A 255,073-nucleotide genomic window follows, 5' to 3' on the forward strand; every position below is an offset into this window, starting at 1 on the left:
AAGGAGTAGAAAATAAGACTCGGGCAAAAAAATGTCCTTCACATTAGAGGGAGAGATTGTTGGTACATGTTGAAGTAAAAAAGCCTCATATTGGGAGAAATGCAAAAGAAAAGTCTTAATATTTATTGGATGGATTCACCACCATAAGTTTAATCTTTTAGGTAGATATGTGTTTCAAACAGTGTGTGTTGAGCCTAAGTAAAATTACACACAAGTGGACTCCTTGGATTCCCCAACATAAACTTGCTATGAATGAATGATAAGCTCCTCATAACAATTTCAAGCAACAATTAATTGTTGTACTATGAATTATTACTAGTCAATCACATGTCAATAAATAGCAAATTGCAATATATTTTGTCACTACATATTACAAACAAGCATGAAAACAAACATACAATACTGTTAATTGAGACAAATAATTTTGGACACAAGTTCCATTACAATGCAAAGAAAGTAAAATTACACACATGGGTACTTTTTTCCCTTTTTATTCCCTCTTCAAATCTTTAGCACATATTAGGCAAACATACCATTATTTAGAGTGGCAATTTCGATATTTCAAAGCGAGACAATTATTTAGAAACACAAATCATAGGAAGCACATGCCCTTACACAATGGCATCCAAAGTAAGGTACATCACATCACCATAGGGAGGAGCTTAGCCTTCTTTATGGTTGACAATTGCACCAAGAAAATGAAAACTCAGTAATAAACTAGCAATATGTCCATTAACGGTAGAGCTATCTACATTTAATTACATATTATGTTCTTTTCTTTTCTTTTTTTTCCAGATTTTGGAAAGAAAAAAAAAATTGAAATTTTCAAAAACACCCATTGCATTCATATTGTTTTCATTTTTGTACAAAAATAATTTCCAAAAATTTGAAAATAATTTTCAAAAAAATTCACCAAACAAGTCTATGTTTTCCTTAAAAAGAAAATAGAAAATGAAAAACGAAAACACAAGGTTTAGCTTCGCAAATCCATTTCTCATAGACATAGGAAAGTGCAAACAAGCTAGAAGTGGAGCATTAATAACAATTCTGTTAGGTTTTTGTATTGCAATCACGTTTAATAAAACTTCTTTTAGTTGTAATTTTATTCGCTCTTGTGTTTCTGTGAGGTTGTGAGTGTTTAGATGTGAATCCAATCCGAATTGTGTCTATGCAGAGGAGTTTGTGATCTCGAGCCTTTCATATTTGCCACTTCACTGACTTTTTGTCCAATGGAAATTAGAGTATCTTCCATGACTGACAAAAAATATTAATATAAGCATCATTTAAAAATTGGTAGAGTATTACTGAAAAAAATAAGAAGTCTTGTATCTAGATCTACTTCTTACACTTCAATCTGTGGGTTGAATTTTAATTAATGAGATATAGCACTTTTTATAATCTATCTAGCTAGAGGTTATAGACTAGTTTGCACAAAATAGTGCAGTATCAAGTGGTAAAAATGTTACATATCTCAAATACCTTATTGTATAGGAGTTGTGTTGATTTATGTTAGTAAAGCCTTAATTCCTTGAATTACAAGTTAAATATTATGTTCTAATAATGATCATTTTATAAAATGAAGAAGATGCCCTTTAGGCTAAGCCTCAACAGTCGGTCGGGCTGGGCCTAAAATTTCAAGCCTAAACCCATGGGCTTTCACTAGTTAACGGGTTGGGCTCGGGGTGGTCCATCCTAGATTTCTAAAACTCAGCCCTACCCATAAGCTTAAAATTATGGTTCATATGGGCCTAATTTAGGCTTTAATTCAGATTTTTTTTATTAAAATCAAAATTCATTACGAAAAAAAAATTATAATACAGATTTTTTAAATGCATCACAACAATTAGAATGCATATTGAATGATGAAAAATTAAAAAATGAACTTTATTTATTAAAATACAAAATTACATCAATACATCCATTATGTTACTAAAAAGGAAATTTCATTTTGCCTCCCAAACTTCTACTCAAAAAGCAATTTGATCCCTATTCTTCTAATAATATCAATTTTACAGCAAAACTATTTAGTTTTGTATCAATTTGACCTCTGTCGTGAACTGTCGTTTATAATCAAATCAAAGTTGCCGACGTGGCACCAAAACTTATTTTGAAACTTCATTTTACCTCCAAACTATCCTCAAAATATCAATTAGACCATTGATATGTAAAAAAATTAAATTTAAATAATAATTTTTATCAAAAAAGGCGAGAATATAAATTTTGAATAATTTTACAAAAAAAATATTTAAAAATATGATTCATTTAAAATTGTCGCTTTAAGGCTCAAATTACCTTGAGTCAGCCATAGGGAAACTAATTGAATCCAAAATACTATGTCTACTCTCTATCTGTGTCTCTGTCTTAGCAATTGTAGCCCTCTTATTTCCCATATTAATTTCAATAGGACTGATCGACTAGTAGTAGGTTGAAAATTGTAACAATCTATTATGGGGGAATCGCTCAAGCGAAGATGCGCATCTCCTAGTATCTTGCATGTTTGCAGGCAGGATTGTTCGAGCAATGAAGTGGTTGCTTGAACGTAGAATTTAGGCTCCCAGTATTTTCACTGTATCTCTACAAAACTACTGGAACCTTGCATTTAGCGCTCGAGTGATCCCTTCATTTTATGTCCTTCGCTCAAGCGATGGAAAGTTCACTCGAGCGGCTTGTTCGAGGCATCACATTTAAAGTCTATCTAAACTCATTTATCTCTCACTTTTTCACACCTTTTCTCTCTCTAACACCCATTTCCGAACCCTAACCCTAAAAACATTTTATTTCTCTTAGTTTTACCTAAGATTCACCTTAGATCATCAAAGAGGATTGAAGAATAAGTTAGATCCTAAAGTTCTACCGATCGTTTCATGATTTCTTGGAGTTTAGAGTTAGATTTTCATCTTTTGCCTTCAATCTTGAGGTAGGGATACTTTTAACTCTTTATATTTTGATTTGAGGCTCATATGTGGTAGTTTCACTAGTTATCTATATATATGTAAGAAGTGTATTGTGATTATATAGTGGTTTAAATAAAAAGGGGCTTTATCCAAGAATTTTTGAAAGAATAAATATATTCTTTGTGATTATTGTTGTTTGTGATGGAAATTGGCCATTATATGAAATATAATGGAAAAGCCCTAATTTTTCTAAAACCCTACTTTTCAAATTAGTTCAACAAAGGGAATTATGTTCAATTGGCTCTTGAATATTGAAATTGTATATGTTATTTTGACCTTGGTGTGGTGATATAAACATTGGAAAACATACTGAATTGAATACTTATGATGATGATGATGATGTAGAGTTGGAGAAATCTCTTTAATTGTTGATACCTTTGTTATGGTTGTTGAAAATTGAAACCACCTTAGGGAAATTGAGATTTGGAAAAAAATTCATGCGTCATATGCATTTATAAACTTACCTTGTGATGTTAAATTGTTAATACTTGGAAAGTGTTGGGAGGGGGTAAATAGCATATAAGTCCGAGTAGTGAGTTGGGTTATAAATTTGAGTTGTGTAAGTGTGTATTAGTACTTGCGCAGGGAGTCAAGGTGCCCAATTGCCCCTGTCTTGAGCATATCACCGGACGAATATGGGAATTATTTTAGGGTGTCCACAAGCCTGCCGTTTATAGAGTCAGCAAATATGGAAAACATGATTTTGGGTGTCCACAAGCCCGCCATTTCAGGAGTCGGCAAAAGTGGAAGGTAAAGGTCTTGGGTGCCTATCGCCCCGCCGTTTTGAGAGTCGGAAAATGTGGGACTATTTTCTGTAATTATATGTACCTATGCATGTGTGGAATTGAGGCTCTTACTTGTGATGTCATAGCTTATTTACACCCCATAGTTTGATCAAGAGTTATTATCGATATTTCTAAACTTGTGTCATGATTTTTTTTTTCTTTTATACAAAGGAAAAGACTTGAAATTCCTCATCTCTTGCATGCATGGCATGATTATATGCATCTCAAGTAATTATATAAATTGTTAAAGGTATTTCCTACTGGGCACAAGCTTGCCCCAAAACTAACCACCTTTCAGGAAATGAAGCGGATGTGCCGCCAAAGTGGATTGGCTTGGAAAAGACTTTTGAATGGGAGCACAGAGGCTCTCTCTCTCTTTTATGCTAATGTCGACGCCTTGGGCTATTTTTGTATTGGGAAATAGTATCCCACCTTTTGTGTATTCAAGGGTATTTCTTGAAAAGATGTTACCTCATGGCATTTATGTGTTGAATTATCTCTTATCTTTTGAACTATTATTTTATTTAGAAGATGTAATTAAATAGTGATGTAAGCATATGTACAGTTCAATGGGGAAGAGATAGCTTCTGGAATTGTATTTTCATTTAATGGTTTGATTCCTTATGATCATAAGTTTAATCATCAACTTATTCATGAAACAATATTATAATTTATGGAAAATTTTCGGGGCGTTATAATTTGGTATCAAAGCTAACCGGGTTTGAATGCCTGTGGGACTGGCTTATGCCATAATAGGTTTATCATGTTGGGACGAGATGTTAGTACCTTGTATGTTATATGTTTGTGTGATTATGTGGGTATGGGGTCAAGTTTCTAGGATACGACTTGCATCCATCACTCTCATCGAAATCCCTTTGCAGAGGCACTTGATCAATGTTATTTCCACTTGGAAGTCTATGAGTGTCATAGGACGAGTTGATGTCTTAGGAGGATGATCCATATGTGATCTATGTGTTTATGTGCTTATGTGGTTTGTTTTATACATAATGAATATATGAGTGGGATTATGATTATTCGAGTGTGACATGCGAGTTGACATGTGAATATGTGAATTGTGAGTTAATTCTACTCTATCTTTATTCTTATATAGGATGTTTGGATGTGGTAGAGGCTGTGGTAGACCTCACCTGGGTGGTCGGGGTATTCCGGCCCAGCAAGATATTCCTCTCCAACAAGAAGGGGTAGGACAAAATAATGTGGCCGCACCATCGGCCCAGGATGTAATGGGGGCACTAGCCTGAGAAATGGCCAGGGCTCTTCAAGAGTCCATGGACATACTTCGAGCCAAGCAAGTGGTAACGACAATAGAGGGGGAAACTCGAACCTCCTTTTTGAAGAAAGAATTCTTTTGTTCCAACCTCGCCGAGTTTAGTGGTTGACCCAATCCTATGAAAGTCGATGAACAGCTAGAGCACATTGTTAAATCCTTTAAGATCCTAGGCATCCGTGAGGGAGAGCTCCGAGTAGCGTTAGTAGCTTATCAATTGAAGGGAGAGGCAGATCAATGGTGGAAGACTGTTAAGCACAGGGTTGAGCACACTTGGGAGGCATTCACTCATGCCTTCCAAGAGAAATTTTTGACTCCCACTACTAGGGAGAGGTTGAGAAAACAGTTCGAAGAGCTTAGATAGCTAGATACACCTGTGGCCGAGTTTGAGGTTACTTTCACTAGTTTGGCACGTGTTGCACTCGATCTTATGGCGACTGAAGAGCACCGATACTTGGAGTTTGAGAAGCAATTGAGGCCCAAGATATTGATAAAAGTGATGAGTAACATGTTTAGGAAATATGATAGGCTTATTGAAGTCACAATTCACATGGAGATCATGTTAGATGTCGAGGAGTCCAAGTTGAAGCACAAGAGGTCAAGGTATGCAGTGTCTTGAGGTGACATAGGATCATCTAAGAAGATAAAAGGTTCATCTTCTTCTTCTTTTCTATCTTTGCTACAATAGACCAAGTCTTCAGGGTCTGTTTCTATGAGGAGTTCAAGGAGTATGGGCCCAAGCCATATTACTTGTTTCAGGTGTGGCCAACAAGGTCACAAGGCATTGAAGTGTAAGCAGAATCTTAGTCATCAGCTGTCGACTCATTCTCAGAGCCAATCTTAAGGGAGGAGCCAGTCACCCGCATGTTATCATTATGGACAGTCGGGGCATATGAAGAGGTCTTACCTACAGTTAGCCAGGGCAGGGAGTGCTTCAAGGTCTCGACATTCGAGAGGTTTTTAGGCAGGCCAAGATCAAAAACAGACTTATTAGCTGGTTTAGTCTGGGCAGGCATCTAGGACGGTACAAGGGGTCATTTCTGCAGAGTCAGTGCAATTGACCTACATTCCAAGGAGTGATTGGTGTGAACAAAGGCCACAAGGATGAGTTTATGTTGTTACCGCTTCTAAGCAATCTTCTGGGTCATCAGTAATGAGAGGTACATATCTTATCTGCAGTACTTGGGCCAATGTATTGATAGATACCGGAGCATGTCATTCATTCATAGCATCTGCATTCACATCCATGTTGGGGTTAAGGATTGAACAACTAGAATATTCACTTATGGTAGAGTCACCAATTGGGGCGTCAAGTTATCTTAAATCGGGGATGTCGTAGGTGTGTGATTGAAGTCGCTGATCGCCGACTTCCTTTCAATCTTATGTTATTAAATATGTCGGGTTTTGATGTCATCCTTGGCATGGACTAGTTGTCCTTTTACCGTGCCATTATAGATTGCTTTCGTGAGAAAGTTACTGTGTGCACATCGGGTGAGGACTGTTTTTTTTTTTTTAGGAATAGAACTGATGGTGTGTTGCCCGTTGTATGACCCATGGGGTCAAGACAAACTTAGTTTTCTTCTTGAAAACATTGTGGATGATAGGAGTAGTGTGATTTGGGGAGTATTTCCTAGAGTGGTTTGTGAGTATTCAGATATTTTTCTTGAGGATCTCACTGAATTACCACCTCACCGCAAGGTTGAGTTTTCTATAGATTTGGTGCTTGGCACGACACTCATCTCCATGTCACCTTATAGATTTGCACCGGCAGAGTTGCTTGTTTTGAAGGAGCAATTGCAAGAGTTGTTAAACGAGGGCTTTATACACCCTAATACCTTACCATGGAGAGCACCGACCCCATTCGCTAAGAAGAAAGATGGTTCGTTGCGGTTATGTATTGATTATCGCAGGTTGAATAGGGTCACGGTTAAGAATAAGTATCCGTTACCTAGGATAGATGATTTTTTTGACCAACTTAAGGGTTCTCGATGTTTTTCAAAGATAGATCTAAGGTCGGGTTATCATCAGTTGCGTGTGAAGGAGGAGGATATTCCAAAAATGGCCTTTTGTACTTGATATCGCCACTACGAGTTTCTTGTAATGCTGTTTGGTTTGACTAATGCTCCTGCCACTTTTATGGACTTGATAAATCGAGTCTTTTGAGAATATCTTGACGAGTTTGTAGTGGTTTTTGTAGACGACATCCTTGTTTACTCACCTTTAGAAGAGGAACATGGAGAGCACCTCCAAATTGTCTTGCAATTGCTTAAGGAGCACCAGTTGTATGCTAAGTATGAGAAATGTGAGTTTTGGCTTTCCAAGGTAGAGTTTCTGAGTTACGTGGTTTCTGGGGATGGGGTTATTGTAGACTCTTCAAAAATCGAGGCTGTGTAGAATTGGGAGCGACCTAAGAATACTTTTGAGATTCATAGCTTTTTGGGTCTTACAGGGTATTATAGATGATTTGTAAAAGACTTCTCTACGCTAGCATCTCCATCATGTGAGAAATCCTTCTTGGAATTAAAGGCTAGATTAACTACCACACCAATTTTGGTCATTTTGGAAAGAGGTTTGGGTTACATCGTGTATTATGATGCATCTAGGGAAAGCTTAGGGTATGTTTTCATGCAAAAGGGCAAGTTTGTAGTGTATGGTTTGCGTCAGTTGAAAACTCATGAGAGAAACTACCCAATTCATGACCTAGAGTTAGCCACAGTAATTTTTGCTTTAAAACTTTTGAGGCACTATTTGTATAGGGAGAAATTTGATGTGTTCTCAAATCATAAAAGCCTCAAGTACCTATCTTCCCAAAAAGATTTGAACCTACGTCAAAGAAGATGGATGGAGTTCATGGAAGATTATGATTTTGAATTGCACTATCATCCGAGGAAGGCCAATGTGGTGGCCGACTCCTTGAGTAGGAAGTTTGTGAGCACGGTTGCTAGTGTTGCCATGAGAAAGTGGGAGATGTTGGGTGATTTGGGTGAGTTTGACTTGCATCTTGGTGAGTCTCCTTGGCAAACTGCCTTGTTTTCAATTCTTGCACAACCTACACTTGTCACATGGGTTATGGAAGCACAACAGGGTGATCCAGAAGTAGAAGTAATCCGAGAGAAAATCTCCTAGGGAAAGGAAGGAAAGGGTTTAAGGGTACATCTAGACTTGAGCATCCGGTATATAGACTACCTTTTTGTACCAGAATCTTGTAGAGATGAAACTCTTCAAGAATTCCATCACTCATGCCTTGTGGTGCATCCAGGAGGCACACAAATGTACTGTGATCTTAGCCGTCAATTTTGGTGAAGAGGTATGAAGCAAGACGTAGCTTTGTTAAGTGTTTAACTTGTCAACAAGTCAAAGTAGAACATCAAAAGCTAGCCGAGTTATTGCAACCCTTGCCTATAGATGAGTGGAAATGGGAGCACATCACTATGGATTTTGTTTTGAGTCTTCCTAGAACACAGAGGGATAATGATGCAGTTTGGGTTGTTGTGGATAGACTAACTAAGTCGGCTGATTTTCTTGCTATGTGTATGGGAGATTCAGTTGATTATTTAGCTGAACTTTACATTAGAGAGATTGTTCGACTCTATGGGGTTCCGGTGAGTATTATCTTCAATAAAGACCCTCGTTTTATCGTACGATTGTGGCTAAGTCTACAAAGTGTTATGGGTACTCAATTGGTTTTTAGCATCGCCTATCACCCTCAAACCGATGAGTAATCCAAATGCACTATCCGAATCCTAGAAGATATGTTGAGGGCTTGCGTATTAGATTTCAAGGGTTCTTGGGAGAAACACTTGCCTCTAGCTGAGTTTGCCTACAATAATAGTTTTCAGACTAATATCGGGATGGCTCCTTTTGAAGCTTTATATGGGCGTTCGTGTAGATCACCTGTGTGTTAGGCCGAGGTGGAGGATTCACTCATGCTTGGACCCAAATTGGTTCGCGAAACCACTAAGAAAGTGGCTCTCATTCAAAAGAGGTTGATTACAACTCAAAATTTATAGAAAAGTTATGTTGACCGGATGAGTAAACCTCTATTTTTTGAAGTGGGCGATCATGTGTTTTTGAAGATATCACCTAGGAAGGGCTTGATGAGATTTGAGCAAAGTGGGAAATTGTCACCTAAGTTCATTTGTCCCTTTGATATCATAGATCTGGTGGGAGAGATGGCCTATCACCTTGCCTTACAACCATAACTATCCGAGGTACATGATGTATTTCATGTTTCTACGCTTCGTAAATACGAGCCCGATCCTTCCTATGTCTTAGATTGGACAAATTTAGAGCTAAATGAGAACGCTTCATATGAAGAGAGACCTGTATAGATCTTAGACTCTTGAGAACAAGTTTTGAAGGGCAAAACTATCCCTTTAGTCAAAGTGTTATGGCACTATTTACGGGGTAGAAGAGGCTACTTGGGAATGAGAGACCGAGGTTCGAGAGAAATATCTGGATTTGTTTAATAATGTGTAATCCTGTTAGATTATTGTGTTTATTACAATGTACATCTTGAATTATGGAAAGGAGTAATGAAAAGTGTTAATTTCTTAAAGACTTGGACTTTCATATCATTAAGTGAATTTTGATTTGATTTTGTTCTTAATTAATGATGTTGTGATGGTTGGAGTTATAGTTAGTATGGTATTCATCTTCCTTGGGAATTGTTGGAGTTGTTTTGGCAAGAGTTATGAAATTTCGGGGAGGAAATTCTTTAAGGGGGGTAGGTTGTAACAATCTATTATGGGGGACCCAAGGTTCTGAAAAGCGGTTGCGGTCGCCGTAACGGTGGCGGTGGCGGTGGCGCGGTTGCGGTTACGGGGTGTAAAGGCCGTAGCGTAACGGTTGCGGTAACTGGAATTGTAAATTTTTTTTATTTTTTGCATAATTTAAAAAAATTTACCGATACGCATATTTTTTTTCTATAATCATATTTATTGGGTTTTAAAATAAATATTGATCAATTTTTGTAAATTTTTAAATATGATCAAATATATTTCATATTTTTTAATCACTATAAACTGAGTTTTTTATATTTTATTTTAATAATTAATGACTTTATATATCATAAATCCATATTATGCTTGTGGCAACAAAGAAGAAATTATCGGACTTAGATGTATAAAATTATTTTTTTTAATTATTATACTTGTGGAAGCATATGCAACTTTTAATTTGAATAGTTTTAAAAAATAAATTATACATACTAATGTAATCATATAAAAATTGAAAAAAAAATTATAAGGAAATTTTTTTTGTTTGGGTTTGGATCACTTGAATATTCTTTCTCTTTTTAGATAACTAGTAAATAAAAATAAAATAAACTAATCAAAAAAAATTGACATGTATAAAAAAATGTATTAATATATAATTATAGATGTTATGTTTTTTAGATATTTTACAAAAAATCAATCACTAAACAATGACAAAAGTAAAATAATAAATAATAGCCTAAATATATATATATATATATATAAATAGATAATGATTACACTTATTATTATTATTATTATTATTATTATTATTATTATTATTATTATTATTATTATTATTATTATTATTATTATTATTATTATTATTTCAAACAATATATAGATAGACGCACACAAACAAAATGGTTGAGTGATAGCAGCTGAATAGAATAGCATAGGTCTTACAGCTTCAATAAATCAATAACATGTTCTTCACCTTCTCTCTTCTCTCTCTCTATCTTTTACTCCTCCATCTTCCCTTTTCACCTTCGCTCTTCTCTCTCTATCCCTCTTCCCTCATTTTCAACTTTTTTGTTTTTGTTTTTTTTGAAAGAAACAGTTCGGAACCGTTACGTAACGGTGCGTAACAGGCCGTTATGGCCGCTACAGCACCGTTATGACCGCTACGGCTGACATACCTGTGAATCTCAATCACACTGCAAAAGCGGCCGTAACGGGTGGCGGTAACCACCAAAACCGTTACGTAATGGCGTTACGTAATGGTTGTGGCCACTTTTAAAACCTCCCTCGAGTGGTCAATCGATCGCTCAAGCGAAGATGCGCAACTCTTAGTATCTTGCATGTTTGCAAGCGGGACCGCTAAAGTGATGCAGTGGTCGCTCGAGCATAGAATTTAGGCTCCTAGTATTTTCACTATAGCTCTACAAAACTACTGGAACCTTGCGTTTACCACTCGAGCTATGGAAAGTTCGCTCAAGCGATTCCTTCATTTTGTGTCCTTCACTCGAACAATGGAAAGTTCACTTGAGCGGTCTTTTTGAGACAACACATTTAAAAGTCGATTTAAACTCATTTCTCTCTCACTTTTTCACACCTTTTCTTTCTCTAACACCCATTTCGAACCCTAAGATCCACCTTAGATCATCAAAAGGGGTTAAAGAACATGTTAGATCCTAAAGTTCTATCGATTGTTTTGTGATTTCTTGGAGTTTAGAATTGGATTTTCATCTTTTGCCTTCAATCTTGAGATAGGGGTACTTTTAACTTTTTATATTTTGATTTGAGGCTCATATGTGGTAGTTTCACTAGTTATCTATATATATGTAAGAAGTGTATTGTGATTATTGTAACGCCCTCAAAAATAAACCCATAAATCATACATTCTTGACATGATTAGACATAAGAGAGTAAATCATTATTTCATTCAACAGAGTGTTCATTACAAAGGTATTACATGTTGACATCAAAAGTAAATGTCCTACGGGCTTACAACTTTCCAAGCCAACACTTGGTTACAAAAAGAAGAGTGCTAACTTTAAACACAAAATAAGCCCTTGGCTTGATTTACATGTAATACGCAATTAATCACAAAAAGAGAAGCCTTCAACTTCCACAACCTCCCAAGCTAAGACCTTGGAGGCGGCATATCACCTGCACCTGAAAATAATGTCCCATATAGGGTGAGCCAATGCCCAGTAGAGATATGCTAAACATAATATGAGCAATAACTAAAACATGAGCATTTGATAAATGTTTAATCTCACAAAAACCAACTTATAACACATTTCAGTCCCATGACGAGTATGTCCATGGTTCATTTCATTTTCCTTTACATAACCATTATTCAATTCATAACATGGCTTAGAACCTGGCCAACAATTCAATGAGAATACGACTCATAATAGAGCACTTCCTTTTTAAATGAGATATCAACTCAAATCAAAACACTTCCATACTTCACAACGGATACACAAATTTGCTGTATCAATAACATATTAAAACACTTCCATACTTCACAATAGATACACATATTTACTGTATCAATGGAGTCCATCCCCTATCTCCTCCCAAATAATACCCGATTTAGGAGTCCATCCCCTATCTCCTCCCAAATAATACCCGATTTAGGAGTCCATCCCCTATCTCCTCCCAAACCGTGGAGTACATCCCCTATCTCCTTCCACACAATACAATGTATATAAACAATTATCATACACATGATCAACCAATACACATATTTGATGTATTATTCCAACCGTCATATTCCATGACATATTCAATAGATTAGTTTTAATTTGCCTAATCATCATGCATTGTCTACAACAATCAAGACTATCCTCCACCGATAGCCCAAAATAATTATTTCTAAACAGATAATAATTACATCCAACAGATAAATTATCAACATTATTGACGGTAAGTGATTAATCAATCTAACTCCACCATTTAATCTCATTCTAAGCTAATTTCATTATTTCCAACTCAATTCCACATTCTCATAACTTCCCAAATTAATTACATAAATTAATTTATAACAAAATTATGGCTTTCCTCCCTCTTTTCCCAATCATTGACCCAAGGTCCAAATATTAACAACTAACATCATTAATCTCATTCCAAGACCCAAAAACACACATGTATTGGTCAAATTAACAAACCCCTCTTTATTCATTTTGAAACCCTAACACCCAAAATTACCCAACATCAACATTAAATCAAAATGACCAAAAGCTTATGTCAAAGATCATATACATGAGTAATTATCCCTACCTCAAATTCAGAGCTCAAGGGAGAAGATGAAGAATTTCGAAGTGCTCCAAACCCCAAGATTTTCGGATCAAAATGTAGCCCACACCAAGCTCAACACTTTTTACAAAGGCCTAAAGGTGAGAGATCACTAGGGCTAGATGATTTCTTAGAAAGAATGTGAAGTTTAGAGTGAGGAGCTCTCCAATGGAGGTTTTGAAAAGTTAGAGAGAGAAAGAGTCAAAGAAAAGTGATCCAAAAAGTCACTTTTCAGACTGATATAAAAGTCGCCCCGCTCGAGCGTGGAACTCCCCGCTCGAGCGTGAAAAGCACCGCTCGAGCGTCGATTGCACACTTCCAGAAGTTTTGCAGACCATGGTCCCTGCTCGAGCGTCATAATCCCCGCTCGAGTGGAGGAACAAAATCAAAGTGGCCCGCTCGAGCATCAAAAGCCCCGCTTGAGTGTCCGATGACCTGCAAAGAAAAATACTGGGAGATGGAAAATCATGCTCGAGCGTCAAAACTCCCGCTCGAGCGGAGAAGCAAAAACAAAAGGCCCACTCAAGTATCAAAAGCCCCGCTAGAGCGTCAAGACCAAAATCTGGGCATCAACCTTGGGTTTCTAAACACAACCAACCTGTTTCAAACCTGCCGAACATAATCCAAGACTCAGATACAAAGAGTAAAGGATAGAAATGAGAATAAGACAACAACACATCCACGAAACCAAGTCCAGAATACAGTTAAACAACAAGGGAAAACCGGGATCGCTATAATTATTTAGTGGTTTAAATAAAAAGGGGCTTTGTCCAAGAATTTTTGAAAGAATCTAAATATATTCTTTATGATTATTGTTGTTGGTGGTGGAAATTGGCCATTAAATGAAATATAATGGAAAAGCTCTAATTTTTTTTCTTCTAAAACCCTAATTTTCAAATTAATTCAACAAAGGGAATTATGTTCAACTGGCTCTTGAATATTGAAATTGTATATATTATTTTGACCTTGGTGTGGTGATATGAACATTGGACAACATATTGAATTGAAAACTTATGATGATGATAATGATGTTGAGTTGGAGAAATCTCTTTAATTGTTGATACCTTTGTTATGGTTTGTTGGGAATTGAAACCACCTTAGGGAAATTGAGATTTGGAAAAAAATTCATACATCATATGCATTTATAAACTTACCTTCTGATTTTAAATTGTTAATGCTTGCAATGTGTTGGTATCACACCCCAAATTCGGGCATGACTGGTTGCGGCCCACAGGGCCTTCGCCCAAGGCACACCTAAGCCTAAACATAAATCTGTAATCATATAAAGCAAATGTAATAATAGACCAGTAATAAATAAACCAAAACTCAATCCAGTGACATGTCACAAATATAAACAGGCAAAACCAACCCTAATCAATACCGTCCAAACCAATGGGATACAAATAACCCATATAACAAAATAATCCTAAAATTGACATAACAATCTAAAAAAAAATAAAAGTCAAGGTCCATGCAATTGAGTCCTCGCTACGCCATGAGTCCACTCTAAGTCCTATCACCTGGAAATGGTAAACAACTAAGTCAGCTGATAGCTCAGTGAGTAGAAGCATGGATAGTAAATATAGTTTTGAAAACAAGGTTCCATTCCAAAATAAGATGTATATAACAGAAATTAGATTGACATACAGTTTTGATAAAGATAATCTGATCTAAAAATGAGGTTCCACAGTTTAATGATTAAAAATATTCATGTCTCTAACAAATGACATTCTCCACTTAAATTAGACAACAACATAATCATCATTATAATCTGGGTATAAAAAATAACAAGTAACATGCCACAAAGTTTTCAAGGCAAGAAGTCCGTTGGATCTAATATTCGAACAAAGAGTCATCCTTGGGGTGGCAACCCGGGCCTTTTCTCTAAGATGATCTGATTGAAGGTCACCTAGCTTGGCCTAGGTTTGTTCCAGCCTACCCCAAATTTGTTTCCTTGTAGCCAGAGTCACCAAACACAGTGAAATAAATTCTCTGGACTTTTATATATAGATGGTCCCAATAACCAATATCATTTAGTTTCACAAAATGTGGTGATTCGCCATTATAGACATGAGACTATTTCAAACCATTTATTGTATGCCAAGTTTACACATGCTTTAGAAACAATAATTTAATTCCATTGATAATATAATAGTTTTATTAAAACAGTCTAATCCTAAAACAACAATTTAATTTTTCAACAGTTCAAGGTAAGGGAACATTTATAAAAATATGTAGCATGCAACTACTCACCTGAAAACGGAATAATATAATCCTCGAATAGAGTATGAAAGTTCAACTAGTGCCCTGCACCAAGTATGAAAATTACACGCCATTACTAATTTAAAATACTAAAAGGAATAATAAACTAAGTAGCCCCAAGCTAAAGTGCACCAATACGGATGAACTCAACTCACCGTTACTTTAAAATAATACCTTAATTCATGTTCTCCAAGGTCTAAAATTATCCACAGCATGGATTCTGATCGAAACTTAATTAAATGTGATTTTGAGATAAAACAGAATTTTTGACAAGTTTTCTCAAACTGTTAGCTAACTTTGAAAATTAAAACCCACTCTATGCCGATCGAAAAATTCCCAAACCCTCCAGATATCAACCATTATATCCCAAGTTTCAGACCCAATTGGTTTCACTTGATTTTCTTATCAAAGTAATTATTTACAATTAATTATGTCCAAACATATCACTTTTTGCAGCACTTTAAAGAAATTGACGGTTCTCTTAATATACACAAGAAATCAACGCAAGGCTAAAAATGGAAGAAACTAGACTCGTAACTGGTTCTAACGCTAATTTCATAATTTGCAGATTTATACCCAAAGATGACGACACTTCCGAAGTTACTGTTATACACTAGTTTTCTAGACAGATTTGAACGCATCAGTTTATATAGATTTTGTCCCCCAAAAATTATGAGAAAATTCTAGTATGAATTTCAACATGTAATTAAGTTACTGTAAAAATTTCAGTTCAAAATTCATCAATTTGATATGATTTCTTGATTTCTAAAGTTTGTGATTTTATGCAGAATTCTTATCCAACGCCTTTAGCTCCTTAATTCGCTTTAAAATTTTGCATGATCATACACAAAACACTATCCCAATCAGCCAAATATTTCATAGCCATGCCCAACACATCTACCTACTTCATCGATTTGACCCATCAACTATGCATCAACTCACAAGAAGAAGAAAAAGATAGTGAGGGACTAAAAGAATAAGGGATTTCCCTTGCCAATGGCCACCACAAAACTCAACAATTTTCAGCACTTTTCACCCAATAACCTAGACGTCTCTCTCCCCCTCTTTACCTCTCACTGCTGCTAGGAAAGTTGTGTGAAACAATATCATAAGAATTAGGGTTTTATTATCCTTTATATATATAACCGATAAACCACTCTTATTTATTACTATGATTATTATTAGTCTTTAAAATTGTAGACTTTCATAATAAATTTATTTAAAGTTTAAACTTAATTAAATACTCTCCAATAATATTTAATTTGCACTTTAAAATTCACTAGCAAAATCTATGAGATTTGTAAAATTGTTGTTATTTATTTTTATATTCGGGTTCTCACAGTTGCAAGGGTGGGTAACTAGCGTATGAGATTGGGTAGCGAGTTGGGTTTTAAATTTGAGTTGTGTAAGTGTGTATTAGTATTTGCGCAGGGAGTCAAGGTGCTCAATTGCCTTGTCTTGAGCATATCGCCGGACGAATGTGGAAAATGTTTTAGGGTGCCCACAAGTCTGCCGTTTATATAGTTGGCAAATATGGAAAACATGATTTTGGGTGTCCACAAGCCCGTCATTTTAGGAGTGGGAAAAAATGGAAGGAAAAGGTCATGGGTGCCCATCGCCCCTCCGTTTTGAGAGTCAGCAAATGTGGGACCATTTTCCGTAATTATATGTACTTACGTATGTGCGGAGTTGAGGCTTTTACTTGTGATATCATAGCTTATTTACACCCCATAGTTTGATTGAGAGTTATTATTTATATTTCTAAACTTGTGCCATGATTTTTTTTTTCTTTTTTAACAAAGGAAAAGACTTGAAATTTCTTATCTCTTGCATGGCATGATCATATGCATCTCAAGTAACTACATAAATTGTTAAAGGTATTTCTTACTTAGCAATAGCTCACCCCAAAATTAACCACCTTTCAGGAAATGACGCAAACATGCCATCAAAGTGAATTGGATTGGAAAAGACTTTTGAATGGGAGCACAGAGTCTCTCTCTCTCTCTCTCTCTCGCGCGCGCGCGCGCGCGCGCGCGTGTGCGCTGCATGTTGAAGCCTTGGGCTATTTTTGTATTGGGAGATAGTATCCCACCTTTTATGTATTCAAGGGTATTCCTTGAAAAGATGTTGCCTAACCATCTCTTATCTTTTGAACTATTATTTTATTTGGAATTGTATTTTCATTTAATGGTTTGATTCCTTCTGATCATAAGTTTAAGCATCAACTTATTCATGAAACAATATTATAATTTATGGAAAATTTTTTAGGCGTTACAAAAATCGTGTGGGTAAAAATCTAGACCACACGTGTTTTGAGAGAAATATATTCTTTCAAGATTTGGGAAACAATATTGAATGATGAAAATTATCATTAGATATTTAAATTTATTTACAGGTCTAATTGATATTTTGTGGATAGTTTGGGGAGCAAAATAAAGTTTCAAATGAACTTTTAGTGCCACATCAGCAACTTTCGTTCAATTATAGATAACAATTGACAATGAAGGTAAAATTGAACCAAAATTGAATGATTTAGGTATAAACTTGATATTATTAAACGAACATAGGTTATATTGATTTTTAAGTGGTAGTTTGGGTAGGCAAAATGAATTTTTCTCATTGCTAAAATCGTATGCATCCATTGTATACATGTAACAATTTGGGCACAAACCAGTTGTTTCATTGAGTAGATGTATAAGTTTGCATTGATGTTGTCATATCGTGTTTTGTTCTCGTGATTGAAACTTGGGATTTAGTTGTGGTTGTGTTAAGTTAGAGGATGCAAACAAAAAAATTTTGGGCAGTGTGATCGATTGCATTGTGAGGTGATCGATCGCCACACTCGTGTTTTATCTAGTGTATTTTTTAGTAGCTAGGAATAGATAGAAGATCGATTGCCTAGAGATCGCTTCATTGACACATTTTTTTGAAAATTTCGCTCTCTATATTAACTATCTTTCCTTAAAATATTTTTTTCTTTCATTTTTTCTTTCAACCACTATAATATCTTTCTAACTGTTATATTTTTTCAATGATTATTTATTTTTTAACTTTCATTTTTTCAAACAATCATATTTTTCTATTTGCCATTCTTTTTTTGGCGACCATGAGTGTTTTTTTTAAAATAAAAAATTTATATTAAATTATATCATTTTGTATAAATTTTTAATTTATATATTACCAACATTTTACAATTCGGGTCGATTAAATCCTTAATCAAGACAAATTGGTTGGGGTGAATCAACAGAGTGCTTGAATCCAGGTCTGGGGCATCATTCGAATCATCAATTCTGCCCAATGGTCCTTTTTCGATTTTTAGCCCTCTTTTAGTTTATTTTTTATTTTTTTGTAGGTGCATGGTCTCTCAAAGCCTTTTAAGCTTTTATCGTACAATCAATGGAAGGACAACTTACTTGTAAGTCGTGTTAAGTAAACTTATTGTCTAATAAGTCTTATGATAATTAATGAGATTTTTCATTATATACTATTAAAAACTGTCATTAATTGTTAATTTTCAATGATAGTTTGAAAATTTTGTCACAAAAAACGTTACTAATTATAAGTTTTAGCGACAGTTTAAAAAAATTGTAAAAAACTTGAGCACTTTCCTTCATGGATTTTGATGCCAAAATCTCTTGAGTATCTTGATCTCTTGGGCTGCTCCAAACTAAGAGAATTTGCTGGATTTAAAGGATCACTATCAAAATCATTGTACACATTTTTCTCATCTTGGGCATTGCCAAGAAACAACGTGGATTCCATTGGTTTTTCACTACAGGGTTTAAGAAGTTTGAAGACATTGAAGATAGCCAATTCCAATATGTCATATCTGCCCAGTGAAATTGGGAGTTTGTGTTGGGATATATCTCCTTATTGGAGTGTGGGACCGAATTGGTTTGTTAAAGATTTTTAATTTGATTTGGTTTAGGTATAATATATTTTTATATATTATATTTGAGGAGACCCAATTCAATTTGGATACAATTAGGGTTTTGTTAAAAAGTCCAAAATTTAACAATATATAAATATGTTGTTTAGTTTTTCTGGATTAGAGAGGCGCAGCAGCAACAATTCTTTTTTTTGCCGGTGAGAGTGTTGGGTGTATCAATAAATTTGATTGGATTTGTTTTGTGAAACAATGTCGCTGCCAAGTCATATATGTTGAGATAGTGCTTGGTGCACTGTGGGTTTGTTAGTGAATTTTCGGTTGGCTACCTTGGTTTCGGCTTCATAGTTGGATGACTTGGTGAAGTTATTTTGGGTCTTCTTCAATTTTGGTTCTGAAGATTTTGGTTCTTCTATTTGGTGAGGTCTTTCCTCTTTGTTTATTTGTGATTATTTGGAATTCACCTAAGGGTGGTTTTGTGAGACCATTAGTGTCTCGTTTGTAATCGTTTGGAACTTATTTGGTTGATAGTGGAATCGGATTTCGATCCCGTGGACGTACCTCACATTGAGGGAACCACGTAAAAATTCTTGTGTTGCTTTTGATTTAATTTTTTCGCATTAGTTTTTATTCCCATTGATTGATTTACTTGTGGGGAATCATCGATTTTCCCTAACAACTGGTATCAGAGCTTACGGTCTATTTGAGTTTATTTATTTGTGTAAATCAATGGAGGGGAATGTGGGTCGTATGTCTAGCTTCAATGGAAGCAATTGGGTAACTTGGAAAACTAAAATGGAGGACCTATTATTTTGTAAAGATTTGTATGGATCCATTGAGGGTGATAGTGGCAAACCCGAGGGTATGAAAGATGATGAATGGAATAGGCTTAATCGAAAAGCCGTTGGTGTTATCCGTCAATAGATTGATGACAGTGTGTTTCATCATGTTGCTACTGAAACTTCAGCACATGATTTATGGAAAAAATTAGAGAGTCTTTATGAAAGAAAATCAGCCACAAATAAAGCTTTTCTGTTTCGTAAGTTGGTTAATTTAAAATATAAAGAGGGTAGCCCTATTCCAGAACATCTGAATGAAATAAAGAGTATTGTTAACCAACTTGCTTCTATGAAAATTGTTTTTGATGATGAGTTGTAGGCTTTGATGCTACTGAGTTCTTTGCCCGAAAGTTGGGAGACTTTGGTTGTGACGGTTAGTAATTCGGCACCTAATGGAGTTGTCACAATGGGCTAAGTCACTAGTAGCCTGTTGAATGAAGAAACTAGAAGAAAATCAGCGGGTTCCTCTCATTCGGAAGCATTCGTTATGAGAGGCCGAAGCAAAACAAGGGGGAGGAGTAAGACTCCTCATGGTCGTGATCAAAGCCGTGACAAATCGAAAGATGGTTCTTTTTCAAAGAAAAACATTGAGTGCCATTAGTGCCATGAGAAAGGGCACATGAAGCGGGAATGCCGAAAGCTCAAGAATAAGGAGAAAAGGCATGACAAAAGTGTGGACAAGAACCAAGAAGACACAACGGCAGTTACTACCAATGGTGATCTCATGGTCGTTTGTGAAGATGATTGTATCAATTTTGTGGGCCAAGAAAGCAATTGGGTGATTGATTCCGGTGCTTCTTTTCATGTGACTTCTCGAGTTGATTTCTTCACTACCTACACCGAAGGAGATTATGGTTTTGTTCGAACGGGTAATGAAGGTTTGTCCAAGATTATTGGCATGGGTGATGTTTGCTTGGAAACAAATTTGGGCTGCAAGTTGTTGCTTAAAGATGTGAGGCATGTTCCCGACATTCGCCTCAATTTGATCTCTACTGGGAAGCTAGATGATGAAGGCTTCAACAACAAATTTGGTGATGGCATATGGAAGCTCACAAAGGGTTCTTTGGTGGTGGCTAAGTGCAAGAAGACTCATACACTTTATTCGATGTAAGGAAAAATTTGTAAAGGTGTTGTCAATGCACTTGAAGATGATACTTCTACTGAATTGTGGCACAGGCGACTTGGGCACATGAGTGAAAAGGGGTTGCAAGTTTTGTTCAAGAAAGAGCTTCTACCCGGTTTCAAAGGTACACATCTTAAAACTTGTGTTCATTGTTTGGCAGGTAAACAACATAGAGTTTCTTTTCATAAAAATGTTGCTTCTAGAAAAGAAAATGTTTTGGAGTTGATTCATTCTGATGTTTGTGGTCCTTTAAAAGTTAGAACACATGGTGGTGCACTTTATTTTGTTACTTTCATTGATGATTATTCAAGAAAAGTTTGGGCTTTTTTACTAAAAACTAAAGATCAAGTTCTAGAAGTATTTAAGCATTTTCAGGCTATGGTTGAAAGAGAAACAGGCAGAAATTGAAGTGCATCCGATCAGACAATGGTGGTGAATACATTGGGCCATTTGATGAGTATTGTCGCAGCCAAGGTATTCGGCACCAAAAGACAGTTAAGAAGACTCCTCAACAAAATGGCGTTACCGAGAGGATGAACCGCACCATTGTGGAAAGAACAAGGTGTTTGCTTTCACAAGCTAAATTGCCAAGATCTTTTTGGGGTGAGGCATTGAAGACAGCGGTTGACGTAATCAATTTGTCTCTTTCCTATCCTTTGAATGGTGATGTTCCTGAAAGAATTTGGACAGGCAAAGATGTGTCTTATGAGCACTTGAGAGTGTTTGGTTGCCAAGCTTTTGTTCACATTCCAAAGGATGAGAGGTCCAAGCTTGATAGTAAGTCAAGACAATGTATTTTTCTTGGCTATGGGCGTGATGAATTTGGGTATAGATTGTGGGATCCGGTAGACAAGAAAATCATTCGAAGCCGTGATGTTGTGTTTCTTGAAGACCAAACAATTGAAGACTTTGGCAAAGGTGATTAATCGGAGCCAAAAACTAGTGATCTCATTGATATGGATCCATCTCCTTCATCTTCGGTGGATGATGAAAATGGGAGAGATATGCAGCCACATATTGAAGATATAGATGATGATGGTAATTCTAATGAAGTTGAGCCAGAAATTGAGGAAGAGCATCCAACTCAAGAACCGCCACCACAACTTGAGTTGAGGAAATCTACAAGGGACCAACAACCTTCAAGAAAGTATCCTCCCAATGAATTTGTGTTGATTTCTGATCAAGGGGAGCCCGAGAGCTACCAAGAAGCAATTGAGCATGCAAAGAAAGGTGATTGGAAAAAGGCCATGGACGAGGAGATGAATTCCTTGCTTGAAAACCAAACTTATGATTTAGTGAAGTTGCCTAAAGGGAGGAAAATTCTGAAAAATAAGTGGGTTTTCAAATTGAAGAATGATGGCAAGAATCTGAGGTACAAGGCACGTCTTGTTGTGAAAGGTTTTGGGCAAGAGAAAGGTATTGACTTTGACGAGATTTTCTCGCCGGTTGTGAAGATGTCTTCTATTCGGGTTGTACTTGGCATGGCTGCAAGTATGAACCTTGAAGTTGAACAACTTGATGTGAAGACCGCATTTCTTCATGGTGATCTTGAAGAAGAAATTTATATGGAGCAACCGGAAGGTTTTGTAGAGAAAGGGAAAGAGAAATTTGTTTGCAAATTGAAGAAAAGTTTGTATGGCCTCAAGCAAGCCCCGCGGCAATGGTACAAAAAATTTGACTCTTTCATGATAAATAATGGTTTTTCTAAAACTACTTCGGACCATTGTGTGTTTGTGAAAAATTTTCCGGATGGTAAATTTATTATTCTTTTGCTTTATGTTGATGACATGTTAATTGTGGGTCAAGATTCTACCATGATAAACAGGTTAAAATCGGAGTTAAGCAAGTCTTTTGCTATGAAAGATTTGGGACCGGCAAAGCAAATTCTTGGTATGAAAATTGTTTGTGATCGTAAAGAGGGGCTGATTTGGTTGTCTCAAGAAAGCTACATTGAGAAAGTTCTTCAGAGGTTCAACATGAATAAAGCAAAGCCGGTTGGTTGTCCACTTGCGGGTCACTTCAAGCTTAGTTCAAATCAATGTCCTACAAATGAGAAAGACAAAGAAGAGATGTTGAAAGTTCCTTATGCTTCAGCAATTGGTTCTTTAATGTACGCCATGGTCTGTACAAGGCCGGATATTGCTCACGCCGTTGGTGTGGTGAGTCGGTTTCTCTCTAATCCGAGTAAAGAACATTGGGCAGCGGTAAAATGGATTCTAAGATATCTTCGAGGGACTTCGAAGGTGTGTTTGTGTTTTGGGGATGATAAGCCGATGCTTGATGGGTTCACTGATTCTGACATGGCCGGTGATGTTGATTCTCGGAAATCTACTTCGGGGTATTTGATGACTTTTGCAGGGGGAGCTGTGGCATGGCAATCTAAATTACAAAAATGTGTTGCTCTCTCAACTACCGAAGCTGAATTTATTGCCATTACGGAAGCTTGCAAAGAAGAGTTATGGTTAAAGAAATTTTTGCAAAAATTAGGTTTGAAGCAAGAAAAGTATGTGCTTTATTGTGATAGTCAAAGTGCTATTCACTTGAGCAAAAATTCTACTTTTCATTCGAGATCGAAACACATTGATGTGAGATACCACTGGATTCGTGATGTGTTAGATTCGAAATTGTTACAACTCGAAAAGGTTCACACAGACGATAATATTTCAAATATGTTGACAAAGACTTTGTCAAGGGACAAACATTTAAAGTGTCGAACTTTGGCGGGTATGGTTGATTTCTCCACCTAAGTCGGTAGGGGGAGAATTGTTGGGATATACCTCCTTATTGGAGTATGGGACCGAGTTGGTTTGTTAAAGATTTTTAATTTGATTTGGTTTAGGTATAATATATTTTTATATATTATATTTGAGGAGACCCAATTCAATTTGGATACAATTAGGGTTTTGTTAAAAAGTCCAAAATTTAACAATATATAAATATGTTGTTTAGTTCTTCCGGATTAGAGAGGCGCAGCAGCAACAATTCTTTTTTTTGCCGGTGAGAGTGTTGGGTGTATCAATAAATTTGATTGGATTTGTTTTGTGAAACAATGTCGCTGCCAAGTCATATATGTTGAGATAGTGCTTGGTGCACTGTGGGTTTGTTAGTGAATTTTCGGTTGGCTACCTTGGTTTCGGCTTCATAGTTGGAAGACTTGGTGAAGTTATTTTGGGTCTTCTTCAATTTTGGTTCTGAAGATTTTGGTTCTTCTATTTGGTGAGGTCTTTCCTCTTTGTTTATTTGTGATTATTTGGAATTCACTTAAGGGTGGTTTTGTGAGACCATTAGTGTCTCGTTTGTAATCGTTTGGAACTTATTTGGTTGATAGTGGAATTGGATTTCGATCCCGTAGACGTACCTCACATTGAGGGAACCACGTAAAAATTCTTGTGTTGCTTTTGATTTAATTTTTCCGCATTAGTTTTTATTCCCATTGATTGATTTACTTGTGGGGAATCATCGATTTTCCCTAACAGTTTGGTCTCATCAACACATTTGCATCATCTCGATTATGTTCACCAATTGAAACAATTTTTACCACCCGGTGTAAGTACATATTTTTTGGTGATGGTTCCCATGCATGCCTTTAATTATTTTGGAAAAGCTTTTTTTCCCCCTCTATTCTATCTGTTTATTTGTTATATTGCATGTTCCAGTTTTTTAGTGAACATTGGGTCATGGAAGTGACAATTTCAAATTTCAATTGGTCTTTGTATTGTGCAGATTATTATTATTTTAAATTTCCAAAATTGTTTAGTGTGGTAAGAACTGAACCTCATGTTGGACTTTGCTATCAGTGCTAATGGGGGTAAGGTTAAAGCAAAGGGAACAATCTTCTTGTCAAACATACAGATGGTCTTCGTTGCAAATAAACCTGTTGGGAATTTTATTGCTTTTGATATGCCCCTGGTATGGAAATGGTTTTTGCATGCCTTTTTTTTGTTATTGTTCTTATAACAGTTTGGATATTTGGTCTGTCTTTAACCATATCTCTTGTAATTTTTCCCATTCTGTTTGCATTTTCATTATATTGTGGCTAGCTAATTTATGGCCTCATTCTGCTGGTTTTTAGCAGACAATCTGGTGGTTTGCCTTTTTAACTACATTCCTCATAAATTTTTCCATTTTGTTTGCCTTTTGTCTTTTTCCTACGTTTTGTTAGTTTGTGGCTAAATCAGCCTCTACCTGCATCAATAAGAAATTGAACAAAAGCATTTTGTCATTTTGAAACCCTAGATACCTAGTAATTGAATATTTTTGGAGAAAACATAAATAACAATATAGTTTCTTAGTTTAAAACCAAACCAATCAAAATGGCCTGTGATAGGGCCGTGTGGAGAAGAAGGATTCATGTAGCCGACCCCATTTGATGGGACTTAAGGCTTGGTTTGGTTTGGTTGGAGTTTAGATGGGCAATAAGAGGAGAAGAACATGATGATGACGTGCAAAAATCAATGGCATTATTCTTATTGGAGGTCTTTTTTTTCCTTTTTTTTTTTAAAAAAAAAAAAAATTATTTTACATTCTTTCTTTTTCTTCTTGTTCTTTATGGAAACCATGATTGGATATTTTGTGCAAGAGCAATGAGAAAGGAGCGCATATGGTAGAGATGGTGTAGAGAAGAGGCAGAAAGCCTTCAAAGTGGCTTTAATCAGAAAAATCAATTTCTTGAAAAGAAACTATAATGCACTACATGTAAGCTTGGATTTGGGCCTGAATTAAGTCAGGCCAACATTATCTGGTTTGGGGGCTTTATCAACGGCCACCTAAATGTTCTGGGCTGTCACTCACGTCATCCATTCCGGGGACTCCATTATGCTTCTTACCCTATGAGCATAGCTGGTGGCAATTGTGGTAAGTCGCATCTGAAATGAAATGAAGGTACACTGGCTTAATTGAATGGAAATTGAAGAGGAATGGAAGTTAATCAGATTGATCATCTATAAGGAATGGAAAGTGAAGAGGAGGTTTCCTGTAGGCTTAAGTGAAAGGGATGAAATGGAGAAGAGTCCAGGGAGTATCTCTAGTCAGTGAATTTTCCCAAGTTGGGGGAAATTATATAAAAACAGTTATTGGTGATAATTTTACTAGTTTGAGTTGTTTCTGTAGCCTGCAAAGATCTAGAATTAGAAGTGAAGAACATCATTTTTATTGATGAATTATCTATTTATTTATTTACATATCTTGATTGATGCATACGTGGAACAAGCATGGGAGCTTGTGAAGGGCCTTGAGGCTGGGAGCTTGTGAAGTAGCTGTCAATTTCACTGTAGTAAGCATGGGAGCGTGTTTTAGGCCATAAAGGGCCTTCTTCTGTTTATAAACTTTTAACTTCTCTCCCTTTCACCACGGATCCTTGAGGCTGCTTAACATATATTCCCTCTTTAAGTTTTCCATTTAAGAAGGCAGATTTAACATCAAGCTGAAAAAATTTCAATTTCTTTCGAGCAGCAGCAAGTGCAGTCAAGGTTCATTGTTTTCATCCTTGCAGTAGGAGAAAAGGTCTCAAAGAAATCTGTACCTGGTTTCTGTGTGAATCCTTTGTCCACAAACCTCCTTTAATCTGCTCCCATCTTGATTAAGCTTTGTCTTGTAAGTCCATTTCACTCCAACTACTTCTCTTCCTTTTGGCTGATGAACAGGCTGCCTAAAATCTTGAAAGGTTCAAAAGTTTAGGTAGCTTGTTCTCGTTTGTCATTGATCTCACCATTTCAGAAAATTAGCAATGTCTTGACTTTTTCTTCAAGTACACCTGAGTAATGTAAAAAATCATCAACGAAAATAGGGAAGTGCAAGTGATGCTTCAAAGTAGATCCTCATTTTGCCACAATCTCCGTATGAATGAGCTCCAATGGTGCTTGCACTCTCCATGGTCTTCCTTTAGAAAATGAGACTCAGTGCTGCTTTCCCAAAATGAACCCTTCACAAGGGTCCATTTTTGTTCCAATCTCTGGTTATCCACTTACCATATTCTTTTCTTGAAGCAATTTTAGCCCATGAAAGTTCAAGTGGCAAAAATCTTTTGTGCCATAGACACGAGTCCTCCACTACATCACCTCTGTAGGCAGGGCTTCATAGGAAAATTCAACTGGAAAGTTTCTATTTCTCTCTATTTTTACTTCGGCTATCACTTGATTCATTTTATAAAAAAATTTGCAGGCAATATTTTTGAAATAAAGACAATATCCATTTTTGACTAGTTGTCCAACACTTGGGGCTTTGCAACGAAACCATCAATTTAAAGTAGAATGATTAGGTTGCTTACAAATCTTGAAATGCCATTTAGAGTTATGGGGACTCGTACCTTTTTCTTACTTTCTCTTTCCTTGATGTTTACATGATGATTTCGTGAATATGCTTTTTTCTTTTCATTGCTTGAATTTTCCTCCGAAAAATTTTGAGGCTTCAAGTTTAACTTGGACTGAAATGCACTTTCAACAGATTGATCAGAGTGCTTCAGCTTTCTTTGTTCTTGAGATGAGATTGTAGTGATCCCACAAACTCTTGAATGGACACAGTGCTATACTCTCCGATAGCTGCAACAACATACTTGATACTTTTTTTCTGTTCCCTGAGCATCAACAAAGGGAGTTTTATTATTAAAAGTCATGAATCAGAGAGAGGGCAAGGAGTCCTCGAATCAGAAAGTTATTAGAGAAGGTTCGGATCAACATACTTGACAAGTATTGAGTATATCCATACTTGTCAAGTATGCTAAAACCGTAATTGAGTATATCCATGCTTGTCAAGTATGCTAAAACCGTAAAACCCTATAAAGAACCTTCTCTAATAACTTTCTGATTAGAAACAGCTTCACTCATCTGATCAAAAACCTTTGTGACTAAAACAAGGGCAACCTAGCGCACGAGGATCTTGCTAAAGTGGGGTTTGGGGAGGGCAAGCTGTACGCAGCCTTATTAGACCCATTTATGAAGAGGCTGAATAACAACTTCCATGACTTCAGAAAAAGACTTAAATAATTTCTGAATCTTTCAATTTTTTATTTTGAAATTCTCTTTGTGAAGCCTGATCTTCCAATTTTTGAATTTGAAAATCTCTTTGTAAATCCTGGAGTTTGACATTTCTTGATTTGTTACTTCCATGAAATTCTTGCTCCAAGAAATCCTTGGCTCCTTAAATAGCTTTAGAAACTCCCTTCTGAATTTTGTTGGGTGCACTAGCATCCATCCTTCTATTTGTCTAAATCTTTTTCAGTTCAGTCCGTGGAAGTTGGCTCTCATCTTCTGGTTCTGTGTAGCCTTTCTCAACAACATTCCACGACCCTTCTGCTTTGAATGAATCTTACATATTGACTGCTCATAATCTTCTCCATCATAAAATGGAAGAACTGTACTTGGAACTTCCAGCACTTGCAGAGGATGCCATGCTCTTCTACAAGATTGCTTATCTGCAGATTCCCATGTTGATATCAAAACAGAGAGCTCTGATACCACTTTAATAGTTTTACTAGTATGAGTTGCTGCTGCAGTGGTCTTGAATTAGAACTGAAGAACATAATTTTAATTTGTTTATCTTGATGGAGGTTTACATGGAACTAAACTCCTCTAGAATTCTTATATTAATTAGTTGGCGAAAAATGCTTGAGATACCTAATTTATCACCCCTAAAAACCACCCTAATGATGTGGTTGACAAGTGTCAAATTTTGATTTGTCCAACATTCCTTCATGTTTGGTCTACCCTCAATACCACATCATTAGGGATGGTTTAGGGGTGGTAAATTAGGGGGATGTAGCATTGTTGTTATTTGGCACGGGGATTACAGAGAGACTTGTTGAGATTTCTAAATCAAAATCATAATTAACCATTCTTCTCCCAAGTTTATCTTGGACCAAGGCAATGCTTCACGCCTTATCCATGCTGTTGAATGTGCTGGAAAGTGAATTACTGTCCAACAGTTGGATAATTTGTTGTATGGTATATTGTATTGGACATTTAAGGAATAACATATTAAAAAAAAATACTGAAATGAAAATGTTGAGATGGATAAGTGTTTATAGACTTGATCCGAGTTTACAGTGCTACAAGGACAAGAAGGATGCCAAAACAGGTTTTAAGTCGAGGCTTCTAGAAATGACTCAACTTCATTAAACTCAAGCAAGAATATGGGTTAATATAAGTTGAACAGAGAAAATAGAATAATGTACTAGACCCCAAGTGACGGGGATTACACTTGTTAAGCTGAGCCTGTTGTAGTCAGTGGCGAGGAAATTAAAACTTCTGTTAATGTTATTCTATTCTATGTTGGGTTATGCACAGATTTGATATCTTTAGGTGTGTTATATAGAAGCATAGATTCACCTCATGCTGATCTTTAACTTGCTATATTTTCAGTTCCACATCCACAATGAGAAATTTAACCAACCAATATTCTTGTGCAACAATATTTCCGGACTTGTGGAGCCTGTAAGTACACTTTTTATCTTTGTTTCATTTTTTCAAGTCTGCAATGTTTTTCTGTGTTCAAATGTTTTTCTGTGTTCACTCACATTGTTCTCTGCCTCATACATTTAAGATTAAAACTCATATTCCTATCCTGACCAATCCCAGGTCGTCCCAGATGACTAGCACAGGGCACTGTACTCAATTCATGCCTTCAAGATCCTCTTCAAGGAAGGGGGTTGTGGAACATTTGTCCCTCTATTTTTCAACTTGATCAAGTCAGTGAGGCAGTATAGCCAACAATATGCTTCTAGGGAGGAGCAGTGTGCAGATCCTTTGCAAGCAGCACAAACTCCAGTGGATGAAATGATGAGACACGCGTAAGTGACTTTGGTTCCTATTAGTGAGTATTATTTGCCCTCTTGCTTTAGCTACTTACTCAGGAACTAGCATCACACCTCCCCCAAGAACTCAAGGTGGCCCAGAACATCTAATGGCATCACAAACCCATTATTGCCTCAATTCCCTTGGCCTAAAGGGCCATGGTCCTCCAAGAAGCTAGCTGTGGAGGGTACACCTTCACATAGCTGTTAGCAGGTTTGAGGTCTTGTTCGTTAACGGAATTATCCAAACAAATCACTCCAACTAAGAATAACCATATACCACTACCTATAGAATCAAGAGAGAGGTCTGAGAGAGCCTTCTTAAGAAAATTCTGACCCCTAGTAGTTGGCCTATAGACGAGCCTCAATTTGATTTCATTTACCAGAAAAGGCAAGTGATATAGCTGAAGATTATCTATTGTGGTTCCATAATTCCTGATTTTTATCTTTCATTTTGGCAGATATGTTGATCCAAACTATCCGACAATAATTTTTCTGCAGCAACCCACTCCAGAATCACAGCTGAGGCGCCGCACCTATCACTCCCAGCCCGCGGAACATTCAATATAGTTTTTTTATATGCTTTTTTAATTCCCAGGAAATATAGTTCCTGTTCTTAATACACCATGTTAATGCTATATATTGGATTGTATATCTTTTCTTTCAACTAGATGATATGCTTTAGGCAACTTTCAGTATTGTGAATTATGTGAGGCAAGACCTTTGTGCGCTGGATTATTAGAGTTTTGTGGTTAATAAAATAACATCCTCAAAAATATCGTTGTATAAATGATCTATAAAAAAATAGATTCGATTGTTGTGTGATATTATAGCCATCATTTTTTTTTTTGTTTTTTGTTTTTGTTTTCGATTTTTTGGTCCTCTTTTTATTTTTTTGGTTTTAAATTTTGGCTAGTGTGGCCAAATCAAATGGAGTAATGTTGGTTGGTCATATATAGGTATTTCATTTGGGAACATTTGATGTGCAATTTTTTGTCATTAATGAAAGAGTAATGTTAGAGATTTATAATTTAGATTTTTAAATTTATTCACAATGGTACAGGATTTTTAAATATTTTTTTAAACCAAATCATGTAATTTGGGGTCTTATATATTTAAATATAGTTTTCAAATGTAGCCATGGTAATAATTTTTTAATTAAATTTGATAATAGCATTACAAATTTGAGAAATTTTACTTCACATTTTGGTGGGGTTTGATAATTGCATATCAGCAATGTTAGGTATCATGAAAAATCTTTCATGAAAATAATCATGAAAGATTTATAACCTTTAAATTATACTTAAAATAAAACACCACACACTAATCAAGTAATTCAAAAAAACATAAATCTTTCGTCATCCTAACTTTTCTCATTGCCTATTTAGGTAGATTTTCATTTAATAACGCATTCCCATATTAACCACCTCTAAGTGGCAACCATGCAGCGTGGCACCTCACACGCTCCGTCATCACCACCAACAAACACCCCTTGTTCTTGATATCCACCGTTTCTTTGGTTTGTCGATCTTCGGGACGCGTTTGTTTCGATCATTTGTTCGGCGATGATGGCGACAACACCCTCGATTTTTACTATTCTCAACTGCGATTGCTGTCGGAGGCTGTTTGGATCCGAAGATAACCCTTTCAAGAAGGCGTTTCTGATGAAATTTCTTCGTGGTGTTATGGATGTGTATAGACGTGACGATGATGATGAAGATGGTATTAGGGTTACTTCGATTACCAGAATGGTGTTTCCTTCTGGGCTTCTTCAATCGACTGATCATCACCTTCTTTATCTTACGGAAAGGTACATCAATTTCTCCAAATTCAGAATTTCCCAAATTTTTTGGTGTCAATTTGGTGAAATTTTAAGTAGGAAAAATTAGTAAAGCATCCTTTCCAATTTTAGGTAGTAGTAGAGGTGCAATATTTTTTTTATTAGCTAAGGTCTTTTGATGAAATTTCTTTGTGAAATTAGAGAAATTTTTATGTGATCATTGTGTGTCGGGCCGAAATAATTTCTGTGTATTACCATGAAAATATTATATATATTTTATTTTATAAAATCTTAATTAAACTAAAAACCCCATTTAAATACTGAGTTAATGCCAACGGCACAAAAGTGTTACTGAAATTAAAGATTTGGTCTCTAATCTGAAATTTGTGGAAATACGGTTGAAACCCGTTTAATTTAGCTATTTTTTTCCTTAAAAGATCAGGTTGTCTAAATTTGTCTAAAGCTGTAATTTTGGAAAATTCTGAATTTGGATAATGACTTATAAAACTTTGAAAGGTATGGGAATTGGGGTGTGCCGATAGGCCCGGCTCGGGGTTAGGGTACATTGAGAAAAATACTTGCAAAAAATGAAGTTGATTAAAAATTTATAGTCCTTTCATGGAATTGCATTTGTATCTAAAAAAAAAATAATGGCTAATGTGATTTGAAGTATAAAACTGAATACAAATGCAACAGTGGTTATGGGTGTCTCCCACACAGGAGCTACCCCAATTTCGTAGTAATTTGTATGTGATGTATGTATTCATCTATTTGGTAGTTTCTCTGTCTGTGTTTCACAGATTTGGCGGCTATCTATCAAACTACAAGGCATGGAGTAAACAATTTTGCAACATAAAATTCATTTGATAACTTCTTTGAAAAAGTGTTGGGTGTAGTTTGAAGGATGATTAATATATTTGTTTGAGAGAAAACCAACAATTGAGAAAATTGAAAAAAATGGGAATTGTTTGGGATGTTAGAATGTTAGAGAATAATTTGGTAGCTGCTGAGAGGCAGTGGAAAGAGTGGGGTTTTCATCTTTTGGAGCAATTCTATAATTTTTGTTGCTCTGGTACAGATTTTTTACTTGTTCCTTATATGCATGTGTATGTTATATTTCCTGGTGTTTATTTTGTTACTTTGATGTGTATTTGTTTATGATGTGGTAGGGTGCTACCCAATAATATAATATTGTATACAATTCATTATGTGGAGTCCAATGAAACAATATTGCATATATAATTCATTATGTGGAGGGTTAAGGTAGTTGAAAGCTTGTTGGTTTTGGCTTTTGAAAATGAAAACAGATGGAAGAAATTTTTTTAATCTTTGTGTATAATAAGGAAAATTTGATTTTGATTATTTAGTGGAAATTTTGAAAAGATGCTAGAGTTTATTTTTTTATGTATTATTTATTTTTTATGTTTATGCAACAAGGTTGTAAGGGTTTTGGATGCTAGGTTAAGGGCCTTAAGGCTTGTTGGAAAGAAATCCAGTTAGCTATGTGATAGTAAGCTTAGACTGAAATATTAAGCAGGAATCAGGATGGGTGATTAAAACAGATAATTCTTTTCTAACATGTGGGAGAATAAGCCGTTAATGTTCTAAAGTCTTACAATCTCCTCGGTTTCATATCTAAGAGTAGGTTGCAAAAACAGCCTCAAGATAACCCCCCTCCCCCCCCACCCCCCAACCACCACAAAAAAAAGAAGAAGATTTTTTTAATATAAGAATTGGCCTTTTCTCTAAGTTCAAAGGATATTAAAGTCATATCACACCTATGACTTAGTGCTTATCAAATAGGGGTTTCTTATAATGTTACATGCCTTCTTCGATCTGTTGATCTTATTGCAACGTTTATACTACCATATGAATCTTGCAGATAATAATTCTTTTCCTGCATAATTTTTCTTCGGCGACTGATGATTCAGATAGACATTACATGTACTTTCCAACAGCCAACTTATGTTGTCCTTTTGTGTTCTAATTGCTCTCACTGATTTGGCTTATATTGTTTCTCTCTAAGTAAAATACATGGAATATGCCTTTAATTGGGTGGGGTACTTGCAGGAGTAGTGGAATAGTAAGCCACCATTACCTGGAGACAATTAAACAACTGTACTTTTAAGTTATAGATAAATTACTTTCTGTTTTTCCTTTTTCCTTTTGAAAAAAAAAAGGTTTAGAATTTTCTTTCACTCTATATTAGTTCTCAGACAACAAGGTGCCCTTAATTTTATTGAGAAATAATCTCCTTGCTAATTTATTCAGTAGATGTTTCTGGTTTAATTTGAGCAACTAGTGAAGGACTTGGACTATTTGCAAGAGAAAGCATAAAAATCTTAACAGTGCAAGAGAATTTCTTTGTTCATAATTCATGCAAGTTATGCTTCAATTTTATTGTTCATAGTGTAGTTCAACAGGGCTCAGAGAACTCTCCCTACCTCTTGGGAGAAATATTAAACATGAAGGATTTTCAAGGGCAATCCGCTACTGGAACAGGAGGGAGGAGATGTCAATTGGTCCAGTTTTATGCAATAATGACATTTTTTCGTATCATTGTAGCGACAGGCATAAACTGCAAGCAGCTAGAAGCCCTAGAATTGTTAGGCTTGGTCTTAACTCAACAATTGTCTCCTGAAATTGCCAACAGTCTAAGGGGACTGAAACTATTGAGATTAGAAATGGTTCATATTTCAAAAGTTAGTCTGAAGAATTTACTATCAAAATGTAAAAAACTTCAGAAAGTAGAGATCTGGCATTGTCTTACTTCAGAAGGTACGGAATCAAATTTCTTGGCATCATGTGAGATAAAGAAGAGAGAGATGAATGGTGTTACTAAAGGGTCCCTTAACAGAGACGCAGAACTGTATGACATGAAGAATCTACTGAATTTACTTTGGCAGTGAAGTAATTGACCGAGCTTATGAAGAATCAAACATGGTAAGTCACACAATGGGTTCAATATGTGAGAGTTGTCAGTTTTGAGAAGGCAAAAGTTAGAGGTATGAGTGGTATCTCATCCCCTTTTATATTAAATTATCACCATAATTATAGGAGTTCCCTAAGGCATAAAATAAGAATACTGAATATACATCTGAATAAATAGGAATTATTCTAACACATTCTAACACTTTCCCTCAAGCTGATGCAAAGATATTTCTTGTGCCCAGCTTGTTAAGAATGTCACGGAATAGTTTATTCCCTAATTCTTTGGTGAGAACATCAGCTAGTTGGTCCCCAGACCTCACGAATGGCGTACATATAGAGCCACTAGTGCGCTTTTCCTTGATAAAATGCCTATCAATCTCCACATACTTAGTCCTGTCATGCTGAACTGGATTGTGAGCTATATTGATAGCTGCCGTATTGTCACCGTATAGCAGCGTAGAATCTGTCTGATGAATCCCCAAATCCCTCAAAAGTAGTCTAATCCATAATAGCTCACACACACCCTGAGCCATAGCTCTGAATTCAACCTCTGCATTGGACCTTGCAACTATATTCTGTTTCTTGCTTCTCCAAGTAACTAGATTTCCTCCAATAAAGGTACAATAGCCAAAGGTTGACTTTTTATCAGTGATTGATCTGGCCCAATCAGTATTTGTTTATGCCTTCACACTAAGATGACCATGTTTAGAGAAATAGAGATTCTTTCCCGAAGAAGACTTCAAGTACCTCGGAATCCGCATAACTATTGCACGTGGAGCATGCATAAACTGACTAACCATATTCATTGCGATAGCAATGTTAAGACGCGAATGGGATAAGTAGATAAGCTTACCCACTAGCCGCTGATATCTCCCCCTGTCTACAAGTTCGCCTCCTTGATCCTCACTAAGTTTTAGTCCAGGCTCTAGTGGTGTATCTTAGGCTTTACTTCCAAGCATCCTAGTTTCTTTTAGAAAATCAATCACATACTCTCTTTGACATATGAAGATGCCATCTTTGGACCGAGCAACTTCAATATCGAGAAGGTACTTCAAGCTGCCTAAGTTTTTGATGTCAAACTCATTGGCCAAATACTCTTTTAACCAAGGAACCTCCTCAACATCATCCCTTGTGAGTACAATATCATCCACGTAAACAATAAGAGTTGTCGTCTTACCATATGAGAAGTGTTTCACGAATAAAGTATGATCAACTTGACTCTGTTTGAAACCATATCACAGCATGGCCTGAGTAAACCTCTCAAACCAAGCTCTAGGCGACTGTTTGAGTCCATAAAGTGACTTGCGTAGTCGGCTCACTTTTCCTTTGGATTTAAGCCTGGGAGAATGTCCATGTACACTTCATCTTCCAAATCTCCATGAAGGAAGGCATTCTTCACATCAAATTGATGGAGAGGCCAGTTGAGATTAGAGGCAAGGGAGAAAAGGACTCTGGCAGAGTTCATCTTAGCAACATGAACAAATATCTCCTGGTAGTCTACTCCATAAAGTCTGCTTAAAGCCCTTGATCACCAATCTTGCCTTGTGACATTCAATTGAACCATCGGTTTTGTGCTTCACTGTGTACACCCACTTATATCTAATAGGTCGTTTATCCTTACGTAACTCCGCCAATTCCCAAGTGCCATTTTTAGCTAGGGCTCTCATCTCCTCCATCATGGCATGCTTCCACTCAGGAGTAGAAAGAGCATCTTGAAAATTAGAAGTAAGACTCACAAAATAAACTTTAGACAGAAAAGCTTTATAGGAAGAAGACAGATTAGAGTATGAGACAAAATGAGAAATATGATGTTGAGTACAAGACCTAACCCCTTTTTTTTAGCAATGGGGACATCTAGATCAGAAAGAATAGATTTACCTGGAGTTTCATCAGAAGAAGAGGATTCTGGACACTCATCAGGAGGAGAAGATAGCAGTGGAGAATCTGGTTTCTTGTACCCAAGTAACTTGTTTTCTATCCTTATCCCTGACATAAACTTTTCTGTCTTTCACTGTGGATTCAGACTCAAAATCTTTCACTACGGAGTCAGACTCAACATTCTCAATAGTTGGATCACTATTAACATTCTCAACCTGCTCAATCACTGATGGTAGTGACACAGGAATTGCTTCCCGCCAAGGCTCCCCCTGAAGGAATGACTAGGACACCGAGGAGGACAGGAAGTAGGATTGAGACTCAAAGAAAGACTCATCCATAGAGACAAATCATTTTCGAGAGGGGGGATGATAACACTTGTAGCTTTTTTGTGTGGTGGAGTAACCAAGGAAAACACACCAAAGAGACCTAAGATCCAACTTACCACGGGTAGGAGAGTGGTTATGAACAAAGTACACACACCCAAAGGTTTTGGGAGGACTGAAGAAACCAGACAAGTGGGACCGTAACAAGACCTGAAGAGAAGTGTGTTTGTTGAGGACTTGGGTAGGCAAACAATTGATGAGGAAGGCTGTAGTGAGAACAGCTTCCCTCCAATATGATCTAGGAACACCATTTCAAAGGACAAACAACGTGCAATATCAAGAAGATGGCGGTTTTTACGCTCTGTAACACCATTCTGTTGAGGGATATTGGTACAAGAAGTTTGGTGAATAATACCATGAGTGGAAAAATAGCTGGCAAGGCCAGAGTCAATGTACTCCCTCCCCATTATTACAGCGTAGAATTTTGACAATTGCCTAAAACTGAGTGCAAATCATTTTATGAAAATTTTGAAACACCGAAAAAACCTCACGTGTCCTTCATAAGATACACCCAGGTGGTCCGAGAACAATCATCAATAAAGGTGACAAACCATCGGTAATCCTTTAAAAACACAAAACGAGAGGGACCCTCTCTACATTAGAATGAATCAACGAAAAAGGAATTACACTTTTATTAATAGAAAGAGCAAAAGAAGCTCTGTGTTGTTTTCCAAGTTGACATGACTCACAGTCAAACTCAGAAACATTATTTTTCAAAAAAACGGAAGGAAAAAGATACTTAAGTAACAAAAAAGATGGATGCCCAAGACGACGGTGCCACAGCCATAGGTCTTCCTTTGTAGATGGTAACTGAATGGATGAATGAGCTCGCTTGTTTGCTTGATCCAGGATATAGAGACCATTCTCGTTTCTACCACTGCCAATCATCTTCCTCGTGATAAGGTCCTGAAACAGACAATGATTAAGAAAAAAGGTTACACTACAAGTTAAGTCCCGAGTAATACGACTCAAAGATAAAAGATTAACACTAAAATCGGGAACATGTAGTACAGAAGACAAAGGAATGGAAGTAGTGGCATGAATTACATCTTTTCCTGACACAGAAGAAATGGTACCATCAGCAATTCGAACTTTATCCTGTCTTGAAGAAGGGGTATATGCTGAGAACAAATCAGAAGACCCAGACATATGGTCAGAAGCACCAGAATCGATAATCCAAGGCAACGTTTGATGAGATAGGAAAGCACTTGTAGAAAAAGCTAAGTTACCTAAATGAGCAAAGTTACCTGAAGATGAACCAGATGCTCGAAGGTCTAGCAAGTGGCGAAGAGCAACCTTCAACTCAGAAGTAGAAAACTCAGAGGTATCAGTAGATGAAACAACCGGAGCGGGGGACTGTGGCTCAACTGTATCAGAATGATGAGTTCGGGCATTGGCCCTCGGCCTCTAGACTGACCCAAGCGACCCCTCGAGACCCAGAACGATCTCCATGACCCCCAGATGGCGGCTCATGCAACTTCCAACAAATGTCACGGGCGTGGCGAGGGTGACAACAATAGTCACAGAAAAGAGTATCCTTCTTAGAAGGAGGACGGGAACCATGATCCCCATCTCAAGAGGGTGCAAAAACCAAGGCAGATCGATCAGAAGAGGCAAACGGAAGCATAGCAGAATGATGACTCTCCTCATTCTGCACATAAGCAAATGCTTCTTGGAGAGAAGGAAGCACATCCATACCAAGCACACGACTCCTAACAGGATCAAACTCCACATTCAGATCTTCCAAAAACTTGAAGACCCGCACTTGTTCAACAAATTTCCGATACCCAGTAGAATCAATGGGACAGACGAGCTTGTAGTCCTAAAGATGATCAAGTCTCTTTCACCCATTGCTAAGGAAAGTAAAATACTGGAGGATAGTCATCTCACCCTGGACGGATCTGTCAATGGAGCGTCATAACTCAAAAGTCTGTGAAAAATTACCTTTGCAGGAATACGTAGTGGCCACAGCCTCCCAAATATCCTGTGCTGTGTCCATCGACAAGTATCCCTCACCAATCTCCGGAACCATGGAATGTATCAACCAGCCCATGATAAGAGAATTGGTAATCTCCTACTGATCATAACCCGGATCTGTGGGACTGGGGGCCTGAACTCGCCTATCAACATATCCCAGCTTCCCTTTGCTCTTCAAAAATATAGTCAAACTCTACGACCACGCTAGATAATTCTGACCATTAAAAAGAGAGGTGATGATTTTCTGGCCAGGGTGGAGGGAATCAGTCATAGTAGTAGGCAAACCAGGACTCGTACCCTGAGGAGTAGGCTGTGAAGCAGTGGACTCACTAGTCAATTCTGCCATAAATACTCTACTAAGGAACCCTCACAACACACACTGGTGTAATCACAAACTCGGAAGGTGGGAGAACATACCAAACAGAACAAAAGGAATTTAAGAGAGCATTTTTTTTTTTTTTAGAAGAAGACAGAAAAGAAAAAAAACTGAGAGGAGAAAAAAAAAAATTTACATGAGTAGAGAAGCTCTAATGATCATCGAATAAGAACTTCAATGCAACCCAGACTAAGACCCAAGAGATAAACGACTCAGAGAGAAGAAAGAGTCCACTGAACCAAAGAGAAGTGAGAGGCAATTGAACCAGAGAGCTCCTAAGTGGCTATTGGCAGCCTGAGGAGGAAGGAAAACCCACTTGACTGAACCTCCAAGCTTGCCGACAGACTTGGGCTGGGAAAAGGGGAGCTCCGACGAGCCCTCGGGTGCTGGCAAAGCCCTCAGAGGCTGCGGCTAAGGCTGCTGAAGTCCTGGGAGGGTGCGACTAGGACTGTTGGGTCCCAGGAGGCTGTGATTAGTCCTAGCGAAACCCTAGGGAGATGGCGTCTGGTGTGTTGTGGACTGCAGCTGGGGTGGTGGTGCGGTGGTGGTGTGAAGGTGGCTGTAGGGTTGTGGTTTCTAGGATTTTAGAGAGGCTCTGATACCATGTTAGTTTTGAGAAGGAAAAAGTTAGTATGAGTGGTATCTCATCCCCTTTTATATTAAATTATCACCATAATTACAAGAATGCCCTAAGGCATAACATAAGAATACTGAGGGTCCGTTTGGCAAGAGAGTTCTGGGCTAATTTAGCCACTACACGATAGAATTGGCTAAATTAGCCACAAACCGACAAAAACACATTCAGGGGTGTAACTTACATACAAGGAGGGGTGAAATTACCAAATTACCCCTGGGTCGATGTTCACACCATCACACCCTCGAACACATTCGCACCAGTTAGGTCATCCACTTTAGAGCTGAAGCAAACAAGGCGATCCAAACGGCGCTTGAGGGGAAAAAGAACGACGATACTTCTGACATTGGTGCGCCACCGGAGTTCATATCTGCGGCGACCCTGCAACTCAGGCTCTCAAAAATCTGGAATTTGAAGGTAATGGTTGCTTTCCCTTTTTTTTTTTCTTTTTTTTTTTGGGGGGGGGGGGGGGGCGGGGTTTGTTTGCGTAATGCCCTATCCTTCAACCCAATCTGCTCGGTTGATCTTTGGAACCATTTGTTATTGCTGCTTAAAAAAATTTCCTCCACTTATTTGGGTTACATTTTTTTCATTTCGGTTTGCATAATTTTTTAGCCATCGTTATATCTGTGGCACTCACTGCAAAACCTCACTCCGATTTTGAATCTGTGATGGAAACTAGACGTCACGGCCGATTAGTGGTTGAAAACACATTTTTCTTAACGATTATTGGAGGTGCTCTTCACATTACAATGTCTGAATCTACCACCCTATGATTTCTCTGCAAAACACATTTTTTGTTTTTTTTCCTGCCAATTTTTTGTGAAATCTAGAATTTCTACATCCTGATTTGTCACCCAATCTAAAATCAAAATTATTTTCTTCATAAATCTCACTGTTGTGCCTCACCTGAAATCTGAATGCTGAAATTAGATTTTTCTCAAATAGGAAACATGCATTTCATATGTTTTCTCATTTTTTTCCCATTTTTCAAAAATAAAAACAAATTAATGTATACAAATAATAAAAAATGACAATTTTGAAAATTTACAACAAAGACCCACAAAAATACGGCTCGTCCAAAAAAGTAAAAAAATAAAAACATGAAAACAGAAATTAGTATTTGCCACGTAATTTATAACTATCCTATGAAACACATGAAAACCCATTTTGGAAAATAAAAGAAAATTAATGTATAGAAATACAAAAAATTGATAAAAACGTAAATTTGAAAAATAGAACCACAAAAATATGCCTCATCGAAAAAAATAAAAAATAAAAACATAAAACCCGAAATTAGCATTTGCCACGTAATTTACAAATAGATAAAACACATGAAAACTCATTTTTGACAAATAAAAACAAATTAATATATAGAAATAAAAAAAAATGACAAAACCGTAAATTTAAAAAAAAGAACCACAAAAATACGCCTCATCCAAAAAAATAAAAATTAAAAACATAAAAACAGAAATTAGCATTTGCCACGTAATTTACAAATAAATAAAACACATGAAAACCCATTTTTGAAAAATAAAAACAAATTATTGTATACCAATAAAAATAAATAAGGAATAAACGTAAATTAAAGAAAAAGAACAAAGTAATGTATAGAAAAAGAAAAATGACAAAAACATAAATTAAAAAAAAAAAAAAAAAACCATAAAGATACCCCTAATCCCAAAACAGCTCATTAAAAAAATAAATAAATAAATAAATAAAATTTCCAATGACGCTGACGTGGAGCAGAGAAGTGAAGGAGTTGACATTCTTAAAATCACTTCAAGGGCATTTTGGTCATTTACCATGAACACACCTCACCAAAAAGCCAAAAAAGCCAAAAAGCCTTTCCCAAACCAGGCTTTTTAGCCCCAGGCTAAAATGGCCAAAAAAAAAGCCAAAAAGTCAACCCACTTCCCAAACGGAGGCTGAATATACATCAGAATAAATAGGAAATATTCTAACACATTCTAACAAGAGTTATAATATTTATAGGATTCTTGTTTTAGAACTTATTTTGTGCTTGTATCAGGGTTTATATTGTTTTTTGTGAACACAGTTTTATTTTTTATTGTCTGCCAAGTAAAAACCTTCCCATTTTGTCTTCTCTCCGTCGAATCAAGTTGTCGCTGCAAAAAAAAAAAAAAAAAAAAAAAAAAAAAAAAAAAAAAAGCACTTATTTTTGGTTTCGCTTGCACATTTTTAGAAAAGTTCTTTATTTGCTTTCAATTTCTATTTGGTTGGAACATTTCATTGAGGGCAGTGGTCGAGTCTGGTGATAATTACTCCTGTGGCTTGTTTACATGTTTCCTTGGAACCAAGAATGCTGTCTTTTGTAAAGAAAGGACCATCTTCATTTCATTATAATTTTATTGACTAGTTACTAGACAAAACTATGGATTTAAATCTAGAGTTTTGAAATTTACATCAGTAGTTGCAACATACGTTGACCTCATTTTTGCCATGCCAATGCATCTCCATGTGCTTTCTAACTTCATCCATCTCCCAACATACTGTTTTAATGCTTCAGGCTTCAAAAAGGATACAAGTGATCCCCTTATTCGCTTGTGATCTTTGCCACTCAACTCCAGTATATTTTTCTCACCACAGACTCTCCTCATCGATGCTGGTTGCTGGTTGGAAAATGTCTTGCTGTCACACGTGTATATAAATATGTTTGCAGCCTGCCCATGGAGAAAAACCGTAGGAGTTCCAAAGAGGCTGAGTTTGGAAATGGGACCATACTTTCTTATTCTTTCATGGAACCATGCCTCACCCTTGTTCGCTCGCATGGCATGTAGAAGGCTGAGGCTATGGCCTATGATGGGTAATCCCATGGAACCTGGTGGGAGCTTGTTGGAAGTTTCCTTGGTTAGGAAGAGGAAGACAGGAATAAGTAAAAGTAGCAAACTCAGGTAGTTAACAAATTCCATGGCTGAGGGAAAGAGAGAGAGTGGTATATTGGTTTTGAAACTTTAAGATGGTGGAAGACTATACTCACATGGACGATTTTGAGGTGATAAGGACAACCCTTCTTTTACCTAAACAAATGAGAGAGATTGGCCCTTGTTTGCTTTGTCAATTTCTTTTTGTAGAGAGAGAGAGAGAGAGAGGGAGATTGGCCCTTGTTGTCTTTGTAGTTACAATCTTGCTTTGTCATTTTCTTTTTGTAGATACTTGTTGTCTTTGTAGTTATAATCTTGCTTGTCATTTTCTTTTTGTTTTCTTTAGTTGATGATGTTGACATGAATAGATGTTGTCAATATTTGTTGGGCATATAAGCTGTATAATGGAGTTGCTTGGACATTTCCATGGTGATTAAAGCAGTGCCTTCTGAAAAGGACCTGCAATGTTTTCCGTAGTTAATGATGTTGATACGAATAGATGTTGTTGTCAATATTCGCTGGACATATAAACTACAAAGGAATTGCTTGGACGTTTCCATAGTGACTACAACACTTCCTTCCAAAAGGGGCTCTATTTCCAATGAGCAACAACAAAGGTCCAAACTTAATTATAAAACTATTTGTACTCTAAAATTTGTTATGTTCATTAAAACAAGAGCCATAATTCTAGTGTTCAAAAATGCGATTAATCACATTAAAGGAGGAGGAGGAAGAAGAAGAAGAAGAAATGGAAAAGCATGGGTGGCAAATGACAATAATGACACATTATCTTCTTATTGTGCGATGTGACGACAATTATTGTCACCTGAACCTTTTTCCCTTGCATCATCTCCGCATTTCACATCATCACTTTTTCACCTCACTGCTTTCTCTCTCTCACCCTTTTTTACACCGATGATTTTGATAATATAGGAATTGATGATAAAATGACGTTCGTCTTGCTCTTGAAAATTTTTAACTAAAAAAATAAGTTTTTCAAATTTTTTTTGGGGTGCTTAATACGTCCTTAAGCAATTGAAGCTTCTTTCTGGTTTTTGTTTTTTGAGTCTTCGAAATTTAGTAAGGCTTGTTTAGGTCATAGGATGAGAAATAGGCTTTTTTCCCTTGAAAATGTGAAGTCCTTGGGACATTTTGTCAAGAAAAAAAAATGTGAGCATTAAGATTTTTACGTGGCCGTTTTATAATTCAATTCTCCATTCACTAACGGTGAGTGATTATAGGTGGGTTTTCATTCTATTCCGTTTTTCCAAAGTAGAAACTTCATCTGGGTTTTGAAGTTTTAAAAAACCTTTCTTAGTTGTGGTCTGAGTAGTAGGGTGAAAGACAAATGATGAGGGGGAGAGAGAAAAACTGTTGAAAAGCCGAGATGATGAAGAGAGACAAGTGGAGAGAGCCAGAGAGTAAAAGGTGTATGATGGTTGAGCTAAGCCCTAGAGGAGTAACCAATCAGAGAAAAGGGTCTTAATTTATATTGAACAGATGCACCACATACAATACAAGTTAAAACAAAAAGTATCATGGTATGTCATCCTTTTCTAAAATGGAACTTTCATGCTAGAGCAAGAACTAGCATGAAAATCAATCTAGACCTAAAACAAACTTGAGGGCTCTTGCTACTGACAGGAATGAACCTACTTCTCAAGACCAGGTATGCAGCTTGTTGGTTGCATTGAGTATGTCGTGGTTAGTTAGGCTTAGTTTACTTTGTAATGAATGCAAACAAAAATAGGCGGCATTTATGCTAACAAGGGGAGCTGAAGATTTCCTTGCTACTTCAGTACTAAGACAATAGTTGTTGTACTATTAAACAAAAATAGTTGTACTATTATTGTTAAAAACCACATACTCTCCACCTACTTCACCCACTTAAACCTACTCCACTAAACCTAACCCACTACACCACTACCACCTCACCTACTCCACTAAACCTAACCCACTACACCACTACCACCTCCACTTCACCTACTCCTTACCTACTACACACTCACCCTCTTCTATATATAGGAATCATGAATCATTGTAATAGAAATCAATAAACATCAATCAATAATACATAAATTTTTACATGGTATCAGAGCAAGGTTAAGACCTTAGTATTTCTCGCTTCACCGGCGGGCGGCAACCTCGCCTTGGCCGCCCGCCAGACCTCAACCTATTCCGCTTATTTTCTACACATACCTTGACTTCTTCAACATTTTCTTACACCCCTCCTCCGCTATGTCGGCGGCGGCACCCGCATCATCGTCTAGCCTCTATCGCCGTTCACCTCGCCTCTCACATATCCGTGGTTGTACTCTTACTCGTCGTCGTCGTTGGCGTTTCTGGCGCTGCTTTTCTGCTCGTCACTGCTGTTTTTTTCCCGATTTACTCTCTCTCTCTTAGCCATGGATTTGGGTGTGGGGTGTAGAGCTGTGGCTCTGTTGTTGGTAGCCATGTTTGCTGGCTTGAAGGTTTCAATGGCAGCAGTGTACAAGGTTGGGGACTCCGCTGGTTGAACCATCATTGGGAATATTGATTACAAGGCCTGGGCTGCTTCCAAGACGTTTCATGTTGGAGATGTCATCATTTTCGAATACAATTTTCAATGTCACGTGTTGCAAGTGCCCCACAAAGAATACCAAGCCTGCAGAAGTGTAAGACAGTAACATGCATCTTCACATACAGCTTGGGTAATGTGTAACTGTCAAAAGCACAAGCTTCTTGGACATCCCTCTCTCTCTCTCTCTCCATGGACCCAACATCATCATCATGCACCCACTCTATCGCCCTCTCTCATCTTTTCCCACTTTCAAACCCACTTTAATCATATCTCTCATTTCTCTTAATTTATTTCATCCACGTTCTTTCACCCTTTTCTTTTATTTTAATATATATATATATATATATATATATTTTTTTATTATAATATATTTTCCCTATCCCTTGTTAGTAAGCATCACCCGTTTTCCATTCTCTTATTATTATTTATTTTATATTCCACCAAAAAAAAAAAAAAAAAAAAAAAAAAAAAAAAAAATCACACTGCTGTTTTTCTTATCACCCATCCACAAATATTTTTCTCTATTTTCTTTATCCATTATTTTCTTTTATTTTATTTTTCTTATTAAACAAAACAACACCACAAAATAACACCAACAACATTCCACAACCTTGTCATTTTATTCATATCAGGGGATCAACCCCGATCACACTTTTACATCCAAAAAAAAAAAAAAAAAAAAAAAAACCCACACAAACAAAAACAAAACTACCACACCCACAGTGGGATTTTTCTTCTCTACTCAGCCGCCGGTCTTTTCTTCTTGCCTCCGTCCTGGGTGGTCCTTGCCGGTGTTGCCTCCGTGCTTCCTAGACCACCAAGCAAGTTGCCTCCTCCCTGCTCCTCCACTACAGCATATGGTGGACCTCCAAATCGGAACATCACGGTGGCCTTCCGCTTCAGCTCCTTGTTTTCTGTCTTTAGCACACTTATCTCTGCTTGCGCATCCTTATACATGCGTTGGAGCAGAGCCAGCTGGGAGTTTAACTGTTGCACCTCATTTGTCCTGCTCTGCAGCCGGTGCGACAGGTTTGTGACCGCAGTCATGGTTTCCACACATGACTTCAGAGTATACTGATTGGCCTCAATATCAGTTTGCACCGCCATTTTTTGCTCCACCGACCGCATCGGAAAGTTCAACGGAGCAAAACTAGAGGTGTTTGGTTGAGGTTCACTGGCCACCGCACCAGTTATTTCTCTTGTGGACTCGTTCAATTCTGGAAAGAGCGTGAGCAGACCACGGGAAGAGGAGGCCATGTTCTGGGTAGCTGGACGGGAAGAAGAGGCCATGTTGCTGAGTGTTTCAGAGATGGGTTGGTTACAGAGTATTACAGAGTTTCTCTCTCAGTAAAGGAAGAGTTTTTTTCAGAGGATTTTCAGAAGTTTTTTGTCTGCCTCAGCCTCAGCATCAACCTTGGTTAAATAGACGGGGCAGCCACGCGTATCGCGCGCCACTTGACGCCAGACGACAAACGGGCGCGCCAGCCAAGGCACTCACGTGCCTCGCCATCATGTCCGGCACATCTTTTTATGACTTGGGCTCGCCTTTTGATGGCACGTCTTTTTATGGATTGGGCACGCATTTTGATGGCACGTCTTTTTATGGATTGGGCACGCCTTTTGAAAGATTGGGCACACCTTTTGAGGGTGCGACTTTTTAGGGGTCCGACAAGACTCTGTAAACTGTCCCGACATTGATTCCGGTTAGCTCCTTCAAGGGTCTGACAAGACTCTGTAAACTGTCCCGACATTGATTCCGGTTAGCTCCTTCAAGGGTCCGACAAGACTCAGTAAACTGTCCCGACATTGATTCCGGTTCGCTCCTTCAAAGGGTCCGACAAGACTCTGTAAACTGTCCCGACATTGATTCCGGTTAGTTTCTACAAGGGTCCAGCAAGACTCCGTAAACTGTCACAACAGTGTCTGTTACAACGGTCCGACATGACCCTGTAAACTGTCTTCTACATCGGTCCGACATGACCCCATAAACTGTCTTCTACATCAGTCTGACACGACCACACAGTGTCTGCTACAACGGTCCGACATGACCCCATAAACTGTCTTCTACATCGGTCTGACACCGCCATCCAGTGTCCTCTACACCGTTATGACACCACCATACAGTGTCCTCTACATGGTTATGACACCCCCATACAATGTCCTCTACAACGTTATGACACCACCATCCAGTGTCTTCACCAATGGTCTGACACGACCATACAGTGTCTCTTATCCTCTTTTATTTTTATGTATTTTCTTGTTTTGTTACTCTCTTCAAACTCAAGTTGGTTAGTTCCTATCCTCCTTGAGTTTGCGGGGGGCTGTTAAAAACCACCTACTCTCCACCTACTCCACCCACTTAAACCTACTCCACTAAACCTAACCCACTACACCACTACCACCTCACCTACTCCACTAAACCTAACCCACTACACCACTACCACCTCCACTTCACCTACTCCTTACCTACTACACACTCACCCTCTTCTATATATAGGAATCATGAATCATTGTAATAGAAATCAATAAACATCAATCAATAATACATAAATTTTTACAATTATGATTAAGTAGTTGTACAATAGAATACCATTGGCCTTGACCTTAGCTAAGTTCTCGAAGTTGAACAGCCCGTCCTTTATAGAATTTGAACACCATCCCATTTCAACCAAAAATACAACCCTGTCTGGATTAAATATATGAAATTTCATCTAAGACCTCATTACATAAAAGTTGATTTTATTGTTTATATATTACAGAGGCAAAATTGCCTTTTGCTACACATTCTCATGGTACAAATTCATCCCATGGTATTCCTAATTCATGCATTTTTGGGTATTTATTGTTTAATGGGATTGTTTATCCATGCCTTTTTTTTCCTTTTTGTTTTTTTATTGGGTGTGCAACTAAACACGAACTATGTGAAACTTATCAAATTACCAATCCAATCCCAACTCCTACCAGGGTTATCAAATAAGACCTTAATGTTGGTAGATCCCAAGTATGTCTTTGCATTGCAAATAGTAATATTGTTCAAGAGGGATTCTCTGTTGTGATTGGTTCAGGGGTCTACATCAAGTTTTGTTTTGGCATGGTTTATGGGTCAGTGATAAATCTTTGAAAGATGAGTTTCCTAGACTATTCTTGATTTTGTCTCAGAAATAATGATGTTCTTTTGTTCGATGGAAGCTTGAACAAGTGGTGTTTGCAATTCAGGAGGAGTTTATTTGTTTGGGAGAATGTCCTTTTGGATAATTTAATGAATACTTAATTCGCTTTGCTTCACTCTTGATATGGAGGATAAGCTGTAATAGAAGTGGGATAAAAATAATGGAACCTATTCGATTAGATCTTTTTATATTGTCTGTGAAAATTTATCTTGTGGTTTTGAGGTTTCTCCTCTCAAGTCGCATCTCTTTTCTAGAATAATCTTCGCCCATTCAAAGTCAAAATATTTTGTTGGCAAGCTATTCTAGGTAAAGTAGCCTCTCAAGAAATTTTTAGCTAATAGGGGTAATCCTAAATGAGTTTTAAGTGCTTTGTCCAATGTGTTTGAGATTTGTCAAATCTGTATACCATCTCTTCATTCACTGTCAGTTCACTTGGGAACGCTGGTCATGTTGTTTAAACCAGTGCGGGTGGTGTTTGTTCGGTTTTCCCTGCCTCTCTCTTTGATATTTTTATGCGGTGGTTTGATCCTCCTTTTCGGAACCTTGAGAAACGATTTTGGGTGACCCTCTTCTACATGGTTATCTGGTTCGCTCAAAATGCTACTGTCTTTAACCACTCAGAATAGCATGTTCATGATGTGATTCACCTATTAAACTTGTGTTTCGCTCTTTGGGCTAAAGCTTGTTTTGTTATTGTTAACTACCCAGTGTCTGGTATTATCAGCTACTTGACAGGATCACGAAACTCAAACTGAAGCTTCTTTCAAAGCTGCCTTGACAAACATTGAATTGATAAGATGGTTGAGGTGCGAAGGGGGCTTGGCTCTTTTTTATTGTTCTTCTTGTTGCTACTGATATGTTCTTTGATGTTGCTGGTGGTGTAGGGTTGCTGTTTTGCTGTCTAGGGAGGTCTTTCTTTCATGAAGAATATTTTTATTGCTATGGGAAGCCTTAAGTTAGAACTAATAAGGCTGTGTTGTCGCTTTTAAGGCTGAGGGTTGTTCTTGACACTACAAGAAAAAGTACATTGCACGGCGTTTATAATATAGCATTTTTGAAACGTCTTTGTTGATTAGTCGAGCACAACGTTTTGTAAACATTGTCTTACATCTAGGTCAGACAACGTCATTTAGCTATGTAGTGATCACGCCGGTTCATATTAAAACCTTCTCGCCGTTGGAGACCTTTCAAAACCATCTCACTCCAGACTCTGAAACTCAGATTCCCTTTTCAGAACTCTCTCTCTCTCTCTCTCTCTCTCTCTCTCTCTCTCTCTCTCTCTCTCTCTCCACTTCAGATTCATCAAATTGTACAACCACCATGTTCAGAAACTCTCAGTTTCCTCGATATCGAGTTTGAACAGAAGATATTGTGAAGGCTCTTGAGGTTGAAAGCCCTCGGCCACTCTTGGTTGAATGATCTATGTTTCTCTCTCTCTCTCTCTCTCTCTCTCTCTCAGATCCATGATGGTTGTCGATGATTTGAAGGTTGATTCGTGCAGATTTGAAGGTTGATTGTCCAGATTTGTGATTCTCTCTTTCGATTTTGTGAGTATTTAATTCGTTTATTTATCTCTTTTTTTTTTTAAGATTGTATACATCCGAGAACACAGATCTGAGATCAACCCCTGTCAAAACTGTCTTTCAATCAATTGATCGATCGATTGTTTTCGTTCAGAACTATATTGATTAATCTTTTGATTGATTTTTGAGTCTCACTCTCTTTTTGCTTATAAATTTCTGCTTCTCTCTTTCAGATTTAGATTTGTTCTGCTTGCATTTCGGCACTACACTTTGGCATAAAGGTACTGAGCATCATTCTCTCTCTCTCCTTAAACTTGCTCTCTATGTTCAAGGCATATCCAGAGTAAGGCTTTTTTAAGTATTGGTGTTTTTGATAGTGTATGTAAAATGTTTTTGATTTTGTTTTTCAAATTTTTGGTTTGGTTGTGAATTTGTCACTAATTGTTATATTGATTCCATGTTTCTTTATGCAGTAAATGTTGCTGCAATTTTTATGAAGTAAATTCATTGAAGATATTTGTTTGATTTTTTTTATGTGGATCGTTGGAAACAGTGAATAGAAGCTCAACGATGAAGAGATGTAGATCTGCCCTCTCTTCGATCAGATCTGCTTTCTCTCTCTCTCTCTGATTTGCTAATATGGTAATATTAGATCTGATCTGTCTCTCTCTAGTCTATTATTTTGCCTTGTTTAGGAATCTCATTCTGGCATTTGCTTGCTTTCTGACTCTGCTAATAATCGTTTCAGTGTAGTTCCCATTTAAATTGATAAACTACTATTTTTCATTGCTTGCAATTGCTTGGAAAGAAAAAATGTAATTTATACAATAGCAACCAACTATATGTAGATGATCTGGCTTTTTATTTTGTGAAGCTACAAGAGATTATCTTATAAAGTTCATTCTGCATCTTAAAGTGTTTAGTGGTTTCTAACATTGTTCATTCAACTCTTGGTTTATTTTTTATTTTTTGTTGAGTTACCTAGATCATGGTCCATCAAAAAAAGGGGAAAAGACACCCTTTGGTGGCCTGAAGTTTATTCTATTTAATCTTGTTATTTCTGCAGTCCATATAATATGCTTTATGCTTGTCACTAGTATATTTTGATACAATTCATGCTTGGGAGTTTATATCGTGTTTCAGTTCAGAATTCAAATGTTATTTTGGATTTGTGGTTCATATCAAAATTTGATTTTGGTGAGATGGTTAACAAAATATCAAATTTCAGAAAGTATATTCGTTGAAATTTTTGAAAATGGGAAGTATGAAGATTGCCAATCAAATAAAAAAAGGGTCATATGTTTGAGGTGTATTTATTCTGGACAGCTATATTCTTGACAGTATTCATGATTGTTGGATATACAATATTTGATTTTTTTTATTGGATATAAGGTAGAGCAATGATATTCACACTCCACTTGTGAGAGGCCAAAAGACAAAAAATAGAGTGAAAAGTTTAAAAGAGAATGGGAATATCATTTCTGTTAATGCTTTACTGAACAGGATGAACATGGTTGGTTTTTATTGTATTGCATACTCACTCATACTTTGTTCCAATGTCTATTTTTCTTTCAGCTTGAGATCCTCTGTAATTTGGCGATTTGGAGAAGAAAAAAATGTTGTAAGAATCTTATCAAGTTACTCTCTTGGTTATTAATATCATAGCAAAAAAGAACAAGAGGCTGATTTCTTCGCTGTTTATTCTCTCTGCAGCAGTGTGACTGTTAGGTAAATAACCAAACATGTGGTTGGACTTGGCCTTGGGGAGGTAATAGTGACTGCAGTGTGACTGATTTCTTTTTCTTTTTTAAATTCATCTATAGTGGCCTCAAGTTGCTTGGGCATTAATCTTTGTTTAAGGGATACCTTTAATGTTTGGGATTTCTTATTTTATAAGTAGAGAGATTATTGCTTGTTGAGACAAAGCCTTATAGGTTAAAAGGACTAATAAATGTGAATGTTTGATTAACTGATGTTTGGGATTTCTTATTGCATATGAAAGATTTGTCATTGTCAACCAAAAAAGGGTTGTCCATTTCCAATTGGGAAGAACAACAAAATGTCATAACAGTTGTCGATCTCCTCTTTCTCGATCTTTCTCTAGATTTTCTCTTTCTAAAAGTTTTTTTTTCATTGTCCACCACAAAAAAGGGTTGCTTTCTTTCTTTTTCTTTCATGCGTCTCCCAAATCTCCAAAAAAACCCACAAATCCCTGAGACGCCCAGGTTCAACTTCTCAACAAGTTTTCTAATTCTGGGTAAACCTCAAATGAATCCCTTTTTAGCATTAATAACATTAGTCATATACATCTGCTAATATTTAATTTTTGTTAGACTGCTTGCTTCAATTTGTGATGGTTTATTTTATTTATTTATTTATTTTTTTTTTTTTGGGGGGGGGGGGGGGGGTAATTATTGTTCTAATGATTAAATTCTGCAAATTGGGTTGGGATTCTGCTATGGATTTGGCTTTGATTTTGAAAGTTTTTTGATCTTTATGATTATAAGGGCTTTATCTGTAAACCCTCAAGAGGGTTTAAGTGTAATTGTTGGTTTTGGGCATTTTATGGGTCTTGAATTCCAATTTAAATATCATGGGACGTGTATGTTTTCTTGTTAAAACCTAATTGCTGTCAAGTAGTTACTTTTTCATTGAATTCAATCAAAAGTTGTAACAAGTTGAATTGTTCAGATGGTTATTTACCATTAACAGAGAAGTGATAGTCTTGTGAGTGAGAAGACTTTTTCTTTTTTACTTTCTTTGTGTGGGATTATTTTTGTTTATGAAAACTTTATACATATAGACAATGGGGGACAAGGAATCAGCATCACAATTTATCAATTTCTTTACTGCTTCTAAATTGTGCCAGCATTTAATTATTATTATTGATGGGGAAAGTTGTTAGCAACATAAGGGTAGTCATTGCAGATTTATTAGTAGTTTAGTCTGTGCGAGTGTTTTTTTGTGTGTAGTTAATTGTGCTGGTTTTAATAAAGTGATATATAGAAATTGCTAACAAGTATATAATTTCATCTCGGTATAAAGCAATTGGGATAATTAGCTATTAGTGACTGATAACAGGTTTTGTTGATTGGGTGTGCTCGTTTATTGTTGTGGAAGTTGAAAATTTTCCCTCAATTATTGTTTTTCCAAACTATGGTAACAAGTTTTGTTGAGCGGGTGTGCTCATTTTCATTTTATTTTGGAACAGGGTGTTATGAAGATAATTAGTATCAACAAACTGACTTCTGTTGGTTGCAAAGTAAAGATTTGGATTGTAGATTGGTTTGCACAGTTGAACAACAAAATGGGGGGTGATTTGAAGAAAATTCAAACTGTTGGACAATACATGATTGAGATTTGTAAAGTTGTAGGGTTAAATCTCCAAGGAGATAGCGGAATTTTATGGTCTTCAGTTTGGCATTATAATTCAAATTTGAGCCAATTTGTGTTCTTTTATATAAATTCTCAATTAATTCTCAATTAATTAGGCCATGTGTTCTTAAAAATAAAAAAGGGGGTGGGGGGCATTTTTTTAAAAAAACACCACTAAATGTCATCAAGAAAGGTAGTGTCTTTTGGCAAACTGATGTCATATACGTTAATTGTGACGGAAAAGTAAGTAGGTGTCAAAGACTGTGACGTTTTTGAAATGCTATAAAGCTATTGTGGCAATCGTATCTACGACGAAAATATTAAACGTTGTAAAAACCTATTGCGGCATTTTTCAAGCCTAGCAGCATTTTTGAAATGCCGGTAAAAGTCAATTTTCTTTCAGTGTGATTTGGGAGTTTTGAGAGTTTTTTTGTTGCTCTTTTGAGTTGTGCAGAAATAATAAGTTTTGCTTTTGTTCTCTCTCTCTCTCTCTCTCTCTCTCTCTCTCTCTCTCTCTCTCTCTCTCTCTCTCTCTCTCGTTTTGGTTTAGCTTTGATTTTTTCTGCACTTCCCTCAGCTTTATTGATGTATTTCATTTCTTGATTTATATCATTAGAGTAATTTTTTTGCTCATAAAAAAAAGAAAGAAAAAGAAAAATGAAAGAAAGTGGAAGGCAATTATCATGTGCTTTTGGATGGTCCTTGGTGAACAAAACATGGAGTAAGGTGGATGCTTACTACTATATATATACATATATATAAATTGGTAGGGGATAGACATTACATTTGGTAACCCACCTATAGGGCTAATCCTTAATGTTAGTTGCTTGTTACAAAAACCATATATATTTTGGTGGGTGGCAAGGCAAGACATGCTAGGTTGTACTCAATGTTGGAGCTAGGAATTTGAAGATGGACAATAATTGTCATTTTTCATGCTATCAAAATTTGATGTGTTTCACGTCTAGCTTGTTTATGGATTTAGTACATGTCTTTTTTTTAAAAACAAATTCTCAATTTTTTGTGTTCCACATATATCTTGTTTGTGGGAGCCTTTTGGAAGATTTCTTGGTTAGGAGAAGGAAGAGAAGTAATAAAATTAGTAAGCTCAGATGGCTTACAAATTCCATGGTAGGTAGACTTAGTTGTTGCCTTTGTAGTTACAAGCATGCTCACTAGAGTTTAATGGTTTGGTTTTGGAACTAATCTTTTGACTTTTATTGATTGAGAACTAAAATTGACCACATATTAGGATTCAATTTGCTTGGATATTTCTATAGTAACTAAGAACTTCCTTCAAAATAAGGCTTGCAATATTTTCCTTAATTGATGATGTTGATATGTATGAATAAATGTTGTTTGTCAATATTTGTGGACTTGGACATATAAACCATAAACTATATAGGAGTTGCTTGGACATTACCCTAGTGACTAAAGCACTTTTTTTCCAAAAGGGGCATGCAATAGATTTCTATTTCTAAATAGAGATCCTATGTCTTCTTAATGTGTGTCATTTTCTATTTCCTCAATATCATTGGTCCTCATGTTCACTTGAGATAAATATAAGAATCAATTGCTAAGGATTCATTGCTAAAGAAACATTTTTTCCCACATGTTTTTATAATCATCTTATGTTTTTGAAATGTTGTATAAGATAGTTCAACTATATTTCTGAAGGAGTAACTTCTTACAAACCTCATTACAAGGCATAAGACACAACGTTAGTGTAGTAAATTAGACTCAAGTGAAAACTTTGCCCGTTGTATAAGTTTACATTTGAAGGAGAGATTGTTGGAACTTTTTGAAATAAAATGGTCCCATATCGGAAAAAAAGCAAAAAAAAAGTCTTTAATATATGTTGATGGATTCACCCCATATACATTTAAGCCTTTGAGTGGATGCATGTTCGAATCAACATGCATTGATTCTAAGTATGGACACTTTGGATTCCCTAACATAAATCTAAGTATGGACTCTTTGGATTCCATAACATAAACTCCCTTTGAATGAATTACAAGCCCATCTTAACAAATTCAAGCAACAATTTCATTTTTGTACTCTAAATTATTACTAGTCAATCATATTTCAGGAAAGAACAAATTGCAATATATTTTTTTATCATAGACACAAACAAGTATGAAAACAAACATATAATATTGTTAATTCAGATAAATAATTTTGGATACAAGCTCCATTACAATGCAGAGAAAGTAAAATTGCACACGTTGGGTACTCTTTTTTCCCTTTATTCACTCTTCAAATCTTCAGCACACATTAGGCAAATATACCTTTATTTAGAGTAGTAGTTTTGATGTTGCAAAGCAAGACAATTATTTAGAAACACAAATCACAGGAAGCGTATGCCCTTACACAATAAAATCCTAAGGTAGACATCATATAACCATAGGGAGTAGCTCAACATTCTTTATGGTTGATAACTGCAAAAAGAAAAAGAAATTTCAATAATAATTTAGCAGTAATATCAATATTTTGCTACATATAATGTTTGCTTTTTTTCTTTATGGTTTTTTATTTTCGGAAACCAAAAAAAAATGAAAATTTCAAAACCACCATTGTCTTCATATTGTTTTCATTTTTGCACAAAAAACAACTTTTAGAATTTTGGAAATATTTTTTTGTTGTTTCCTAAAAAATGAGATAGGTTTTAGAAAAAATTTCTAAAAAAAGTATTCAAAAAATAATTCACAAAACATGTCTATTTTTTTGTAATAGAAAAATCCTTTTAGATAAGAATTGTATGGTTAGCTTGATGTAAATCATGAATTGTCCACGTACTCACGAGAGTTATTCCTCCTAAATTCATAATCTGGTTCACAATCTAATTAAGATACTCACCATGGATTTCATTCAAGAGCATCAATATGGCCCTGTTTGGTAGAGCTGTGGGAAAATGATTATAACTTATAGCCTAACAGTTTATAGCTTATAACTGTGAACATAAGTTAATTTTTGACTTATAAATTAAGCTTCTCCTCCCCACTCAAAGAATAAGTTGATTTTTGACTTACAAAAAGCTATAAGCTATATTATTAAGCTGAACCAAACACATCAAAATAGCTTAAATTAAGCTAAAAGCTGAAATAAGCTGGAAATAAGCCCTACCAAACAGGGCCTATGTCTTTCCTGAAACAAAAAATTAGGAAAGATTATAATAGGAAACATTCATAATGACAACCAAAAAAAAAAAAAAAAATGTGAGATGGAAAATAAAATATTTAAACAACCTATGCATGATTTCATAGGCTGGCAAATCTATCAAGTGCATGTTGAATGGCCCTCAAAGAAAATATGTAGATTGAAAGGCCAATTAATTTTATTTATTCCTAATGTAGTAAAATTTATAGTGAAAACAAACAACATTTTTAAATTATTTATCGATTGAATAAAGATCTTACACAATGCACAAGGATCGTAGATTTTTCTGAGAGAAATAGCAAGTAGGCATTCTTCTCCACTTTCACTTTATGGCGAATAACACTTTTTATCATCACTCCAAGTCATGGCCTCTATCACTTTTTGATTGATTGTATATACATTTTTTTTTTTTGGTCTTAGGAAAAATAAATATGTAGGAGGTGTTTGATAACCAAATTTAGCACTTAAAACTGAATTTATTAAGTGATAATCAATTAAGCCAGTTTGATAACTACAATTGATATCACTTAAAAATTTAAGCGTTAATTAAAATGTAAGCTGAAACTTAAAGAAAATTTTAAGTCATATTTATTTAATTCTGACCGAATTTATAAAACTAAATATAAATATCAATATACAGTGTTATGAACTCACCGCCATCACCATCGTTATCGCTACCACCACCACCACTGTAATCACAACTACAACTATTACTACTACTATCATTACTACCACAACCATCACCACCACTACACCACCATCACTACCACCACTTTTATTACTATTGTTATTGTTGCCATAAGTATTATCATCATTTTATTACCACTACAATCACTACCACTACTACTACCACCACCACCAAGCCACTACCACCACCGCCGCCACTACCCCTGCCACCATCATAATATAAAAATTAAAATATACAATTTGAAAATAATAGATTTTAAATTTGAATTTATACATATCAAACAACTTATATTTAGTCAGTACTTAAATTTTTATCAAACAAATTTTCAGCTTAAAAAATTCAATATTCAGTTTTCAATATTTAATTTTCAATTTTCAGTTTTTAACTTTATCAAATACACTACACACATTTGACTTAATGGCCTAAGGTTTCAATATTGGAATTCGGCAACTTGAAACCAATAAAAAAAAAAAAAAAAAAAAAAAAAAATTCCTAATCAAAACTTAATATAAAATTTATTAAAATGCATAAAAACAAACGAAAAAAAGAAATTGAGTGTTACCATTTTCTTTTTTCTTTTTTTATTTAAGGAAGGCATTATCTCAATCCACTAGGTCTCTCCCATATTTATCCAAAGGCCTAAAAAACATTCATTGTCCAAAGTTTCTATAGCGATCTCGGTTTCACTTCTTTAATTGTTGTATTTGAACTTAGGTTCCGTGGAGTTGGTTGTTGCGTATATCTTGTTTACATTCTTTACTCTTTGTATTTGAGTCTTGGGTTGTGTTGGGCAGGTTTGAAACAGGTTGGTTGAGCTTAGAAACCAAAAGTAGTTGCCCAGAAATTAGCCTTCAAGCTCGAGCAGAGCTTTTGATGCTCGAGCGGGCCTTTGTTGTGCTTCTCTGCTCGAGCGGGGGTTTTTGCGCTCGAGCGGGAAAATCCATCTCCCAGTATTTTCCTCTGCAATGTTGGACGCTCGAGCGGGCGTTTTGACACTCGAGCGGAAATTTGTGTGTGACGCTCGAGCGGGGACCTAGTTCTGCAAAAGTTCTGGGAGCGTGTATCCGGCACTCGAGCGGCGGTTTGGACGCTCGAGCGGGAGTCTATGAGTGACGCTCGAGCGGGGGTTTCCACGCTCGAGCGGGGCGACGAGTATATCACTCCAAGATTCGACTTTTTGGATCACTTTTTCAACTCCATTTCTCTCTCTTACTTTTCAAAAACACCATTGGAGACCTTCTCTCACTAGAACCTCAACTTCTCTCTAGGTATTGATCTAGTAGGAGTGATTTCCTCACCTTGGGCCTTTGTAAAAGTTGTGTTGATCATCGAGGGCTATCTTTTGATCCGAAAATTTTGGGATTTGGAGCATCTTCAATTTCTTCATCTTCTTCCCTTGGGCTCCTAATTTGAGGTAGGGATTCATATTTACTCTTATGGGTTTTGACCTAGATTTTGAGCTTGTTGTTTAAATGGTTGATTTTGGGACTTAGGGTTTCAAAAGATATAAAAGAGGGTTTTGTTATTTTGATTCTTAAATATGTATTTTGGGTTTCAAAATGATGTTATTGTTGTTGATAGTTGATATTCGAACCATTGGGTTAATATTGAGAGGCGGGGAGGAAAGCCCTAATTTGTATATAAATTAATTGGTATAATTAATTTGGGAAAGTTATGGATTCGTGAAATTGAGTTGAATATAATGATAGTGGTTCATTATAAGAAGGAATAGTGGAGTCGGATTAATAAATCGTTCACTTTTGAAAATGCGGATATTTTATCTGTTGGTGCTTTTATTATCTGTTTAGAAATAATTGCTTTGGGCTACCGGTGGAGGGTAGTTTTGATTGTTGTAGACAATGCATAATGATTAGGCAAACTAAAACTAATCAATTGGATGTGTCATTGAGTATGACGGTTGACAGAATACATTAACTTTATATATTGATTGATTATGTATATGACCTATGTGTATATGCGTTGTGTGTGTGAGAGGAGATAGGGGATGTACTCTACGGTTTAGGGGAAGATAGGGGATGGACCTCTAAACCGGATGTTGTTTGGGAGGAGATAGGAGATGGACTCCGTTGATACAGCTCATATGCTTATCAGTTAATGCGTTGATACAGCTTGTATGCTTATCTATGGAAGTGTTGATACAGCTTGTATGCTTATCTGTTGAGATATTGATATAGCTCATATGCTTATCTATCGAAGTGTTGATATAGCTAGTATTCTTATCTATTGTGAAATGGGAAATGTTTAATATGAGTCACCACCTCATGTAAATTGTTGGCCAGGTTCTGAGCCGTTGCTGTGAATTGTGAATTTGAGAAGAAATGGAAAACGAAATGAAATATGGATATTGTGGTCATGTAATGAAAGTGGTATATGAATTGGTTTATGTGAATCAAACATCTATCAATTGCTAATGTCTTAGTTACTGCTCATATTGTGTTTAGCATATCTCTACTGGGCGTTGGCTTACCCTATGTGGGACATTATTTTCAGGTAGCATACTACCTCCAAGGACATAGCTTGGATGGCTATGGGAGTTGAAGACTCTTGATTATTTTTGTTTGTATTACATGTATGTCAAGCCAAGGGCTTATTTGTATAGAGTTAGTACTCTTTTTTTTTGTAACCAAATGTTAACTTGGAAAGCTGTAAGCCCGTAGGGCATTTGCTTTTGTTGTTAACATGTAATACTGTTGTAAGAACTACTCTGATGAATAGAAAGGTGTTGATTTCTCTTATATTATTGCATGTTTAAAGTGTTGGGTTTTATGTATTTTTTGAGGGCGTTACAGTTTCTTATACTAAAATTTGATAAAAGTCTCCCAAATAAAAGTAGAACTATTCAAATGGTAATAAATTCTAAACATTATAGGGAGTACTACCATATGAGTGGTTGCTAGAATATTAAATAATTGATTATCTCATTTTTAAAGGCCTTTGATTTTTTTTAGATAGTCAAAGGCCTTCAATAATAAAAGCATAAATGAATATTCATTGTAAAAAGTAAATTTTCTTTATCCATCAACTTAACTTAACACTTAAAAATAAAAATAAAACTCTATGCACGAAAGAGGATAATATATTAAATTTTAACTAAATAATAAAAGAAAACAATAAATTCTACATTAAAAAGTGTAATCTATACCCAAAAAAAAAAAAATGAAAAACGTTATTTGAGTGTAATAAAGGGCCTCCCTATGCACAAAATTCATACACAAAAATATACCGAAAAAAATAATGTGTGTTTAAGATTCAACTCTAAAATAGTGGAGTCCGCATTTTGAATGAATCTCGACCGTATATTAAAATTTTTAAGCATTTTCAAGTGTACAAATTTTGAGTATGTAATATTGCTCTAATTTAATTTAAAATTATTAGAGATCTATAATTATGTACAAACTAAATTGTCAACTATGAGGAGTTGATAATTTGATTTGTAGTTTATTCAAAAATATAATGTTTTCATCTTGAAAGTTGGATATGATACAAACATAATGAATATATATAGTCCATTGATTTTTACTAATTTATTAGTCAAGGACCCAATTTAATTTACTTTTTAAAAATAAATAAAAAAATTTGCCTCGTAATGTAAGTAACTAATTACCTGATATATATATATATATATACTAGTTACAAAGGCCCATGCTATTATTACAATCTATTTGAGTTTTGTATTTTAATAATTTTTAAAAATAAGAATATTATTTAATAAAATTAAATAGAATAAATCATTATATATATGATAGGATTATATAAATTGTATTATAAATAATAACAATTAGAAAAAATATGATAAGCCCTATCGTTTTAACATAATTATATTATTTTCTTTTTCAGTAATACAAAGTGTGAAGACATAAAGATAAACAAAATAAAATATACATTTTAGTATAAACGAGATAAGATAATTTCCCATCTAAAAAAAAAAATTGAACTAATAAAGAAGTAGAAGAGAATACATATATATATACAAATGACCCATTTTATTAATAAATAAATCATACTCGCATAACAAATGATCAATTTTATTAATAAATAAATCCTTAAGTCAATTAATAATTTTTAATGATATGAAAAATATCTTTTAGGGTCCGTTTGGGAAGAAGATTTGTGGCTAAAATGGCCACAAAAGACAAAATAGGCTATTTTAGCCACAATAAACAAAACATCACATCCAACCCATAACCATTACACTTTTCTCTCACAAAAAAAGTCAAAAAAGCCAAAAAGCCCTTCCCAAACCAAGCTTTTTAGCCCAGGCTAAAATAGTCAAAAAAGTCAAAAAGCCAAAAAGTCAACCCACTTCTTAGTTAACCATTTTGTTAATAAATAAAGCATTAAGTCAATTAACAGTTTTTAATGATATGAGAAATATTTTTCAATGAATAATTTTGATAATTTATTATTGTATAGGAGAGTAGTTATTTATTTTTTTCTTTTGATTATTGGGTAAATTAAAATTTATAACAAACGATTATTGTAATTTGTATTATTATAGGACTAATTCATATTTTAAACAAATATTATGGATGTATTTGTAATTTGTTAAAAAATAAAAGATTTATGTTTTTACAATTGAGCAGAATGTTTGTATATTTACGAGAAAACTTTCATTCAAATTGTTATACCATTAGTAAATTATATAAAATAAAATGGCAGAAAAGGAAATTCCCAAACATGCTAAGGGCAAAATAGGCAACCCAAAACCAACCTTCCCAACAAAAACAACCAAAATGTCTTACATAATTTTCAAAATGCCACCACTTAAATTGTTTCACCAACCAATTAAACCACAAAATAGCAATTTCAAAATCAACTAAGAACAAAACAGGAAAATAAATGACAAGCCATAGGAGAGAAGAGCTTCTTATATATATATATATATATATATGTTAAATGTGGTAAAATACAGAAGTACCTTAGGTGGGTTTGAAATGATATGGGTTTGCACAAACTGATTCAAGTCCATCCCCTGTAGCGGTATCACGGATTCATCATCCAATTCGACTTCCTTCAGTTTTGGTGTGCTGCCGGAAGTAGTGGCAGCGAAAGTCTTCATTTTGGGGCAGTTTATCACTGCAAGTCGTTCCAAGGATGGCCATTCAAAAGGAAAGTCGTCTCCTCCTGTGCAGAAACCACTTAGGTTTGGAAGACCTACAAGGTAGAGTGCTTTGAGACTTTTGAACTCCATCTTGTAGTTCACTCTCTCTTCTTCTTCGTGCCCTTCGTTTTGCTTGGCAACAACAATTTCCTCCATTTCTTCACAGTCCACTACCGAAAGCTCTTCAAGTTGATGAAGAGCTTGAGCTATGGAAGGTTGGAAGACATATTTCAGTTTCCCACATTCAACGACTTTCATATCTCTTAGGTTGCTGAGTTCCACATGTTGACGACTGGAAAGCAGCTTCATGCCTTCTCCTTCAGAACCAAAATCAAATACTTGTTCCAATTTCTCGCAAAATCCTACCCCAAGCTCCTCCAAATGTTGTAGCCTTTGAAGCAAATTGAATGGAAGAAGAACAGTTGATAGTGAAGGACAAATCAAAACTGTCAAACTTCTGAGCTTTGGGAAGCACACCCAACTGGAAGTAGTAAGTGCACTTGCTGCACATATCCCTTTGAAACTACCCAAACTCCAGAGTTCCAATTCTTCCAGGTTGAAGAGAAATTGCAGATCACGTGATTGTGCCTGTGATGAAATCCCCCATTCCTCTGTGTTGATCAAGTATTCCAATTCAGAACAATTGTCAATCCTCAAACGTGTAGCTCTTTTCAACACCATCTTTAGCCATTTACTCCAATTAACCATGGTTCCAACCAAATTTCCAAGTCCCAAATAATTTGGGGAATAATTTGGAGGCAAAGCCCAAGAACTCAATTTTCCAATAACAATAATAAAACTTTCCAGCTTAGGAAAAACAAAGTCCTTGGGTATATACGCAATGTCAGGTATGGAAATGGTTAGCATTTTTAAGAGAGGCAAAGATCTTAGTGCAGCAACTACTTCCACTGCAGGGTATCCGATACTCCTCGAATATGTGATGTGAAACAAGTACAACTCCTCCAAATGGAATAAAGGCAATACCATTGTGGATGGAATCGGAAATTCATGACGGCTTTCAGTCATGTCCAGCAACCTTAGATTAGTTAACTCCCTTATAGCATTTGGTGCCTTAAAAAAGACGACACGCCTGAGGCTAAGGACTTCAAGCGTCTTTAACTGTCCAAGAAATTTAGGGTCCCCAAACGTAATTCCGTCAAGAACTAATGTTCGAAGACACGTTTGGTTATTGAAAGCATCAGGACTATGAATTGGATTGCGAATATTGTAGAAAGGTTGTTTGCTCAAATCTAAAACAGTAAGTGCATTCATCCCTGAAAAGAATTCATTTGAACAAGACCATGCAGTTTTATTGTCTTGTAATAGTAATATTTGGAGCTTTGGACATTCTAAGACCTCAGGAAGGTTGCTGATTTGATTTCTGATCAACGATATGCCAATGTATTGATCCAGACTATCCATATTTGGCCAATCTTTCAAATTGCGACCAGCTCTTACAAAATACTTTTTGGATCCAATAAATATGGCAACATCACGTACAACATCATGCATTTTGATGCTACCTTGTTTATAACCAGCTAATAATAAACAGGAAGCTATGAGATTGTTGATCACTAACTTTGCTCTGCTCCTGGCTTCTTGCACTGTATCAACATTTTTGAATAATTTCAACCCCATCCCATATCGTACCAAGTCTTCTACTACGATGTCATGATCCTCAGGAAACAGAGAACAAAGCAAGAAGCAATGCTTGGCTTCCTCATCTTGCAGGTAATCATAGCTCAACCTAAGACTTTTGTACACTAGTTGATCAACACCTTCAATGTTTGTTGGCACTGATTTTTTTAATTCTTGAGCTGCATTTTTCCATTCTTCAAGGTTAGATTTACCTTTCATTGCCTTTGCAACCGTAACTACTGCTATGGGAAGCCCTCCACATTCTTTACAAACCTCTCTGGCCACATCATTCAACGGGGAAGAGGCAACAACGTCGCCAACGTTCTTTCCGAATAAGTCCCATGAATCTTGTTCAGGTAAAACATCAAGCCAGACAATCTTTGTTTTCTCCCATTCATTTCCCATGGTTCTGCATACTTGCTCACGCCGTGTTGTGATTACGATTTTGCAACCCGGGTGATCATTGCCAAATGGAATGCCCACATCTGCCAAATTAAGTTTGGCCCAAACATCATCCAATATAACAAGGATCTTCTTCACATCCTTGAGTTTTGCACACAACATGGTTGCTCTTTCAATTTCATTTTCTTTATTGTTTAATTCGGTGAAACCCAACCAGCTAGCTATTTGACCTTGAATTTTTTTAATGTCTGGGTTCTGAGACACTACAGCCATCACAGTATCGTCAAAAAGCTTATCAGATTTAGCTTTTTTAGCAATTTCTGTTACCAAAGTTGTCTTTCCAACGCCCCCAATACCATGTATTCCAATGAAGTTGATATTGTCATCACTTAGTGCCTTCATTACATTCGTCATTGCCAAAACTCTAGAAGCATAAGGCACGAGCTGTTCAGAGGGTTTGGACTCTATCCCCAAGGGAGCTGCAGGGTTGGATACGCTAGGGAAGTTGCCATCTTTTTGTAGCTTTTTAGCCTCCTCTGCTTTATTTTTTGCTGCCTTACCTAGCCGGCGTCGTGTGACCAAATCAGCAAACCACCCATTGAAACATTTCTGGTTCACATTGGTCCCACCTTCTAGAAACTCTTTAGCCTCAAGAATGAACCCATTAACTTCGTCAATCCAATTCTTGACAATTTCTAAAATTTCTCCTCTGTTCCTTTTTGCTGCATCGATGGAGTCAAGCACATCGTTTCTCTGAGCCTCTAACTTATTAACTTGGTCTCTCAAATCTTCAATGTATTTCACTCGATAGAAGACATAATCGAATTGACGCCCAACTGGCTCCACCAATAATTCAACAACTTTTCCTCCAATGGAAATCAGAGCATCACAGAAAGCCATAGCCATGTCTGATAACAAACCAAGCAATACTTCAAATAAATAAATAATATTGTACTATTGGCGATAATAACTATCTACATGCTTGCTGATAAAATAAATAAACAAATGGGAAGTTGTGAGCCAGTCCTTTATTTATCAAAAGAAAGTCTTACTCTAATTTTCTCTATAAAAATATTTATAAAAATATATATATAATTTAACTATTTATACTTTGCACATCATATTTCAATACGACCTAACTCAAATAAATTAAAATTAAATCAAAACTCACAAATAAAAGCTCAAATAATTTTGGTTGACTTGGTTATCACTTATTGTAATGTTAGTTGTGATTGTTGTTTTGGTTATGACCAAAAAGGTCTTTTGTTATTCCTTAAGTAGTATTGGATTATAACTTATTGAGTTTTTTTTAGTTATGACTAACACAAATATCATAACTTGTATATGTCACACACCAAAGAAAAATGTGTATTGTAGAATAACCCTACTTTTTATAATAAATTCATAAGTAGATACATATTGATAGACGCAAAGATAATTCAAATGAAATTTATAAAGTATGATTTTCAAAATATATACTTATATTTTATAATGTGTATTGCATGGGTTAACTGCTACTAACATATCATAAACTTTATGGGTGAGACAATTTTGACCCATCTCGACAAACGAGACTTACTCTCACCACATTATTCTTTTTTTAAAAAAGAAAGAGGAGGCAAAAGAGAATTTAGAAATGAAAAATATTATATACTTCGAATAATTTATTAAATTTTTTATTAAACTTTTTATATAAATATAAGACTTAAACAAATTCATGTGTATGGATTTCACACTTATATAAAAAATTTAATAAATTATTTGAGATTCCTAATCTAACACTTTTCAAATTTGAAAAGGAAGAAAAGAAGAGATCAGGCTTGAGGAGAGAGAAGAAGACAAAGGAAGGAGAGAGAGAGAGAGAGGAAGGATGAGGAGAGGAGAGGAGAGGAGAGGAGAGAGATGACTTAATCACATCATTATTTAATATTCTTTCTCATTGACCGATGCATACACCAACTATATAACATAATCAAATATCAAATATCAAACAACTTGGGCCTATTTTGAAAAGATAATTAAAAGTTGTTTTATAATTTTTAATCTATTTTAGATCATATTATTTTTTTATTTTTTTATATATGTTTTTACAAAAAATTAAAAAATTAACTTTTAACTAACTTTTCAAAATAACTCTTAATTGCATCACTCTCATTATCTCTCTTCTCTCTCATTCTCACTTGCCAATATTTCAAATTCCATAGTGAAACTTAAACCACTTTTTTTATCACTATTTTTTTTAAAACAACCTAATTTAAATTTTGAATTCAAATTTATCAAAAGAAAAAAAAAAATTTCAAACCACTATTTTTTAACAGAACCAAATTTTTTTTTTTTTGAATAACGTTACGTTTCTCAATAAATATAAACATTTTTAATGATATTAGGTCTCTGAATAACCAAAGCTGCTTGATTTTTTATATTTTTTTAATAAACATTTCCAAATGGTATAATGAACAATTATTTAAATAGATTAATTCGTACCCAATCCAATCTTATAGAAAAATAAATTATCAATTTAATATACAAGAAACACCTTTTTTCAATTAAAATATATGAGAATAAATTTATATTATAAAGTTTTGAGATAATATACAATATATTGTATATTAATTTATGAGGTGGGATTGAGTGAGAATACTTAGGAAAGGAAAGCAGACCCACGTGGGTTGCCCCCCACTCCCTTTGCCTACTTTTTCATTTCTTCTTCTTCTATGTCTTTTGGCTTTTGTTCTTTTTAGAGTAGAGAGCTTTGTCTCTTTTTTTTCCTCTACATCTCTCTCTTCCTCTTTGAACTCCATTGTTGCTCAAGTTTGAGCTTCGAATGGGAGTCATAACTTAATTAATGATCATTAACCCAGAACATTCATTAAAATATATTAAAAATCACAAACCCAAACCCAAATCTTAGAAACACAAATCCAAACACATACCTAATCAACAGAAATAAAAAATCACACAAACCCAACACAATGAACCTTTCTCAAATCAAAACACATTTAAAAATGAAAGGGGTACTTACATGTAGGTCCTAATAAGTGGAATTATTATCTAATAGGTCCTATGGGAAAAATTTGTCATAAATAAAGTCACTAATTGTAAGTTTTAGCGACAATTTATAAAAATCATGACAAAAAAAGTCATTAATTGTCAATTTTTAACGACGTATGTAATAAATTGTCACAAACATTATTTTTAACAACAAATTTACCAAGACTTAGGCCTCGTTTGGGGAGTGGCTATTTTAGCCAAAAAGCTAAAAAGTTACTAAAAGTTGTCACATCACCTCTTTACTTTTCTGCACATCTTTTCGTAAAAAGTCAAAAGGTTACTAAAATAGCCTGTTCCCAAACGAGGCCTTATTTTCAATAGGACTTGATGGGAATTAAATCCAACTATTAGGACCTATTAGTAGTTTACCCAAAATGAAAACCCATTTCAAAACCATAAAACCATTTCAGAAACTCATCAAACTCTCGACGGTGAAGGACAGAGGCACTGCTGCAGGTTAAGATCGAAGCGAAGATTTGAGAACTGAGAGAGAGAAGAGATAAGGAGTTGCTATTGATGGAGATCGCAGTGTAAAAGCGGCGTGGCAGTGGAGAGTTGATGTAGGTGGTAGAGATGTTGCTTCCGGCGGCGGCAGAAGAGGGAGAAGGAGAGGACATAAAAAGGGAGAAAGGGTTTTGTCGATAGCGTGCTCCTGGCTGAGAGCAATAGTGCCGAGAGGAGAGGTAGAGGACAGAGTGATGAGAGGTAGAGGAGAGAGAGAGAGAGAGAGAGAGAGAGAGAGAGAGATAGTAGTGGAATGATAAATGATGAGAACAAAGAGTAGAAATAGGCGGGAAACATATTGTGGGCCAAAAAAATTTGACCATTAACTTTGTATGTAGGACAAAAATATACATAAATTCAAAAAACATTATGTTATATTATATATATATATATATATATATGTATACTCTATGATGGTATGGTCACTCAATCTTCGTAAAGACAATCAAATTTTAGGGACAATCGGTCTATTTGGCAAGTTAGTTCAAAGTCAATTTTTTTATTTTTTGACTTTTTTGGATCACATCACTTCTCTACTTTTTAACATGTTTCTTTTAAAAAAGTTAAAAAATCAAAAATTCAATTTTTAGCTAACTTTCCAAAGCAACCAAAGTGATTTTGGTCAATTATTTACAAATTAATAGAGAATCATAATTGCAAAAGCATGGAATTTGTGGTTGTAATTACTAGAATGTTTTTTTTTTCTCTTTTTCTTCTCTCTTCCACTATTTGCAACTATTGGCCAACCCTTCCTTACCCCTCTCTAGTTGTTAATCACCCATCCACCTACCCCCAACACCTTTATCACCACCCTCCACACCTCTCTACCCTCAACTCCTTTGCCCACCTATAGTGCCTCGGATCTTAAACCCGACTTGTTTATATTAATTTGTACCCGTTACCTTATACTTGTATTATTTTCGAACTTTTAGAATTGATGGGTTTGCATTTGACCTTTTTGTTATTATAATAGGGACCTCTTTCTTGATGTTTAGAGTCTTGATTTATAAGTTAACATGATGGTTGGACAAGATTGGTTCAAAAACCCGAAATTCAAATATTTATTTTTTAGTAGTTTTCACTCTTTTACGCTTTTCTATCTCCACACTTTGAATCTTGATATGAGTCTAGAACCATTAGAAAGCTTACTTTCAGGGCTTCAACTTAAAAGCAAAATTGACCAAATTCTAACTCCAAAAGAGGAAGCTACGCTTGTTTGAATTTTACTATGTAAAAGTTGTTTAGGTCAATCCACACGCGAGAAATAAATGTTCCGCACAAGCAAATTATGAAAGAGAGCATTTTTTGTTGGACAAATCCATAAATGTTCCGCCGTTGCCACCATCACCATCACAATATAAAAATTAAAATATACAATTTGAAATAAAAGATTTTAAATTTGATTTTATATATATCAAACAACTTATTTTTAATTAGCACTTAAATTTTTATCAAACAATTTTTTAATTTAAAAAATTTAATATTCAATATTCAATTTTTAATATTTAATTTTCAATTTTTAGTTTTTAATTTTATCAAATACACTACACACATTTGACTTAATGGCCTAAGGTCTCATTATTGGAATTCGGCAACTTGAAACCAAAACAAAAAAGAATAAGAAAAATTTCTAATCAAAATTTAATATAAAATTTATCAAAATGCATAAAAACAAAAGAAAAAAAGAAATTGAGTGTTAACATTTTCTTTTTTCTTCTTTATTTAAGAAGGCATTATCTCAATCCACTAGATCTCTTCCATATTTATCCAGAGGCCTAAAAAACATTCATTGTCCAAAGGTCCTTATACTAAAATTTGATAAAAATCTCCCAAATAAAAATAGAACTATTCAAGTGGATATAAATTCTAAGCATTATAGGGAGTACTACCATATAAATGGTTGTTAGAATATTAAATAATTTATTATCTCATGTCCAAAGGCGATTTTTTTTTTTTTTTTAGATAGTCAAAGGCCTTCGATAATAAAGGCATAAATGAATATTCATTGTAAAAGGTTAATAAAAAGTAAAATTTTGTTATCCATCACCTTAACTTAAGACTTAAAAATAAAAATAAAAATAAAACTCTATGCACAAAAGAGGATAATATATTAAATTTTAACTAAATAATAAAATAAAACAATAAATTTTACATTAAAAAGTGTAATCTATACAAAAATAAAAATAAATAAATAAAAATGTCATTTGAGTGTAATAAAGGGCCTCTCCCTATACACAAAATTCATACACAAAAATATACTTAAAAAAGTAATATGTGCTTAAGATTCAACTCTAATATAGTGAAATTCACAATTTGAATGAATCTCAATCGTACATTAAAATTTTTAAGCATTTTTAAGTGTACAAATTTTGTGTGTGTAGTATTGCTCTAATTTAATTTAAAATTATTAGAGATCTGTAATTATGTACAATAAATATATATAGTCCATTGATTTACTAGTTTATTAGTCAAGGACCCAATTTAATTTAATTTAATTTATTTAGAAAAAACATTGCCTCTAAATGTGGTAAAATAGAGAAGTACCTTAGGTGGCTTTGAAATGATATATATGGGTTTGCACAAACTGATTCAAGTCCATCCCCTGTAGCGGTATCCCGGATTCAAACACTTTCAATTGAACTTCCTTCAGTTTTGGTGTGCTGCCGGAAGTAGTGGCAGCGAAAGTCTTCATTTTGGGGCAGTCTAGCACTTCAAGTCGTTCCAAGGATGGCCATTCAAAAGGAAAGTCGTCTCCTCCTGTGCAGAAACCACTTAGGTTTGGAAGACGCCCAAGGTAGAGTTGTTTGAGACTTTTGAACACCATCTTGTAGTCCACTCTCTCTTCGTGCCCTTCGTTTTGCTTCGCAGCAACAATTTCCTCCATTTCTTCACACTCAAATACAATAAGCTTTTCAAGTTGATGAAGAGCTTGAGCTATGGAAGGTTGGAAGACATATTTCAGTTTACCACATTCATTGACATACAAATATGTTAGGTTGCAGAGTTGCACATGTTGACGACTGGAGCAGTTCAATATATGCTTCAATCTAGGCAAGTAGCCTAGTGTTAAATCTCTCAAACTAGAAAGCAGCTTCATGCCTTCTCCTTCAGAACCAAAATCAAATACTTGTTCCAATTTCTCACATTCTGATACCCCAAGCTTCTCCAAATGTTGTAGCCTTTGAAGCAAATTGAATGGAAGAAGAACAGTTGATAGTGAAGGACAGCTGTACACATCCAAGCTTCTGAGCTTTAGGAAGCCCACCCAGCTGGAAGTAGTAAGTGCACTTGCTGCGCATATCCCTTTGAAAATAGGCAAATAAGAGAGTTCCAATTCTTCCAGGTTGAAGAGGAATTGCAGATCACGTGGTTGTGCCTGTGATGAAATCCCCCATTCCTCTGTGTTGATCAAGTATTCCAATTCAGAACAATCTTCAATCCTCAGACGTGTAACTCTCTTCAACACCATCTTTAGCCATTTACTCCAATTAATCATGGTTCCAACCAAATTTGCAAGATTCAAATAATTTCGGGAGTAACCTTCAACACTCACCCCCCACCTCGATTTTCCAATAAAAATAATAAAACTTTCCAGCTCAGGAAAAACAAAGTCCTTGGGTATATCCGCAATGTCAGGTATGGAAATGGTTAGCATTTTTAGGCGAGGCAAAGATCTTAGTGCAGCAACTACTTCCACTGCAGGGTATCCGATACTCGAAGATGTGATGCCAAACAAGTACAACTCCTCCAAATGGAATAAAGGCAATACCATTGTGGCCGGAATCGGAAATTCATGATGGCTTTCAGTCATGTCCAACAACCTTAGATTAGTTAACTCCCTTATAGCATTTGGTGCCTCAGAAAAGAAGGCATGGCTGAAGCTAAGGACTTCAAGCGTCTTTAACTGTCCAAGAAATTTAGTGTCCCCAAACTTAATTCCGTCAAGAACTAATGTTCGAAGACACATTTGGTTATTGAAAGCATCAGGACTACGAATTAAATTGTCAAAATTGTGGCCAAGTTGGCTCAAATCTAAAACACTCAGTGCTTTCATCCTTGAAAAGAATTCATGCGAACATGACCATTCATTTTCATTGTATTGTAATAGTAATATTTGGAGCTTTGGACATTCCAAGACCTCAGGAAGGTTACTGATTTGATTTCCCATCAACGATAAGCCAGTGTATTGATCCAAACTATCCATATTTGGCCAATCTTTCAAATTGCAACCAGCTCTTACAAAGTGCTTTTTGGATCCAATAAATATGGCAACATCACGTACAACATCATGCATTTTAATGCAATCTTGTTCATCACTAGCTAATAACAAACAGGAATTTATGAGATTGCTGATCACTGAATTTGCTCTGCCCCTGACTTCTTGCACTGTATCAACATTTTTGAATAATCTCAACCCCATCCCATATCGCACCAAGTCTTCTACTAAGATGTCATGATCCTCCGGAAACAGAGAACAAAGCAAGAAGCAAGCCTTGGCTTCCTCATCTTGCAGGTAATCATAGCTCAACCTAAGACTTTTGTACACTAGTTGATCAACACCTTCAATGTTTGTTGGCACTGATTTTTTTAATTCTTGAGCTGCATTTTTCCATTCTTCAAGGTTAGATTTACCTTTCATTGCCTTTGCAACCGTAACTACTGCTATGGGAAGCCCTCCACATTCTTTACAAACCTCTCTGGCCACATCATTCAACGCGGAAGAGGCAACAACGTCGCCAACGTTCTTTCCGAATAAGTCCCATGAATCTTGTTCAGGTAAAACATCAAGCCAGACTATCTTTGTTTTCTCCCATTCATGTCCCATGGTTCTGCATACTTGCTCACGCCGTGTTGTGATTACGATTTTGCAACCCGGGTGATCATTGCCAAATGGAATGCCCACATCTGCCAAATTAAGTTTGGCCCAAACATCATCCAATATAACAAGGATCTTCTTCACATCCTTGAGTTTTGCACACAGCATGGTTGCTCTTTCAATTTCATTTTCTTTATTATTTAATTCGGTGAAACCCAACCAGCTAGCTATTTGACCTTGAATTTTTTTAATGTCTGGGTTCTGAGACACTACAGCCATCACAGCATCGTCAAAAAGCTTATCAGATTTAGCTTTTTTACCAATTTCTGTGACCAAAGTTGTCTTTCCAACGCCTCCAATACCATGTATTCCAATGAAGTTGATATTGTCATCCCTTAGTGCCTCCATTACATTCGCCATTGCCAAATCTCTAGAAGCATAAGGCACGAGCTGTTCAGAGGGTATGGACTCTATCCCCAAGGGAGGTACAGGTTTGGATATGTTGTTATTGAATGTGCCTTCTTTTCCTAGCTCTTTAGCCTCCTCTGCTTTATTTTTTGCTGCCTTACCTAGCCGGCGTCGTGTGACCAAATCAGGAAACCACCCATTGAAACATTTCTGGTTCACATTGGTACCACCTTCTAGAAACTCTTTAGCCTCAAGAATGAACCCATTAACTTTGTCAATCCAATTCTTGACACTTTCTAGAATTTCTTCTCTGTTCCTTTTAGCTGCATCGATGGAGTCGAGCACATCTTTTCTCTGAGCCTCTAAATTTTGAACTTGCTTTCGTAGCTCTTCAATGTATTTCACTCGATAGAAGACATAATCGAATTGACGCCCAACTGGCTCCACCAATAATTCAACAACTTTTCCTCCAATGGAAATCAGAGCATCACAGAAAGCCATAGCCATGTCTGATAACAAACAAAGCAATACTTCAAATAAATAAATAATATTGTACTATTGGCGACAATAACTATCTACATGCGTGCTGATAAAATAAATAAATAAATGGGAAGTTGTGAGCCAGTCCTTTATTTATCAAAAAAAAGTCTTACTCTATTTTTCTCTATAAAAATATTTATAAAAATATATATATAATTTAACTATTTATACTTTGCACATCATATTTCAATACGACCTAACTCAAATAAATTAAAATTAAATCAAAACTCACAAGTAAAAGCTCAAATAATTTTGGTTGACTTGGTTATCACTTATTGTAATGTTAGTTGTGATTGTTGTTTTGGTTATGACCAAAAAGGTCTTTCGTTATTTCTTAAGTAGTATTGGATTATAACTTATTGAGTTTTTTTTAGTTATGACTAACACAAATATCATAACTTGTATATGTCACACACCAAAGAAAAATGTGTATTGTAGAATAACCCTACTTTTTATAATAAATTCATAAGTAGATACATATTGATAGACACAAAGATAATTCAAATGAAATTTATAAAGTATGATTTTCAAAATATATACTTATATTTTATAATGTGTATTGCATGGGTTAACTGCTACTAACATATCATAAACTTTATGGGTGAAACAATTTTGACCCATCTCGACAAACGAGACTTACTCTCACCACATTATTCGTTTTTTAAAAGAGAAAGTGGAGGCAAAAGAGAATTTAGAAATGAAAAATATTATATACTTCGAATAATTTATTAAATTTTTTATTAAACTTTTTATATAAATATAAGACTTAAACAAATTCATGTGTATGGATTTCACACTTATATAAAAAATTTAATAAATTATTTGAGATTCCTAATCTAACACTTTTCAAATTTGAAAAGGAAGAAAAGAAGAGATCAGGCTTGAGGAGAGAGAAGAAGACAAAGGAAGGAGAGAGAGAGAGAGAGGAAGGATGAGGAGAGGAGAGGAGAGGAGAGGAGAGAGATGACTTAATCACATCATTATTTAATATTCTTTCTCATTGACCGATGCATACACCAACTATATAACATAATCAAATATCAAATATCAAACAACTTGGGCCTATTTTGAAAAGATAATTAAAAGTTGTTTTATAATTTTTAATCTATTTTAGATCATATTATTTTTTTATTTTTTTATATATGTTTTTACAAAAAATTAAAAAATTAACTTTTAACTAACTTTTCAAAATAACTCTTAATTGCATCACTCTCATTATCTCTCTTCTCTCTCATTCTCACTTGCCAATATTTCAAATTCCATAGTGAAACTTAAACCACTTTTTTTGTCACTATTTTTTTTAAAACAACCTAATTTAAATTTTGAATTCAAATTTATCAAAAGAAAAAAAAAAAATTTCAAACCACTATTTTTTAACAGAACCAATTTTTTTTTTTTTTTGAATAACGTTACGTTTCTCAATAAATATAAACATTTTTAATGATATTAGGTCTCTGAATAACCAAAGCTGCTTGATTTTTTATATTTTTTTAATAAACATTTCCAAATGGTATGCAATGAACAATTATTTAAATAGATTAATTCGTACCCAATCCAATCTTATATAAAAATAAATTATCAATTTAATATACAAGAAACACCTTTTTTCAATTACAATATATGAGAATAAATTTATATTATAAAGTTTTGAGATAATATACAATATATTGTATATTAATTTATGAGGTGGGAATGAGTGAGAATACTTAGGAAAGGAAAGCAGACCCACGTGGGTTGCCCCCACTCCCTTTGCCTACTTTTTCATTTCTTCTTCTTCTATGTCTTTTGGCTTTTGTTCTTTTTAGAGTAGAGAGCTTTGTCTCTTTTTTTTCCTCTACATCTCTCTCTTCCTCTTTGAACTCCATTGTTGCTCAAGTTTGAGCTTCGAATGGGAGTCATAACTTAATTAATGATCATTAACCCAGAACATTCATTAAAATATATTAAAAATCACAAACCCAAACCAAAATCTTAGAAACACAAATCCAAACACATACCTAATCAACAGAAATAAAAAATCACACAAACCCAACACAATGAACCTTTCTCAAATCAAAACACATTTAAAAATGAAAGGGGTACTTACATGTAGGTCCTAATAAGTGGAATTATTATCTAATAGGTCTTATGGGAAAAATTTGTCATAAATAAAGTCACTAATTGTAAGTTTTAGCGACAATTTATAAAAATCATGACAAAAAAAGTCATTAATTGTCAATTTTTAACGACGTATGTAATAAATTGTCACAAACATTATTTTTAGCAACAAATTTACCAAGACTTATTTTCAATAGGACTTGATGGGAATTAAATTCAACTATTAAGACCTATTGGTAGTTTACCCAAAATGGAAACCCATTTCAAAACCATAAAACCATTTCAGAAACTCATCAAACTCTCGACGGTGAAGGACAGAGGCACTGCTGCCGGTTAAGATCGAAGCGAAGATTTGAGAACTGAGAGAGAGAAGAGATAAGGAGTTGCTATTGATGGAGATCGCAGTGTAAAAGCGGCGTGGCAGTGGAGAGTTGATGTAGGTGGTAGAGATGTTGCTTCCGGCGGCGGCAGAAGAGGGAGAAGGAGAGGACATAAAAAGGGAGAAAGGGTTTTGTCGATAGCGTGCTCCTGGCTGAGAGCAATAGTGCCGAAAAGAGAGGTAGAGGACAGAGTGATGAGAGGTAGAGGAGAGAGAGAGAGAGAGAAAGAGTAGTGGAATGATAAATGATGAGAACAAAGAGTAGAAATAGGCGGGAAACATATTGTGGGCCAAAAAAATTTGACCATTAACTTTGTATGTAGGACAAAAATATACATAAATTCAAAAAACATTATGTTATATTATGTAGATATATATATATATATATATATGTATACTCTATGATGGTATGGTCACTCAATCTTCGTAAAGACAATCAAATTTTAGGGACAATCGGTCTATTTTGCAAGTTAGTTCAAAGTCAATTTTTTTATTTTTTGACTTTTTTGAATCACATCACTTCTCTACTTTTTAACATGTTTCTTTTAAAAAAAGTTAAAAAATCAAAAATTCAATTTTTAGCTAACTTTCCAAAGCAACCAAAGTGATTTTGGTCAATTATTTACAAATTAATAGAGAATCATAATTGCAAAAGCATGGAATTTGTGGTTGTAATTACTAGAATGTTTTTTTTTTCTCTTTTTCTTCTCTCTTCCACTATTTGCAACTATTGGCCAACCCTTCCTTACCCCTCTCTAGTTGTTAATCACCCATCCACCTACCCCCAACACCTTTATCACCACCCTCCACACCTCTCTACCCTCAACTCCTTTGCCCACCTATAGTGCCTCGGATCTTAAACCCGACTTGTTTATATTAATTTGTACCCGTTACCTTATACTTGTATTATTTTCGAACTTTTAGAATTGATGGGTTTGCATTTGACCTTTTTGTTATTATAATAGGGACCTCTTTCTTGATGTTTAGAGTCTTGATTTATAAGTTAACATGATGGTTGGACAAGATTGGTTCAAAAACCCGAAATTCAAATATTTATTTTTTAGTAGTTTTCACTCTTTTACGCTTTTCTATCTCCACACTTTGAATCTTGATATGAGTCTAGAACCATTAGAAAGCTTACTTTCAGGGCTTCAACTTAAAAGCAAAATTGACCAAATTCTAACTCCAAAAGAGGAAGCTACGCTTGTTTGAATTTTACTATGTAAAAGTTGTTTAGGTCAATCCACACGCGAGAAATATATGTTCCGCACAAGCAAATTATGAAAGAGAGCATTTTTTGTTGGACAAATCCATATTTACGGGCAGAAGCTCTGTACATTGGACATGGGCTACAGACCTCTATTTTTGAACATTTTCTCCTCAAAATCTAAGGTAGCATTTGGTTTGTGTTTAGAATTATGATTTGAGTATGGAGTTGTATCTTGAGTTTGTGAGTTTTGGAATTATGATATGAAAAAAGAAAATTTGTTTGGTTTTGAGTTTTGAAAAGAGTTTAGAATTGAATTTTGAATTGAGTGTTGAATTTTTGAAATGAATGTTGAGTTTCTAAAAAGTTATTTGATGATGAGTTTTGAAAAGAGTTTTTTAAACTTAATTCAAAAACTTATAACTCATAACTCATAACCTAATACACAACTCAAAACTCTATTAAAAGTTTTATTCAAAACTCATAACCAAACTTTTTTTAAAATTTAATTCAAAAAAAATTATTGAAAAAAATATTTTTTTATTTAAAAAATTTTGAAACATTTTTTATTTAAAATATTAAAAAATATATTATTATTTGTTAACAAAAATATTCAGCTAGTGCTTTAAAATTACTTTTGATTGCATATTCGGGTGAAATTTTTTTTAATTGTTTTGTTTAAAAATGTTTTTTTATTTTTAAAAAACTACTGTGACAAACTAATTTTTATTGTTAATTTTAAATAAATGTCCAAATAATTTGTTATTTTGGTCTCAAAAAAATATTTTTTATATTTAAAAAATATCAAAAACAAATATATATATATATATTTTCAGATAATAGGTGCCAATTGCTAAATAAAAAAAAACAGTATTCCGGTCAACTGACCGGACATTCGGGAGGATGTCTGAGGGGATGACCGGGTAGTCCAAAAAATTCAAAACCTGTCTAGGTGGATGTCCGGATTGACGACTGGGTAAACCAAAAATTCAAAAACTCTCTGGTTTATCAAACATGTTTTCAAAATGTATTTTGAAATTGATTTGAAATCTCAATTTGAAAACTGTAATCAAATAGAGAGTTGATTATTAGTGTAGAATCATAGTTTGGGAATCAAACCAAAAACAACCTAATATTTTCTTTCTCTTTCCCTCATTTCTTTCAACTCTCTCTCTAAAACTCTTTTATCTTCTCTCTCTGTACAAACCACCGCCAACTATACAAAACTCTTGATCTACCATACTTAGAGTCAAATTCTCATCTTGGTTCTTTGGGCAAAAATTTAGAGTGTCGAGCGCGTCGTTTTGAACTGGAGTGAAAGTTTATTGAACAACCTTGAAATTTCAAAATTCATACTTCTCCCTCTCCATGTTTGAGGTAAGGATTTTCTTAACTTTGTGTAAATATTTTAGCAAGATTATGTGGTATTTTGATGGTTATGATTGTTTGAGAAATTAGGGTTTTGTTCTTATTATTATTGCCCAAATTGGGGGTTTACTTGATATTTTTGTAAATTTTCTCCAATTGTTCTTCAAAACATAACTTATAGTGTATGAATTTAAAGATTTTGTTCTTAAATTTAGAAAATCCCAAATTTTCCAAAAACCTAGAAAATGAGGAAAGTTTGAATGTGGATTGTGAATTGAGAAATTATGAAAATTCTTCAAGATGTTGATATATCTTGAAAATATGGGAAATTTATGAAATTCTTGAAAAATTATGAATGTTTGGAAGGTATTGAGAAATGATGAGATTATTGGAAACCATGTTTTATTTTGAAGGTATTGAAAATTGTGAATTATGCTCTAAATATTGTCTTTTTGGAATATTTTGATAGAGAATTGTTTTAGCAATCGATGTAGGATTGCATTAACTTATTGTAGAATTGACATGAAAAATAGGAAAATTGAAACATTTGGAAAAGCATGCATAGCATTGACATACTAATGATTTCATGTTTTTACTTCTCATCGCATTTGAGAAATGCATTGTGATTGGTTGTTGAGAACTTTAGAAAAAATATTAAGAAATGGGGTAAATACCATGGTAAATCTAGTTAGGGTGTGTATTTTGAGAATTAATATGGCTTAAGGTCTATGGTGAAAGTCCTAAAACTCGCGCGGAGTAGGTTCCAATTTCCTTTCTATTAATAGCTAGTAAAATGGGGTATTGGGTAGTTCTTTAAGAGATTACTAGCAGACATGTACCTAGCGATTTCCAGTGTTATATTTATCGCCCAATGTTTTGATTAAACGAAAGTTGTTGAATCGTTTACGATTTTGGAAAGTGCATGGCATGATCTCTTGCAAACAAAACATATATTTTGAGCATGGCACATTATTGCATGTCATGATCATGATAATGTTAAAACTCATGTACTTTGTTAAGATTATCTCTGTTAGGCTATATGCTCATCCCTATGTAGAAAACCATATTTAGGTGTTTGCGATATGCCTCCGCCGAGATGAAGGCCAAGGAGGCTTTTGGGAGCTAAGGCTCATATTTTGTGTATTTTGTGAAGCATAGGGCTTAACTTGTATTGGGTTGAAACCCTTATTTTATTTGTAATAGGTCAAGTCCCTAGAAAACATGTAAGCCTTTAGAGCATTTATTTTTGGATATTGTTTAGTTAAATGTTTCTCCTATTACATGCTACAGATTCATGCTTGTTGGGCTATGAATAGATTAGTGCATCTAACCACCTCCTGTGAATCTCAAAACATTTGAAATGGGATATATATATATATATATATAATGAAATGAAAGAGATTGATATATGTTATGAATGCTGGCTCATGTCGAGATTTTGATTTTTTGCATGTATAATTGTATTAATTAATGGGAATGAATAATGAATGTAGTTTTGATTTGATAAATCGGCTCTTGAGAAATTGATTGCGTTACACCACCATAGTCTCCTTCCATTTTCCACAAGAGAGAGAGAGAGAGAGAGAGAGAGAGAGAGAGAGAGACTAGATCTAGATTTTCAATTGGAAGAAGTCAATCTAGTAATGATGAAAGAGATCTCAATGGGGAAAGTGCGATGGAGTTGTAGCAGTGATGGATTTGGTGGTGGTAGCGAGAAAAAAAGGTTGAGTGTAGCAGAGGGGATTAGGGGAGGGTAGATGTAGGGAGGTCGTATCTTAGAAGGGTGTGATATAGGGATGGCCAATAGCTAGAAAGGGTGTGGGAGAGCTTGTTGAGGCAATACTGACAATGAAGGTGCTAGGGTTAGTGCAGGAACTGGCGAAAGGGGTTGGAGGTGGGCAGTTAAGAGTGGAGGAGGCGTGGGGGTAACATGGGAGAATGAGGGAGGGATGGACAATGAGGAGGGTAGAGGAGGAAAGGTAATCGACAATAGGGAAGAGGAAGGAAGAGAACATGGAAGAATGGAGGAACAAGTGAAGAGAAAATAAAAATAAATCGGAGTCAAAAATGTAAAATTGTCAATGATTTTGTAATTTTATAATAATTCTCACCACTAAAGTAATTGAGAAAAAGGTAGCCAATATTTTGTAATTAATTATCTGTGGTACTCTCTTTGTAACAACCCTCATTTCAACCTAGTCATACTTGCATACATTTATGTATGATCTTGTTTTGATATGTGCATTTGCAAATTTTGTCTTGTTTTGCTCGAATGTTGCTTGCATGCTTTGTTCTTGCCAGGTGTGTTACCGAGGTTATCTTGAGCCTAGGCACTTTCGAAACCTTTTCCACTTAGAACTATCTTGGGACCCCATCGGTTGACCTCATCTCTACCCTGGCATATTGGCTGAGATGTCACTATCTAGGCCGAGGTGCGCGTCGCCTAGGCCGAGATATGCATCATCTAGGCCGAGATGTTAATATCTAGGCGTTCTAGGTCCTTGATCCTTGCACTAGCGATTTTGTTCCTGGAATGGTATGACCTAGACCGAGGTGTGGCACATCTAGGCCAAGGTGTGGCACAGTTTAGTCAAGTGTTGTCCTTCCAAGCCAATGTCCTTTCCACTTGCTTGCCGGAGCTTTGTTATTAGCCGATGTCGTTACTTACCAGGGTGCTCTTGCTGTTTAGCTTGTTGAATACGCTTTGTCTTGGTCTTGTCTAATCAGTCAATCACCTTTTTGAGTAGAGCCAACCAGCCGGTGCCACGTGTCCCAGCAGAGGGATTAAGTCAGTGACTGTCGAGAGAAACATATCATTTTGTATCAAATCTTGTGTTTGAGAGTGGGAGAAACTCTAGGAAGAAGGAGGAGAAGTTTGAGTATGAGAGTGAGCTTCCGAGCTTGATCGTTGGAGCTTGAACCGTTAGATTCGAGTTTTGAGGTTAGAATCCTAGCCTACTCTTGTTGTTCTTATTGATTATCTCGCTGCATTGCACGATCAAACCTGTTCTGCACGACATACAATGAGTTAGAGTTGGTTTTAGAAAGAGAATGATTTTCATGTGTTCTTGAAGAAAAGCCTCGTTTGATCCGAAAGTTTACATTAAAGCTCATGTTTTTGTGTTTGTTTTGATAAGATCTTTGAGCATGGGTGCCCAGGTCCATGTTTTTGAATTCATAGCATGAAATCTCAGCTTTCGTAATAGCAAGTTTTGATCTTTGCATTCATCTTCCTCATGTTCATGTCCTTCATGTTCTTCATACTTATGTTCTTCATGTTTATCAAGAGGGAAACCCAGATTTTCCCGACTTCACTTTTGAATGTGGTCGTCGGGGCCACACCTCAGCAAGGAGGTGTGGGACCTCGGCCTAGACCTGGTAGTTGCCCAGCCTGTTTTCCAGAAATAAGGAACGGTGTTTTGATTTGATTTGACTTGTTTTTTTTTTTTTGAAGAATGTCGAGGCCATTTGCATGCATGCTAGACTTGCTTTGAGTAATGCATTCAATAGACTTTGCCATGTGTTTGTAGGACTGGGACTTGCCTTGACCCCGACGTTTGACGAACTAGGTGAGTGGTATTTTTAATAAAGCTATGTTATATGTTTTGATAAAGACTTTGCTTTGCTTTTTTTTTAAAGTATTTGTTAAGCATGAATAGTTGTCCCTATTTTGTATATCAAGCATTATCTTGTTTTGATGACCTTCTTGGAAAGTCCCTTGTGCTGGAGGACTCTAAACTTTCGCAGCACATCTCGTTTTGAAAGTCCCTTGTGCTGGAGGACTTTAAACTTTCGCAGCACATCTCGTTTCGAAAGTCCCTTGTGCTGGAGGACTCTAAACTTTCGCAGCACATCTCGTTTCGAAAGTCCCTTGTGCTGGAGGACTCTAAACTTTTGCAGCACATCTTGTCTTGAAAGTTCCTTGTGCTAGAGGACTCTAAACTTTTGTAGCACCCTTGTTTGAGATATCTCCCTTGCTTTGTCTTGTTTTGGCCACTGACGGTTTACCACGTGGATATGTTTGTCGGAATGTTATCATTTGTAATATGCTGATGTTAGTAAGCGTCCCTTGAAGCTTTGAAAATTTGTTAGATGGACGAGGTCCATCCCTTGTTATATAAAGTTTTGACTTGTATTGTTTTTGAAAGGACTTCGGCTAATATTCATGCAAACCCTTTATTACTTATATCATTCACTGAGTATCCAAGCCCACCCTCTATATATATATATATGTAGGTGATGAGCAAGAAGGCGGTGACGCCTAGATGTGATTCTGGAGCTTATTTTGGATTTTTGATTATGTCGGCTTGACTTGTATTTACGTCGGCAGTCTTGAAAATTATGCTTCTCGACTTGTAATATTTGTATTTCGTACACGTCGGCTTGAGAAGCCTTTTGATCAAAATGTGTGTTTTGTATGTATGATATGTCGGCACGAGGATGTCGGCAATCTGGCAGACTATGTTCCTTGACCTGTAATTCGTGTATTTTGTTTGTGTCAGCTTGTGAAGCCCTTTGTTAAAATGTAATATGTAAATTGTACTTTGCTTCATTTGTAATTAAGTTGTAACCCATACGCAGATGGTTGCTATTTCATTTGACTTATGCACAGCTCTTATGGACTAACCTGTTTTGTATGAATCGCTTCCGTACTTGTTAGCCCCATATATTTTTACTCTGATTGTGTGTGAATCTTGAAAGTTGGCCTTCGGTAATCCCGGATTACTGGCCATCACGGCACCAAACTACTAGGGGCGGTTTGGGGTCGTGACAGAATGGTATCAGAGCACAAGTTCCTTAGTATACGTTATTCACACACTTTGAGTCCTAAAGTGCATAGGATTTCCCCTTAGAAGGATGTTAGGATTGCATCATATTGCTCGCTATGTGGACAAGGTGTGTATCATCTTGGCATGCTTAATTGTTACTGCCTGCGTGTTTATTTGCTTATTTTGTTTTAAAGTCGCACTTCACAGACTCATAGCATCATGAGGAGAGGTAGACCTCCAGTTGGCCGAGATCAGTCCGAGGACAGATTAGACAGACTGGAGAGGTTAGTTGAAGGTTTGGCCCACGAGTTAAGGCAGACCAGACAGCAGTACGCTAGTGCTACTTCGACTCAGGCCGAGCAGACAAACAGCCGAAATACAGTTCCGCCTCCACCTCCACCTCCTCCAGTACCACAAGTGCCCCCACAGCCAGCTTTACATGGGGACGGCACGATAGCTTTGATCAGGGAGTTCAAGAAAATGAAGCCACCAAGATTCCAAGGGGGTATAGAGCCGATGAAAGCCGAAGCGTGGGTTTTGGAAATGGAGAAGCTGTTCGAGATTTTTCCCAACACCGACACCCAGAAGGTGACATTAGCAGCTTTTACACTAGATGACGACACCCGCCGATGGTGGATGATGGTTCGAGAAAGCAATCCAGACTTGACCTGGACCCGATTTTTGGAATTGTTTTACACCAAGCATTTCCCTTTAAGTGTTCGAAATCGCAAGGCTACCAAGTTTCAGACTTTGACGCAAGGCAGTAGAACAGTAGCTGAATATGACCGTGCCTTTACTGAGTTGGCGAGGTACGCACCCCACATGGTCAATGATGAATATATGAAGGCTAGAAAGTTCAAAAGTGGGCTCCGTGGACCGATACAAGACCGGGTTAACATGCTCAACATGCCGACTTACGCCGGAGTACTGGACAAAGCCATTCTGGCCGAAGCTAACTTGAACAGATACTAGAGTTCGGGAGAGAGCCAGAGGAAGAGGCCGAGTTATGACAATCGTCGAGCACAGTTTGATACCAAGAAGAAAGCGAATGTTGGCAGTTCAAGCAACCCAAGACAGGAAAGTGGAACTAAGCCGACCTGTTCCAGTTGTGGGAAGCCACATTTCGGGGCCTGTCGTCGGGCGTCTGGGGCTTGTTACGAATGTGGTGAAATAGGTCATTTTGTGAGGGACTGTCCAAAGACAAGGGTTGATGAAGGTAAGAAAGATGAGAATACCTCGGGTTCCGTACAAAAGGGTAACGTTGGGAAAGGACAGATGAGGCAAGGCAGAGTTTTTGCACTGGTACCAGGAGACACTCAGAATGCAGAGACAGTGGTGTCAGGTATACTTTCGATTTGCTCTCAAAATGCATATGTATTGATTGATTCGGGTTCTACGCATTCATTCATTTCTGCTAAGTTTGCCGAGAAAATTAATAGGAAACTAGAACCTCTTGATTATGTATTATCCGTATCTACTCCATCTAGGAGATCTATGAATGTTGCATCCATCTATCGAGCATGTGTTGTTGTGATTGGGAAGGTTGAAATGTTTGCTGATTTAATGCCATTGGACATAACTCATTTTGATGTCATATTGGGGATAGATTGGTTAGTGGCAAATCACGCATCCATAAATTGTGTTTCTAAGAGTGTCACATTAAGATCCCCAGTTATAGCCGAGGTCACGTTTCACGGTAAGGGAGTAGTGTCCCCACCTTACTTGATTTCGTCCATGAAAGCCTATAGGTTGATCCAAAAAGGGTGTCACGGTTATCTGTGTAGCATATTAAGTAATTTGAATGGAAGTGTTGAGTTAGCCGACGTCCCAGTGGCCAATGAATTCCCCGACGTCTTTCCAAATGATCTGCCTGGTCACTTAGTTGATAGAGAGGTAGAGTTTACTGTTGACATCATATCGGGAACCCAGCCCATCTCTAAAACACCCTATAGGATGGCCCCCGCCGAGCTTAAGGAATTGAAACTTCAACTGCAAGAGTTGCTAGATAAGGGTTTTATTAGGCCGAGCACTTCACCCTGGGGAGCACCCGTCTTGTTTGTTAAGAAGAAGGATGGTACACTTCGTCTTTGTATTGATTACTGGGAACTGAATAAGGTTACCATCAAGAATAAGTACCCGTTGCCGAGGATAGACGATTTGTTTGACCAGTTGTAAGGAGCACGAGTCTTTTCCAAAATTGACCTTAGGTCTGGTTATCATCAGCTTAAGGTTAAAGCCGAGGATGTTGAGAAGACCGCTTTTCGGACGAGGTATGGCCACTACGAGTTTCTAGTAATGCCTTTTGGAGTGACCAATGTCCCTGCAGCATTTATGGATTTGATGAACAGAGTCTTTAAGCCACATCTAGATGAGTTTGTGGTTGTCTTCATCGATGATATATTGATCTACTCCAAGAGTAAAGCCGAACACGAGGAGCATTTGAGACTTACCTTACAGACTTTGAGGGATTGGAAATTGTATGCTAAATTTAGCAAGTGTGAGTTTTGGATTTCCACTATTTCATTTTTGGGTCATGTAATTGATGAAGGGGGTATTTCGGTCGATCCTAGTAAAATTGAAGCCGTTGTGAATTGGCCGAGGCCAGTTAATGTGTCCGAGGTTCGTAGCTTTCTGGGATTGGCTGGTTATTACAGAAAGTTCGTAAAGGATTTCTTAAGAATTGCAATTCCGCTAACACAACTGACTAAGAAGGGAGTGGCTTACGAATGGACTAAGGATAGAGAAGCAGCCTTCCAGGAGTTGAAGACGAGGTTAGTCGCAGCACCAATTCTTGTAATACCATCAGGCAATGAAGAGTTTCATGTTTACCGTGATGCCTCGCATAAGGGTTTGGGTTGTGTATTAATGCAAAAATGTAGGGTTATAGCATATGCATCTTGTCAGTTGAAGCCACATAAAAAGAACTATCCCACCCATGATTTAGAATTAGCAGCCGTGGTATTTGCTTTGAAGATTTGGCACCACTACTTGTATGGAGCTTCTTGTCAGGTTTTACGGATCATATGAGCTTAAAGTACTTGTTCACTCAGAAGGAATTGAATATGAGGCAAAGAAGATGGCTTGAGTTGTTGAAAGACTACGATATGCAGATTCAATATCATCCAGGTAAAGCTAACATCGTAGCCGACGCTTTGAGCAGAAAGATGGTTGGAAAATTGGCATGTCTAACCGCGATCTCAGTGGAGCCGACTATTGTTGAGGAAGTAAAGACAAGACAAATGGAAGATGAATTCTTCAAGAAGGTAGCCGATGAGATTATCACAAAGCCGAGATCAGGGTACACCATAGAAAATCAAGTGCTCAAGTTTGAAGGAAGATTGTGTGTGGCCAACATCCCAGAGTTGAAAAGAAAAATTTTACAGGAAGCTCATGGTTCCAAGTTTGCTGTTCACCCCGAGAACACCAAGATGTATCAGGATGTGAAGCAGATGTTTTGGTGGCCGAACATGAAATGAGAGATAGCCGAGTTCGTGTCGCAGTGTCTGTATTGTCAACAAGTGAAAGCAGAACATCAAAGGCCAGTAGGACTTCTTCAACCTTTACCGATTCCTGAGTGGAAATGGGAGCACATCTCTATGGACTTTGTGGTTGGTTTGCAGAAGACACAAAAGGGTATGGATTCGATTTGGGTTATTGTGGATAGACTAACTAAGTCAGCACACTTCTTGCCTGTTCAGACCACCTTCAACGCCGATAAACTTGCTTTATTGTATGTGAATGAGATTGTTAGGCTTCATGGAGTGCCGATGTCAATTATGTCAGACCGAGATCCGAAGTTGGTTTCCAGATTTTGGCAGAGCCTACAAAGAGCTTTCGGAGCCGAGTTGAGGTTTAGCACAGCTTTCCATCCCCAGACTGATGGGCAAACAGAGAGGACGATTTAGACACTTGAAGATATGCTTAGTCTATGTGTATTGGACCTCCAAGGAAATTGGGGAGTACATTTGCCTTTGGTGGAATTTACCTACAATAATAGTTATCAAGCTAGCATTGGCATGGCGCCTTATGAAGCACTGTATGGAAGAAAGTGTAGGTCGCCGATATGTTGGACCGAGGTAGGAGACAAAGCTCTACTAGGTCCCGAGTTAATTTAAGTACAACCAAGAAGATTAAGCTCGTTCAGCAAAGAATCAAAACCGCACAGAGTCGACAGAAGAGTTATGCCGACCAGAGAATAAGAGAGTCGGAATTTGAAGTCAGGGACCACGTGTTCCTAAAGATTTCGCCGATGAAAGGAGTTACAAGATTCGGGAAGAAGGGTAAGTTAGCACCCCGTTACATCAGGCCTTTTGAAATTCTTGAGAAGGTTAACCTCGCTGCCTAGAGACTTGCCTTGCCGCCAGGATTGAGCCAAGTCCATAATGTATTTCATGTTTCGATGTTGAGGAAGTATATTCGAGATCCGCTACATGTGATCGACTATTTCAGAATTGTAATTAATGAAGATTTAGGCTACGAAGAGAAGCCGATACGGATTGTCGATAGGCAGGTGAAACAGTTGAGAAGTAAGTCGATACCAATGGTGAAAGTTGAATGGAAGGAGCATTATGGTGAGGATGCTACATGGGAAATGGAAGAGGAAATGAAAGTCCGGCATACAGAATTGTTTTTGGAACAAGGTAACTCAAGTTTGGGGACCAAACTTCTTTAAGGGGGGTAGGATGTAACAACCCTCATTTTAACCTAGTCATACTTGCATACCTTTACGTATGATCTTGTTTTGATATGTGCATTTGTAAATTTTGTCTTGTTTTGCTCGAATGTTGCTTGCATGCTTTGTTCTTGCCTGGTGTGTTACCGAGGTTATCTTGAGCCTAGGCACCTTCGAAACCTTTTCCACTTAGAACTATCTTGGGACCCCATCGATTGACCTCATCTCTACCCTGGCATATTGGCCGAGATGTCACTATCTAGGCCGAGGTGCGCGTCGCCTAGGCCGAGATATGCATCATCTAGGCCGAGATGTTAATAACTAGGCGTTCTAGGTCCTTGATCCTTGCACTAGCGATTTTGTTCCTGGAATGGTATGACCTAGACCGAGGTGTGGCACATCTAGGCCAAGGTGTGGCACAGCTTAGTCAAGTGTTGTCCTTCCAAGCCGATGTCCTTGCCACTTGCTTGCCGGAGCCTTGTTGTTAGCCGATGTCGTTACTTGCCGGGGTGCTCTTGCTGTTTAGCTTGTTGAATACGCTTTGTCTTGGTCTTGTCTAATCAGTCAGTCACCTTTTTTAGTAGAGCCAACCAACCGGTGCCACGTGTCCCAACAGAGGGATTAAGTCAGTGACTGTCGGGAGAAACATATCATTTTGTATCAAATCTTGTGTTTGAGAGTGGGAGAAACTCTAGGAAGAAGGAGGAGAAGTTTGAGTATGAGAGTGAGCTTCCGAGCTTGATCGTTGGAGCTTGAACCGTTAGATTCGAGTTTTGAGGTTAGAATCCTAACCTACTCTTGTTGTTCTTATTGATCATCAAGCTGCATTGCATGATCAAACCTATTCTGCACGGCATACAATGAGTTAGAGTTGGTTTTAGAAAGAGAAAATGATTTTCATGTGTTCTTGAAGAAAAGCCTCGTTTGATCCGAAAGTTTGCATTAAAGCTCATGTTTTTGTGTTTGTTTTGATAAGATCTTTGAGCATGGGTGCCCAGGTCCATGTTTTTGAATTCATAGCATGAAATCTCAGCTTTCGTAATAGCAAGTTTTGATCTTTGCATTCATCTTCCTCATGTTCATGTCCTTCATGTTCTTCATACTTATGTTCTTCATGTTTATCAAGAGGGAAACCCAGATTTTCCCGACTTCGCTTTTGAATGTGGCCGTCGGGGCCACACCTCGGCAAGGAGGTGTGGGACCTCGACCTAGACCTGGTAGTTGCCCAGCCTGTTTTCCAGAAATAAGGAACGGTGTTTTGATTTGATTTGACTTGTTTTTTTTTTTTGAAGAATGCCGAGGTCATTTGCATGCATGCTAGACTTGCTTTGCGTAATGCATTCAATAGACTTTGCTATGTGTTTGTAGGACTGGGACTTGCCTTGACCCCGACGTTTGACGAACTAGGTGAGTGGTATTTTTAATAAAGCTATGTTATATGTTTTGATAAAGACTTTGCTTTGCTTTGTTTTGAAAGTATTTGTTAAGCATGAATAGTTGTCCCTATTTTGTATATCAAGCATTATCTTGTTTTGATGACCTTCTCGGAAAGTCCCTTGTGCTAGAGGACTCTAAACTTTCACAGCACATCTCGTTTTGAAAGTCCCTTGTGCTGGAGGACTCTAAACTTTCGCAGCACATCTCGTTTCGAAAGTCCCTTGTGCTGGAGGACTCTAAACTTTCGCAGCACATCTCGTTTTGAAAGTCCCTTGTGCTGGAGGACTCTAAACTTTCGCAGCACATCTTGTCTTGAAAGTCCCTTGTGCTAGAGGACTCTAAACTTTTGTAGCACCCTTGTTTGAGATATCTCCCTTACTTTGTCTTGTTTTGGCCACTGACGGTTTATCGCGTGGATATGTTTGTCGGAATGTTATCATTTGTAATATGCTGATGTTAGTAAGCGTCTCTTGAAGCTTTGAAGATTCGTTAGATGGACGAGGTCCATCCCTTGTTATATAGAGTTTTGACTTGTATTGTTTTTTAAAGGACTTCGGCTAATATTCATGCAAACCCTTTATTACTTATATCATTCACTGAGTATCCAAGCTCACCCTCTCTCTCTATATATATATATATGTAGGTGATGAGCAAGAAGGCGGTGACGCCTAGATGTGATTCTGGAGCTTATTTTGGATTTTTGATTATGTCGGCTTGACTTGTATTTACGTCGGCAGTCTTGAAAATTATGCTTCTCGACTTGTAATATTTGTATTTCGTACACGTCGGCTTGAGAAGCCTTTTGATTAAGATGTGTGTTTTGTATGTATGATATGTCGGCACGAGGATGTCGGCAATCTGGCAGACTATGTTCCTTGACCTGTAATTCGTGTATTTTGTTTGTGTCGGCTTGTGAAGCCCTTTGTTAAAATGTAAGATGTAAATTGTACTTTGCTTCATTTGTAATTAAGTTGTAACCCATACGCAGATGGTTGCTATTTCATTTGACTTATGCACAGCTCTTATGGACTAACCTGTTTTGTATGAATCGCTTCCGTACTTGTTAGCCCCATATATTTTTACTCTGATTGTGTGTGAATCTTGAAAGTTGGCCTTCGGTAACCCTGGATTACTGGACATCACGGCACCAAACTACTAGGGGCGGTTTGGGGTCGTGACACTCTTTCATTTATTTTTTTTATTTTCTCTAAGCATCTTTGTGATACTTGAGGTTAAGAGAAGTATCTTGAGAACTTAAAATCTACATGTTGGTGCAAATTTGGTAAATGTGATGAAAGAAGATAAAACAGAAAATATTCAACCCTATCAATTTGGTCAAATCTGGTGTGCACCTGGTTATTCGCGAATTTGCCTCTAGGATACAATGAAGCCCAATTTAAAGACTGACTGTGTTATGCATGCACAAAATTAGATCCTGAATACCTTTTGATTTTCTAATCCACCAAGTTAAAAAAAAAAATAACAACATGAATTCTATAGAGAAAATCCATGGAAGTTCGGTCTTACAAATGGAAACCCTTTTTGCGTTTATATAGGCGTGGGTTTGTGTCTATTGAATCCAAAAGTCATATCCTTTGGATCCAAAAGTCCTATCTTTTGGTTTAAATCTAATGCTTACACCCCTTGATTTAAACTCAAAAGTCACACCTCTTTATAATTCATATAATAAAAAAATATATAAATATATATTTTGAAAATCTTCTAGCAATAAGTTTAATTAAACTGTATGGTTTCTAAGATCGAAAATTTTTCCCCAACAGATGGTTCGAAGGCCAAATCTAAAACATAGCAGTTGATGCCTTCAGGGTAAAGGAAAAAAAGATGACTGGAAATTGAGAAGGCTCTTTGTGGGATCTCTGGAAGGGTTTCTAGCACACCTGATAGTTCACCCTCTCGTCTTGCTCTCGCAGAAAATCCGCTAATATATCAAAATGCCAAATAAAGACTGTATCATTAGACCTAGAGTCACCACCTAATTTTTTTGGAAAAATTACAAAACTCGGACTCCAATTAATATAGGTCACTGCCTGTTGCAATCGAAAAATTTGGTTTGAGGGTTTAGGTATAAGAAAGGAAAGTCATGAATTGACCACCCTCTACTCACTTGATCAAAGATCGGCCTATACTAATTCTTGATATGAGAATCATTTCCAAGATATGTTCATACCCCAATTATTAATGTTATCTTTATTATGTGAAGTAAACAAGTATAGAGTAAATCACCTAGTTTGGAAAGCTTCTACTCTCTCAAAATTGAAAATAGTTTTATTATGAGGATTTTTCTAAAAAAGGACTAAAAACCCCTCACGAGAGATAAAGGCATTTTCAATTTAGGCAAAATGCCCTCCAAACAATGAGCGAACATCGAGACCTATTAAGTAAGCACATAGTCTCATGGTAGCATGCTGGACAAAATAGGAAAGAATACAAAAGCAAGATGTAAATAAAAGGGAAGAAACTCGCCTAGTACTCCTCAACATCAAGCAAGTGTGAAAGGGACTAGAGAGATAGAAAATATGCATAATCTTAGATGCAAAAGTCTAAAAATGCATTAACTCATAAAATGAATCCTATGAGCCCGATTGCCACTAAAATTTCATGTGAATTATCTCAAGCATGGAAATCATCTCAATACATATAATCGACATAACGAGATAGCAACAATAATAAAACGTGATGTAACGGGCTTAAAAAGTACGAACTAAGCTATGATCATGAAAGATAGACACGAGATAAAGAAAATGAATGAAAATGGTGAAGAAATATATAATGACTATGATCTACCCCTTTACACATGAAAATAAGCCAAGATCTCACCTAAGAAGGGAGATAAAGGTTCAACGTCATAAAACATGGAGTTGAGGCAAGTAGATCTCAACCATTATCAAAGAGCACAATAACAATACAAGAAATAAAGGGAAAACAAGTAAACGAGAGGGAAGAGATTGGAATCTACCTCCAACATATGAAAATAAACATGAGTGGTTTTGTTGAGATAGATGTTAGGATCAAACACACCCAGAAAATTATCTCACACACACATAGAACACAATATTTACGTGGTTCGGCCCAATGCCTACGTCCACGGAGTAGAAAAGAGAATTTCACTAAAACAGAGCAAAATACAAATACAGAGGAGGAGATAAAAATTCTCACTCAACTCACAGCTCTCTCTCTCTCTCTCTCTCTCTCTCTATTTTCTGATATCCTTCATTCTCTCCCTCCCATATCTATTTATACACAAAGAGAATGAGAGAGAGATACTAACCCACCAAACATTTCTACCCTCTTTAATGGTTAATGGTGAGTGTCAACAATGCCAACAATGTGAAGGGAAGGGAGAAACTTGCAGATATGCCCAGCATAGACTTTCACTTCCAGTGGAGGTCTTCCTACGCCATCTTCTACATGCATGCATGTGGGTTGGAGCAACAATTCTCCCTCTTCATACCTATATGCATGACTGACTTCTCACTTGAAGTCCATCCCTACAATGTCTTTGTAGATTTCGAGTTTGTCTTTCGAGGCCACTTTTGTAAGCATGTCAGCTAGATTCTTATCTATATGGATTTTGATCAGTTCCAATAACTGCTTTTCCATCACTTTACATATCCAATGATACCGAACATCAATGTGCTTTTGTGCGAGAATCGTACATCGAATTCTTGCACAGGTCTATGGCACTCTGGTTATCACAATGTACCGTGAACTTTTCTTGCTTTAATCCCAACTCTTGGAGAAACCGTTTCAACCACAACATCTCTTTCCCAGCTTCCGCTATGGCAATATACTCTGCCTCGGTTGTGGATAAAGCAACACACTTCTATAACTTGGATTGCCAAGACACGGCTCCCCCTACAAAAGTGAACAGAAATCCTGATGTAGATCTTCTACCATCAAGATCTCCCGCCATATCTGAATCCGTATAGCCTTCCAAGACTGGTTTAGCATCTGAGAGGGAGATTTATGATCTGGATTAGGCCGTGGAATTGGGCCGGACAGATTTGGGCCGGACAGAGTTGTGCCAGACAGATTTGGGCCGAACAGGTGTTGGGCCAAGTTGTGTGGCCCAGCCTTGAAGGAAGCTGCTCGGTTAAGGTAGCGCGTGGATTGACCGAGCTACAAGGATCCATGGTTACGAAGCCGGTCAGGTGAAAGGTCCAGCGCCAGGAATGGCAAGGTTGGACCGAGGTACCTTTTTGCTCGGCAGGTAGGTCGACCGCAGACAAGCGTGAGTTGTCCCGAGCTCGGCTTTGCCGAGATGCCGCCGAGTCCGGTCCTCATCTGAGCTTAGCTGTTGGAGTACTTGGGCATGAAGCGCAGCCTGGCAGACGATGGCCGAGATGGTACTGCCCGGCTGCCGAGCTCCTAAGAGAATGGGCAGGCAGTTGGGTTAGGTGGTGCTCAGCAAGGTTTATGCTGGCAGATGGGATAGTAGTGCCACGTGTTGAGAGGACACTGGGAGTAGATTTGGGGCGCAGAAGATATATAAGCACGTCTGCGCCCCCTACACGCGGACAGATAAACATTTGGTGAGACATACACTAAACACTCTCCCTTCTCTCTATCTATCCCCTGTGTGTGTTCTAACTTGATCGTCGGAGGGGTTTTCCGGCCACACACCGCCGGGTAGCTCACCGCTATTGTGCTCGCAGGTGATCGGACAGAAACGGAGCTTGGAAGAAAGGAGTACGGGCTTGCCGGAATATTTGCTCCCCGTACAATTGGCGCCGTCTGTGGGAAGCTTGACAGATAAAACCTTGTCTTCCAGGCTCATCTGATCGCCGTCCATGGTGAACAAAGACGAGATTCCGTTGTCCGCCATCGATGGAGCTACCCCGGAGTTCACCCGACGGAGAGAAGGACATCCTGTCATCCTTCCAATGGCGAACTTGGATACGTTCACTAGAGGACAGTCAGGAGACGCGCGGGATAAGCGCGGAAGAAGTTATGGTCATTCACGAAGTCTAGACGGTCATCGGCGGCGGAGAGAATCACATGCCCGACGTCTGGAACACAAGTTGAGGGACCAAGACGCTGTCATCCGGCGAATGGCAGCGGAAATGGAGGAGTTGAAGCGGCATGTCAAGGGGAAGGGTGTAGATGGAGTGGTAGACCACAGAGAGTGCATCCCATCCCGCCGTTCAGAGAAGTCCAGCGCGCAAGATAGCACTTACCAGCCCTCACGTCCGGTGACGACGTCGAGATATTCCTATTCCGCTCGTTCAGAGGACTTGCGGGCAGTCTTGAAGGAACGGGCTCGCCGGCGGGAAGCTCAAAGGGTGCCGGCGTTCCAGCGGCTATCCTACAGGGTTCATGCCAGCGAGGAGGCCGTAATGCACCCACCCCGCCTAGCGGAGCCACTCCTTGTAGATACAAACTTGACGAGGCTGAGCGCCACCCCTTTCTCCCTGGAGATAGAAACAACACCGCTTCCCGCGGGCTTCCACCAGCCAAAGTTCACGCTTTATGACAGAAAGACCGATCCGTATATGCATGTAAGCCACTTCCGACAGGTCATGGCCGGACGTAGGCGAAATGACGCTCTTATGTGCCTGATCTTCCCGTCGAGTTTAGGCGAGCTGGGCTTGAAGTGGTTCGAGAGGTTGCCAGAAGGGAGTATACAACAGTGGAATCAGTTGGCCGAAGCCTTTGTGACGCGTTTCAAAACCAACACCAAAACGCCAAAGGAAGTTGACCACCTTCTCAGTGTCAGGATGGAACCGAGCGACACTCTCAAGGCGTACAACTCCAGGTACTGGGATACCTACAATGAGATCCTAGATTGCCCAGTCAACCTGGCAATCACCCAATATAAGCGCGGTCTCCCGCTCGGACATAGGCTGAGGGATTCGCTTACAATGAGCCAGCAGACATCCATGTGGCACCTAATGCAGCGCATCAATGAGCACATTCGAGTAGAGGATGATGCAGCGACGTCCACCGCGGAGACAACCTCGATGGCAACGGGCAAGTGGGCGACTGGGTTTGAAGGAAGGTCATGGGCAACGCACTAGTGCCGGGTGAAGGCAAGCTAGGGGCAAACTAGGAAGAGCCTTACAAGATAACCGGGCAAGGGGGCATACTACTTAGAGGATTTGGATGGCAAAGGCGTACCCCGGCCATGGAATGCGGCCTTATGTAATTTTTTGAGGGACTTGTTTCCCCTACACTTCTGAATGCAAATACTTTTTTTTGTCGATGTAATAGAAGTGAATTACTTTTGCTGAAGAGCTTTGTCGTGTCCGAAATAATAGTGGAAGAGTTGGCGTTTTGTCCAACTTCGGATTCCCAACCGAGATGGTTTACTCCGGTTGGAAGAGTTGGCGTTTTGTCCAACTTCGGATTCCCAACCGAGATGGTTTACTCCGGTTGGAAGAGTTGGCGTTTTGTCTAACTTCGGATTCCCAACCGAGATGGTTTATTCCGGTTGGAAGAGTTGGTGTTTTGTCCAACTTCGGATTCCCAACCGAGATGGTTTACTCCGGTTGGAAGAGTTGGCGTTTTGTCCAACTTCGGATTCCCAACCGAGATGGTTTACTCCGGTTGGAAGAGTTGGCGTTTTGTCCAACTTCGGATTCCCAACCGAGATGGTTTACTCCGGTTGAAAGAGTTGGCGTTTTGTCCAACTTCGGATTCCCAACCGAGATGGTTTACTCCGGTTGAAAGAGTTGGCGTTTTGTCCAACTTCGGATTCCCAACCGAGATGGTTTACTCCGGTTGGAAGAGTTGGCGTTTTGTCCAACTTCGGATTCCCAACCGAGATGGTTTACTCCGGTTGGAAGAGTTGGCGTTTTGTCCAACTTCGGATTCCCAACCGAGATGGTTTATTCCGGTTGGAAGAGTTGGTGTTTTGTCCAACTTCGGATTCCCAACCGAGATGGTTTACTCCGGTTGGAAGAGTTGGTGTTTTGTCCAACTTCGGATTCCCAACCGAGATGGTTTACTCCGGTTGGAAGAGTTGGCGTTTTGTCCAACTTCGGATTCCCAACCGAGATGGTTTACTCTGGTTGGAAGAGTTGGCGTTTTGTCCAACTTCGGATTCCCAACCGAGATGGTTTACTCCGGTTGGAAGAGTTGGCGTAAGAGTTGGCGTTTTGTCCAACTTCGGATTCCCAACCGAGATGGTTTACTCCGGTTGAAAGAGTTGGCGTTTTGTCCAACTTCGGATTCCCAACCGAGATGGTTTACTCCGGTTGGAAGAGTTGGTGTTTTGTCCAACTTCGGATTCCCAACCGAGATGGTTTACTCCGGTTGGAAGAGTTGGCGTTTTGTCCAACTTCGGATTCCCAACCGAGATGGTTTACTCCGGTTGGAAGAGTTGGCGTTTTGTCTAACTTCGGATTCCCAACCGAGATGGTTTACTCCGGTTGGAAGAGTTGGTGTTTTGTCTAACTTCGGATTCCCAACCGAGATGGTTTACTCCGGTTGGAAGAGTTGGTGTTTTGTCCAACTTCGGATTTCCAACCGAGATGGTTTACTCCGGTTGGAAGAGTTGGCGTTTTGTCCAACTTCGGATTCCCAACCGAGATGGTTTACTCCGGTTGAAAGAGTTGGTGTTTTGTCCAACTTCGGATTCCCAACCGAGATGGTTTACTCCGGTTGAAAGAGTTGGCGTTTTGTCCAACTTCGGATTCCCAACCGAGATGGTTTACTCCGGTTGGAAGAGTTGGCGTTTTGTCCAACTTCGGATTCCCAACCGAGATGGTTTACTCCGGTTGGAAGAGTTGGCGTTTTGTCCAACTTCGGATTCCCAACCGAGATGGTTTACTCCGGTTAGAAGAGTTGGCGTTTTGTCCAACTTCGGATTCCCAACCGAGATGGTTTACTCCGGTTGGAAGAGTTGGCGTTTTGTCTAACTTCGGATTCCCAACCGAGATGGTTTATTCCGGTTGGAAGAGTTGGTGTTTTGTCCAACTTCGGATTCCCAACCGAGATGGTTTACTCCGGTTGGAAGAGTTGGTGTTTTGTCCAACTTCGGATTCCCAACCGAGATGGTTTACTCCGGTTGGAAGAGTTGGGGTTTTGTCCAACTTCGGATTCCCAACCGAGATGGTTTACTCCGATTGGAAGAGTTGGCGTTTTGTCCAACTTCGGATTCCCAACCGAGATGGTTTACTCCGGTTGGAAGAGTTGGCGTTTTGTCCAACTTCGGATTCCCAACCGAGATGGTTTACTTCGGTTGGAAGAGTTGGCGTTTTGTCCAACTTCGGATTCCCAACCGAGATGGTTTACTCCGGTTGGAAGAGTTGGCGTTTTGTCCAAATTCGGATTCCCAACCGAGATGGTTTACTCCGGTTGGAAGAGTTGGCGTTTTGTCCAACTTAGGATTCCCAGCCGAGATGTTTTACTCCGGCTGAAGAGTTGATGATTTGCTCAACTACGAGGTTCCAGCCGAGATGATTTACTCCGGCTGACGGGTTAATGATTTGCTCAACTCTGAGGTTTCAGCCAAGATGTTTTACTCCGGCTGAAGAGTTGATGATTTGTTCAACTGCGAGGTTCCAGCCGAGATGTTTTACTCTGGTTGGCTAGTTGATGATTTGTTTAAACTCCGAAATTTCCACGGAACTGATGTTGCTCGCCAAGAAGGAAGTCGCGGAGCAGACCTTGCTCGCCGACCTTGGAAGTTCCTTGTCGAGCAGATGTTGCTCGCCGAGAAGGAAGTCGCGGAGCGGACCTTGCTCGCCTTCCTTGGAGTTCCTTGCCGAGCTGATGTTGCTCGCCAAGAAGGAAGTCACGGAGCGGACCTTGCTCGCCTTCCTTGGAGTTCCTTGCCGAGCTGATGTTGCTCGCCAAGAAGGAAGTCGCGGAGCGGACCTTGCTCGCCTTCTTTGGAGTTCCTTGGCCGAGCTGATCTTGCTCACCAAGAAAGAAGTCGTGGAGCGAACCTTGCTCGCCTTCTTAGTGCGGTCACCGCCTTGCAGACTAAGAACCGAGGAAGAGTTACCCCGGTCAGATAGGTAATCCCAGTCACGCTTGAGCGGACGAAATTAAGGGGCAATTGAGAGGGAGATTTATGATCTGGATTAGGCCGTGGAATTGGGCCGGACAGATTTGGGCCGGACAGAGTTGTGCTAGACAGATTTGGGCCGAACAGGTGTTGGGCCAAGTTGTGTGGCCCAGCCTTGAAGGAAGCTGCTCGGTTAAGGTAGCGCGTGGATTGACCGAGCTGCAAGGATCCATGGTTACGAAGCCGGTCAGGTGAAAGGTCCAGCGCCAGGAAAGGCAAGGTTGGACCGAGGTACCTTTTTGCTCGGCAGGTAGGTCGACCGCAGACAAGCGTGAGTTGTCCCGAGCTCGGCTTTGCCGAGATGCCGCCGAGTCCGGTCCTCATCTGAGCTTAGCTGTTGGAGTACTTGGGCATGAAGCGCAGCCTGGCAGACGATGGCCGAGATGGTACTGCCCGGCTGCCGAGCTCCTAGGAGAATGGGCAGGCAGTTGGGTTAGGTGGTGCTCAGCAAGGTTTATGCTGGCAGATGGGATAGTAGTGCCACGTGTTGAGAGGACACTGGGAGTAGATTTGGGGCGCAGAAGATATATAAGCACGTCTGCGCCCCCTACACGCGGACAGATAAACATTTGGTGAGACATACACTAAACACTCTCCCTTCTCTCTATCTATCCCCTGTGTGTGTTCTAACTTGATCGTCGGAGGGGTTTTCCGGCCACACACCGCCGGGTAGCTCACCGCTATCGTGCTCGCAGGTGATCGGACAGAAACGGAGCTTGGAAGAAAGGAGTACGGGCTTGCCGGAATATTTGCTCCCCGTACAGCATCTCTAAAGCATAAACACATTTTTGTTATACCCTTAAGGTACCTCAGAATCCACTTGACTGCTTCTCAATGCTTTTTCCTTGGATTGGAAATGAATCTACTCACAACTCTAACAGCATGAGCAATATCTGGTCTGGTGGACACCATTGCATACATTAAACTTCCTACGGCAGATGAGTAGGGAATACCTTCCATCTCTCCTCTTTCTTTTGTAAAGGAGGGACAAGAACACTTACTCAACTTGAAATGATTAGCCAGTAGAGTACTGACTGGCTTGGCATCTTTCATGTTGAACTTTTCAATCACCCGTTCAAGGTACTTCTCTTGTGACAGCCACAAATTCTTGGCTTTCCTGTCACGCATAATTTTCATGCCCAAAATTTGTTGTGCAGGGCCTAGGTCCTTCATGTCAAAGGACTGTGATAACTCCTTCTTCAGTGATCTGATTGTTGTGGCATCCTGCCCAATGATCAGCATGTCATCAACATAGAGTAAGAGCATGATGAAGTTTTCACCGGGAAATTTCCTGACATAAACACACTGGTATGCAGCAGTTCTCTTGTACTCATGACCCACCATGAATGAGTCAAACTTCTTGTACCACTGTCTCGGCACTTGTTTGAGGCCGTAGAGACTCTTCTTCAATATGTAGACTAAGTTTTCTTTCCCTTTAACTTCAAAACCTTCTGGCTACTCCATGTAAATTTCTTCCTTTAGATCACCATGGAGAAATGCCATCTTCACATCCATCTGTTCAAGTTTCAAATTCAAATTGGCCGTTAGTCCCAAAACTACTCGAATGGATGTCATTTTTACAACTGACGAGAAGATTTCATCAAAATCAATACATTTCTTCTGCCCAAAACCTTTGATAACCAATCGAGCCTTATACTTGACTAGTTTTCTGCTGCCATCTTTCTTCAACTTGAACACCCATTTGTTCTGCAATGCTTTTCGACCCTAGGGAAGTTTCACCAAATCATAAGTCTGATTTTCTGCAAGGACTGCATCTCTTCTTGCATAGCTTGCTGCCAACTACTCTTCTTCTTATGATTTTGAGCTTCTTGAAAACTTTCTGGCTCCCTCTCATCAGTAAGCAAAATATACTCAGAAGTAGGATATTTTGACGACGGCTTAGACTCTCTTGTTGATCTTCATAACTATGGACTAACAGTCTCTGGTGGAGGGGGTTGTGGCTCCCCCTGCTCAATATCCTCTGCTTCTAGATCTTTTTCTTCTAGAAGTCCATCCTACAACTCTACATCATTGGCTGCATGCAGCGGTAGCTCTTCTTCATCAATGGCATGCTGTGATGGTGCAGGATTAGGAATAATTTCTGAAACATCATCAACTTTGGGTTTGGTTGGTTGCCCAAAGTCTTCTAAGGTCTGGCCCTTTTGAAATATCACATCTTGGCTTCGAATGACCTCTTTGTTTTTTGGATCCCACAATCTGTATCCAAATTCTTCATCTCCATAGCCAATAAAGTTGCATGGAGTAGCTTTATCATCCAGCTTCTGTCTGTGCTCCTTGGATACATGTGCAAATGCTTTACACCCAAACACTCTTAAGTGAGAGTAAGAAATCTTCATTCCAGACCATACTTCTTCTGGAATCTGAAAATTCAGTGGAACTGATGGCGATCTGTTGATCAAATAGCAAGCAACACGAACAGCTTCTCCCCAAAATGGCTTTGGCAACTTTGCTATTTTGAGCATACATCTGACCTTCTCCACAATGGTCCGGTTCATTCTTTCGGCTACACATTGTGTTGTGGGTTCCAGGAACAGTCTTCTTATGCCGAATGTCGCGAGTAGCACAATAGGCTTCAAACTCCTTTGACGTGTACTCGCCTCCATTGTCTATTCGGAGACACTTCAGCTTTTTTCCGGTCTCCCTTTCCACCATGGAATGTCTGAAAATGCTGGAACACCTCAGTTTTGGTCTTTAGGACATAAACCCATACCTTCCGTGATGCATCATCAATAAACGTCTGGAAGTATTTTCTGCCACCCAAAGATTCCACTTCTATGGGATTGCAAACATCAGAGTATACTCTGCTTAACAACTCTGATTGTCTTCTAGATGATGAGTGAAAAGCGACTCTATGATGCTTTCCAAACAAGTAGTTGTCACAAGGATTCAATTTCACATCTTTGGCAAAGGGAATAAGCAACTTTTTTGCCAGAATCTGCAACCCTTTTTCACTCACATGACCCAGCCTTTTATGCCACAAATTTGGTGACGTATCATCTTCTGCTGCGTTAAGGCTATCTGAATTCAACTCCACATGAGTCTTGTACAGCGTGCCAATTGCCTGTCCTCTGGCTACCACTAGAGATCCCTTTTTCAACTTCCATATGCCTTTGCTGAAGTAGTTCTCATAGCCTTGTCGATCTAAGGCTATCCCTGAGATAAGATTTAGGCGTAAATCGGGAACATGCTTGACATCTTTTAACACCATCGTGCACCCAACTTTGGTTTGGATGCAAACATCACCGATTTCCACAATCTTCGAAAAATTGGAGTTACCCATCTTCACTGTACCAAAATCTCCAGCCTGGTACGTACTGAAAAACTCCTTCCGGGATGTAGTGTGGTAGGAAGCTGCTGTATCTACTACTCACTCGGTGTCATTGTCGGACATATGGAGGCAATCTTCTTCTTCAACAGAGAATAATGCAATATCCTTTGAGACAGTAACAGCAATGTTCCCATCTTCAGTCTTTGGCTGTCTATTGCCTTGTTTTTGTTCTCCCTTCAAGGCATAGCAATATTTCTTTATGTGACCCTCCTGGCCACAATGGTAACACTTGAACCTTGGACGACTCGTACCTTCTCTGGACTTCCTTCTGTCTTAAAATCTTTCTCTGCTGCGTCCTCTGTTTTTGCTTCTTCCCTTACCTCTGCTTCTGTTTCTGTTTCTGCTTCTGCCTTTATTTTCTGTGATGAGGGCATGGACTGATCTCCACCCATGTCGTTCTTTCTTGCCTCTTCACTAAATAAAGCATCAGTGACCATGTTCATGGTCAGTCTTCCTTCAGGTGCAGAGTTGCTGAGGGACACCACCAATGTCTCCCAACTGTCTAGTAAAGAGCTGAGCAGCAATATGGCCTGCATCTCATCATCCAACTCCATTTTGACAGTTGCCAATTGGTTCACCAGATTTTGAAACTCACTGGTGTGTTCAGCAACAGAGATACTGCCATTCAGTTTCAAATTCACAAGTCTTCTCATCAAAAGGGCTTTGTTCCGAGCAGTCTTTGACTGGTACATGCCTTCTAACTTTGTCCAGAGAGCATAGACATCAGTCTCTTGGGCGACATGGTGGAAGACACTGTGATCGATCCATTGTTTGATCTGGCCAATGGTTTTTTGATTCTTCCGCTTCCAGTCTTCATCATTTTTCGTTGCTGGTTTGACTCCATGAAGCTCAATGGGGTCAAACAAATCACGGCAGTATAAGACATCTTCCATTCTAGGCTTCCAAATAGCATAGTTAGAAGCATTCAACTTGATCATGGATCCCAAAGTCGATGTTGATTCCTTCATCATATAGAAAGTGATCTCTATCTGAAAAATAAGTTTCGTAGTGGAGTCTGGACTAGTCATATTAGCCGAAAAAGCACTTCGGATTGCCAAAATAAAGACTGTAAATTTTTCAAAATCTGATTTGTAAAATCTGATTGTACGGATGTGTCTGGAATATTCGAAATAGTTGGAAAGCACTATTGGATCACCCAAATCAGACCTTAAATGGCTCAGATCAAGCCAAAACAAGTTGAACGGTTCAGATCGGTGAAATCTAGTGCGGCTGAGAAGCACCGGATAATTTCTCCAGTCCGGCTAGCATCAGCGGCTCAGTGGCTGACGGCAGGGCTTGGTCAGCGGCTTTGGTCAACGCGGCTTGGTCAGCGGCTCAGCTCGTTAATGGCTCCAATTAGCGGCTCTGGTGACGTCAGCGGATGACGTCAGGTCATCTGGTGCGCACGCGTGGGATCACGCGTCTTCTTCCTCTGGAAACACATGCGGTGCATGGACGCACGTGAGAACAGCGTCAGTGGCACGTGCAGAGTCGTCAGAGCTCCGTTTTTTACGTGGTTTTCACGGTTGTGCTCGTCTCGTCGGAAGCTTCAAGTTGATGTGATCAAAAGTGGATTTCGACCACTTTGATTTTTGGGCAATTTTTGAAAAAACGCTCTATTTTTTCCTAAACGCACAAAACCGGCTTTGATACCACTTTGTTAGGATCAAACACACCCAGAAAATTATCTCACACACACATAGAACACAATATTTACGTGGTTCGGCCCAATGTCTACGTCCACGAAGCAGAAAAGAGAATTTCACTAAAACAGAGCAAAATACAAATACAGAGGAGGAGATAAAAATTCTCACTCAACTCACAGCTCTCTCTCTATCTCTCTCTCTCTCTATTTTCTAATATCCTTCATCCTCTCCCTCCCATCTCTATTTATACACAAAGAGAGGGAGAGAGAGATACCAACCCACTAAACATTTCTACCTTCTTTAATGGTTAATGGTGAGTGTCAGCAATGCCAATAACGTGAAGGGAAGGGAGAAGCTTGTAGATATGCCTAGCTTAGACTTTCACTTCCAGTGGAGGTCTTCCTACGCCATCTTCTACATGCATGCATGGGGGTTGGAGCAACAATAGATTCCATCATTTCACCAAGAGCAAAACTAAGAACAAGGAACGAATGCTACTCTACTTCAAGGAAAGCTAAAAGAAGAAAGTGAGAGATAGATAATGAGGTGAATCTATTCCAAAAGAACATGGAAATAGGCATTTGGCAAAGCAAAGGCCTCAATACATGAAAGGAAACATCAGAGAAATAGATTCAACCCATAATTTGAGAAAACTTAAGCTAATAAGCAAGATAATAGAAGTTAGATAGTAGAAAATGGACTAAATCTACTCTCTCTACACATGAAAATGAGCATGAAATACCCAAGTCCATAGAATGATGGTTTTGAGAGAGTAGATTCAACTATCTTCCAAGAAAACTAAGCTACTAATCAAGAAAATGAAAGCTAAAGGAAAGAGAATGGAAAAAGCCTCAGAATCTACTAATGGAAATGATCATGAGATGCTCAAATCCACGTAATGATAGGTTGAAAAAGTAGACTCAACCATTTTCAAATGGAAAGCACATGTTGGGTTTCCAAAAAATGCAAGAAAGTGGTAAGAAAGTGAAGACAATGGAGCTAAAACCAATGTAAATAGGATTTGGCTAGAATCCTAACTATACAAGCCCAAGATACAACTAAAAGGAAAATAAATGCAACAATATAAAGTGTTTGATTACCGAGAAAAGGAAAGAATGTTCTAAGAAAATGAATATAATGCAACTCAAGCAATATATGGGGAAATTGGCCAGAATCCCCAATCTATTCAAGTCTAACAAGCTATATACTCCAAAGATCACAAGAAATAAAGAGTGTTTGGGAGAAGAGAAAAGAATAGAAAAAAGAAAGAAAATGCTCAAAGATAGAGATTTACTTCTTCGCTAAAGCTCCAAGCAAGTGGGAATCAAGTCCAAACAATAGATGAGTCTTTTCAAGCTTCCCTCAAGTCTCCAATGATGCTAAAAATTGTCCAAGTTTAGCTGTGGATGAAAAGAGATGGGAGTTGAGTATCTATTTTGACATAAATTGAGTTTTGTGTGTGTGTGTGTGTGTGTGAGAGAGAGAGAGAGAGAGAGAGAGAGAGAGAGAGGAATAACCCTTTTTCTGACACAAATGTGTGTATATATAGGCCAAGGAGGCCTTTGGAATATGCCATTTCACATGGATATCCAGAGTATATGCGAATGGAATCTTCCAAGATGGTTGAGAGACCATCTTCTAGAAACTATTCTATGCTGCATGACTTTTGCTGCCACATATAATTCCTATATGGGTGCAAAGAACAAAAAAGCTATGGCTAGCACAAAAACCTGTGACTCAGCTATTTCGAGAGTATTCTCTATCCTTTCATTCATTTCAGCTTTGTTCTCACTTGTTTTCTAGGAGAAACATGTTTTTAATTTTTTGAAAAGAGTGAAGTCTTGAAAACAATTTCGAAAATAATTTTTAAAGGTTTGAAAACATTTTGGCTAAAACAGGTTCAGGGTTGGGGAGTCTTTCTCCATCCAAAAGTTGTTCCAAGTGGATCAAAAACATTCATCTTTTTTTCATCATCGAGAAGCTTTGGAAGGCACCCATCTTAAGGCCGGTCAAAAATGGAATGTCTATACTCTTAAAATCAGATTAGCATTATTGTTTATGGTGGTCCACAGTGGTTACAGTCAAGCCAGAGGAGGATAAAAGAATAAGTGATGACTCGTGGGGTAGGGAGGTTGAGTTAGTATTAAGTGAGTTATGGACATGTGGCGGTACAAGAATGACAAAGTTTTTTTAATGAACACGTGGTGGCTCAAGAATATCGGGATACAAAATTGGTACAGAGTGTTGGGCAGAGGATCTGAAGTCACTAATTTAACCCTAGTAAAAGATAGACAGGATAGAGCAATTGATTCTATTCTTTCAATGTCATTGGAAATCTAAGTAAAAAAAGGAAAATCAAATCCTAGGGTAATTACTTGCTAATCACGCCAAAATAAAATAAATTACCAAAAATGAAAATATTTGAGTTAGGCTCAAATTGGGATACTGTAATGAAAAAGAACATACTAGACAAACTTAGGCAAAATTGGATTCATCTAGATCAAGTCAAAGATAAATAAAATATTTTCTAAATTGACAAAATCACAAAATTGATGGCCTAAATGTTGGAATTCACTCAAAATCCATCATAGGCCATGACAAAGTGATGGGTTTTGATCGTTATGATATTTTTGATGTCTCGACTAAATTTCATGCCATTTAGAGCATGTGATGTCTTGCGTTTACTGGTCTTTTTGCCATTGCCTTACTTACCCATAAGTTTCAGAAATTCTATGACCAAATACCATGCATCAGTTTTGAATTTGTCAAAATTGTAAGTAGATTAAAGGAGTTGCTCTCCCCCCCCCCAATTCACTATTTTGGATTTGATGAAAAACTTTCATTAATATTGCTAATTTGTTTAAATTTAACTTTTATGATTACAAACTTCATATTGAATTCTTGAGTTATTCAAGCCCTAAAATTGGATTATTTAATTTATATTATACAATTGATTTTCTTAAAGGTCTTGTGTTTATTCGCTTAAAAAAATCAGGGCTCATCTATTTGTGTTTTTGATTCCTATATGAGAGTAATGCTTTTTATCCTATTACATTATAAAAACATTTTATTGCATTTGGTGTTATGTTTTTTTCATTGCATTTGGAGCTCTGTTTTTGATGTTTTTTATTCATGTTGTTGACCCAGGTAAAAATAAATAAATTGCACTCCGTTATTTTTGCCCACCGTAAGACAAAACGGTGTCGTTTCTATAGGTGCACAACAGCTACAGTACGTGGACTCTTCCAATCTATTAGATCAACTCCTCTTCACATGTCTTCATCTTATGCAAAGTGTAGGGCACTGAGGGATCAATTGCTGGAAAGGATCTATTTAGGAAGCATGGATATGGATACAACGGTATGATAAAATTAAAAAAAAAAAAAAATAGAATACGCATACGGTTAGGATATATTTGTAAAAAAAAAATATTTTTTAAATTAGTAGTAGCAAGTTACACATAAACTAAAGAATGTTGAGGAATTACACTATAATTTTATAATGCAAAATATTAATCTTTAAGAATTAGGTATTATAAATTCACTATTTCCTTTTTATTAAAGAACTAAATACAATATTAGAAAATATTCTTGTATTTATTCTTACAATTATATCATATATTAATGGTATGCAATAAATGTTACTCTTCTAATTTCGTAAAAGAAGTAATACATGACTTGGAGTATTCGATATTTCAAAATTAAGTATTTGATACTCCAAAAATATTGAAAAATTAATTGAAAAATATCCGATACTTGAATAAGTTTCTAATACATATCTGTAAGTATCTAAAGTATTGATATTCAATATAAATACAATACAAATACGTCACTTTTTTGAAATATCCATACTTCATAAGGATCAAAACCCAAAAAGAGTGTGTGAGAAAAAGAAAAGGGGGAGGTTATTTGGTTTGGCTGATAAAAAATGTCAGTTTGTATTAAATATTGTGGTAGGATAAAAATGATTCATGGCATTATCACCACTCATTTTACTGTGGGAATTTGGCAAATAATTGTTAACATGACTCAAATCGTATACATAATTAGAGAGTTAGGATAAGTTTTTTTTTTTACTTGAATCCGAATATGACATGATCTGAAAATACGAATATTAAATGTGTTGTGTTTAGATTGAACGCATGAAATCCAAAATGGACACGTCTGACCCACATAAAATTCGTGTCGACACATTAACATGAATCCACTATTGGCTCGTATGTAACCCAAATACAACATGAATTTAGTAACCATAAGATCTAAAGTAATGCATTCTCATCCGTTAAATTAAAACTTAAATCTCTATATATAAAATATGCCTAATGAAGTGTAACACCAAATTAATAATAAATCAACTGTCGGTAGTAATTTGATAAATTGTTCCCCTCTCTCAAAATCTTAAAGAACTCTTAAATCTAGCAAAAACCATAATATTTTTTTTATTTTATTATTATTATTCTTCTTAGTATACAAGTTACAACTAGCAATGGTGAATTAACATAATTGACAATTATAATATATTTTGTTAGTTTATTAATATTTTTTTGTGTTACAATTTTAATTCACTTTGTTTGATTTAGTTAATTTATTAATATTTTTTGTGTTATAGTTATTAGTTTGGTTGGATGAAAACTTATTTTGCTTTTAAAATTATATTGGATATTTAAATATTAATTATGAGTGATAATAATTTAGGTTGGATATGTAATGGATTAGTGATGAATATTTTTAATTATTTTCATAGATATTGGCAGATATATTATCATTGTGTGTCAATGTTTAAATAAGTTATTCTGTTGCGAGTGATGTGAAATGTATTATTATTATTAATTTTTTTAAATAGACGGTTCAATTTCCTTAGAATCTGAAACACGAATTTTTACTAATTGTATTAAACATGTCGTGTTAGGGTTAATATAATTATAAGTAGGTCAGGTCAGTGTCAAGATAATTGACACGTTTAATTAAATAGGTCGTGTTAGTGTTGGATTGTTTTAAACACAAATCCAATATGACACGACATAAAAACGACACCACATGACATGATTCCCATCCCGTCCTTTCTTTTAAGTTTCAAGGTTGATTTGTTGGGTGCAGTGTTGGTATCCTTGTCAATACAAAAATAATAATAATAATAATAATTTTAAAAAAAATTTGTTCTGATAAAAATAATAAAAAATAATAATAAGAAAACATATTTAATGAGTTATTGAATGCTGGGCATTGTAGGAAGGGAGGAGAGGGGATGCCAACAATTTTTTTTCGAAACAAATGAAACGTTTTTTTTCTTTCCACAAATTTTAAAAATTATTTCAATTTTTAGAAACAAAAACAAATACGAAATGCATTTTATTTCTCAAAATAGAAAATGAAAACACAACTAGACAAGAATGTTTTCATTGCCAAAAACAATAGCGATGATATTCAAAATTTTGAGGGAAAAGAAAAAAATGGTTTTTGTTTTGGTTGGCTCCTCACCAACTTTTGATTTAGTGCTAGCAAATGATTGAGTTTGTTTTTCGGTGTGAATCTAATTGGAATTGATTAGTTTTGTTTTGATACATTGTAGTCTCTTTCTTTTATTGATGCTCATGTCAATATTTTATGTACATTAGTTTTCACAATTAATGTTTCTCTTTTTCACTGATAAAAAAATTAAAATAAGGGAGGATTATATGTCAGTGAAACAGATAAAAAAAAAAAAATTACATAGAGATGAAGAGATCCAACTCACACGCACTCCCCATGTTTTATAAATTTGTTTTGGTTTTCTACCCTACATTGTTATTTCCCCTTAAGAAATTAATCTTACCTTTACTTTTTGGAAAAATACTGAATTTTTGTAAATTGAACTCAGGCCACAACACTAGAACAAAGATGGCGCTTGTCATCACACCAGATCACCACCTATTAAAAATATCTACACCTAATTTAGTCTCTATTAATTAATAGGAAAATGATTGGTGGCCCTAAAAAATTTGCCCTTAATGCCCCTAATTTCCAATTTTGGAAACTGTTTTCTTTTTTTCTTTCTTTTTTCCTTTTTTTTTTTTTTTTTTTTTTACCTGAAATGGAAATTAGGGGCATTCGAGCCCCACTATTTCGGGCCCTCAATCACGATTGTAATTAATAAGGTTCGTGAGACGTAGATAGAAAAACTACATACGAACTCACCTTTACTCATTATATATAAAGGGCAAATTACATATACACCCCTCGAGGTTTGGCTAAATTACAGATGCCCCCCTGAGGTTTGAGAAATTACGAATTCCCCCCTGAATGCTATATTTGCATAAGAAATTAGGGGGTAATTTGTTATGAAATATAAACCTCAGGGGGCAAATTGTTATGAAAATACAAACCTCAGGGGGCGGGATGTAATTTCCGAAACCTCAGGGGGTATCTGTAATTTAGCCAAACCTCGAGGGGTGTATATGTAATTTGCCCTTATATAAAAGGGTCATGTGTTATACGTAAGTAATGTTATTACTGAATTTGATTATTATAAATATCATAATTGGATCGTTTTTAGTTATGATTAAGAAAAAATGAGTCATAACTAAACACTATATAAGGTACGTATAACCAAAAATGCATAAAACTATAATAACAATAACAAACACACATCAAAGGTGATCCCATATAACAATAATGCATTGTATATGATGCATAAATTGATACACACACAACTATGTCCATATAAAATATTGTGGCCATTATAAAGCAATTTTAGTAGCTCATGCTAACAGACATTCAATCAGCTTTGCATTATGAATAGAATAAGCAATTAGTGGACTACATTTATTTATACAGTGTTTGAATTATGAATTTGATTAGAAATTTGGAAGAGAAAAAGAGAAATAGAAAAAAAAAACTTATATTTCATTCATATTTGGCTCACATTAAATCCCTATCAAAATTTATAATCCAAATACAGTCTTAACACTATTGAAAAGGAGAAACTAGAAATTTAAGCGTACCTTTTTTTTTGTAAACAATTAAACGAGGGAAAGAGAAATGGTTATTGCAGGAATCACAATTGAGATAGAGATGGAGAGGGAAAGAGAAATGGTTGCTGTAGGGATCACAATGGAGATAGAGATGGAGATGGAGACCTGAACATTCTATATTTGAGAAATGGAAAGAAATTCTTTTCTTGGTTTGATCATTGATGTATGTGGCACAAATGTTTGATGCTTTGCTTCCATGGACTAAAGATGACAAATGTATGTGGCACAAATGTTTGATGCTTTGCTTCCATGGACTAAAGATGACAAAGGATATATACTAGCTCCTTTTTCTCTTTTGCTTTTTCCTATAGATTTTCTTGCCTTGAGAAAAATGATATTCGTTCTTTGACAAGTCAATAAGTCTTCACTATCAATTCAACTACAAGTTTAAGTTACTAAATAAAGAAATAATTTTATTATTTATATTTTTGATATATCCTTCACATATAATCAACCTTTTTTGATAAGTGGATTAAATATATGTTCAAATTTTTTAGTTATTTAGTAAACAGCAAGGTTCGAATATAAGATTTATTCTCTTATCCAATAATAATAATAATAATAAATTATATTAAATTGTTAAAAAGAAGAATAGTTTTATTATTATTATTATTTTCATAACTCGATATCAGGTCTACTAGACCGACAAATTCGAGGGACTAGCCTCATCATCCACTAGTGGAGCCCCAATTAAAGCGAGTTAGGATTTGCTAAAGTTGTAAATCTCAATTTCATAGGTAAAGTTGCCATATTATAGGACTAATTTGTACTCATGTAAATGATTTGAATCGTTTGTTTCATATGACAAACTAAGAAAAATATGCATGCAAAAAATTAGTTTAATAAGACATAACTAATCATAAGATTAAATCATATATATATATATATATATATTATAATAAATAAATGATCTATTCTTAAAAATATATAGACTATATAGATAAAAATAATCTAATAGCATGACAATCATCTACGATAAGTACCTCTCGTCTTCCCTAAGTATCCACTGCATGAGAACACAAAAAATAATCACTAAAACCCAATTCTCAATTAATTACTCTGTCCAAAGATGACCTCTTCCCACTTTTTCCCACTTTTTTTTTCTTCTTGGTGGAACAAGGCACATGACACAAAAGGATTGGTAATTTAGTCATATAAAACATATATAATATAGTTGCCAAACATTCACGACATGAAGGATATATAAGGGGGAGTGAACAAAGTAGTTTTTGCTAGCTCTATCAAACTAAGTTTCAAATTGATTGGAATAGGAGAGTCAGAGTCGAAAAACAAAATACAGAAGAGTTTCTTTTATGGATCATGAGTGCTGCAAAGCAATATTGTACAATACGATCAAGTAAATCACAATGTACAATTTGGATGACTAGTTCATGTTAGAAACATGTTATGCACTAACATTATCACATTCTAATAGTTTAGTCAACAAAATTTAAAACCAATTAACTTGACAAATTTATTTTCATAAATCTCTATAAATAACATTAAAGATCCAAATACTAATCTTCAATAGCCACATGCTATCAATTACACAAAGTAATGGTAAATTACATATCCAACAATTCCATGCAACAATTCGCACTGTTTTCTTAATATTTTTAATATAGTCAGATAATAAGAAAAAAAAATTTAAACCAAAAGTTTTTTTTTTATTAAACACAAGCGGACAATAGAAAATAATATTAAGCCACAAGTAAGCCATTAATCTAAAGAATACCATTTTAGAATAAGAATAAGAATTTTAGAATAAGATTTAGAATAAGAATTTTAATTTAGAATAAGAATTCTTCCACAGGTAAGCCACAGGAAAACCTCAAGGTACAAATTTAGAATAAGAATTTTAATCTGGCAAAAAATGAGTTTTATTTTAATCTTTAAAATAATCTCAACACATTTTATAAAACTATTACTTTTAATAGATATTGTTTTTGACAAGACTAAACCCATTAACATCTCAACATATACACAAGAGAGGAAGAAAGATAAATACAGATAAATGAATCAACTTATTCTAAGCTCAAGTCATACATATTCATAACAATAGCAATTTTAAACTTATTGTCCTTAAGCTCTCTAATCACGGTGGGAATCCAGGTAGTTCGTGTTACTCCAACCCACATGCATGCAAGCAGAGGGTTAAGGAGAATGGCATAGGAGGACCTCCACCAGAAGTGAAAGTTTGAGTTGGGCATCTGCAAGACTCTCCCTTCTCTTCACGTTGTAGCCATTGTTGACTCTCACCTTTAAGATGATAGGAAATTTTGGAGAGTTTGTCTCCTTCTCTCTCTCTCATCTTTGTGTATAAATAGAGACGGGAGGGAGAGGGCGAAGTATCATCAGAAATTTGAGAGATAGAGAGTTATGAGTTGAGTAAGAGTTTTTTTCCTCTTTTGATTTGTATTTGCTCTATTTTAGTGCATTTCTAGTTTCTGTCCGTGGACCTAGGCATTGGCCCGAACCACGTAAATATTTGTGTCTCATTTGTGTGTATAATTGCTTGTTGTTTATTTTCTGGGTGTCCATGATCTTAACAAAGTGACATCAAAGTTGGTTAAGTGTTTTTCTAGAAAAATAGAGTGTTTTTTTCCAGAATTGCCCAGAAATCAAAGTGGTCGAAATCCACTTTTGATCACACCAAGTGAAAGCTCTCGGCGAGACAAGCACACAGGAAAAAACCGCGTCGAAAAAGGATGCCGGAATAGGCCGCACACGCCACTGACATCGTTCTACGTGCCGGCGACTGGTTGCACGTGCTTCACGCGCGAAACTAGTGGAGAAGATGATCCGACGTCATCCGCTGATGTCATCCAAGCCGAGCTGGAGCCGAGCTGCCAAGCCGATACGGAGCTGAGATAAAGCCGTTGACTAGGGGTGTAATTTTGGCCCGTGGCCCGCAGGCGGCCTGAAACCCGCTCGCGGCTCGAGGTGGGCCCGGCCTGTTAAGGCTCGTTTAGGCCCGAGCCCAAGCCTAGCCCGAGGCCTTGAGCCTAGGCCTAGGCCATCGTTTTGAATCCCGGCCCGGCCCATGGCCTATTAGCCCGCTCAAGGCCGGCCCAAAAGCCTAGCCGGCCCGAGGCCCAGTGTTATTTTTAATGAAAAATAATAAAATTTTGGTGAAAAAAATAAAATAAAAAATTTTAAATTGTTTAGGCCCGTCCAAGCCCACCCAAAGCTCAAGCCCGGGCCCAAGCTTAGGGGACCAGCCTGAGGCCCAGCCCACTGGCCCGCCCAAAACCCGAATACCCCTGGGCCTGGGCTTGGGCCTGGGCCTAGTTTTCTGGCCCGTGGGCCGGCCCAGCCCAGCCCGATTTTTGGCGGGAGCCCGCAAGGCCCGACATGGGCTGGGCCAAAATTACACCCCTACCATTGACAAAGCCGCTGACGTCAGCCTGACGCCAACTGAATTAGAGGAATTATTCAGTGTTTCTCAGGCTCTCCAAAATTCACTAGTTTTAGTCGTTGAACTATTTTGGCTAGATCTAAACCATTTGAGGTCTGATTTGGGTGATCCGATAGTGCTTTCCAACTATTTGGAATATTCTGGACACATCCGTACGGTCATATTTTGTAAATCAGATTCAAAAATTTGCAGTCTTTATTTTGGTGATCTAAAGTGTTTTTTCGGCTAATTTGACCAATCTGAACTCAACAACGAAGACTGTTTTTCAAATAGAAATCACTTTCTATAGAGACACTTACTGATAGAGGAATCAACATCGACTTTAGAATCCATTATAAAGTTGACTGCCTCCAATTATGCAATTTGGAAGCCCAGAATGGAGAATGTCCTGTATTGCCGAGATTTGTTTGACCCCATTGAGCTTAATGGAGTCGGACCGACAACGAAAAACGACGAAGACTAGAAGTAAAAGAATCAAAAAACCATTGGCCAAATCAGACAATGGATCGATCACAGTGTCTTTCACTATGTCGCCCAGGAAACTGATGCCTATGCTCTCTGGACGAAGTTAGAAGGCATGTACTAGTCAAAGACTGCTGAAAACAAAGCCCTCTTAATGAGAAGACTTGTAAATTTGAAGCTAAAATGCGGTATCTCTGTTGCTGAACACACCAGTGAGTTTTAAAATTTGGTGAACCAACTAGCAACTGTCAAAATAGAGTTAGATGATGAGATGCAGGCCCTATTGCTGCTCATTTCTTTGCTAGACAGTTGGGAGACGTTGGTAGTGTCCCTAAGCAACTCTACACCAAAATGAAGACTGACCACGAACATGGTCACTGATACTTTATTTAGTGAAGAGGCAAGAAAGAAAGACATGGAGGAAGATCAGTCTCATGCCCTCGTCACAGAAAATAAAGGTAGAGGTAGAGGCAGGGGAAGAAGCAAAAGCAGAGGATGCAACAGAGGAAGATCTCAAGACAGAGAGAAGGCCAAAAACGGTACGAGCCGGCTGAAGTTCAAGTGTTACCACTGTGGCCAGGAGGGTCACATAAAGAAATACTGTTATGCCTTGAAGGGAGAATAAAAACAAGGCAATAGACAGCCAAAGACCGAAGATAAGAACACTGTAGTTACTATCTCAGAGGATATTACAATATTCTCTGTTGAAGAAGAAGAATGTTTCCATATGTCAAAAAATGACACCGAGCGGGTGGTAGATTCAACAGTTTCCTACCATGCCACATCCCGGAAGGGGTTCTTCAGTACGTACCAAGCTGGTGATTTTGGTACAGTGAAGATGGGCAAGTTTAGTTTTTCGAAGATTGTGGGGATCGGCAATGTTCGTATCCAAACCAAATTTGGGTGCATAATGGTGTTGAAAGATGTCAAGCATGTTCTCAATTTACGCTTGAATCTTGTTTCAAGAATAGCCTTAGATCGACAAGGCTATGAGAACTACTTCGACGAAGGTATATGGAAGTTGAAAAAGGGATCTTTGGTGGTAGCCAGAGGACAAGCAAGTGGCACGCTATACAAGACTCATGTGGAGGTGAATTCAGATAGCCTCAACGCAGTAGAAGATGAGGCATCACCAAATTTGTGGCACAAAAGGCTGGGTCACATGAGTGAGAAAGGGTTACAGATTTTGGCAAAGAAGTCTCTTATTCTCTTTGCCAAAAATGCAAAATTGAATCCTTGTGACAACTGCTTATTTGGGAAGCATCGTAGAGTTGTTTTCCACTCATCATCCAGAAGACAATCAGAGTTGTTGAGTAGAGTATACTCTGATGTATGCTATCCCATAGAAGTGGAATCTTTGAGTGGAAGAAAATACTCTGTGACGTTTATTGATGATGCATCACGGAAGGTATGGGTTTATGTCTTAAAAACCAAAGCTGAGGTGTTCCAACATTTTCAAACATTCAATGCTATGGTGGAAAGGGAGACCGGAAAGAAGCTAAAGTGTCTCCAAACAGATAATGGAGGTGAGTACACATCAAATGAGATTTTTTACTCTCACTTGAGAGTGTTTGTGTAACAACCCTCACTCTACTCTAGTCATGCTTGCATATATTACATGATCTTGTCTTGATATGTTGCATTTTGTAAACCTTGATTTGTTTTGCTTAAGTGTTTCTTGCATGTTTTGTACCTTGCTTGGTGTGAGTTTAGCCGAGGTCATCTTCAGTCTAGAATTATCTTGGAACCACTTTGTTTGACCTCCACCTTCGCCCTGACATATTGGCCGAGATGTCATTATCTAGGCCGAGGTGTTCATCACCAAGGCCGAGATGTGTATTATCTAGGCCGAGATGTTACCTTTGCACCTAAGTGATATTGTCCTGAAGTGGTATGACCTAGACCGAGGTGTGGCACATCTAGGCCAAGGTGTGGCACAGCTAGGTCAATTGTTGTCCTTCCTAGCCGAGATCATTGTTCCCCTACCTGCCAATGCCTTGTTCTTGGCTGAGATCATTACCTGCCAGAGTGCCTATGCCATCTTACTTGTAGAACACACTTTGTCATGGTCTTGTCTTTTCACTCAGTCACCTTTTTCAGTAGAGCCAACCAGCCGTTGCCACGTGTCCCAACTGAGTGTTAAGTCAGCCAGCAGACCTAGAAATGTATCATTTGCTATATGCCTTGGTTCTTGAGGAGAGAGAAGCTCTAGAAGAGGGAGAAGGAGTTCTTAGAGGAGGAATAGATTTTCCAAGCTTGATCCTCACACCTTGAGTTATTAGATTCGTGTCTTGAGGTTAGAATCTTAATCTACCCTTGTGGTTCTTATTGATCATCTAGCTGCATTGCATGATCGAACCTGATTTGCAAACCATGCATCGATTTAAAGTGTGGTTTTAGAAAGAGAAAGTGATATTCATGTGTTCTTGAATAGAAGCCTTGTTTGATCCGAAAGCTTGCATCGAGATTCATGTTTTTGTGTTTATTTTCATGAAATCTTCGAGTATGGGTACCCAGGTCCATGTTTTTTAATTCATAGCATAAAATCTCAGATTTTGTAATGATAAGTTATGATCTTTGCATCCATGTTCTTCATGTTCATGTTCTTCAAGAAAGGGAAACCCAGATTTTCCCGACTTCATTTCCTTGAATGTGGCCATCGGGACCACACCTCGGCGAGGAGGTGTGGGACCTCGGCCAAGATCTGGTTGGTGCCCATTATGTTTTCTCGAGATGAGGAACAGTGTTTTGTTTTGGTTCGACTTAGTTTTGAAGGAATGCCGAGATCATTTGCATTCATGTAAAGCTTGTTTGAAAGTGCAATCAATAGACTTTGCCATGTGTTTGTAGGACTTGGAGTCTCGCTTGACCCCGACGTTGAAGAACTATGTGAGTGGTATTTTTAATAAAGCTATGTTATAAAGTTTTGATAAAGCTTTGCCTTGTTTTGAAAAGTATTTGTTAAGCATGAATGATTATCCCTATTTTGTGTATCAAGTGTTAGTATTGTTTTGGATAACAACCTTTGAAAGTCCGTACGTGCTAGGGGACTATAAGCATTTGTAGCACAACCTTTGAAAGTCCGTGCGTGCTAGGGGACTATAAGCATTTGTAGCACAACCTTTGAAAGTCCGTACGTGCTAGGGGACTATAAGCATTTGTAGCACAATCTTTGTTAACGTCACCCCTTGAAACTTGAAAGCCTTGAAAGAACTTTGATTAATGAAGCTCGAAAGACTTGTTAGCGGAACTTGCTTTGTCTTTGACCCTGTGCTAGATATAATGTGTATCGCTTGATAAAGATTTCGGATATTATTCATGTAAACCCTTTATTACTTGTACCATTCACTGAGTATCCAAGCTCACCCTCTCTATATATATGTAGGTGAGCAGGACGGCGGTGACGCCTAGATGTGCTTTGCAACTTGTTTTGGACTCGTATTTTGTAGCATCTTGAAGATCATGCTTTTTAGCTTGTAATTCGTTGTGTTTTGTGTATGATGGCTTGAGAAGCCTTTTGGTTAAGATGTATTTTGTACTTCATTTTATTGTACCCAAGTTGTAAAGCTATGTAAAGATGTATGCCATTTCATTTGACCTATGCACAGCTCTTATGGACTAATTAGATTTGTATATACTGCTTTCGCACATGTCAGCCCCATATGTAATACTCTGATTGTGTGTGAATCTTGAAGGTTGGCCTTCGGTAATCTCGGATTACTGGCCATCGCGGCACCATTCTACTAGGGGCGGAATGGGGTCGTGACAAATTGGTATCCGAGCACAAGTTTCTTATAGTACGTCATTCACACACTTTGAGTCCTAAAGAGCATAGGATTTCCCTTAGAAAAATGTTAGAATTGCATGATATTGTTTGCTACTTGACAATGTGTGCATCATCTCGGCGTGACTATTTGTTATTTGCATGCATATTGTTTGATCGTTTTGTTTTAAAGTCACATTTTGCATATTCATAGCATCATGAGAAGGGGTAGACCGCCAGTTGGCCGAGATCATCCCCAAGACAGATTGGACAGATTAGAGAGATTGGTCGAAGGTTTGGTCCGTGAGTTGAGACAACCTAGGCCACAAGACACTAGTATCACTTCTACCCAGGCCGAGCAGACAAACGGCCGACATGCAGTTCCGCCTCCACCCCCTCCAACGCCACAAGTGCCTCCACAGCAAGCTTTATATGGAGACGGCACCATAGCCCTAATTCGAGAGTTTAAGAAGATGAAATCGTCGAGATTCTCTGGAGGTATTGAACTGATGAAAGCCGAAGCATGGATTTTGGAAATGGAGAAGTTATTTGAGATTTTTCCCAGCACCGACGCCCAGAAGGTGTCATTAGCAGCATTTACGTTGGACGACGACGCACGAAGATAGTGGATGATGACCAGGGAAGGTAACCCAGGTTTGACTTGGGCAAGATTTTTGGAATTGTTTTACAACAAGAATTTTTCCCTTAGTGTCCGAGATCGCAAGACCACAGAGTTCCAGACTCTGACACAAGGCAACAGGACAGTGGCAGAATATGACCGTGCTTTTACCGAGTTGGCGAGATATGCGCCTCACATGGTCGATGATGAATATAGAAAAGCCAGGAAATTCGAAAGCGGGCTTCGTTGGCCAATACAAGATTGAGTTAACATGCTCAACATGCCGACTTACGTCGGGGTATTGGACAAGGCCATCCTTGCAAAAGCTAATTTGAACCGATACCAGAATTTAGGAGAGAGCCAGAGGAAGAGACAGAACTATGACACTCGCCGAGTTCCGTTTAACATCAAGAAGAAAGCGAATGTGGGCAACTCCAGCAACTCGAACCAGGAAGGTAATGCTAAGCCGACATGTGCAAGTTGTGGAAAACCGCATTCTGGAGTTTGCCGTTGGGCATCAGGAGCCTGTTTCGAATGTGGCGAAATGAGTCATCGCGTGAAAGACTGTCCGAAGGCAAGGACTGATGATGGTAGGAAGAATGGGAATTCCTCGGGCTCTACACAAAGAAATAACATCGGGAGGCCCCAGACGAGACAGGGCAGAGTTTTTGCATTGGTACCAGGGGACACTCAGAATGCTGAGACAGTCGTGTCAAGTATACTCCCAATTTGCTCTCAAGATGCATACATATTGATTGATTCGGATTCTACACATTCATTTGTATCTGTTAAATTTGCCGAGAAGTTAAATAGAGAACAAGAACCCCTTGATTATGTGTTATATGTGTCTACTCCAACTGGGAGAACTATGATTGTTGCATCCATTTATAGGGCGTGTGTTGTTATGATTGAGGGTGTAGAATTATTAGTTGATTTGATGCCGTTGAACATAAGTCACTTTGATGTCATTTTGGGAATGGATTGGTTAATAGCAAATCATGCATCCATAAATGGCGATTCTAAGAGTGTCACACTGAAACCCCCAAACCAAGCCGAGGTTATTTTCCAGGGTAAAGGAGTAGTACCCCCACCTTACTTAATCTCATTCGTGAAAGCCTATAAGTTGATCCAAAAGGGGTGTCAAGGTTATCTGTGCAGTATACTAAGTAAATTGAATGGAAATGTTGAGTTAGCCGACATGCCAGTAGTTAGAGAATTCCCCGATGTCTTTCCAAATGAATTGTCTGGCCAGTCAGTGGATAGGGAAATAGAATTTACGGTTGATGTTATGTCAGGAACCCAACCTATCTCCAAAACACCCTATAGAATGGCCCGATCCGAACTCAAGGAACTGAAACTACAATTACAAGAATTGTTGGACAAGGGATTTATTAGGCCGAGCACTTCACCTTGGGGAGCACCAGTTCTATTTGTCAAGAAAAAGGATGGTACACTTCGTCTTTGTATCGACTACCGAGAACTAAATAAGGTGACCATTAAGAATAAATATCCATTGCCGAGGATTGATGATTTACTTGATCAACTACAAGGGGCACGGGTCTTTTCTAAGATTGATCTGAGGTCGAGCTACCATCAGCTGAAGGTTAAGGTCGAGGATGTCGAGAAGACTGCTTTTCGGACAAGGTATGGCCACTACGAATTTTTGGTGATGCCTTTCGGAGTGACCAATGCTCCTGCAGCATTCATGGATTTAATGAACAGAGTTTTTAAGCCGTACCTAGATGAGTTCGTGGTTGTTTTCATCGACGACATACTGATCTATTCCAAGAGTGGCGATGAGCATGAGCAGCATTTGAGACTAGCCTTACAAATCCTAAGAGACAGGAAATTATATGCCAAGCTTAGCAAGTGTGAATTTTGGCTTTCCAGCATTTCATTTTTGGGCCATGTGGTTAACGAAGAAGGAATCTATTTTGATCCAAATAAGATTGAAGCCGTCGTGAATTGGCCGACGCCGACCAACGTGTCCGAGGTTCGTAGTTTTCTGGGTTTGGCTGGCTATTACAGGAAGTTTGTGAAGGATTTTTCAAGGATTGCAGTACCACTGACACAACTAACTCAGAAAGGAGTGGCGTATGAATGGACCGAGGATAGGGAATCAGCTTTTCGGGAGTTGAAGACGAGATTAGTTATAACACCGATACTTATACTACCGTTAGATAAAGAAGAATTTCAGATTTATAGTGATGCCTCACATAAGGGATTGGGTTGCGTGTTAATGCAAGGAGGCAAGGTTATAGCGTATGCATCCCGTCAGTTGAAACCTCACGAAAAGAATTATCCTACCCATGATTTAGAGCTAACAGCCGTGGTGTTTGCTTTGAAGATTTGGCGTCATTACTTGTATGGGGCTTCTTGCTAGGTTTTCACAGATCATCAGAGTTTAAAGTACCTATTCACTCAGAAGGAGTTAAATTTAAGACAGAGAAGATGGCTTGAGTTATTGAAAGACTACGACATGCAAATTCAATATCACCCAGGTAAAGCAAACTTAGTAGCCGATGCATTGAGCAGAAAATCGGTTGGAAGTCTGGCATGCCTAACCATGATTTCAGTGGAGCCGACCGTTATAGAGGAGGTGAAGGCCAGACAAATGGAAGACGGATTCTTCAAGAAGGTCGCCGATGAGATTGTCACTAAGTCGAGGTCAGGGTACACTATTAAAAATCAGGTACTTAAGTTTGAAGGAAGATTGTGCGTGGCCGACATCCCAGAGTTGAAAAGGAAGATTCTGCAGGAATCTCATGGTTCCAGATTTGCTGTTCATCCAGGGAACACTAAGATGTATCAAGATGTGAAACAAACTTTTTGGTGGCCGAATATGAAAAGAGAAATAGTCGAGTTCGTGTCTCAGTGCTTACATTGTCAACAAGTGAAAGCAGAACATCAAAGACCAGCAGGATTTCTTCAACCTTTGCCAATCCCTGAGTGGAAATGGGAGCACGTCTCCATGGATTTTGTTGTTAGCTTGCCGAAGACGCAGAAGGGCATGAATTCGATTTGGGTTATCATTGACAGATTAACTAAGTCAGCACACTTCTTACATGTTCAAACCACATTCAATGCTGACCGACTTGCTGTATTGTATATGAATGAGATTGTGAGACTTTATGAAGTGCCGATGTCCATTGTGTCAGACCGAAATCCGAAGTTTGTTTCTAGACTTTGGCAGAGTTTACAAAGAGCGTTGGGAACCGAGTTGAATTTTAGCACAGTTTTTCATCCCCGGACTGATAGACAAACAGAGAGAATGATTCAGACACTCGAAGATATGCTCAGACTATGTGTGTTAGATTTCAAGGGAAGTTGGGAAGTACATCTACCGTTAGTAGAATTCGCTTACAACAACAGTTATCAAGCTAGCATTGGCATGGCGCCGTACGAAGCTTTGTATGGAAGGAAGTGCAGATCACCGATATGTTGGACTGAAGTGGGAGATAAAGCTTTAATTGGCCCCGAGCTAGTTCAAGTTACAACCGAGAAGATTAAGCTCATTCGACAAAGGATCAAAACTGCTCAAAGTCGACAGACGAGCTATACCGACCAGAGAAGAAGAGAGTTGGAATTTGAAGTTGGGGATCATGTATTCCTGAAGGTTTCACCAATGAAAGGAACTTCCAGATTTGGGAAGAAGGGTAAGTTAGCACCTCGTTACATCGGGCCGTTTGAAATACTTGAGAAGGTTAACCCAGCTGCCTATAGACTGGCTTTACCAACGGAACTAAGCCAAGTTCACGATGTGTTCCATATTTCTATGTTGAAGAAGTATATTCGGGATCCACTGCATGTAATTGATCATTCCGGGATTGTGATTAGTGAAGATTTAGGCTACGAGAAGAAGCCGATAAAAATTATTGACAGACAAGTGAAACAGATGAGGAACAAATCGATACCAATGGTGAAAATTGAATGGAAAGAGCATTACGGCAGGGATGCTATGTGGGAAATGGAGGAAGAAATGAAAATCCGTCATCCGGGATTATTTGTAGAGCAAGGTAATTTAAGTTTGGGGACCAAACTTCTTTAAGGAGAGTAGGATGTAACAACCCTCACTCTACTCTAGTCATGCTTGCATATATTACATGATCTTGTCTTGATATGTTGCATTTTGCAAACCTTTATTTGTTTTGCTTAAGTGTTTCTTGCATGTTTTGTACCTTGCTTGGTGTGAGTTTAGCCGAGGTCATCTTCAGTCTAGAATTATCTTGGAACTACTTTGTTTGACCTCCACCTTCGCCCTGACATATTGGCCGAGATGTCATTATCTAGGCCGAGGTGTTCATCACCAAGGCCGAGATGTGTATTATCTGGGCCGAGATGTTACCTTTGCACCTACGTGATCTTGTCCTGAAGTGGTATGACCTAGACCGAGGTGTGGCACATCTAGGCCAAGGTGTGGCACAGCTAGGTCAAGTGTTGTCCTTCCTAGCCGAGATCATTGTTCCCCTACTTGCCAATGCCTTGTTCTTGGCCAAGATCATTACCTACCGGAGTGCCTATGCCATCTTACTTGTAGAACACACTTTGTCATGGTCTTGTCTTTTCACTCAGTCACCTTTTTCAGTAGAGCCAACCAGCCGTTACCACGTGTCCCAGCTGAGTGTTAAGTCAGCCAGCAGACCTAGAAATGTATCATTTGCTATATGCCTTGGTTCTTGAGGAGAGAGAAGCTCTAGAAGAGGGAGAAGGAGTTCTTAGAGGAGGAATAGATTTTCCAAGCTTGATCCTCACACCTTGAGCCGTTAGATTCGTGTCTTGAGGTTAGAATCTTAATCTACCCTTATGGTTCCTATTGATCATCTAGCTGCATTGCATGATCGAACATGATTTGCAAACCATGCATCGATTTAAAGTTTGGTTTTAGAAAGAGAAAGTGATATTCATGTGTTCTTGAATAGAAGCCTTGTTTGATCCGAAAGCTTGCATCGAGATTCATGTTTTTGTGTTTGTTTTCATGAAATCTTCGAATATGGGTACCCAGGTCCATGTTTTTTAATTCATAGCATGAAATCTCAGATTTTGTAATGATAAGTTATGATCTTTGCATCCATGTTCTTCATGTTCATGTTCTTCAAGAAAGGGAAACCCAGATTTTCCCGACTTCATTTCCTTGAATGTGGCCATCGGGACCACACCTCGGCGAGGAGGTGTGGGACCTCGGCCAAGATCTGGTTGGTGCCCATTATGTTTTCCTGAGATGAGGAACAGTGTTTTGTTTTGGTTCGACTTAGTTTTGAAGGAATGCCGAGATCATTTGCATTCATGTAAAGCTTGTTTGAAAGTGCATTCAATAGACTTTGCCATGTGTTCGTATGACTTAGACTCTCGCTTGACCCTGACGTTGAAGAACTATGTGAGTGGTATTTTTAATAAAGCTATGTTATAAAGTTTTGATAAAGCTTTGCCTTGTTTTGAAAAGTATTTGTTAAGCATGAATAATTATCCCTATTTTGTGTATCAAGTGTTAGTCTTGTTTTGGATAACAACCTTTGAAAGTCCGTACGTACTAGGGGATTATAAGCATTTGTAGCACAACCTTTGAAAGTCCGTACGTGCTAGGGGACTATAAGCATTTGTAGCACAACCTTTGAAAGTCCGTACGTGCTAGGGGACTATAAGCATTTGTAGCACAATCTTTGTTAACGTCACCCCTTGAAACTTGAAAGCCTTGAAAGAACTTTGATTAATGAAGCTCGAAAGACTTGTTAGCTGAACTTGCTTTGTCTTTGACTCTGTGCTAGATATAATGTGTATCGCTTGATAAAGATCTCGGATATTATTTATGCAAACCCTTTATTACTTGTACCATTCACTGAGTATCCAAGCTCACCCTCTCTATATATATGTAGGTGATGAGCAGGACGGCGGTGACGCCTAGATGTGCTTTGCAACTTGTTTTGGACTCGTATTTTGTAGCATCTTGAAGATCATGCTTCTTAGCTTGTAATTCGTTGTGTTTTGTATATGATGGCTTGAGAAGCCTTTTGGTCAAGATGTATTTTGTGCTTCATTTTATTGTACCCAAGTTGTAAAGCTATGTAAAGATGTATGCCATTTCATTTGACCTATGTACAGCTCTTATGGACTAATTAGATTTGTATATTCTGCTTCCGCACATGTTAGCCCCATATGTAATACTCTGATTTTGTGTGAATCTTGAAGGTTGGCCTTCGGTAATCTCGGATTACTGGCCATCATGGCACCATTCTACTAGGGGCGAAATGGGGTCGTGACAGTTTGAGTGCAAAGCATTTGCATATGTATCCAAGGAGCACAAACAGAAGCTGGATGATAAAGCTACTCTATGCATCTTTATTGGCTATGAAGATGAAGAATTTGGATACCGATTATGGGATCCGAAAAACAAAAAGGTCATTCGAAGCCGAGATGTGGGGTTTTAAGAAGGCCCGACCTTAGAAGACTTTGGGTAACCAGCCAAATCCAAAGTTGATGATGTTTCAAAAATTATTCTCAATCCTGCACCATCACAGAATGCTACTGATGAACAAGAGCTACCGCAGCATGTAGCCAATGATGTAGAGTTGCAGGATGGATTTCCAGAAGAAGAAGATCCAAAAGCAGAGGGTGTTGAGCAGGAGAAGCCACATCCCCCTCCTCCAGAGCCTGTTGGTCCACAATTATGAAGATCAACAAGAGAGCCTAAGCCGTCATCAAAATGCCCTGCTTCTGAGTATATTTTGCATACTCATGAGAGGGAACCATAAAGTTTTCAAAAAGCTCATAATCATGAGGAGAAGAGTAATTGGCAGCAAGCTATACAAGAGGAGATGTAGTCCTTGCAGAAGAATCAGACTTATGATTTGGTAAAACTTCCCCAAGGTCGAAAAGCATTGAAGAACAAATGGGTGTTCAAGTTGAAAAAAGATGGCAGTAGAAAGCTAGTCAAGTATATGGCTCGATTGGTTGTCAAAGATTTTGGGCAGAAGAAAGGTATTGATTTTGATGAAATCTTCTCGCCAATTATGAAAATGACATTCATTCGAGTAGTTTTGGGACTAGTGGCCAATTGAATTTGGAACTTGAACAGATGGATGTGAAGACGGCATTTCTCCATGGTGATCTAAAATAAGAAATTTACATGGAGCAGCCAGAAGGTTTTGAAGTCAAAATGAAAGAAAACTTAGTTTGCAGATTGAAGAAGAGTCTCTACGGCCTCAAATAAGGGCCGAGACAATGGTATAAGAAGTTTGACTCATTCATGGTGGGTCATGAGTACAAGAGAAGTACTGCAGACCAGTCATGAAATTTTCGGTGAAAACTTCATCATACTCCTGCTCTATGTTGATGACATGTTGATTGTTGGACAAGATGCCACAGCAATTAGATCACTGAAGAAGGAGTTATCACAGTCCTTTGACACGAAGGACCTAGGACCTGCACAGCAAATTTGGGGCATAAAAATTATACGTGATAGGAAAGCCAAGAAGTTGTGGCTGTCACAGGAAAAGTACATTGAACGGGTAATTGAGAAGTTCAACATGAAAGATGCCAAGCAAGTCAGTACTCCGCTGGCTAATCATTTCAAGTTGAGCAAGAGTTCTTGTCCCTTCTTTACAAAAGAAAGAGAAGAGATGGAGGCTATTCCCTACTCATCCACCGTAGGAATTTGATGTATGCAATGGTGTCTACCGGGTATTGCTCATGCTGTTGGAATTGTGAGCAGATTCCTTTCCAATCCAGGGAAAGAGCATTGGGAAGCAGTCAAGTGGATTCTGAGGTACCTCAAGGGTACAAAAAAAATGTGTTTGTGCTTTGGAGGAGCAAAACTAGTCTTGGAAGGCTATACTGATTCAAATATGGCAGGCGACCTTGATGGTAGGAAATCTACATCAGGATTTATGTTCACTTTCACAGGAGGAGCTGTGTCTTGGCAGTCCAAGCTGCAGAAGTGTGTTGTTTTATCCACAACTGAGGCAGAGTATATTGCCGCAGCGGAAGCTGGGAAAGAGATGTTGTGGTTGAAGCAGTTTCTCCAAGAACTGGCACTAAAGCAAGAAAAGTTCACGGTACATTGTGATAGCCAGAGTGCCATAGACTTGAGCAAGAATTCTATATACCATTCTCGCACAAAGTACATTGATGTTCGTTATCATTGGATACACGAAGTGATGGAAAAGCAATTATTGGAACTGGTCAAAATCCATACATATAAGAATCCAGCTGACATGCTTGCAAAGGTGATCTCGAAAGACAAACTCGAAATTTGAAGAGACATTGTAGGGATAGACTTCAAGTGAGAAGTCAGTTATGCTTGTGGGTATGGAGGGGGAGAATTGTTGCTCCAACCCACATGCATGCAAGCAGAGGGTCAAGAAGAATGGCATAGGAGGACCTCCACCGGAAGTGAAAGTCTGAGCTGGGTATCTGCAAGACTCTCCCTTCTTCTCTTAACAAATTCAAGCAACAATTCATTGTTGTACAATGAATTATTACTAGTCAATCACATGTCAATAAATAGCAAATTGCAAAATATTTTTTTACCACATATACAAAGAAGCATGAAAACAAACATAGAATACTATTAATTGAGATAAAAGAATTTTGGATTCAAGCTCCATTACAATGCAGAGAAAGCAAAATTACACACATTGGGTACTTTTTTCCCCTTTATTTACTCTTCAAATCTTTAGCACACATTAGGTGAATATACCTTTAATTAGAGTAGTCGTTTTGATATAGCAAAGCAAGGCAATTATTTGGAAACACAAATAGGAAGCATATGTCCTTACACAATGGTATCCTAAGTAAGGTAGACATCACATAACCATAGAAAGTAGCTCAGCCTTCTTTACATTTGGCAACTGCAAAGAAAAAATGAAAACTCAATAATAAACTAGTTGTATCTATCAATTAACAGATTGCTCTGAGAGAGATAGCAAGTAGGCATTCTTACCCTCTTCCACTTTTTGGTGAATAACACTTTCTATCATCACTCCAAAGTCATGGCCTCTATCACTTTTTGATTGATTGTATGTAACTTTTTTTTTTTGGTCTTAAGAAAAATAAAATATTTAATATAAATATACATGCAGTGTAGCACCGTGGACTTAATGACAACTTTTTATTATTATTAGGCCATTAAAGTGATTGCCTAAGGTCTCACTTTTGGAATTTGGCAAATTAAAACCCACAAAAAAAAGAAAATGACCTCCCTAATAAAAAGGAAAAATTAGTGAAACATCCTCTCCAACTTTTGGTAGTAGGAGAGGTCCAATATGTTTTTTCTTATTAATTAAGGTCTCTCAATAATATTATTAGAGAAAGTTCTCCTTGAAGAGTTAGAAATTTCTTTGTGTTGAAATTTCTCTATGAAAATGTTGACGGACCCTTAATAAAAACCTAATATAAAATTCATTAAAAGGCAGAAAAACAAAAGACAAAAAGAAATCCATTGTTATCATTTTCCTTTTTCTTTTCTATTTAAGGAAAGGTATTATCTCAATCGACTTGTTGTCTTCCATCGTTATCCAAAGGCCTCAAAAACATTTATTGTCCAAAGGTTATTACACTAAAATTTGATAAAAATCTCACAAATAAGAAAAAAATTATTTAAATGGTTATAAATTCTACGGAGCACTACCATGTGAGTAGTTGATAGAATGTTAAATAATTTATTATCCTTTGTCCAAACACCTTTGATAATAAGCATAAATGAATATTCATTGTCTAAAAGGCCAATAAAAAGTAAAATTTATTTATCTGTCAACTTAACACTTAAAAATAAAAATAAAACTCCATCCACAAAAGAGAACCATATATTAAATTTTAACTACACTAATAAAAGAGAACAATGGATTTTACATTAATAAGTGTAATATAAAAAATTTAAAAATATTATTTGAATGTAATAAAGGGTCTCTTTATGCACAAAATTCATGCACAGAAATATACCTAGAAAAATAATATGTTGTTAAGATTCAACTCTTACATAGTGGAGTCTACATTTTGAATGAATCTGGACCATATATTAAAATTTTTGAGCATTTTTAAGTGTATAAATTTAGTGTGTAGTATTGCTCTAAATTTAATTCAAAATTACTAGAGATCCCTAAATATGTACAAACTAAATTGTCAACTACTCACAATGAGGAGTTGATAATTTGATTCGTAGTTTATTCAAATATGCTATGTATCGTGAATTTTCATCTTGAAACTTACTTTGAAATGGAAGTGTATGATGTAAATTTAAAATTAGTCGGGTGTGGATCATATAAATACAACGCATATATAGTCCATTACTATTTTATTAGTGTTATTGACAAGGACTCAATTTAATTTAATTTAATAATAAATAAAATAAAAAATTCACTCATAATTTATGTAATTAAATACCTGATATATAAATATAAATATATATATATATATGTTAAATGTGTAAAATAGAAGTACCTTTGCTCATAATGTATGTAAGCCGTTCAAGTTGATGAAGAGCTTGAGTTATGGAAGGTTGGACGACAAATTTCAGTTTGCCACATGAAATGACTGACATAGATCTTAGGTTGCAAAGTTGCACATGTTGACTGGAGTAGTCCCATAGTGTTAAATCTCTCAAACTGGAAAGCAGCTTCATACCTTTTCCTTCACAACCAAAATCAAATACTTGTTCCAATTTCTCCCATTCGAATACCGTAAGTTTCTCCAAATGTTGTAGCCTTTGAAGCAAATTGAATGGAAGAAAAACAATAGATAGTTCAGGACATTCGTTAACTTCCAATCTCCTGAGCTATGGGAAGCAAACCCAGCTGAAAGTAGTAAATGCACCTACACATATCCCCTTGAAAGTATCCAATTTCCAGAGTGCCAATTCCTCTGTGTAGATCAAGTAGACTTGTAGCACCCTCTGTAGGCACACAAGCCAAAAGGTGAGCATTAAAAGAGCTTCCATTGAGCTAAAGTTGATCGTTTCTCAAATCACTCTTCAGAAGCAGTCTGTGCTTCCTGAATATAAGAGAAACATGTAAAATCATTTTTAAGCAAATTACAATGAATTCATTGGTCACCAGTACTGAAATGGTCTGAAATGTTTGTTTGATGGTTCTCAAAAGTCAACTCAACAAGCCTTTATATTTCACTTCCATGTCAAAATAGGGTCCATGTATTTGGGCTAATATTCTGGACAAAGGCCATAGATAGTGTTCTTTAGCTTCTTTTTTAAGACTTCCATAAACTTATTGATCGACACCTTCAATGGTTGTTCAAAATGATTTTTTAAGTTTATTAGTTGCCTCTTTCCATTCTATGTGAAAGTTGTTGTCTCTCATTGCCCTTCCAACAATGACAATCGATAAGGGCAAACATAGACATTCACTGTGAAACTACTTCACCCAGGCATTCAATGTGGGGGAATCAACAACATCCCCAGCATTCCTTCTAAACACGTCTCAATTTTCTTTTTCAGACAAAACTTGAGGTCAGTCTATTCCATCTCAACAAGTTCACTTAAATCTTTTTTGTGGTCAGTCTATTGTGTTCTACATGAATATTTTTGCAGATTCAGTACAAGTCTTTTTGTTTCTCTCAATAATTTGATATATCTGGATCTAGAACTTCAAGAAATGACCATCTTATGATCTGCTAAAGCATCACATCCAACAACCCCAGCAACTCTTACTTGGGAAGGAATGGCTACTCAGACTTTCAAAACTTAGAAAATACTTGACTAAATGAACTACCATCCATTGAAGATATAACTTTTGTTCCCACAAACTGAATATCTATGGAAGTCTTGAAAATCTTATTTCTTTAGTCCACTTCAATGAAATGGGGCACCAAGTCATACAAATAAAATCAGTAGCATATCCAAAGTGTAGTGGAAGAATAGAAATTACACCCCAAAAAAAAAAAATTTAAATTTCAACGAGCTGTGATTGATACAAGTTGAAATGTAGTAGTAATTTTGGTGTAAAACTGGCTTTTGTGATGATTATCTGGGATACATCTGCACTTACAAGGCATTGGACAACCATTTATCTCACAAGCACTGAATTACCAACAGCAGATTGGTTCAAATAACAAAAATAAAAAAAAAGTAGACTGACAAGAAAGTGTATAATCAAAACATATCATAGCTTAAGAGAAAAATTACAAAAAGCTTCAACAAATTATGTTAAATGCAGTGCCCACTTATGACCTACATCTCTCATCAGCAAACCATTGTCATTAGCTGACAAGAAGTAGATAAAATTAGGGCACAACTCACAGGAAAAGACTCTGATTCAGACTCTCTTGGCTTCAAGCTCAAGCTCATGTATTTACTCCAAGCACAAAACCATTGCAGTAGGAGGGAAGATTGCTAGATGGTCTATGATTCCTCACTAGTAAGCAGAAAGGATTCCCTGTGTCACGGGTTGAGTAATATGCAGTCCAGCATTATGAAGGACTTGTTTAGCCCTTATTTGTTGCCTTTGTAGTTACAAGCATGCTTACTTTGTCATTTTCTTCTATTTTGCTTGACGATGTCGATATTATGGATAGATGCTGTCAATATTTGTCGCACAAACTATAAATGAGTTGCTTAGACATTTCCATGGTGACTAAGACCTTCCTTCCAAATAGGGCCTGCAATGTTTTCTTTAGTTCATGATGTCAAGATGAATAAATGTTGTAGTCAATATTTGTTGGACTTAAACATATAAAGCATAAACTATAACGATGTGTTTGGATCATGGATTTGGATAGAGATTTAGAAAGGGAAAGAGAAACAGAGAAAACATTTAGCCTATATTTTACTCACTTTTCCATTTTCTTTTCCAAATCCTTATCTAAATTCATGATCCAAACACAGTCTAAAGGAGTAGCTTGGGCATTTCCATAGTAACTAAGGCACTTTCTTCCAAAAGGGGTCTCCAATAGATGCTATTTCCAGTGAGCAGCAACAAAAGGTCCTAACTTAATTGTAACAACTACTTGTACACTACAATTTGTTATCTTCATTAAAACAATAAACACAGTTCCCATTATTTTGAAATGCTGCAAAAGAAAGTTTGGCTATCTTCTAGAGGAAATAGTAACAAATCTCACCACAAGGCATAAGACACAATGTTAGAGAGTAGAAAATAAGACTTGAGCGAAAAAATTTCCTTCACATTAGAGGGAGAGATTGTTGGTACATGTTGAATTAAAAAAGGCTCAAGTTGGGAGAAAAGAAAAAGAAAAGTCTTTATATTTATTGGATGGATTCACCACCATAAGTTTAATCTTTTAGGAAGATATGTATTTCAAACAGTGTGTGTTGAGCCTAAGTAGTACACAAGTTTAATCTTTTAGGAAGATATGTATTTCAAACAGTGTGTGTTGAGCCTAAGTAGTACACAAGTGGACTCCCTGGATTCCCCAACATAAACTTGCTACAAATGAATGATAAGCTCCTCTAAACAATTTCAAGCAGTTGTTGTACTCTGAATTATTACTGGTCAATCGCGTGTCAATAAATAGCAATTTGCTATATATTTTGGTACTACAGATTACAATCAAGCATGAAAACAAACATACAATACTGCTAATTGAGACAAATAATTTTGGACACAAGCTCCATTACAATGCAAAGAAAGTAAAATTACACACATGGGTACTTTTTTCCCCTTTTATTCCCTCTTCAAATCTTTAGCACATATTAGGCAAACATACCTTTATTTAGAGTAGCAATTACAATATTGCAAAGCAAGACAATTATTTAGAAACACAAATCATAGGAAGCATATGCCCTTACACAATGACATCCAAAGTAAGGTAGACATCACATCACCATAGGGAGGGGCTCAGTCTTCTTTATGGTTGACAACTGCACCAAGAAAATGAAAACTTAGTAATAAACTAGCAATATGTCCATTAAGGGTAGAGCTATCTACATTTTAGTACATATTATGTTCATTTCTTTTTTTTTCTTTTTTTTCAGTTTTTGGAAACAACAAAAAAATGAAATTTTAACACCCATTGCATTCATATTATTTTCATTTTGGTGCAAAAATAGTTTCCAAAAATTTGAAAATAACTTTTTGGTGTTTTCCAAAAATAGTTTCCAAAAATCTGCATAAATTCATCATCTTGTTCATAATCTTATTAAGATTCAGTATGGAGTTCATTTTCAAGAGTACCAGTCAGTATTTCCTGGGAAAAAACAAACAAACAATGAAGGTAAGATTATGATAAGAAACATTGACAACGACAAAATTGTGGGAAACCAGATAATATTCTGTCTGGATGGTATCAAGATCCTTAAACAACCTATGCATGATTTCAGAAGCTAGCAAAAATATCAAGAGTGCATGTTCGAATAGGCTTAAATGTGTGGCCTCATTCAAGAACATACTATTTTAGTAACTTTTGGGTTTTTTGACTAAAATATGAAGTAAAAAAAATTAATATATTTGGGGTGACTTTTTGGCTTTTTACGAAAAGATGTGCAAAAAGTAGAAAGAAAAAAAAAACTTTAGTTACTTTTTGATATAGGTTGGTTTTTTGGCTTTTTTAGTTACTTTTTGACATTTTGACTTTTATGAGCAAATTTTACTTTACCTCTTACGGTTTGAGCCATATGTGGATTGTCTCATTGTCATTAGGAAATAACCTCACAACCCCCCATGTGGTTTGTAGACTAAAATGTACCGTTAGTATTTCCGTCCAAAGATAACAGAATGTGAGAGCCATGCGCTTCTATGGAGCGTAAGTCAATTTTTAAAACAAAAATACCCTTTCTACATCTTTATATTTACAAAAAGATGCCATTGTTTTTTTTCCTATTTCTATTGCCTCTCTCTGTCTCTCCCCCCTCTTTCCTCCCCAACCATTAGCAGCTTTGCTCTCCTTCCCTTCTTTCTCTACTCCTCCTCCCTTCTGTTCTTTTCCTTTTTCAACTCCCCCTATCAACATCAGCTGCAGTCTCTATTGGTATATTATTGTAACTGTTTGTAATCAAATCTTAGTATTTACAAAAAGATGTATAAGTTTTATGGTGTGTGGGTGTTGCTTGTTGTACAAGAACTAATTTTTTTAGAAAATATATGCAATCTAAGAACCAGTCCAAACAATGCCCTTATCATCAGCAAATCCTAAACACGAAGTCTGCCATTTTGGTCATTGGGGTTGTGGATTCTGTGCACTCACACAATGCTTTGGCACCAGTCGTCGATTGCTCAAGCCTAGTCCTGTTACATAGCCAGCTGATATTTGATGGTAAAAGTTTGAATTTTGAGAAAGGTGAGAAGATGACGATTTGTAATTACTTAGTAATTAAATGATTTCCATTAAAATCTATCTTAACTTGATACCAATGGCAGCTCATCTCTTGCAATTGAATAATAGCAGTCATACATACATATATATACACACAGTAGATGCAGATCAAACAATGGAAGTAAAAACATAACGGGTAGGGTTTGCAATCTTGTGTGCGACACTTGGGTGTTGATTGCCGAAGTCGAAATTGAATTCATTACAGTTGGCAACCATGGAAGAAGAAAAATAATATATATATATATATATAGGTTTAATTCGGATGAAAAGAGATGAAGAAAATAAGGGTATAAAGGTCAATTTATATGTTCGGTTAACAAAAGTTAATATGCTGTTTAGTCCATAACTGCGTGGGGTTTACGTGGTTATTTCTAAGACAATCGGCACATAGCTCAAACTATAAGGAGGTAAAGTAAAATTTATCCTAATTTTATTTATTCCTTCTGAAGGTAGCAAAATTTATATTGAGGCCCCGTTTGGGGACTTACTTTTTTAGCCAATTAGCTAAAAAGTTACTAAGGCCCCGTTTGGGGACTTACCTTTTTAGCCAAAAAGCCAAAAAGTTACCCTTTTAGTCAAAAAGCCAACAACTCATACCAAAAAGTCAAAGATTCTCTTTTCTCTCTACTTTTTGCACATCTTTTCGTAATTAGCCAAAAAGTCATCCCAAACATATAAGTTTTTTTTACTTACTTTTTTAGCCAAATAGCAAAAAAGTTATTAAATTAGTCTGTTCCCAAACGAGGCCTAAATTAGCTAAAAAGCTAACAACTCATACAAAAAAGTCAAAGATTCTCTTTTCTCTCTACTTTTTGCACATCTTTTCGTAATTAGCCAAAAAGTCATCCCAAACATACAAGTTTTTTTTACCTACCTTTTTAGCCAAATAACCAAAAAGTTACTAAATTAGCTTGTTCCCAAACGAGGCCTGAAATCTCGCAACATTTTTAGATTAATTGGTGATTGAATAAAGGTCATACACAATGCATAAGGACCACAGAGCAGTAGGCATTCCTCCCCCTCCCCTACTTTTTGGCAAATAACACTTTCTATCACTCCAAGTATTAACTCAATGTTTATACAATCATTAGGCTATTAAAGTGCTCGTGGCCTAAGGATTCACTTTTTAAAAGACTTGAAATTTTTATGTTATTTATCTAAACACTCGGCAAAATTTAAAAAATAAATAATCAAAATAAAAATCTATCCTTGGCTTCTTCTTCCTTTATTTATTTATTTATTTATTTTTACAATTGATATGAGGGGTATAGGAGAAGGTAGTACCTTTATTCACTAGGTCAACCCTGTGTTTTCCATATTTACCCAAAGGATAAAATACACTCACGGTTATTAAAATATGTGTTCCATTTTTGAGTCACTTGGTCCTTAAAATTTTAATTGTCAACTTCATCCTTAAAGTTTTCAATTTGAGTCAAATTGGTCCAATTGCAAATAATTATAAATTTCAACTATGGTACCTAAAGTATAAGGTATGTGTCATTTTGGTCCCCAAAGTTTCAATTTTGCCAATTTAGCCCGTCAATGTTGTAATTTATATTTCATCTTCTCCTTCATCAATGTTTCGGGACCAAATTGACAAAATTAAAATTTTAAGGACCAGAGTAACACGGAATACATACTTTAAGGATCATATGTATATTTTATTATCATTATGTTAACTATTTAGACGGTCCATTTAAAATTGGACCAAATTGACTCAAATTTAAAATTTTAAGGACGAAATTGATAAAATTGAAACTTGAAGAACCCAAGTGGCACAAAAAGCATATTTTTAAGGACCATAAATGTAATTTATCCTTACCAAAATGCCTACAAAACATTCATTGTCCAAAGATCCTAATACTAAAGTTTGATTAAAAAAAACCTCCCTTAAGGCCCTTGATAATAAAAGCTTAAATGAATACTCATTGTCCATAAGGTCAATAAAAAATAAATTTTCCTTATCCAACAAACTACCATTTAAAAATAAACGTAAAAATAAAACTCTCATTGTCTAAAAGCCTCTCCAAATTTTAATTACAACAATGGACGAGAACTATAAATTTTACATTAAAAATTGTAACAAAAAAAAAAATTAAACAAGATTATTTAAATGTAATCAAGGCCTCTTTATGAAATGTTTCCTTGGGGGAGACTTAGCCTACCACTGATTGACTAAGTCCATAGAGTTTTAATGTAAATTAATTCATAGAGGAATGCTTTCTTTGTAAATTAACTTGGGCAATAAATTTAACTGTAAAGATACGTGCACAGAATTCAAGCATAGAAACAAATCTAGAAAAATAATGTGTGATTTAAATTCAACTCTTATGTGGTGGAGCCTACACTTTGAATGAATCTAAACTACATATTAAATTTTCTGAATATTTTCAATGTAAGAATTTTGTATATGTAGTATTGCTCTAAATTTAATCCAAAAATACTAGAGATCCCTAAACTACAAACTAAATTACCAATAAGTCACAAGTGTGGGCTCCATACCTATATAGACGTGAGGCCCACACCTCATTGTGAGTTGTTGATGGTTTAGTTTGTAGTTTATTCAAAAAGGCTATGAACCATAAATTTTTACCCCAAAACTTACTCCGCAAGTGAGGTGCATGATGTAGATTTAAAGTTAGTGGGGTGTGAGCCACATACACACAATGAACGTAGTCCATTGATTTACTTTTCTGGGCAGTTTCAAAGTAATTTTTTTTATGTAGTATTGTTGTAGTTTATTAGAGGTCTCTAGGACTCAATTTAAAATTTACTTATAATAAAGAAAATGGAAAATTCTATAGTACACACCTTAAAAGAAGAAGTGTGTACCATATGTACTGGTTATGGCCTATTGTGGTGTTAGTTGTGATTTGGTTATGACTCATTGTGGTTTTGTTTATGACTTAGGCCCTATTTGGGAAGCCGATTTTTGGCTTTTTTGGCTAAAATAGTCAATAAAGACAAAATAGTCTAAAATATCTAATAAGACAAAATGTCACATCCAAACCATAATCATTTCACTTTTTTTCTCACAATTATCAAATCAACTACAAAAAAAAGTCAACTATCATCCCGAATATAACTTTTTTAGTCAAGCTAAAATAGTTAAGTTTCCAAATGGAGCCTTAGTTATGATCTATTGTGGTTGTTATTTTAGTTATGCCCAAAGAGGTCTTTGGTTGGTATTTGGTTATGACACATTGTGGTGTTGGTTATATCTCAATTATGACCTATTGTGGTTGTAATTTTAGTTATGACCGAAGAGGCCTTTGGTTATGCATCGAAGGTGTTTGGTTATGATCCAACAAGTTATGACACAAAGGGATTTGATTATGACACTTTGTGGTATCATACCTTGCATATGATACACCCCTTAAAAAGGGGTGTGTATTGTAGCACTATCCAAAAAAAAATTAGTTGATAATATATGTAATTACTAGAGATATATTTATATAGGTTAACGTTTAAAACTAAAGTACCTTTGCTTTGAAATGATTTTGCACAACTTGATTCAAGTCCATCCCTTGTAGTGTTTTCTCTAAGTTATCCAATATAGCTACCTTCAGTTTTGGTGCAGTTGCAGCAGAAGTCTTCATTTTGGGGCAATCTCTCACTATAAGTTCTTCCAAGGATGGGCATTCAAAAGGAAAGTCTCCTGTGTAGAAACCACTTAGCATTGGAAGGTGTTCAAGCTTGATTTTTTTTAGACTTTTGAACATCATCTTGTCCACTCTCTCTTCTTGCCCTTCATTTTTCTTTGCAACAATTTCCTCCATTTCTTCACAGTCACTTACAAAAAGCTCTTCAAGTTGATGAAGAGCTTAAGCTATGGAAGGTTGGAAGACATATTTCAGTTTGGCACATGAATTGACATACATAAATCTTAGGCTACGGAGTTGCACATGTCAACTGGAGCAATTCAATATCTGCTTCAATCTAGGCAAGTGGTCTAGTGAAAATATTCTCAAACTAGAAAGCAACTGCAAGCCTTCTTCTTCAAGACCACAATCAAATACTTGTTCCAAAATTGCGCATTCTGTTACTAAAAGTCTCTCCAAATGTTGTAGCCTTTGAAGCAAATTGAATGGAAGAACAGTTGATAGTTCAGGACATTCGTAAACTTCCAACCTTCTGAGCTTCGGGAAGCATGTCCAGATTAAAGTAGTAAGTGCACCTGGACATATCCCTTTGAAAGTATCCAATTTGACGAGTTCCAATTCTTCCAAGTTAAAGAGCAATTGTAGATCTGGTGGTTGTGCATGTTGTGAAATCCCCCATTCCTCTATGTTGATCAAGTATTTGAATTGAGAACAATCTTCAATGCTCAAATGCTCCAAGACATTCAGACCATCTACATTGGCTTATAAATTAGGAAAAATGTCCTTCATGTCTTGCAAATGCCCCAAAAGTAGACGTGTAGCTCTCTTCAACAACAACTTTAAGCATTTACTCCAATTAACCATGGGTCCAACCAAATTTACAAGTTCCAAATAATTTGGGGAATAATCACCTACCCCACTTGATGTTTCGATAAAAATAATAAAACTTTCCAGCTCAGGAACAACAAAGTCTTTAGGTACACATGCAATGTTGGGTATGGAAATGGTTAGCACTTTTAGGCAAGGCCAAGCTCTTAGTGCAACAGCTACTTCTACTGCAGAGTCCTCATCCATCATCTTAGATCTGGTTTGAAACAAGTACAACTCCTCCAAATTGGATAAAGGTGATACCACATCGGCTGGAATGAGAAATTCATTATGGCTATAAGTCATGTCTAACAACCTTAGCTTAGTTAACTCCCTTATAGCATTTGGTGCCTCAAAAAAGAAGGCACAGCTGAAGCTAAGGACTTCAAGTTTCTTCATTTGTCCAAGAAATTTAGTGTTTTGAATCTTAATTCCTTCAAGAATTAATGTTCGAAAACATGTCAGGTCATTGAAAGCATTAGGATGCCGAATTGGATTGTAAAATGGAAGGTAGAAATCTTGGCTCAAATCTAAAACTCTTAGTGCCTTTGTCCCTGAAAAGAATTCATGTGAGCAAGACAATGTAATTTTGTTGTATTGTAATAATAATATTTTGAGCTTTGGACATTCTAAGACATCAAGAAGGTCACTGATTTTATTTCTCATCAATGATATGCCATCATATTGATCCAAACAATCCATTGGCCAATCTTTCAAACTACAACCAACTCTTACAAAATACTTACTGGATCCAATTACTATGGCAACATCACGTACAAGATCATGCATTTTGATGCAACCTCGTTCATCACTGACTAATAACAAGCAGGAATCTATGAGGTTGTTGATCACTGATTTTGCTCTTCCCCTAGCTTCTTGTACAGTATCAACATTTTTTAATAGCCTCAACCCCATCTCATATCGTACCAAGCCTTCTATTACTTCTATTAAGATGTTAAAATCCTTGGGAAACTAAGAACAAACCAAGAAGCAAGCCTTGGCTTCCTCATCTTGCAGGTAGTCATAGCTCAACTTAAGACTTCTATACACTTGTTGATCAACACTTTCAATGTTTGTTGGCACCGATTTTCTCAATTCCAAGCTGCCTTGTTCCATAAATCAGGGTCATCTTTACCTTTCATTGCACTACCAACTGTAACAAGTGCTATAGGCAGACCTCCACATTCTTTACAAACCTCATTAGCGATAGCATTCACCACGTTAGAGTCAACGACATTGCCAGCATTCTTTCTGAACAAATCCCATGAATCTTCTTCAGATAAACATCAAGATGAACAATATTTATCCTTTCCCTTTCCATTCCCATGGAACGACATCCTTGCTCGCGTTGTGTTGTGATTATGATTTTGCAACCCTGGTGATCATCGCCAAATGGAATACCCACGACTGCTAAATTAAGTTTGGCCCAAACATCATCCAATATAACAAGGATCTTCTTCACATCCTTGAGTCTTGCACACAAGTTTGCTCTTTCAATCTCATTTGGTTGATCAATTAATCTGGTGAAACCCAACATGCAAGCTATTTGATCTTGAATCCTTTTAATGTCTGGGTTCTTAGACACAACAACCATCACAACTTCATCAAAAAGTTTCTCTGATTTAGCTCTTTTGCCAATTTTTGTTACCAATGTTGTCTTTCCAACAACCCCAATACCATGTATTCCAATGAAGTTGATCCTGTCGTCACTCAATGCCTCCATTATATTCAGCATTGCCAAATTTCTAGTTGCGTAAGTCACGAGCCTTTGAGAGGGTGTGGACTCTATCCCCAAGGGAGGAGCCGGGTTGAATATGTTATTGAAGTTTCCATTTTTTCCTAACTCTTTAGCCATCTGTTTTATTTTTTGCTTCTCTGCCTAGTCGGCGATGTGTGACCAAATCAAGACACCACCCTTTGAAAAAATTTAGCCTCCACTATGAACCCATTAACTTTTCGATCCTGTACTTTACATCTTCTTGAATTTCTTCTCTATTTCTTTTTGCATGATCAATGGATCCATGCACCCTATTTCACAAAGCCTCTAACATTTCAACTTGGATTGTCAAATTTTCAATGTATTTCTTTCGGTGGATGACATAATTGAACTGGCGTGCAATTAGATCCACTAATAATTTAGCAACTTTTTCTCCAATAGGAATTATAATATCTGTCATATCTGAGGAAAAGCATTGTATAAGAACACTTAGAAATTGTTAGAGTATTACTATTAATGTCATTAATAACAAGAAATCTTGTGTCTAGATCTACGTCTTACACTTTGGGTCGAGCTTTGACTAATGACATAGAGAATGGCTTCTCCCCACACCACTATCTTCCATATTCATCTGTATTCCATTTTGTGGGCCCCACTCTAGGCCTACAAAGATGATCATCTGAACTATTCATCTTGTAAATCTTGCAGTGAAAACTGTCCGTACAAAAAATTAGCTTCAGCGAATATCAATAAATAGATTAACAAATCACATTTTGTTTTATAAAATGGATAGTTTAAGTTTAAACTTAGATAGAAGACCAGCGGTCACGATGAAGAAGACAAAGTGAAGGAGTGACGATGGCAACGTGATATCTCAGGTCGCACAACGATTGCGACTTCTATTGATGACGATCGCAATTTCTGAGGTTGAAGGCTAGGGTTTCGGACACGGCTCTGATACCATATAAGATTTCTGAAAGCTTTTCTGTATATTCAAATTGTATTAATTCAAAGATTACAACCAATATATATAGCAATCCTAACCCTAATCTGAAATAAGAAATACAATTAAGCTAACCCTCACAGGTGGAGGGGAGGAAAATTATTGAAGATGGCGATAGAGAGTTTTCAATGGAAAGAAGACTCATATTTGGTTAGACCATGGCAATCTAACCCTCATAATCCTTGAATCATAACTGGGAAGCCCAATGACTATCTGCTATCTAAAGTAGCTCATCTCATTGATGAAAGGAAAAATCTATGAAGCATTTTGGCAAACATGTCGTATCCACATTGGGTACTGGTACTTCTGCATATGTATCAGGTGCACGAAACATATACTCAAAAATTTTCTTCTTAATTTTTGCCGTACCTTAGACGTACCTAAAATATACTCATGTCGTATCTCAAACGGAATAGAATTTTCTTCTATACAATGGTCAAGTTAGTTTCATTGGACTTGTTTTTTATGCTTAGCAAGCTTTTAAAATTAAACTTTGGTTTGTAAGTTTTTTAATATAATGGCATTTAATTTTGGTTTATACCCAACCTTTGGAATGAAATGTGAATTGTAGGTTGGATCTAACAAAATAATTCATTTAACTAATTTTTGCATTACTTCAAATTAAAAATAAATATTTTTTTATGAACGTATCCAGTTGTAGTCGTACCTTACTTTTTATAGATTTTCCCTATTGGCATACGTGTATTATACCAGTACCAATACCCATACCCATGCCCGTGCTTCATAGGGAAAAACGAATGGAAAGTTGAGATTGTGAGGGAAATAAATTTCAAAAGGATGCAGAACTGATTATTAATTGGTTTGCCAAAACATTATGATATTAGCAGAGCTGGTGCTAGTGATGGAGAACAAATGAATTGGAAAGGAATATGGCATATGAAGACTTAGGATAAAATCAAACTGTTCATCTGGAAATAACTTGAGTAAGAGGAAAGTTCCATTTGGTGAAATGCGTCTAGTGTGTGGACTTCAGCCTAAAACTGTTACCAATCTGATTTTAAGATGTCTTGGCACAGTGAAGGTTCGGTTTGTTAAGTCACTAATTTTTTCAAAAGCCTAAGTTGTTAGGAAATGAGCCCAACAATGTATATCAAGCTGTCTAACACCCTCCCTTTCGTGCACCCCCATCTTGCACATAGAGAGACAAACAGAGAACCAAACAGAAGGAGAAGCAGACAACCAAATAGAGAAAAAGAAATCAAACAAGGACCGAATACCAAATGTCAATAAAGAGACTTGAACTTAAGACCTCTTTCAACCAGAGCTCTCATACCATGTTAAGTCACCAGTTTTCCCAAAAGCCTAAGCTATTAGGAATGGACCCAACAATGTATATCAAGTTGTCTAACAAGTTATCAGGTGAAATACCTTTTGAACTAGGAATGCTTAATTGTGTCCGCGCACTAAACTTGTCTCACAATCATTTGAATGGACCAATCCCAAAAACTTTCTCAAAATTTGGTATTTGGCCCCCGTTTGATTTCATCTTCTCTGTTTGGTTGTATGCTTCTCCTTCTGTTTGGTTCTCTATTTGTCTCTACACGTGCAAGATGGGATTGCACGTGAGGAAAGGTGTTAGACAGCTTGATATACATTGTTGGGCCCATTCCCTAATAGCTTAAGATTTTGGGAAAATTGCTTACTTAACATAATATCAGAGCTCTGATTGAAAAAGGTCTTAAGTTCAAGTCTCTTTATCGACATTTGGTATTCGGTCCCCATTTGATTTCTTCTTCTTTGTTTGGTTGTCTGCTTCTCCTTATGTTTGGTTCTCTGTTTGTTTCTCCACGTGCAAGATAGAGTTGCACATGAGGGAGGGTGTTAGACAACCTAATATACATTTGTTGGGCCCATTTCCTAATAGTTTAGGCTTTTGGGAAAATTGGTGACTTATCACGGTTGTTGTATTGCCATTTTAGATCAGACTTGAAAATCTCTTGAACATTGAGTTTGCAAGTTGGTAGAAGAATATTGGGGATTTGATCAGGGACCAAAAAGGGCAGAAATTATGGATCTGTTGGCTTGTATCTGCTAGTTTATTTGGAAAATCAAAAATTATTGGGTGTTCAACAACATATGTAGTGAGTTTGACCAGATTGCTCCCTAAGCTGTAGAGTACTAGCAAGAGTATGTTCATGAAAATAGCAATCATAATGGGAGGAAGACACACACATGCAGAGGTGAGGATTCAATCATGGCAGCCCCCACAACCGGGCCTAATTGTTTTCACTTTATGATCCTAGCCTCTTGTCGCTTTCTAGGCTAGGTCTATTTGTTTTCCTTGTTGTGAGGTTTTTGGCCTGCCCAACCATGTCTATGTCTACATGAGCCTTTTGGACAATTTCTTGAACTTCATTGTATATTCTTTTGGTAATTAAACACTAACCCAAAGAAAAGGTTCAAAGGGGTCTAGTGCTAAGAAATACAATCAATTTAGGGTTATTATTGTTAATACTTTGTGAGTTGCTCGTTGTCTTATTTCAAGAGATTGAAGCTTGGAAGTGTTTGGGTAAGAAGGGGGCTGCTTGGTTGACTAGGTTGTTTAGCAAGATTTTGTTAACTAGGAACATGCCAAATGAGTGGAGGAAGAGTATTTTAGCGCCAATCTATAAGAATAAAGAAGATGTCCAGAATTGCAACAACTAAAGAGAAATCAAGCTAATGTGTCATATAATGGAAGTGTGGGAAAGGGTGATGGAACGTCGATTGTGAGATATAATAGAGGTGTCAGAGAATCAATTTGGATTTATGCCTGGTTGGTCAATAATGGAAGCGATCTATCTTTTGAGGAGAGTAATAGAAAGTATAGAGAAAAGAAAAGAGACATTTATATGGTGTTTATCAATCTTAAGAAAGCATATGATAGAGTGTCGCGGGATATAATCTACTGGGTGTTAGAGAAGAACTGGGCGACAAAAGATTACATTAATGTGATTAGGGACATGTATGAAGGGGTGGTAACCACTATTAGATTGCCTGTTGGAGAGACAAATGAATTTTCAATTACTGTAGGGTTATACCAAGGATTTACCTTAAGTCCTTATCTTTTTACTTTAGTTATGGATGAGTTAACGAGAAATATTCAGGATGATATGCCATGGTATATGCTTTTTGCAGATGATATCGTGTTGGCAGATGAGGCTAGAGAAGGAGTTAACACAAAGTTGGAGACTTGGAGAGAAACACTTGAATTTAAAAGAATTCAGATAAGCAGAACTAAAACAAAATACACGGAGTGTAAATTTAGTAACAGTAATAATGAAAGCAGAGGAGAAGTGAAGATTGAGAACCAAGAGCTACCTAAGAGTGAACATTTTCATTATTTAGGGTCGATTATCACAACGGCAGGGGAAATTGATGCGGATGTGGTCTATAGAATTAAGGCGAGGTGACTTAAGTGGAGAAGTGCGTCTAGAGTACTGTACGATAAACGAGTACCCATTAGAATAAAAGGAAAGTTCTATAGGATGGCTATTAGACCAGTGATGTTGTATGAGACGGAGTGTTTGGCAACCAAGAAATAACATGTAAATAAGATAAATATTACTGAGATGAGGATGCTAAGATAGATGTGTGGTAAGATTAGAAAAGACAGAATTAAGAATGCGTTTATTCGGGAATGGGTAAGAATAACACTGATAGAAAATAAGTCAAGAGAGAATAGATTGAAATGATTTGGTCATATGCAACGGAGACTAACAAAGGCAGTAATGAAGAGATGCGATGCAATAACGGTAGAAGAAAGTGTTAGGGGACGGGGTAGACCTAGATTGACGTTGGCTAGCATAGTAAATAGAAATATGAACCTACTTAATTTGACTAACAAAATGATCTTTGATAGAGCCGCATAGAGAAGAAGGATTCATGTAACCAATCTCATTTGATGAAATTTAAGGCTTGGTTTGGTTTGGTTTTGTTTGGTAATGACAAGTGATTTCATCAATAAAATTTTGGATAAATTACAAATACAACCCCTAAGATTTGTTTAAAATACAAATTGCCCATGTGATTCAGAAAATTACATCCTGCTCCTTAAAGTTTCTAATTTCATAACAAATAGTCCCTTTTATTAATAAATCATCAAGTCAATTAATAATTTTTAATAATGTTAGAAGTATATTTCAATTAATAATTCAAATAATTTTATTATTGTATAGAAGAGCAGTTAGGAATTTTATTTTTTTAGTTAATTTTGTTAAATAAAAAATTATGACAATGGGGTTTTGTAATTTTCCAAATCATAGGAAGCAATCCATATTTTAAGAAAACCTTAGGGGGTGTAAATTTACCCTAAAATTTTCCTATCTATTGCCCCCCCCCCCCCCCCCAAAAAAAAAAAGGGGATAAAAATGAGGTAGCTATTGGTTTTGGGATTATAATGTTGTGATTACTGTTATTGGTTAAATTTTGATGTGGAAGCTTTCTATAGCCCATAAACCCATAAATCTATGTCCTACTAATGGGATTTTTTGCAAAATTGGCACTATTATAGGATTTTCTTTTCCAATCTTATTGATTGTTTTGTTTCGTTTTTTCTCTTTGTATTTCTTTATTTGTTTTTCATGTTTTCAAAAAGTAAAAATAATAATGAGAAGTTTGAAACAAAATTGTTATCATTTTTTTTGTAAATTCAATTTTTCAGAATTCAAAATTTAATTTAAAATTGTTTTCTAAAATGGGTTGTTTTCAAAAAATGTTTTACAGAAATTTATTTTGGTGACTTTTCATTTTCTTGTTTTTTGAGAACAGAATAGTTTTCAAGAACAAAATCAAATACAACTTCCTAAATAAACAATTAGGTAGCATTTGGTTTAATTTTCAAAACTCATGATTTGAATCAAAATTTATAACCAAACAATTTTTTAAAATACAATTCAAAATTACTTTCGAAACTCCTTTCTTCTCTTTTTTTTATTATTATTAATCAATCAATCAATCGCTTTTTCTCTCTCATCTCTCATCTCTTCTCTCACATTCTCATATTCTATACATCAATCAATCAAAAAAAAGTACAAATCATCCCAAACTATTTTTAAAACTCATAACTAAACAAATTTTCTTTTTTCAAATCATAATTCAAAAACTTAAAACTCAAAACACAACTCTACACTCAAATCATAATTCTAAAACTAAACCACGCACAGCCTCAATTATTAAAATCATAAACAATTATTTTTTTTTACTACATATGTTTTCCTTTTTCTTTTCTCTTTCTGATCCTACCAAGAAAATCATGTACCGTAGCTATGAGCTAACAAGTTGAATTCATTTATTTGCTCAAAATTCATGTATCCCAACACAATGTAGTAAAAAAAATGTACTCAGTTTAGTCCTCTTTTCTCTTTTCCTTTTCCTTTTCCTTTTCCTCTTCCTTTTCCTTTTGATATTGGCTTCTTTTCTTCAGAAAAATGTTATACACACTGCTTCATTCAATGCATTTCATATATTATACGCACAAGGTAATGAGAGTCTGAGACTCCCCAACTGAAATACTTGCATGTCATAATGATGATAATGATAAGAACTTAGAAGGCAATTTGGTTGTCCACTGACTTAAAGAACCTTACAGTCCTTGCATGCAGATGCAGTTTCGCAGATAACAGCTCAAAGGCAGAGTTAGTAGTGTTTTTTAAAATATAATCCAATATAATACGGATCCTCTTCACATCGTCCAGTCTTGCACATAATATAATTGATCTTTCAGTTTCATTTGGCCAATCAATAAATCTCAAACCCAACATGTCAGCCACTTGATCTTGAATATTTTTAATGTCTGGTTGCCAAGACACTATAGCCATCAGAATCTCATCGAAAGCTTGTCCAATTTAGCATTTTTTGCCAATTTCTCTTAGCAAAGTTGTCTTTCCAACACCACCCAATACCATATATTCTGATGAAGTTGATCGTGATTCAACATTACGAAATTTGTGGTCTCACAAGTCACAAGCCTTTCAGAGGGTATGAATTCTATCCCCAAGGGTCATGCAGAATTGGATATGTTATTGAAGTTGCCTTCCTATCCATAGCATTTTAGCCTCCTCTGTTTTCTCTTTTTCTTCTTTTCCTAGCAGGCAATGTGTGGCCAAATCAGAAAACCACCTATTGAAACACTATCGTTCACAGTAATTCCACATTCCAGAAACACTTTAGCCCTTCCTATGAACCCATTAAGTTTTTCAATCTAGTGTTTGGCATCTTCTCAAATTTCTTCTCTAGTCCTTACTGGTAGATAAATGGATCCTTGAATCCAATCTCTCATAGCCTTTAACGTTTCAACTCTGCTTCTTAGACTTTCTTATTTCTTTTGATGAATGACATAATTGAATTAACACTTAACTGGCTCTACCAATATTTCAACAACTTTTAAACCAATGGAAATCAAAATATCAGTCATGTCTCAGAAAAAATATTGAACTAGCAACATTTGAAAATTAATTACTGGTATTAATAACAAGAAAACTTGTGTCTTGATCTACTTCTTACACTTAATTTTTTGATTGAATTTTTTACTAGTGACATGTGAAAACTTTAAACTCTATGGTAGCTAAATCATATGGACAAGCTTGTGCAAAATAGTGTGGTATTAAGTGGTGTATATATCAAATATCTATGATAAACTGTTGTATGCCATGGGATTAGTTGTGCATATTTAGTAAGTCATTAATGCCGTGATTTAGAACTTTAATATTATGGAAATGAGGGAGAGAAATTTTCAAGCCTATTATTTGCAATACAGCAATACATCAATGTGTGGCACAGATTCATTCTATACATGAACCCCACAATACACCAATTGAATCTCCAGAGTCCTCTATTCATGACAATTTTCTTGACCTATTTTCATGTAAGTAGAGTTTCCCTTTGTAATAAGACTACACAAAACTAGGAGTGCAATTAGTCCTCACACTATTCTAGTAACTTATAACACTTATCCTATAAAGCAAAGGGGTGTTACTTTGATTTGATTTGCAGGTTGAGCAAGGAGTGATGGTGGTTGGGGTACTTGGTGGTGTGGTGGTGGCAGCGCAGCAGCGGTTATGGTAAGGTGGTGGCAGTGGCAATGTGGTGGTAGTAGGGGTGACATCAGAGGTGGTGGTGGTGGTGGCAGCGGCCGTGATAGGGTGGTGGTATCGGCAGTAGTGGTGTCATTGGTATGGCTGGTATGTCTCATTAGATCCAGAAAATGTTCTCCGCTTCTAGAAAATGAAAAACATTTAACACCCAAATTAACTCATCTCCTGATAACATACGAAAAATGTCTTCTATTAACTTTTATTTTCCGTCATACTAAATGCTAGAAATGCGAAAAATGATTCTCTTAAACAAACTTACGTTATGAATATTGAAGAGGAATTTTTTGCCTTTCTTTCTTTCTTTTATTTTTTATTTTTATATGGACAATATGATGTTATTTGGAGCACAATTTAGAGCTATTTAATTCTTTAGATACTACTATAAAAATAAATACAATAAATAAAAAACTGCATACTAAGATCACTAAAAAAAACTACTATTCTTGAGCTAAGTTGTTTTTTTATATGTTTACATATATGAATTGTGGGTCACGCAAATTACAGCTCACATGTCGAAGGTAAAGAAAATGCCAAAAAATTCAGTTTGGTAAGCAATTCAAATTATAATTCCACCCATTGATTTGAGTGTGTTGTTTGTTTTGAGCTTTCAAATCATAATTCTACACTCATATCTCAAAACTCAATTCAAAAATAATCATTACTTTTCAAAACTCATAACCAAATACATAATTCAAAACTATTTTCAAAACTCAATTCAAATCAATATTTTAATTTTTTAAATATTAAAATATTTTTAAAATATTTTAATTTTGTTAAGATTTTAAATATTTAAATATTTAAATATGTTACAATTTTTTTAATTTTTTGAATATTTTTAAATATTTTAATTTCAAAATATTACAATTTTAATTTTTTAAATTTTAAAATATTTTATAAAAATAAATTCAAACTCTATTTTATAAAAATATTTTAAAATATTTTAATTTTTTTGTTATGTATTTTGTTACGATTTGAGTGTAGAGTTATGAAAGTAGTATGGAGTTTCGAATTATGTGTTTGGTTATGAGTTTTAAAAATAATTTCTGAATTGAGTTTTGTTTTATATGTTTGGTTACGATTTGAGTGTAGAGTTGTTTTTAAATTTAAAATATTAACATTTTAAATTATTTAAATTTTTACGATTTAAATTTTTTGAATATTTATTTTAATTTTTTAGATTATTTAAGTTATTTAAATATTTATGATTTAAATTTTTTGAATATTTATTTTGAAAAAAAAATTATTTCCTTTGTATTATTTTCAATTAACAATTGATTAACTTCACATGTCAAATCAAACTTTCAAAACTCAATTCCACACTCAATTCAAAACTTAATTCAACACTCTATTTAAAAACCATAACCAAACAAATTTTCTACACTCAAAATACAATTCAAACTCTTAAATCATATTTACAAAACTCAACCAAACGCAACAGAATTTCATGTCTCTGTTTGATGAATAGAATGCAATGCAACTCAGCTCATGTGGACATACAGTTAGCATTTTACACAATTCAACTTAGCTCAGACATACAGTTTTGCTTTATGAACAGAATAAGCAATGGACTACATTTAGCATTATTTATATATTCAAATTCTTAGTTAAATTATTAAAAAATGGAGAAACTAGAACTTTAAGCATACCTCTCTTTCTGTAAACAATTAGGCAAAGACAAATGGCTGCTGCAGGCTTCACAATGGAGACAGAAACCTCAATAATCTATTGTTAAGAAGAGCAAAACATTTTTTTTCTTGGTTTGATGTATCTTCACACAATATTTGATACTTTGCTTCCAGGGAAGAAAGGTGGCAAACAACATATACCCGCTCCTCCTTTTTCTCTTTTCCTTTTCCTTTTCTTGAGAAAAATCTTATACACAGAATTGACTCACTGAAATTTCATATAAATAGTCAAAGGCAATGAGTCTCCCAAATTGAAATGCATGCACAAATAAATAATGATGATGATAAGAAGTTAGAAGACAAGTGGGCTGTCCAATTACAGAACCTTGCTAACAGTTTAGTGGCACAGTTAACAATGCCCTTAGAGTTACGAGTGAATGGAGTTGGCCTGCAATTTTACTGCTCTGTTCTAGTGAAATAATCTATTCCTGCTAAATTTGACAATAAATCCCAATTGTTTTGTTAAGGGTGTTGTTAAATTGAAACTTACTACCGATTATATATATTATGTATATATATAGATAGCACTCTTCGCATTGGGTGAGAACATAGAATATAATCATTAAAACCCCAACTATCATGCAATCAAATAAAAGAAGACCTGTTCCCACATTTTCCTTTTGTTGGAACAAGGCACAGTAAGGATTGGTAATTTGGTCTAGTAAAACAGTATATAATATAATTACCAAACATCTATGACATGAAGGATATGTAAATGGGAGTGAACAGGGTAGTTTTTGCTAGCTCTATCAATCCAAGCAATCAAATCAAATGGAATAGGAGTGTTAGAGTCGAAAAATAAAGTACAGAGTTTCTTCTATAGATTCTGAAGCAGTAGGAGAATGACCACACAAGCATGAGTGCAAAGTAATGTACAATACAATCGAGTAAATCACAATGTACAACTTAGATGACTAGTTCAAAGCCAAACTCAATGTAAACTTGACCTTTATTTGAAGTAGAATCCAAATAGAGCGAAGTGAGGCTCTTATCCAAATAGTACAATCTCAGCCTGGCAATGCTGCAACATAAAATCAAATTAATTATAATACTTGTGGAGGCAACATAATGTACACCAATTTTGAATAGCACACACACAAGCTAATAGGAGTGCATTAACAGAGCTGCCATTGAGATGAAGTTAATTAGTTTCATCAGAGTTGGAACCTGCCCAAATCTTTTGCAACCGCTATCTTGACATCTGCATACTAAAAACCCTCTTCAGAAGCAGCCTCTGTGCAAGCAAACTAAACTCTGAATTCACTATTCACCATTACTGAAATGATCAGAAGTGATTATTTGATGGTTCTAAAATGTCAACTCGACTGAAAAAGCCTTTATATTGTTTTTAGTCTAATATTCTGGTGGCCGTACCTAGCATCGCCTCAGTCTAAGAGCCCTGGGCTGTTCTTCAGCATATAATGTGTAAGTTTGTGTGTGTGTGTGTGTGTGTGTGTGTGTGTGTGTGTGTGTGAGAGAGAGAGAGAGAGAGAGAGAGCACCTGGACATTGAAGTGCTTTTGCATAATCAGAACATTATCCCAACATCATCCAATTTGATTGTCTTCAATTTTGGTGTGCTGTGGACACTGGAAGGAGTGGCAGAAGTAAAAGTCTTCATTTCAGAGCAATCTTTCAGAATTACTCATCCAAGGATGGCCATTCAAAAAGTAGAGCCCCCGGTGCAGAAACTACTGAGATTTGAAAGTTGTTCAAGATTTATTGAACTTATCAACTATAGCTTCTTGTTCTTCTTTCTCTAGGCATTTCTTTACAACAATGTCCTCCAACTTCTCCCAGTCATATCAAACCAAAGCTTCTATTGAGATGTTAGCATCCTCAAGAAACAAAAGACAAAGCAATAAGCAGGACTCGGCTTCCTCATCCTGTAGGTAATCATAGCTCAACTTAAGACTTCCATACTCTTCTCGATCAACACCTTCGAAGGTTCTTGACTATGAAGCACCGACACTTCAAAACAAGTGCCGTATCCGTGTCGGACACACGGACACGGAGGGGACATGTATGGCACACGCCACATGACATGTCCCCTTATTTAATTAATTTATTTTCAAGGGACACACTAGGAACATGCCAACTTGTCTTCTCCCCAATTTTCTTTAGTGCTTTTGATCAATGTTTGATGTTGAATGTTTATTAATTTTTTTCTTATACTTAAATACTTAATAAATCATCCATAAACTATAAATGTTAATTTAAAAGTGCTTTTTTTTTAAATATTGCATTAGAGTTAGTTTTTGTTAATATTAATTGTTTGTGGATGTAATATTAAACTAGATAGTACATAAAAATAAATGAAAACATATTTTACTGGCGTGTTCCCGCCATGTCCGTGTCCCCATTTTTTTGAAACGCCATGTCCCGTGTCTGCATCCATATCCATGTCTGTGCTTCTTAGGTTGTTGGCAATGATTTTCTAAGTTCATAAGCTGCCTCTTTTCATTTTTTGTGAAAATCGTTGTCTCTCATTGCCCTTCCAACTATGACAAATGGTAAGGCCAAACCTTGACATTCACTGTGAAACAAATGTGGGGGAGTCAACAACATCACCAGCATTCCTTCTAAACAAGTCCCAAGATCCTTTTTCAGACAAAACTTGAAGATGCATGATCTTTGTTGTTTGCCATGCTTTTCCACATAAATTTTTTTTTGGGGGGATTAAGTACAAGTTTTTTTTGTTTTTCTCAATAATTTGACATGTGCATCTAGGACCTCATGAAACAACTATCTTATGATCTGATAAAGCATCACATCCAGCAACCCTTACTTGGGAAGGAATGGCTATTAAGAATTTGAAAACTTAACAGTCAAAAATACTTGACTAAATGAACAACCATCCATTGAAGATATAACTTCTGTTCCCGCAAACTGAATTCTATGGAATTCTTGAAAATTTTATATCTTTAGTCCACTTCAAATGAAATGTGGGGCTAAGTCGTACAAAGTGAAATCAGTGGCATATCCAAAGTGTAGTGGATGAATAGAATTACAAAAGAAAGAAATAAAAAATTTAAATATATAAATAAATAAAGAGTTATAAATTCAGTGACCTCCTTATTGATATAAGTAAAAATGTAGTAGTAATTACGGTGTATAATAGGCTTTCGTGATGAATATTGTTGGGTATATCTGCACTTATGAGGCATTGGACAGCAGCAGATTGGTATCAAATAATCTTAAAAAAGGTACAACAACGAGAAGGTGTATAATCATAACATAAATAAACCCTACTACAACGTAATCATGGCTTAAGAGCAAAATTACAAAAGCTTCAATAAATTATGTTAAATGCGGTGCCTCATTGACAAACACTTCTTCCATACATCTCTCATCAGAAAACCATTGTCATTACCTTACAACAAGCATATAAAAGTAGGGCAAAACTCACAGGAAAAGACTCTCATTCAGTCTCTTGGCTTCAAGATCATGTATTCACTCCAAACACAAAACCATTGCTGTATGAGGGAAGATTGCTAGAAGGTCCATTATTCCTCACTGGTGAGCGGAACGGATTCGGTGTCACAGGTTTGAGTAATATGCAGTCCAGCACTCCGAAGAACTTGTTTAGCATTTGCATATGAAATTCCAGACTGATCAGCGAAGGAAGCAGGAACACCCATGGACTTGATTAAGTTGAGGGCTCCACCCCAACTTGCATATTTCTCTAATCCACAGTTGAGTGCAAAACTACATGAGGTGAGGATAGGTAAGTGGCTTCCTCCTGATAAAGTCCCCTCACAAGATTCACCCTTACTCTGCTACTTATCCCTGAAGTTGTCCCTGACAAATTCATTGGAACTCCAGGGCCCACCATTACTATCTGTATATTGCTCATCCCATTAAGAAGATGACCAATCTCAGCAAATGCTGGCATCCAATCCAACTCCCCTTCAGGCCCATGGTAGTGAAGAATCACCTCTTTGCCTTTGAGCAAAAGGTTCTTTGAACTGATATTGAGTGCTGTTAATATGTAATAGATTGTCAAGGGGTGGGAGAGAATGTCTGCAACAGGGCTTGACATTGGCAGCGATCGACGGTTATAGTACTCTGTCCAACCAGAGAGAAGGATCGGACTCGACATCCCATCCCCTAAATGATTATGAAAAGGTGAATCACGAGGGTACTCATCATCATCCAGCCCACCCGATGAATCCCAAAGTCCACCATTAACAGGAAGTTGACCGTAAGGGATGTGGGACTGGCAACTGCACTTTCTCCTCCACATCCCCTTGTGGTGGATATCCAATGATTCAAGCCATTTACATGGCTGAAAAGCTGAACAAGGGAAGACAAAGAATTTCATTGCCAACTCTTCTTCTCGTTCCATCATTGCCTTGCAAAGGCCACACATGCCTTTATGTGTTTCCTTCCAGTGCTGCTTCTGGCAAAGAGCACTGCAATAAACCACCGCACGACACCAGTTGCAACACACAGATTGTTCTCCGTGAACTTCTTTCTCACACATTTCACAATGCCTCAATCCAACACAAGAGCTCACTTTCACATCTACAAAGGTCTCCTCCTTGGGTGGTTCCGCATACTTGGCGGGGGCTGAGTTAGCCGTTGAGATGGCCTTTTCCTCGTATCCCTGACCAGGTGGATGTGAGACTGTCACTGCAACAAGATCATTACCCTTGGACATTTCAGGAGGCCATTGCACATCAACTGTTTCAATGAATGGTTCAACGTGCAACATCAATGACAGGAAAACGATCAGTACCTGACACTTCCAACGACAAGGACCTAGTCATCTTCTTATTCGATGAAAACATCAATGACTCAAGCTCGTAAGTCACTCTCAAGAGCTCGACATTTGGAACCCCGAATCGTCTCTCTAGAACCCGTCATCCTCCGTGCATCATTTTCCGATCTAAACATATGAAACCCTAAATCCCCACCATCCCCTCCTACAAATTGAACGCACGAAATGGCTGTTTCTTTCCACAAATTGCTCTGAGAGAGATAGCAAGTAGGCATTCTTCCCCTCTTCCACTTATTTTGGCGAATAACACTTTCTATCATCACTCCAAATCATGACCCCTACCACTTTTTGATTGATTGTATATAATTTTTTTTTTTTTTTTTTTTTTGTCTTAAGAAAATAAAATATTTAATATAAATATACATGTGATGTAGCATGGGTCTTTTCTCAAAATAAGTCAAAATACTAATCTATTTCTTAAACTAAATCTGGTTTAGTCGAAATTCTCAAAATAAGTTGAAATGAAATTCTCAAAATAAGTTGAAACGTTATTACAAAACATATTTACACCATATTTCTGGCTCAGGCGGCGAAAATAAATAAAATCATAACAGCGTGATTACGAATCACGCTTTTAATTAAAAAAACATGATTAGAAACCACGCTTTTAAGGAAAACTATTTTGTTAAGAAAGCGTGGTTGTAAATCACCATTTTAAAGAAAATTTGGTTTTTAAATAAAGCGTGATTCGTAATCACACTTTTAAACTAAAACCGATCCACAACTGTTTATTATTATTATTATTATTACTATTATTATTATTATTATTCAATCCACATTCTATAATTCACTCATCTTATAGATCTCTATATATAAATTATTCATATAAAATATCGTATTGATAAACAATCTTAGATACAAAATTTTATTATTTTAATATTTAAAAATAAATTATGTAATTTTGAAATTATGTTTCGCATCCATTATTTTTTTAAAAAATTATAAAATTATATGTACAATTATCAGATCAATTTGATATTTACATAAATAATTTATACATAAAATTTTTAAAAAATAAATAGCATGAATTGTCTAAAGAATAGTGATTAAAAGCTCTAAAACTAGAGTTCTAATTTAAGCTGTAATGATGTGACATAAAAATAAATAAAAAGAAAACCACAAACAAGCAAGCATAAGCATCATATCAAAAATTATTAGACTAAGATTTTACCATTGAATCAATGATCACCACTTATGACTTTAAAAATATAAAAGTAAAAAAAAAATATGAAAAAATGTAAATTAAATAGTTGCTTAATTTACCTGATATTTTTTAAATTGTTATTTAAATATAAATTTTTAAATTAAAATTTTATTTTGTTATATAATTCAAATATAATTTAAAAAAGATCGATGATGGACAAAAATAAAAATAACAAATAAAAAATTAAAAAAGAAGAAGAAAATAATGGCCTCGAGACACGCACTCTCCCCAGAGAACCCTTTGCGCAGTTTCGGAGAGATTTTGTCGGGACTTTTCCCAAACTAAGCCCCTATACTAATTTATTTCCCAAACTAAGTCTACTTTTGCGAAATTTTTGAAACTAAATATTTGTTATTCCCTTAAATATTTGTTGCCAAGAAACATTTAAATAAAACTTCACACAGCATATACAAAGTATCTAATTTGCTAATTACTACTGCGAATAGGAAAACAAAATAAAGATATGACTATAACACTTATAACACTTTAGAACGACGTAACTAGTTCAAACATAAGCATCCCACAAAAATAATTTGTGTAAACATTCAACATAACACAGTACATAAAATAAAGCGACGAGTACAATACTTAACAGCTACATAGACAAATATTAAACAAACCTTTCACAAACTCATGTCGAAAGAGTTATTTTAACACACACAACATATAATTATGGATAACCTAATATAATTTAGTAGACAGATAGACGCCTAATCCTCGCGCAAATCGGCAATCTTAGAGTCTGAACAATTAGAGAGCTCAAGGTCAGAAAGAAGTGCAGGATCATCCTTGATAGCCTTGATAGCCGCAGCATTTGGTGCTGTTCCGTTCTTCTTGGTATCTGACTTAAGTATAGATACTTTCATATCGCGGGCTGACCTACGACGCATTTGAGAAATCTCACGTCGAAATCTTTCACATAGTCGATCAACATTATCTGGATCTTCCTTTTGGATCTCAACTGAATGTGCTTTCGGCACCTTCAATCGATTTTCCCGACATAATCTTTCCATTTGCACTCACTCTATAAAATAGTGCGGGCCACTTCAGAAGTCTAGCGTCTGCTAAACCATATCCTGTTTGATTATTAGATAGATCCTCCACGAAACCACATGGATCTCGATAGTACTTGGGCATGACAAAATGTCGCTTCCCCAACCTATCATAATAAGCACAAGAGGCATCTAACAAAGCAAATTGTGTTTCATCGTCAGCATCGCCACTTCCCCTTCAAGTTCCTCTTCTTCGGCATGAACTCTCACCTCTTTCGAAGTTCCTACCCCCTGTGAGTCCCCTTCCCGTTCCTCTTCCTCGTCGTGAACTCTCACCTCTACGATTCCTACCTCTTGCTGTGAATCTGTACTCCATTTATTTTTTTTCAATAGATGAACGATAGTTTCTTAGGGCGAACTGAGTGGAAAGGTTGTGTGTTTACCATCACTCCTTCAGTCCTTTATATAGTTTTTTTTTTTTTGATCAGCAAAGAAAATTTTCATTAATCAATATGAAATTAAAGGTACAAGAAGATGAAATGCACTGAGAGAGATTCGGAAGGTACAAAATACCCCTACTACTGCTACTCGCAACCATACAACCAACCCCTTGGCCTCACGATTTTTTTAAAACAAAAAGTTAAGAAGGACTTTAGTCCTTTATATAGTTGTTTGTCAACACTATTGCCATGTGGTCGTATTAATGTGACTTAGATGAGTTCTGAAATGTGAAGAAAAAACAAAACATCTAAGTTGCATTGCACAAAGTCACATGTATCACTGCATGTGAGGAAAAAAGTCAGAAAGTATATAATTTACAAAGTCAGAAAGCCACATGCATCACTGCATCACTACACAAAGTCACATGCATCACTGCATCTGAGGAAAAAAGTCACATGCATTACTGCATCGCTGCACAAAGTCACATAGTATCTGAGGAAAAAACAAAGCATACAATTTATTTCGTCTGATAAAGTCACTGCATCACGTTTGTTAAAAGTGTGTATTTCAATGTGTAAACATATTCTGGAATATATGGGAAAATGTATTGGGATTATAATTTTTTTGATCTTATTATGGATACTTATTAACAACCCTTAGCATGACCTACAAATTATTATCTATAATATACTATATTGTCTCTCATTTTTATAAATACCGCCATCCTTAAGATTATAAAATTACGTCGTCCATATTTATCTGTCAATATGATATGAGTGGATCCCTACATTATCATTCTTAATAATAATAATAAGTTCAAAATTAAAATGAGTGGATCCCTACATTATCATTCTTAACAATAATAATACATTATCATTCTTAATAATAATAATAAGTCTATCATTTTAAAACAAAAAGTTTAAATTCAAAATTATGTAAAAATTGGGATCCAAAAAATTTATACATTTGATACTAAGTTCAAATTAAAATATTCTTAATAAGCCTCACTCAAATGGAGTCCAAATCCAAAAGGTCCAAAATTATTATTGTCTGTGTTGTTCTAATGTCCCCAACCATTATTTTTGTACCTATATAGATATAAAAAGTAAAATAAAATAATTCACTCTCACCTAAAGCAAAAGTTCCAAGGAAGAGTCCATATGTGTTTTAAACTTATTTCTTTAAGTTATTTTGAAAACCTTGTTTTAAAAATATAATTTTAAATTTAAAGTCATATTTTAAATACACAAATATTTTATTTATTTATTTTTTTAAATTTATGAAACTGTTCACCTAACCTTTATTATATTTTACTCCCCTTGCGTGTTTCCCTCAACCCACTATGAAGGTCCCATGACTTTTGTGCTGTTTGATAGGAGTGTAACATACTTGGGACTCATGGTTGGTTTTGAGTCAGATATGGATGGAACCATCTCATGGTCCAACTAATTGAAAAGTGTGTATTATTTACGTAATGTGAATAAATTTATTATCTGTTTGGTACAGGTTTTTACAAATTCGAATTTGATATTAAAAAGCATAAACTATAAGATTCTTATTATCTGTTTTACAAGAGTTTAAATTTTTTATTTTTTATTATTTTTGTGAACATTTGTCTGACAATCAAAAAATAAAAACCCTACAATTCAATTCTGAATTAAAAAATAAAAAATAAAAAAAACCCTAACCCTAATTTGTGAATTCAAATTCAATTGAAAACCCTAGAATTGGGTTAGGGTTAGGGTTCAATTTGCATTACAGACTTTGGGTTAGGGCTAGGGTTCAATTTGAAATCCTAGAATTGGGTTAGGGCTAGGGCTTGAGCTACGGTTCAATTTGTGAATTCAAAACCACAATTTCAATTCACAAACCCTATTCGGCCCACATTGATATCAATTTCAATTCACAACATTTTCACATTTACAAATCCTATTCTACCAACATTTTCATCAATTCACAACATTTTTACATTTACAAACCCTATTTTACCCACATTGTACCCACATTCACATTTTCACAAGCAAAATCAACACATATAAAATTCAAATTCAAACTGAGAGAGAGACAGACAGACAGTGTACATACCAAGAGAGAGAGCAGAGAGCGACCCACAGAGTGAGAGAGCACAGAACCCACGGAGAGAGAGAGTAAGAGCAGAGAACCACGAAGAGAGAGAGTGAGAGCAGAGGGAGAAATAGAGGGAGAACTGATCGGGAAAGAAAAAACGAAGTTAAAAAGCGTGGTTGCAAATGAGGGGGTGGGCCATTTTATATAAGTTTTAAAAGCGTGGTTACGAACCACGCTTTCTTTAAAAACCAAATTTTATTTAGAAGCGTGATTTATAACCACGTTTTCTTTACAAAAAAGTTTTCTTTAAAAGTGTAGTTTCTAACCACGCTTTCTTTACAACATAGATTTCTTTAAAAGCGTGGTTAACCTCGCTTTCTTAATTAAAAGTGTGATTTGTAACCACACTTTTATAATTTTACAAAATTAGCACGCCTGGGCTAGAAATATTGTGAAAGTGTGTTTTGGAATAACGTTTCAGCTTATTTTGGGAATTCCGTCCAAACTAGGCTTAGTTTGGAAAATAGGTTATTATTTTGGCTTATTTTGGGAAAAGCCTCAATGTAGCATAGTTGACTTAATGATAACTCAATCATTATTAGGCCGTTAAGGTAATCACCTAAGGTCACACTTTTGGAATTCAACAACTTGAAACCCAAAAAAAAAAAATCCCTAATCAAAACCTAATATAAAATTTATTAAGAGGCATAAAAACAAAAGAAAAAAAGAAATCCATTGTTAGCATTTTCTTTTTTCTTTTTTATTTAAAGAAGACATTATCTCAATCCACTAGGTCTCTTCTATCTTTATCCAAAGGTTTATACTAAAATTTGATAAAAATCTCCCAAATAAAAATAGAACTATTCAAATGGTTATAAATTCTACGTATTGTAGGAAGCATTACCATGTAAGTAGTTGCTAGAATATTAAATAATTTATAATCTCAAGTTCAAAGGCATTCGAATTTTATTTTATTTTTTCGATAGTCAAAGGCCTTCGATAATGAAGGCATAAATCAACATTCATTGTAAAAGGCCAATAAAAAGAAATTTTTTTTATCCATCAACTTAACTTAACACTTAAAAATAAAAATAAATTCTATGCACGAAAGAGGACAATATATTAAATTTTAACTGCAATAATAAAAGAAAACAATAAATTTTACATTAAAAAGTGTAATCTATATAAAATAATTTAAACTGTTATTTAAGTGTAATAAAGGGCCTCTCTATGCACAAAATTCATGCACAAAAATATACCTAGAAAAATAATATGTGGTTAAGATTTAACTCTTATGTAATGGAGTCCACATTTTGAATGAATCTTGACCGTATATTAAATTTTTTTAGTATTTTTAAGTATACAAATTTTGTGTATGTAGTATTGCTCTAAATATAATTCAAAATTACTAGAGATAACTTATTATCTACAAACTAAATTATCAACTACTCACAAGGATGAGTTGATAATTGGATTTGTAGTTCATTCAAAAACGCAATATATCATGAATTTTTATCTTGAAACTTACTCCGAAACTGAAGTGTATGATGTAAATTTAAATTTACTTGAATATGGATCATACAAACACAATGAATATATACTCCCTTGATTTACTAGTTTATTAGTGTTATCGACAAGGACTCAATTTAATTTACTATAAAATAAATAAATAAACATTGCCTCATAAAGTTTTAATTGGTGGAGAGGTGTAAGGGGACACATTTTATGTTAGGGATGAGGGAATAACATGAGACTAAATAGTTGATCATTGGCTTGGAGTATAACCACGTGGTCTTCCAGGAGTATTCAATAATTTCCCTATATATATGTTAAATGTGGTAAAATATAGAAGTACCTTTACGTGGCTTTGAAACAGTTTTGCACAAATTGATTCAAGTCCATCCCCTGTAACGTTGTCTCGGATTCATCCAATCTAACCTGGTTCAGTTTTGGTGTGCTGCCGGAAGTAGTGGCAGCGAAAGTCATCATTTTGGGGCAGTCTCTCACTCTAAGTATTTCCAAGGATGGCCATTCAAAAGGAAAGTCGTCTCCTCCTGTGCAGAAACCACTTAGGTTTGGAAGGCATTCAAGATTGATTTCTTTGAGACTTTTGAAAACCATCTTGTAATCCACTCTCACTTCTTCTTCACGCCCTTCGTTTCGCTTCGCAGCAACAATTTCCTCCATTTCTTCACAGCGACTTACCCAGAGCATTTCAAGTTGATAAAGAGCTTGAGCTATGGAAGGTTGGAAGACATAATGGTACGTGCAAACCATTATATTATTTTTTTTAAACAAAACCTAGTCTACTTGCAAATTTGTTTATACTTTCTTAATTAATCACTACATCATCATAGAAGCAATGCACCAAATGATTAAAAAAATATCACATGTGAAAATTAACTCATTTCACATAAAAACAAATCATGGTTATATTTTCCTTCACATCAATATATAGAAAATACAGATGACTATGAAAACCAAAAGTTAAAAAAGCCATACACTTCACAAAAAGTTCCATAAAACAAATTCAACCCATCTGCCAGACCAAAAATCCTGGCTGGCCGTTGGAAACAAGAAAAACAAAAACAAAGTTTAAAAACTCCTTCAAACAAAAGGAGGCCTACGAACACGCGTAGAACCTAGAAATCAGACACAAAAAAATACCCAGAAAAACAGTGTGGTCCAGATTAATTTAAAATATTGAATCCACAATACAACAGTTGAATGTAGGGCACATTGTTTTTCAGGATATTTTTCTGTGTCCGAGTTCTTGGTCCCTAGCATTACTCACAAGTCAGAAAACAGACTCAAAATTTCCCCGTCTAACCAAATTTGAATCCACCAGAAGGAAGATTGGGCTGGGCATTTCCGAAATTGAAACCCTGTTGATTTCCATTGATTCCGTCTTGAAGAATTTTTTCTTCCTCATCCTCCTTGGCCCAGTATCTCTGTAAGATCTTCACAGCCTTCTCATAGATCTCGTTGTTGTCATGGGTTTGGAGATTTTCAATCTTATCCAATCCATCACTTTCATCAATTGTTTGTGCATATAAATTAATTCCATTGTTCATTCCCCCTTCTTTGTCAGCCTCACCCACCTTCAAAATGTTCTCAAGCCCCTCGAGGCACACAGTCACAATCCTTGGGTCTGGACAGATTAGAAGATCGCAAAGTGGCTTAATGCAACCTTGACTTGCCAAGAATCTGCAATTGACACCGATTGAATATGAGAACAGGCCTCAGCCCAATGCATTATTTTGCCAAATTTAGGTGGACCCTTATCATGTGGATATGATTAAGTGAAAGGACCAACTGAATGTTGTTTATTCAATGAGGAAATTACTTGTAAGTTCAATAATCAATTATCATCAGAAATCCAACATCTAAAGTAATTCAACCTGTTGCTTTGGCATTTAATGACAAGTGACCTACTACTATGATGCTATTCTTCGTGATTTACCAGAGTTATGGCTCTGGATAGAACAGGATGGGAAGATTACCACTGTAGTAGGTATCAAGTAAAAAAAAAAATCGGGCACTGCAGACTTGAAAGATTGTTACTTAGATTGTAGTTTGAAATGAATGAGAAATGGGAAATGGAAAAAGGATAGAGGAAAAGGTGAGTGAAGAAAAGCTAAAAACTAGGTCTGAACATAAATGCAGATAAGCAGCCAATTTAACCATACTGGCTATATATGCAGAAATCGAGATGAGAAACAAACCGAATCTGATCATGAGATCCTCGAGAGGTAGCATTTGAGATAGCCCACGCAGCCTCCTTCTTGATGTCAAATTCTGCATGTTGAAGAAGGTGTACCAGAGGAAGGATAATATTTGCTTCAATAACAGCCTGTTCCCACGCCAAAAAAAAAAAAAATGCAACAGATTAATTAGGATAATCCATGCAAACAGAATAATAACTTTTGTCACCACTAGCTAATATGCAAAAGTGTATGCCATTGGCACATTATGCCTTTTCCTACAGTTTTTCCAATTCCCAAAATGCCACCCATTTACTCCTTTTGGCAACTTTGTAACAGATTGCTTCCACCATTATAGCAAAAGACAGCACAAACACTGCTACAGCTGTTGGCTTTTGTATCCGATTCACCTCATGACATTTTATAAGGGAACTACGTAATTACTTAGTAGCAACAAATATAACATATTAAAATCTTTTCAGGCAAAACAGAACAAGAGTCGTTTCATACAGAAACAGCTATGATGAGTGTATGTTCCTCTCTTCTTACCCAAATTTCTATCTCAAAATCTCCCAAGACAAATCACGATATAACTAGGAAAAGATTAACAATAAAAACAAGTTTAACCAACTGACCAGATGGACTAGAAAATCAAATCCTTTCTTACAGAACTATTAGTATAAAAATGATTTCAGATTAAGCAAGAGCTATATTGAAAGGATTAAAAAATGCACCATTGCTCACCAATAAATTGAGGGTGTTGATACAACACAAAAGAATCATGGTTGACTAACATAACACATGCAATGAAAGAGAGAGATTGATACAAAGCTGGTAATATATTCATGGTTGGCAACATAAAATATTCTTCTGAATGAATGGATATGCAAGGGAATCCACATACCTGAATTTGACTTCCATTCCCAGCAGTGATATTTGAAATTGTCCAGCAAGCTTCTTTCTTGATGCTTTTTTTGTGATTTTGTGTGAGAAGTTGGTAGAGACAAGGGAGGACATGGTTCTCAATCACAAACTGAAACAAATAAAATGAGTTATTTCTCAGTGTGAGGAAAAGTATATCAAGGATGTGTGTGTGTGTGTGTGTGTGTGTCTGTGTGTGTGAGAGAGAGAGAGAGAGAGAGAGAGAGAGAGAGAGAGAGAGAGTTTCAATTTCCTCAGCACTACCATTCCACTAAAATGCAGTTTTACTTGCTAAATACATACACAAATTTCATGACAGCATTCAGCATTTCAAAATTCCAGTTTCCTAATTAATTCTTGTTAGAATAGGTATTCCATAAAGCTTTGTGATGACATCTTTTAAGATACATCTATATAATATATGTATATAAACACATTGCTAATGTACCTTATCATTCAAGAGTAAAGAATCAGTGACTTATAGGATACTCTTAAAAGAATAATTAAACATAATTTCTTCCCACGTACAGTATAATGTATGCAAGGGCTACTGCCCCACAAGAACTAAAAACTTGTCCATCATCCTCTGCATTCATCATCATTTCTGAAAGACTGTATAACTGCACCATCCAACCTACCAATCCCTACTAACTGTAAAGAAATTCTCAATCCTAATCCTCCTAGATTTATTTTGCACCGCATAGGTAAATTAGTGAAATGTTACGTAAAACATGTGAAATTCAAGTATTATTTTAGCCAAATTCGCTGACTGACATACGGAATTCCTATTTGACCAGTCCCTAACCTCCATGAGTAAAGACTCAAGGTAGTAATTAATGCCTTAGCACTCACCGTGTGCGGAATGTGCAGAAAGAATTGAGCTTGTGACCTTAGAGTAGAAAAAAAATAATCTCATCATTTGGTTGCCACTTACACCTTAACAAATATAGTACTTTTTTATTTACTCTTAACAATCTCTTATTCAGATTGCTTTTCAATATTGATTATTAGTCAATTTCATAAATAAATAAAAAATAATAAATAAAAATAAATACAAAGTACTTGAAAGTATGTATAACATATTATATATATGTGTGTGTGTGTGTGTGTGTGTGTGTGTGTACATTTATATATACGCTCAGAGATACTATTGCACTTCCACTCCACGAATCAGTCACTTAAGGTAAAATATCTAACTGCACCACTGATTGCCTCCTTCAACAGACAAGGATGTCTCAAAAATGAACATATTATGCCTTTATTATTGTGTTTATTGATGATATCTTGATATACTCCTGTAATAGAGAGAAACACATGGATAATTTACGTACAACATTACAAACTTCGCAAAAAAAGCAGTTGTTTGCCAAATTAAGTAAATGTGAGTTCTGGTTGGATAGTGTGATAGAGTCTAGCTCATAGAGGAAGAGTATGCGCGCTAGCATGCAAAAAACCCAAAAACGCCTTTAAACGCCTTTAAACGAGCTCCAGCAGAAAGGATTAATCTTGCCATAGAGGAAAGAATGAATCTCTTCAGACTGGAACGAGATAGCCAGATCTGGAAGGTAAAACCCTGACTGTTTTCTTGGGCATGTGATAACTAGGGATGGAATTTTTATTGATCCTAAAAAGGTGCAAGCCGTAACAAATTGCAAAAACCAAACTCTAATGTTGTGTTTGGTTGGGAGATTTGGGAAGAAATTTGAAAAATGAAAATGAAAAGGAAAAGGAAAAGGTGAGTGAAGCTATGTGAAATGTAGGTATATTTTATTCATATTTCACCTACCTTTTCCCTTTCCTTTTCCAAATCCATTCCCAAATCCCCCAACCAAATACAGCATAAAGAGAGAAATTTTATAAACCTAGGTAGTACTAAGATGTATTACGATCTTAGGGAGCATTATTGGAGTGGAATGAAAAAAGAGATGGCTGAACTTGTTGCTCATTGTTTGGTGTGTCCACAAGTAAAAACTGAGCATCAACGTCTTACAAGTTTGTTGCAACTTCTTCCTATTCTTGAGTGGAAATGGGAGAATGTCACAATGGATTTTGTGGTTGGACTTCCTCACTTGGTCCCAGCAAGGCTATGATTCTATTTGGGTGATTGTGGATAGATTGACCAAATCAACCTATTTCTTACCTGTTACGGTTAAGTATTCTATCGACAAGTATGCTACATTGTATGTTGATGCTACATTGTATGTTGATGAGACCATTCTCTTGTATGGGACTCCAATATCTATTGTTTCAAAGAAGGATCTTAGATTTGCTTCTAGATTTTGACCCAGTTTACAGCAAGCTATGGGGACTACCTTGAAATTTAGAGTTGGTTTAGGAATAAGCTATTTTAGTAACTTCTTTGCTTTTTGGCTAAAATATGAGGTGAAAAAAATAGTATGTTTGAAATGCTTTTTTGTATAGTTCTTTGGCTTTTTGGCCTTTTTAGTGGCTTTTTGGCCACTATTTGATGTTGCCAAACTTACCTTTAGTTCAACTTTTCATCCCCAGACAAACGGATAGTCTGAAAGGACTATCCAGACCTTGGAGGATATGTTGCAGTCTTGTGTGTTGCACTTCAAAGATAGCTGGGATAAGTATTTGCCACTGATAAAACTTGCCTATTGTTAAAACCTACCACTACCACTACCACCTACTACACCTACTCCACCCACTTCACCTACACCTACCACTACCATTACCACCTACTACACCTACTCCACCCACTTCACCTACTACCACCTACTCCACCTACTACTCCACCTACTACATACCTACCTCCTCTAATCTTCTATATATAGGACTCTGTAGAAATTTAATGTATAAAGAGAAATAGAGAGAATTAATTATGTATAGAGAAATAGAGAGAATTGTATTATTAATTGATATATATTTTATTTCTATTACAATGATTCATGATTCCTATATATAGAAGAGGGTGAGTGTGTAGTAGGTAAGGAGTAGGTGAAGTGGAGGTGGTAGTGGTGTAGTGGGTTAGGTTTAGTGGAGTAGGTGAGGTGGTAGTGGTGTAGTGGGTTAGGTTTAGTGGAGTAGGTTTAAGTGGGTGAAGTAGGTGGAGAAATTTAATGTATAAAGAGAAATAGAGAGAATTAATTATGTATAGAGAAATAGAGAGAATTGTATTATTGATTGATATATATTTTATTTCTATTACAATGATTCATGATTCCTATATATAGAAGAGGGTGAGTGTGTAGTAGGTAAGGAGTAGGTGAAGTGGAGGTGGTAGTGGTGTAGTGGGTTAGGTTTAGTGGAGTAGGTGAGGTGGTAGTGGTGTAGTGGGTTAGGTTTAGTGGAGTAGGTTTAAGTGGGTGAAGTAGGTGGAGAGTAGGTGGATTTTAACAGCCCCCCGCAAACTCAAGGGGGATAGGAACTAACCAACTTGAGTTTGGAGAGAGTAACAAAACAAGAAAATACATAAAAATAAAAGAGGATAGGTGACACTGTATGGTCGTGTCAGACCATTGGTGAAGACACTGGATGGTGGTGTCATAACGTTGTAGAGGACACTGTATGGGGGTGTCATAACGTTGTAGAGGACACTGTATGGTGGTGTCATAACGGTGTAGAGGACACTGGATGGCGGTGTCAGACCGATGGAGAAGACAGTTTATGGGGTCATGTCGGACCGTTGTAGCAGACAATGTTGTGATAGTTGTTGTGACAGTTTACGGAGTCTTGCTGGACCCTTGTAGAAACTAACCGAAATCAATGTCGGGACAGTTTACAGAGTCTTGTCGGACCCATGAAGGAGCTAACCGGAATCAATGTCGGGACAGTTTACAGAGTCTTGTCGGACCCATAAAGGAGCTAACCGGAATCAATGTCGGGACAGTTTACAGAGTCTTGTCGGACCCCTAAAAAGTCGCACCCTCAAAAGGTGTGCCCAATCTTTCAAAAGGCGTGCCATCAAAAGGCGTGCCCAATCCATAAAAAGGCGTGCCATCAAAAGGCGTGCCAAATCCATAAAAAGACGTGCCATCAAAAGGCGTGCCAAGTTGTCGGCGAGCGCCGAGCGGCTCATGATGCGCGTGTCTGCCTCTTCGTCAAGGTCTTTATAAATCGAAGCGGAGGCTGAGGCTGAGGCTGAGGCAGAAAACCCGCTAAAAAACTCTGAAAAAAACTCTTCGTGTTGCTAAGAGAGATAGTTCCTTTTGCTGAGAGAGTGTCTCTAAGAGCTGCAAATCTTGAAACACTCTGCAATATTCGGTTGCCCAGAAAATGGCCTCTTCGTCCCGTAGTCTGCTCACTCTCTTTCCAGACCTCAATGAGTCAACAAGAGAGAGAACTGGTGCGGTGGCCAGTGAACCTCAACCAAACACCTCTGTGTTTGCTCCGTTGAACTTTCCGATGCGGTCGGTGGAGCAAAAAATGGCGGTGCAAACTGATATTGAGGCCAATCAGTATACTCTGAAGTCATGTGTGGAAACCATGACTGCGGTCACAAACTTGTCGCACCGGCTGCAGAGCAGGACAAATGAGGTGCAACAGTTAAACTCCCAGCTGGCTCTGCTCCAACGCATGTATAAGGATGCGCGAGCAGAGATAAGTGTGCTAAAGGCGGAAAACAAGGAGCTGAAACGGAAGGCCACCGTGATGTTCCGATTTGGAGGGCCGCCATATGCTGCAGTGGAGGAGCAGGGAGTAGTGATCATGCCCAGTGGAGTGGGAAACACAGAGGCAACACCGGCAAGGGCCGCCCAGGACGGAGGCAAGAAGAAAAGACCGGCGGCAGAGTAGAGAAGAAAAAATTCCACCTGTGAATGTGGTTGTTTGTTTGTATTTTGTTTTTTTTTTTTTTGTGTAAAATTGTGATCGGGGTTGATCCTTGAGATGAATAAAATATGGTTTGGTGTGCAAAGCTAGATGGTATGAATGGAATTGGAAAAAGATTAAAAATAAGGTGAAAGAAAAATAAAGAAAGAAATAATAACAATATATTTGAAATCAAAAATGAAAGATGGGGGAAATAAGGAAAGTGGTTTGGAGAAAATAAATAAAAATAATGGAGTTTGAAATCAAACGGAGGAGAGATGATGTTTTTTTTTTTATTTATTTATTTTTTTTTTATTTTTTTTTAATATATAATAAAAAGATATATATATATATATATATATAAAATAAAGAAAGTGGGGAACAAGGAGTGCACCAATTAAGCTTTAGAATAAAAAAAAGTTTGGGCGGTGGATGAAAAGTGAGGAGAGAGAGTGGGTGTAAAGTGTTTGGTAGTGTAAAATGGATGAAAAGAAAAAATAAAGAAATAAAAGAAGAAAAGGAAAATGGGTTTGAATAAGATAATAGAATAAAAAGAGATAGAGATATATATATATATATAAAATAAATAAAAAAAAAACAAAAGTTGGGAACAAAGACTGGCTGTGAGGTTTAGGCTAGTCCTTTGACCAGACAAAGACTGGCTGTTGCTCTTTGGAATCCATGTTCAAAAGCTGCAAAGGTGAAAAAGCTTTGCTTCAAGAGGTGGATGATGATGAAGCAGATGCAGCAGCGGTGGCCATGTGCCCAACAGAGTGGGATGGAAGCTTGACCAAGGGAGCTTATAATAATCCATGTGTGTGTGGTGGGGTTGAAGTGTATGAAGCTCTGTGAGAGATAGAGAGAGAGGTTGATGCCGAGAGTGAGAGAGAGCCGTGGATCTCCTTGGTTGGAGTTTTCCAAATCAAATAATGTCTGTGCAACTGTCTCCTCAAATTCAGTGGGTGCCGCATCCTGATCTTTGTGTATCTTCTTCCTTGAAGTGTACATCGTAACAGATCTTGAGAGGTGAAGCGAAGATCGTATCTGATCTATCTGTACCAATGAAGGAGGCCCCCGGTTCGGCTTCAACTCCAGGAGAGTGTAAAAGAAATTGAGAGAGAGAGTAGATGTGAAATTTGTGGCAGCGGAGTGAAGGTATGTGTAGAAAATTTTAGCGGAATTGGTTGAGGTCCGGCGGACGGCTAAGGTAAGGTTGCCGCCCGCTGGTGAAGCGAAAATATTAAGTTCTAAACTTGCTCTGATACCATGTAGAAATTTAATGTATAAAGAGAAATAGAGAGAATTAATTATGTATAGAGAAATAGAGAGAATTGTATTATTGATTGATATATATTTTATTTCTATTACAATGATTCATGATTCCTATATATAGAAGAGGGTGAGTGTGTAGTAGGTAAGGAGTAGGTGAAGTGGAGGTGGTAATGGTGTAGTGGGTTAGGTTTAGTGGAGTAGGTGAGGTGGTAGTGGTGTAGTGGGTTAGGTTTAGTGGAGTAGGTTTAAGTGAGTGAAGTAGGTGGAGAGTAGGTGGATTTTAACAGACTCATTGTAAACACAACATACATCAATCAATAATACATCAATAATACAATTCTCTATTTCTCTTTATACATTAAATTTCTACATGGTATCAGAGCAGGTTTAGAACCTAATATTTTCGCTTCACCGGCGGGCGGCAACCTCACCTTAGCCGTCCGCCGGACCTCAACAAAATTCCGCTAAAGTTTTCTACACGCCCTCACTCCGCCGCCGTATTTCACCGCCGCTCATCTTCCTCCGGCCAAATTCCTCTCAAACTCCATGTCTTTGCCACTGCTAGGCAGTCGGTCTATGCTTACAGGAGTAAATGATGTCAACACCTCTGTATCAGAAGGAACTTGTGATACTGTCCATACACAAGTAGATTATGACACCACTCTGGAAGACTTAGTTGCTCAGGTGATGGTTCCTGTAAGATCCCCAGCCGTGGCACTTATTGTCACTAATGCCTTGATGTTGCGTATGCCTTTTGAAGCTCTGGCAGAAACATGTGAGGCTGATAGATCTGTTTTCGACATGCCCTTACTGCTATTTGTAGCCCTTGTAGGGGCCACAGTTGGAGGACTGCTTGCAAGACACAGGAGAGGAGAATTGGAACGGCTGAATGAGCAGTTGCGCCAGATCAATGCAGCACTAAGAAGGCAAAGCAAAGATCGAGTCTTATGCCCCACTCTGAGTTATGCTCCTGTTAGTGGTAGAATACAAGAAAATGAAGTAATTGTTGATCCAAGGAAGCATGAATTGATTTCCCATTTGAAATCTGGAAAGAATTTTCTGAGGAATCAAGATCCAGAGAAGGCATTTGTGGAGTTTAACGCTGCTGTGGCTGTTCCATCGCCATGGGAAGTACATGGCTGTGGCTGTTCCAAACAGATTCATCTCATCTCTCTCTCTCATCTTTGATGTGGTGCCCAAGGATGTCAACACTGCTGTGTTGTTTTTGAGAAGAGTCAGAAAACTTGCATCGAAATTCCTCTCTCTCACTTTACTTTTTCAAACCCACAGCTCCTTTTTCTTTCACCACATGATCCCCTTTCTTTTCTTTTCTTTATTTTCCACTTTCAAACCCACAATCCTTTTTTTTAAATCAACCCACTCAACTTTCTTTTATTTTAATATATATCTATATATATATATGTTTATTATAACATATTGCACAGATTCACAAACCCATTTTCTTTTCTTCTTTTCTTTCTTTATTTATTTCTTCCTTTTCATTCCTTTATTACATCTATACCCATATCCATCATCACACTCTTTCTTTATTTATTTCTTTTAATCACCTTTTGCACCTCCCTCACCGACTCCCTCACCACAAAATAGAATTTTTATTTATTTATCTTATCTTTTTTTTGTGTTCCATTTTTCACAATAAAAAAAAAAAACAAAAAAAACAAAACACAAAAAAAAATAAAAATAAAATATAGCTTTGTACACCAAACCATATTTTATTCATCTCAGGGATCAACCCCGATCACAATTTTATACACACAAAAAAAAAAACACAAACACCCAAAGATTTGTTTTCTTTTCTGCCGACGGCCACCCACCGACCTCACTTCTTCGCCTATTCCGCCGGTCTTTTCTTCTTGCCTCCGTCCTGGGCGGTCCTTGACGGTGTTGCCTCCGTGTTTCCCACTCCACTGGGCACGATCACTACTCCCTGCTCCTCCACTGCAGCATATGGCGGACCTCCAAATCGGAACATCACGGTGGCCTTCCGCTTCAGCTCCTTATTTTCCGCCTTTAGCACACTTATCTCTGCTCGCGCATCCTTATACATGCGTTGGAGCAGAGCCAGTTGGGCGTTTAACTGCTGAACCTCATTTGTCCTACTCTGCAGCCGGTGCGACAAGTTTGTGACCGCAGTCATGGTTTCCACACATGACTTCAAAGTATACTGATTAGCCTCAATATCTGATTGTGCTGCCATTCTTTGCTCCACAGACCGCATAGGAAAGGTCAACGGAGCAAACTCAGGGGCGCTTGGTTGAGGTTCACGGGCAACCGCACCAGTTACCTCTCTTGTGGACTCGTTGAGGTCGGGAAAGAGAGTGAGCAGACTACGGGACGAAGAGGCCATGTTATGGGTTGCTGAGTGTTTCAAAGAAAGGTTGGTTACAGAGTGTTACAAAGTATCTCTCTCAAGACAGAGTGTTACAGAGTATCTCTCTCAAGACAATGAAGAGTTTCTCAGAGGTTTTTAGCCAATTTTTTGTCTTAGCCTCTGCCTCAGCCTCAGCATCCGTCTTGGTTAAATAGCCAAAGCAGACACGCGCATCGCGCGCCACTTGACGCCAGACGACAAAACGGGCGCGCAAGCCAATGTGGTGACGCGCCTCGCCATCATGTCCGGCACATCTTTTTATGACTTGGGCTCGCCTTTTGATGGCACACCTTTTTATGGATTGGGCACGCCTTTTGATGGCACGCCTTTTGAAAGATTGGGCACGCCTTTTGAGGGTGCGACTTTTTATGGGTCCGACAAGACTCTGTAAACTGTCCCGACATTGATTCCGGTTAGCTCCTTCATGGGTCCGACAAAACTCTGTAAACTGTCCCGACATTGATTCCGGTTAGTGTCTACAAGGGTCCAGCAAGACTCCGTAAACTGTCACAACATTGTCTGCTACAACGGTCCGACATGACCCCATAAACTGTCTTCTACATCGGTCTGACACCGCCATCCAGTGTCCTCTACACCGTTATGACACCACCATACAGTGTCCTCTACAACGTTATGACACCCCCATACAGTGTTCTCTACAACGTTATGACACCACCATACAGTGTCCTCTACAACGTTATGACACCACCATCCAGTGTCTTCACCAATGGTCTAACACGACCATACAGTGTCTCCTATCCTCTTTTATTTTTATGTATTTTCTTGTTTTGTTACTCTCTCCAAACTCAAGTTGGTTAGTTCCTATCCCCCTTGAGTTTGCGGGGGGCTGTTAAAACCTACCACTACCACTACCACCTACTACACCTACTCCACCCACTTCACCTACTACCACCTACTCCACCTACTACTCCACCTACTACATACCTACCTCCTCTAATCTTCTATATATAGGACTCATTGTAAACACAACATACATCAATCAATAATACATCAATAATACAATTCTCTATTTCTCTTTATACATTAAATTTTACACCTATAATAACAACTATCAAACAAGTATTGGTATGGCTCCATACGAGGATTTGTATGGCCAAAAGTGTAGAACTCTAGTATGTTGGAGTGATGTGGGGGAAAGAAATTATTGGGACCTGAAATGGTTCGGACAACTATTGATAAAGTGGAAGTAATACAAGATCGCTTGAAAATTGTACAAAGTCGCCAGAAACGTTATGCAGATAATCGAAGGAGAAATCTAGAGTTTGTTATTGGTGACAAGGTATTCTTACGGGTGTCAATATGGAAAGGGGTGATGTGGTTTGTTAAAATGGGTAAGTTGAGTCCGCGGTATATTGGCCCTTGTGACATTATTGAGCAAATTGGGACCACAACTTACCGGTTAGCATTGCCATATGAGTTGTCTTGGTTACATGATTTATTCCACGTCTCAATGTTATGAAAGTACATTCCAAATCCATCACATATATTTACTACTCAGCCTATTGAATTGAAAGAGGACTTGTCATATGTTGAGGAGCCAATGCAGATTTTAGATCGTCAGCATCAAGTACTACATAACAAGACCATATTGTGGGTGAAAGTTTTATGCAGGAGATACACATCCGAGGCAACTTGAAGAGCAAGGAGAGTATGCGGACTCGATACCCTCATTTGTTTAAACATGGTAAGTTATGGGACGAAATTTTAATTAGAAGGGGAGAATTGTAATATTCACAACCTAAATTTAGAGGTTTATAATTTAATTAAAAACATCAATTATGGTTATAAAATATTAAGGATGGTTATTATCGTTGTTATGATAAACTATGATTGGTTTAAGTGTAATAATGTAAATAAAAAACCAGGGATTAAGAGATTTTCAATATATACATTTAAAAGCCAAAATTGTGCTAGAATGATCTCCAACACAATTTTTTAAAAATAAAAATAAAATGATCTTCAACCAAGGGTCAAAATTTCATTTTAGTGTATTGTTTTGGTTAGCTTGGAAACATATAAAAAAAACATAAGAATGGAAATGAAAAAAGAATTTAGAAACGTATGAAAAACATTTGGAAACAAAAACTAAAACCTATATAAATATTAATACATTCTCAATAATAAAGTAATTGAACATATTGAGGTCTATGAATATTAGAAGCTCCTCTCTTTTAGTGATGCAATTCTAACCATCTCTCTCTCTCTTTTATCTGTCTGTGAGGAAGTGACCAAATAGGAGGCCTAGCTATGTTACATGGATTCGGGTACGGTGTTTGGTGGAGGTATGAGCCTAAATGTCAGATTCTTCTAGTTTCGATGTCTAAAGACACTGGCCACAGCTACACATCATATTTTCTTAATATTATTCTTTTACCATTTAGGGTAAGTTGGTATTATTTATTTTTTATTTTTTTGATTGGCACTGGGGTGTCCGGATCAAAGTCTAACTAATCCCCAGGGGTGTAGCAGTTTCCCGCAAGTCCACCACGGTTAATTCAAGGGTTAATTCAGGGGTAAGTTGGTATTTACAAAGTAACATAGATGATAGAGCCGTTGATGCAAAATATGAGAGTTTTATGCATTGTTGTAGAGTAGAATCAATGACAGGACAAACTTATTGCTTGCATAATCAACTAGACATGTTGGACACATATCTCATACCCTGACCCACGTGTCAATTGCATTTATAATTGTCTTTGGTTAATGTGTTTTCAATACCACAAGGACCGATGGTATCATTTCCATGGAGAAAAATGGAACATCTAGAATTTGTCGTCTAAAATTTTCATTACTGATAGTATTGATGTCCTTGTTTTGTATCACAATGGCATTCTCTCTAAGCCTGGTTACAAGTAGAATTTAAAGCTTCCAAATTTTTTCCCCGGATGGGTTTTATGGTTGTTGATTATAGATGTAGCGTGTGTCTATTTTTTACTCTATTTGGGGAATTGGGTTACAACAAGAATCATTTAAACTCTGCAATTTCTTTATGCTAAAGGGTGTTTGTGACCATAACCATAAAATATTTGGTCTGGTTTTGATTTTTTCCTCCTAGGTTGCTATACTTCTGTTCCGTCTTTCTGTAGCTCTTTCATAGTTTATTCCTTCCTTTTAGTACCCCTCCTCAAACATGATTTTGAAGACAAAAAAGGGCAGAAAAGAAACACAGCCAGAAGTTACACTTCTATTCATTACAAAAAAGAGAATGCCAAAAAGCTTGTCTGAAAATGTTATGGGAATTTGATCAAACTAAGAAGTTTTTTTTAGCATAATTTTTCATATTTAAATGATATTATATTTTGATACAATAGCCCGTTTGGTATAACTTATAAGTTAGCTTTTGTGATTATTGCTTTTTAGATTATTATCTTAAAAGAATTAAAATAAGTTGTAAATCTGTTTTGGGTGGCTTTTAATAATCTGTGAAAAAAGTTAAACTTGTTTGGTTAAATAAGCTGTCACATAATTTTTTTTGTTGTGCAAATATCTAGAATGCACACAAAATGTTTTGTCTCTATGTATTTAAGGATTTCAAATAGCTCAAAAAACCTACAAATTATAGTTTATGAAAATCTCACCTTTTTTGGCTAAATAAGCTAAAAAAGTCAAATAAGCTCTAATTTACAATTGCAACCAAACACTAATATTCAACTTGTTTAAAGCAAGTTGAATAAATTGGATTTTAAGCGTTACCAAACAAGGCCAATATAATATATTTCCGTATACCATTGACATCAGGATTCAGTTCCAGCTGACCATGAGGTTAAACCAATGAACCTCATCTCGGTCTCTTTTCTGGTTTATTAGATAAACCAAGTTTTACAACATTTATAAGTAAAAAAGACTTGGAAATTCATTGACTGTTAATGATGGTATTCTATTTTGATACAATATAAGATCTTTCCATACATCATTGACATCAGGATTCAGTTCCAGCAGGCCATGAGGCTAAACCAATGAACCTCATCTTTCTCTTTTCTGATTCATTAGACAGTCCAAGTTTCATAACAGTGATAAGTAAATCAGACTTGGAGATTCGGATGGAAATGTATTGACTGCATACAGGTCACTAGCTTCTGCCTTTCTGGTAAAAAGGAGCAAAATAGAGAACTTATATATATATATATATATTATATGTATATATTTCTGGAAAGAATGATTAACTAGTGGCCACAGAAGTTCCAAAAGCCCTTGCATACACAGGAGCTCTCATATTGAAAAGGTTCAAGCATTAAGTTTTACAGAAATCAAAGAAAGGTCTCTGTTTATAGGTAGAAATAAATGAAGGGTCATGCACATAATAAAGTAATAAACCAAAATACGAAACCCACATTTTCTTTTTCATCCAGATGAAATCAGACTCCTTAGATAGGAAGTATTTTGCCTTCCACTAATTTCACTACAAGAATGCCAAAGGCCCAAAACAAATTTACTATACTAATAAACTAGTTATTGTATTGATAATTGCAAGTGAATATCATCTTTTTGTATTGGTATTAGCCAATACAATGTAAATGAACAAATAAAAAAAAATGATGATACTGCATCAAGCTGCAATAATGGTAAGAATTAATTGCATGGATGTCGAAATCATTAATACCTGAGTTTGGGTGTCATCACCTGTAACAATGTTTCCCACTGTTCTAAGAGCAGGTATAAGAACCGTAGGCGATGGATGGCTTGTGGAAAACAAATTTTAGTTAGTACCACTATAACAAATCTGGCAACTATTACATGAAAATAAATAAAATAAAATAAGAGTACAAAAATTCAGCCTAGAAAAAATGCAAAATGTTCCAGTAATTTGCAGAAAGGATAATTTTTCTGCACAACTAATTCTAGAAAACTATAAGAGGAATCCAAGTTAAATCAATGTCATAATTTAAAATTTTAGTGAAAATAGGAACATACGGCAGAAGCTCCACAAGTCGTGGACAGACACCTGCCTCAATCAAAGCTTGAATTTTGCCATTTGGACCATCAGAAAGATAAGAGAGTGCCCAGCAAGCATTAGTTAAAACTTCTTCATCATTCAAGTGGATAAGTTGCCAAAGAACTGGCAATGCAGGTTTCACCTGAAAAAGCCAAAAAGAAGATAACATAACTAAACTTGCCCACCTTAATACAGTCAGGAAAGGAGGCCAATTATCATTAGGGTTACGAATGAGCTGAGCTTTTAGGTGTTTAGCATCAGGCTGCTAGGTTCATGACTATATCATGAGCTAAAGAGCCAAGATCTGCTCAGTTTGGTAGATTAATTCTAGTGACATGAGTTGCATTTTTTTTTTCTTTTTTTTTTTAAAAAAAATCTGATTTTATTGAGAAAGTATCAAGATGATGCGAAAGAATACAAAATATCCCAACATGGGAAATCACCAAAAACGGCTAGAAAACAACTAAAAACACCTAACCAATAACATCATTCAAAAAGTCTAAAAAAGCAAACAAATCTAGATCCCCCCTCCTCTCCAACCAACTATACAAAGTAACCAATAACCAGTTTTCAAGCCACGACACAATCTAAGATAACTCTTGAAAAGTGCGCCGATTTCTCTCTAGTCAAACCAACCACATCAAACAAAATGGCACCAACAACTAGACCCAGTGCCGATGACCTCCTATTCAAACCCCCCTCCAACTGCACAATAACTCCAAAACCCCCCTCAGCTGCACCCAAGCAACTCCAAACATAGAAAAAATACGGCCCACAACCTCGAAGTCACGGAACAATGAAGAAACAAATGATTCACAAACTCCACATCAGCACAACACATACAACACCGATTAACCGACACATGTCCACAGCGAACCAAATTATCAATAGTAAGATTCCGTCCCAATGCAGTCCATAAAAAAAAACCGCCTTAGAAGGAGCACCTGATACCCATATACTCTTCCAATTCCAAGGAAAAACCTCCACCTCTGAAGCATGGACTCTCCAAAATCAGTGTCGTGGCGGTGTCCGACACGGGGGCACGCTGGAGACACGTACGGGACACGCCAGATGGCGTGTCCCTTTAATATAATGATTTTTTTGTAGGGGACACGGCGGGGACACGCGTGTCCATATGGGGACACCACAGGGCTTTTTTTTTTTTTTTTTTGCCTCTATGTAGTGCTTTTGTGAAGAATATTGTTGGATGTTGAATGTTTTCCCCTTCTCGTTTTAGTTTTTGTTATAGTTTATTATGACTTTTTTGTGAATGGATGATCTATTAATTTGTTTAAATGTAGTGATTATATTTATTGAATTAATGTTAGTATGTTAGTGTTTGTTAATTTTGATTTAGGATGAATGTAATATGAATCTACATAACACATAAAAATATATAAAAATAAATAAAATAAAATTCGCCGTGTCCCCCGCCATGTCCGTGTCCCCATTTTTTGGAAATTGTCGTGTCTCGTGTTTGTGTCCGTGCTTCATAGACCTCCACTAACTCCCCCTCCAAACTCCGATAAAATAACGAAACAAAAAACTGGCCTTTGGTACCCGCCACATCCCAAACTACCACATCTTCCTCCTACCAATAATCCCTAATCCATACAAGAAGCTGAGCAACTTCTCCAATCGACCCACCTCCCAATCCTGAACCTGCCGATGCAACTGGACATCCCATGCCACCACACCGTCCACCCCCAAACAATCTGCAACTATAGCCTCCCGATCCATAGCAATACTAAAAATCAAAGAGAACCACACTTCCAACGAAACCTCCCCACACCACCTATCCCTCCAAAACAGCACCTTCTCCCCTGATCCCACCCGAAACTTGACCCTATCTCAAAACTCCCCCCTCTCCAACCAAATCCCCTTCCACAAACCCCGACCATAAGACCCAACAACATCCCCCGACCTCCAATCCCCCCTTCCCACCCCATACTTGGCAGCAACACCCTACGCCACAACCAATCCCTCTCCCAAGCAAATAGCTGAAACCACTTCCCTAATAACGCCCTATTAAATGACACCAACCTTCACACCCCCAAACCACCCATCTCCTTTGGACAACAAATCCGCCCCCAATCAACCAAATGATATCTAAACTCCTCCTCTCCACCCCCCCTTCCCCCCCTCCCCACACACAAAAAATCCTGCTGAAGCTTCTCCAAGCGAGTCGCCACTGAAACAGGAATGACATGCAACGACATAAAGTAGGTCAGAATACTGCTCAACACACTTTTGATCAATGTCAGTCTTCCCCCCTTCGACAAATATTGCTTCTTCCATCCCGCCAACCAGCGCTGCACCCGTTCCACAACCCCTTCGCACATCCCCTTTGCCTTGTAAGTAGCACCCAACGGTAACCCCAAATAAGACACTGGCAGTGCAACCATACAGCTCAAACTTATTGCTAACATCGGCAACCTACCAACCTCCCGCACTAGAATCAACTCCAACTTACTCAAATTAATCCGCAAGCCCGACACCACCTCAAAGCATAGCAAGACGCACCTCAAGTGACATGTGTTACATTTTAATTATTGCAAGTTTTTTTTTTTCCTTTTTTTAAAAAAATGGACCAAAATTGCATAAACTTTGGAAAAGCTGGTTAAATGCATGATATGCGGGGCCACCTCTTGTATTTGTATCATATTCTATGTAAATCTTTCAAATGCCAAGGATAAAAATGCATAGATTTTGAAAAGATGACTGGACAATTGACGACATGCAGGCTCCTCTTTTTATCTTTTGCATCATACATACCATATTTACCTTCAACAGTCAAACTTCAAGTTACCATATAGGCACATAGTTTTTAAAGAGCTACAAAACAGTAAAACAATGCCTATGCTCTCAAACATTAAAAAACTGAGCATGGGTCAGCTTGGGCTTGGTTCATTTATGAAACAAGCTTCAAGTTCAACCTTGAGCTTGGTTCATTTAATGAATAAACGAGTTTGAATGAGCTCAATCAAAAATTCTTATCCCGAGCATTTTATGAACAATTCAAATCATCTAGCGCCCTAATTATCATTAAAAATCTATAACAATCCTTCTGCAAGATTATTGTTAAATATAAAACAATACTTTGAGATGTCTCACAACCTGCTCAAATGGTGTTGGAGGCTTGCCCCGACAGAAGTTGGACAGAGTCCGTGTAGCATTTCTCAGCATAGAAAGTTTTGAGTGTACATTCAACTGAGCTAGCAAAGGCATAAGTGCACCATTACCAAGAACAAGATCCCTACAACTTGGAGAGTCACCAGCAACATTACCCAAAGCCCATACTGCCTGTTTATACATCATGAAAATTAAGAAATGCAAATTCATTAGTAGTCACAACCAAAAATAATTATCGTGTCAACAAACAGTTAGGTGCATTACTCAGAATTTAGAACAACAAAGAGTATGAAAATTCTGGAAGCGAGGGATAACATTAAAATTGGGTAAGACATTGGGAAAATATAAGAAAAACAAAACAATGAAGCATAATGGAATAATACTGTTGCAAGAATTAAGAGAAGTGAGGTGAGAAAAGGGGCTGAGCACACATTGCTATAGTAAGAGAAGTTGGCAATAAATATAAAAGTTTTCAAACATTTAAAAATAAAGAATCCAGAAGTTTTAATTAGGAAATCACTTCAGAAGCATGGTTAACAAAGTCAAGTCAAACACTTTGTACGAATTTTAACAAGACTTCCAAAAAGTTTAGAAAAGTTTGTCACACACGTGAACCTAGAATACCAAGAGCTTCAAAGAAAAATGGGGCAAGAGTTTACCTGCTCACGGACATCATCACTGGCAGAGCTCAAAAGTAGCACGAACTTGGGGACAGCACCATGTTCAATGACAACTCGAGTATGCGCTGATGTCCCAGATGCAACATTGGTCAAAGCCCATGTTGCCTCAAACTGCAAACAAAGACAAAATCAAGCTTGTGCTAGATTGATTACATCAATCAGAAATGGAGCCAGTTCAGTGAAAAAAAATGAAGGTACAAATAGTCCCTACTTGCAGTTGAGGTAGATCTTGCCTTCCAAGAAACTCCACAAACCGAGGGACTACACCTGCTTTGATCACTTCGTCTATTGGAGGGCTGCGTTCTACACGCATCACAAACCAAAAGTCAACACTAAAAAAAGGTTCATTGAAGTATTCCTAAAAATATTACCAATACCACAACTCCACCCATACCAATTGATAATAACTTTCTGAACTGAGTAGTTGCTTCTATTTGCGCTGCAGGATCTTCAGACCATACTCCTTGCACCATCAAAGGAATACTTTCCAACTGTTACACATCAGAAAGAACAAAAACCAAAATCAAAATAGAATTGTTAAACCAAAAAGCACCAAGTGGAAAAGAATTTGAATAAATCTGAATTGCCTTTCAGAGTAAAACATTGAAATTGGTTGTTCACACTCACACCTAATAATTTGACCCAAATCTATTCATGTTACACTTCAGTTATATATTCCATTGCTAACCTCAAAAATAAGGGTAAAAATGAAATCGGATCAAAAAGGCTAAATCAAACTCTATTAGGAACTGCATTTATGACATATGGATGGCATAACTAAATCAAGAACATTCCAAAAAGCACTTCAGGCTCCCAATTAACTTCAGGTTTGTCATGGGCGATTTTTGTTTACAATGGTTACAACTTTAACCTATTGACTGCACTGCAGTCACCAGGCTTCTTTTGTAAAGAAAATCTTCACTACAGAAGCCACTGCTGGTTTTGTTTTCAAAATTTTTACATCAAGCAGAAAGATGAAAAAAAAATAAAAATCATCAAGGATTCAAGGGGAAAGGTAAAATACTCAGTACATTATTCAATGCTTCATGTATCTTCTACTGATTACAATGGTTACAACTTTAACCTATTGACTGCAGTCACCAGGCTTCTTTCGTAAAGAAAATCCTCACTACAGAAGCCACTGCTGGTCTTGTTTTCAAAAAATTTACGTCAAGCAGAAAGATGAAAAAAAATAAAAATCATCAAGGATTCAAGCGGATAGGCAAAATACTCAGTACATTATTCAATGCTCCATGTATCTTCTACTGATGTATTCTTAGTACAAATTCTTGACACAAGCACAGGCACAGTCATGGACACAGCAGAGATATGATAAAAAAAAATATTTTCTTTATGTAGGATAAGACATTGATACGATAACTAATTGTAAGAAGAAGTGAAAAAGTATGTATGATAAGGCATCCTATCAGTGGAATCCACAAATGAAGCAACACTTGGAAAACAAATAGAGACAACCTTTGAAATGCCCTTCAAGGAGTTTGGCAGTTCCCCTCTGGAATTAGCCTTTAAAAACCCTTCTTTCAGCTAAAAATATTCTCCTCCATGTGCACTAGTTACTAACAAGGGCACTAACCACCTCTGCTTGAATTGCACACTTAGAACTCCCTTAATTCATCTGTTATACATGTCATACTGGAAAATACTCATATTGCAAGTTTGTAAACTTGCACACTAAGAACTCCCTTAATTCATCTGTTACACATGTCATATTGGAAAATACTCATACATTAACCCCTTACAATCTAAAATTGGACTTTAGCCCCTCTGTGTCTCAATGATGTCTGGTTTTCCCGACAAGCATGTCACTACCATCTTTGTCAAAAAAAAATTTTAAATAGGGATATGTTCCCAAGCATGTCTAATGTGTCAAAATCCTTGCATGAATATGAGTTGTGCACGAGAGGCTATGAATCGTAACACTGATACATGAGGCAAAATCACATGTCTATGCTTCATAGATTAGAGTATAGTAAAATTTCGATAACAACAAAACTCCCTTCAACGAAGTCTAATTTAGTTTTTAACCAAGTTCAAATGAAGTGTACCAATCTTGGATTTAAAATAATAGTAATAATAATAATGAATACTTCATAATCGTATATTTTCCTTAATTTTTAAGGCATCCAAATGGAATAAAATTAAAAGGAATGAATGAAGAACACAAACTTTGATGTTCAAAGTTCTAAGATGCACAGTTTTCTACCACTGACACTCAAAAGGACTGTAGCACTCATAAATCATCAAGCATCATCACATAAAAATTTATAAAACTATAAAATAAACCAGAAGCAAGATGTACCAGTAGATTCAGCAGCTACCAAAGTAATAACCCATATGGTTGGTTACCAATAAAACAGAACAAAGGAACAGAAAACTAGAAAGTTCTTTTATTATTATTATTATCAAATTTGGTTTTTGAAGACAAGGCAATCAACTCAACTAAACCCAGGTTGAGGGATTAACCTCAACCCAAAATTTCCAACATCAAACTTGATTTCCAACATCAAACTTGATCTTTTTACCTATAATTCAAACAGCAACCAATCCAACCCAATAAAGGTCCATGCATAGACAGCAATTGAAGATCAGCACAAAGATCAAATTCTAGTATTTCAGTGAGGGCAAAATGACCACAATCTTTTAATAGCTATAGGGAATTACGAAGCATCTGCAAGTCAATGAGACTGGAAATGAAACCTTTAACTGAGTTTCTTTAAAAATTAATTTCCTAACAATTTGGCATCTAAAAAAGTAAAATTCAACTAAACTAGTTTCCCCAATGGAATGTAATAAAAATACAAGGCTCCACTCATTGATCTGTATCCCTATCCTACAATTTGTCAGCAAACAAATTTAGAAGGGCTAGAAGAGTAAGATCATCTGAATTGGGCTCAATTGAGTAGAATTTTCAAATTTCTCAATTACCTACTACAGAAAAACTCAAAAACCCCAAAGCACAAATCTTTCCCATTTCCCACATTTTTTGAGCAACCAAACACAATTCAACAGAAAAGGGAAGGAAACCCATCAATCCCATCTGAGAGTTGCTGAGACTGAAGAAGAAGACCTTCTCTTCGCTTCTTCAAGAGATTGTCCTCATGCTTGTTCTTCTTGATCTCCACCAGATTGTCCTCTCTCCGACGCCGAGTGTTATGAATTAGGAAGTTTTTAGGAAGTTTTGGATTCAGTTAGCTCAGTTGGTGCTGAAATTCAGGAATTCAGTTTGAGAGGGAGAATTAGTTTGAGAGATTGTTTGGTTGTTGGGGGTTAGTTAGTGGGTTAGGAGGTTTGTTAGTTAGTATTGGGTGTATATAGCTACGGTTGAGAGGGGAAAAAGGGGGGATTTTTTTGACTGTAATCAAGTTGTATGAGAAAATGAATGGACTCCAAACTCAGTTTTTCATTTTCTCTCTTCTTTTTCTTCAATTACTGCTTTCTTCTTTCAATGTCATATCAATTGGTATCAGAGCAAGGCTATTCATGCCCTACAAGAGAGATTCCATAGAAATGGCAGATGGAACTAGGGCACAAGAATAAAAAAAAATCGATGAAGCAATACGTACTCTTAAAGATAGCAGTGATAGGCAAGTACAATCAGAGAGATCAGAAATTCATTGAAAGATGTGAATGAAATCAAAGAATTGATTTTTGCCATGAATGTCAAGTATGATCAAATGACAAATGGAGTTTTTGGAAATCATCCAGAAACCATGGAAGCTCAGGTTTGTTTGGATTCATCTCAATTCTCTACTTTTTTCAATACCAGATATGCAAGAATTGATTTTCCAAGATTTTTTGGGAAGATTCCACTGGATGGTTATATAAATGTGAGAGATTCTTCGATTGTAACTCGGTTGAAAGTGCAAATAAGGTGAAATTAGCCGCTCTGCATTTAGAGGATAAGACCCTTCAATGGTACCAATGGTTTGAGAAATGTCATCGCCAGATTAATTGGGATCTGTTTAAACAAGGAATTATTTCTAAATTTGGGCCCAATTCTTATGAAGATGCAATGGGTGATCTCACCAAATTAAGGCAAACAAGCACTGTGAAGGAATATCAAGAAAAATTTGAGATTCTAGCAAATAAAACCAGTGATTTATCAGAAACTTTTTTTGTTAGTTGTTTCATCAATGGGTTAAGAGAAGACATTAAGGCAAGGGTGTTAATATTCAGGCCTACTACTATAGTTCAGGCCATTGGATTGGCTAAAATGTAGGAGAATAGCATTGAAGCCATAACAAGAAGAGCCAGACAAGGGAATAGAGTGGGAGAATCTACTTTTTCCCATCAGGCCAAACAAAATCCATTTATGAATCCTGTGAAGAAAGAACTACCAAAGGACTTGGAAGAAAAAAAAGCCAAAGGATTATGTTTCAAATGCAATGAGAAGTATACAAGGGGCCATATCTATAAAAAGAAGCAATTATATGCTCTGGAGGTTGAACAAGAAGATCAGGAACAGGTGGAAGATGAGGGTGAAGATGTGGATGAAGATCAGATTCCAGAAGAGGAATTACAAATTTCTATTAATGCCCTGTCTGGCTCTATTTCCTATAGAACTATGAGGGTAAAAGGCAATGTCAAGAAAAAGCTAGTCATGATGTTAATAAACTCGGGAAGTACTCATAATTTCCTACGTCCAGAAGTAATCAAGAGAGTTGGGATAATGGCCTCAGAGACAGACCCATTACCAGTTTTAGTTGCTGATGGAACCAAACTAATGAGCACAGCAATATGTAAAGGATTTCGGTGGGAAATGCAAGGTACCGAATTTCAAGCTGATATGAGGATTTTGCAGCTCAAGGGCTGTGACATGGTTTTGGGGATTCAGTGGTTGGCAACATTGGGTCCAGTGAAATGGGATTTCAAGAATCTTAGCATGGAGTTTCAGTTGAATAACAGAAGGCATGTGCTAAGGGGAGGAAAGAAATGAGAATTGACAGTCATTGGGGCTAATAAGATGAAAAAAATAATTCAGAAACAAGCACATGGAGTTGTAGCTCAGGTGTACTCCCTTCAAGCTGAATGTAATGAACTAGAAGATACATTGTCACCAGACTTGGAAGCATTATTGGCTGATTATGAAGATATTTTTCAAGAACCTAAGACCCTTCCTCCAACCAGAGCTCACGATCATTGCATACCATTGAAACCAGGGATAGAACCTACCAATATCAGGCCCTATAGGTATCCCTATTTCCAAAAGACTGAGATTGAAAAATAGGTTAGCGAGATGTTAATTTTAGGAGTTATTAGAACCAGTGTTAGTCCTTATTCTTCACCTTTGCTATTAGTTAAGAAGAAGGATGGGAGTTGGAGAATGTGTATTGATTATCGAGCCCTAAATAAAGCTACTGTGAAGGATAAATTTCATATTCCTGCTATAGATGAACTCCTTGATGAATTGTGCGGTGCTAAGTATTTCTCTAAGCTGGATTTGAGATCTGGTTATCACCAGATCAAGGTAACTCCTACAGACATTTACAAAACTGCATGGACATTATGAGTTCATGGTAATGCCATTTGGGTTAACAAATGCCCCATCTACTTTTCAAAGCTTGATGAATGAAGTTTTTAAGCCTCACTTAAGGAAATTCATCTTAGTATTTTTTGATGACATTTTAGTATACAGTAGTACATGGACCAATCATTTGCATCATTTGCAAACTACTTTGCAGTTGCTACTAGTTCACCAACTGTTTGCCAAAAGGTCCAAGTGTGTGTTTGGTAAAGAGGAAGTAGAATACTTAGGGCATTTGGTTTCAGGGGAAGGGGTTTCTGCTGAACCAACCAAAATTACAGCTATGACTAGTTGGCCTACACCTGCTACTTTAAAGGAACTAAGAGGATTTCTTGGCCTTACAGGATACTATAGACGGTTTGTTTAGGGCTATAGAAAAATTTGTTCTCCACTCAATAAATTACTCAAAAAGGATTCCTTCCAATGGAACTCAGAAGCTGCAATAGCACTTGAACAACTTAAGGTAGTAATGACCACAATACCAGTTCTGGCTTTGCCTAATTATACTAAAGAATTTGTGGTGGAATCAGATGCATCGAGAAAAGGCTTAGAGGCTGTGCTAATGCAAGAGGGACATCCGATAGCTTTTTGGAGTAAAGGCTTATCTGCACGGGATCAACTTTTATCTACCTATGAAAAGGAATTAATGGCAGTGGTCTTGGCTGTACTCAAATGGAGGCATTACCTTTTGGGTAGGAAATTCCTTATCAGAATAGATCACCAAAGCTTAAAATACCTATTGGAGCAAAGGGTGGGCACCCCATTCCAACAGAAGTAGATTACTAAATTGTTGGGCTATGATTATGAGATCGTTTACAGATGTGGAAAGGAGAATAGGGCAGCAGATGCTTTGTCTAGGAGGGAGGATACTACAGATAACCCTCCTACTTTGCATGCTATCACTTTTGTGTCTACTAGTTGGTTAGCTGAAATTAAGCAAAGTTGGGTATCTGATCCAATGGTGCAACAGGTCATTTTGGATTTGATTCTTGATCATACTTCCCACATGGGTTATCGTTGGGAGCAAGGGATTCTAACCTATAAAAGCAAATTGGTGGTAGGGAACATGCCTCAGCTCAAGATCCAGATTATGGAGGAATTTCATTGCTCTACAATAGGTGGGCATTCAGGGATTGATAAAACCACTAAGAGAATTCAGAGAACTTTGTATTGGAAAGGGTTAAAGAAAGATGTTTCAAAGTTGGTTTCCAAATGTGACATTTGTCAAAGGTTTAAGAGTGAAAATGTGAAATCCCCTGGATTGTTACAGCCTCTTGCTATTCCCAATCGAGTTTGGTCTGATATCTCTATGGATTTTATTGAGGGCCTTTCCAAATCACATAGCAGATCTGTTATATTTGTGGTCATCGATAGGTTAACTAAGTATGGCCATTTCATGGCACTTTCACATCTATACACAGCCAAAGATGTTGCTCAAGTATTCCTGGATCAAGTTTACAAATTACATGGACTGCCCTCATCTATCGTGTCCGACAGAGATGCAGTCTTCACTAGCAATTTCTGGCATGTGCTTTTTACTTTGCAAGGTTGCAAATTATGTTTAAGTTCTGCTTATCATCCACAAACTGATGGCCAGACAGAGATCTTAAACAAGTGCTTGGAGAACTATTTACGATGCATGATAGGTGATTGTCCTAGGAACTAGGTTCAATGGCTTTCTTTAGCTGAATGGTGGTACAACACTTCCTACCATTCAGTCATCAAAACCACTCCATATTACGCTGTTTATGGCCAAGATCCACCAGACCACACCTTCATTGCTTCCAACCCCTTTGCTATGGCTGAGGTGGATAATTGGGTACAGGAAAGAGCTTTAATTCTCAGAATGTTAAAGGACAATCTGCATCAAGCTCAACACAGGATGAAGCATTATGCTGATATGCATAGATCCGACCGTGAATTTGAACCACATGATTGGGTTTACTTGCGGCTGCAACCTTATAGGCAGTCTACTTTGGCATTACACAGGAATATGAAGCTTGCTCCTAGATTTAATGGTCCATTTCAGGTTGTGGCAAGAATTGGAAAGGTTGCTTATCAGCTCCAGCTACCTGCTTCTGCCCATATCCATCCCGTGTTTCATGTTTCTTTGTTAAAGAAAAGGTTGGGTCAGCACATAGTCGCACAACCTACATTGCCACCAGTCGCACCTAATGGAACTTTCCAAATGGAACTTGTGGCAATGTTGGACAGACGTATGGTTAAGAGGAACAACAAGGCAGTGGCTCAACTCCTCATTCAGTGGTCTCACTTATTTCCAGAGGATGCTACTTGGGTGGACTACCAGGACATCATCACCAAATATCCCCATTTCCAGCCTTGAGGTCAAGACTATTTTTAAGGGGAGGGAAATGTTATGATTTAGGAAGTTTTGGATTCAGTTTGCTCAGTTGGCGCTAAAATTCAGGAATTTAGTTTGAGAGGGAGAATTAGTTTGAGAGATTGCTTGATTGTTGGGGGTTAGTTAGTGGGTTAAGAGGTTTGTTAGTTAGTATTGGATGTATATAGCTACGGTTGAGAGGGGAAAAAGGGGGGGATTTTTTGACGGTAATCAAGTTGTATGAGAAAATGAATGGACTCCAAACTTAGTTTTCCATTTTCTCTCTTCTTTTTCTTCAATTACTGCTTTCTTCTTTCATAGTCATATCACTGAGCTTCGTCACCATCGACGCCAGTTTTGTAGGACTTCTTGCGGACCTCTGTCCGAGAATTGGGTCACAGAGACATTGCTGAGTTGTCTCTCTCTCTCTCTCTCTCTCTCTCTCTCTCTCTCTCTATGTAGAGGTGTTCAACGAAATGTCTGAGAGCAAAAAGACATGATGAATTGGATTTGAAGAATAAAATAGAATAGAATAAAATGATGTATATGGGTAGAATACAAAAGGCTAGGTGGGTCTCTTTCTCTCCGGTGCGAGGTTAACTTGCTCCACCACCACCATGCCATTGCCGTCACCGCCACTATCCCAATATAAAAATTAAAATATATAATTTCAAAATAATAAATTTTAAATTTAATTTAATACATATCAAATAATTTATTTTTAGTTAGCATTTAAATTTTTATCAAATAGTTTTTTAATTTAAAAAATTCAATATTTAATCTTCGATCTTCAGTTTTTAATTTTATCAAATACAACACACACATTTGACTTAATGGCCTAAGGTCTCACTATTGGAATTCGGCAACTTGAAACCAAAAAAAGAAAAAAAGAAAAATTCCTAATCAAAACTTAATATAAAATTTATTAAAATGCATAAAAACCAAAAAATAGAAAAAGAAAAATGAAATTGAGTGTTAACATTTTCTTTTTCCTTCTTTATTTAAGAAAGGCATTATCTCAATCCACTAGGTCTCTTCCATGTTTATCTAGAGGCCTAAAAACATTCATTGTCCAAAGGTCTTATACTAAAATTTGATAAAAATCTCCCAAATAAAAATAGAACTATTCAAATGGTTATAAATTCTAAGCATTATAGGGAGTATTACCATATAAGTAGTTGCTAGAATATTAAATAATTTATTATCTCATGTTTTAGATGGTAAAGGCCTTCGATGATAAATTTTGCAAGTGTATAAATTTTGTCTATGTCGTATTGCTCTAATTTAATTTAAAATTATTAGAGATATGTAATTATGTACAAACTAAATTATCAACTATGAGGAGAAGTTGATAATTTGATTTGTAGTTTATTCAAAAATACAATGTATCATGAATTTTCATCTTGAAATTTTCTTCGAAACTGAAATATATGATGTAAATTTAAAATTAGTTGGATATGAATCATACCAACACAATGAATATATATAGTCCATTGATTTTTACTAGTTTATTAGTCAAGGACCCAATTTAATTTACTTTTTTGAAAAAAAAAAAAAAAACATTGCCTCATAATGTAAGTATATATGTATGTATATATGTTAAATGTGGTAAAATAGAGAAGTACCTTAGGTGGCTTTGAAATGATATGGTTTTGCACAAACTGATTCAAGTCCATCCCCTGTAGCGGTATCACGGATCTATCCAATCTAATTTCCTTTAGTTTTGGTGTGCTGCCGGAAGTAGTGGCAGCGAAAGTCTTCATTTTGGGGCACTCATCCAATACGAGTTGTTCCAAGGATGGCCATTCAAAAGGAAAGTCGTCTCCTCCTGCGCAGAAACCACTTAGGTTTGGAAGATCTTCAAGGCTGAGGTTTCTGAGACTTTTGAACACCATCTTGTAGTCCACTCTCTCTTCTTTTTCTTGTTGCCCTTCGTTTTGCTTCGCAGCAACAATTTCCTTTATTTCTTCACAGTCACTTACGCAAAGCTGTTTAAGTTGATGAAGAGCCTGAGCTATGGAAAGTTGGAAGACATATTTCAGTTTGCCACATGATTCGACACGCATATATCTTAGGTTGCAGAGTTGCACATGTTGACGACTGGAGCAGTTCAATATATGTTTCAATCTAGGCAAGTTCCATAGACTTAAAACGCTCAAACTAGAAAGCAGCTTCATGCCTTCTCCTTCAGAACCAAAATCAAATACTTGTTCCAATTTCTCGCATTTGAATACTACAAGCATCTCCAAATGTTGTTGTAGCCTTTGAAGCAAATTGAATGGAAGAAGAACAGTTGATAGTGAAGGACATTTGTCAACTACCAGACTTCTAAGCTTTGGGAACCACTCCCAGCTGGAAGTAGTAAGTGCACTTGCTGCACATATCCCTTTGAAACTATCCAAATCCTCGAGTTCCAATTCTTCCAGGTTGAAGAGCAATTGCAGATCACGTGGTTGTGCCTGTGATGAAATCCCCCATTCCTCTGTGTCGATCAAGTATTCCAATTGAGAACAACTTTCAATCCTCAGACGTGTAGCTCTCTTCAACACCATCTTTAGCCATTTACTCCAATTAACCATGGATCCAACCAAATTTCCAACTTTCAAATAATTTGGGGAAATATATTCAACTCTAACCTGATATCTCGATTTTCCAATAACAATAATAAAACTTTCCAGCTCAGGAAAAACAAAGTCCTTGGGTATATACACAATGTCAGGTATGGAAATGGTTAGCATTTTTAGGCGAGGCAAAGATCTTAGAGCAGCAACTACTTCCACTGCAGGGTATCCGATACTCGAAGATGTGATGCCAAACAAGTACAACTCCTCCAAATGGAATAAAGGCAATACCATTGCGGCCAGAATCGGAAATTCATGATGGCTTTCAGTCATGTCCAACAACCTTAGATTAGTTAACTCCCTTATAGCATTTGGTGCCTCAGAAAAGAAGGCATGCCTGAGGCTAAGGACTTCAAGCGTCTTTAATTGTCCAAGAAATTTAGTGTCCCCAAACTTAATTCCATCAAGAACTAATGTTCGAAGACACGTTTGGTTATTGGAAGCATCAGGACTACGAATTGGATTGTCAAAATCGTAGTCAAGTTGTTGGCTCAAATCTAAAACATTAAGTGCATTCATCCTTGAAAAGAATTCATGTGAACATGACCATTCATTTTTATTGTATTGTAATAGTAATATTTGGAGCTTTGGACATTCCAAGACCTCAGGAAGGTTACTGATTTGATTTCTGATTAACGATATGCCAATGTATTGATCCAAACTATCCATATTTGGCCAATCTTTCAAATTGCGACCAGCTCTTACAAAATACTTTTTGGATCCAATAAATATGGCAACATCACGTACAACATCATGCATTTTGATGCAACCTTGTTTATAATTAGCTAATAATAAACAGGAAGCTATGAGATTGTTGATCACTAACTTTGCTCTGCTCCTGGTTTCTTGCACTGTATCAACATTTTTGAATAATTTCAACCCCATCCCATATCGTACCAAGTCTTCTACTACGATGTCATGATCCTCAGGAAACAGAGAACAAAGCAAGAAGCAATCCTTGGCTTCCTCATCTTGCAGGTAATCATAGCTCAACCTAAGACTTTTGTACACTTGTTGATCAACATCTTCAATGTTTGTTGGCACTGATTTTTTTAATTCTTGGGCTGCATTTTTCCATTCTTCAAGGTTAGATTTACCTTTCATTGCCTTTGCAACCGTAACTACTGCTATGGGAAGCCCTCCACATTCTTTACAAACTTCTCTGGCCACATCATTCAACGCAGAAGAGGCAACAACGTCGCCAATGTTCTTTCTGAATAAGCCCCATGAATCTTGTTCAGATAAAACATCAAGCCAGACTATCTTTGTTTTCTCCCATTCATTTCCCATGGTTCTACACACTTGCTTACGCCGTGTTGTGATTATGATTTTGCAACCCGGGTGATCATTGCCAAATGGAATGCCCACGTTTGCCAAATTAAGTTTGGCCCAAACATCATCCAATATAACAAGGATCTTCTTCACATCATTGAGTCTTGCACACAACATGCTTGCTCTTTCAATTTCATTTTCTTTTTCATTTAATTCGGTGAAACCCAACCAGCTAGCTATTTGACCTTGAATTTTTTTAATGTCTGGGTTCTGAGACACTACAGCCATCACAGCATCGTCAAAAAACTTATCAGATTTAGCTTTTTTACCAATTTCTGTTACCAAAGTTGTCTTTCCAACGCCCCCAATACCATGTATTCCAATGAAGTTGATATTGTCATCACTTAATGCCTCCATTACATTCGTCATTGCCAAATCTCTAGAAGCATAAGGCACGAGCTGTTCAGAGGGTATGGACTCTATCCCCAAGGGAGGTGCAGGTTTGGATATGTTGTTATTGAATGTGCCTTCTTTTCCCAGCTCTTTAGCCTCCTCTGTTTTATTTTTGGCTGCCTTACCTAGCCGGCGTCGTGTGACCAAATCAGGAAACCACCCATTCAAACATTTCTGGTTCACATTGGTACCACCTTCTAGAAACTCTTTAGCCTCAAGAATGAACCCATTAACTTTGTCAATCCAATTCTTGACATTTTCTAGAATTTCTTCTCTATTCCTTTTTGCTACATCGATGGAGTCGAGCACATCTTTTCTCTGAGCCTCCAAATTTTGAACTTGCTTTCGTAGCTCTTCACTGTATTTCACTCGATAGAAGACATAATCGAATTGACGCCCAACTGGCTCCACCGATAATTCAACAACTTTTCTTCCAATGGAAGTCAGAGCATCACAGACAGCCATAGCCATGTCTGATAACAAACAAAGCAATACTTCAAATAAATAATATTTTACTATTGGCAGTAATAACTATTTACATGCTTGCTAATAAAATAAGATGTTGCAAGCCAGTCCAATAGAATGCACTTTATCTATCAAAAAAGTCCTACTCTAATTTTCTCTATAAAAATATTTATGAAAAAATACAATTTAACTATTTATACTTCTCACATCATATTTCGATACGAACTAACTCAAATAAATTAAAATTAAATCAAAACTCACAAATAAAAATTCAAATAATTTTGGGTATGATTCATTGTAATGTTAGTTGTGATTCTTTTTTTTGGTTATGATAGAAAATGTCTTTGTTATTCCTCAAGTGGTATTTGGTTATGACCTATGAAGCATGGGTGCGTGTATAAATACGGGTACAGGTATGCTGATATGGCAAATTTTTTAAAAAGTAAGATACGGTTACGGCTAGGGCTAGGGTATTTCAATTTTTTTTTAATTTCTTTCTTTAATTTATAGCTAAACATCCAACATATAAATCAAAGTTTCAATATCAAAACTAAAAAGAGAACAGTTTATCTAAAACTGTATATAATTCTTTATTTATTTTTTTTGATTGTCTAAAACATGATACAAAAGAGAGCAAAACCATGACTCATGGTCAAGGGTGTTGGAAATAAAGGTTGCAACAAATTCTATCAGCTGCCAAAAAAAAAAAAAAAAATTCACCTTGCCGTACCCACGACGTACCCAAATGTATTTACCGTACCGACATGTATCCAGCGTACTCGGTATGCACACCACCGCACCAGTACGCGTACCCGCACCTGGTAAGTACCCAGTACTCGTACGACACCATTTTTTGAGTATCCGTGCTTCATAAGTTATGACTTATCGAGTTTTTTTAGTTATGACTACACAAATATCATAACTTGTATATGGTACACAGCCAAGAAAAATGTGTATTGTAAAATGACCCTACTTTTTATAATAAATTCATAAGTAGATACATATTGATATACGCAAACATAATTCGAATAAAATTTATAAAGTATGATTTTCAAAATATATACTTATAGTTTATAACGTGTATTGTATGGGTTAACTGCAAGTAACATATCATAAACTTTATGGGTGGGACAATTTTGACCCATCTTTGTTAGTTAAGAGAAAAGAATAATCTACTTGATATGTTTTGAAATTCTTTATTTGTTAAGAGTATCACATAAACAATATCAAAAAGAATCCCTAATACTACCTAATAAATTTTCAATATATATACATTAATGTATGTCCATACTTAAAGGTACGGTGTAAATAATAATGAGATCAAAATATAATTAAATATAAAATTGTTGGATTAAAATATAATTTATTTAATTTGTTACTAAAAGTTTAAAGTCAAGATATGAATAGAAATCTAATTAGTTTTTCAATAAAATAATTCATATAAATATAAAATAGCCCATATAAATATAGATGCAATTTTAGATTTATACAATAATAAATATTTATATAATAAATCTTTGAAAAAAAATACCAAAAGAAAGAGTGAGAGAGAGAGAGAGAGTGTGGAGAGACTCTACTCCCACCACATCATTCTTTTTTGGGCAAATTACATATACACCCTCGAGCTTTGGCTAAATTACAGATACCCCCTGAGGTTTCGGAAATTACATCTCGCCCCTTGAGGTTTGTATTTTCATAACAATTTGCCCCCTGAGGTTTATATTTCATAACAAATAACCCCCTAATTTCTTATGCAAATATAGTATTCAGGGGGGAATTCGTAATTTCTCAAACCTCAGGGGGCATCTGTAATTTGGCCAAACCTCGAGGGGTGTATATGTAATTTGCCCTTCTTTTTTTAAAAGAAAGAGTGGAGACAAAAGATAATTTTGAAATGGAAAATAATATGAATCTCAAATATTTTATTAAATTTTTTATATGGATGTGAGATTCAAACAAACTCACATATATATATATATATCACATATCCATATGAGATGTTTGATAAAAAAATTTAATAAATTATTTGAGATTCCTAACCTATGTCTTTTGAAATCTATCTATCTATCTATTTATCTATATATTATATAAGGAAAAATGGTGTTTTTAGTGAGGAGCCTTGTGAGAGTTTCAATATCTCATACTAATTTTCTTGATTTTCTTAATTTTAAACAATTAAGAAAATCTCCATTGGTTAGCTTTTATTTGATAATCTCATATCGGAAAAAAAAGAAAAAAAAAAGAGTTATTTTACTCATATAAAGTGAATCTTATACTCTCATCTCATTTAATATATTATAATGTTGTGCATGTTTCAATTCAATATAGTTTAAATTTTAAAAGTCTTAATTAATTAATTATGACATAGCCAATTAAGCTAAATCATTTTTGATTTGATTGATTTGTTGGTTTAACCGTGATTTTAGTAGTTTTATCAAAATATATTAATTAGATTTGTTTGATTCGAAATAAACTAAAGATTGATCTGATTAAAAATTGAAAGACTGAGATTGCTTGATTAAAAATAAACTTTCCGTTCAAATAATTGTTAACTTTTATTTTATAATCTCACATCAAAAAAAGAAAAAAAAAATGAGTTGTTTCACTTATATAAAGTAAATTTTAGTAGTGTAGTATTGTGTATATTTCAATTCAACACAATTTAAATTTTAAAATTAAAATAACATTTAAAAGTTTTAATTAATTAATTTTATATAAGTTGGTTGGTTATTTGACCTAACCAATTAAGCTGAACCATTTTGGGTTTGACTAATTCGCTGGTTTAATCGCAATTTCTTATATTGATTTTATTAATTTTAAACAATTAAAAAAATTTCATTGGCTAACTCCCATTTAACCATACAAAAATAAAACTCTAATTATTTTATATTGAATTTTCTTAATTTTAAACAATTAAGAAAATTCTCGTTGGCTAACTTCTATTCATCTTTTATTTTACAATCTCACATCGAAAAAAGAAAGAAAAAATGAATTGTTTCATTTATATAAAGTAAATCTTATACTCTCATTTATATAAAGACCTATTTTGGGAAGATGATTATAATTAGTTTTTTGGTGAAAAGCTGCTTACAAGCAGCTTTTTTGTGAGAGAGGAAGTGGGTTAAAATAGGCCAAACAAAAGGAGATTTTTAGTGAGAAGCCATATGATCAATATCTCATACTTATTTATTTGATTTTCTTAATTTTAAACAATTAAGAAAATTCCCATTGACTAGCTTTCATTTAACTTTTATTTCACAATTTCACACAGGATGTTTTGATTTTAAAAATAATTTTTTATGAGATTTTGAAACTCTCATAATATTTAATTTTAAAATAATTACAATCTCACATCGAGAAAAGAAATAAAAAGTGATTTGTTTCACTTATATAAAGTGTTAGAATTCCACATCGGAAAAAGAAAGAAAAAGTGATTTGTTTTACTTACATAAAGTGTTAGAATCTCACATCGAAAAAAGAAAGAAAAAGCGATGTGTTTCACTTATATAAAGTGAATCTTATAAAGAGATTTTAAGGGAGAAACCTTATAAAAGTTCAAAACCCTCATTCTAAAATTATTAAATTTTTTTAATTTTAAACAATTAAGAAACTTTCATTGGTTAGCTTCCATTTACTTTTTATTTTATAATCTCAAATCAGGAAAAAAAAGAAAAAGTGAATTATTTCATTTACATAAAATGAATCTTATGCTCCAATTTATATAAATTATTAAATTTTCTTAATTTTAAATAATTAAAAAAATCTCTATTGGTTAGCTTCCATTTAACTTTTAGTTCACAATCCCACATCGAAAAAAGAAAAAAAAAAGTGAATTAATTCATTTATATAAAGTGAATCTTATACTCCCATTTATATAAGCAAAAGAAGATTTTTATTGGGAAACCCTATAATCAATACCATTTTTTTTTATAATTTTCTTAATTTTAAACAATTAAGAAAATCTCCATTGATTAGGTTTCATTTAACTTTTATATTTTACAATCTCACATAGACGTTTTGATTTTAAAAATAATTTTGTATGAGATTTTGAAACCCTCATAATATTTAACTTTAAAATAATTACAATTTCACATCAAAAAAATAAAGAAAAAGTGAGTTGTTTCACTTATATAAAATAAATATTATATTCTCATTTAATATTATAATATTGTACATATTTCAGTTCAAATTTAAATTTTAAAATAAAATTTAAAGGTTTTAATTGATTAATTTTGTTGTAAATTGGTTGGTCTTTTGACTTGCCGATTAGGCTAAATCGTTTTCAATTTTACTGATTCACTGATTTAACTATGGTTTTAACTGTTTTATCAAAATATATTGCTTAGATTTGTTTGATTTAAAATAAACTAAGATTGACCTTATTAAAAATTGAACGATTGAGATTGTTTGATTAGAAATGAACTTTCCATCCAAATAACGGTTAACTTTTATTTTACAATCTCACATTAGAAAAATGAGAAAAAAATGAGTTGTTTCACCATATAAACCATATGCTCCTATTTAATATTGTAGTGTTGTGTATATTTCAGTTTAAGACAGTTTAAATGTTAAATTAAAATAAAATTTAAAAAATTTAATTAATTAATTTTTGTATAAGTTGGTAAGCAAAATGAGATTTTTAGTGAAAAACCTTATGATCAATATCTCATACTAATTTTTTTGATTTTTTTAATTTTAAACAATTAAGAAAATCCTGATTGGCTAACTTCATTTAACTTTTATTTTACAATTTCACATAGAGGTTTTTATTTTAAAAATAATTTTGTATGAAATTTTGAAACTCTCATAATATCTTTCTTTAAAATTATTCTTTTATAAAATATATAGATATATCGATAATCTCAATGTCACTCTTATTACTCCTTAATACAAAAATTATGAGATAATTATGATAATTTTAAATTTATATTGTGTCAATTTTAAATTTAAATTAATAGATTGTTTTCCATATTTAGTGACAGTTTAAATTTTAATAAAATAAAATTTAAAAATTTTAATTAATTAATTTTTGTGTAAGCTGATTGGTCTTTTGACCTAACTAATTAAGCTAAGCCATTTTTTGTTTGAATAATTTGCGGGTTTAACCATGATTTTAACAGTTTTACATGTTACGATGATTCTTTCTTATTCATTAAGTTTTTAAAATTTCTTTAATTATTTTCCTTTTAAAACCAATGTGATAATTTTTTAAAATTCATATATTTTTATTTTAAAATAATGAAATATTAGAATTATGTCATTTTTTTATAACAAAGTATAATTTTAATTATTAATTATTAATATAATAATTTTAATCTATCTATACTATATATATATATATTAGTAAAGGATCATTTTAAAGAAAATTTTTAAATTTATATATAAAATTTATTTAAGGGAGACAAAATAAAAAAAATTAAATATAATTATTATATTTTTAATAAGGGCAATGGTAGAGGGTCACAATTTTTATGACTCAAATGGCTCAAAACTGTCAAAACAACGTCGTTTTGAGTACAAAACATGTCAAAACGATGTCATTTTGACAATTTTAAGTCATTTAAATTACATAAATTGTGACTCTCAAATATTATTCTTTTAATAAATAATATATTATTTTATTTCGTATATAATACACGAGCGATAAGCTAATTTAATAAGGAAGAAAAGAAGAGATGAGGGGGAAGGAGAGAGAAGAAGAAAAAAGAAATTGAGAAAAGGGCGAGCAAGGGTGAGGAGGGAATAGAGAGGACTTAATCCCATCATTATAAATACTCTTTCTCATTGACCGATACGTACACCAATCATGACATAATCAAATACTACCAAATACCAAACAACTTCACATCACTACCATTATCTCTCTTCTCTATCATCTTCACTTGCCTCTTCACTATCATCTTCACTTGCCAATTTTTCAAATTTGGTAGTGAAACGTAAACTACTTTTTTTTATCACTATTTTTTTAATAGAACTTAATTTAAATTTTAAATTTAAATTTATCAAAAATAAATAAACAATTTTTCACACAATCATTTTTTAATAGAATCAATTTTTTTAATGACGTTACACTAATAAATATAAAGATTTTTAATGATGTTAGGTCTTTGAACAACTAAAAAACATGTTCGTATCCAATTTAAATCTATATGAAAAAAATTATCAACTTAATATAAAAGTAATACGTTTTTGATAAAAATATATGAAAATAAATTTAATTTATGAGGTGGGATTGAGTGGGAATCCTTGAAAAAGGAAAGCAGACTCACGTGGGTTGCCCCCCACTCCCTTTGCCTACTTTTTCTTTAAAAATGCTTGTGAGGCCAAGTTTGGCATGATTGAAAAAAGATAAAAAGTCAAAAAGTCACTATTCTATTTAAGTCACATCATCTTATTTAAGTCACATCACCTCTGTAACACTTTACTTCAAACCCAACTCAAACCCAACCCATATTTCATAAAAAGTCAAAAAGTGCACTTATTTAATCTTCCCAAACTAGGCCTTAAAGTTGGGACCGTGACCCCTCAAATGATGTTGATGAATCATGTATTTTTATTTTTTTGTTTTTTTTTTTTTGTCTTTCCTAAACCAATTACATGTGAATTGGGGTTGCGTGGGTTTTTTTTGAAAAATGTTTGAGAGCCACAAAAAGTGTGGCTCAAATGGTTTAAAATTGTCAAAACGACATCGTTTTGCGTCATTTTGCGCCCAAAACGACGTCGTTTTACACCCAAAACGACGTCGTTTTAACAGTTTTGAACCATTTGAGCCACACTTTTTGTGGCCCTCTACCATTGCTCGTTTTTTTTTTTTTGAGGAGTCTGAAGCATTATTGCCTTTTCTTTTCATTATTGCCTTTTCTTTTCATCTTCTACTTCTTTTTGCTTTTGTTCTTTTTTGAGCAAAGAGGACTCTCTCTTTCTTCTTTACATCTCTCTCATCCTCTTTAAACTCCATTGTTGCTCAAGTTTGAGCTTCTAATCGGAGTCATAACCCATTTAATAAAAATTCATTAACCCAGAACATTCATTAAAACACATTACAATTCACAAATTCAAACCCAAATATTAGAAATACAAATCCAAATACGTACCTAATCAACATAAATAAAAAATCAAATTTTTTTTTTTCAATTTACTCCTAAAGCTAACTTCTATTAAAAATTAGACAAAAAATAGCACATTCACAGTCACATGACATGATAATATTTTATTATATATAACTCACGCCACTAACACAAATTCAAACTTTAATATAATAATATATTTTGTATGTTATGTGACAATTATTATGGTATTTCATGTCTAATTTTAAGCCAAAGTTAATTTTAAGAGTAAATTAAAAAAAAACTTAAAACATAAAGATTTTAAAAGTGAAAAAAAAAATTCAAGGACAAAAATAAAAATAAAAATGAACAAATATAAAAGAGACAAAATATAAGTTACCCTTTTTTGTTTCGATTGACATATTGAAAAACATTGTCGGAAGTCAATTAATCCGAGTGAAGTGTACAAGGGCGATCCCTTCTCAAAAATTGAAAACATTTTATATTGTACTAGTAATGATTAAAATAACAGTGGTGTTACATACCATTAAAAAGGGATCATTAAGCCAGCTCTAATGAGCTGGCAGTGCTGAAAATTAAAAAAAAAAAAAAAACAAAGAGTAAAATATCACATCAATTGGGGCTACAGTATTTTTAGAGCTATTAGAGCTCATTATTTTAGAGCTCTTAAACAATTTTCTTAAAATAATTCCAAAAAAATGGGTGCGCCTTGCATTGGTTGAGATATATTTAACTTCTCTTTTATTTAGATAGAAGATATCTATTAAATTTGGAAAAAAAAAAAAAAAAAAAATTATCAGCGCCATATTAAGGGCTCAACAAAATAGTTAATTTGGTACATAAAATTCTCCATTTCTTTCAACTTTTCTCTCCCTAATTAGGCGTGAATAATTCTTCTTACTTTTTGTATGTTTCATATGTTTTGCGCATAATTTTCACTTTTGCTTAGGTGTAATGACTTTTCTTCATTATTTGTGTTTATCTAGTATTAATACTACTTTGTATTAACTGTATTTTTAACTATGAAATTTGTCAGGATTAAATTGGTCGGTAAGATAGAATATAATTTTATAAGGATTTGGATTTCTCTCAAGTTTACTTGGGAGAATTTGAGGAACTTATGGGACTCACTCAAATCTTATTTTGATAATTCGAATGGTTCATTTTATAATACCCTTAAATTTATATCATTCTTGAAAAAACTTAAATCGATCCGATAATTTATTCTCCAAAAAATTAAAAGATGAATTACAACTCAGTGTATTATTTCAAAAAAAAAAAAATCAAGTGATTAATTTTTTCACTAATCAATAAATATTTAACAAAAAACCATCGATATGTAATTTTTTTCAAAATTAAAAGGTCTATTTTTAAAAACATATACATTATTTATTTATTTTTAAAAAATAAATGTAATAAAATAAATAAGTTATGATTATTGAATGAGACTAATTTTTTTTTATGAATAACATAATAATATTTTTTTCATAGATGATACACTGATAATCTTATACTGTAAAATAAATAATTTAAATAATAAAAAAAAGAATCATGTGGACTTCACGAATCACTATGTTCTTTCAAGTTGGTGGTGTTTGGGAAGAATTGTAGTTGGGTTTTTTCTCAGTTTTTTTACTAAAAGACAAAAAATTTACAAAATTAAAAAAAATACATCCAAACAAAATATCACATTCAATCCTATAATTATTTTACTTTTTCTCTCACAAACATCACATCCAATCACAAAAAAAATCACCTATCTTTCCAAACACAAAAAAAAAATTCTTCAACAATATCCTATATCTAAAAAAATTTACATAAAAACTCATTTCCTAAACACCATCTATAACTGAATTTGATGGAAGACTAACCCATTTTTTTGTAACTAGCTATGTTGAGAGAGAGAGAGAGTACCTGTGGATGGTGTGAATGTGGAGTGAGTCTGTGTAAGGAGGTTGGAGCAGCGGTAGGTTGCGCTGAGCGAGGTGAATTGACGGAAGGGAAGACCAGAGAGAGGAGATTTCTAATCTTCATATAAGGTACTCATTTTCTACTCTATAGCCTAATCTTCATATAATAGGTTCTCATTTCTACTTTATAGCCTACTTTTTAATCTTCATATAATGGGTTTGAAACTTCTGCATAAGTCATTTTTAAAACTTTAAAAATTATATTAAATTATATTATTATTTTTTATTTATTTTGTGTACTCGAATCTAAAAAATTAAAATTAAAATAAGTAAAAAAATTTACTATTTTTTATAAGGGTGAACATGGTCCGAATTAATCAGGATTGAGGTAAAATCAAGATCAATTCATTATTTACAGTTTTTAAAAAATTGAAACTAATCCAATTCGTTTAAATTGTGAAACTAATCGGAACCAATCCATTTAAACACGGATTTGATTGGTTTACAACTACGAATTCACATAATTAAATAACAAAAGCATAACAGCAGCAACATGGAATAAGGGTTTAACTTTTATATGGAATAAAAAATGATATTATGTGGAAGGCTCTATAATATAAATATAGACTATTTGTATACGGTCCGGATTGGTTCCAATCCGGAACCATGGGATTCAATTCAGAACCGATCCATGGCCATTTTAAATTTCTAATCTAGAACCGAATTACGAATTCAAAAAATCAATCCAAACCTACTAGATTGGATTAGATCGAATCGGATTATGGATTATACATATTTCTTACTCAATCCTAATTTTTGATTTTTTTCCTTTTTATCTTTTCTAAATTTTTTTTGAAATTTTTGACATTTTTTTCTAAATTTTCCATTCGTCTCATCTTGTTAAATGTAGAAGTTTAAATTTTTTTGAAAAATTTAAAAGGAAGAACTTACTAGAGAAGAAAATAATCCCCCCTCTCCCAAAAAAAAAAAAAAAAAAACCATCAAACAAACAAACCGTAAAATAAGCTATAATTAGGGGTGTGCATAATACCGCCGAAACCGCCGAAACCGCCAAAACCGCACCGAGCCGCACCGCCAAGGCAAATTCGTTATTATTTTCCAATCGAACCGCCGGTTTTTGGTAAGAAAAATGGCAAATTCTAGTGACACTTTTATCAATCCGCCGGTTTCTATTTTTCTTCCAAACCGCACCGACCCGCACCGCTATTAAATCATGTTTTATAATATTCTAAAAATTCTTTTTTACTTAAGTTTGCTTGTTATTCTATACCTTAGAATATAGTATTACATTATTGCTCGAAGGGAATTCAAGATGTCAGTAATCCAAAATAAAGTTGGATTCCAATTCACTTTTCAATCTTTTTTTTTTTCTGGCCATGTTGCAAACTTGCATCAGCTCACTTTTCAATCTAAATACTTTTCAATAGTAAACATTTTCAATATATTGTAAACCCTGAATAATATTAATTTTATGTATTGTATTTGATCATTGTAGCTTCCACAGATGCTTGTAATGAACTAATGGCATAGTCGTTGATATTATCATGTTGTTGCTACACTTGCTACATCAGAAGAAAGCTTCGCAAGATGCTTAACATCACGGTATCTCTCGCCTTTTTTTTACTCTTTGATTTAAGTTTTGTAATTTGAATTATATTTTTTATAAACTGCCAATCCGCCCGAACCGCTAAGGCAAATCCACAATTATTTGCCAACCGAACCGCCGGTTTTTAATAAGGAAAATGGCAAATTCTAGTGACACTTTTATCAATCCGCCACCCGCCATACGGTTTTCATTTTTCTCTCAAACCGCACTGACCCGCACCGCGCACACCCCTAGCTATAATATATACCAGTGTTCGATTTACCTTTTAAATTAAGATAAATTATACTTACATTCCGGATGTTTAGATTTAACACATATCATTCTTTGATGTTTAGAAAATTACACTAATTTTCTGTCATTGTAATTATTTAGATGGAATAAAAATATTAAACTCATGCATTCTACATTTTCTTACTTTGCTTTACTTTCTCTATTTTTTTTTCTCTTTGCTTTACTTTTTTTTAATTTAATTTTCTCTATTTTTCTATTAAGAGTTGTTACCTTTATATAAATAGAGGGGTTTGTGAAATGAGACTATTAACTTCAGGGGTGAGATTGTAATTTTCAAATTGTCAGAGAGTGGACTGTAATTGAATCAAATCTCATGGGTGTCAGTGTAATTTACTGTTTAAATTAATTTTTGAATTGAAAAATTCAAAAATATGTTTGGTTTACAATCTTTCAAAATTATTTTTAAAATTGTTTACATATCAATCAATCATTTTCTCTCTCTTCTCTCTCAAGTTTCGTTTGGTTTTAGATTTTGGACTAAAAAAACATAAAAGACAAAATTAACTATATAAGTTAATAAGACAAAATGTCACATTTAAATTATAATCATTATATTTTTTCTCTCACAAAAGTCAAAAAGTCAAAAAAACCAAACTAAACGAGGCTAAAAAAGTCTCAAAACAAAAAAACCAACTAAAAAAGTCAATGCCAAATGAAGGCTCATTCTCTCACATTCTCTACATCAATTAATCAATTTTCTCTCACACTCATTTATTTAATTACAAAAAATACAACTCATCTCAAAATTATTTTCAAAATATATAACCAAAAAAGTTTTTAGATTTTGCAAACTATTTTCAAAAGCTATCTTTCCAAATTAATTTTCAAAATTAAATCAAACGAAACCTAACTTGTTTAATTCGCACTACACTCCCAATGAATGTTACTCAGCCATCGTTTGGAAAGTTAACTATTTTAGTTAGTTTTTTTAATTGTTTGATTATTTTAATCATTAAAAAAAATCATACTTAGGATGATTTGTAAAAAAGAAATTGTAATTAAGGTCAAGTTTGACAAGTTGTCAAAAAGTCAAAAATTTATTCAAAAAGTCAAAAAGTTATCACTATTCACCAAGAGTCAAAAATTACGGCTGCACAACTTCCAATCCTAATTTTTCCCTATACAATAATTTATACAATTTTTTAATACACATTTTTCTATAAAAAGTCAAAAAGTTAACCCAAACATCCATATTTTTTTCCTCAATTTTTTAGTCCAAAAAGACAAAAAGTGCACTTATTTATGACACTCCAAACAACCCCTAAATAGATAGTTGTGAGAAAAAAAATAATTGATTGATGTGTAAGATATGACATTCTATATTATTGATTATTTTAACTTGGATAAATTACACTGACACCCCTGAGATTTTTATTTAATACAGATCCATCTCATATTTGAAAAATTACATTTCCCTACTTGATATTTGTAATCTCATTACAAATTGCCCCATGGATTATTGATGTTATGGCCTAAAATTTTTAAATGACCATCTTACCGTTTTCCTTATTATTTCTTCTTCCTATCATCATGACTACATGTTATAACTTTCTATCATTAAATTCTACCTGAACATATTTTTATTGAGTGATGATATACAAAAATAAATTGATATAGAATTTTTAAAGACAATAATATACCTTAATAATGACCTTTCACTTTAAACCAAAACACTTTGATAAATATGATTTATAGTTACAACAATATCATATATTATAATATTTTTATGATATTTCTTATATATGAATTCATTTTTATTTCTACCATTATATTTAGATTAGATCATTTTAGCTTTCATTTGACTAAGTTGGGCTAAAAAACACAAAGGACAAAATAGGCTAAATAAATCAATAAGACAAAATGTCATATCCAAATCATAATCATTTCAATTTTTCTCTCAAAAAAGTTAAATCAAACAGCCAAACCAAACAAACTTTTTAGTCCCAAGATAAAAAAAAAAAGTCTCAATTCAAAAAAGTCAACTAAAAAAGTCAATGTCAAAAAAAGACTTAATCTATATATATATATATATATATATTTAAAAAGTATAAAATTTTTACAAAATACTTTAAAAAATTCATTGAATACAACAAAATAAGATAATGTATTGAATTTTTGTATTTTTACATTTTTTATATTTGGTGAATTTAAAAAAAATCACAAAATATTATATTTCTTAAGTATATCTAAATTATGTGTATCTAAGAAATAAAAAAAAATTACTTAAAATATTAAAAAAATTAGTAGGAATAAAAAAACATGAAAAAAAAAAATCAATTGTTTGTGTAAGTTAAACCGAAGGAGATTATTGTTATTTTCCTTGAAATGTCATGAACAAAATATATGTATTATTTTATTATTTTATATGTATAAAGTTTAAGGAATAAGTATGTCATTTTAATTTAATAGGAGAGTTAGGCCAAGTTTGACATACTTAAAATAATTTATCTTTTTATCTTTTTATGATGTTTGTGAGGGAAAAGTAAAATGATTACAGGGTTTGATGTGATATTTTGTTTGGATTTGTTTTTTTTTTATTTTGCAAAAAGTTTGTCTTTTAGTACAAAAAAAAAAAAAAGAACTTCCCAAACACCTCCATAGTGCCTGTTTGGCAGAAATTATTTACAGCTTATTTCAGCTTTCAGCTTAATTTAAGCTATTTTGATGTGTTTGGTTTAGCTTATAGCTTATAGCTTTGTGGAAGTCAGAAATCAGCTTATTCTTTGAGTGGGGCAGGAGATGCTTTAAGAATAAGCTGAAAATCAGCTTAAGCTGAAAGTTATAAGCTATAAGCTGTTTAGGCATAAGCTATAAGCACTTTCCCACAGCTCTACCAAACAGGGCTATAATTTCAAAACACACAAACTCAAAATACAACTCATATTCTCAAATCATAATTAGAAAGTCTTACCAAACGGGGCCTAAAACTCTTATCCAGTTTAAAATAAAAAAATTAAATAAAAATTATATATTTAAAATAAAAAATAAAATTTTCTAAAACTTTTTTTAATATTTTTAAAAAATAAATCTAAAAAATTCAAAATACAACTCAAAATTCTTAACCAAACAAATTTTATATTTTCAAAATTTAAAATTCATAAACTCTTTTCTAAACATTTTTCAAAATTTATAACCAAATAAATTTTTTTCATTTAAAACTCAACTTACAATTTCACACTCAAATCATAACTTTAAAAAGAAAAATAGAGACCTCCACAAAACACAACCCCCACAATGATCTAAACCATTCATGTCACTGTCAGATACAACTCTTAAAAAAAATTTAAACACATCAATGACTAATACATCAGTGAAAGTTATGGGATTCCTTTTTTGTAGGGTCTCAAACATTTTTCCAAAAAAAATCACAGTTTCCATTGGAAAATTATTTATTGGTTTACATGATACCTCATCGATTAAAATAATTTAATTTTAATTTAATTTTTAAAAAATAAATTGATAATAAACTCAGCCTCCGTTTGGGAAGTGGGTTGACTTTTTGACTTTTTTAAGTATTTTAGTTTAGGTTAAAAAGCTTGTTTTGGGAAGGACTTTTTAGCTTTTTGACTTTTTTAAATTTTTTTGTGAAAGAATAGTGTAATGATTATCGATTGGATATGATATTTTATTTGTTGTGGCTAAAATAACTTATTTTGTCTTTTATGATTAAAATAATCCCAAACCTTCTTGCCCCTTACACTCATTATAGTTTTTAATTTTTGTTAAAGGTGAGGGTGACTCCGATTGGATAATTTTTCCGCGTTTTGCTCCATGGTGCGCTGCAGCTGGCACCTACTTGTCTCATCGATCAGATTTGGGATCTCTCCAAAAGTCGTAAAGAGGAGAGGAAATATCAATGGGATAATGAAAACCGCGTTAAAAAAAAAAAAAAACAAAAATAGTAAAAAAAATATTATACTAGGGTCAAGTTTGGCAATCCAAAATAAGTATACATTTTTTATTTTTTTACTTTTTTTCCATCATATCATTTCTCTACTTTTCTGCACATCTTTTCGTAAAAAGACAAAAAGTGCACTTATTTAGGTTATCCCAAACAACCCCTAGGTTGCGATCAAAAAGTAGGTTGATTTTTTAATTTTTTAAAGTGTTTTTTTTACTATTTTATTTTGAGATAAAAAAAAATTTATTTGATTTTTTTTTACTTTTATAAAAAAATAAAATAATTATGATTTAAATATGATATTTTATTTTATTAATTTTTAACATATATTTTTTTTTTGGGACTAAAAAAACACCAAACCCATTTTAGCCCATTGCCAAACGAAGATTATGTACAAATTGGTTTCCGCAATAGAGTATTTAGAAGCTTCATGGATGAATCTTAGTACACCGATGCGTGAATGCCTGCATAAGGAAAAGATGGTTAGACTGCCTGATCGGGATTTAGTTGGAAATTTCTCTGACAGTCGAGTCAGTACCAAAGTGTGATAGAACGAAAGTAGAGAAGATGAGTATGGATAGAGTATAAAGATATCTATTCTCTATGAATAAGAGTGAGACTACCTTTTATCGGGAGGAGATATATTTAACTTCTTTTTTATTTTGATATATTTAACTTTATTTATTTATTTAGATAGAAGATATCTATTAAATTTGAAAAAAATAAAACAAAATAAAGAAGTTATCACCGCCATATTAAGGGCTCAACAAAATGGTTAATTTGGTACATAAAATTCGACAATGCTACGTAGCTCAAATTTTGTGGCTCAAAAGTGGCTCAAATGGCCAAAACGACGTCGTTTTGAGTACAAAACAAAAAAATTGTACTCAAAACGACGTCGTTTTGGCCATTTGAGCCACTTTTGAGCCACAAAATTTGAGCTACGAGACATTTTCCCATAAAATTCTCCATTTCTTTCAACTTTTCTCTCCCTAATTAGGTGTGCATAATTCTTCTTACTTTTTGTATGTTTCTTATGTTTTGCTCATAATTTTCATTTTTTCTTATATGTGGTGTTTTAAAAAATTGATAAAAAATTAATTTTTTAACTTTTTTGATAGTTTTTTTAATAAAAAAATTGACTTCTTTTAGATAAAAAAGTTGACTTTTTAAGGCAACGTTTGGGAAGAAGAATATGAGACTTTTTTGGCTATTTTAGCTACAAAAGATAAAATAGGCTATTTTAGCCACAAAAAACAAAACATCACATCCAACCCATAATCATTACACTCTTCTCTCACAAAAAAAGTCAAAAAGTCTTTCCCAAACCAAGCTTTTAGCCCATGCTAAAATAGCCAAAAAAGCCAAAAAGCTAAAAAACCAACCCACTTCCCAAACCAACCCTAAATTTCTTTCCAAAATGCCCGTGTAATGACTTTTTTTTCATTATTTATGTTTATTTAGGCCAAGTTTGGGAAGACTAAATGAGTGCATTTTTTGACTTTTTATGAAATATGGGTTGGATTTGGGTTGGGTTTGAAGTGATGTGTTAGAGAGGTGATGTGACTTAAATAGGATAGTGACTTTTTGACTTTTTAGATTTTTTGGAGGATACCAAACTTGGCCTTAGTATTAAAGTTGTTGCCAGTTGCTATCTCAATAGATTGATTTGTCCTGTATTAATACTACTTTACATTAACTGTATTTTTATGGACAAATTACAAATACCCTCTCGAGATTTGGCAAAAATATAGATTTCTTCCTGAAGTTTGAGAAATTACATCCCGTCTCTTGAGATTTATATTTCCATAACAAATTGTCCTCTAAAGTTTTTATTTTCATACATATTCTCCCCTAATTTTTCTTAATTTGTAATGAAAATTTAACCCACAGGGACAATTTGTAATTTCTCACACCTCAAGAAAAAATCTATATTTTTACCAAACTTCAAGGGGGTGTTTGTAATTTATTCTACTTTTAACTATGAAATTTGTCAGAACAAAACTGTTCGGTCAGATAGAATATAATTTTATAAGAATTTGAATTTCCCCCAAGTTTACTTGGGAGAATTTGAGGAACTTATGAGACTCACTCAAATTTTATTTTGATAATTTGAACGGTTTATTTTGTAAGATTCTCAAATTTATATCATTCTTGAAAAAACTTAAATCGATCTGATAATCTGTTCTTCAAAAAATTAAAAGATGAATTCCAACTTAGTGTATTGTTTTTTTTTTAAAAAAAAATCAAGTGATTAAATTCATAAATTTTTTCACTAATCAATAAATATTTAACAAAAAACCACCGATATGTAATTTTTTTCAAAATTAAAAGCTCTATTTTTAAATATATATACCTTATTTATTTATTTTTTAAAAAACAATCATAATAAAATGAATAAGTTATGATTACTAAATGAGGCTAATTTTTTTATGAATGATATAATGATATTTTTTTCATAGATGATATCCTGATGATCCTATAAGATAAACAATTTAAATAATAAGAGGATAAATTACATTGACACCCCTTGAGATTTATGTTTATTACAGTTTCTCCCTCACCTTTTGAAAATTACATCTCTCTCCCTGAGGTTTAAAGTTTCATTACAGATTGTCCTATGAGATTTAAAGTTTCATTGCAGTTCCCCCCTCACCATAATGATCATCATATATAAAATTAAATTAACAGGAGATCAGTGTAATTTTCCAAATGTGAGAGCGTGAACTGTAATAAATAAAACCTCAGAGAGTGTCAGTGTAATTTACTCATAATAAAAATAAGAATCATGCGAAATTCACGAACCACTTACGTTCTTTCAAGTTAGATTTAGGGATTGTTTGAGATGACCTAAATAAGTATACTTTTTGTCTTTTTATGAAAAGATGTCAAGAAAAATAGAGAGGTGATATAATAAAAAAAAGATAAAAAGATAGATTATATTAGGATTGCCAAACTTGACCCTAATTAAGGCCTAGTTTGGGAAGACTAAATAAGTGCACTTTTTGACTTTTTTTGTATTATGTGTAGAAAAAGTAGAGAGGAGATGTTGATTGATGTGACCCAAAAAAGATAAAAAGATGAAATAAGTGCACTTTTTTTGCAGTAGCCAAACTAGGCCCAAGATAGAAGACTAACCCATTTTGTAACTAGCTATGTTGAGAGAGAGAGAGAGAGTACCTGTGGATGGTGTGAGTGTGGAGTGAGTCTGTGTAGGGAGGTTGGGCTGAGCGAGGTGAATTGACGCAACGGAAGACCAGAGAGAGAGAGAGAGGAGATTTCTAATATTTACTCTTTTTCTATCCTATAGCCTATTTTCTAAGAGTATCTACAACGGTTAATCAAAAATTTTATTAAATATAAGTAAAAAAAAGTCAATTTTTTTAATTTGATACGGCTTGCTCTAACTGTGCATCAAAAGGGAAGGGTCGACTGGCTGGTCGACCAGTAAGAGCAATTTTTTTTTACCTGTTTGAACTTTTTTTGATCGGTTTGAACCCATTCTTTGAAAGAAAACCGATCGACCGGTGGGTTAACTAGCCGGACAACCGGTTGGTTGACCGGTTGGCCCACCCCAACAGTCACGCATAGTAATTTGATGAAACCTGTATTCTATTCTCAATTTGATGATTTTTTTATTCAATTCTCATTTTGATACCAATTTGGTGAAACCGTTGGAGCTCCAAAAAGGACATTTTTCACCAAATTTTAAATCTGATGCCAAGTTTGCTGAACTGTTGGAGATGGTCTAATCTTCATTGTTTGGAACTTCTATGGGTTGGTTTGGGAAATAGGTTGACTTTTTTATTTTTTGATTATTTTAGTTTGGGATTAAAAAGTCTTGTTTGTTTGTGATGGTTTTTTTGATTTTTTCAACTTTTGTGGGAGAAATAATGTAATGATTATAGGTTAAATGTGATGTTTTGTTTTATTAAATTAAAAAGCCTATTTTATTTTTTTGTAACTATTTTAGCCAAAAAGTCACAAACCTCAACTTCAGACACTATGTAAGTCTATTTTAAAAATAAAAATAAAAATTTAGTAGCACTTTTTTAAAATTATATTATTATTTTTTTATTTTTTCTATCCATTTTGTGTAAAAAAATCTAAAAAATAAATTAAATAAGCAAAAAAATTCACTATTTTTGGCTCTTTTTTTTATAATCTTCTTTGAATTTTTTTTGAAATTTTTGATTTTTTTTTCTAAATTTTCAGTTCGTCTCACCTTGTTAAATTTAGAAGTTAATTGTATTTTGAAAAATTTAAAAAGAAAAACTTACTAAAGAAGAAAATAATTCAAAAAAAAAAAAACTATCAAACAAACAAACCGTAAAATAAACTATAAATACTGGTGTTTGGTTTACCTTTTAAATGAGGGCAATTTACACTTACACCCGTTTAGATTTAATACATATCACTCACTAATATTTTAAAAAATTACACTAATTTTCTGTCATTGTAAATATTGAGACGGAATGAAAATATTAAACTCATGCACTCTATCTTTTCTTATTTTGCTTTACTTTCTCTATATTTTTTTTCTGTACTTTACTTTTTTTTAAATATAATTTTATCTATTTTTCTATTAGGAGTTGCTACTTTTATATAAGTAGAGGGGTTGGTGAAATGAGACTATTAACTACAGGGGTGAGATTGTAATTTTCAAAACATCAGGGAGTAGGCTGTGATTGGACCAAATCTCAAGAGGTGTCAGTGTAATTTATCATTTAATTAATTTTTGAATTGAAAAATTCAAAAATATGTTTGGTTAACAATTTTTCAAAATTATTTTTAAAATTGTTTTCTCTCTCCTCTCTCCTCTTTCCTTTTTCCACTCTCTTATCTCCTCTTTTTTTTCTTTTTTTCTTTTTTACATATCAGCTCGTTTAGGATGTAGGTTGACTTTTTAACTTTTTAGCTATTTAGCCTAAGGCTAAAAAGGCTCGTTTGAGATAGTTTTTTTTGACTTTTTTGACTTTTGTGAGAGAAAAAATGAAATGATTATGGATTGAATGTAACATTTTATCCTATTTAGCTAAAATAACCTATTTTGTTTTATATGACTATTTTAGCCCAAAGAGACATACCAAACTAACCATCAACCAATCATTTTTCTCTTCTCTCTCATATTCTCACCTTCTCCACGTCAATTAATCAATTTTCTCTCACATTCATCTATTTAATTACAAAAACTATAAATAATCTCAAAACTATTTTCAAAATAATAACTAAAAATGTTTTCAAATTTTGCAAACTATTTTCAAAAACTATCTTTCAAACTTAATTTTCAAAACTAAATCAAACAAAACCTAACTTATTTAATCCGCACTACACTCCCCATGAATGCTACTTAGCCTTTGTTTGGGATGTTAACTATTTCAGTTAGTTTTTTAATTGTTTGATTATTTTAGTCATTAAAAAAAAAAGTTATATTTAGAATGTTTGTAATTTTTTTTTTGTAATTAAATAGATAGTTGTGAGAGAAAAAATGATTGATTGAAATGTAAGATATAACATTTTATATTATTGATTATTTTATCTTGGATAAATTATACTGACACCCCCTGAGGTTTTTATGTAATACAGATCCCCATCATATTTGAAAAATTACATTTCCCTTCTTGATGTTTGTAATCTCATTACAAATTGTCCCATGAATTACTGATGTCACGCACTAAAATTTTTTAAATGACCATCTTGCCCTTTTCCCTACCATTTCTTCTTCCTATGATCATGACTACATTCTATAACTTTCAATCATTAAATTCTACCTAAAAATATTCTTATTGAGTGATGATATACAAATATAAATTAATATAGAATTTTCAAAGACAGTGATATAGTTTAACGATGATCTTATTTTAAAACAAAACACTCATAAACATGATTTATACTTGTAATAATATCACTATTACAATATTTTTACGCTATTTTTTTTATAAATTTTTATATATGAATATATTTTTTTATCATTATATCTAGATTAGATCAATTTTGCCTTCGTTTGGTTAATTTAGTTGGGCTAAAAAAGTACAAAAGATAAAATAGGTTAAATAATTTAATAAGACAAAATGTCATATCCAAATCATAATCATTTTATTTTTTCTCTCTAAAAAGTTAAAAATTCAAACCAAATGAACTTTTTAATTCCAAGCTAAAAAAGTTCAAACTCAAAAAAGCCAATGCCAAACGGCGACTTCATCAACATAGATTTAAAAAGTTTAAGATTTGTACAAAATACTTTTAAAAAAAATTCATTGAATATAGCAAAATAAGATGATGTATTGAATTTTTGTATTTTTATATTTGGTGAATTTAAAAATCAAATTCACAAGATATTATACTTCTTAAGTATATCTACATTAGGTGTATCTAAAAAATAAAAAAATTACTGCCTCCGTTTGGGAAGTGGGTTGGCTTTTTAGCTTTTTTGGCTATTTTAGCCTGGGCTTAAAAGCTTGGTTTGGGAAGGACTTTTTGGTTTTTTGACTTTTTGAGTTTTTTTTTTAGAGTAGAATTAATGATTATGGGTTGGATGTGATGTTTTGTTTGTTATGGCTAAAATAGCCTATTTTGTTTTTTGTGGCTAAAATAGCCAAAAAAGCCTGCAAACCCACTTGCCAAACACAGGCTAAATATTTAAAAAATTTAGTAAAAATAAAAAAAAGGAAAAAAAACTCAATTGTTTGTTTAAGTTAAACTAAAGGAGATGATTGTTATTTCCCTTAAAATGGCATAAACAAAATATTTGTATTATTCTATTATTTTATATATATAAAGGCTAATAGACAAATAATTTTTTAAATGTGAGAGAATCTATATTAAATAGAAATCTCAAAGGTTGTAAGTGTAATTTACCTTTTTAACTTTTTTTTTTTGGTCTTTTGTAGATGAATATTTTTTTTTTATTAATTATTTTAACCAAAATTATCATTCCAAACGCTATGACTGTGTTTGGTTTCCCTTTGGAATCATGATTCTAGAGGCAAAATTTTCAAATCACTTTTTAAAACTCATAATCAAATATACAACTCAAAATTATTCAAAACTCAATTAAAAAATTAATGGACAAATTACACTAACAGTCCCTATAGTTGGGGACTCGTGTTACTTTGGTTTACAACTTTTTAATTATGACACATTTGAGCCTGAATTTTGAATCTTGTTCCAAATAAGGACAATTGAAGATACCATTGTTTAATTTCAAGAGCAAAATCGGCAATTTAATAAAATATAAACTTATTTGACAAAAATAAATGTCAAAAAAATATTTTTAATTTTTTTAAAATTATTTTCATCCACTAATGATAGAAGTATGTAAAATTGATAAAAATTAATAAAAATTACATGATTAATTTTTAAAAATTAATTTTATATGTTCATCATCCAAACACATATAAAAATTAATTCGGTAAAAAAAATAAATGTCTAACAGATTTATCAATTTTATATAATTTTATTTTTAATAGGTAGAAATAATTTTAAAAAATTCAAAAATATTTGTTTGACATTTATTTTTTTCAAATTAGTTTATATTTTAAAAAATTGACGATTTCATCCTTAAAAAATCTAATGATATATTCAATTGTTCTTATTTGGAACAAGATTCAAAATTCAGGGTCAAATGTGTCACAATTGAAAAGTCAGGAACCAAAGTGACACAAACCCCAAACTATACGGACTATTAGTGTAATTCACCAAAAATTAATTTCAAAATTTATAATTAAACACACAAAACGTAATTTAATTTTTTTTTCAATACTCTAAACCAAACTCTTTTCAAAACTTTATTTTAAAAAAAAACAAAAAAACAAAAAAATATTTTTTATTTTATATTTAGAATCATGGTAGAGTTGTATTTTGAGTTATTAGTTTTGAAAAGAGAATTTGTTTGGTTATTAGTTTTGAAAAGAGTTTTGAGTTATATTTTGAATTTTGAGTTGTATTTTGAAATTTTTTGGATTTATTTTTTTAAATATTTAAAAACTTTCTTAATTTTATTAGTTTAGGGTAAATATTTTATATTTTTAATATTATTTATTTATTTTAATGTGTATTATATTTCATACATTTATATCCAATATTTTTTTAATATTAAAAAAATATTTTTTATTTTAAATATATAATTTTTATTTTAAATAATTTTTATTTTTTAATTTTAAATATTTTATTTTAGTTTATAAATATATTTTTAAATATTTTAATTTTTTTTTGTTATGTGTTGGTTATGATTTTAGTGTAGAGTTTTGAAAATAGTGTGAAATTTCGAGTTATGTGATTGGTTATGAGTTTTGAAAATTATTTTTTAATTAATTTTTGAGTTATGGGTCTGGTTACAATTTGTGTATGAAGTGTTTTGAGTTTAAAATATTAAAATTAAAAATTAAAATACTTAACCAATGTAAAATAAAAGAAAAAATTAAATAAAAATTATAAATGTAAAATAAAAAATTAAAATTTTCTAAAATATTGTTTACTATTTAAAAAAAATAAATCCAAAAAATTAAAAATACAATTCAAAACTCTTAGCCAAACAAATTTTCTCTTTTCAAAATTTAAAAACTCTTTTTAAGACACTTTTCAAAATTCATAATTAAAAAAAAAAAATTCTCTTTACAAAACTCAATTGGTAATTCCACATTTAAACTATAAAAAAATTACGGGCTTATTTGGTTTGTTTTTCAAAAAAATTTGGAAGAGTAGTTTTAGAATTTTTTTTAATTTGTTTGGTTGTATATTTTGAAAGTAGTTTTGGAGTTTGGAAGTTTTGGATGATTTGATATTTTGTTGTAATTGAGTATATGTTTGTGAGAGAAAAAGTGATTGAAAAGAAAAGAATAGAAAAAAAAAGAATTGATTGATGTGTAAAAGAGAGAAAGTGATTTTAACGTTCCCTACCTGTCTCTCAATTGGAAAATTATTTATAGGTTCACGTGATACCTCATCGATTAAAATAATTTAATTTTTTTTTAAATAAGTTGATAACAAACTCTCGCTCATTATAGTTTTTAATTTTTGTTAGAGATTAGAGTGACCCATATTGGATAATTTTCCCGCGTTTTGCTCCATGGTGCGCTGCAGCCGGCCGCCACTTGTCCCATCGATCAGATTTGGGATCTCTCCAAAAGTCGTGAAGAGGAGAGGAAACATCCATGGGACAATGAAAACCGCGTTAAAAAACAATAAATAAATAAATAAAATATTATACTAGGCTGCGCTCAAAAGGTGGGTTGATTTAATTTTTTTTATCTTTTAGTTTTTTTTACTATTTTATTTTAAAATAAAAAAGTTTATTTCATTTTATTTTAAATTTTTTTAATTTTTATTAAAAAAAAATTAATTATGATTTGAATATGATATTTTATCTTATTAATTTTTTAATATATTTTATCTTTTTGTGAATAAAAAAAACTAACTTCATTTTAGCCCATTGCCAAATGATGTGCGAATTGGTTTTAACAATAGAATATTTAAAAGCTTCATGGACGAATCCTAATGCACCGATGGGTGAATGTCTGCACAAGAAACAAATGGTTAGGTTGCCCGACAAAGATTTAGTCAGAAACCTCTTCGACAGTTGAGTTAGGCCAAGTTTGACATAATTGAAAAAAGATAAAAAGTTAAAAAGTCACTATCCTATTTAAGTCACATCATCTTATTTAAGTCACATCACCTCTCTAACACATCATTTCAAACCCAACCCAAACCCAATCCATATTTCATAAAAAGTTAAAAAATGTACTTATTTAGTCTTCCCAAACTAGGCCTTAGTATCGAAGTGTGATAGAGGAAAAGTAGCGAAGACAAGTATGTATAGAGTATAAAGAGATCTATCCTCTACGAAGGAGAGTGAGATTATCTTTTATAGGGAGGACTTGACTTGCTTACCACATTTCTCTCACTGCCATTTGATACTCAGGTCTCGTTTGGGAACCCTCATTTTTAGTTAAAAAGTCAAAAGCCAAAAAGCCAACAACCCATACCAAAAAGATAAAGATTCGCTTTTCTCTCTACTTTTTGCACATTTTTTCGTAAAAAGTCAAAAAGTCATCCCAAACATACTAGTTTTTTTTAGCTCATATTTTAACCAAATAGCCAAAAAATTACTAAATTAGTCTGTTCCCAAACGAGGCCTCAGTCGTCATGTTAGATTGCTCCTCATTGGATGAGAGTAGACTCTTTGTTGAACGGTTCTATTATTCGCGGGTACTACACGCTGTTCACTCACATGGTGTTGGTTGATTTGCTGGAGCTTAATTTAGCTTGACTCACTTTAGATTAAGTAGGAGTCATGGACTTATGCACTTCGGAGTGGGATGGCCTAGCCCACATCGAAGTGAGAAAGGACCACAATTCAACATTTATATCGGCCCACATCCGAGTAGGAAAAAAAGCTTGAGTTGGGCCCATAGCCTTGACCACTTCGGAGAGGGAAAATAAGCCAAGGCCAACCCATAACTCGGCCCACTTCTGAGTGGAGGAAGGAGCTCGCTTTGGAGTGGGGACATTCCTCTTACTAGGCCAGGTCTAATACAAATAGGCTTAAATAATTGTGCCCCCTTCACACTATAGATTAAAAATTTTGTGATGTAATTTTAATATATAGTGAAAATTTATACTATGCTTCGTTTGAAAAGTGAGTTAATTTTTTGATTATTTTAGTTTAGGGCAAAAAAATTCGTTTGGATTATAGTTTTTTTAAACTTTTATGAAAGAAAAAATAAAATAATTATAATTTTGATGTGATATTTTTTCTTATTAACCTTTAACATATTTGATTTTTTTATAACTAATTTAATTAAAAAGTCAAAAAAAAAAACCTACATGCCAACCGAGGTCTATGTATATGGAGAATTTAAACTATGTGTCATTTTGGAAACTTTCATAAAAAGCCACTTTTTTTTTATCATTTTTCAAAAACGTAAGTGGCCAAAAACGCAACAAAATTGGTTTGGAAATGGCCAAAAACGCAAGTGTGAAATTACAAATTAGGGCCTATGACAAAAAAATAAAAAAATAAAATTCTTATGTTTGGTAAGGGTATTTTGGTCATTTTAGGGGTTGTTTGGGATGACCTAAATAAGTGTACTTTTTGTCTTTTTACGAAAAGATGTGCAGAAAAGTAGAGAGATGATATGATGGAAAAAAGATAAAAAAATAGATTATTTTTGGATTGCCAAACTTGGCCTTAATTTGAATTGATACCATAAACAAATATTAAACTAAAAAGCAAAAAGCTAAGGTGTCGTTTGGTAACACTTACGTTTTCAGTTTTCTGTTTATATTTACAAAAATTTAAAAAACTCAAATAAAAACTTGTTTGGTAAAATTTTTTATTTATAAATCAGTGGTCTCAGTTTATAAATTTGGCCAAAAAATGAAAACACAAAAAATGTGTTTCCGTTTTGAGTTTTTAGTTTTTTTTTTTTTTATCACTCAACACTAACCACCACCCGCCACCATTTTCCACCACCGTCTTCCGGCACTACCACCCACCACCCACCCTTACCACCACCTGCCACCACTACTCACCACCCACCTGCCACCACCAGCCGCCACTCGCCACCACCACCCACCAGCCACCACCTACCTGCCACCCACTCGCCACCACCATCCCCGCCGTCGGCGCCGCCCCTGCCACCACCACCACCACCACCATCACCCACCACCCACCCGCCACCCACCTGCCACTACCACCCACCACCCACTCGCTATCACCTACCACTCGCCACCGTCACCCACCCAACCACCACCACCACCACCCGCCACCACCACCACCACCCGTCATCTGCCACCCACTTGCCACCATTACCCACCACCTGCCACTACCATCGCCATAACCACCCACTCACTACCACCTACCACCTGCCACCGTCACCCACCCACCCACCCGCCACCACCTGCCATCCGCTACCCATTTGCCGCCACCACCACCCACCACCACCACCACCACCACCACCACCACCCACCACTCGCACCGTCACCCACCCACCCACCACCACCACCACCCATCCGCCACCACCACCCGCCACTACCACCATCACCACCCACTCGCTACCATCCACTACCCGCTACCGTCACCCACCCACTCACCACCACCACCCACCCGCTATCTGCCACTCACTTGCCACCACCACCAACCACCTGTCACCACCACCACCACCCACTCGCTACCACCCACCACTTGCCACCGTCACCCACCCATCCACCCACCCACCCGCTACCAACCCCCACCACCTGCCATCCGCCACCCACCTGCCACCACCACCAACCACCCACCACCCACCACCACCACCACCACCACCACCACCCGCCACCATCACCCACCCAACCACCACCACCACCACCCACCCGCCACTACCCACCACCACCAGCTACCCACCGTCACCATTTTCCACCACCGTCTTCCGCCGCCACTTGCCATTTCTCACTCTTTTTTATATTTTAAATTTTTTTAAAACATTTTGTCAATTACCAAACGTGTTTGTAGTTTATGTTTTTTTAAAAATAAACAAAAACCAGTTTATAAAATTTTTGTAAATATAAACTGAAAACGTAAACGTTACCAAACACACCCTAATTTTTTACCAACTTCCTAAATCACTTTTCAAAAAATTAAAAAACTTGATAAAAAGTCAAAAATTAATTTTTTATCAACTTTATAAAACACCCCTATGCATACATTAAAGTTATACAAAAATGATTTGGACCACTAAAAAAGGACCTCTAATGCATCTCTAATTTTTCTTTTTCTTCCCTCTTTTTTGTCTTTTACTTCACTGTTTTTTTTTTTTTTTTTTTTTATATAGGTGACAGCTCATTAGAGCTGCACTGTTGCGGCTCTAATTAGAACCCCGGAGCATGACCCTAAAGTTATATCACCATATAAATTATTGATTTGATATTTTTCCTAAAGACAACAAGAAAATTTGAAATCTGATCCAACAGGTGAAAGTAGACATTCGTCCAAATGGGCACAACAACGCGTGACATTTTTATATTTTTCAAATACGAAATCTCGATTTTGTATTGTTCAAAAAATTTATGAGATTATTTACGAAAAAATTGTGTTAATTTATCTATTTTTATGTAATCACTTACGTAAATTTATAAAAATTTACATAATTTTGTATTGTTTTAAATTTTTTAAGATTACTTACTCAAGTTTATATTATTTACATATTTTTATAAGATTACTTGCATATTTATAATATAATCTATTATTTTACCATTAGTGACCTGCTCTACAACCACAAAATTGTATAATCAAACCAAAAAAGTGCATCAAAACAAAAAAAACATTGCGTATGGCACAATGTTTTAAAAATCGGACCGATGAACGAATCGGAAAAGGCATCGGGTGGACGGGTCACCGGTTCAACCGGTGGGTTGAACCGGAATCGAACCGTGACGTAATAAATATATTAAAATTATATTTAAATAAAAATATAAGTAATAAAATTATAAATTAAAAATATTAAAAATATTAAATTATCTTAAATATTTGTCTTAATATTTTTTTTACTGAAAAATATAATAATATATTTTAAAATATTATTAATTTCAATTTTGGAAGATGAAATCAAATATTTAATATTCTCTCCATATGATTTTAATTCAAATAATTTGATTGAAAGGAAAGCAAAATTTTTGGAGGGATATCAAAATTTCAATATTCCCTCCAATACATTTGATTGAATCCCACATGGATTTCTTGAGTTTTTTTGAAAGAGTTTTTTTCTTATAAATAGGTGAAGACTTTCACAATAATTTCATCAAACTCCTAATGGGATTCCTCACAAGAGGAGACCCTTGAAAAAGAGTTTCAAATTAACCGGTTTAACCGGTGGGTTCACCGATTTTCAATAAATAGGCCGGTTTTTACAATTGGCCGGTTTAAGGGGGCTGACCGGACCGGAACCCCATCCGGTCACCGGTTCAACCGGTCGAACCGGCCGGTCCGGTCCGGTTTTTAAAACCATGGTATGGCATGCAAGGCTCACATAGAATTGCCCTACAAAATCATGTAATTTTCACGAAATTATGTAAATGACATCATAAAAATGCATAAATAGTATAAATTCGAGTAAGTAGTTTTAAAAAAATTAGAACAACACAAAATCAAGTAAATTTTCACAAATTCACCTAAGTGATCTCATAAAAATGCGCACGTACACACAAATTTCCTGTAAGTGATCTCATAAATTTTTTGAATAATACAAAATTATGTAAATTTTTACGAAATCACCCAAGTAACTTCAAAAAAATACGCAAGGAACACAAACTCTAGTAAGTGATCCAAAAGAATTTGGATCAATACAAAATCACATAAGTTTCATAGAAGCACTTAATTGATCTCACAAAAATGCTCAAGTTAACATAAATTTCCCGTAAGTGATCTTGTAAAATTATTGTAGAACACAAAATCACGTAAGTTTTCACGAAATCATGTAAGTGACTAGGGATGACAATTTAAACCCGGCCCGACGGGGACCCGATCCCCTGACCCTGAATTGAGCGATTTTTCCCCAAAAAATACTCCCAACGGGCCGAGGATGGTGATCAAAAATAAATCCCCGATGCTATTCGGGCGAGGGACGGTGATACATTTTCTAGCCCCGGCCCTGCCCATCTACCCCCCGATCTATATATATATATATCTGTGTTTAGCCCCGATTCAAACACAAACAGCCTCTCATCTCTCTCTATCGCCTCCATCTCTCTCTCTCTTTTATCGCCTCCATCTCTATCACCTCGCTCTCTCTATTTCCTTTCTCTGTCGCCTCTCCATTTTCTCTCTTACACACGACCGCCGCTCCTCTCTCTCAACGTCGGCGGAGTCTCTCATACATGATCGCCGCTCCTCTTTTTCCTCCCTCACTGCCGTCTCTCTCTCTCATCGGCGTCGGCTCCTCCATGTGTTTAGGGTTTGTTCTTCAGATCTGAAAATGTTGAAGATAATGATGTTTAGGGTTTGTTCTTCAGATCTGAAAATGCTGTTTAGGGTTTGTTCTTTAGGGTTGATGATGATGTTGATATTGTTGTTAATGAATGATTGTATTTTCTGCAGATATATATATATATATATATATATATTTTTAGCCGGGGAATGGTCGGGGTTGGGGAAACTCAGTCCCCGTTAGGGGATGGGGGTGGGGGCGGTGATACGTTCCCCGTCGGGGATCGGGGCCAGGACCGAGGAAAATTTGACCATCGGGGACGGGGAGGGTGATTCCCGGCGCCGCCCCCGCTCTATTGCCATTTCTATAAGTAACCTCACAAAAATGCGTAAGTAATACAAACTCCTGTAAGTGATCCAAAAAAAATTGGAACAACACAAAATCACGTGAGTTTTCACAAATTCACGTAAGTGACTTCACAAAAATGCGGAAATTAACACAAATTTCCCATAAGTAATCTCATAAAATTTTTGAACAACACAAAATCAAGTAAGGTTTCAAGAAATTACATAAGTGACCTCACAAAAATGGTTAAGTAACACAAAATTTCTTCTTATCATTATAATTACATTTTATAACTGTTCATCATTAAATTCTACCTGAACATATTCTTATTAAGTCATGATATACAAATATAAATTTTATATAAAATTTTCAAAGACAATAATATAGCTTAATGGTGACCCTTCACTTTAAAACAAAACACTAATAAACATGATTTATATTTACAACAATATCACTATCACAATATTTTTATGATATATTTATATATGAATATAATTTTTCATTTTTATTTCTACTATTATATCTAGATTAGATCAATTTAATTTACATATATTCAAAAAGTATAAAACTTGTAAAAAAAATTTTTTAAAAAAATTCATTGAATAAAACAAAATAAGATAATGTATTAAATTTTTGTATTTTTGTATTTTTTTTTATATTTGGTGAATTTAAAAAAAATCACAAAATATTATACTTCTTAAATATATCTAGATTAGGTGTCTAAAAAAATATAAAAAACTCAGTAAAAAAAAAAGAAAAAAAAAACTCAATTGTTTGTATAAATTAAACCAAAGGAGATGATTGTTATTTCTCTAAACAAAATATTTGTATTATTTTATTATTTTATATGTATAAAGGTTAAGAGACAAATATGCTATTATAATTTGACGAGAGAGTTAATGTAATTTTTTAAATGTGAGGAGAATCTGTACTAAATAGAAGTCTCAAAGGGTGTCAATATAATTTACTTATTTAACCTTCTTTTTTTTTTTTGTCTTTTTTTGGATGAATAATTTTATTTTATTAATTATTTTAACCAATAATTATCATTCCAAGCATCACTTTACTCTCCATTGGAAAATTATTTATTGGTTTACATGATACCTCATCGATTAAAATAATTTAATTTAAATTTAATTTTTAAAAAATAACTTGATAATAAAGTCTCACTCATTAGAGCATCTCCAACGCTACACTTCTTTTTTCATCAAATCTGTCGAAAAAAATGACGATTTTTTTAATTTGATACGAGGCGCTCCAACGGTGAGCATCAAAGCAGATTTGGGGAGGTGGTCGACCGGGTGGTCGACCGGCCGGTTGACCAACCGGTCGACCGGTTTGGGCAATTTTTTTTTTTTTTTTACCTGTTTGAACCTTTTTTGACTGGTTTGAACCTAGCTATTTCAAAGGGAACCGGTTGACCGGCCGGGCAACCGGCCGGGCAACCGATGTATCTCTTTCAACGGTCAGTAACAGTGATTTGGTAAAATCCAGAACTTGTTCTCAGTTTGATACTTTTTTTGCTGATTTCTCATTTTGATATTCATTTGATGCAACGGTTGGAGCATGGAAAAGTACATTTTTCATCAAAATTTAAATCTGATATCAGTTTTGGTTCACCGTTGGAGATGGTCTTATAGTTTTTAATTTTTGTTAAAGAAAAGAGTGACTCCGATTGGATAATTTTCCCGCGTTTTGCTCCATGGTGCGCTGCAGCTGGCACCTGCTTTGTCCCATTGATCAGTTTTGGAATCTCTCCAAAAGTCGGAAAGAGGAGAAGAAATATCCATGGGATACAGAAAACCGCGTTAAAAAAAAAACAAAAAAATAGTAAAAAAATTATTATATTAGGCTTCGTTTAGAAGGTAAGTTAATTTTTTAATTTTTTATCTTTTAATCTTTTTTTTTTTTTTGACTATTTTATCTTAGAATTAAAATGTTTGTTTGATTTTTTAAATTTTTATAAAATAAATAAAATAATTATGATTTAGATATGATATTTTATCTTATTAACTTTTTAATATATTTTATCTTTTTATGGTTAAAAAAACACCAACCTCATTTTAGCCCATTGTCAAATGAGGGCTATGTGCCGATTGGTTTCCGCAATAGAGTATTTAGAAGCTTCGTGGACGAACCTTGGTGCACCAATTGGTGAATGCCTGCACAAGGAATAGATGGTTAGGCTGTCCGATCGGGATTTAGTTGGAAATCCCTCTGACAGTCGAGTCAGTACCGAAGTATGGTAGAGGAAAAGTAGAGAAGACGAGTATGTATGAAGTATAAAGATATCTATCCTCTATGAAGGAGGGTGAGATTACCTTTTATAGGGAGGACCTGACTTGTTTACCACGTTCCTCTCTCTGCCATTTGGTGCTCAGTCGTTATATTAGGTCGCTCCTCATTGGAGGAGCATAAACTCTATTAACTGATTTTGTTATTCGCGGCACTTCGGAGTGGGGACATTCCTCTTGCCAGGCTAGGACTAATACAGCCTCCGTTTGGGAAGTGGATTGGCTTTTTGGATTTGACTTTTTTGGCTATTTTAGCCTGGGCTAAAAAGTTTGGTTTGGGAAGGACTTTTTAGCTTTTTTTTGACTTTTTTTGTGAGAGAAGAGTGTAATGATTATGGGTTGGATGTGATGTTTTGTTTGTTGTGGTTAAAATAGTCTATTTTGTCTTTTGTGGCTATTTTAGCCCCAACCCAACTTGCCAAACACCACCACAAATAGGCTTAAATAATTGTGCCCCCTTCACACTAGAGATAAAAACAAATTTGTGAAGTAATTTTAATATATAGTGAAAATTTACACTAGGTTTTGTTTGAAAAATGAGTTGATTTTTTGACTTTTTTATTATTTTAGTTTGTGGCCAAAAAATTCGTTTGGATTAGTTTTTTAAACTTTTGTGAGAGGAAAAATGAAATTATTATGATTTTAATGTGACATTTTATCTTATTAATTTTTTAATCTATTTTATTTTATTTTATTTTATTTTTTTTGTGATTAATTTAACTAAAAAGTTTAAAAAAAAAAAAATACTCACATGTCAACCGAGGTCTATGTATATGGAGAATTTAAACTATGCATACGTTAAAGTTATATCACCATATAAATTATTGATTTGATATTTTTCCTAATGTTGTGTTTGGTTGGAGGATTTGGAGAGGGATTTGAAAATGGAAAGGGAAAAGGCGTGTGAAACTATGTGAAATATAGACATGATTTATTCACATTTTATTTACTTTTTCCATTTCCCTTTTCAAATCCCTAATCAAATTTCCCAACCAAACACAGCATAAAGACGACAAGAAAATTTGGAAATCTGATCTAACAGCCACGTTAAAGTGGACATTCATCCAAACGCGCACAGCAGCGCGTGACATTTTTATATTTTTCAAATACGAAATGGTTTTTCGATTTTGTATTGTTTAAAAATTTTACGAGATTATTTATGAGAAAATTGTGTTAATTTATGTATTTTTATGATATTATTTATGTAATTTTGTATTGTTCCAATTTTTTTAAGATCACCTATTCAAGTATGTATTATTTATACATTTTTATGAAATTACTTACATATTTATAATATAATCTATTATTTTAATATTAGTGACCTGCAAATTTACCTGCTGAACAAGTCAATAAGTATAACTACAACCACAAAATTGTATAATCAAACAAAAAAAAAAATGCATCAAAAAAAAAAAAAAAAAAAACCTTGCATATGGTATGAAGGCATACCATAGAATTGCCCAACAAAATCATGTAATTTCCACGAAATTAAGTAAATGACATCATAAAAATCCGTAAATAATATAAATTCGCGTAGGTGGTCTCAAAAAATTGGAATAACACAAAATCAGATAAGTTTTCACAAATTCACGTAAGTGATCTTACAAAATTACGTAAGTAACACAAATTCTCGTAAGTGATGCAAAAAAATTTGAAACAATATAAATCACGTAAGTTTTCACAAAATCACATAATTAATCTCACAAAAATGCGTAAGTTAACGTAAATTTCCTGTAAGTGATCTCATAAAATTATTGTGGAACACAAAATTACGTACGAAATCACGTAAATGACCTTACAAAAATGTGTAAGTAACACACTCCCGTATGTGATTCCAAAAAATTTAGAACAACACAAAATCACGTAAATTTTCACAAACTCACGCAAGTGATTTCACAAAAATGTATAAATTAACACAAATTTCCCGTAATAAGTAATCTCATAAATTTTTTGAATAATACAAAATCAAGTAAGTTTTCACGAAATCATGTAAGTATAGCGATCCCGGTTGTCCCTTTATTGTTCTGTTGTATTCCAGACTCGGTTCCGTAAAGTTGGTAGTTGTATCTATCTTGTTGCCGTCCTTTAATTCCATTTGTTTGAGTTTTAGGATGTGTTGGGTATGTTTCGAGCAGGTGGGTAGAACCTTGGTCTAAAATCTTGTTGCCAGGTTTTTAGTCGTTCCACTTGAGCGGGCCTTCTTGCGCTCGAGCGGGGATTGCACACTCCCAGTATTTCGTGTCCCTGCAAAACTTCTGCAGGTGTGATTTCTACGCTCGAGCGGGTAGTGCTGTCTTGGTGAAAGTTCTGGGAGTGGGAGATTTGCACTCGAGCGGACTGGTTTTCTCGCTCGAGCGGATGTACTTTATTCTTGTGTCTTGGAGCTCGAGCGGGCATTCTTGCGCTCGAGCGTGTCCAGATTTTTGTGCTTAACGCTCGAGCGTTGTGTTTTCTGCTCGAGCGGGAATGTCGTATAACAGAGGGCAGCTGGGCATTTTTGAATCACTTTCTACACTTCCTCTCTCTCTCTCTCTTGCATTCTAAAAAGATATTTTGAGAGCCTCTCTCTCTAGAAACTCTCTTCTCTCTAGGTATTGATCTAGTAGGAGTGATTTCCTCACCTTCGGTCTTTACGAAAGTTGGGTTGATCGTCGAGGGCTACGTTTTGATCCGAAAATATTGAGTTTTGGAGCACGTTGAGTTTCTTCATCTTCTTCCCTTGAACTCTGAATTTGAGGTAGGGATTCCTACTCACTCTTATGATCCTTGACATAGATTTTTGGTTGTTTTGATAAAATGTTGAAGTTGGGTTTGATTATGGGATCTAGGGTTTCAAAATGTATAAAAGGGAATTTATTATTTTGATTCTAAAATGTGTATTTTGAGTTTCAAAATAAGGATATTGATGTGGGTTGTTGATATATAGGCCATTGGGCCAATGTTGGGAAATGCGGTAGAAAACCCTAATTTGTGGTGTAAATTAATTGGTATAATTAATTTGGGAAATTTGTGGACCTATGGAATTGTGTTGGAAATAATGAAATTGGCTCATTATATGGTAAAATAGTGGAGTTGGATTGGTTAATCGCTCACTTTTGAAAACATTGATATTCTATTTGTTGGAGCTTTTATTATCTGTTTAGAAATAATTGTTTGGGCTACCGGTGGAGGGTAGTTTTGATTGTTGTAGACAATGCATGATGATTAGGAAAATTGAAACTAATCAATTGGATATGTCATAGAGTATGACGGTTGATAGAATACATTAACGTTATGTATTGATTGATTGTGTATATGACCTATGTGTATATACGTTGTGTGTGTGTGGGATAAGATATGGGATGTACTCCACGGTTTATGGGAAGATAGGGGATGGACCTCTAAACCGGATGTGTTTGAGAGGAGATAGGGGATGGACTCCACTGATACAGCTCATATGCTTGTCAGATAAAGTGTTGATATAGCTCATATGCTTATCTATGGAAGTGTTGATATAGCTCATATGCTTATCTATAGAAGTGTTGATATAGCTCATATGCTTATCGGTTGAAGTGTGGATACAGCTTGTATACTTATCTGTTGAGATGTTAATATAGCTAGTAGGCTTATCTATTGTGTAATGAGAAACGTTTAATATGAGTCACTGTCTCATAAATGGTTGGCCAGGTTCTGAGCCGTTGATATAAATTGTGAAACTGTTAAGAAATGGAAAGTGGAATGAAACATGGCCATAGTGATTATAAAATGGAATTGGGTTATGAATTGATTTATGGAAATTGAACATTTATCAATTGCTAACGTCTTATAGTTATTGCTCATACGGTGTTTAGCATATCTCTACTGGGCGTTGGCTCACCCTATATGGGACATTATTTTCAGGTACAGGTAGCATGCCACTTCTAAGGACATAGCTTGGATGATGATGAGAGTTGAAGACTCTTTTGTTTATTTATTTGTATTACATGTACATCTAACCAAGGGCTTATTTTGTATAGAGTTAGTACTCTACTTTTGTGTAACCAAGTGTTGACTTGGAAAGCTGTAAGCCCATAGGACATTTGCTTTTGTTGTTAACATGTAATACAGTTGTAAAGTTTACTCTGATGAAATGAAATGGTTGGTTTCTTTTATATCAATGCATGTCAAAAGAGATGGGTTTTATGTATTATTTTGAGGGCGTTACATAAGTGACCTCACCAAATGTATAAGTAACACAAACTCGAGTAAGTGATCTCAAAACATTTGGAACAACACAAAATCATGTAAGTGATTTCACAAAAATGCTTACATTAACACAAATTTTCCATAAGTGATTTCATAAATTTTTTGTGGAACACAAAATCATGTAAGTTTTCATGAAATCACGTAATTGACCTCACAAAAATACGCAAGTAATACAAATTCGAGTAAGTAATCTCAAAAAAATTAGAACAACACAAAATTACGTAAGTTTTCACAAACGTGAGTGACCTCACAAAAATGCGTAAATTAACACAAATTTCCCGATCTCATAAATTTTTTGAATAACACAAAATCATGTAATTTTCACGAAATCAAGCAAATAACCTCACAAAAATGCATAAGAAACACAAACTTGAGTAAGTGATCCTAAAAAGTTTGAAATAATACAAAATCACGTAAATTTTCACTCATTTCGTCATTTTTCTTTTCTCTTCTTTTCGTAATCCATATCAATTTCCCATTTTCTCTCATGGGAGCTGGTACAAATAGAGTATCCATTCAGAATCACTATCAACAACTTTAAAAGGATTCCAAATTAAACAAGGCCGATAAAGAATACTATGCATTTGCAATAATTGAAAACAAACTAAAAATTTCACAAAAAAATTAACTCGCCTTGACTTTATTTTGCTACTCATTCATTGGTTTTTAAACCAATTATCCTAGCTGCTAGGCATCACGTATCTTTTTAGCACATTGGTGTGAGTTGATGGCAACTGAATATTACAGTATAATGCATAATTAATAGGCATGCTTATTATCAAATATCCTTTTGAATAGTGGATATTTATCAAGAAAAAAAAAATCTAGAAATATTCTATGGCGACATATATGTGAAAGGCCAGAAAAACAACAACATAATGTCATTCTAGTAGTCATCTATAATCTTATATTAAAACCGCATCATTTTAGTGAAAAATATTTGTTGTTTTTTTTTGGACCATCTTATTTCAAATAAATTTTTTTTTTGTGTACCTTGAAAGAAAAGATTACGAAAGAAGTATAAAATTTCCTTAATGAAGCACAGTGGTCCCACTCGAATCATCTACAATGATTCAAAGGTAAATTCTATGGACTCTTTTGGGAAGTGAGTTAGTAGTCACTTCCCAGCTTTTAATTAATTTTAAGTCATATCATTTCTCATATTTTTTACACTTTTTTTTTATATAAAAAAAAATCAAAAAATCAACTTTTAACTATTTTTCCAAAACAACCCTATACTTTGCCTTTTGCATCAATTTTGTACTTGTAATTGTAATTAACTCGATTTTAACTTTAAATGTTGAATTTTATCTCTATTTAGTCCAATTGATAACATTAGTTAGATTTTTTTGACAGAAATGGCACCCACGAGAGCATAATTTCATAGGCAAAATTGAAAATTCAAACAGTACCCACAACCATAGATCATCTACCTAATAGTTTCAAATCAAGCACCAAGACAACTACACAAGTTCAAATTATGTAATTTTCTGATGAAACAAAACAAACGCAAAGCCATAAATTTAATAGAAAGCAAAAAACAAAAAGGAAAAAAAAGAAAACAGAAAAGGAACTTGCAATGCAAGTGAGCTTCCTACTTAATAATAGCAACCAGGATAGCTTACTAAGAGCATCTCCAATGGCAAATGTTATAATAACATTGCCATTGTCAAATCATGACAATGAATATAGTAGAAAATGGTAGAATTATAGTAATGGTACTCCAATGGAGGGCTGTTATTTTTACTATTTTGGCACAGAAATTGGTGTATGTGGGACATCCGATCGGACATCCTACACACACTAGTTTCTAGCTTTTGTTCAACAAAAATGGTAGACGAGAGGGAGGGAGGGATGCTTTGCTGGGGGGAGGGAGGTTTTTCTTGTGTACATTGGAGCAAGTTTCTATGAATTGCTGCCAAATTATGGCAATAACACCTCCAATGGCATTGGAGATGCTCTAATAGAAGTAAGGTATTACCTATTTAGCAATCGAGAAGAAACCAAGCAAAGAGTTCAACCAACCAAGCTAAGCGGGTAGTGATCAAGAAGGGAAGAGAGTGGCCCCAAACAAGCTTTTGATGAATCTTGTAAACCAAGCTTTCCAAGCAAGTTTCCACTAGATACAGTCCCACACCCGACACCTATACCCAAGCCCATGTAACATAGGTATTGGCAACTACTTGGAGTTAGGACAGAAGAGGGTTGGGATAACATGAAAGTCAATAGTAAGAGAACAAATATGAAAATTTCTATTGCATACTTTATTATCCTTGTACTGGGTAGCTGAAAAATCATCAAATAACTTGAGTCTCCACCATTAGCAGTTGATTCTCTGCATAAGAACCATAAGGCCACAAAAATGTGTCAATGAACAAATAACATAACAACAGGACAGAAGCTCACAAGGTAGATTGAATTATGGAACTTGTTAGATCGCCAATTGTGCCAAAAAAAATGGGCCCTATAATGTGTAGCTATCTAACAAACCCCCTCACATAAGAAACATAAAAATAGAACAAACACGTACTATGAGGCTTGAACCTATGACTTCTTAGAACCAGAGCTCTCTGATATCATGTTAAATATGCATGTAGAGAACTCAAGAACAAAATCCACCCACTCCATAATTATGTCTACATCTGCGGGGAAAACATGCAAATCTTTGAATCCATTATGAAATTACTTGTAGACAAGAATGTCCACCACACACACAGGTTGTTTAATACTATGTTGTAGAACAAATTATACAAATCCACAGAGGTCAGCCCACATATGGGTTTCATGACAGGAACAACATAACCATCCATCCAGCTAAGGCCACTGTAAGGTCATGAACCTGCTGGATTTGATCTTCTTTCTGTAAGTTTGGGTTTTACTGTATTTCAGAGTGACAGTCAGAACACTAGTCCACCTTGAGAATCAGGAATCTTTAACAAACCGGCACAGTTTTTGCAATGATAGATTCCCATACAGAGCTCATTGCTCCAGTTTTAACGATATGACCATTTTCTGGTCATTTGGTAGAGTAGAATGCATATGATCATCACTTTTATGAAATTAATTTATGCTTTATAATTTTTGAACACCTTTACATGCTGAAGGTGGAAATTTAGTCCCCATCCAATGGAGGACTAAATTGGGCATTTATTTATTTAATTTAAGCTATAGTTAATTAAATTTATGATTCATTTCTTTTGTTTTATTTTTATTTTTTATTTTTTATTTTCCAGAAAATGCTCTGCTTAAATCCAAGTGGAAGAATTACTACTGAGGATGCACTCAAGCATTCGTACTTCCGAAATGTTAAACCATGTGTATTAATTAAGTTTTGAGTATTTTGTGTGTCGTGAGAGTCAACAATTTTGCCCTATTTTTTTCTTTTCTTCGTTTTTTTTTTTAAAAAAAAAATTGTTAATAATGTATTAAATATGAGTAATTAATCCGACTATCATAGAAGGAAACAAAGATTATAAATAAATTGTATTAAATAATATGTTTTTTTTTTCTAATATGACTGAAATATCCTTTTATACCCCATTATGGTGGGATGGACCGTTCTCGAATTCCAGCCGGTATTTTTGTCAATCAGCGGAAGACTCACGCATACTGGGAGGGTACGACTTCAAGGGATGGACTTGATCGAACGGCCAACCACTTGCAATTTCGGTAGGTGATGAAATCCAAAAGACCATTATTAGCGTGTAGTGGATCGACCTGAGTGCGTAATACGCCAATCGAGAAGAAATCCCATCAATAGATTGAACGGTAGATAAAGGATCAAAGGATGAGAGGGGTAGATCTACCCAATATGGACCAATAACAGATGACCCTCGCCAACTGCTTATCTCTCTCCCTTGCATAGAGTGTAAGAAATTAATACATGGTGATAAGTGGATTTGGATATATCTTTTGGTACTAAATGTAATTCCCTTTATATTTGGTTATTTTTTTACTTTAATTTTTAAAATTTATTCTTCTCATTTTATCCCTTCGTGTTTCATGTTTTTTTTTTTTTCAAATTATTCTAAAACTTACTATGTCTAAAATTAGACAAAAAATTACACGTCGACAATCACGCGTTATCATAATATTTTTATTATATAACTTACATCTCTAAAACAAACTCAAATTTCAATATAATAATATTTTTTTATTATAATGAACCAAATTAAATTCAAATTCATTGTCCTCATAATAAAGTATTAAAAATTGGAGAAAATTTGATATTTTGTATTTCAACGGATATTTAATACTTGTCATAGTCATAGTGAACCACTTGCAAGAATGAAAATAATCTTACATTGCTCCAAATTACGAGAACATAAAAAATATATCTAAGTGTGGGGATATATTTTCTGAATACCAACACGTGGCTAAGGTGACGCCGACGTGTCAGCCGAGGTGCCACGTGTCCTGGTCGTGATGCCGAGATTATCTCGGCGAGGCTGAGATTACCTCCAAAGATATCGGAATCCGAGATAAGCGGATAAGGCACAAGAGTCCTAGAAAAAGGGAAGACTACAGTTGGGAAAGGATAAGACTCTTAGGGAGTTTATCCCAATCCTACTGGGAGTCCAAGATAGATAGTAATCCTAAGTCCATTAGAGCTAGGTTCCTGTTGGGACAAAGATTGAGTTAGCTATAAAAGAGAGGCACCCCCGTGGGTCTAAGGTACGCAATTTATATTCTGAACAATGAGATTTGCACTATTGATTATCTTTGAGAGATATACTGACTTGATCGTCGGAGTGCCCCCGGGTGGACGAACCACCGCCGGAATCTTCTCTTTCTACAGGTTAGCCAGGTGTCATCTATTTTGCCAGTGTTCTCCAGCTGAATACTGAGTTGGGCAGTGTGAACGGAAAATCACTCACACAATTTGGCGCCGTTTGTGGGAAAAAAAGTAGAATAGATGGCCAGTAACGGACAGAAGGAAAAGATTGGGGACAGCAGTCTTGCTGGGAGTGGGAGACCTATTGACCTTGATATCACAGGAGACGAATGCAACGCAGAAACTCGTGACCAGAATCACGGAGTGAAAGATGTCAGCCAGATTAGCGACGCACCAAAGAAACCAGATCGAAGTGGCTACTACAACGAGGACGACCTCTAGGTTTGGAAAGATAGGTACCTACGGAGGGACAAAAAGGTAAAAGAGATGGCAAACAAATTGGCAGACCTACAGTCGGTCGTCAATTTCATAATGCAAAATAACGTAATGCAGCCATCGTTCCCGCTGCAGGACACGCCGGTTCCAGCGGCCAATGCCCAAAAGGGAGGGCAGAAAACAATCCCCGTAGCCCCTCAGCACAACGGGAGCGACAGATACTCTCACCGACCTTCTAGGGAAGTCGGACGAAGAGAGTCAAGAAGAGAAGAATCACGAAGGACGCATCGCATAAAGGAGGCAGACCCCAAAGGACATCAGAATATTCAGGGGCAGGCACTGTGCTTCAACACAACTCATGGAGAAGGGTCAAAAAGGACTCACCACGAAGCTAAAAGTAGCGCACCAAAAAGATTGAAAGCAGGAGATAGCCGAGCTCCTGGGCAGACGAAGGAAGACTTAAGAGATTACCTCAAGAGGAAGCAACAGAATACCGACGCCGAGGTAACCTCCCCAGATAAGCCGAGGACACCATTCTCGGTGGAAGTAGACAGGTTTGAGGCGCCGAAGAGATTCAGTATGTCGAGGTTTCAAATATACAATGGTAAGTCAGACCCCAACTTCCACGTTGGACTATATTTGAACTCAATGGCATTGTATAGTGGGAATTAGGGGTGGGCGCGGATCGGTTGCGGCCACGGAACCTCCAATCCTCCATCCGTCCGCCAGAATGGCGGATTGGAGAAAATCAATCCACATCCGTCCGCCAATCCGGCGGATGTGGATTGAGCGGATTGGCGGTTTGGCGGATGGATGCGAATTGGTTTAGCGGTTTAAAATTTTATAAATTTTTAACATAATTCAACTTGTGCACTTCCTCAAAAAAAGAAAAAAGAAAAGAAGAAAGTATTACAGTTAATGATTTAAAAAAATATTACAATCACTGCATGCCTTATCCAAAGCAAAAAAAAGTTTGAAACTTTAGAATATCATAATCACTGCATGCCTCATCCACATACTACACACAGCATGCCTCATCTACATAAAGTATTACAATCTGTGGTTCTTAAAATATAAAAACAATTCAAATCACCAAAACCATGAACATAGTAGTAGTAGAGATTGTATGTCTCTGTATTGTTACATCTATATATGTTTTTGAAAACAAAAACCAACTAGCATATATCATATTTTGTATTTATTATTTTTAGAGATAGATTTACAAACCAAAAAATATAGATAAATAATACGTTTATTTTTTTCAATTCAAAAAAGATATTCAAGTAGAAAACTTTTTTTCAGCAGAATATTTAAACTCTTTTTAATTGAAAACACAAACAAAATATTTAAATAAACTGAAAACACAAAGTCTTATAAATTACTAGGGGTGTTCGCGGTTTGGCGGTTCGGTTGCGGCCAAAGGAATCTCAAATCCGCCATCTGTCCGCCAGATTGGCGGATTGGAGAAAATCAATCCGTAACCGTCCGCTCATCATCACGCATCCGTCCAAAATGCGGTGGATCAGTTCGGTTCAGTCGGTTTTGGCAGATCGGTATATCCGCTGCTCACCCCTAGTGGGAACGAGCCATTGCTCTGCAAAGTGTTCCCCTCATCCTTCGGGGAGATTGCATCAGATTGGTTCCACAAACTACCGAAGGGAAGCGTGAAGACTTGGGAAGGCCTGGCCGAGATGTTTGTGGCCAGGTTCGTGACAAACAAGCTGCAGCCATTAAGGGTGGACGCATTGATGGCTCTGAAGATCAGCAAGGATGAAGGCCTTAGGGCCTATGCAAAAAGATACTATGAGGTGTTCAATCGAATACCCGAATGTAATCAAGAGGTGGCGGTCGTATCCTTCAAGAACGGCCTGAAAGACAACTGTCCACTACGAAAGTCTTTGGCAAAGACATTGCCAAAAAGTATGGAAGAGCTCATGGTGAGAATCGAGAAGTACGCCAGAGCCGAAGAAGACACGTCGGGAACTAGGGAGATAAAACAAGAGAAAGGAAACGGCTCGCCGAAGCGAGGCCGAGGTAACAATGGATCGAGCAAACAAGAAACAGAGCTGAGGGCCACATAGGCAGTAACAACTGTGTTCCGAATCCCGATTCCCAAAGTCCTGGATCGGATTCGGAACCAACCCTATTTCAGAACACCAGCGAAGGCACCAGGAGAGTTTATGAGAAGGAACGTTGGCAGACATTGTGCTTACCACAATGAAGATGGGCACACGACTCAGGGTTGCAGAGCCCTGAAAACACACTTGGAAGAACTAGTGAGGCAAGGCCACCTGAGAGACCTCATCGATGAGGCCAGGACAAGGGAAGAACAGGCAAGATTGCCTCAGGCGCCAGCAGCTCCGCCTCCCCCAGCACCGCAACCTCAGGCAGGAGGACCTCGGGTAGTCAATGTGATTCACTCGAAAGTTAACGAGAACGAAATTAGGGGGGAGACCCAGAAGGTGAAGCACCTGCAACATGTCTACCAAGTCGGGGAGAAGAGATATCGGGCAGAGGAGCGCCAAGGACCAGTAGTGTCCTTTTCAGAAGCCAACCTTGAGATAGTACAACATCCGCATAATGATGCCTTGGTAGTATCCCTCCAGGTTGGGGAGTGCCAAGTAAAACGCATCCTGATTGACCAAGGCAGCTCTTGTGACATCATGTACGTTCAATGTTACAAGGAGCTCGGCCTTTACCCAGAAGATATGGAGCAATCCAATAGCCCAATGGTCGGGTTCAATGGAACGCCGACATGGCCACTGGGAATAACCAGCTTAGAGGTGCAGGTGGGCACCAGGAAGGTAACAACAGAGTTCACTATAATCGACACACCCTCCCCTTACAACATCATCTTGGGAAGGCCATGGTTGCATGCAATAGGGGCAGTTCCCTCAACATTGCATCAACTATTGCGATTCCTAACAGAGCATGGGATAGAGGAAGTCAGAGGCGATCAGCTGCAGGCAAAGAATTGCTCTATGGCAGCAATGAAATCTAACTGCAGCATACGAGAGCCAGAAAAGGCAGAAATTGAAGATGAGGACGTGGAAGTCCTAGAAGACGTCGGCAAGGAGCCAGCCGAGAAGAGCGAAGAGGCACTAAAGAAAATCCTCGTCCAGGATGGGGATGAAGAACGCTTCTTTCTTCTCGACTCGGGCTTAGCCTAAGAAGAGGAAAAAGAGTTGGAAGCTTTTTTTAGAGCAAATATTGAGGTGTTTGCTTGGACACCTTACGAAATACCTGGCATTGACCCCGTGGTCACTTGCCACAAACTGAATATTGACAGGTCGGCCAAACCTGTAATTCAACGAGCCAGAAGACCGACGTTGATGCACGTCGAAGCAGTGGAGGAAGAAGTAGACAGACTTCTGGAGGCCAGGGCCATTAGAGAAGTTCATAACCCGACATGGCTATCCAATACAGTGGTGGTAAAGAAAAAGAACGGTAAATTGAGGGTCTGCGTAGACTTTACCAGCCTCAACAAAGCCTGTCCCAAAGACAGCTTTCCTCTACCTAAGATTGACCAGCTAGTAGATGCCACTTCAGGGCATGGAAGAATGAGCTTCCTAGATGCCTACAGGGGGTACCACCAGATAGCCATGTACCCCCTAGACGAAGAGAAGACCGCGTTCATCACCCCAAAAGACCTGTACTGTTACAGAGTAATGCCTTTCGGGTTAAAAAACGCAGGAGCAACTTACCAAAGGTTGGTAACCAAAATGTTCAAACACCTGATTGGCCGAACAGTAGAAGTCTACATCGACGACATGGTCGTTAAGACCAAGGAACCTGAGGGTCATCTCGCCGATCTAAAAGCAATCTTTGAAATCCTTAAAACATATCGGCTCCTACTCAATGTATCGAAGTGTGCATTTGGAGTTGGATTTGGTAAGTTTTTAGGATACCTGGTGACCAAAAGGGGCATCGAGGCCAGCCCAGATCAAATCAAGGCCATCCTAGAGTTAAAGAGCCCGACGTCGGCAAAACAGGTGCAGATGCTAACTGGAAGGGCCGCAGCCCTGAATAGGTTCATAAGCAGAAGCTCAGACAAGTGCAAACCTTTCTTCAACTTGGTAAAGAAAGCCACGGACTTTCTTTGGACAGAAGAGTGCGAAGAAGCATTAGCCGATCTGAAGAAGTACCTGACCACAACTCCAGTTCTTTCGAATCCAGAACCTAGGGAGGAGTTGTTCCTGTACTTGGCGGTTTCAGAACATGCGATAAGTGCAGTACTAATCCGAGAAGAAAAAGGGGAACAAAGGGCTATTTACTATGTAAACAAAACCCTGGCCGATACAGAAACGAGGTATCTACCCTTATAAAAATTGGCATTGGCTTTGGTAATGGCTTCAAAGAAGTTGAACCATTACTTCCAGGTCCATAAAATTGTGGTGCTAACAGAACACCCCTTGAAGTCCTTACTGCAACAAGGGGACCTGACAGAAAGAATAGCTAGGTGGGCAGTCACCCTAGGCCAGTATGACCTGGAGTACAGGCCAATGACAGCAATCAAAGGCCAGGTTCTGGCCGACTTTGTGGCCGAGTTCATGCCAGAATCCATCGAACATCAGGCTCCGTTGAGCCAAGATAAACGATGTCCGAACAAGCAAGGAGAAGCTCAGCCAAAGGCAGAAGAACAAAGGAAAGAGGAAAAACTCAGACCCTGAAACATTTACATCGGCGACTCCTTTCGACTGTTCGTTGATGGGAGTTCAAACCGACAGGGAGCGGGGGCAAGAGTAGTGTTGATATCTCCAGATGGACAGATAGTGGAACAGTCCATTCGTTTGGGGTTCAAAGCCTCAAACAACGAAGCAGAATATGAAGCATTAACTGCAGGACTAAAGCTGGCAGTAGTAGCAGAGGCAGACGAGGTAATAGTCTTCTGCGACTCCCAGCTCATCGTCAACCAGACAATGGGCGAGTTTGCTGCCCGAGATGAACGGATGTCGGCCTACACAAAGGAGGTCATAAAGCTGGCAGCCTTGTTTCAGAACTGCCGACTACTTCAGGTTAGCCGAAATGATAACAGCCACGCCGATGCGTTGGCCTACCTAGCTAGTGCAGTACAACCTGGAAAAGCAAGGACAATAATGATCGACTATTTGTCGGGCCCGAGCGTCGAGCCACTATCCACAGAGCATGAAGCAGTATGCGTGGACATGGGACCAAGCTGGATGGACGCAATTATTTCATTCCTAAAAGAAGGGAAGCTGCCAGACGATCACAAAGAGGCACACAAGATCAGATTGAAGTCGGCAAGATTCAGTCTGACAGCAGAGGGGCATCTCTACAGAAGGTCCTTCATTGGACCCCTTTTAAGGTGCGTACATCCTTTACAAGTTGAAGATTTTTTATATGAAATTCATGAAAGAATTTGGGGACGCCACGCTGGGGGCAGATCACTCACCCATAGGGCCATTGCCTAGGGGTATTGGTGGGCTTACATATAGAAGGATGCAGAAGCCTATGTAAAGAAGTGTGAACAATGCCAAAGGTTTGCACCTCTGATACACCAGCCAGCAGCAGACCTGAACCCTGTATCCAATCCTTGGCCATTTGCCCAATGGGGCATGGATCTCGTCGGACAACTGCCCCAAGCAACTGGACAAAGAAAGTACTTGCTGGTAGCAACAAATTACTTCACTAAATGGATAGAAGCTGAACCTCTTGCCAAGATCCGAGATGTGGACGTGAAGAACTTCATTTGGAGAACATTATCACCAGATTTGGAATTCCAAGAGCAATTGTTGCGGACAATGGAACTCAATTTGACAGTAAGCTAATCAAGAACTTCTGTGCAAAGTTTAAGATCAAGAACTATTTTTCAACCCCAAGCTTTCCACAAAGCAATGGACAAGCAGAAGCATCTAACAAAGTAAATCTAGATGGGATAAAGAATAGGCTGCAGGCAACAAAAGGAAAGTGGGTAGACGAATTGCCCAATGTTGTAACAACCCTCATACTGTTTACCGATTAACGACTGATTGGTTACCGATAACCATTGATTACTGTTAAACTGAACTGATTATGACTGATAATTGGACTGATTAAAAATGCTGAACGGACTGACTGGAAACTGGAACTGAACTGACTGAGTATGTGCGTTTGAATTGCATTCTATCTGTTGATTGTTTATTTTATCTGTTCATGTTTGAGCGTTTAATTGAAGGCCTTATCGGCGGCCGAATTAGTAACCGATTGATGTTTTATGATCGTCATAATTAATGTGATTTTATGGTATATTTATTTAAAAATTAATTAGGTATGATTAGATTAGATTAAAATAAGCTAATTAAAGAGTTAGGCTTAATTACCTTAATGCCACTTAAGTGGCCCACTACTTGAATCATCTTTGAGCCTCATTACACTCATTCATACACATTCCATCAGCTCATTCCTTAGACTCAACCGACCAAGATAGAGAGTGAGAGAGAATTGAGTGGATCTTGAGTTCCTTGGTAGAATTGCTTGAAGATTGAAGTGTGGATTGTTAATTTGAACCTCTAGACTTGCATTCAAGGAACCTAGGTATGAATTTCATTTTTTGACTTGTGTTTAAGTTGATTCATGCATGGTTCATGTCCAATTGTAGAGCTAAGTCATGAATTGGTTCATTAATGGTGAATTGAAGCCCAATCTTTGCATGCATGGTAGTATTGTTGGATTTTGAGTTGTTTTCATGGCAAAATGTTACATACATGTTCATGTCTTGAGTGTAGTCCATGATTTCATCATGTTTTGAAAAGAATTAGCTCCTTAGAGCATCAAATCGAAGCTTTGAAATGGTTTGAATTCATGCATGTTTGCATGTTCATCTTGTGCTTGAAAAATGGTTTAAATTGAGTTTGAATTAAACACCCTTGGGCTTTGATTTCTTAAAATTGAGCTTTGAAACATGTTATTCTATGTGTTTATAAATGTTTTCCAGAAAATGGGCCCAAGAGGATTGGTTTTGATGCTTTTGAGCTTGGTTTTGAACCTGGAGCTCGAATCTGGGATTTCCAGATTTCAGTCGTCCGCTCGAGCGGGGGAAGTGCCGCTCGAGCGGGAAAATCGAGCTTCTAGCATCTTGCATTGTTTTACAGTCCGCTCGAGCGGAGTATTGGGCGCTCGAGCGGAGTCATGTCTCAAGCTCGAGCGGGCGTCGAGCGGGGATTCCACTCATCCAGTACTTTTACATTACGCTCGAGCGGGAAAGTTTACGCTCGAGCGTTTACCTTTGTTTGCCTGTACGCTCGAGCGGGGAAACCTGCGCTCGAGCGGGACTCTGTTTTTCCGAAAATTCTGAAAATGTTTTCTAAGTGCATCTTTGCATCCTCATCCCATTCTAGGCATTCTTAGGCCTAGTTTAAGGCATCTTGTTGAGGATATAGCACCGAGGCATTAGGGATTAAGTTGTTATATTTCCCAACTGTATAGCTTAGTGTGTTCAATCTGTTAACTGTGTAGGGTTGGCGACTGGGGAGACACGCTCTAGCATATTGTAGCCCGAACTCTGTGAGTAACGATTGTGTAAAGATATGTTCACAAATGATTATCTTCTGAACAACTGAACTGTATTATTTTCTGAACTGATTACTGTTAATTGAATGAGTGTATGTCCTATATTCTAAACTGTATTGTGGCATCCTTAGCACCTACTGTTTACTGCTACTGTGACAGAAATCTCTGTCGGTTCCCTTGTTGGAACCACTACTGTCTACTGACCGATGGCCATCATTGCTGTTCGGTCTTCTAGATCTACTGTTTACTGTTATGCTAACGGATGTACCACATATGACTGTTTACCGTACTGAACAACTGAATGACTGATTGAAATGAACTGTTTTCATACTGTAAGGACATTCATTCTTAACCTCTTTACGCATTATGTTATTCACTGGGCTTTAGCTCACTGCTTATATATATATGTAGGTGTTCAGGCACCGGACCGCGGCTAGGAGCGTCAGGGTTACTCCAGTTTTGTCAAGCCAGCCTTTGTGCCTCACTGCGAGGTTCCGAGCCTAACTGTTGAGGCTTAGGGGTGTTTTAGATTTTCCCCTTCTGTACTGTCTTACTGTTCTGTATAGACTGAATGTTTATCGTACTGTTATGCAGGGATTAAGTCCCTAGTCTGAATGATTGTAAATATTGTGCATACTGTTCTGTACCGTTTATGTATGAATGTATGAAAAATCTTTTTGGCATACAGACTGTCACAGCTCATTGGGCATTGTTTCTTTACTGTATTGGCTTCCGCCAGGCCCTGTACTCTGTTTTACTGTACTACTGTTCTGCAGGCCTTCGGTAATCTCGGATTACTGGCCGGTTACGGTGCTAAACCTATAGGGCCGGGTTTGGGTCGTGACAAATGTACTCTGAGCATATCGAACTACGCTGAGAAGATCAATAGGAGAATCCCCTTTTGCCATGGCTTGTGGCACAGAAGCAGTCATTCCGCTGGAGATCGGCATCCCAGGAATCAAAACTCAGGGAGTAGAGAACAGAACTAATGATGTACTCTTAGCCCGAGATCTGGATCTTCTAGAAGAACGAATGGAGAAAGCTGCGATTCAGCTCGCAGTGTGCCAGCAGCAGCTTGCTAGAGCTTATAACAAGAGGGTTAACCCAAAGGAGTTCCACGTTAGTGACCTGGTCTTGAGAAAAGTCATCGGCAACAAGAAGGATCCCAGAGAGGGCAAGCTTGGCCCAAATTGGGAAGAACCCTACAGAATCATCTCGGTGCTGGGCAATAGGGCATATCGGCTTGAAGATAATGAAGGCAAAGAGTTGCTAAGACCTTGGAACACTTGCAATTTGAAATTTTTCTATCATTAGAATTCCTTTGTTCCAGCTTGGTTTTCTTTTCAAAATACTTGACATTGTCTCTAGAGTACATGTATAATGAGAACCCAAGTAGAACTTAGGTTCGCATGAGGGGGCAGAGAGAGCCGAAATCATTATTTAACACTTGTTGAAATTTGTGGACAATTTACAAGTTAAAGTTAAACCGAAATCATTGTTTAACACTTGTTGAAATTTGTGGACAATTTACAAGTTAAAGTTAAACCGAAATCATTGTTTAACAATTGTTGAAATTTGTGGACAATTTACAAGTTGAAGTTAAACCGAAATCATTGTTTAACACATGCTAAAATTTATGGACAATTTACAAGTTGAAGTTAATCCGAGATGATGTCTAACACTTGTTGAAATTTGTGGACAATTTACAAGATGGAAGACTAAGGTTAAACACTTGTTGAAATTTTATAGCTACAAGGTGAAACCAAGATTACGTCGAGAAAGGTAGTTAGGTACTTGCCGAAATAAATCATCAGTTTGTACAACCGAGGTGTGTCACCCCGAGAAGGTTGCACAAGGATTGAAGTGTATATTGAAGATATGTAAGATATTCTAAGTATGAAAGCATACAAGGCAAACATGCAAACATTCAAAAGCAAAAGAGTTGTATTGAACGAACGTCGACGATGTAAAGAGTTTTACACTACTTCAGAAAGGAAACAAAAACAAAACATAAAACTAAGGCTCCTCAGCAGTAGCAGTTGGTTGAGTTTGAAGTTCAGACGATTGTTGAGAGGACGCCTCGGCAGCCTTTTCCTCCGCGAGCTCGGCATCAATTTGAGCAAGGGTTTCGTCAAGGCTCTTGTCGGCAAAGGTGACATCGGCTGATGTCTTCTCAGGAGCAGCATCTTTAAGAACCTCATCACCCTCTTCATCTTGAGTCAAGTCTAAGACTTGCTCACTCTTAAAAGGGGACTTGGTCCCAGCAGTCTCTTTTGACTTCTTTACTAAAACTTTCTCCTCGGCCTCATCCTCAGAATCAGATTGAGCTAGAGTTGGAGTTGGAGGGAATGGAAGAGGAATGGCGTCGGCGCTTCTCAAAGGCAAGTCCTTAGGGACATTAAGCTTTTTTAGAAGGGACATCCAACCAAGGGTGAAACCCTTGTTGCATGCCTCCTTCACTTGCTTTTCGTAGGCCTTCGTGACATCGGCCATGCCCTGGGCATACGGCTTCTCGTTGGCATCCTTGATTTTAGCCTCTTTGGTAGCCAAGGCCTCCTGCAGCTCTTTTTGGGCCTGGGCCATCTTCTCCTCGGCTTCTCTTTTTTGGGACTCAGCAACTTTCCTAATGGCCTCAGCAGAATCAAACTTCTCTTCGGCATTGGTCTGAGCCTTGATGGCAGCTTCGGCCTGGTCCTCCAACTTCTTCATTTTCGATTGAAGGCTTTCGTTGGCTTTTTGAAGAGAAGAGAACTCCCTCTTCATCTCGGCCAACTTCTCTTGATTTTCAAAAGATTGAACAGAGAAATAATGGACATGCTGGATAGCCTGAAAAAACACATGACAAAAGTTATTGCAAAATCTTCTAAAGTACAGGAAAGGGAAAAATTGCCAGGTAAGGACACTCACTTGAACAGAACGTTGAAGCATCAGAGCGTAATTTTCATACTCGCTCAACCTGGCGTTTCGATCAAGATCGTCGGGGAGAAGCAGAGCAGTACTGAGGGCTACGTCGACGTTGATGTCTTCAGTGCTATCGTTGGCAATGACTGGCTTATCTTCCAAGGTAATTTCGAGGGCCCAGGGGGCAGCAGACTTTTTAGACCCCGAGGTCGTTGCAGAAGATGACCTCGGCCTTTTGGATTTGGTAGAATCGGATGGAAGTGTTTCGACGGACCTCTTCGCAGGGACAGAGGCAGTTTTCTCACTCGAAGCCGGTTTGGAAATAGGCAAGGTATCCTCATAATCGATCTGAGGTACCTTTGCCTTTGGCTGAGCCTTTTTTATTCGTTTTGGCTTTGGAAGGGGCAGGGTTTGTGTTGGCTGAGCGTCAACATCAGTTGAAATGTTAGCCAGGAGATCTTTCGCAATTGGTTTTGGGCGACCCATCTCGGCAGAAGAAACTGTTCGGCATCAACGGCGGCGTTGGGATATTGGAATCAAGAATGGAGCCGAGGTTGACGGCATCTCAGCTGGATCAGAGGTTGACCCTTGGTCTGTCCGAGATGTGGACGCGGTTTATGGAGTTGTGGCAGATGGTGGAGAAAGGCTTTTCTTCTTCCTCCTAGGGACGTCGGGCAAAGCTGACTTGTATGTTGGAATAAAATTGAGAAGCAGAGGCGCCTTCCATTTATGGACTAACAAGTCCAAAAGTTTCTTCAAATCCTTGCTGGGAATGAAGGATTAGCGAAAGTCTTTTGGTGACTTAGGAACAGCTGCAAGAAAAATAGACATTAAGAAATAGATAAAGTATAAAAGATTTTAAAAAACAAGTAGGTATGAATGCAGGGCTCTTACCATTGCCCTCTACAAAGACTGATCGAAGGAGAGGGAAGAGATGGAGGTCTTCATCTGGGGCGAACTCCCAGTTCCCCGAAGTAATGAAATAATCGTCCCCAGCTCCCTTGTTGGTGTTAGGGAGGTCGGCAACGATTTTGTATTCAGTGGACCTCGGCTTGAGGTAGTAAACGTAGCCAGTGTCTTTTTTAAGGCCACACATAGTATAGCAATATTGGATGTCGACTAATGTGATCCTAGCATTTTCTTGTTTGGCTAAGGCTATGATACCATTGATGGTTCGATAGGAATTGATGGAAAGTTGCATTGGGTTTAACTTGTAATAATGAAGTATTTCACGGAAAAGGATGTTGAGTAGGAGCCGAAGTCCACACTCAATGAAGGCTACCACAGGGAAAGGCATAGAGTCGTCAGTAGGCATGATGGAGTCATCATCCCCAGCCAACCTCAGATGGATGTCGACTGGGATTTCAAACTCTTGTCTAAAAAATTTTAGTTTAGATGGGGTGTCTACCCTATGTTCCACATACCCATGATATCGTCTTAATCGAAGGGGTTAGATTTCAGACGATGTTTTGAAAGGGTTAATGGGACCTCGGCAAAACACTTAGGTAAATACAGGTTTCAGTTTTTTCCTAAATTGTGGGTTCTACAGACAAATCCCAAACCTAAATCTATGGAAACGAAGATTGAAGGCACGAATCTGGAAAAGACACAAAAAACAGAAACAAGAACGAGTTTCAGAATCAAGAACAGAGATGGTCTATCAAGAGCATAAAGAATACAAGAAGTATAGGGCTAAGAACAATGGCAAAAGTATAGGGAAGTGGTGAAACAGTGCGTGTGTTCAAGATATGGGCAAGGGCAAAATCGTGGAAAAAACACATTCAGATGTATGATTCACAAGTTAAAAGTTTGAACAAATACAGTAATGGCAGCAAGTAATAGAAAGCATCAAAGAATTGAAAATGAAAGGAACAGTAAACTCACCGAAGAAAAGAAGCCGGTGTAAGGATCGTCTAAGTCAGACAATGGTTACAGAAGTAACAGAACGGCGAAAGCTTCACCAGAAGGAGGAATGAAGGCAGTTGTAGAGCTTGAGGTCTGGAACAATGGCGTATTCAAGAGCTAGAGAGAGAAAAGGCAAAGGAATTGAATGAAAAGTGAAGAAATGAAAGAAGAGGGAAAAGTTTTTGTTAAAACTTGAAAAGGCGGCGAAATCAAATTAAATGCACCTAGCGCAGCGAATGCATCAAACGGCGCATGCAGACAAGACGGTTTATTGGCGCGTCACAAGCACGATCCAATAAGGATAAAACGCGTGAATGAAACGGTTGAAAAGTGATGTTTTGACAGCTCATACGCATAAAGGAGTTCATTGGAACTGTTGTTCTTTAAGAATACGTGTCGGCCTTAAACAATGATCTCAGCTAAAATAATTTAAGCCGACGTACTGAAAGGAGGTACCGATATAGGTTCCATCACCTCAGAATGCCGAAGTAATAAAACCTAGGGGGCAGTTGTGGAGATATATTTTCTAAATACCAACACGTGGCTAAGGTGACGCCGACGTGTCAGCCGAGGTACCATGTGTCCTGGTTGTGATGCCGAGGTCATCTCAGCGAGGCCGAGGTTACCTCCGAAGATATTGGAATCCGAGATAAGCGGATAAGGCACAAGAGTCCTAGAAAAGGAGAAGACTACAGTTGGGAAAGGATAAGACTCTTAGGGAGTTTATCCCAAGCCTACTGGGAGTCCAAGATAGATAGTAATCCTAAGTCCATTAGAGCTAGGTTCCTGTTGGGACAAGGACTGAGTTAGCTATAAAAGAGAGGCACCCCCGTAGGTCTAAGGTACGCAATTTATATTCTGAACAGTGAGATTTTCACTATTGATTATCTTTGAGAGATATACTGACTTGATCGTCGGAGTGCCCCCAAGTGGACGAACCACTGCCGAAATCTTCTCTTTCTATAGGTTAGCCAGGTGTCATCTATTCTGCCAGTGTTCTCCAGCTGAATACTGAGTTGGGTAGTGTGAACGGAAAATCACTCACTCACTAAGATAGTCAAGAAAAAATCTTAATTTTGAAACTATTTAAAGCAATTTCTCCCAAAATATAATCCTTCAAATAATAAAAGCAAAGAACTTAGATTAAAGCATTTGTTTAATCTAGTAATGAATGAATCCAACATAAATACCAACAAATATCTTTTAATAGTCGTCTGCTTTCTGAAAAAAGTATATAAAGAGAGAACTAAACTAACTTGTGCATAAAAGTCTCCTCTCTCTCTTGGTAATGCAAACAAATGCTCAAATTTTTTTTTTATAACTAGAAATATTCAGGAATCTAGACTACAGTATCTCAAACAAGGCCTAAGATAAATCATACATTTTTTTTGTCAATCAATAAAAATATCTACCATATAAAAAAACTTATAGTCGAACAATTATAATCCAATACATATATAAACTCAACAAACGCAGTCCAAAAATAACCTAAAAAGGGTATCATAAAAAACACAATAAAATTCCATAATAAAAAAAAATCTGCATTAGTTGAAGGAGATAGGTTGGCTTGGGAAAGAGATCGCAATTTTGTAATGGAGGTTTATGTATGCACATACATTGCAATTCATCTCAAATTGTAGGGTTTCATTTGTTCAAATTTGATTGCTTGAACTATATAACCACCACTTAATTTACCCAAAAAAAAAAAAACACTAATCACAGACTTCAACAATAAACATGTGGGTGTTGATTTCCGACCACACAACCAAACAGGGAACTCAGCTGGAAAGTACTGATAGAATAGACTAAGTCTGAACACTTGCCAACAAGAAGATGAGAATACCGCGGTGGTTTGTTCACACGGGGATACTCCGACGATCATGTCAGTAAATCTTATCTCTCACAGATATCAATACAAGTACTTAAACTTCACCAATGAAAGCATAAAAGCATATCAAATCAAACCATACCTTAGACTGACGAGGGTACCTTACTTTTATAATGATCAGTGTCCAACTTCTCCTAGAAGTCTTACTTCATGGGACTCTATTCTTTACAAGGATAACATTTATCACAACTCACACTATTCAGATTAAGATGAACTCCCTCAAGAGTCCCATCTCTATCCAAATAGGTAGCTTGATGTCATCTAGGACTCTAGTCTTCTATCCAAATATCTCGGATTTTGGTATCCCCGTAGAATACCTCGGTAGTGCCCTAAACATCTCGGCAAACATGATCTGCCCACGTGGCACCTCGTCTGACACCTCAGCATCACCTTAGCCACGTGGCGTCATCTCAAAATACTTCCCCACAAAACACAACAACAAAATCATGAGAAAATAATTCAACAAGTGAACACACAATGATCTCAATCGATACAACTCCACAAATGTGTGTGAATTATTAAAACACCACATACTCTACAAGTAACTTAAATAAAACTATGGCCACAAGAAGCATAAATAGAATTGATTTTAGAAGTGTGAAGGAGATGGAGAAATCGATCGATCATGAAAAGAAAGAAGCAGTTATGGCATGCTAAAAATCGATTGAGAGAGAGAGAGAGAGAGTTAGCGCTTCCCCATAAATCGATTGAAAAAGAGAGAGATAGAGGTTATTGTCGTAGATGGAGGGGTTTCGGGTTGAGTGAATCGTAGAGGGCTTGAAATTAGGATGAGGGTTTGGTTGAGGGAAAATCGTTGAAGTGAAGAAGACGGGGAGAGAAAGAGAGAGAGAGAGCTCCACAACTGATATCTAGTTGGAGAGAATGCCTTCACTTCAAAGATGGAACCCAATAGAGGCTCGTAATTCTGTTGTTGCTGGAAATCAAGGATTATACAGAGATTCGACAATGGAATCCAATAGAGGCTTGGTGTTAATGGAAATCTAGGGTTACACCGAGGAAGAGAACAAGAGGGAGAGACAAAATAGAGAGTGAGGGAAGGGGGATGGAAATAGGAGGGTTAACCAGTTGCCCTAGTTTCCAATTTTTTACCATTAAACAATTCAATGGTCTTGATCAATTATTTGTAATCCAAGGGCCAATAATTAGGTTGCATATAGTGTGCAACCTTAAGGGGGTTGCTCACTTAAACAGCTCTCATAAATATTTTGCTAAGGTGAGGAGTGAAACCACAACAAGTGTGTGCTTGATGTTTGCCAATTATTCTTCATGGTTTTAATGTAAGATTTTATTTTATTTATTGGTTATTTTATTTGGAAAAGTATTTTATTTTGTATAATTCTTTGATTTATCATTAACTCCGAGTACGGTGAATGCTTAGAATTCCCTGCGAATTAAATTACTAGTTTTGACATGTTTAACCAATCAAGATTTTATGAAATCATCTTTTGGAAAATAATTTTCATGAACTAAAAATTGCTAAACTTTCCGATTGGGTTCAACTTTTGTATGAATCTCAATTGAGTTATAAAATTAGAAATTTTGGCAAACACCATTCAACTTGTTGTGAGTGGATCTCTGAACCTTAATCTCATTAAAATTTATATAATCAATCACGTTAAATTTTTTGTGACCAAATCAAACTCCATATCAATCCAAAATTTCATAATCACTTTGGACTTGCGCAATAAATCCCTCTGGAAATGACCTTGGAACTTCCGAGAATTACTATGCTTGACGATGACATTTTCCTACGCTTGGGAAGCCAATTATAGTGAACAACAAAAACCGACAAGCACTAAGTAACTTAGGCTTAAACTTTTGGGTCATGTTGGTAGACCCACAAGTTATTTGGGATAGCAAGTAATGGGGCGTTACAACATAGAGTGGTGGTTTTGCTATATTCATCTCTTAAAGGTAAGATTTTTGTTATTGTACCCTTATCTATGAATTTAGTTTCAATATATCAATAGATGATTTGTAAGGGCATATATGATTAGCTAAATATATTGATGAAGTCTATATTGGGGTGTTGGTTTTGCTGGAATTTAGAGTGTACCTTGCGTTGCTTTTGGGTGTTTGTATATTGTAGCTGATATGTAGTCAGTATACTTAATGGTGGTGTAACTGTGGGATGCAAGTTTGGCTGCTAGCAATTAAAAATGTATATATATGCATATAAACAACAATAGAATAATATAAGTTTTGAAGAATTGCCGAAGACATAGTGGCTCTGTTTTGGTGTTGGGATTTGGAAACTACCGATAGACTATAGGATTAGTTTATTCTATTATAAAAAATAAAAATAAAAATAAAAATGAGGGATGCATTATGGTGGTCAATAATAATTGTTTATATCGTGTAATATTTTATTAGGTTTGTGAGATTAAGGAGGATCTTTGTAATTTGAGTTTAGTTTTGGAAATATTATTTAGCTGTTTGAGGTAAATAACCCTCTATCATTGTTTGTTCATTTTTATTCCTATTGAATCGTTTGAAATTATAAATATTTATTTATAACTTTTAAAATAAAATATGGGTCAAGTATAAAATAGAATTGAATATTATTCTGAAAATTATTTGAATATTTTGTGAAACTATTATGAAAGCTTGTACCAAATATTTATTTTGAAAATATCAAACACTTTATTTAAAAGGAGTTTATTGTTTGAATTTTGAACATCACTCTAGTCTGACTATGATTTGGACCCTAGCCAATGAGAGTTATTTATTGGCACAAAAACTAGTGTCTTTTGGGGCTTTACCACCGGCCTATGTGTGGTTCTGGGCCTTGTCACGGGCTAATTGACCATAGTCACCAAGATTTGAGTTTTTGTGAATCGAATCATTGAACCATCTGAATATCAAACTATCGATTTGAACAGCGAAATTACTTTAAATTACCTTATTGTCTTTTTAGTTAAAATGTATTGCTACATTGTTTATTCCAACTATGAAACCATCTTACGAGAGAATTGTTCATTTATTGATTTGTAGCAAAAATATATTTATTAGTTATCGACTATTTTCTTTGTATACTTGATCTAGCTAGCAGTCATGGTTGGTTATTTACTAGGTTTCCTAGCTTACCCTTCTTTTAATTTTTTTTTTTTCAGATTTTGAGGAGTAGAGCTGTGCGTGGTTTTTCACTTGTGGGAGTGCTGAAAGTAGGAATATGATTTTAAATTACTTTGGATTACTATTTTGTTAGTGGATTATATTAGTGGATTTGGTGGACAGTTTCATATGATAAAGATTGTTTATTATTTATAGATTTTGACATTGTGAAAATTAAAAATTTGTTTTGAGTATTTTTATTTTGGTGGTTTATTTAATTAGACTCTTAGCCTTGCATGCTCAGTTAGATGGGTGGGGGGCATTGTCACAGGGCTTGGGGCATGACAATAGAAGTGTTGTTAGGCTTTTGTGGGCCATCACAGAACTTACATCAATAATTCGGATCGCTTAATATGTAGAACTCGTCAAGTAATTCATTCTTGTAAAAAAATCACGTTACTCAGATCTCAATAGCCACTTTGTTAGATCATATTTGTATTAACAATTTGTTTTTAAGATTATACTTACTGTTAATATAAATTTGAGTTGATTAAGTGGCTATCGATATCTGATCAACGTAATTTTTTTAAAGGATGAAATACTCGACTATTCTTATACATTGAATAGTTTGGGTCATCGATGTGAGCTCCGTGAAATGCCCATAGGGGCCCAATAGCACGCTCTAGTAAGATTTTGAATTGGAGAGTGCCTTTCAAATATCCCAATTCTTGAACAAAATTCAAAAAATATTGGGTTAAAAAAAAAAACAAGGTGTTATGCGTTTTTTATTTCAAATGTCAGTATTTTAAATTCAACAAATTAAACCCTGGAGTTTCATTTGTGTTTTAATATGCCGTCTTTGTCCATCTCCGTCTATGTAAGGTAACGGAGAATCGCTTTAAGGCTTAAAGTTAAAAATACTGGGATTTAAAGTGGAAAAGGCGTGAAACCTTGAGATTTTTTTTGTAATAAATCCCAATATTTAATTTTTTTTAATGTATATATATAATTGACATGTCTTATTGTATATATGTATGTGTGTGTACTTGTATACATAGTGAAATTTTTTTAGTCAAATTTTGGCTCTTCGGACGATAAAATTTTAATTTTGTCCATAATTTTGATAACTAAAAATAACATTAATCCATTAAAGCACTGATAAGTGTCTCTTACATTTCAAGTAGTTTTAATCCATTAAAGCACTAATTAATGTCTCTTACATTTCAGGTAGCCTTAATCCATTAAAGTATTGATAAGTGACTCTTACAATTCAGGTAGCCTTAATCCATTAAAGCACTAATTAGTGTCTTACATTTCAGGCAACCCTTCTTAAAAATAACATTAATTCATTAAAGCGCAGATAAGTGTCTTTTACATTTCTGGTAACTTTAATCCATTAAAACACTGATTAGTGCCTCTTATATTTCAAGTAGCCCTTTTTACATATTCATCAAAATGAGACAAAATTAAAATTTTATCAGCGGAAGAGTCAAAATTTGAATAAATCTTTTTTATCATATATACAAGCACATACAATGTGCCTGTTTGGCAGAAATTATTTACAGCTTATTTCAGCTTTCAGCTTAATTTAAGCTATTTTGATGTGTTTGGTTTAGCTTATAGCTTATAGCTTATAGCTTTGTGGAAGTCAGAAATCAACTTATTCTTTGAGTGGGGCAGGAGATGCTTTAAGAATAAGCTGGAAATCAGCTTAAGCTGAAAGTTATAAGGTATAAGCTGTTTAGGCATAAGTTATAAGCACTTTCCCATAGCTCTACCAAACAGGGCTAATGTTATATAGACACCACAAAAAATATATATATTAGGTGTTGATACCCCATTTTGTCCCACCTGATAAATAAATGCCCCCAAGAAATGCTCTACAAAAAAAAGATTTTATTTTATTATTTTATTAGGTGTGGTCTT

At 36.0% G+C, this 255,073-nt stretch overlaps 7 protein-coding genes and 3 long non-coding RNA genes across 16 annotated transcripts; 3 read left to right on the top strand and 7 right to left on the bottom strand.

The window, feature by feature from the left end:
- Positions 1 to 29,713: 29,713 nt before the first annotated feature.
- LOC145799110 (uncharacterized) lies at positions 29,714 to 30,698 on the top strand. Its single transcript, XR_014341120.1, has 2 exons — positions 29,714 to 29,919; positions 30,384 to 30,698. It is a non-coding gene; the product is annotated as an uncharacterized LOC145799110 (long non-coding RNA).
- A 494-nt stretch (positions 30,699 to 31,192) lies between these two features.
- Positions 31,193 to 53,502, top strand: LOC114320583 (uncharacterized). Of its 4 annotated transcripts, none has more exons than XR_014339908.1 (7): positions 31,194 to 31,732; positions 34,118 to 50,043; positions 50,253 to 50,300; positions 50,573 to 50,661; positions 51,595 to 51,640; positions 51,733 to 51,787; positions 53,231 to 53,502. It is a non-coding gene; the product is annotated as an uncharacterized LOC114320583 (long non-coding RNA). The 4 variants fall into 4 exon arrangements; XR_014339906.1 differs by having other exon boundaries at positions 31,195 to 31,732; positions 50,493 to 50,661; XR_014339907.1 differs by lacking the exon at positions 53,231 to 53,502 and having other exon boundaries at positions 31,193 to 31,732; positions 51,733 to 51,988.
- LOC114318589 (disease resistance protein At4g27190-like) lies at positions 45,783 to 203,380 on the bottom strand. 3 transcript variants are annotated; one of them, XM_082886962.1, is made up of 11 exons: positions 203,182 to 203,380; positions 191,015 to 194,208; positions 181,898 to 181,994; positions 181,715 to 181,806; positions 181,483 to 181,614; positions 180,809 to 180,994; positions 177,670 to 177,833; positions 177,359 to 177,437; positions 164,284 to 164,412; positions 163,401 to 163,528; positions 162,067 to 162,882 (listed from the first exon to the last, which is right to left on the bottom strand). In XM_082886962.1, exons 2-11 carry the CDS (start codon positions 194,204 to 194,206, stop codon positions 162,501 to 162,503), a joined length of 4,581 nt encoding a protein of 1,526 aa, XP_082743088.1. In that variant the 5' UTR covers positions 194,207 to 194,208; positions 203,182 to 203,380; the 3' UTR covers positions 162,067 to 162,500. The 3 variants fall into 3 exon arrangements, 2 of the variants coding, with proteins under 2 accessions (XP_082743088.1, XP_082743090.1); XR_014339902.1 differs by lacking the exons at positions 162,067 to 162,882; positions 163,401 to 163,528; positions 164,284 to 164,412 and adding exons at positions 45,783 to 46,922; positions 173,028 to 176,842; XM_082886964.1 differs by lacking the exons at positions 162,067 to 162,882; positions 163,401 to 163,528; positions 164,284 to 164,412 and adding an exon at positions 169,358 to 176,842.
- On the bottom strand, positions 55,788 to 65,306 carry LOC114318567 (disease resistance protein At4g27190-like). Its single transcript, XM_082889096.1, has 2 exons — positions 62,178 to 65,306; positions 55,788 to 55,832 (listed from the first exon to the last, which is right to left on the bottom strand). Exons 1-2 carry the CDS (start codon positions 65,304 to 65,306, stop codon positions 55,788 to 55,790), a joined length of 3,174 nt encoding a protein of 1,057 aa, XP_082745222.1.
- LOC145798638 (putative disease resistance protein At4g27220) lies at positions 70,437 to 110,928 on the bottom strand. Its single transcript, XM_082886967.1, has 2 exons — positions 110,657 to 110,928; positions 70,437 to 73,688 (listed from the first exon to the last, which is right to left on the bottom strand). The coding sequence occupies exon 2, from the start codon at positions 73,684 to 73,686 to the stop codon at positions 70,501 to 70,503; it is 3,186 nt and encodes a 1,061-aa protein (XP_082743093.1). The 5' UTR covers positions 73,687 to 73,688; positions 110,657 to 110,928; the 3' UTR covers positions 70,437 to 70,500.
- Positions 138,130 to 139,605, bottom strand: LOC114318568 (disease resistance protein At4g27190-like). The gene is made up of 3 exons (XM_082889097.1): positions 139,437 to 139,605; positions 138,675 to 139,244; positions 138,130 to 138,575 (listed from the first exon to the last, which is right to left on the bottom strand). The coding sequence occupies exons 1-3, from the start codon at positions 139,603 to 139,605 to the stop codon at positions 138,130 to 138,132; spliced, it is 1,185 nt and encodes a 394-aa protein (XP_082745223.1).
- LOC114318569 (disease resistance protein At4g27190-like) lies at positions 139,782 to 140,545 on the bottom strand. Its single transcript, XM_028265478.2, has 2 exons — positions 140,065 to 140,545; positions 139,782 to 139,960 (listed from the first exon to the last, which is right to left on the bottom strand). The coding sequence occupies exons 1-2, from the start codon at positions 140,543 to 140,545 to the stop codon at positions 139,782 to 139,784; spliced, it is 660 nt and encodes a 219-aa protein (XP_028121279.2).
- LOC114302621 (uncharacterized) lies at positions 153,355 to 155,264 on the bottom strand. 2 transcript variants are annotated; one of them, XM_082886969.1, is made up of 3 exons: positions 154,930 to 155,264; positions 154,027 to 154,823; positions 153,355 to 153,958 (listed from the first exon to the last, which is right to left on the bottom strand). In XM_082886969.1, exons 1-3 carry the CDS (start codon positions 154,979 to 154,981, stop codon positions 153,695 to 153,697), a joined length of 1,113 nt encoding a protein of 370 aa, XP_082743095.1. In that variant the 5' UTR covers positions 154,982 to 155,264; the 3' UTR covers positions 153,355 to 153,694. The 2 variants fall into 2 exon arrangements, with proteins under 2 accessions (XP_082743095.1, XP_082743094.1); XM_082886968.1 differs by having other exon boundaries at positions 154,027 to 155,262.
- LOC145799506 (uncharacterized) lies at positions 161,533 to 161,952 on the bottom strand. Its single transcript, XM_082889098.1, has one exon. The coding sequence runs from the start codon at positions 161,950 to 161,952 to the stop codon at positions 161,533 to 161,535; it is 420 nt and encodes a 139-aa protein (XP_082745224.1).
- On the top strand, positions 166,891 to 167,847 carry LOC145798639 (uncharacterized). Its single transcript, XR_014339909.1, has 2 exons — positions 166,891 to 167,314; positions 167,541 to 167,847. It is a non-coding gene; the product is annotated as an uncharacterized LOC145798639 (long non-coding RNA).
- Positions 203,381 to 255,073: the final 51,693 nt, after the last annotated feature.

Source organism: Camellia sinensis, chromosome 9 (genome assembly GCF_055761805.1).
Source record: "Camellia sinensis isolate YWXY chromosome 9, ASM5576180v1, whole genome shotgun sequence".
In the NCBI taxonomy this organism is placed as follows: domain Eukaryota; kingdom Viridiplantae; phylum Streptophyta; class Magnoliopsida; order Ericales; family Theaceae; genus Camellia; species Camellia sinensis.

Excerpts from the sequence above, each read along its gene's own strand:
- LOC114318568 (XM_082889097.1), bottom strand. The coding sequence starts at position 139,605 with ATGGGGTTGAGGCTATTAAAAAATGTTGATACTGTACAAGAAGCTAGG. Across the intron at positions 139,245-139,436 it reads TGCCATAGTAATTGGATCCA|GGACAAAGGCACTAAGAGTT; the intron begins GTAAGTATTTTG and ends AATTCTTTTCAG. Across the intron at positions 138,576-138,674 it reads TGGACCCATGGTTAATTGGA|ATGGTCTGAATGTCTTGGAG; the intron begins GTAAATGCTTAA and ends AAGCCAATGTAG.
- LOC145799506 (XM_082889098.1), bottom strand. The coding sequence starts at position 161,952 with ATGGTTTGCACGTACCATTATGTCTTCCAACCTTCCATAGCTCAAGCT.
- LOC114318567 (XM_082889096.1), bottom strand. The coding sequence starts at position 65,306 with ATGGCTATGGCTTTCTGTGATGCTCTGATTTCCATTGGAGGAAAAGTT. Across the intron at positions 55,833-62,177 it reads TCATTTCAAACCCACCTAAG|TTATCAACCATAAAGAATGT; the intron begins GTACTTCTGTAT and ends TTCTTTTTGCAG.
- LOC114318569 (XM_028265478.2), bottom strand. The coding sequence starts at position 140,545 with ATGGCTAAAGAGTTAGGAAAAAATGGAAACTTCAATAACATATTCAAC. Across the intron at positions 139,961-140,064 it reads ATTTGGCGATGATCACCAGG|ATTCATGGGATTTGTTCAGA; the intron begins GTTGCAAAATCA and ends TATCTGAAGAAG.
- LOC114318589 (XM_082886962.1), bottom strand. The coding sequence starts at position 194,206 with ATGGCTATGGCTGTCTGTGATGCTCTGACTTCCATTGGAAGAAAAGTT. Across the intron at positions 177,438-177,669 it reads CGACTTGTGGAGCTTCTGCC|CCATCCATCGCCTACGGTTC; the intron begins GTATGTTCCTAT and ends GTTTTCCACAAG. Across the intron at positions 164,413-177,358 it reads GTGATGACACCCAAACTCAG|TTTGTGATTGAGAACCATGT; the intron begins GTATTAATGATT and ends TATTTGTTTCAG.
- LOC114302621 (XM_082886968.1), bottom strand. The coding sequence starts at position 154,905 with ATGTTGCACGTTGAACCATTCATTGAAACAGTTGATGTGCAATGGCCT. Across the intron at positions 153,959-154,026 it reads GGATGAGCAATATACAGATA|GGTGAATCTTGTGAGGGGAC; the intron begins GTAATGGTGGGC and ends TAGCAGAGTAAG.
- LOC145798638 (XM_082886967.1), bottom strand. The coding sequence starts at position 73,686 with ATGGCTATGGCTTTCTGTGATGCTCTGATTTCCATTGGAGGAAAAGTT.